General features: G+C 42.4%; 2 protein-coding genes across 5 annotated transcripts; one reads left to right on the top strand and one right to left on the bottom strand.

Moving 5' to 3' along the window:
- Nucleotides 1-8,312: 8,312 nt before the first annotated feature.
- LOC144934182 (carbohydrate sulfotransferase 3-like) lies at nucleotides 8,313-22,573 on the bottom strand. 2 transcript variants are annotated; one of them, XM_078859743.1, is made up of 6 exons: nucleotides 21,822-22,573; nucleotides 16,180-16,282; nucleotides 15,304-15,542; nucleotides 11,898-12,651; nucleotides 11,347-11,514; nucleotides 8,313-10,183 (listed from the first exon to the last, which is right to left on the bottom strand). In XM_078859743.1, exons 3-6 carry the CDS (start codon nucleotides 15,387-15,389, stop codon nucleotides 9,776-9,778), a joined length of 1,416 nt encoding a protein of 471 aa, XP_078715869.1. In that variant the 5' UTR covers nucleotides 15,390-15,542; nucleotides 16,180-16,282; nucleotides 21,822-22,573; the 3' UTR covers nucleotides 8,313-9,775. The 2 variants fall into 2 exon arrangements, with proteins under 2 accessions (XP_078715869.1, XP_078715870.1); XM_078859744.1 differs by lacking the exons at nucleotides 15,304-15,542; nucleotides 16,180-16,282.
- Nucleotides 22,574-58,137: 35,564 nt separating this feature from the next.
- On the top strand, nucleotides 58,138-214,778 carry LOC144934181 (palladin-like). 3 transcript variants are annotated; one of them, XM_078859742.1, is made up of 22 exons: nucleotides 58,138-58,279; nucleotides 78,296-79,534; nucleotides 103,236-103,411; nucleotides 105,591-105,654; nucleotides 110,893-111,019; nucleotides 111,187-111,264; nucleotides 121,225-121,366; nucleotides 140,582-140,605; nucleotides 141,325-141,441; nucleotides 142,541-143,099; nucleotides 185,929-186,723; nucleotides 187,324-187,468; nucleotides 191,666-191,770; nucleotides 192,978-193,028; nucleotides 196,630-196,851; nucleotides 198,912-199,061; nucleotides 201,858-201,952; nucleotides 203,667-203,802; nucleotides 205,412-205,619; nucleotides 207,241-207,406; nucleotides 209,101-209,234; nucleotides 210,363-214,778. In XM_078859742.1, the coding sequence occupies exons 1-22, from the start codon at nucleotides 58,272-58,274 to the stop codon at nucleotides 210,521-210,523; spliced, it is 4,902 nt and encodes a 1,633-aa protein (XP_078715868.1). In that variant the 5' UTR covers nucleotides 58,138-58,271; the 3' UTR covers nucleotides 210,524-214,778. The 3 variants fall into 3 exon arrangements, with proteins under 3 accessions (XP_078715868.1, XP_078715865.1, XP_078715867.1); XM_078859739.1 differs by lacking the exons at nucleotides 58,138-58,279; nucleotides 78,296-79,534; nucleotides 103,236-103,411; ... (4 more) ...; nucleotides 140,582-140,605; nucleotides 192,978-193,028 and having other exon boundaries at nucleotides 141,383-141,441; XM_078859741.1 differs by lacking the exons at nucleotides 58,138-58,279; nucleotides 78,296-79,534; nucleotides 103,236-103,411; ... (5 more) ...; nucleotides 141,325-141,441; nucleotides 142,541-143,099 and adding an exon at nucleotides 168,794-168,883.
- The last annotated feature ends 32,335 nt before the right edge of the window (nucleotides 214,779-247,113 follow it).

Raw genomic sequence — 247,113 nt, 5'->3', positions numbered from 1 at the left:
CTTTGCTCCATCTCCGCATTGTACATCCTCTCAGGCACGTCCCCTACCTCCCTCTTTAACATACCTCTATTATTTAATCCACGTGTTCCCCTGTCTCTCAAATGTATTGCAAACTTGCATCTGGCCATGCTTATTTGTGCACTTACCAACGTTTCGTTCCATTTTGTTTGTCCAAGTTTGGCATCAATGCCATAGTCGGAAATATTGCTTAATTACTTTATATTTACCACATTAACTACAAGAGGTGGAATAATGCATCGATTCAGGAATCGATATTCTTAAGCTCACAATTAAATTATTGAATTGTGTAAGAATGGCCTTTTTATTTAATATTTATATTTCCGTCGCCTGCAATGGGTTCACTTGAACCCTGCATTTACCAGCGGACATTAGGTTCATGACAATATATTAACAATTATTGAATCAAGTCACAGCACTGAATTCTATCAATGAATTTCATCTCTGATGGGAGGTAAATTGTTATACCCCTACTGAGTACAACATGTTTAAGATACAATTAATGAGGAGTATGGATTAAGATGTTTGAAAAAAAACAATGACATGTATTGAAATTACACGTGGTTCACAGCCTATTATTATCTACACGTTCTATTTCATATAGTACGTGTAAATAGAACACTGACAATTAGTGCATTACTGAATCTTAACTCAAACATATCACACTCTATTCACATGAGTGCAGTCTTTTAAAATCGTACAGATAGAGCAAAAGCTTAGGCAATTTGCGACACTCTCGGGATATGCTCAATAGAAACAGATTACAACTGCAATCCAACATACAAGGGGGCGAGCGACACTTCAAGTGGTTTGTTAGGCTAAAATATAGAGCTTGCACCTTTATCTGGTACCTCTTGCTCTCATATTATATTCGCACTGTTTGTTGATTCTCGTGTTTTGTTTACGACCGTTAAATAACTCGTTTGTTCGTGGTGCAATGATCCTTAAAGGCACCTATACTAATTATCTACAATATTGATATTTTGTTGTTGTTGTTGTTGCTGCTGTATTCACGCATCACGGAACTCTCGTGTAAGATAGCCGGACAACTGGCTAGACGGGATCATCCGTGTAACAAAGCAAAATCAACTGAACGAAAATAATTGGCAAGTAATATCTGAATGCATTACATGAAACGCATGCGAATAGAAAAACGTGGATTCTTACACACGCTGTTCCATGTGTAACGACTCCGACGACAAAGTAATGAGAAGAGCCACTTTTATTGAAATGTTTCCACAATTAGGAACACTACTAACGACTTCCACAATGAGGGACACTGGGCTTCCTTCTTGTCTTCCTGCTTGTATCTTCCTCCGAGTGTCCCGACTCCTCGTGCTCTCCCCTTTATATATCGCTCAGCCCCCTTTCTCGAACATTCTTGGTCCTTGATTTTACCTTTAGCCAACCCCTGCCCGTTCCCTTGAACGGATCTTCTCTGTTTTCCCGTTCAACCCTTATTTTCCAATCTCTTTAAAGGTCTGCCTCCCGACCAATCACCGTGGAGGCCTCGCTCTTCCAATCGTAGACCTTTGTTTATTTCTAAATAGCCGTCAGGCTGCATATAGCTTTGGTAATTTTTCGGTCATTACACTTGTATATATTATGAGTGTAATCATTAACATTTGATTTTTCGATTTGAAGCTTTCGTGACTGCAGAGATTCATCTTCTTGGTACTTTCGGTAAAGTCACGTAGAAGGGAAATAATAAAATATTTTATTTTGTTATGTTTTATTTTTATTATTTTATTATTTCCCTTCTACGTGACTTTACCGAAAGAACCAAGAACATTAACATTTGATTAATCGCTCGATCGTTCCACCCCTGAAGTCAACCTCCCTCCTACCCCTTCTCCCCGTGTCTGCGCAATGGAGTTAGGTATCGCTCTCCCAACTTGTCAAACGGCGGCACTGCCCATGACTGTTCAAGATCAATCAAGATCAAGATGTCATCATGGCCAAAGTCGTTAATGCCACTGCCCTCTGCCAAACCCCGCAGCTGCCTGCACAGTAAAAACGCAACCGACATCATTTGCCCTTACGGTAATCCCCACTAGCCTTGGGCAGTGGTCTTGGTCGCTGGACTCGTGGAAACCACTCCCAATGCCTATTCTTGGTTCTTTCGGTAAAGTCACGTAAATAGAAGACAAAACATCTATTTTTTTATATAAAATAAAAATAATAACATACATTTTTACATTTAAATAATAAATTGAAAATAATACGTTTGAAATAATATAATAAATAAAAAAACACAATAAAAATAGTAAAATCAAATAAAAACTTAGAAATTAAAATAAATTGAAAATAATAAAAGCAAAAACCCACGACGGTTTGATGGCAACACAAGCGTTCTTCGTCATGCAGAGAGAATTTGTAATATATTTGATTTGTATTTTTTTTTCAAAATTGATTGTTTTCTATTTACGTGACTTTACCGAAAAAAACAAGAATATGAATTCCCGCAGTCACGAAAGTTTTAAGTCAAAACTCCCAATGCCCGTCGCGGTAACCAGCCCTCCTCCATCCTGAGAAACATCACGTCCAGTGGAGTCTGCCACGCCAAATCATAAACACGCCACTTACCTGCCACGTTCCCTTCCGGATGTCCACAATGCTTAGCTTGCCTTGCCAGGCATTTCCCATCATCCGTCTCTGACACCTGTGCTTACATTCCAACAGCCGATTTCCATTGTTCTTCGAGCCCAGCTCTCTGGTCCATACATTACAGCAGCAGTCCTACCTTAATTCCCTCTTATTTAACCTGCTCTATGTCTATGCGATAAGGCAGTGTTGGTGGGGGGGCACTCGACAAAACAGGGGGCAGTTGACTCAATGAGGGGGCAATCGACCAGCTTTATACGTAACTTTAAAAAATTACTATTTTGGATGTGTCCCACATACCATTTGAGCATACACCTCCACCCCGGAATGACCCAAATTGATGGGAGTGGATCTCTGTTCAGACTCAGTTATTGTGTTGCACGTAATAAAGAATACATCACAAACTGACTGTAGCCGGATGTCTACACTGTACAGTGTCATCTTTGCCATGCAAGGGAATGTGCAGTACATCACAGCATGGATGACATGACATCTTGCGCTATCTTTGTATCGCGATAATGAGCATCGGGACATCAATACGTTGTATGAATGCGCGACGTTTACATGATGGTGCTAGTCCAATCGATGTATGGCTGCCACACATACATAAACGCGAAATAATAATTACCGAAAGACCCAAGAATATAATAATAATAATTACATAGACACACAGATTGAAAGATGCCGTGAATGAATCAATTGGCAAATGTACCGCAACAAGAATATAACGACTGATTTAATTCACATATAACTTAAAATTAATCTTTGGTTCTTTCGGTAAAGTCACGTATAAAGAAAAATTCAAAATTAAATATTTATTTTCTCTTTATACGTGACTTTACCGAAAGAAGCAAAGAGCAATTCCTGCAGTCACGTAAGCTCCACAATTAAGTTTGAACTTAGCATTAGTTTTTATGAAGACTGGCATTCACTAAAGTGTTTTGCCGTGCTTGATAAATCCTTGGTGACCATAACATTAATTAAATTGCATCATTGTCAGTGTTGGAAATAATTGCAGGAACTCCCAAGTCATCCGAGATGTGCCCAAGATTTAATATCTGGAAGCGAAGCAGGATTGGACCCGAATTAGTCTTGGATGGGAGATTGCCTGGAAACACGAGGTGTTTGGAAACGCGAGGTGTTGTAGGTTTGGGCTGCTAAGTGGCCAAGCTCTTACCGGCAGTGAATTGTTGAATCTATCACCGAGCAATCCATTAAATTAATCAATTTGTAATTCGAATGAAGACTTCAGCCAACTACCAATTCTTAATACTATAAATGATTGAAATATGATTGATTTACACATTGGTTCACACGTCGATGATGATTGGGTCACATTAATATTGATTTACCGAAGTGATAAATTTTTTGCTGCAAAAATTGGTGTGATTCGACTCCGAACCAAGCTGAAGGGACACACCTAGAATGCAGCCTGGAATCACATCTTCGTGCCCTCCTTTCATACTATATTAGCATAACTACCGTGCGTTTAATTTCGAGTAGAATACAATATGCAGCTTTGTTTTATCGGCGGCAGCAGTCAAAAATGCATTCACATGGTATTTGATCTGTTAAGAGTGTAAAATACATTTACAATACTTTATTCTCAAACTTAAATGTTAACATTATGCGACGTTATTTTCCCTATAATACGTGTATATATATCTATAAGTTCTATGTAGCATGTTTTTTTGTTCTACTAGATAATAGTAAGAGAATGTCAGAACGTTTGTAGAGTGGTTGTGACAATATATGGCAACTCCTGTGTGATGCCACAGCCGCACATAGGAGTCTGGGTAATTCTAAGAATACAGAACCCAGATTGTCGTGCTGTGCATGACCATTGCTGAATAAAGCTTCTGGCAAAGGAAAATATTGCATCTGGCTGCATGGTGCAGTGATTAGGGTGTGCAGCTCACAATGATACGTTTGTGTGTTCAACTCCTGGCCTTTGAGGAAAGTAAAATGCATAGACTCACCCCTGCCACCAGAATGTGGAATTACACCACTTGCTGAGGTCTGTAAACAAGATGTGATGTATAGCCCTGTGTTTGTTTGCATGGGGAGGATCTTGACATCTTAGTTTGTAATTTAGTATTCTAAGGACCTGTCTAAACATGCCATTATTGTGATTGGGCTTGCAACTCTGTACCTTTCTTTACTTAGTGCACACACACGTTCTGCAGTCCATCACTCTGGCTGTCTCAAGCTCACGGTTTTTCAGATTTGTGTACATCGTTATTTCCCTATTTCCAGGAGTATTAACGGGCAGAATACAAATGGTCAGATTACGTACTTCATGGTTGGACAAAATGCCAATATTTATTTTGCACCCGTGCCTCAAGTTCGTGTTGAAGTCATATCCCATGTCAAATTTCAAATGAAGTAACAGGTGACATTATAGCAACTACTTCACTATGCGCATGGAATTAACATTTTCAATATCTCAAAGCAGTCTTTTCAAATGCAGGGCTATTCCTAGTCAGTATAACAGCCCACAGAACTACGCCAAAGAAAAAAAAAATAACAACTACGTACTGTACTGGAGCATCTTGGGTAATTAAATAATTAAATATACTACTATTTTGTATGTACTCATCAAATATTTTATAGTATATATATCTCTTGGCCTTACCGCACTCGTTAAGCAAACTTTGGACCGGTTTCCACATTTTTGGTCTCACCAGGAGTATGGGGGTGTATGTGAAATTACACTTTGTATTTGAATTTATATAGAAGCTAAATGTGACCGCATCTCACGATTCTGAAGAGAAACGGTGGGTATATATTTACACTGTAGTGTAAACCATTTGCTTTAGATGTTAACATTCTCACACCATGCAATGCAATGTCATGTTTAACCATCCCCTTATTTTATTGGGAACTTGTCACAATTACATCGTCTGTTGCTTTCAATCGAGTTGATTCTGCACAAACCACTGTGTTACTTATCCTGCTCCCAGAACTGTCAACCACTGAACAAAAACCAATGAAATGAACTCAACACCTTGAATTAAGTAATCAAGACAAACTGAGCCCACAAGCTAGGGAACATTATCGTAGACTTGCAATCTTTCTATGCAAGAACTTGCATTTGCATCGATGCCCGAATCTTAAGTTATGGCAGAAATTAACTTCCCTTCTGCGATGCACATCCAAACATTAAAATATATATCTTGTACTGCTATGTCGTAAAATAGATAAAACATCCTTACTGGTTGTGTGTTATGGGTGATTATTCAGACATTGTTAGCTTTTGTAAAACAAAATAAACTGTGTGGAATACATATACCGTATATTGCTCCATGTACACAGCATTTAATACAAGTGTCTTAATCACAACACGAAACAGACCAATGCACCTTCTTGGTTCTTTCGGTAAAGTCACATAGAATGGAAATAATAAAATAATAAAAACAAAACATAATAAAATAATTCTCACGACGTTTCGGCCACAACGCAAGCAGCCGTCATCAGGTGAAGAACAGGTCTGTCGAGAAGACAGAGTCTATTTTTATTATTTTATTATTTCCATTCTACGTGACTTTACCGAAAGAACCAAGAAGATGAATCCCTGCAGTCACGAAAGCTTTAAATCGAAATTAGACCAATGCACGTTCGTAATGTTACAAAGTCATTGTTGTATAAAGATGTACAGTGTAACTTCACGCATCTGACCGTAACATTATCCGCTCTGCCCAATTAAATGGCCGCGCCCAGTGCAGTATTTGTGCGTGGTGTTCACATATCTGACCGTTTCAAATATCCGCCCGCATCTCAGTGCCCAGCGAGTCACGTACGTGACGTTGCACCGTAAATGCATACACACACATGGCGTGTGTACACACGCACATAATTGCACACACACAAACACACAGGGGCGCACACATGAAACCGAAGCTACCAACGAATGTAACTCACGTGTCGGTGGACCAGTCATTTCTGTCCAGCACAGTGCTTGATCCAATGCATTTCCGATTAATTGCAATCAGACTAAGCATCCCACAAGGTGGAAAAGTCCCATCCCCTATACGATCCAGGCAACGCTACTTTTATCCGTATGTTGCTGTACTTTGTAAGAAACATGTCACTTTTTGTCCCAATTAATTTTGTAAAAAGTAGACAATTTTGTAACCATAATTATCATTCATTGGATATTCATATTCCTTTTTTTAATCCACACACAGCAGACATAAAACATTTCTTAAGTACATTTGCAGCGGTGCAGCAATGACATTCAATGCACGTATACATAATGGAATGAAAAGTTATCACATCGATCTTAATTTGTTGTTGTCATCCTTTACCTTTGTCAACTGCGGGTAATTATCAAATATCTCCATAATTTACACTCGGGCACACTGGCACTCACGACTGGTAACATGGCAAACAAAGGTAATTCTGTTGGAATCGCGTCTAAATGATGGTGCAAATTAACTCTTCCCAACCGACCAAGCTGTGTCAACATGCATTCGAGTGTGAACTTGCGTCTGCGAAGGCAAGCAACGTCTCAATATGTAAATACAGTTGTGTCCAGCAAAAACAATGACATACACGATGTAAATAAATAATTATTACTACACATTCTCTCGGGTTTCTTGGACAAATATGACATCCACACGAACATTTATACAATGTTACAATATCGCCTCTTTGCGAGAAAATGCAATCCAAAATGTAATAATGTGCTGCAACTGTGAAAATACCGGAGATAGTCAAAGTACATCGATATGGGGTGATTGTAAAGATTGTGCCAAACAAGCAAACATCACTCACCCCGTGACTTAATTTGTCTTTCTGTCTTTGATGGCAGGTCATTTTATGCATTTCATGTTTGCATATTAAGCATGGATTTCCTAACCCATTAGCTTCCTAGTTTTATTTTTACACAATGACACTGGTTATTTTTATCTACACACCAGAATAGCAGAGTCCAAAATGCTAAATAAATTGGTCACATCTTCTTGGTTCTTTCGGTAAAGTCACGTAGAATGGAAATAATACAATAATAAAACTAAAACATAATAAAATAATTCTCACGACGTTTCGGCCACAACGCAAGCAGCCGTCCTCAGGTGAAGAACATGTCTGTCGAGAAGACAGAGTCTGAACGACACACCCCAGGCTTGGAGCGTTTATTTAAGCTGGGAGGGAGGAGGAAGAGCGCCTTGACAAAATAATTTGCATATCAAGAGGAATTTTAGCATATTTATGGGAAATGCAGATATGCGATTAGTACTACTTGTGAAATGCGTAGGAGGTTTGGCGAGGGGTTTAAAGTCATGTCAAGAGGAATTTTAGCATATTTATGGGAAATACAGATATGCGATTAGTACTACTTGTGAAATGCGTAGGAGGTTTGGCGAGGGGTTTAACATGACTTTAACATGACTTTAAACCCCTCGCCAAACCTCCTACGCATTTCACAAGTAGTACTAATCGCATATCTGCATTTTCCATAAATATGCTAAAATTCCTCTTCATATGCAAATTCTTTTGTCAAGGCGCTCTTCCTCCTCCCTCCCAGCTTAAATAGACGCTCCAAGCCTGGGGTGTGTCATTCAGACTCTGTCTTCTCGACAGACCTGTTCTTCACCTGAGGACGGCTGCTTGCGTTGTGGCCGAAACGTCGTGAGAATTATTTTATTATGTTTTATTTTTATTATTTTATTATTTCCATTCTACGTGACTTTACCGAAAGAACCAAGAAGATGAATCCCTGCAGTCACGAAAGCTTTAAATCGAAATTTAAATTGGCCTCAGCGTGGGACTGATATGGTATAACAGGTTTTTCCCCTTTTTTTCTGGCAGACGCTAAAACACCAAACTGAAACCTTTTACAAGGAATCATGTCTGCATTAACCACAATACTTGCCGTCAAAATTCAAACAAAAACATGGTGTTTGAGCGTCTTTTGTTTTGTTGCAGAAAGAATGGGAAAAACGTTATCATATTTTTGTACTGGCAAAGGAGGTCCCATGATACTGATGTGGTAATTAATGTCATTATTGTCTTTTTCCACAAATCTATTACAAATGTGCTTTTTCATGAGATTAATAACCCATTCCGAAATCTCGAAGAGCATTGCATCCTCTTATGTTCGAGAATGGTCCGTAGAAGGAGATGTTGCAGAACTGACCTATTTTCTACAGTATAGGGGCAGCACTTTCCCACCTGCCCAGCTACAGAGATAAATGTGCATCCCATGCTGTTCAAACCAATATCCTTGATTCTTAGAGCAGCAATTTAGCCAAATTAAATGCAAAACGTGGTCAGTTGTACCTGCGGTGAGACTGTCAGCCAACTGCACTTGAAAACCACATCCATTCACGGCAAGCTTTGCTTAGATTCAAACCTACAAAGTGGTGGCAGATAAGAGGTTGGAGTGCTGAGCCATCTGGCCACCATGGGACCCATGTAGCTTAATGATAATATAACAAATTAATGTCTTAGTGATAATGGAAGTCAGGTTTTCAGTGTCAAACAACATGTAGTTTTCACTAATTTACTCGAGTATTGAATTGTTGATTCTATGTTTGGTATAAATCTAAAAACTCACAAATTTGCGATTTTCATTAGATATATTTAAATATTTTTTTTACATATGCACGTTTTCACACGTAAGAAACCTTGATTTCAACCTCTCATTCATAAACCGCTAACAGGTAAACATTATGCATCAAAGCAGATGGTAGATGTGAATTAAATATCCACATGGATCCCTTCAGCTCATTTCAAAGCAGAATATATGTGTTCACTGCCAGGGTGGGTCCTATGTACAATCTCACGGCTAATCAAGGTTAGCCAGGTCCAAAGTTATAGTGCTGAAGCCAGGAAATAAATTCAGGCTTCCAAAAAGTGCTACTTTGGCCCATACTTCTATCGGGCTGGCGTGTAAAAGCCAAACCTAGATGGAGATTATTTGGCTGTGATCTTATATCATGGTCGGTCAGATCTCAGCCCATAAAATGGTAATCAATGAGGACGGTGTCCAGCCATATGGCCATAGGTCCTTAGAAAAGTGTCTTTTTCCACTGTGTGAATTATAGTAATGTCCAACCATGGCTGCGGTCATCTCCGACAACTTCAGACATTACCAAACGGGTGGCAGGCATTCTGCAGCAGCAGCAGCGGCAGTCGCTGCCACTCTGCTCTAGGTTGGCACGCCAAGGATGTGCTCCTCCACGAGGCTGACGTTCATGTTGGCGAGATCTAGGGCGCTCGTGGCCAGGCGGTAGCCAAACATTCTCAACGTCGGGGCGCACACCTCCTGCACGGCCTGCACGAATGCAAACGGGATGGAGAGGCGCCAGCGCTCCGCCTGCTTCGCCGAGTTGCGCGCGGTCGAGAACACGTCACCGATGTCCAGCACCCTCTTCACGGCCACCATGGGCTCGGTGGCGCGCGTGTTCCTCTCGATCCAGCGCACCACGGAGGCATCCATGTCGACGCCGGCGAAGCGGTACATCTCCTGCGCCTTGGCGAGCGGCTCCCGCGACACGTCCTCATAGCGCGCGAGCATGTAGCGCCCGCGCAGCCACTGACCGCCGCTCCACCCCATCTGGCGGCGAGATCACAGGGTCGGCGCGAGGTTGTCGGCATGCGACCGCGTTGAGACACGCTGCTGCTGACGGAAGGCGTTCGCTCTCAAGAGAATGTGAATGAGTGCGGGCATCTCCCCGTGCCAGCAGTATAAATGGGGTACTTCGAAGTCGATTGGAAGGACGTGTGTGGTGGGGTAAAGTGTGGGTGCTCTTACTATCAAACGACTGGCCGGCATAGAAGATTAGACCAAATACCCTCGACAAGCGCTGTCTAGTGGAGGAATCTTTATATGCCAGCAGTGGCATGAGCGAGTAATTGCAGGGCTGTTTTAACTCTTCACCATCTATTTCTCTGCGCTACGGGTGGAGAGAGGGCATGTAGCGATGTTATCCCTCCCCCAACAGTGTTAGTGTTTGGAGTCGTTCAAGAAACAATTAATTTCGTCTCATTTGTAGTGTTTAGCATTTGTCTCATCGTAGTTTCATAGTTACATATTGTCGATAAAATAATGTGGCATAAAATAAATATTTTTAACGTTGAGAATACAGTACTGAATATGTATTTATTACTGTGAATATACGTATTAAAGAAGCAGTATCCAACGGGAACATTTGGTTTCAGTTGAATGCGGCAGTGTCCAGATAATGTTCAGCTCAGAGGATGGGTGAAATTAATCTTCCTTTATATCTTCGGGCAAATAAGCTCACAGCTTGATTCCGTATCATCTGACGTGTCGAGAACACATGTCGTGCAAATATAACGTGGGCTCAGAAAGGAAGACAACACGAAATTATCTGTGCATGCTGTACAGGAATGGGGACAATAGCCAGCAGTAGTGAAGGGGGCGGTCAAAGAGGCATTTTCGCGTAATGTTAAGAAGAGACTCGGGCGATAATTACATTGCAGAATTGTGGGAGAAGGTGATGGCTTGGTGAGGCCTTCATCCAGCAGTGGTCTGAACATGGTTGATGTGGATGATGGTAATGTAAGAGGCTTGCAATGAAGTAATAGAGATTAATCACACACCGCAATGTTTGCAGGAATATTACTCGTGAAAATTGCCATCATTCAGTAAGGTAAACGGCCAGGGAGAGAGTGTTCTAGTTTTTGGGAGCAGCAAAGGAAGAAGTGATCTCCCCACTTGAATGATCCAGGAGAGAAGAGGTGAGGCCAGCCAACCTCTGCTGTGATCTTCATGTTGTCGCAGGTGTTCTTGATGCGGCTGATGTCCAGGTCGTCTGGCTTGGCCCCGGTCAGCTTCCACTTCTCCCAGGCCTCATACTGCCCTGGCATGGCCACCATGCGAGAGGCCAGCACGGCCCGTGGATCTCTCACCAGCTGGATTATCTGAGAAATTCATGACAAAGTGCATCTCCACGTCAGTGTCTTATAGTCGAGTAGCAAACAGCATGACATTGTGAACGTGTAGAATTATAGAGAGTGGTGAAAATTAAGTGTTTATTTAGCGAGAGCCGGTTTGTCCACAGGACAATTGTGAATTTGCCACAAAGTGCTTCTCATTTTATTGATCCCAAAGTGGGCTCCCCGCCTCCACTCCCAAGCCAGGTTTAAAGCGACAAAGTTAATAGTCTAAAATCCACAGGATCTCATAACACAGATTTGCATTCGTGGGGTGGTTAAATGCCTTGGCAGTGTGGCACAGCGCCGGCCTTCCAATGGGCATGAGTCTGCCAGTAGGGGGACGGGGGGGGACGATGTGCTGCATTTGCCTTGACGTCAAGCCGCGGGTCGTCGACGACTGCCCTCAGCGTGGGCAGGTTGCGGATGCGCACCGTCTTGATGGCCACGTGCTCCCTGAGCAGGCAGGCTTGCGCCGCCAGCGTCAGGTTGAGAGCCTCGCAGCGGCGCATGCGGCACGGGAAGCGTTCGCGCGTACTCCCCGTGCTGCTGCTGCTGGCCCTGCCACCGACTCCGCCGCCGCACGCCGGCTCCTCGCACAGCGCCTGGCTGGAGCCGCGGCGGAAGAGCGCGCCCGTCACGTGCTCCTGGGGCGTGGGCTCCAGGAAGCCCTCGAGCGACGGAACGTCGCACAGCAGCAGCTGCCGCAGGACGTCGCGGTACACGATGGACAGGGCGGTGGCGCTGGCCGTGTAGGGCCCCGCCAGCTTGACGGTGCGCTCCACGTGCCAGAACGGCTCGAAGAGGTAGAACATCCCCTTGTGTTGGTTGAAGAACTCGCCAATGAAGGAGGAGCCCGTCCTCGTGGTGGTGAGCAGCACGATGTGCTTCCTGCTGGGCTTCGGTGGAACGGACGACACGTTGGTCTGATGCGGCGCGAGGCGGCTTGCCGTCCTGGCCGTGCCATTTCTGTCGGCTCGAGGTCTCGGTGAGCTTGCGTCTTTGGTCATCGATTCAGCAGCGGTGGACGAAGATGAGTTTTGAGACGCCATACTCCTGGAATTCGGCTCATTGTATGAAAACACTTTACCACTGATGGAATTCTCAGATAACTTTTCCGTGACCCTGCACCAAAACAGAAATGGTAAAGCGGTGTTATTTGAAAATGTTACTAAGAGAATTATGAGCATGATGTTAAAGTTTTTATGTTCCCTTCAGTATAATGCTTCATGAAGTATGAATGGTGCAATTTGGACGGAAATTGCTCAAAAAAGGAAAAGCCAGTTGAAACTGTCAAGCTGAATTGTTAAAAATGTCACGCAGACTTTGATAAGTATAGGTCAGCAATGTTTCATACATTACATATCACAATAAAAATCACAAGGTAAGACATGCACAGTATAAAAGGCATCCGTACGTCAATGATGAAAATAGTTTATTTTATGACCTATACATTCAATAGAGGATTTAGCAAAAGCAGAATGGTAAAAAAATAATTAGTATTTTTAAAAAATGTAAGCAATTAAAATGTGTATAATGGCCATTTTCATTTAATTTTTTTAAAAATGCAATGAATGGCAGTGTGCTATAATCAAAATTTAACCATCTGTCAGCAACATGGACTTTTAGATTACTCTATTCTTGTTTACAAGGTAATTAAGTACAATTGAAGTCATGGGGCTCAAACGTTTCACAATAAAATACAATACAATTTAGATTTGCCTCACGTAGAAATTCAAAACTGAATCTCAAGATGCTGTACAAAACAGTGGGATGTGGGAATTCTGGAAAATTAGACATCGTTTCTTTTATGAATAGAAAGACATTGGGAGATAGAGGAGAAGTGACTGATTCTGAGCTCGGATTTGAATAGGGGCAAGGAAGCCGGTAACATCGATGGCTGGGGAAAGTGATTTCTGGACGGTGGTGGGAGCATTGGAGAAGAAGTGAGAAAGAGATCCTCAAGAATATTTAATTGGATCAGATTGAGCCTGAATATTTACAATGGAGGTTTTTATGGGATTGTTTAAATAGATTGCATTTTGAGAATTATAATCAGCATGGACTGTGCATGCAATCAGGCAAATGATGCTTGCTCTGCTGTGAAGTGTTCACTCGAGGAAGATTTCTCCCAATTTGAAGAGAGAAATGCTCTGACCTAGTCATTACATTCCTGTATATAATGCTTCTCATTTGGACGTAGAGCTCATCGTAGATCGAGTGTAACTAACATCTTCCACTAGGTATAGCTGTTTTAATTTTGCCTGCCTTGCCCCTCCATGACCTTGTTATTTTGTTGAGCAAACTTGTTGTAAAATACTTTTGTTTTGCTCTTGCTTAAATCTTGAATGCACCCTTCAGGCTTCTTTGTTTCTTGATAGAGTCACGTATCCAGCACGTGGAATTTAAGTGCCAAAAACCCTCACTGGTACATATGGCATTCTTATATTTAAATCAAAGTTAAAACGTACAATGACGAATTGTGTTGATGCAGTAATTTTAGCTGTGACGGTCCCACCTGATGACGGAGACTTGTGTTGCCTCCGAAACGTTGTGATTTATTATTTTATTTTATTTCCATTATTACTTTTATTAACTTTTAATTTTATTTTACCTACGTGACTTTACCGAAAAAACCTAACAGTATATTTGTGTTATAACGTTCACGCAAGGGGTCTAATGTCTGTATCGGGCTCCTGAGCCAGCATAAAAAAAAACATTTCAAATATTGAGGTGTGCATTCGATTCAGTTGTAGCGACCTCTGAGGGTATGACAAATGGATTGAGCTAAAAGGAGCATGTTCTACAACGTAGATCACGTAATTTAATTTATTGAGTTGTTTGAAGAAAACATTATGAAATGAGAGTGTTGTTGTTGTTGTTTTGGACGACAGGCTATTTTTGGACTTTGGGGATTATAGTAACACCACAAGAGTCGGACACTTTGTGGCAATATTCTTATAAAATAACGTTTGAAAATATGCCTGTGATTACCAATCTAATCCACCATAGAGGCCACGTGCTTTCCTCGCAAATTATCATCATGTGGCTCAGTTGGACTAATCTGCTAAAAGCAAAAAATGTTAAAATGAATAAAAATGCGTGTAATTAATTCGAATTGAGAGTTTGCCGTAATTGGATATAATGTACTGTAGTTTTACGGCATTAAAGATAAAAAAAATGTCCCATTTACGATGTTCTGAGGTAATGGACAACACGGACATTACCGCATTCACTGGATTATAAGACACTCGGGAAAGTAAGGCACACCCCGAACTGGTGCCTGATGTTAAAACAATTATACAAGTCTGGTCACACGCACACACCTACCACATTATAAGATGCCCCCCCCCAAAATGTTACATACAATACCGCATAGGGAAATATGTGCAGAACAGGGTAATTGGCCTTTATTGCAAGAGCACCATTGGTTCTTTGACAACTGCATGCACACAGAGAAACTAGCTTTAGCATTCCTTCTGAGCGATGGCTTGCTCGAAAACGGCATGGTGATCTGTTGGTTCGAGCTCAAGCCTTGAAGTCAAGATTGCTTTTCCAAACTGGTGGTCCTTGCACTCAAAGACAACGGCAAGTGTGTTAGCTCCCAGCTGACATGGCCTTCAGCCAAAAAAACAAAGCAAACACCTAAAATATATACATCTATTGTTGTGTTTCGGGGTGCTTGGTAGAGCCATCAATCTTCCCAAAGTGAGAAGTGCAATTCACCCCTGCAGCATTGTGAGAAGAGGCATTCTGATGCAGCACACATTCACTCACCTTGAAATGACATGGTTTTCCTTTTCTATGATGACCAGGACGGCAATGAGCAGAAGAACGACGAAGTGCTTAATTCTGGTTCTCATTCTTCGTCTTGTTCGTCATTCACCAAGCCATCAGACATGTGCCCAAGGAGCTATGCTCTTGAAGGCATTTCGATTCAATGATGTAGATCCCAGCAAAATAATGTTAACAGCAGCTACGGGAAAATGTGCTTCAAGACCAAGAGATGATGTGGGCTGGGGAGAGTGATATATAGAGACCAGAAAAAAACACTCTTAAAATTAAACATTAAGTTGACATTCCATTCAAAACTTGCATATGGCATTTTCTATGCAGTGGCTATCAGGAGAGCGGGTATGTTATGATATAATTAGTGCGGAACTCAAGAGCTTTATCAATTTATATTATGAAAAGCAGCACAAAAAAAATACTTAAATTTTATGTATGAAAATTATTTGATTGTGTTGGTGTGTACTACAGTGCATATTACAAATAACACTGCATCTCATTGGTGTGTACTACAGTGCATTTGGCAGTTCACTTCACACACACTTTACTTGGCCTTACTCGTGCAATATAGCTGAAACACATTCAACTGTAATCTGGTCATGATAAATACGTGAATGTTAACATTGAGCCAGAAATGAAAAGCACCAGTTTGTATAACAACACTATCTTAGCCAAGTGTACCATTCCAAGCACAGATATCCAATTATTACACAGAGAAAAAAAAATTACGTATTAAAATCAATGTTGGAACCTGCAAATGTCGCTTAAGGCCCTTACATGGAATAGATCAAATAAATAACTGAATTTGTACAAAGAATGCGGTTTTTCACACATCTATTGCTTAAATGCAGGGAGTTGACTTACTTGTGAGCCCTGCTTGTGTCACTGTCGCAACACAATGATTAGGTTGCACTTTGTGTCCTGTATAAGGTAGCCCACCCAATGGAACCATCCGTCAGCTTATGATCTGATTAAAAGAGGAAAAAAAAAACACACAAGCTGAGCTTGGACTAAACGACTGGGATTTGCGTACACAAACTCACACACAATCATACCCCAATAACGGGAACAATTACAGTACAGTTCTGGATGTGGGGTGGCAACAACCCTAATTCGGCCAGCTGGACTTTGTATGATTTCTGAGAAAGGCTAGCTTGCATGGTCCCAATGTCCACCCACAATGTTTTGTAACGGAATGTTTAAACTATTCAAGGAAACACACTTGTTTCATTTTTCAACGTAGAAATCCGTGACAATGTCAAAGCTTTCTAACATTGCATTTAAAGTCTCCAAATCCACTCACTGCCCATCATATATACTACTGCAGATGTGGACACATTTTTTTTTATAATTATAAGGCAAAATACGAACAAATTATGGGACTGTTCTTGGTATGCATCATGTCATAGAGCTAACCCAAATCTTCATACACACTTTAACACATGCCAGTTTCACTTCAACATTAGGTAATCATGCAGAGATCTACATTTTAAAACAATGCACACACGTCTCCTTGGAACTTTTGCGGTTGGAGATCTGCTCAAAGTCACGGCCAAATATAGAGAGACCTATGCTCGACAACCACGAAGCAATAATGCTGCCCTTGCTGACCCTCCCACGTTCAGCGCTTTGCCCCTTATATCAGTGCGATCTGAACAGTGTTGCACATTGGAATACAAACAGCAATGCAAATATAGTAATAACTTGCTACTGCACCTTGATTTTAGTGTGGTCATCTCCCGTGGTCAAATTCCATCCACTGCCAAGATATCGTATGCCACAAGCTGAGTGTGTGTGTGCCCCATTGTCACACACTAGAGTATCTGTAACTCGCCCATTAAGTTTGATGCAAGCATTTAAAGGCATGCGGTTTTATGTATCTGGAAAGATAAGTGAACATGTACTCCCGTGAAGTGTGGTTCTTTAATTAATATTGAGAGTGTGGTAGCATTACAGCCAATATATAATTCTAGACGCAATACCACACCGCCATAACTAAATGTACTGTTAAATGTCATTGCGTAGCACATAATTTGGCCTATTACTCAGAACAAAATTATTTGATTGCTTTTAAATGGATTTTTTTTTCAAATCTAACTGTGCGTGAAGCTTTGAATAACTGAATGTGCGATATTCTTTGGGTTTTTTGGTAAAGTCACGTAGATAGGTTCAAAGAAAATAACAAACAAAAATGTCTTTGAACCTATCTATGTGACTTTACCGAAAGACCCAAATAATATGAATTCATGCAGTCACGAAAGCTTTAAGTCATGAATGTGCAATGTTCAATGATTCAGAAATGTAATGTTAATAATCAAATATACATGTTGTAAGTTCGCATTTGGTTAATTACTAATTTAATCGTTTTATTGCACGCTGCAACACTCCCATATTTGGACTGGCCCTGGACCGCCCCTTCACCCACCCATACTCGCCATAACGGTGAAATATGGTGAAACAGTCACCATCCAGTTCTTAATCCAGCAGTGGGTTCACAAAGCACAATAAACCGTACTTTACAATAGCTGCTTAGTTACATTTTCTTTCACTATACTATATATGGGAAACACTTTTGTAGTTTAGTAGTAGGTTTTTACCCTTCAAACTGGTACAAAACTGACACCTTTATACAAGGCATCATGTTTGGACAGTGCATATCGTTATCATTATCAGAGTTGCTTCTTTTTGTTTGCATTTTGACTGCTTGTGTTGTGGTTATTGCAAACATGATGCCTTGTATAAAGGTGTCAGTTTTGTACCAGTTTAAAGGGTAAAAACCTACTACTATATTTAGCCACTGGTAAAGGAGGTCTCAAAGTGTACACTTTTGTAGTTTATTTGAAAAGCCTGCTCTACCATTGTAGATAAAGTGCCAAACACACTCGGGAAAAGCTTCGTATGTGCAGCCCTTTTGTTAATCTAGTGCTGGACGAGGACCTTCCCGTGGTGTGTGGGTTGTAGGGGCTGCTTCAGCACATACTTCACCACACAGACCAGTGGGAGTTTAGTTAAGACGGGGAGCCATGCGTGTGGAAGCATGGCAGTACAGAACAATACAGTGAATTATGTTTCTGCACTCCCCTCTTCCGCACCCCACGTCGACCCATGGCCTCTTTTGCTTGTGGAGATCTGACTAGATCAGGTCTATTCTGGCCGATGTGGTCACGGGCAGACATATGTAAGACAATACAGCATACACCGTAGTAAAGTAACTTTTTGACTCACAATGTTGGAATGCGGAAACAGTTTTACATGCAACTTATACAAGATGTCTCGTACAGGCCGTCTGACTCTGACAAGTAATCAACAAGGGACAATGTAACAATTTATTGTAATTCTTCAATTCCTACTGGGAATACCGCAACACATTGCTATCTTGAAACACCAGTTCTGTCCTAGCAGTCACAATGAATACACAGCAGCAAGTGTAAAAAAATAAAATGACCTTTTTCCGAAACTGTATTGGCAGTGATGCACAACCACGAATGCCAATAACTCAACACATTCATCGATAACGCTGCCCTAAAGGGGGACATGTATGCTGTTTTACGTGACGGTTGGGGCAATGCCCCTTCTACAAGGCAAATGGATGCAATGGAAAGGGATAATTGCCCCGAATGTCGGGCCACTATATATGTTTTGGTGCCAGAAAAGATGTGCACTACTTGAGAATATTGGCATAAGCCAGAGGAAATTTAAACAAACGACAAAATGTGCAGTGTACACCTCTGGGCTATCTGCCCATGTATCGTGATGATGATGATGTATGTTTCCTTCTTTTACGGCAGCGTCATTAACGAATGTGTTGACTCACAGAGCAGGCTTGGAGAATCCCACCAAATATTGAGCGTTCTACCACTTGCTGTGGACTGCGAGTGTTGTATTCCAGACTGCCCTTTCCTTGAACACACAATTACCGTTGGTACTCTAGCAGTGTTGTGAGGCTCATCGTTTGAGTATCCTCCCTTGAAAGAAGGAGTTCGTGACTTGGAATCCCGCGACATATGCACTAGCAGGTGGTGTGCTCTGATTGTGTCTGTGCCGAGCTGCCAAGCGCACGTGGATGTAAGACCGTCAGAAGGCCACATTTGACATGTGGTTGTTATAACGCAAAAAGTGGTGGTACTGGCCGATTGGGAGCCCTAAGAAAAACAGATTTTGGGCTCTTTCCCTCTTTCAATACATCGCCAGATGAAAGAGAAATGTCTGGAAATGGGAGGTGTGTAGCCAAGAGACAGAGATGAGAGAAGACAGCTTCAGATAAAGCAGAGATGAGAGAGATATTTATGTTAATGCACTTCTAATGTTTGTTCTATCTGAATTCCGAGTTAATAGTAGGTGCATCTCTATTAATTCATGAATCCGATGCCCCTTGAGCTACTTGGAGCTGTAAACTTTTGCTTTGTTCCGCTTATAGTCTCAACCCTGAACGCAAAGTAGCTAACTTACACGTATTTCGATCGTGCTCAAAAACGCATTTGCTGTGTAAAATGTGCACACAGCCAGTATGCACATTTTTTCTGGACAGTTTAACAATACAACAACCGTACAAGACTGCAGTTACACACGTACTACATCAGTTGCTTGTATACACGAAGGTATAGATGACAAGTGTAAGCTTGATTGTGTGTCTAATTTAAGCAGTTGGGCGTCATTTGTGTGTTATTAATTTGTAATGCACAACCAAGTCGATTGTCAAATCATTCTTTTAATCGGGTGAGGACTATTTTCTCGTTTTTTACGAGGAAAAACTGAGGTGAGATGCAACGTGTGAAGAGAGATAAACTGTGTATCGTATATATTTATCAGTGTGAGTTCAATTGGACGTCTCTAAATGTATAGTTGGGGACCCATTATTTTGAAATACAGGGTATTCAATGTTTCCTTTGTGTCAGAGATTATTGAGAACACCTTCTATGAGGGGACAACTTGAATAAAATGCTAAGGTGTGAGCAAAACGAGAGAAAAAAAAACGATGAGTGCAAATCTTCGTGACCAAATATGTAAAAAGGTAAACGGTGAAGGTGCAGCTCTGCAATTGCTCGCCCATGCCACTGCTGGCAGAAGAGCCTTCTGATAGGAGGCAGCTCTGGAGAGTCCTTAAACAGTGCAAGAAAGCCCATGCTGAATATGACCGAAACATCTGCGAAACGAATGTACATCTCGATTTAAAGCTTTCGTGACTGCAGGGATTCATCTTCTTGGTTCTTTCGGTAAAGTCACGTAGAAGGGAAGTAATAAAATAATAAAAATAAAACATAATAAAATAATTCTCACGACGTTTCGGCCACAACGCAGGCAGCCGTCCTCAGGTGAAGACCAGACGCTGTCTCCCCGACAGACCTGGTCTTCACCTGAGGACGGCTGCTTGCGTTGTGACCGAAACGTCGTGCGAATTATTTAATTATGTTTTATTGTTATTATTTTATTACTTACCTTCTACGTGACTTTACCGAAAGAACCAAGAAAACTGTACATCTGTGAAACGACTGGACATCTGTGAAAAAAGAGCTTCATAGCTCATCGGATTTCTCCAGTGTAAATAAATTCAGATTCTGAGACGTACTGTGTTGAAATTAAATACGAAAAAGAACCACGTACAATAATATATCCTAACATGGTATAAATCGATAACTTTTGTTTACAACGAACAGTTTAATAAATACTTTTGGAAACAAACTGAACGTTTAATTTGAAACGATGCATTACTTTCTTTATCGCGTTCACTTTGGTCAAATGCAGAAATAAGGGCAATGACGTTTGACCAAAGAGTACAGTACAGTCCTAAACATCCCTAGAAGGACTTTAACCGTGAATGAGTAATTTAGAAGGCAAGTAAACATTTACTAGCAGCAACTAAACAGCGTGATACAGAGTGTACTCCATATACGCCGACAGACGTGCACATGATGCTCAGAATAAACACATGCAGCATATTAGGTTTAGCGCAGGAATGAATTAACCCATCACCAACAGACTTGAGTTCGGCTGGATGTGCAATGCCGGACACACGAATCCTGGCCACGGCTGAAATTAATCCACCGTGAGATAGGATCGCAAGAGCGAACGCAAACACACACACACGTGCGTTGAACTTCTTCTTCTTGGTTCTTTCGGTAAAGTCACGTAGAAGGGAAATAAAAAAAATAAAAATAAAACATAATGTAGCTGTCTCCCCGACAGACCTGGTCTTCACCTGAGGACGGCTGCTTGCGTTGTGGCCGAAACGTCGTGAGAATTATTTTATTATTATAATAATTATTATTTTATTATTTCCCTTCTACGTGACTTTACCGAAAGAACCGAGAAGATGAATCCCTGCAGTCACGAAATGCGTTGAACTTCTTTCACGCCGTACGTAGCGCACCGTGCCGTTTGGAGGTTCGTGCGAGCGAAGGAACAAACAGCGCCTAAAAAAGTGTGTGTGGGGGGGGGGAGGGTGGCAACAAGTAACTTAACCTTACGGAACAAAGGCCGGTTGAAGCAATGCAATAGAAACGTCTTACCGGCCGCGCTCTTGCTTGGTGGTTGGGATGATGCAGACAAGTTACGGCGTTCGTAAAAGTATCGGCTGGGTTGGGGGCGACACGACAAGCAGCAGCGGCGTCGTGCACGGATTGTGGCTCGGGCGCGTTCTTTGCCCTTCGTTCACATCGCTGCCGCCGCTGCCGCTGCTGCTACTACTCACTCAGCAGCACAAGAGGGAGATCCGCAGGGTTGGTGGTGGTGGTGGTGATGATGGGGGTGGGTGGGTGGGTGGATGTTTGCGCCCTGACGCTCTCCCATTGTCGTTGTCACGCAACTGCTACCGCCACCGCCGCCGCTGTCATTGTCTCGAGACACGCGCGTCGCTCTCCAATGCGGCCCTTGCTGACCCGTCAGCCGCCACGCAGCTCGAGACGCGCGTCTCGTTGAATCGTCCAACACCGCAGCAGCAGTATGAGCAGCAGCAGCAGCGCCTACTTCTTTGTGCACTCAGTGCAGCCGCCTACACTGCTCCTCCTCCTCCTCCGTTCCTTCTCCTTCCTTTCCTCTTGGCTTGTTCTTCGCGCTAGAGCGTGCGCTGCCCAAGCCCACGGCCCGTACGGCTGCTGAAGGATTCTCTCGCGAAGCACGAGGGCGCGTATATATACTGTAGGTTTTTTTTTTTGAAATTCCAACCGTAACTTCAGCTGAAAAAATTCACGCACGGTCCACTCCTTACACCACTGCGACTAACTCCACCAACACCCCCCCCCACGCCACCCCCCACAACAATCAGCTGTCTACCACTGCCTTACCTCTCCCTTGCTCAACACGGCCGTGTGTGTAACATACACACACGCATACACCAGAGCCCTCCCCACACAGCCATACATCCTCCCCCCTCCACCTCCTGGCTACATTTTCCCTTTTTTTTTGCCTTCCTCCACACCCCGAAGGGTGTTTTTTTTCTCTCTCTCTCATTTCTTTCGCAATTGCCGGCTGCTGCAGGCAGGAGCGGCCACGCATGACCCCTGCTGCTCAGGAGTTTGGCTGCTGCTGCTGTTCCAGTTGCAGGGGACATGCAACTTCTTGGGAAACATAATTTACACCCTCACCACGCTACTCGCACACTCACCACGCCACTCAATCACCACGCCACTCACCACACCACTCACATTCACTCACCATGCCACTGACACTCACCATGCCACTCACACACTCACCACGCAACTCAATCACCATGCCACTCACACACTCACCACACCACTCACACCACACCACTCACACCACTCACACTCACAACGCCACTCACACCACACCACTCACACCACGCCACTCACCACGCCACTCACATTCACTCGCCATGCCACTCACACTCACCACGCCACTCAATCACCATGCCACTCACACACTCACCACACCACTCACACCACGCCACTCACCACACCACTCACATTCACTCGCCATGCCACTCACCATGCCACTCAATCACCACGCCACTCTGTGTGGTCACTCCTGCTTTCACATGCTCGTCTCCTCTCACTGTTAAAGTTCCCCGGTAATTTGATCTTCTTGTTGCGATGCGATGCGGTTAAAAAAGTCACATTAGATTGTGTGCACCCTCTGTGCCGTACCCTTTGGGTTTATTTTAATTGTTTCATGATATATACTACTCTATATACTGTAATAGCTAATAGTGATGTCGTCTGCGCTCCTTCATCGGAGGAATTGCAAAATCACACGAACACTTTCCTGAGGCCCTCTCGTGGCTAGCAGACCTCGACATTGGCTTTTAACACCGGCCCATATTGCTGTCATACGCAAGAATATATTAGTTATATGCCCAATTCTCTGAATCTATATACTGTATACAACATAGTGTACTGTTTGCCTACTATTATGTTATTTGTTGCATATATCGTATTTTCGGGATGCTGCAGTGGTATCACAGTATACCGTCATTAACATACATCAAATTAGTACAGTCCATGACAGTCGATCAGGTGTGGTAAAATGTGGGTACTCCCCCGTATTTCACGACAGCTGACCGAGCAATTGTGGACGGGGAGGTAGTAAATCACCCTCGGAGGGCGTGGAGGTTTCCAGGGTTCATTCTCGTGGAGGTCCTTCTGCTTGCAGTGGAGTGAGCAAGCAAATGTAGGGATGTGCCTTATTCTTGTGAGTGCATATATCACTACAGTGCGTCACGTGTAACGGTTGACTTCTGGAGAGCTTGGTCCTCGCCACAAACATTGTAGAATGTTCACCACTGGTTTCAGGGCTGTCAACATAGAGGAGCACGACCGCACCTGCGATGAACGTGGTTGGCTACGTACGGCGCGAAAGAAGTGCAACCAGCATAGCACGTATGAGCAAAGTGGGAATTTGAAAGGAAATACATAGACGTGAATATCCGTGGGCCGCTCAGTTGTACTTGAAACGATCTTTTTGTATTAAATTGTGCCTGTAACATTTAAACCGTGTTGTTGTTGTTGTTGTAAAACCAAGCATGGTTCGCTGAAGAGTGCTCAGAGCACACAATCACTGCAAGTCTCTCTCGAGTTCGAGAACAGTTGTCAATGGCAAATGTTGACCCTGAAGGCATGTCATAGAAAAGGTTGTTCTGAATTCATGAGTACTATAAGTCCAGTATTTTCTTCAAATGTGACCTCTATATATTGAATTATTTATAAAAATGTAATGATATTTCTTGCTTTAAAATATAACTATCCAATTGCTTCGTCAAAACAGATTGCAATGCTTTATAAAAAATAATGTTGCATTCAATTGTACTGTAATCAGCATGAGTATGATAACTGGGGCAGTAATGGTTATTTACAATATATATGATGCATGTTTTATATGCAATACATATGAGAGATGAACAATGCTTACGAAAATCTGTGTGGATTCCTACAATTCCGCCATGAAAGATTTGGGGTGAAATGTGGCCAATTCTGCACACTAGGCATCTACCGTGCTTATCAATGGCGATTCTTTTAGACTGGCCACACAGGTCTTACCTGGGCACCACTGCCGGCTGCACGCATGCCCCCTCCACCTACGATTCCACATTTGCAATCCCAATAAGAACCATATTCGATTTCAGCAAGGCCGTAATTATAATAGAAATTGGGGGACACATCCCCCCCAATATTCAAATATGCTCAAAATGTCCCCCCACCCCCTATATATTGCTATAAAATTAATTGCTATGCTAAGTAAATAAAAACAACAATTTGCTGAACCTTGGCCACAATATCTAGACTTGTCTTCATATAAATCAATGCTTAGATTTATGTTTATATGATTGTGGTTATGGTTGTACTTTATTAATCCCTAATCTCTGCCATTACATACAACATACAATGAAACAAGAAATGGTAAAAAAGTAAAAACAAAGCAATGTAATACAATACACTATTAGACATTATTGTAAAATAAATAAATAAAAGTCCATCCCATGTGTTAGTGAATTGTTTTAATATTTTAGGCAGGAAGTGAGTTTTCAAATGTAGATTTGTTTTTCTGGGTTGGGACCCCCAGACACCCTGGAAGATTTGGTGCCCCCCAATGTTGACTCCATGGCTATGGCCTTGGATTTCAGTAATATAATTCTAATTCCAACCTAGGGATCATGAGAAATTCCGAGCATATGTTATATAAGTAACTCATGGAGGGCTTTATCCACCTTTTTATTGGCTGTAGGAATTACCCTGTTCAGAAAAAGTATCAAAATAGAAACGATAAATCTTGTGTCGGTGTAATGTACTCTTGTAACCCACTCACCTTTTTTTGTTAGATCTCCAACCTTGGATTGAACGTGCAGGTGACTAAAGGCTATCATGAATGGTTTGCACCCTTGCCAAGCATGTCCATCGAAACGTAGCGTGAGTGTGACCATGACAGCTCACGTGAGAGGTGAGTGGGCCTACACAATCACATTACACCTACTGCACAAGATCACCATGCCATCCCCAACTGCCTAAACCTCCAGGTGCAAACCTTTGTAAATCTAAGTACAAATTTTCATAATAAAACATATTTTGCTCCCGAATTAGTGGGGGTGTGGAGGCGGCAAAATTAAATATATTTTTAAGAAAGATTTAACTTGTAAGCACAAATTGAACTAAACTTGTGCCAAATGTAAACTTTAAAGTGCATTAATTCTAGATTTGAAGCTTTCGTGACTGCAATGATTCATATTCACGGTCCCACCTGATGACGGAGACTTGTGTTGCCTCCGAAACGTCGTGAATTTTATTTTTGTTTTGTTTTATTTTACTTTCATTACTTTTAATGTTTTACCTACGTGACTTTACCGAAAAAACCTGAGAATATGAAACTTTAAAGTATTTGTAAAACATCTGGCTCCTACAAGGCTGCAAATGCAACACACGTGCAGTTAAAACGTATCGGGAATGAACTCGGGATGTCACAATGGCCCAATGTGAGACTTAATTTAAGGCCAAATCTTTACATAGAGTAATACTGATAAATTACAAATTAAAATGATGGTGAGACATCAATAGTGGTGAGTATATTGGAAAATGACATTTTTTTAAAGTGAGTGTGCGCCATTAATTTCTCATCTTCACAAGCCTGACAGTCCATTTTCTATAATGTATATAAATCAATATAAGCTGAATTTCAAAAATACACGTAAAATTATTGTCTACATGACGTATACAGTCAGTGCATATGTATGAACAAAATTGAAACTAATGAAAGCTATTATATATTGCTATATTGCCCCGCATAAATATTGTACATTACTTATGCAATCCAGTAACAATTTTAATGTTATTTATACAATGTGCTCCAGAATAGCAGACTCCTGCATTAATATATATTGGAACAAGACAAGACAGAGGACGTAATTAAATGTAAAAATGTAATGTTTCAGCTCGACAATTACATGCACACACACACATTTCAAATGTTACGGCTACTAGACGTCTCGGACACTTTATCCCACCACACGTGACCTACCAACCAATTGACCGTGGTTCTACTCATTTCGATTATTTGGCTGCTATACATGTCCACATGATAAGCCACGTCGTTGAGTTATCATTTGTGGCAAGGTCACTTCTGAAAAAGAAGCTAGTCGCTCAGTGGGCTTTACCTGGTAAAACAAAAAGGTGTTTTTTTCCCGTGTGACTTGTTTACCTTTCCTATACTTTTCACCGCTATCGTGATTTGTGCTGTTTGTTGTTGTAACATTCTGACCAGCGCCTGCTGGACATTTGTTCAAAAGAGCTTAATAGTTCATCGGATTCCTCCAATATCAATAAAAATTATGATTATTTTGATGGATTAAAGAAACAAAAAGCAGCTGATTTGGTTAAACTGCTGTGCCGGGAGATTGAATCGAACCGACCACAACTGAACTTCAAGTCAAATGTGCTTGCCGTTAATCCACAGCGGTGTCCCTTGGCAAATGTGCCTGCGCTTTTCAGTTCTCATAGTTCACGTCAATGGGGAGTGATGTCTAAATCGGTTCCACGCCCCCTCTTCACAGCGACTCGCACTGACCAGCACCGTGAAGTATGGTCAAAGAACGCCCATGGTCGACATGGCGTGGATAGTGTTCCAACATTGCATTTGTTTGATTGCACACCCTTAACTATGCACGTATACGGTGCACAACGTGTGTCTACACATATAGTGTACCCTGTATGGGCAATATTTCCTTATGGGAATCCTCTTTCAAATTCACACATGTCGCGTGCAAACGCGTGTGATACAGTACGTGCAGTAGTATCACTTCATGTTTTCACACCACAAAGAGGAATTTGAGGATTATAATTAAATGCTTTGAAAAAAACTCAATACTGCACTGTATTTATAAAGCAGTGAGCTATTGCTGCTGATAATAATCTACTTGGGTTATTTATGTTCTACATTATAATGTGTGTATCATTTTTAATGCTGTAACGAATATGTTTTTAACTTTTTTTCCATTGATGTAATCATAGATGTGTGCTGCCAATGATTTTAATTACGCAGCTGGATGCCTAAACATAAGGTTGGGTGAGATGGGCAATGCTCCTTACTGAAAGCCAATTTCAGCGTATTGACTTTTTAATACCTGAAATGTGCAGTCAATAGTAAGCTTCACAGTACAATACGTACTCGATACCTGTGAGGTCACAGGGTTATCCACCTCGGCAGCTTAGCAATCTTGCACACTAACTCAACCCAATCCATCGCAGGCTTGGCTAACCGGTTCTGTAACCCAGACAATTCTAAATTCTATATTACTATTCAACTGGATCCGTACGACACCATCCGATGGCAAACTTTGAAACTCTATATATAATGAATAAAAATTATCCCAAACAGCCAGCACTAGCTGGACACCGTGCGTCGCTGCTGGCTTCCGTAATGAGAAACACGTGTATTCAGATGCTTACCCAACAAGCTCTGAAGGTAATGAGTATGCCGGTGAGCAATACAATGTTGGAACGTGTGGTGAGAATTGGAGGCAAGATAGCAGGCATTGGACGAGATGAGACTCATCCCCAGAGTTCAATGTTAGACTCGTTTAATGAAACGTCGACTCAATGACTGAATCTAGCCAAAGTTTAATTGTCTTATTTTTTTAGGAAGGCTGGGGTAAAAAAAGTCTGCAAATGTTAATTTAAACAATACCGCTACAAAATGGATGTGTATCTCGTCTAAATGCAACTGTGACTCAAGACTGCACTTCATACAACTGTTTTAAAATGGTTTTCAGGTAATGCCCCATTGTATGAAAATGTGCAATAGATACATCATTGCAAAAACATTGTAGCAATTTAGATAAAAAGTATAGTACATTTTAATCTCACGTGGTGAGGTATCTAATTAATGCAATACAATAATAAGATATTATCTTGATTTTCAATAGTTTCAGACAAAATTAAAGCAACTTTAAACCTAACACATTCCACGTGCAATTTCAATTATGATAGGATGCATATCTTAAATAATGTATGTGAAATAAATTGCTCAAAGCCTTTTGTTAACCCCCTATGAAATGAAGAGCCCACACACTGCATCGATCATGGGCATTTGTTTTCACCATACTTAACCACGCTGATCAATGTGGGTTGATGTAGTGGAGGAGTCCAGGACCAGTTCAGAATTCACTTGTTACTAATGTTAGACAAGGCAGGGAATCAAGCTGAGATCTTTGGGTTCATCGCACAGTATAATAAACATTGCACCACCGCTCCACCCATCTTAAATACAGTAATGTACATGTACATTACATAATATACAGAAATGTTTCAATCCACTGCTGGATGAAAACCTCATGAGGTCTTTTTTTGGTTATATATTTCGCTTTAGTGAAGGGGCCAGGGCCTAGGGCCAGTTCAGATTTCACTCTCCACTGATGTGCACACAACACAGGTAAAAACTAAAAGTCCACAAGGCACGGGACTCTGACTGATAGGATGCCCAATACAATTAAATGCTGATAACTACAATACTGTATTTTTTTTGTGCACAGCACTGATGAACATGAGGACAAATTTAAATGACAATGCACGCTTTGGGGATTTTTTTAAGCACGGATTTAAAGTACCAAATTACACCTGTGCCTCTCTGGGCTGTACATTTTACTAAACCATGATGTTAGCCATGGCCGAGAATCAAACTCGGGTGTTCATGTTCATAGTGCAGCCTACTCTACCTATCTCAAATATATAAATATAGATGAGTAATATAGCATGAGAGAGTTTTCCATTCCTGCGAATGTCCATCTCATCCTCCCATTCTCTCGTGAACCAATGAGTATCATCAGCTGATGGAACCGTGACATAAAACAAATAAAACTGTCACTTCACATAAAACTTAAATCAAATATTTCATGGCTTTGCCAGCAGGTCAACCTTGCTTTCCATTTCGTTAGTCACTCTTCTGACACGTTTCCTTTGATCACAATCCCGTGCAGTGTTACTTAAGCTTGCAATTTTTTTGCAACATTTTCAAAGGCTTATTATGCAGCGTTGCATACTTTACATGCACAATTTTTGTGTTTCAACCATTTGTATAAAATTTGCTTTGCAGAAGGTTCTGAAGGAAGCAGTGTGGGTGGTAGTAATAACAGACTACTTTTGGGCTTTGAAGATGACATCACAGCCATCTGTGTGACGTTGCAGCTTTGAAGCAAGTATAAAAGTCAATCTTGATTTGAAGCTTTCGTGACTGCAGGAATTCATACTCTTTGGTTCTTTCGGTAAAGTCATGTAGATAGAAACATAACTAATATATCACGACGTTTCGATCGCAACACAAGCAATACTTATTCTATCTACGTTATTTTTCTATCAACGTGACTTTACCGAAAGAACCAACGAGTATGGATTCCTGCAGTCACGAAAGCTTCAAATCAAGATTGAACCGCCTCTACGGGGAGGATTTCCACACAACTCAGACATTACTTCAACCGAGAAGATGGATGCAAATTTTAGCAATCCTTAGAAGGACGTTGATCAACCGGGTAAAGTGTTAACTACTGTTGTGTTGGCCGACTCTCTGAGTTGCATTACATTTCTAAGTGTGCTAAGTTTGATTTGTTTTCTTTGTCTCTCTCACTCTCACCTTATTCCCTCTCTGAATTTCACCCCCACCCTCTCGCCCGTTACGGCAGGCCTTCCCCCTCCCCTCCCTCCCCCCTCGGATTAGCTGAGGTATGCCGAGCTCTGCGATCTTACATTGACTTGCAAATTCCATCTCTAGCCCCACCCACTTACCCTTGGGTTGTACCCACTTGAAGCATATATAACCTTTGTCTGCAGTAGCTCTCTCGCTACATTTCTTCCTGCCTCAGCAGTCCGCCTGCTGTAAATTTTCACCTGAAGACGATGGCTTGTGTTGCTATCGAAACGTCGTGATCTATTAATTATTTTTCTATCTATGTTACTTTACCGAAAGAACCAACGAGTATGTAAAAGTCAGCTTGGTCGTCCGCTTGCTGATTATGCTTCGATTCCAGGTGTCACCCACAAAGCTAATAGTTCATGCTCATAATTACAACTGCACTGTGAAACACGGGCTTCTATTGACACTGATTCATCACTGTTGATGATTGGCCTCCGGCTTTGGCGCAGAACTGCACCGCACACATTTCTCCTGGCAAATTGGAAGTTGGCTATAACCTATGTGGACGAATAGAGCAGTGATGTTTCTAGAATGTATCTAACAGTGGATTTTCACGCAAAGATGAACTTTTCGTGAATTTCTCTATGAAAGTCTCCTTTTTCGTGCTTTTGAAACCTTCATCTTTTTTTAATGACTACAACTAAATATTTATTTTTTTAGCCTGGAAACTTTAATTTACAAAGCATGTCGTTCCATGGTTTGTAAATTTAAGTAAGAGCTATTTAAGTGCACTCAGTCCTCGCATGCATTGTACCTTTAATTCATTGTCCAGGAAATGTTCATGTGGGAGAGGGGCAATGCACTTTTCCATGAGAATGGACTAACATTTATATATTATCCTTTTGCCTGCACTTGCAAAATATAATATACAAAGATGTTTCTTTAAATAGATATTTTTATATGCTTCATGTAATTCCTTTTTTTTATTTAGTGTCATATTTGGCAACGCATCATCGTCAATGCAGCTTTTGCTTAACACATAGCAAATTCTCTATAGGATGTTGCACGTATACTCAAATTATTTATCACACTACGGTTTTTTGTCTTCTTACAAAATGATAGCTGGTGAAAATTGAAACAACTCTGAACACGCATCAAAGAAAACTGGAGGTGAAATTGGTGAACGTTAAATATGCATACTCTTTGAGTCTTTCGGTAAAGTCACGTAGATAGAAACATTGTAAAAAAATCAAGGCGCTTTGATCGCAACAACAAGCAATCGTCCTCACGAGTTAAATATGCATTCATAGGGAAAGGACATACATTTTATTGAAATAATTCAAAGCCACAGAAAAGGATTTGCTAATATATTTAACTAGCTGACTGAATCATTCCATGTGTATCAATCATGACATGAATTATGATATTGTAAATGTTCAGTGAATCGATCTTTCATGTATGACAGACACTTCCATCTTTACCATAGTATCAATAAAATGTCATCGTGCCTGTGAACATGTATCCATTACACAAAGATTTAATGTTGAAATGGAATCATCACCAGCCATGATCAACCCACTGCTGGATGAAGGCCTCCCCAAGCTGTCGGGCTCTCTCTCGATCCTGTGTCGCAAACACTCCATCGGTTACACTATGAGACCTCCTTTACCAGTGGCAAAATATAGTGATAGGTTTTTACCCTTTCAACTGGTACAAAAACTGACACCTTTATACAAGGCATCATGTTTGCAATAACCATAGTGCGCTGTTTTTGAGTTTGAGTTGTACACCTTTTGGCGTTATCTGGTCCAACACCAATGGAGACTAGGCTCTAAGAAAAGCTGTCTCGGGTGTGGACCAATCAACTTCAAGGACAGTGCATATCATTATCATCATCAGAGTTGTTTCTTTTTGTTTGCATTTTGACTGCTTGTGTTGTGGTTATTGCAAACATGATGCCTTGTATAAAGGTGTCAGTTTTTGTACCAGTTGAAAGGGTAAAAACCTATTACTATACTCCATCGATTGTGTGAACACAAGCTGATTATGTCGCTCCATCACCCTTGGTAGATACTCGCTTCTTGGCCCTCGACCAAACAACCCTTCTCGTGACGCGGCTTGCCCAAGCCTACTTTTCTTAACACTTGAAGATTGCCATGAACCTGCATGTGTTGTCGAATTCAGGTGCTCCTCTCTCTCTCTCTCTGTCTCTCAATGCAAACCCAAGATTGCTTCAAGTTGTCTTCCATGTTCTCTGTTATTGACCATATTTCTGATCCCTTTGGTGATAGCAGGTAGTGTGCACATTCATTAAACCAAAAAATATTTTTTTGAGGCACATCGGTGTCTTTTTATTATCCAACTTGCTCTTGTCTGCCTTTTTTTCCCTTCATAATCTTGATTCAATAGCTGTCCCAGGTACACGTATTCTGTTGTTTTCCACTTGCGTTCCTACAACATATGTTCGAGCGATCTTTTTGCTCATGACCTTTGTCTTACTCAGCAATTTTCCCGAGCCAAACTTTGCAACCTACTCTATTTCCTAACATTTTCTCCAGTTCAATCTCACTGTTACTTTACAACGACGATGACTTCAGCAAATTTGGGTTGGTTAATCTTGTCGCCATTAATGTTGATGCATTTGTTTAACCATTCGTATTTTATGAAAGAATAATCTCACGTCGCTGTGAACGACTTTGAAGGCACGTCAGCTTGACTCCCTATTTACTATGCATTTTTGTACTCTCTTCACGTAAAGTTTGCTTGACTTTTCCATTCCTGTAAACTGTTTAGGAAATTATTGAAATAAAAATCTTTCGGCGTTGGTTTGTGAGAGCTCGAAAATGGCTATTTATCTCAGTACCAACAAATATTAGACTCACTAAACCAATAACCATGTAACCTTCAACATAAAATGTCCAATTTAATATATTGTGTATGTAAATATTCTGTGTTTACTATTATGTAAATAACGCGGGCATTATCACACAATATACCTTTTTCATTACACACGTGCAGCATTTTATAGCTTAACTATAATGATACACAAACTGTTTGAACTGGGAAATTGCATTTTATACATCAACAAATGCAGCTAATTACAATCTGGATCAGATTAAATGCGCAATACACAATGTTAATCATATATTCACGTGCAGGCTGTAACTTCTGCCCTCTAGGGGTTGCTTAGGAATGTTCAGACTTTACTTAGAAGCAAACGAATAAATTAATGCAATGGCGAAGGGTCAAGGGTTTGTACCACAAAGGTAAAGGTGCAGCTCTGAAATCGCTTGCTCACGTCACTGCTGTGGAAGGACCACAACGAGAGAGCACCGCTCGATGGTAGTTAGCCTCCTCTTCCCACGGTGGCGAGATGTTAACTACCTCACCTGATATGAAGGAGGTTGTGGGTTTGATCTCGACCCTGACGCCTGTATATTTTGAGTGTGCGTGTTCTCCCCGTGGTTGCGTGGATTTTTCTCTGGTTCCTCCGGTTTTTCCCTCCACATTTAGAAACATGCGTTTGGAGTATTTGGCTGTGATAAATTTCCACGTGATACACCACTTCCCTGCGCTATCATTTGTGACCAGGTCGCTTCTGAAAATAATACCTATATAGCTCAGTGGGACTTAGCTGGTCATTCTTTTTGTGAATACTTTACCCTTTAAAATATGTTTTTACACGCTGGCCATACAACTCGGAAGAGGTGGACGTAGCCTCGCTTTTTACCCCACCATACACAACCTGCCAATGAACTGCGAACACACGTGATCTTTAAAACTGCACAGTTTGGCACGCACGTGGAATAACAGGCCAGTATTTGGAAACCTCACGCTGTGTATTGTTGGTGATTCCTATTGAGGAGCACTGTCCCGTGTCGATATCGATTCTATTGCCACACGCCTGTGTGTGACTTTTTTGAGACTGGGGTTGCAGATGCTGCCTTTTAGACACCCTTCATTGTTCAATCTGGTGTGACATTTACAATGACCACGTGTCGTCCCTTTCTATTTCCGTGTTCAATGAGGTGAATCACATTAAAGAGCTTATGTTGTTGAACAGGCATGTGACTTTGTCTCTTTTGTGCCGGGTATAATTAAGGCTTACCTTTAGTGACATTGCAAGATCACTGATAATCCTATCTGCCCTCATGCATTCTCAAATCTCTAGTTGTTGATCTGTATAATGCTTTTTTACGTTTAATGAAAGTTTAGTTAAATACAATATATGTCCGAGCTTAATCAGTGATGCATCACCATAAGAACATTTCATATTGTAATTCCACACTAGCTTCCACAATCACAGATACACACATTACTGATAATTATGAATAAACAGACTGACACGTTCTCAACTCTATCGGAGGCCTGAAAATATTTAATAGTCAATTGAAGTCGACTGAAACTTGATCTTACAATAATTAGATTGTTTTTAAATGTTCTTTTTCAAATCATGACAATTATAATCTCAATAACGAGCATTAGTCTGATAATAAAGTGTTGAAACATTCCGCTACATCATAATTATACGTATCATAAACGAACTGTAAAAATGTGGAGTGCCATATACCGTAAGTCAAGGCCGTAATTATAATATGTATTGGGGGGGACACATCCCCCCCAACATCCCCCCAAATATTCAAATATGCTCAAAATGCCCCCTCCCCCAATATATTGCTATAAAATAGATTTCTGTTTATATGATTGTGGTTATGGTTGTACTTTTGTAATCCGTAATCTCTGCCATTATATACAATGAAACAAGAAAAGGGAAAAAGATCAAACAGAGCAATGTTATACAATACACTATTATACATTATTGTAAAAAATAAATAAAAAGTCAATCTTATGTGTTAGTGATTTTTATTTATTTTAGGCAGGAAATTCGTTTTAAAATTTAGATATTTTTTTTCTGGAGGGGGACCGCCACACCCCCTGGAAGATTTGTTCCTCCCGAATGTTGACTCCATGGCTACGGCCTAGCCGTAAATGACTTTTTTTTTACATATTACAACAGCATTAATAAAATAATAGGTCGCGATTAATGTGTTGTTGGGGAGGGATTTTCTGCCAATAATATAATGGCACTCAAACCTCTATTCTACCGATGGTCAATAACCTACAGCCAATGCTTGGAGCGTAATTCATGTAGCTGGCATATTCGGTGGCTCGCCAATCACAGCATGGAGGCGGACCGACCGAGTGGAAATCCACTACGACTTGATTACAGTCATTCATGGCACAAGCCCTGCCCCATAGCTTGAGGTGACCAATCAGGCTGCGATATTTACACACGAAGACAAAGAACTGGTCCCTGCGGGGTGGGCTGGTAGGAACGAACAAATGAATGGCTATAATAAAATGAAATGGCGGGGGTACGATACGAAGGGAGAGTTTGAGGCCTAGTTCTAGGCTTTAGGCCTAGCTGTAGGCTTTAGGCCGCTGTGAGTTAATTTTTAATTTAAATGTTTTAATTAAAAACTATCTCAGGGAATTATAAGGGTATGTTACACTTGTTTAGCCAGGAAAGCCTCACTGAGTCTAAATGTTTTTGTAGGGTCCTGCCAAGTGTTTGCAGTAGGGGGCGATGTTGCTACACCTAATCGGACATCGGACGGACGATATAATCTATTGTAGGCTGGTTCACTTCGTTCCTACCAGTATAACCCGTCGAGCTTACAGAGACTGTCGGTGCAAGTGCTGTTAGGGAGCACCCATGAAGGCCAGAATGGTGTATGAGGGGGAGGCATGGCCGGAGGTCCTTGAGAAAAATCCACGCCACCACTCAGAGAACATGCAAACTCAAAATTTACAGGTGTTGGGACCGAACCCCCTGCATACCAGGCGAGTGAGATAACAGCTGGGGCAGATAGGACCTACATGGGCATGGCATGGGCTGGAGAGGAGATGGGCTGATGTGGTATGAGATGATTTGGACCAGCTGGACTCGCTGATGACTGGCACTAGTGGGTGTTCATATCGGCCTCTGTGGAGGAGGCTTGTGAAGGATGTGACTAGACAGTTGCACCTCAGCTGGCAAAAGCACTGTGATGATGTCATCGTCACTCTGTGGCAAAAGACAGCTGCTGTTGTTGTTTTGTATGTGTGCATATGTATGTCTGTGTGTATGTGTGGGTGCACTGGCCACATGGGGGTCTGATCTTCCGCGGGCAGGATAAATCCCATCTCTGATGGGGATGTCCTTATTGTAAAAACGGGAAGGGAGAGTGCGTGCGTATGAACCGTCGGGGAACGATAAGTCAGGAGCAAGGCAGACTCCAACCCTGTGCAGGGGAGTTACGCTACAGAGGTTTTATTATTATTATATGGGTGTAGTGGTGCAAATGGAGACACACACTTTGGAGTTGGAGGCAATACGTTTATTAACAACTTCCCTCTCACGAGGTAAAAATAACGTAACTGGTTCTATAGTTAACCTATTAAGTATGTGAGTGCGAGTCAGCTCACAAGCTGCCTGACCCACAATGCCGAGCGGAGACCGAAGAGCGAATCACGACGAGACGCGGGACCTTAGGGGATTCAACTTGATTGGGAGCTTTCGTGACTGCAGGAATTATTACTCTTTGGTTATTTCGGTAAAGTCACGTAGAAAGAAAATAAGGGGCCGTCCATAAATTACGTCACGCACCTGGGGGGGGGGGGGGGTCAGACATTTGTGACGATGTGTGACGAGGGGAAGGGGGGTCAAAAATCGCGTGACGTCATTTATGGACGGCCCCATATAGTGTCTAACAAATACCAGAAGAGGAGAGGGCTGTGTGCAATACTTCCAAGGTCTTGGTAAAGGTGGGGGCTTTCAATTACCTGCTGAACCCTCTACTCATCACCTGTAAAAGTATGCCTTTTAAGTATCAAAACCAGTGGGAATCTGCATTTATGCAATCGGTCTCCACTTGATGTCACGAAAGTCACAGCCTGATTTTGATCTGCACAAGTGGCCTGAGAGCTCATTTTCGTGTACTCTGCCTACCATATGCTCTATATAACCCACTATACAGAGTATATATAAAGTGTACACGTCACTTATGTTTTTGCTGGCAGGTTGACACACTGGTAGCACTCCTCACAACAATAACGACATGTCTTTTTGGTTCTTTCGGTAAAGTCACGTAGAAGGGATGTAATAAAATAATAAAAATAAAACATAATAAAATAATTCTCACGACGTTTCGGCCACAACGCAAGCAGCCGTCCTCAGGTGAAGACCAGGTCTGTCGGGGAGACAGCCTTCTACGTGACTTTACCGAAAGAACCAAGAAGATGAATCCCTGCAGTCACGAAAGCTTTAAATCGAAAAAGAACGACCTGGAATTTGATTACCAACTCGGGCGTCTTTCTGAGTGGAGTTTCTATGACATCCCGCTGTTCTGCATGAGGTTTCCTTTAAGGTTTTCCAATTATCTCGCACAGCTAGAAAAAAAATTAATACCCAACGTAACTGGTGATGGCCATAACATGCCAATGCTGAAAATGTACCCGCAAATTTTACTCAATTGGGATTGAATATAGGAACAATATCCCCTCCTGCGAAATCTTGGCAGAACATTTCTGAAGAAGAGTCTTGAGACTCAGAGGGTCTTTCGTGGGTACACAAGTGCATTGATCGCTATGATGATACAAATATTTTTTTACGTGTGGGTGTGTAAAGACAGACAAAGGTCGAGTCATATAAGAATCTTGTGCAGGTGTTACAATAATAAAAGTTAAGGCGGGCTTTGTAAAAACAGAGTTAGAGTGATAAGGTAATCTATGGTGACATAGAAATGCAGCATAACTCTATACACATACCGGATGTTGAAACGTATAACAACAATGAAGTGACGAAGCTGTATTGTTGTTCAACGCCACGGAATACATCAATTACAACACACAACCAAACCCATTTAGACAATAAAGTTCCGTTATTGTTTTCTTGTGAGAAAGGTAAAAGATCTCCAATGGCCAAATTTGCCATTTTGTGGCAGCATCACCGACAACAAAAGCGTTGTCATCACTTCAGTCGACAACAGGTTCAACGCGGGTTTGATATTAATACACTGCACGCAACTCATTGCAGCTATCCCCATACGTAAGGGTAAAGATGTACGGGGGCCGTCCATAAATGACGTCACGCACCTGGGGGGGGGTCAGACATTTGTGACGATGTGTGACGAGGGGGGGGGGGGTTGAGAAATGTGACGTCACATCAAAATGCGCAACTTTAAATAAATATAGACAGTGACGTTCTACTTAATTAAATAGACTTTTCAATACATGTTTTTTCTTACAACATCAGAGTGCAGTGCCACATTAAATACGCACTACACTACAATGACAATAGTTTAAAGCGATTTGAAGCATGTTGAATTCTTTTGGGGGGGGGGGGGGGCAGAGCTTCGTGACGTCATATTTGAGGGGGGGGGTCTGACTTTTTGTGACGCCGTGTGACGAGGAGTCAGAGTCCTGCCGATAGACTAACTTCGGTGCGCCCATTATACTGAGTGAACAGAGGCGGGGGCGATTCAAGACGCTTTTACCATTTGTTTCACTGCGGCGTCGGTAGACCAGCTCGGTGACCTTAAGATTGCAAGTCCTAGTGTACTAACCATTGGCACCATGGCAGAATAACCCCACCACCACCCTCCCATATAAGGAAACTAAAGTAGGCAAAGCTCGACCACAAATGCCAGTGACGGCAGCAGGAGGAACAATAATTGGATTGATGCCATCCATGACAATTTCTCATAGTGCTCCTGCTGGTGTCGAGATGAAGCTGCATTTATAGGTGGCCATCTGTTTAGCGCCTGCAGACATGCTTGGTAATTTCACTGGTAAGCTCTTCCACAGAGGAGCGCTCGAGGGACATGATTACGGATGGGTAAGCATTGTGTCCCATGAAATTGCCTGGATTTGACATTGTTCATAATAGTCGGCCCATGCAAGACGTCTGACACCATTGCGATATTGCCACCCACCCCTGCTGAGCTGTGCTGTTCGTGATTAGTTCACGAGAGGACAAAATGAGCTGATTGATAAATAACTTTGAATTGGTACTTCGCAAAACGGTTATGTTACCTTGCGCTGATGGTTAGGAAATTAGATGGATAATTACCCGTTTAGAATTCAATATGCACTTTAAATGCCTAACCCGAAATGGTGCATTATGAATGGTGTTATCAATGCTTAATGCATTTTGAGAAGCGTTCCTTTGTTTAATGAATAATAACCCTTCAATGTATTATTTAGAGGCAATGTATGGTCCATTAATGTAAAATGAATAGAGCATTGTGAATAAGTGGGGAGAATTACTGCTTAGTTGCTTCACTGGATTGCCTTCAGATATTCATGTTCTCAGATATTTAACAAGTAGGAGATGAAGAGGAAAATTGGCTGCATTGAGATTCCGAACCGACAGCCTTCCCAGCCACCGTGTGCCCTTCGGCCTTCATTGTCTACTTTCAAGTCCACGAGCCCTGAGGTTAACACAATCATAAATGTGACGGAACACCTTACTACCCTCCTCCACAAGCAATTAAGCAGGAAATATTTTTTTTATTTGAGTGCACACACATGCAAAATTGAGATCAGGTGATTGGAAGCAAAGTGGAGTATCGAAGGTGGTGCACAGCAATTAATTTACATAATTCCACTTGCCTCCTGTTCCTCCTCCACCAAGACGTAACGCGAAGAGACACCGTTCTGGAACGCTCTGTTTTTTGTTCAGCGCTTGATAGTTACAGAGTGCACCAGTGTGCACCTTCACAGCGCCGTAGTAAAGTGTAATGTGCCTCATGGGGCTGTTCAACGGTGGCTTGCGTTATTATTTTAGACATTTCCCCTGCCGTAGAATCTAAGGACTCGCTATTTTTATAGTGCATTTTAATTACCAGTTGGTACATAATAATTTATTCCGTACCAATTAGTATTTTTTAGTGTAACTGAGATCATTACTGTGCAGTTATACCTCCTATAAATAAAATAAATAATAATAAAAGGGAAATGTAAGTCATTAAAGTGCTAGTGTGTTTTCATGTATTGCTTAGCTCTTTTTATTTCATTATTATGGGCAGTAATTTGCAATATTGAGAAATATTAAAGGCAATAGGTGCTACATTTCACCATTCAGTGTCATGAATAAAGCCCTGTTCAACTCATAATGATCAGCAGACGGCTTGAATGGTTTTTTTATGGTTGTTATGAAACTGATTTCAGGCATATGAATTTGTAGACTTTTTCAGTTGTTATTTCAAATTGTGCTAGGATCTCCAAACAGATATGAATACGAAATGATAACATTGTAGTCAATGAACAATAATGAGCTAATTTATATGTACAAATGTAATAATAATGTATGGTCTATTTTCAATCCTTTGGGAGGTGGTTACCACATTGAATAGTGCAATATGCTATGAGCTCGGTGATCTGAGTTTCCCTTCACCAACCCGTGCTGCCCAGCGGGATAAAGTAAGGTCATTCAGCATTGGCTTGAAAAATGGCTGTACATTGTCTGATTGTCAATCCAGAGAAATAGAAGAAATATGGACAAAGTTATAGTCACCTCACAGTCGATGTACATAAACATTGGATGTGGAAAATAAAGGCCATTATGCCTGTTGTATGATCAGCAGTAATTCCTTGAGTGCAGCAAGTCTGTGAGAATGTGAAGTGGTAGCAACTTGTCAAATGTTGTAATATTGGGCACTGCTCAAATGTTGAGAAAACGCTTGGTATGCAATAAGAGGGGATAATTTTACTCAGGGTGTTATACTTAATTTCCTTATTTTTTTTTTAATAACATCAATCAAACTGCTGCGTTTCAAAAGTTAAACAATTTAAAAGATATAGATAATGTTGCTATACTATTGTCAGTCCCTTGGATGGAGCCACATTCAACATATTCATATCTGGTATTCTATTCACCTCGACAGCACGTGCAAATTTTTACATTCTCAAAGCCATTCATGACCTTTTGTCCTACATATTACCTCTCATTATATTTGCACATAATTTCTACGAATAATTTCATTTCGTGAAATAGATTGGATGCTGCTTATAAATATTCATAGTTAATGTAAGTTTTGACTTGACTATCTTTGAAGCGCCTGATGCCCATCCAGCATCACGCATGCACCTTCTTGCTCTTTAAATTCAGGACATCTTGCTGCGGTTGTCCACAATGACATGAATTGCATTCCTTCACTAGTTTGCAATATGCTCATGCTTAGCTATTACATTTTTAGTAAAATAAACAAAACATGATGTCGTCAAGCCCATGTTCAATCCACTGCTGGATAAAGGCCTCCCACACCATGGGCAGTTTGTGAGTTGTTTGACTATACTACACAACGTTGGTCAGTGCGGTCTGGTGATGATTCCAAGGCCGTAATTATAATATATATTATATATTGGGGACACACACCCCCCCCCAATATTGAAATATGCTCAAAATGCCCCCCCCCCCCAAATATATTGCTATAAACAATATAAAAAAAATTGCTATGCCATGTCAATAAATAAAAAAATTGCTAAACCTTCGCCACAATATCTGGACTTGTCTTCATATAACAATGAATAAATTAATGTTTATATGATTGTGGTTATGGTTGTACTTTATTAATACCTAATCTCTGCCATTGCATACAATGAAACAAGAAAATGTAAAAAAGAAAAAACAATGTAGTACAATACACTATTAGACATTATCGTAAAATATAAATAAAAAGTCCATCCCATGTGTTAGTGCATTTTTTATATTTTAGGCAGGAAATTAGTTTTCAAATTTAGATTTATTTCTGGGGGGCCTAGACCCCCTGGAAGATTTGGTCCCCCCCTATGTTGACTCCATGGCTACGGCCTTGCATGATTCCAATCCTGGGATGGCGATTTTATTCTTGGAATGAAGTGGGATTGTGAGATTGGTAGAATGTGGATTGTGGGAGGGTTGTGCTGCGTGGAAGTCAGTGCGGCATTCAGGCTAACAGGCAGAGGCGTGGAATCCCTGCAGGACATCAATGGCAAGCAAACAAAGTGCAATCAGTAGCTTTTCATATGGTGATGATGGATTTTAGATTTTTCAATTATGCAACTTTTTAAAACAAAACGTACAAAGTGTCTGCTTTTAATAATGATGATTTTTACGGTTCACTACAAAATATGATGTAATAAATTAACAATCGATCGTCTATTTTTTAAAGTATTGAATTGAAACTGTGCCATTTGTGAGATGCAACAAAATTTCTAGACGTGTCATCTAACAACTACCCTCGCTGGCAAATGCCATTTACATTGTGTGCGCTTAGCATCAATGGAATTGTGTGTGTGCGCGCGGATCTGTTTTGAGTTCAGTGTGTGACCCATTACTGTTTTACGGGAGTGAACAATGTTAACAATTGACGGCATTCTTATCCCTCCAATTTCTTGCAAGAATTCAATAATCGTCGGAACACATAATAGTGACGCATACTGTGTTTTCAGGGTGCGTTCAACAACAAACCATTTCGAACTGGGCTTTGTCGCCCCAGGACTTGTCACTCTTTCTTCTTTTTCACTCCGGCGTCTCAGCTGTGTTGCAAGCACGGACGCCATTGTGACGGCTTCTCTATTTCTACGCCAATGTGTTGAAATTATATTCCTCCACATGTTTCTATGGTGCCTATGATTACATTTTATTTTTTTGTGCACGTGTCTATGGTCACAAACATCACTTGCTCTACCAGCCTGCATTGCAAATATAGGCCATATTTAAGTATAAATGTGTCGTAACCCTCCACCACCCGACACAGCCAGTATGGTTTATCACGTAAATAACGAACCAATTAGTTACTACTTTAGCCCACCGGTGTGTTGGAGAGTAAATCCACAACATTTACAATTTGAATCATCGGGCAATGCCCGATGATGCTGAATGTAATTACCATCGAAACGTCGTATTCAAATTGTTAATATTGTGCATTTACTCTCCGACACATTAGTGGGCTGAAGTAGTCACTAATTGGCGCGTTGTTTACGTGGCAAACCTCACTGGCTGTGTCGGGTGGTGGAGGGTTACAACACATTTATACTTACGCGTTCTAACCCATATTTGTTGGGAAGAGCAGTGCGCTTAAGTACACGTAAAACAGAAAACTTGGGTTCATTCACTGACACTGCAGGTGTCATCTAATCCTGTCCTCGTGTTCCCCTTGGTAAGCTCAGTTTTAAGCCAGTACTGTACCTGTACGGCGAGAGAACATCAACATTGAGACGAATGAGGCCAGGTGTGGTTATGAAGATGAAACTGCAAAACCACCCCATTGTGTAATGGTGGTGTAGGAGTAAACATCTAACTCCCTCGCCATAGTACGCAGAGAGGTCATGGGTTCGATCACGACTATGATGCTGATATATTTGGAGTTTGCGTGTCTCTCTCCCCGTGGTCGTGTGGATTTTTCTTCGGGTCCTCCGGTTTTTCACTCCACATTTTAAAAACGTGCGTTTAGAGTATTTGGCTGCTGTAAATTTCCACGTGATAAGCCACTTCGTTGTGCTATCATTTGTGGCCTGGTCGCTTCTGAAAAAGAGAGATAGAGCTCAGTGGGCCCTACCTGGTCAAATAAAAAAATCTAGTTTATCGTTTTATTGTAATCGGTGCTTGCCAGCAGCACCTGTCTGTGTGGTTTATGAGGCTCATTGGAGATACTATATACAGCATGTAAAATGCATTGCTTTCATGCGTGCGTGTTTCGAAATGTACTTCACTCACAACGTTCAATTGCTGTGTTTCTCTAGTAACTTTACACAATTTAGAATGTAGTCCCAGTGGTACAAAGTTATGTTTCGGTACGAGAGGGGTGCATATGTTGCAGCAGGTTTTTATTTGAAAGCACAGGCCAGCCCAGGACTTCTCTGCCACCTTTTTATAATAATAATAATAATAATTTTAAAAAGGCTTCTGTGATCACACTCTTCTATCGAGCGTAACCAATATAAAGGGACGACTAAAAGACGGGGCAAAGTAATTCGTTTCAATGTGAAATTACATCTAAAGTTATTAGAGCCTCACTTATATTAAATGGTTTTAAATAGGATTTGATTATAACGTTTTTTTAAAGGTTTTTTGCAAGCTTGTTTTATTTTTAAAGTTGCTGTTTTCACTGGGTTCTAATAATAAAATAGCATACGCATAGCATTACTGCATTCTAGTCTAGCAATCGGCAAAGTGTTTTAAAATAACCCAACCTATCCCATTCCCAACGGTAGCAAATCAGTCCTGTGCATCTGGTTGACACAGTAAGGCAGTTTCCCGTTCTCTCATATGCAGTAAAGCACACAACGGCAACTGCCATTCACCACCGAGCGCTGTCGATGTATCACAGCGTGCTTGGGTGCATGCTGACGCAACACGGGGTGAAGGGGAGATGGCTCGTATCACGGATACATCGCAGAATATACCAGTGACCGGTGTTAGCACCAAATGGATTTCCGATTGACCCTCTTGGCCATTGTGTGAGCTGCTCCTCAGTCCGCTAATCGTTGTGAGCACCACGCTTTTGTCTTCGGTGTCTGGCAAACGACTGCTTTGCCATATAACGGCGGCAGATATCTGGCTCGCCCTATGAATTGTTGGAAGGTGGTGCTGTTAATGCGCACTTGCATGTCCTCCTGATTTAAGGGATATGCTGTGCATTTTTAAACAATTTCACTACGTGTCGATTTCTGAAACTAATCGTACCGCTTTCTGAACATGAAAAAAAAATTTGGGTTTGCGGTAAAATAAAAAGGGAGGTTTCTGCTTAAACATTTCGGGTCGGCAAATATGTTAACGAGCAAAAGGAAATCATAATTCAGTTTAACAAAAAATACAGCCGTTGTTTTTTTTATTTCAGACATCATCAAAATGTTGAAAACTTTTCTTATTTTAAGGGTTGGTCCTGTATTGAATAGATGGCCTATTTATTTCTCAGGGGAAGAACCACCGCAGCACCGGCGACACCTACGAGGAGGGGATGACACCCACAGTTCCACGCAGACGAGTCAACAAACCCGCTTGCTGGACTGCCGGCGATTGGCCATCTCACAGCCAGCGGGTTTTGGGAGTTTCACAAATCTGTGTGATCAACCAACCATTGCGTCCAAAGCTCTAGATTTACAGACATGCACATATGCAATCCAGCGGCTTTTGAGGCTGCATTGATGCACACTACAAATTGCACGTAGCCTGCAGTACAGCAAATCGATTGTTGACATGTATATACATGCACAGTATTATCTCTTCATGTGCATTGGTTTTCTTGGCGTATATAATTATTTCTACAAGCATACACCCTCATGAAAGAATTAACAAAACATTTATATAAAGGATCCTCCTGTAACGGTATCGCAGTCATTCGTATTTTCCAAGATAGAGGACTTATAACAATATCCACATCGAAACGATACAAAAATAATAATCAACCCTGGCGGATGAGTTGCGTTGGCTGTGGTGCACAAGCATCAACAACAAGAATAAAGACGGCACATTCGGCAATACCACTGCCTTAAAATGGACGTCTAGATTGACGTTGAGGCGGTGTTATTGACGAATGCCGAATGAAGGCCACCTCCTGCTGTGTCGGTAATGTGCGGCCCAGTGGAAGGCGGCAAGGTGCAGCACTGCTTCATCAGGTGTCACTCCCCACTGATATGAACCGTGGCTGCGAATAAAGTCATGTTTCCGGGTTCACGGCGTAATTCATTAACTGCTTTCACAACCCCATTCGTATAGTAACATGCTATAAAATAGTGTTGGGGAGGGACTTGACCTTCATCTTGGTTTCTCTCGGTGTTCACACCACTGCTGCTAATTATACCTTACCATGTGTGTGTTATGTCTGTCCAGATGGGTCTTGAAATGTCTGGCTGTGAGTGATTGAAATTACGTGTGATCATCTGCTCCACTGTCCTCCTCCAAAGGCATATGCAGCACATGCTGATTTACTTTACTGCCGCTTGGTAATTGAACACTTACACCGAGCGCATTGTTCACTCGGCAAGCACCACTTTATACCATCAAAAAATGTAAGTCAGTGCAGTGGCTGGGACGCGCCATTCCTTGAAATGTGGTGGCGTCGGTTGCAATTTTACGGCGGCCAAACGCTGCCACCTGCTGAACGATGGGAGCATGGAGTGGAGTGTCCGTGTGTTGTGCAGGGCATGCACAGGGTAAAGAATGGCAGTGTTTTGTTGTTGCTCGTAGCTTTCTTGAATTGTGATTGATTTATATGCGAATTGCCCTCTTTTTTTTTAAAGCATTCCATGCAATAACAATTACATGTTTGCTTACCGTAACAGCTACAAAGCATACTAATACATAAATATTATTAATATTTATAAACATCTGAACTAAAACCTAAAAATATGTTTTTTTATTCATATATAAGAACTACCCAATTGTAATCCACTTTATATCAATCCATATTGTTCATTTTAATATTTAGCATGAGTAAAATATCAGTTTTACAGACATGAGCTATCTAGTTGCATTGTGTGCTAATGTGTGACTCTTAATTTGTTGGGAGAAGTTTTCTCTGACAAATGGAATACATCCAATGTATTATTCATCTCGTGACATAAGGCCAATTGCACAATTTGCATGCATTTGGGATAAAGACCCAATTAATATAAATTTCACGAATCCAACAAAGATCCCACTGAAATGTAAAATAGCATGTTTAACATTTACCCGAGCATTAGAAATGCTAGTACCACATACTCTTGTTGTTTCTTTCTCCTCCTAATTTTGTTTCGAAATACATTCCTTGGAACTATGTTGCAATGGAGTCCTGGGATATGTTTAGATTCACCATGAATAGGGTAAAAAAAATTGTGAAGCTATGTTCAGTAGAGTTGCATCAGATATGTAGTACATCATTATTTTTAATTTTACAAGTGTATACCCAGGAAAGCCTAATTGATTCTAAGGACTCAGATGAACCATGCTAAGTTTAGTGGGTGACACTTTATATTTCCAAATTCAGTCATTCTTGCAATGTTGCAAAAAATTGGACCATGATATCAGCACACATCAGCCTACTTTTCTTCGAATGCCACGGGTTATTTAACATCCACTCTGAATACTGGTAGGAACGAAGTGAACCAGCCTACAATAGATTATATCGTCCGTCCGTCCGATGTCCGATTAGGTGTAGCAACATCGCCCCCTACTGCAAACACTTGGCAGGACCCTACACAAACCTTTAGACTCAGTGAGGCTTTCCTGGCTAAACAAGTGTAACATTCCCTTATAATTCCATGAGATAGTTTTTAATTAAAACATTTAAATAAAAAATTAACTCACAGCGGCCTAAAGCCTACAGCTAGGCCTAAAGCCTAGAACTAGGCCTCAAACTCTCCCTTCGTATCGTACCCCCGCCATTTCATTTTATTATAGCCATTCATTTGTTCGTTCCTACCAGCCCACCCCGCAGGGACCTGTTTTAACATCCACTCTGAAGCAGGCGAATAACGTTGTATGGTTACCGCACCCGCACTATTAACCAGAGTGGCCTGCCAGGTCCGGACTGCAAACCTCTGCAACAAGTGGCAAACGCACTACCGCTGGGCCACCTTCCGATATCTCGCAAACATTCATTGCGTGCCGGTGCATTTTTCCCCTAAGATTTATTTGCATGGTAACACGAAGGGGGAAAAAATCCACTTATCTCTGGCATAAAATCCCCGCTCGCCGTAGCAGCAGGAGCTGAGCTAAGCACCGAGGAGGCAGAGTGAAGACGAATGTTCTCTGGTGGCTGCAGGGGGTCCAGAACCGTATGTCAGGGCCTGTCGGTGGAGGGCGGGGGGGACAGAACACGCTCTCGCTGTACACTTTTAGGTGTGAAATGAACTCGCAACAGTTTTAGTTCCAATGCAGTAAACTCGTGAATGCACGAGCTGCAAATATTATGCAGTCTAATATGTCTTCTTAATATACCAGAGTATATACGCGTTTTAAATATGATGCAAGTACTTGATGAATGTGTACAAAAAATCTAACATTGCAGCTACCCTGTATTTTTGAAAAGTGCATTGCATTTTTTTTGGTACGTCTACATGAGTATTTACTGTTAACGAATGTAATATTTGCATGGAAGTTATGGAAGCTAAATGTTTCACTGCAGCAATAACCTTCAGCTCCCTTATGTCTCCCCACAGATCGCTCCACCTGTTGTTTCTGCCTCGCACCAGCCTCACCACGGCTTCTCTTACTTGTCGCCCGTTTTGTTTGGGATAACTCGTTCGCCGTATCAATCCAACGCATCTCCCGCTATCTATCTCGTGTCCCAGGTGCCTTGTGAATGTGATGCCATGATTGGTATTGTTTCCGGATCGATTCTAGGCAAGTGAACCTCATGGCTCTCGCACAATGTCCGTGATGCAGTCACTTTTAGTCTGTTGATGGTCGGCGATGCGGCAATCGACTCATCTCGACGAGCTGTACACGATGCACCACTACGGTGCGTACGAGCGTTCAGGTTTTCAGCGCAATCGTCCTCGCTGCGTTTCGACATCGCGGAGTGTGGCACTGATTTCGGATTGATTGGTACCCCAGTCGCGGAGTGAAGTACACCCCTGGAAAAAAAGTGTCCCAGAAATAAAGTATTTTATTGCCTCGGCCCATTTTGTATTATTTGGTACCCCGGGGTACCGCCATAAGGACCACGTGTCCAAACCACAAACAGTCGCCTTCTCAATTGAACCTTCTCTCTTGTTTTCTGATTGCTTCACTCCTTATTGGAAATAAACAAAAATATAATAATGATAATAATCTAAAAATCAAATGTCTTGGTAATCAATAGTTGATTTGGTCATGTTTCACCTTTGTTACTTCGCAGAGCAGATTGAGATATGTAAGGTGATGGGAGATAATGCACAATCACTAAATTGTACATCTGGTAACTTACACGTCCAGCTGGTTTATACACCCTTGCTAAACATAAATTCTTGCTGTTTAGCTCTCTAGTTTATACCACAGTGGTTACGCGATGGGATATGATGCTGTATGTTTAAGGGGTACATCTTTGACAGTCCAAGCATATACAACATTTTAAAATATGGAATTGTGTCACTGTGTTACCCAGATTCAGAACAGGAATTGCAATGTAAATTGACAAGTCTGAATCGTAGAATTTTATTGGAACCGGAATCGAATATAACTCTTTTTTTACGTAAATATCAGCGTTTATCTTTTAATGCTGTCAGTGTGAATTATTTGAAAAGGTGTTATCATAACACAAGACTATTTGGTGAGCCAGGCATAAAAAAAAACAATCGAATTCCCAACAATTTATTGAAAACCAAATACAAAGCTGCAATTACATTAAATGCTAAATATGATACATCTTCTACAACAGTATGACTATTTACACGCATAATCAATTAATACATTCTCAACTTTTTTTTATATACAGGACTTGGTTAGCATTGGTGAAGACTGTGTCTTGTTCTCGTGCCAGCAGCATGCAACACTTAAGTAAATAAGGTCACCTTTAGCCTGCTTTGAGAGAATCTCCTTCCGCTGTGCTTTGTAAATATAGCACAATGAGTGATGATGGCAAAGCTCGCACTAGTTTCAAATGTTAACTTTGTTTCAAATGTAAATTTTATAGAGCTAGGTAGAGGATTATATATATGTTTGTCTATATTTGAGGTTTTCGTGACTGCAGGGATCCATACTCTTTGGTTCTTTCGGTAAAGTCACGTAGGTATAAAATAAATTAAATCACAAATGTATTTTATTTTATACCTACGTGACTTTACCGAAAGAACCAAAGAGTATGTATGTTTGTATTGTGTGCATGCCTGTGTATGTCCTGTTATATATGTACACAAGTGATTGCTGTAACTGGAAAAAGCCGATACGTTTTTCTTCTTCCAAATCCTCTCGGCTGAAAGTGTAAACGTTTGTTGTTGTTGTTGGTCTCCTTCTTGTCGTACGGCTGCTGTAGATGCAGAGCAACAACTGCAATGTCACATTTAGGTGTTCGAGCCAAGAGACAACTTGCGTCAGAGGCAGCGGAGTGTGTCGCTGTGATGTTGTGGGTGGCACATACTTAAAACTTGTAAGCCCACCGACGTCAACACAAAATGCAGCACACGCACAATTTGTCAAACAAACTTTGAAGGCCCGCATCTTCTCCGCCTTGCGGCCGTATTTCATCCATTAACTACGCGCAAGAAACTTGTCATAAGAGATGTCTGTGTTGGCGCTTTCGGCCATAAATCCCGCCCCCCCCTCCCCCCACTGAAAAGCTAAACGGGGCCAGACGCAAACAAATGTCCCGCAAACTAAAACAAGAGGGCACATACGGCCCCAATCGTTGGTGCTGAACCCTCCCGAGCGAGCGTTTAACCAAAGTGAAGTAACTTTGCGTTTCAGCTAGTTAATTGGGCATAGCAAGCAGCTGAAAGCCGTGTACGTGACAGCAGAGTGCTGCCTATGGCAATATCTCCCTTATCCCCAGCTCCGGGCTGAGTGATGGCTCCAGGTGGACTTCTTTAGCTGTGTAGGCGGGGAGGGGACGGTCAGTATTAATAACCTCTGCTGCCAGTAGCAGGGGACAAACTGTTAGGGGCCATGGAGTGACTTTGAAAAGCAATTCCAACTTCACAGTCACCCGTTAGGGCTCTAAGCAAATCAATCCTCAGTCGGAGTGTGTGGGTTTTTTTGTACCAGTCCCATTCTGTGATCGTCACTTATTTGGAGAAAGATGTTTAATTGTATGTGTTCGTGGCAAGATAAACATAAAAAAACTGAACCAAACATCAATGAAGTGCTACGACTCGGTTTTTTTTTCCTTCCGCGGTTGTGCCGCGTGTGGCTTTCTGCAGTGTTTTCGGGTCGTCCCGCGTCCTATCCGGCACGATGTCCGATGTTCCGGTTTCTGAAGAAAGCACCAGCACGCAGAGCGAAACGTCGAACACCGCCCCGAAAACGCACCAGAGAATTGCCTACGGTTACTTTTTCAATCTAGCTGTGTTATGCGAGTAGGACCTTTTTGTGTAAAGTACAAGATTCCAATTGAAATTCGACTTCAGATTGTGTAATAAGATCGCGCCTGCACCCTTGTAAAATTTGAACGTAAAAGTGGTGAAACATTAACGCATAACAGAATTAAGCAGTCTATTGCATGCTAGTCTTGAAATTGGTGATCAACATTCAGTACTCTGCAGGGATGGGATATATTTCAGGCTCATACTCTTAGGTTTTTTCGGTAAAGTCACCTAGGTAAAAATAAAAAATAATAGAAATAATAATAGAAATTAAAGTATTATTATTTCTATTCTTTTTATTTTTTTATTTTACCTACGTGACTTTACCGAAAAAACCTACGAGTATGAATCCTTGCCGTCACGAAAGCTTAAAAACCTAGAATATATTTCATGTCCAGTTCCATCTCCTCTCCGATTGTACTTACCCAGTAATATAACTGGGTCCATCACAGTTTGTCGATTGACAGGTCGGATGAGGCGGGGTAAAGTGTGTGTACTCCCACCCCTGCCAAAACTCCGGGCCAACTTGGAAGAGTAGGCCAAAATAACCACTCGAGGGGCTATGTAATAGAGGACCTTTTCACCAGCAGTGGTGTAGGTAATTACAGAGCTGCACCTTTACCTCCACAAATAAAGGATGACACAAATACAAAAGTAGGCAGGCAGAGGTTTTCTCAGATTGATTTATATGCAGTTCCTGAGAGACAGGTCTTTAGATCTTAACAGTGAGGGAGAAAGTCAGAGTGATGAACATAAGTGGAACAGTTCACCCTTTCGGAGAATGATGACTTGGTGAGAGTAAATTCTTCTTATTGTATCTATGTATGGTGGTGAATCGTGTGGCACGGTTATTTAATTTGTCAGAGATAAATATTTGCTCTCCCAGATACCCATACGGCTGTTAAGTTAAGACCACCCCTGTTTGGAATTATTTGCATGGCCTTTTACAGTACCGTTTGGATTTATATATGATCTAAACGTAACTCCCATCCCTAGATACTGTACAGACAACAGTGGGTATGTAGATTATACAGAGAGAGAGAGAGACAGTCAGATACAGAGGCAAAAATTAATGTTCTGCGCCTGGATTTCAACAGGGAAAGTGAGTCAAGAGCATGGGTGGCTGGGGAAAGGGAATTCTAGAGTTTGGGACAGCAGAAGAGAAAGAGCGACCTTCATGGAGCAAAGGGTGACTGGGGGCTTCACTAAAATGCTTGACTTGTAAGAGCAAAGAGTTGGTAGAGGAGAGTAGAGTGAGACGAGAGGGGCGAGATCAGCTGGTGAGTTCATGGAGGATCTTGAAGATGGTGCCCGAGATGGGATTAGGAACCACTGGGTATATTTGAGTATTGGGGTGATGTGACATCATTTAGGGGTGTGGGTAAAAAGTCTGACCGTGGAATTTTCAATCAGATAAGGCATTTGGGGATGCGGTAGAGGAGAGAGGTTCTCCAGAGTTGAGATATGCTGGGAGAGTTCGAAAGTTGGTAATCGATGACAACTTCGAAGCTTCTGACACACTCTATCCCATTGTGATGTTCGAGCATGAGAATGGAAGGACCAATCGAAGATGAGACTTTGTCAAGGCAAGATGTGCGAGTGGACAGTTCATGGTGTCAATAGTGATGTCGAGTTCAGTGTCACCATCAAGAGGCAGGATATTTATTGAGGAGAGCAGGGGGCCCAAGGATGGAGCCTTGTGGGACACCATAGCACAGATGATTGTGAGAGGAACAGTCCATGTATGGAGAAGTAGAATATACAGTTGAAGAGATGAACACGGAACCAATAGAGAAGTGTGCCGGAGATGCCTGCATAGCTGTGGAGATCGCTCTTGGAGAATGGGATGGTCTGCGGTGTCAAGCACGGAATAATGATCGAGAAGATCTAGGGGTGAAATTAACCCATGGTGTGAGGAGAGACGCAAAAGGTGATTTACCACAGGCAGGGGAACAGTTCAGTGGGAAACGCACGGTTCGAGTCTGTGGGGTTTTTCGTAGGATGTTTAAATCGCCTGCCCTTTTTGAAAGGCGCCCAGCGTGATGTGCCCCTAATTGCATGCAAAACGAAAGGGAGAACGAGACACACGCGTGAATCAGCTGCTGGAAACAGAACATTGGCGTTCATCACGCCACAGATGAATCGGATGCTAATTTCAGCCTGGTTGTGACCCCCTTTAAAAAAAAAACAGGCACAGAAGCGTGCTTGATTTGCAAAGTCATATTGCACGAACATAATGTATCACCGATTGGTATTCGTGTACATGTTGAGTGCTTCAGGTTAAACAGTACATAGTGGTGTATGTGAAAGGATTTTAAGCGCTCGAGTCATTTAAAATGTGGATGTTTCACATTTAAATAGATTAAAATATTAATTGAAATTGTCATCGGATATAAGTGATGTCAATTCCATGTCAAGGACAATCGCAGAATATAATTGCAGGAATAACATGAATAGCAGATTAGGTCATCACGATGTATTTTATGAAAATGTATTTTAACTGCCAATGTAGGACTGGCTGCCGATGTACATTCATATCACGATTTGCGTCTCCACCATTTACGTTGTTTCACAAATACGTCGTCACTTTATTATCCATAATCGTCCGTCTTTTCTCATATCCGTCGCCTCTCAGCCGTCCCCACCACTTACCCTGTACATCACTTTGATTTACGTCGTTTCGATATTTGTCATACCTTTCAAGAGCGCATTCCCGATATAAACTGGGGTATTACTGTATATATTTGGGTTGGATCGTACGAATTAAAGCATATTTGTGTATTTAAAGCTTTCGTGACTGCAGGGATTCATCTTCTTGGTTCTTTCGGTAAAGTCACGTAGAAGGGAAGTAATATAATAATAATTATGTTTTATTTTTATTATTTTATTACTTCCCTTCTACGTGACTTTACCGAAAGAACCAAGAAGACATATTTGTGTAATTCACACTTGAATAATAATGTATTATTTAAATGTTTTATTTCTACAACATATTTTACAATGAATGTGTTCACTTACACAATATAGCACATGGTATATCTTCTTCAAGTTGTCTTTGAGTTGTCCTAACATCCATCCACATACACTTTCCTTCAACAAGACTTCACTTCTGACAATATGATACAGTGCATAGAGAATACATCTTAATCAAGAATGAGAACTTACATTTCCCAGTCTTATTTTATATTGCAACTTTTTGTAATTTCAACATATTTCATCATATTCTTCATATGTGTAAAAGTAAACTACCGTATATGTACGGATCATACAGTATGAAGCCAATGATTTAAATGAACCAACTTTCTCAGTTTACCATTTTCATACTCTTTGACTGCTCACGACAAAGTGGTCAAGGTGCAGCCCTGCAATTGCTTGTTCACACCATCGCTGGTGAAAGGGACTCCATTAGAGAGAGCTCTAGAGAGTTCTTAGGGTATTTTGGCCTACTCTTCCATGTTGGCTATTTGTATTAACATACAGCCAACGGATGAGCGCGGTTGGCAACGTGCAGCGCGGAGTAGGTGAGCATCATTTCGCTTTTCCCTATCACACGTGACCTGTCGATCAACTAAAAGTGGTGGACGCATTTTTACGGCTCGATGAACAGAGACGAGGGGGGGGGGGTAAAAAAAAGTTTCAGTTATTTCAACCAGTGACCTCTAAATTGAATAGTCCAGTTTGCTACCACTACACCACCAGGTAACACCTTTTAACATGTTTACCTGCTACTAGGTAAAATGTGTTCAGATGCTTTTTGCCTAAGAGGTAGTAATGCAGGGGTTAGCATGCTGTAACTACAATCCCAGGGGGTTTCCCTATCTGTGGGTCATGTTATGTATATGCTACGCATATTGCTGTACAATATTGCTGTATTTTGCCCGTGCATTGTTTTTAATGCAACGTAGGAGTCATTTAATATATGTCCTGTGAGTTATGAAAGCGACCACATCAATGGACAACACTGCCAAGATAAACTCTGCCAAATGCTTTTCTTAGCTTGCCAGACCCAAGGGCTCCTCTGGCAGTCGAGGAAACCAATTCTCCAATAGCTGTCGAAAGCCCTCACTTTATATCCAAACTTTAACAGCATTTATGGACACAATGTGGTGATTCTGGGCAATTTTACCGGTCTTCCATGCTCCTCTCATGATTGGCATATAATACAGTAGTTTTTAAATTGGATGAAAATGTGGAATGTTCATTTACCATGCTTGATTAAGAAGATGTCCAGAAAAAGTAATTTTGCCAAATGAGTGAAGAACATTGTATGCAAATTTGCCAGGAGCAATGGGCATAGCATAATTTTACACGAAACTTAGCAGCCATACGCTTTTGAAGGGGTAAGATCATTTCATTTTGGGCGGCATGATATCATGATCCAAGCCCCGCCATTTAGGCTGCGAATCGCCTCTCTCGTGCGCACAGTACGAAAGTCGATGTATGATGTCCTCTCGCCAGCCTTTCATATTTTTTCTCTCGTTACGTTCTCGAGTTTATTTCGCATACGCAGAGAAGGGCTTCCACTAGAGGGAGCTATAGAGAGAGATTTGAATTCTAACTTTGTAAAATAGATGATGACACTTCAAGATGGTATTTTTGGCCTACTCCTTCTTGCTGGCCAGATCCACTACTGTGGTCTCCCAGTTTTATACTGCTCGGTGGACACAGACAGGGCGATTCAAGAAACTTGCCCTGTTTCTTCAACTGCTGTGTCGTGTGATCAAACCGGCAACCTCGCAAATGCAAGTGAATTGTGCGAACTATTGCACCGCAACAGCATCCCTACCTGGAGAAAATTTAGACATACGAAGGGAAATCACGGATCAACTTACTGTACTGCCGTATCATGGCCGCGTCGCAGGGCGTTTGGGAGTTTCGCAAACAAATAAACTCAGCCATCGTTCTGCCAGGTGGAGTGATGGCCAAGAATACTTTGTGAATCGGACACCATGTGCATGACTGTCACAGCCAACTCATGAGTACATTTGGTATTTGCACCACTCTGTTCGTGTTGGGCTATCATGAAGACGCTGTTTCTCCAACAATTCGAGTCTGCAGTAGTTTCAGAGTAGAGGGCACGCTGCTTCGTGGCTTTTACACACGCGTGTGTGCTGTGATTACTGTTAACAAGTTACCCCTGTGTTTATCCAAGGAGAGCCTCACGGAGTTTCAGGATGATTCTTCAAAAAGCATCCAGTATGGAGATAATTGGCCAATTTCATTAACACGTATGTTTTTGCACATGGGAGGAGTATCTGGAGAAAACCCACCGGGTATAAGGAAACAACACTCAAAGCTACACAGAGATAGATTCACAAATCTACTTTTTCTACTGCCATTCACTGACCACATCACCACTTTTTGCCTTCAAATGTATGGATTGCAAGTGTGCGCTGCCATGCCTGGCTTCCCATCCTGGACATCTCCATGCCATATGCATATTTGACTGTTATAAAAGCGTAGATGTAGAATGTATACATGTTGTGTTTTATAAAAAAAAATGCCGCATAGTGTGTATGTGTGTGTACATGTGGGGAGCGGTAGCATAGCGGTTAGCACGTTGCACTACAAGCCCGGTGACCAGAGTTCGATGCCAGCTCACGGCCAACGCCAGTTACGATTGTCTGAACCGGTCCTGGGCCTCCTCTAGGTCCACTCAGCCTAAAATGAGTTCCTGGTGCATTGTGTGTAAACTTCGCTACTGGGGAGACAAAAAAAGCAATCAGACGTGGTGCTGGCCACCGACACCTTCATAGATGCTCGCTCACAGCACTTGTCACAACAGTCTGTTAAAAAGCTACACGTGGGATCTTTGTCATAACACAATATGCACACAAATTGCACCAGTGCCATGTTCATAAGATAGAGAAAAAAGTAGCGTTTCAATTTCACCACATTGCTCATTTATTCACGCAATTTCATATCAAAGTAAATGTCGCATCCACATTCGGACAGCTTTATATAATTCACATTCTAATTTTTGTGGAGTTGACTCAAGTGTGTGTGTGTGGGAGGGGGGGGGGCGGATTATGTATGTGTGCACAGCGTGTACGCACGCATGCGCGGCGCGCGCGTGTAAGAGATTAGCTCGAAGCACTTGGGCTCGCGCGGCGCGTGCCCAAGTGCCAAATGAGCAAACTCACCCCTCATGCGCCGCGGTGGCAGAGGCAGGTGCCTCGTTGCTGACTGATGGCAGATCCTCCGCCGCTCCGCTGCGGCGGGGCCATGGAAAGAACAAATCGCTTGTAACGCGGCTCTCCAAAAGCGGGAGGGTTTGGCTGGCTGGCCGTGTTACGCGAAAATAACCTCGCCGCCGTGAAACGCGAAGCACGCAGAGAAATGCAACGTTGCGCGGCGCAACCGACATTGATTAAATGATACATTTTTGGGAAAAGACCAAAAAAAAACCCAGTGGAAATGTCCTAGACATGTTCGGTTACGTGTGTTGAACTTCTTTCGCGTCGTACGTAGCCAACCGTGCTAATCGTAGCTGCGCGGGCGGGGGGGGATAAACAACTAAACACAACACTGTTCTAGAGAAATGCGTTTTTGTATCTAGATTTAAACGTTGCGTAGCTCCAGCCGCTTCCTAATTCTTAAATCAAGATGTCCAATGGTGCGCATGCGCACAATTGTCGACGCACCTCCGATTAGCACGGTTGGCTGTGCACGCTGCGAAAGAAGTCCAACGTGCATGCACGCGCACGCATTTGCGCCCAAAGTGGCGTGTCGCGTTTCACTATCGCGACTGCGGAACAGGAGAAACGCGTGCCCTTCGTGCTGACGGCGTCACACGAACAGGCGAGCGCTCCCCGCCTTTCTCTGCGAAGCAAACAGTGGGATTTGATGGCGCAGCTGGGCAGGATGGAGTTGGGGGTGATGTCGTCTTCATGGACAGGTGCCAGCGGGGAGGGGGTGCTTTGTTCTCGAGGAAATAGAGGCAGACCAGAGCAAGCGTCGCCGTTGTTGAACATATGGATAATTCTGGTCAAATTTGCCCGATGATGCTGGATGTAATCACCAGCGAAATGTCGTACTCAAAAATTGTAAATGTTGTGGATTCACTCTTCAACACACCGGTGGGCTAAAGTAGTGAACTATTTGTCTTTTGTCAACGTGACACATTTTTTACTGATTGGCCGTGTCGGGTAGTGGAGGGTTGCGACGCATTTATAAATAACGCGATCTAACCCACAAACCTTTATTATGAATATGGATAATTATTAATATAATGTATACACGATACTGGAAATGCACATTCGCAACGCCAAAAATGAAAGTTCATTCGAAATAATGTGCAGCCTCTTTGTCGATCCAACTTCTTGATGAAAGTCTTCGTCCCGTGCCTCTTTGGGTTGTATGACGTCAACTTCGCCATGGTGCTCGGTGCCGTTTGGTGAGGGAAGGAGGAGGAGACCCAGGACCAGCCCGGATATCGCTCATGTCAGCTGTGGCCGTGAGGTCGCCGGGTTAATAGTGCAGTACGTTGTTGTTACTGTACAGCTGTGCTCCCACATATGTAACTCCCCACATTCACCATTAATGGCCATAATCTAGAGATAAAATGTAAAGGTGCAACCCTGCTCAAGGCTCAAGCCACTACTGGCAGTAGGGCCTCCACTCGAGGGAGTTCTACAGAGCCCCTCTAGAGGTTTATTTGTGTGTATTATTCCATAATGACATACTTTTCCTTACCACTTACTGTGGCGTGCCAATGTTTAATGCTGGGTGGACAGAGTGTGGGGATATGTTATAAACTTGTCAATTTAATTGCAAGTCCAGTGTGCTAACCGTTACACCACAGGAGCATCTGAAACTAGAGAAAACGTAGCATTGTTTATGATAACCTGGGCTGAAAAGTATCTACCATTGTAAAAGTGACTCAAATCTGAAAAAAATAAATGTAATATTTTAGCTAATGACATGTGCTCAGAGAAAATCACGTTGCATGCGAAACGTTCCACAGTTTTATGCTATAATCATCAGCCATACTATTTCCATTGCCGAAGGCTTCCCCATGCCATGGCCATCCCTCACAGTATTGCAATGCCACAATCCATCTCACTCAAGCACACGGGTGGGCCTGATCACTGCATCTCTGCAGTGATGATCTTCTTGGGTGTGTAATGTCCTTTAGCTGCAATTTCATTACCATTCTCTCAAATGGTAGTGCACCAACATCTGTTGTTGGCTTGTACTCTCCCCCAAAATCTATGCTCCCCATCTTAACCATCCCACAGTGGCCAGTGTGATTCATGGCAAGCCGATCATATATTCATGAAATTTTGAAAGTGCTGTACATGTGCAGTTATAAGTACTGGTTGTCCAAATGTAATAGGCAACATCATGTGTCGTTCCAAATACTCTACTGGTCCATCTTTGAGATTACTCCATTCAGTATTGCATGAATTCGTCTTCAAAAATACACTCATGATTCACTAAATGATATTACTAGAAAGTTTACCAGGATACAAACATTTATATATAAGCTCTCATTCCATGCTAATAATGTATTGGGCGTGTATAATTTCAATATGTACAGTGTGTTTAAAACAAAATATTTTATTTTAAAATAATTTCTCGTGTAAACAATTCTTAACATAGCCAGTTAATAATGCTGAATGTTCATGATGTAAATTTATAAGTAAATAATTGTAACGAATTTCCCCCTAAAATATACTTTTTAAAAAAATGTAGAATTGACAATTTAAGTTATGCATTAAATAACTTGTATTAAATAAAAAAAACTATCAAACCATTGGCCCACTTGCGACACTACTTTCACTCTCTGTTTACGACCAACCTCTGGAAGGCATTGTCATGATGGAGGGCCATCTAAATTTAACTTGTCCCCTGCAATTGAATTGGAAGGCACTCAAGAAGATAATGTACAGACGTGAGCTGTCTGCCACGTTATTTCATAAACATGTTGAAGGGCATGTAGCGTATGCTGATTGTGTTGGGCAGGAACACTGCTAGCCAGCTCAGAGGGGATGCACTTTTAGGCACATTTGACATTCACAAAGGCTTTTACAATGAGTTTCGTTGAACCCACAGTGCTTGATAAGCCGAAGCCTGTATACAACGTATTTTATTTACTCGACATAACCCCAAAAGAAGCCAATTATTACTATAAGCCTGTTTATTACACGTGTTGGTCGGGTAGTCAATATATCCTTGCTTTGACTGGGGCACTAGCAGGCTTTGGCAATAAGTTACGGCCACTGGGAGTAGGGTTTCATTTGAAGTAATTCATCATTGCTGAGAATGCTACCTCTTCGGTGTGGCACGTGTGGTCTGGGTCTGAAATGCTGCTCTTCTCTACGGGCTCATGGTAATTTATTTTCAGCTTTGCTATATGTGGGTGATGGGGGCAACTTTTCCACTGGCTTTTTGGATTATCTTCAATGTCATAAAGTAGCCAGAGAAATATGGCCATGCTTAAGTATACCGGAAAGGTGAAAGAATTGGCTCTGCACTGGGAATGTGTAGCGTGGCACGCATATTAAAAATATAAAGGCTGTGTTTATGATTATTTATTGGGGTAGTTTCCCCAGGCAAGCCTCAATGAGTCCTCTTGACTCTTTTTCAGGAAGAGTCGTGCCAAGATTTCGCAGTAGGGGGCGACGATTGCTATTTATAATCCCAATCGAGTAATTTTTGAAATGTTACAACCACCGAGGTTAAGAACCAGGCTACAGTCTACATTATAGACTGCCAGCACACTCACCGAGGTTAAGAACCAGGCTATTGTCTACATTATAGACTGCCAGTACACTTACCCAGATTAATAACCATTTCTACAGTCTACATTAAAGACTGCGAGTGCACTCACCAAACTTAATATCCAGGCTACAGTCTACATTATAGACTGCCAGTACACTCACCCAGATTAAGAACCAGGCTAAAGTCTACATTAGTTTTTTTTGTTTTCTCTTATTTTTATTTTATTATTCATTATTTTTATTAACTTTATTTATTACTATTTTTCTATCTACTTGACTTTACCGAAAGAACCAAAGAATATGAATTCCTGCAGTCACGAAAGCTTTAAATACACAAATATGCTTTAATTCGTACGATCCAACCCAAATATATACAGTAATACCCCAGTTTATATCGGGAATGCGCTCTTGAAAGGTATGACAAATATCGAAACGACGTAAATCATCTACTTGACTTTACCGAAAGAACCAAAGAATATGAATTCCTGCAGTCACGAAAGTTTTAAGTCAAAATTTAACTTGAGAAATGTTTGACCATGACGCCGGCACACAATAGCCTACTCCTGCGAATGACATCGTTGGATCTTTAACCTCCACTGTAAAGTAGGCGGCACACATCTCGTCAACCCGCAGCAATAACAAGGGCAGCCGCTGAACTCGAACCGTGAAGCTCAGCAACAAGTGGAGAACGCGCTACCGCTGGGCCCCATCACCCGCCCGAAGTGAATTGCATCCAAATTATGAAGAAACTCCAGTTGAAAATAGTATTTACAATGTAGGAAAATGTTAAACAAAAATATGATCTGCATGTTTTTAAGAACATGACAATTACGATCAACAAAGAAAGACATCCAAGAAATGCATGAGAAGAACTTCATTCTGTCTCCACATGAAAAACACATTCCTGCGGAGGGAGCTGGTAGGAACGTTGGGTTGCTCGGTCAATGGCCAGGGTCAACGGCGGCGTGGTGTATTCCGCAAATATGGGCGACTGTGAGGGCGGGCACGAGCCGGCGTGAGTAGGTTAAACGTTGAGTTTTATAAGGGCACCACGGGGTGACCAGCCCCTCCCCACCCAGCCCCAACCCTCCCACCCCCCACGCAGCCCCACCCTACCCACCCAGCCCCTCCCCACCTAGCCCCTCCCCACCCTGCCCCTCTCCACCCAGCCCCACCCCTCCCATTTTTGGATGCACGACGGACGGACGGACACAATAATCCCCTGTGGGCTGGTGTAACCAGGAGGTTCCTACCAGTATAAAAACAAATACTTGTCCATTGGCCTTGGATTTCCAGACCAATATTATCCAGCAGCATTTCCTTAAGAAAAACAAACTATGAACCAGTTTCGGCTTTGTTCAATAAATTCTGCTGGGTTGCCAGATGTTAACACTAACAACTAAACCGAAACTAACGCTAGTGGCAAGAGCACTCTATGTAAACAATGTGGCCCTGTTCAATACAAAAAGCATATTGCTTACAATAAAATGTTATATTTCCATAGCCACGTACATTTATTCAGGTTCAGTGTGGGATGATATGCCCACGAGTTGCTACTGACCTGCATTTGCAGGCTCTCGCATGCACGTGGAGTGCCCGTGTTATGCGCTGTCTGGGTGTGGCTGTGTCCTGGAGAGAACCCTCCGCAACAACAAAAAATTGGCAGCACATCACAGGAGTTGTGCAATACTAAATGCAGCATTAAGTTTTTGAAATTATTACCAATGTAGCGCTTACATAGCAGCAGAGAAGTCCAGCCCAGGACATAACAAAGGGTTTTCATCACGGAAAACAAGGAGGCTGTTTGTAACTTCATGTGATACATCGCATCTTTGTTTTTTTTTGCCAAGATTTTTTTTATTAAGAATTGTATTAATTTAAATCTTAAGAATAAAATTGCATGGCAGCAAAGAATTAATTATATTATTGGTCCGTAGTTTTTTTAAGCACTTTATTCCATACTCGTTGGTTCTTTCGGTAAAGTCACTTAGGTATAAAATAAAACAAATCACGACGTTTTGGGCGCAACACAAGCGTCCGTCATCAGGTGTGAAAGCATGATCTGCTGCTGAGGCAGACTTTATTCCAGTTAATTCCAATTTGGCTTCATTATAATTCCTCCCAATCACTCATTGTTCATATTTCGCCTTGTATCTTTGTTACCGGTTGCTGGACGTATTGTTTTAACGTATATAATTAATTTGTTAAATGTATTTAAACAACAATAAAACAAATAAAACACAAAAAGGTACGTAATATTACTTCGGGAAGGCAAGAAGCCGGGTCGACAACAACACGTGCAAGTACAAAGTAAAACCCCGGGGGAAAGGTAGAGAGAGGGGATGGGGAAGGAGCAGGCTAAGTGGCACCCAATCATCACGTCCAGCATCAACGGAGGAGACCCCAACACGCCAAATTACCCACAATCGTACAAATTCACAGCATCCGTGTAAATACGTAGAAAAAGTTTACAGACGATATTTATCCCTTTCATCTCCAATGTCTCTAACCAGGTGCTCAACATTGGCAGAGTTGATCACAGATTAAACAATGGATTATTTTTCCACTTTCAACCTTTGAAATACGAAACAAAATTATAATATTTTATACCAGGTAAGGCCCACTGAGATATATAGCTCTTATTCAGAAGCGACCTGGCTGAAAATGATAGCTCAACGAAGTGGCTTATCACGTGGACATTTATAGCAGCCAAACACTCTAAATGTGGAGGGAAAACCCGAAGAACCCAGAGAAAAATCCACACGGCCACGGGTGGATATACAGCAGGCGTCAGCGTCGTGATTGAACCCACGACCTCCTACATACCAGGCGAGGGAGTTAACATCTCGCCACTGTGGTTGCCCCAAATTGGGACCTCCAGCTAATTGAAAAGTGGGACATCTAGAGAGGTGCAGTAGATTTGCAAAAAAGCACGTGGATGAGTATCCAGGGAGGTGCTCTCTTGAGAGACTATGGAAATCCACGTCAGGTGTGGGGGGAGGGGAGATGGAAGTGCCACACGCCTTGTTCATTTCCGCAATATAATTCTCGAACATCTGGGCACGGCGTAAAGGCAAACTCGGAAGTTTGTGCTGTGGGGCGAGAACATTGTGGGTAATCGGGTGAGGTCGATAGTTCGCATTTATGTGGCGTGAGCGTGTATTGCGGCGGGTGAAGGGTAATATTGCAAATTGGGGAAGAAGACGCACAGTGGAGCCAGTATCGCAAAATGTAGCCCATCAGACCACTTTCCACACTTGTTTTGTCAACGAATGGGATAGCATATCACTGTTAAAAGCTGCTGTGTGGGGCCTTTGGGAGCAGATTATGATCAAGAAGGAGAGCAAAGACCTCTGAGATATTTTTTTTTCGTCTTTATTTGGACCCTTTTCACCGATTTTGGAGGCATTGAGGCACCTGGAGGGTTCGAACGTGGGGGGGGGGCAACGATGGCTCGCCTGAACTGGGGCCAATGAACGCAGCAGCAGCAGCGTGTATTTATAAACAGGATTCTCACAGGACAGATGAGGATAAATATGAGGAAACCTCGGCACTCCACCATTGGCCACTGTTATTTTCTATCTTTGTAAAAACCCATGGACCGTCGTCTCTGGTGACTGACACATTCACGTGTGTGCTGACGACATAGTCATTTTCTACTTCTCTTAAACTGTATGCTGTTTACCCGTGCCGCTTCAAACTTATTTCTATTAATATGCACGCGCTATTCTTAGAAGGAAACATTTGTTCTGAATGCATATAACGTAAACTGCATTTGACTAAATACAAGACCCTGACAGCGACGTTGTGTGCAAAGTGGCTTAACTGCATTGCTTAGCATATCTCTGTAGATAAATACATTTAGAGCAAATGGCAAACATGTTTGAGCTGCAGGAATTGAAGTGTCACCTCCATGCAAACTGGCTCGATATTGAGTGCACTCCCCGTCAGCCTTTTAGCGCTTAAAAACAAGATTAGATAAAGATGTCCCCTGCCTGTTGTTTATTATAATTATCAGACTGGCCAATTTTAACCCTTCCCGTGAAGCTATAGTTACTTGTGCTGCTGGTACAACACATGCATTGATCCTGTGTGTCCCTAATGCGAGTGATAATGCAATGAAGTTTTCACATACTTCACTGTATCGATTTTACACATTGCTTAGAATATGTAAGTATGCATTCCAAAGGGTGTGTTTTTTACTCGATCATTTGATTCAAGTTTTGATTGCTATCTGTGTACATAACGTTAGTGATACACCATTGCACACAATGTCACACAAGTATTTGCGGTAAAACATAAGCGACTTGCCTGCCTTGGCAGTCATGGTGTGCAATCAAAGGCTGAAAATGCTTTACCCGCGTCCTCATAACCACTGCCTAATTGCGAAACAATATACGGAAAATTCACCAAACATTTTGGGTAATCTCCTTTCATCAAATAAACATATTAAAAAAATTACGTAAATAAGTTTATGAGTGTTTCACTTGATTGAAATACACATCATATGTATTACGCTATTGTAATTGCCAATTTACTACTGGAATGCCCTATGAATAAAATATCATGCATGGATGACTTTTAATCTTATAATGGAAACGTGTAACCACATCCGTTTTTCTTGAGCTGAGTGACATCGGCTGATAACATAAAGTCTTATCACAAGGCACTTACCTAAGTACATTTGCATGTAACATGAACATTATTTTTTGCGGTATGCTCATGGTTACGCTAAGGAGTGCAGTTATTGATTAGTTTATGTCTATTAGTGAGGCAAATGAAGACGTGTTTGTTTCATATTCTTCGGTTTTTTTATTTTATTTTACTTTTTAATGTTTTTACCTACGTGACTTTACCGAAAAAACCTAAGAATATGAATCATTGCAGTCACGAAAGCTTCAAATCTACGTGTTTGTTTGTTAAAACTGAGATAGTTTCTATGTATGTGTAGTACCGTTGAGGACGCGTGGACACCCGAGTAGAGGCACACGTATTTATTTCACAACAGTCACTGGGGACATACAGTACTGGAGGGGGTATCGGCCCCCTCACCCGGATAGCTGGGAACACACGGCTAGCTACCCCTAGCCTGCCTCCTAATCCTCCAATTACTGGGCTAGGGGAGGCTGTCTGGCCCGACACTGGTCAGTCGGGCTACGGTACCCGGAGTCCCAGAGTCCTGGCTCTGGTTCACAGGACCACGCCGCTGGCTCGGTCCTGCGCGGCCCTGACAAGGGCGGCGTCCCAGGGGAGTCCAGGGCTCTAGCTAGGCAGTCTTCGGTCGTCAAGAGTTTACTTAAACATTCTGCCCCGAGCCCTCTGACACATTCCCCTTTATACTCCACCCCCGCTGAGGGGTGGGGCCCCGGGCTGCCTGGTGCGGACGTCGTTGAGAGCACCCCCCCGTGCACTCACGTAGCCCCGCCCACTGTGTTTGTTTCCCATAAGCTGCCATGCATAACGGCTCTCTCTCTATCACCCCTACACATACAGCTCCTCCGTAACACCCCTACATCACCCCCCCCTGTACAGCTCGCAGCCGTCCCGGCTGCAACCTTGACAATAAAAGTTTATTCACCCCTCGATCCCCCAGCGTGTGCCTCATTTTTACAACAATAACGCAACGAGAAGAACAACAGGAAGGGAAAATAACCCGACGCACCCCACCCCCGAATAAATACGAAATCCGTACAACCAACGTATATACATTTTTTTCAGGAAACCCCCCAGCACACACACAACACACAGCGAACACAACATTCGTACAATGCAATGTGCCAGGAGCACACCACCGACGCCGCACACAGTGAGCATAACATGTGAACGTACACAGGAAAAAAAAAATATTAAAAAAAAAAATATTAAAAAAAAAATTCTTTTTTTCCTTTTTTTTTCCCATTTTCACTCCGTGCGTCACAAGAGTCTGCGCATTTTTGCGCGCGTCCTCGCCGCAGGCCCGTCACACAGGATGATCCCGGCCGGCAGGCCGTCGGGTGGCAAGTGTCCATCTCCGAGTGAGTCTGTTGTTGACGTCGCAAGACCCTCGGCATCCCCCGTGGGGGTCGTCGGGCATGAGCCCATCACTCCCGGTGCACCTGGGGGCGGGACAGCCGGCAACGCGTCAGACGAGAGCAGCGGAGACGAACTCTTTGAGTCGGTCGCCCCCCCACATGTTTGGCCACGCGCGTGTGTAGTGGGACCTCGCACCGCAACGAAGGGTTTGAGCCTGGAGGGGTCTACAAACCACCGGCGCTTCCCCCATTTAATGCGTACGCACTGAGGTCTCAGGACCTCAACCACCTCGACGGGGCCCCGCCACGGCCACACCAGTTTTGAGGAGGTTGCGAGCGGTACCTGGGGACAGTGCAGCCATGCCCTGTCCCCCGGCTTCCACTGTAGCACATGCGCGCGACCCAGTCTGAGGCGCTCATTAGCCCTCTGCCGCATGTCAGAATTTTGCATGGCAGCATCCTGCGCCTCTGTCAATTTTTCCAGGTTAAATTTAACATGTTCGGCCAATTGAGTTTTTCCCTGTGGCGCTGGGATCTGCAGCTGGGCCCGAACAGGTGGGTCAGGTTCGCGGCCATACATAAGGAAGAAGGGGGAAAATCCCGTGGCAGCATGGGGGGCCAATCTGTATGCTGCCAGGACCCCCTGAATTTTCAAGTCCCAATCTGTCTGTGAGTCCGAAACCTGCTGTGACAACATCGACGTGATGGTACGATGCAACCGCTCGACCATCCCGTCGGTTTGTGGGTGATATGGAGAGGTCCGAATCTTTTTCGTGCCCAGGATCTCACAGACCTGTTGAAGCAATTTGCCAGAAAATTTTTTACCCTGGTCGGTCAGCAGCCGCTCGGGAGCACCTTTGTCAAGGACATATCCCTGGACAAAGGCCTCCACGATGGCTGCTGCCGACTGGTTGGCCAGGGGCCAGGCCATAGGCCAGCGCGTGAAGTACTCCACCCCGGTTAACAAATATCTATTTCCCCTGGGGGTGGCGGGGAACGTGGCAGTGCCAACGTGATTGGCAACAGGTTCCTCGCAGGGCACCGGCGTTGCGTGAGCAAGCACGGTCCCTTGAGGAATTACCACGGCCTGCGACCCCACATTGAAGACCGCGATGAAAGGGTCCCCGTCCCCCCTTACGATGGTCTGGGCGGGAATTAAATGCGGCCCGCTAACCCCGGCCCTAGATGGCCCCAGCAGGACACCCTGGTCCCCAACACCCTTAGCGAAGGGCCTACGAAGTTTTAGGGGCACCAACATTTGTGCCCCCGGCGGCACGCGAACCGTTTGAACGACAAACGCCGGTACCGTCGCGAACGCCGACCGAGCCGCAGTAGGGGAAGGCAAAAACGCCATCCGTCGTCCCGACGGGAGCTCAATGCAACCTTGATCAATCAAAATCCGAATTGGCATTTTGCCCAAGAAGTCCGTCCCCAGCAGGCACGGAACCGCCAGCGAGGAGGAAACAAAAATGGGGCCGGACAATTTAATATCACCGATCGAAATTTGTGCGCGAATCTGACCCATGATACCCAATGAGCCCCCGTTAGCAGCGTAGAATGGGACATTAACCGGTAGCAAAGGACGACTCTGGACGGGGAGAATGTTGTATATGAGTTCCGAAATGATAGTCGCCGACGCTCCTGTATCGACGAGGATACGCACTTCGACCCCGTCAATGTGCCCTACTACGGCCGACGACCCCGACGACGCCGCCACAACGCGGTGGGCCAACACGGACCACTGCCTGGGTTCGATTTGGGTCCCCATAGTGGTGCGTGTTGGCCCGACGGTGCGCAATGTTGGCCCCCCCGTTCGTTGCGGTGTGCTTGTGTGTAACGGGTGTGTGCTTTGGCCAAACATGTGGGGTGCCGCGACTCGCCGGGTCATGTTGATGGAGCTTGGAAGGAGGAGGAGGGCCGGCGTCCCGGCGAGGCGTCGTCCCCCGCTGTCGAGGAGAGCGGCACCCCGAGGCGACGTGGCCCCGGATGCCGCAGTTATAGCAGCGCGGGAGCGCAGGCGGTGATGACGGACGGTCGGAGCGGCCCGACCCATCCCGGCCCGCCCGTACTCCCACCCTCTGCTGCTGTCGGAAGTCGGCGGCGTAGACCTCCTCCGTCGGGGGGGTGACAGCAGCCACCGTACGCCCGGCCGCTGCCCTGCTGGCCTTCCGTCGATGTGACAGGAGGTTAGCGTGGAGGAGCCGCGCCGCCTGGAGGGAACCCATCTCCGTGTCCTCCTGTGCGACGATGGCGATGTCCAGGTCGTCCGCCAGCAGAAGAATTTTCTCAGTGACCATCGCGTCCATGCCTTGGTCATCCATACGAGGGAAGGCCGTCTTTGCCAACGCCAGAAGGCTCGTACGGTAGGCGAGGGGCGACTCCTTTGCACCCCGCTGGCGATCGTAAAATCGCTGTCTGCATTCCGCCGAAGGTCCGTAGACCCCAGCCAGCAACTGCAGCGCCATCTGAAGAGTGGAGCGCTTGTCCCTCGGTGCCGACGTAAGAGCGGCGAGGGCGTCGCCGTCGAGGAGCGCCGGCAGCGCGCAGAGGGCTTCGGCGTCCGACCACCCCGCCATTTCTTGGTGCGCGAGGAAGCGCCGCTGGAACCCCCCCCAGTCGCCCTCCTCAGCTACAAACTCTTTCAGCGGGGGCAGCCTTTGGTGTAGCGCAGCGATCGCCGTGGAGGCCCGCGCTTTGCTGTCCCCGCAACTCGGCTGAGCGTCGGCACGAACGACAGATGGAATCGCCTGTCGCGCTGATGGTGACGCTCCGTCCGTTGGTGGTGACGCGGCAGCCCCTGCGAGGCCGATGTCGGACCCCAGGTTGAGGCTGGCCACGCCCTCGGCAGCTGCTGCGGCGATGGCAGGAGATTCAAAGTTGTAGTCAGTAGAAATGGCGGGAAGGCGCAACGGTCGTCGGCCGTCCTCGCCCCGCGGAGGTCCAGCAGCCCCCAGCTGAGTGATGCTCTCGAGTGTGGCGGCAGCAGCATACAGCAGCTCCGCCAGCCTCGCGTGCGCCAGCCGAAGTCCGTCGGATGGCGACTCCCCTTCCTCCCGATGCCCCGGTAAGGATGCATTCGGCCCCGGCTGCTCGTTGCCTCCATCAGCCGTCTCTGGCACCGCACTTCCCGCGGTGTCCTCCGCCTCCTGCACCCTGGCCCGAGCTGTTCGGCGCGTGTCCATGTTCGTTGTTGTTCACTTCTGTCACCAGATGTAGTACCGTTGAGGACGCGTGGACACCCGAGTAGAGGCACACGTATTTATTTCACAACAGTCACTGGGGACATACAGTACTGGAGGGGGTATCGGCCCCCTCACCCGGATAGCTGGGAACACACGGCTAGCTACCCCTAGCCTGCCACCTAATCCTCCAATTACTGGGCTAGGGGAGGCTGTCTGGCCCGACACTGGTCAGTCGGGCTACGGTACCCGGAGTCCCAGAGTCCTGGCTCTGGTTCACGGGACCACGCCGCTGGCTCGGTCCTGCGCGGCCCTGACAAGGGCGGCGTCCCAGGGGAGTCCAGGGCTCTAGCTAGGCAGTCTTCGGTCTTCAAGAGTTTACTTAAACATTCTGCCCCGAGCCCTCTGACACATCCCCCTTTATACTCCACCCCCGCTGAGAGGTGGGGCCCCGGGCTGCCTGGTGCGGACGTCGTTGAGAGCACCCCCCCCCCCGTGCACTCACGTAGCCCCGCCCACTGTGTTTGTTTCCCATAAGCTGCCATGCATAACGGCTCTCTCTCTAACACCCCTACACATACAGCTCCTCCGTAACACCCCTATATATGTACAGATAAGAAGCATTATGATCAATGGTAATTGCACTTGAAACGGTCAAATTGTGACGTTTACAACGATAACATGTAAATGTGTTAAGTCAAATTCTGACGAATGAAGCTCCTCCTCATCGATTGCTTTGGATTTTTACGACTGACTTGAACATCAACATGCCAACAACGCGCCGCTCAAACTGCTCTGAGTTCCATCATGCAGTGCACTCGGAAATCTATGGATCAATGTCAACGATGTTCAACATCCCATCGAATACATCAAAAGAGCAAATCGCGACTTTCTTTAATAGTTTCGGTTGATATAGTGGGTGATTCACTTTGTTCAAAACAAGAGACAATTCTCGATGTGTGTGTGTGCCGTTTTGTAAACGATTCCTCTGATGTGGGCGCCTCTGCCGGTGACACCAGCTGCCGTTCTTACCCCCACAGCTTCGGCCAATGAGATGGTAGTAGACCTCCGTACCCCGTGGACTACAGCCATAAGCACCTTCCCAAAATAACCGCGGCCGTTAGTGGAGTGACGCGAAGTCACGGCATCGGCGGCAGAGCCTAAGCCTCCAGCTCGCCAGCATTCATGAGCGCTGGCCACGATTGTGCGCAAGGCTGATCTGAAGGTGTCGAAGCCTCACAGAGGTAAAGTTGACGCTTCGGTAACCGTCAAGTTTTTGTTTGACGAGCAGTCGGACAGCTGGATCCACAAGGGTGCAGGACGTTGATCCACCACTTGGCAATACTGAGACGACATCAGGTAAACCGTTTGGCTGATTCTCTTCTTTGGGATGCCTTATGTCCGTGGTGCAATGTTTGGGATGTATATGGTGCATCAGTCGGTCTGTGGTTTACATTCTATTTCCTTTCATTTGAAAGGAAAGAGAAGTACATTTCACTGAAAATGTTTGTATCAGTCAATCGTATTTTATGTGGACATGAAGTTTTGTTTGGCACTTTCTACTCATGGCATTTAACTTTGTCACCGTATCAGCAGCAGAGCCTCGCCTCCAGCTCCTGAAGATGGTTCACATATACATGACTTAGTTGTGTGCTTTTGAATCGTTTGTCTTGGCATTAATTTTAACAGTGTTGAGTTACTTTGCCAATTATAATGCAGATTTTTTTTTTTGTTAAAGTATTCACATTAATTAGAGGTGTTCGTTAAAATAAAGTTGCAAAATATTAAAGTGTTCCGCGCAACACTACAGGAATATCATCTTCAATTAATATACAGCTCTATAGAAAATGTAAATCACAGCAATGACAGTAGGTTGCAACTCATAATAATGCATTGTATGGTGTCAATGTGAAATAATTTTTACTGAGTCATTACATAAATGACATTTTTTCTTAATTTTGTCGGCTGTCTCTTTGCAACTGTTCATTAGAAAAGGCCACACGGCGCGCTGTTTAGCGGCTATATTTTTATCCGGTGGCCTGGAATCGGCACGCGTGGAGCTACTACTCCAGAGGCACGTGCGGCATTTCCCTCAACCACCACCACCACCCCCCACCCACCCACCGACTCGTGCTCCCGTGGCTCGCGCAAACATCCCTCCCCTATCGCCGCCGAGGGTCCACCACGCCGCCTGCTATCTCTCCCTCCCTCCCCGCCACCACCACCACCATCTCCTCCTCCCGCTTCCGCGGATGAAGTGGCGCGCGCGTGCCTTGGAGCTGTCACTTTCAGCGAGTTCGAGAACGGGGGTTTTTTTTTTACCGCGCGGCAACGCAACGCTCGATCGCTGCCTTCTTCTGGTGGTTCTGGAGTTCTAGAAGTAAAGCGATATCGGTGGGGGGGGGGTTGCTAAATATAGCCGACGACCTGCAGCAGAGTAATGCACACGACAGCTGACGCCAAAGGGGAGAGGAGGGGGGGCGGTGAAGACTGCACCGTAGGCATTTTCTGCCCTTCTTGAACTTAAAGTGACACAAGCAGGCGTGCGTAAACGTACCCTTTTTGAATAAGCCCTCAACAAGTTGTTCGTGTAAGAGTAAACAAATGTCATGAGGAGATGTCCCCTACGTCTCTTCAGGTAAATTTAGAATGTTTTAGGCCCGCCGTGGAGCAAGAATATACCGCCGGCGGGCGGGAGGCCAGAGTGGCTGATTTAGCTTAGTTCCTCGTGTCACCAAGTATTTTGGGATATTTTTCTGACAAACAAGTCCCTCGCACCAAGGTTTTGTGTTTCAAAAAGAATCGTGGTGGTGGTGGGGGTGGTGGTGTGGGGGGGATAAATCGGCTGACATTGCTCTGCACCGTTTTCTCCTTTGTTGCGTAATTTTCTGTTGCCCCCAGCGGTGTCTAAACATTATTGCGCGCGTCTTCTGCTGCCGTTTCCAAAAGTTCACATCAAGTTGGGTTCACGCCATGTCAATCGTGGCATGAAAGTGGCTAATTATATATATACGTCAATTTACAATAGTGTATTTATAACAGCGTGCATTGGAAGTCTATTTTAAAATGTTCACGTTAATGTAAGTGGTTAAAGCACATCTGAAAATAAAACACGTGGACATATATTTGCATGAAAATGTTACGTACACATGTAGGATAAGCAGAAATATAACTTGCAGTCCGTGAATGACACACCTACATTCTGCCAAAACAAAGAACGTGAATTAGTTTAATCTCCCATTGTCTTTTAAATGTTTATTGCGTGTGTTCCTTTTTCATTTAAGGTGGTTCTGACATTATTTCATGAAGGGTACCTTTTATGAACAATTGTTCAATATTAAATCTGGTACATTTAATTCATCAAGATTGCAGCCCATGTTGCCTGTATAGCAGGTGTGCTGACGTTAATGTTAGATACTTTCTGAGCCCTGGGTAGCGTATTGGCAACCTGCCTGGACTAGAATTAGTCTACCGATATAGCAACTCACTTTGCAGAGCAAACATCCAATTATCAGTGGTTCCAAAAAACTGAAATTCACAACTTTCAGTACAATTTCAGCATGCCGGCTACAGTACATGGAGTATTTGCTTAGCTGCACATTCCCACAGGGAGTCGTCTATGTATAGGTGTTGGTTAATTTTCAATGAGGTGCTTTCACAAAATAGGAATTCCCACTGATAAGGATGGAGAGCATTTGGTAACCAGGAATTTTGGGATCATGACAGTGATGGCAGGGGAGTAGAAGCGTTTGCGTGGTTAGGAAGTGACCTCAGCTCTCTCATGCTCCATACTTCCTCATGGGATTGTGTGATGTTATGGAACATTTTTTTGTATCAATGCCGTATGTGGGATCTTTAATGCTAGTACAATTACTGCCTATAAAATGTGGCTCATTGTGTCGAATGACACTGCTGAGTACACGTAAATTTGCAATTAAAAAAAACCTGTATATAATACTTTAATAATGTTCAGCCCTTTATCAATCCAACGTTAGATGAAAGCATCCCCACACTGTGTTGGTCATGGATGTTGCTTAACCATACTTCACCATGCTAGCGAGTGCAGGTTGGCGAAGTGGTGACTCAGTACGCGTTTGGATATTGAATGTTAGCCGTTGCTGTGAATGAATCTCAGGTTGCCGGGTGAACAGCGCAGTGCACTACACAATGCACCACTGCTGCCACCAATATCTCATAGTATAACTCATTGCATTTTACAACAAACTTAACGTTTTGTACAATAAACAACACGTGTTTTAATGTTCCTTAAGGACGTACAATGTTCGATGATTCACATTTTATCTACTTATGTTTGTGTCGTTATCACTCAAATCCAATATTATGAAAATCTATTCTACTTTCGCTGTGAATAACTTCAGCGAAAGTGTGTCTTCTTGTTTCACTCTCATTGTCACTTGTATGGTGATGCATTCTTCATACAATCTCATTGGAGGTGTTAAAACAAGTTTCCAATGGGGTTTAGAACATGTCATTTATAAAATATGTTTTTTTTTCATGAATACCAATTGAAATAAACAGTATCATTATCAAAGCCACTGAAGTTGAACTACATTATAACTATACTCTTTGGTTCTTTCGGTGAAGTCACGTAGTTAGAAATAACATAAAACAAATCACGACGTTACATTATAACTACAACCACCAACGGAAATTAACTACAGGAAATTATCTGAAGAACTTCATCAAGAAGAAGGCTCAAGATAAATATGAGGAATAAAAAGTTCCACGCGAAGTCTGCACAACTGGAGAACGCATCAGGGTATCTTGTGTTTATTTTGTTGTCCGTCCCCGCACCTCCGATTAGCACGGTTGGCTATGTTCGGTGTGAAAGAAGTTCAACATACATACAAGGACGTACAATGTTCGACTAATTCCAACACTTTCTATAAGCGATGAGAAACTCGTCGGACAGAAGAGTGAGCGAAGGCTGGAAACAAATAGAAGTAATATTATTTATTTTCACGTATTCTATACATTACACGATGTATATCGAAATGAGTTATTGGAAGCAGAGCGGGATCAATATAATGAAATAAGAGGATAAAAGGTTGGAGTGCTTTCGAAAAAAAAATACTTAATGATGAAAATTAACATACTAATATATCTCAAGAAGGGCATATTAACCAGCGCATATTACCTGTTATGACATATGCATCAGAAACATGGATATTGATAATAATAATAAACATTGATTCATGAAGCTTTAAAAGTGCACAAAGAAGCATCGAGAGGAACATGAGGATTCTCGAACATCTACAAGTTAAACACATCACATTGTGAGCTTTGAGCAGTACGCATCGCAGAAAGGGACGATGGCCAGTGGTCGAAATTAAGAGCAGAGTGGCAACCAAAGGATGGAACATGACTCATAGTACATCCACCGTGGAGATGGAGTGATGAAAGCAGCTTGTGTGCAAGAGCTACATGGATTGTTGCATCGCAGCTCCACTACAGATGGTGATGACATAGTGGCAGCCTTCATCCAGAAATTAATAGATCATGGGTGATAATGAAGATATAATAATTTAAGAAAATATCATGCGCAGTCTTGTCACATGACCAAAAACCACATTTGTCGAGAGGAAATGCTTTGTGCTATGAATTAGTTTTGTATGCTTGTTTGTTTACAAGCATTGCTGAAATATAAGCTACGAGTGTGTGCCAACGGATTGCCCTTGTATCATCAAACGTTAATGTGCTGTGGTTTTGTAACTGGAGTATGAGCACATGATTTGCCAGAAAGGGTGAGGATTCTGCTGTGGCATTCGCTCAGAAGTTGAGTAACATATCACTGGGAGTTTGCACATGAACGTGCTGCAGTGCTGACAACACAGTGCAATGTGCATAACGTCATGAATTGCAGTTTTCTCGGCGTACACATGAATAGCATTAACATGGCTATCCAACAGTATAAACAGCCTGATTTTATTATCGCATGACACTATAAGACGATTTAAAACCAGTGCGATATTAGTCTCGTTTCATTGTGCCACTCGATTTAACTTTTTCAATAAGAATTCACAACTTTGTTATGTATGTTGAACTTCTTTAGCACCGTACGTGGACAGCTGTGCTAAATTGGAGGTGCGAATCGGAGGTGCACAGACCCATTGACAAGCCGTACATAGCCAAGCTGTGCAGAGAGATGGTGACTAATCAGAGATGCCAACCGTGTTAACAAAAGCTCCAATAGTGAAACCACAATGAAGCCAGGAATAGCACATGCTACATTTTTAGATGGGCTATGACATAAACATCGAGAGGGTCGTTGGATCGTTTGAAACAATGCGGCAAGTTTCTTAAATACCCCCCAACTCTGTCCACCCAGCAGGAGCAATGGTCACGCCACAGTTAGTAGATGGGCAGGTTGCACGTGGTGGGGTAGAGTGTGGGTATCTCTCTTCCAAGATGTCTGGATCGTTTGGAGAAAAAAAGTAGGCCAAATACCCTAGATATCCTCCTAGTGCAGGCCGTTCTGCCAGGAGTGGCATGAGCGCAAAATTGCAGGGCTGGACCTTTTACCTACCACCTCTCACCTAGAGGCGTGTACGACACAACACTTCGTGCATTTATGTTGTTACTTAAACGTGCAGCATGCACTATTCCGAGGAGATGATTTGGAGCAAAAAGTTTGGGATTTTCAACTTAAAGCCACGATGGCAATAAATCACGTACGTGGACATAACGATCCGCTTTGCGGCATGGAGCGTACACGTCTGGTTAATGGCGAGCACTGACACAGTCTTACAAAAGAACATTTCAGAATCATGGGACTTGCCTTTTTCATTTGTGTCAGCATCTCGCCGGCTCTCACCAGCCCTTGTCCTTATCATCCTCCACATTGGAACGCCTGATTTCGCCCACCGCGCGTTACACCACATCACTGGCGTTCCATGTTTCTATGAGTAGTTCACATTGTGTGTCCATGTGTCAGGAGTGAATATGAAAGTAATGAGCTATTAGCTATGAATTGTGAAACCCACGGCAGCACTTAGCCACGGGTCGAATATACGTCTTCAAGATTAAAAGGGGACATTTTTTCTGTACAATTGGTCAGGTTTTGGAGATCAAGACACGTGTGTTCAGAGTATGAATTGTTCGGGCGAGGGCATTATTAAAACTTCTGAGGAGTCTAACGTGCACCAGCGAGCCAAATAATTGGCACATGAGTTCACACGGAAAGAGCACTCATGATGAAGAAAGTGAACACTGTCTGTAATTCGCGCAGCAGTCGTGGCGTGTGCATCGGTGACCTTTCCAGCGTCCAACTGTGGTGAGGAGCAATAATCCTCTTTCAAAATGTGCTAATTTTCTTTCCCAGGTGTAGCTCAATACAATCACGGAATTTGTAAAGGTTAACGCCTAATCGTATTTTAAATTCACTGCAGTAGCCGTTCAAAAGTTTGCACTCACTTTTGTTTTCTTTTTCGCAACTAAACTGTTTGTTTTCTCATTCATTCACACCTGATGACGGTTGCTTGTGTTGCAATCGAAACGTCGTGTTCTATTATTATCTTATTTTATTTTCTACGTGACTTTACCGAAAGAACCAAAGAGTAATTCCTGCAGTCACGAAAGCTTCGAATCTAGTTCAAACTCAGCATTTGAGTAGGCGGTAACTACTGGCTGCATGTGTTGCCGAGATAAAGGAAATGGTGTTGACAATGTCAATAGTTCCTTAGATAATTTTTCCACAATAAGAAATATAATTAATAAATTAACAAATGTTTATGGAATCGATGTAAAATGGATGAGTTTATTTACAATCGCTATTCATAAGACATCATAAAATGTAAAAGGTGCTTATTCCGTTTAAACTTGGCATTTATTTGTAAAAGAAAATCAAAATTACCTGAAAAAAGTGTTTATTCATGTTTCCTCGTTTGCATGGTGCTATTTTGTCAGAGCAATTGAATGCAACACAATAATGGTAAAGTGAGTTTCAAGTTGTCGCGTTTTTGTCTCGCCTTTATGACAGTATGCAAGAAGGAAACACAAACCCAGGAATCCCAGGGCATTCACCTGGCACACAGCAGCAGTGGGAACGGCATCAGAGCGACGCCCAAGGCCACATGGGAGACCAGGAATTCTCTCCAGACCTGTCGGCGTTCCTAAGCCAAGACGAGCTCAACAAGAGCGTTGACCTCGCCCGGGAGGCCATCGGTTGCCCCTCAGCTGGAGATGGGCACAGCTCCACGAGCAGACCAAATGCAGCGTGCCAGGCCATGCTGGGTCCCAGAGAATCTTCGCAAAGACAGGACCTCCAAAACATGGATAGGGTCCTCCAACAGAATCAAGCCCAAGCACCCGAGAGAACACTCAACAGCTGCCAGCCTGCGCAGAGCGACGACGAGTCCCCCAACCGTACTCAGCAGAATCAAAGCGGCTCAATAGACACAAGTTGCAGCGCGTATCGGCCGTCGGCCATTCGTGGCGGTGAAGTCGCCGGTTTCGGCCAGCAGAAGCAGGGCGCGGGGAAATCCGTGGGCAGCGAGACGGACTCGAAGCACAACGCGGCGGCGCTGATCGAAGAACTCTCATCCCTCTTCAAGTCGGGTCCGCCGCGGAGAGGCGGGCGAAACCGGGGGAGGCGTGCAGGCCGCGGGGGCCACGTCTCGACGGAGGACATCTGCCAGGCGATGGATTGTCCCAAGCAGGGGCCCACGGCTCCTGCGCCCGTCGAGAGGATCCGCGTGCAGTCCAAGGAGCAGCTGTTTCAAATGCGGCAACAGCAGCAGCAGCAGCAACAGCAGGCCCTGCAGCAACAGCAAGAGGTGTTGCCACAGCAGCAGGAGGACCAGAACTCATTGTGTGACTATATCCAGCAGCAGCAGCAACAGCAGCAGGATGTCCGTAAGCCAACCGAGCTCACCAGCTGCCAAGAAGATTTAGACGCGGAGCAAGATTCAAACCACAACGACCACCACCATCACCACCACCAACATCAAGAGGCGAGTGCTCAGCGCGAGTTTCCCAACCAGCAGCAGCTGGAGAACAGCGTCGAGGTAGCAGCAGCAGCAGCATCAGCGCAGCAGCAGCAGCAGCGAGCGGCACCGCCGGCGCAGGCGGTCGAGACGAGGTCCGTGGACCCCGCGACGTCGCTGCTCGCGAGGGAGCCGCCGCGTTTCACCACCAAGCTGAAGAGCCGCGAGGTTCCCGAGGGCAGCCGAGTGCAGCTCGACTGCCGGCTCAGCGGCGCGCCGGCGCCGTCCGTCAGGTGAGAGTCGCTCCCGTCGGTGGCTCGTGACCCGCGACTTGCGCTGAGCGACACCTGTCAACAAAGTCCCCCCCCCTTGTCGGTGCCATAGCTTTGTTGTTACGGAGTAATGCAGATCTTGTTGGTTACACCCCCACCCCACCCCCCACCCACCACCGTGCCCTTTAAACATCTCAACATTCATCATGCAGAGTCCCATCACAAGGGAGAAACACAAATAGGCAATCGCCACTGCTGCACTCATCACCACACCCACCACTACATACCGCCAACGCCTTATCGGTGCATATTGAGGTCTGCATCGGTAAAAGAGCGGAACCATTTCGAGGACATTCACATTATGAGGTGCATACATTATGTACTGTTTGGGTATCTGCAGTATTTCCCTGTGCCAAATGAACATTTTCAATTAGTCCATGTTTGCCTGCTGTGACACGGATGGGAAACATGAACGTTGACAAAAGATGCAAAGCGAAATTCATACTTGGAATTGTACTCCCGGACAGACAGAAAGAGGACGAAATGGATCAGAGATCAAACACGAGTAAGAGACGTCATATTGACTGTTAAGAGAAGTGGGCTTGGACAGGAGACACTGCTCAAAGGGATGACGAGGCCGGCGATGGAATGTCAGCTAAAGGAGGGAACATCTCAAAAGAATATTGAGGAAGACATGAAACAATAAAATCAGCGCATGTGTGGGGAACGAGATGGATTGTGTTATCAAAGGACCATGAAAGATGGTAACGACATGGGCAAGCCTTCATCCAGCAGTGGAAAGATAATGGTTGATATGATATGCAGTATTCATTGGTAGCGTTGTTTATATATTTTTTCATATAAGCTGTACTGTTTGTGTAGTTAATATAAATGTTTCATGGGACTGGTTTAATAATGTTTCATGAGTAGACGTGAACCCGTGGCTCAAAGTTCAAGGGTTAATTTAACAATTCAGTCTAAATTAAACAAAACAATGAAAACCAAATAATCCAAAATTCCATATTACAGCTATTCATAATCACCACCATTTTTGTTAATCCACTGCTGGAATAAGCTTTCCCCTTGCTGTGTCGAACATGGGGGTTGTTTGACCATACTTCACCATGCTGGTCAGTGGGCGCTTGTGAAGGCAGTGTCCAGGACCTCTTCAGATATCACTCACCACTGATATTAGCTGTGGCCAGGAATCTAGCTCAACCCACTGGGTTAATAGTGCAGTGCGTTAACCACTGTGCCACTGCTTCCCGACGGTATCATGCTGTAGTTCCCTTAAATTATCTTCATGCAAATTAAATTGGTGAGTAGCAAGCTGAATTAAATGACCATGGACATCCATAAATTCGTTCATGTTTAACAGTCAGTTGTGAGTGCATATCACCTTTTCTCACGTAACAAAACGCACCACTCTAAAGCTATTTGCTGATATATGTGCTGCAGCGTATATATTGTGTAGATTTTGTTTTGTCACATGCTTTTCAGACAGTCACACACACACACGTGTTCAGTGAATTAGAACACGAAGGGATGCTGGTTATGTCAGCAAGTTCCTCAGCTGAAACATTAGCCAAGCTGCTGAAGGAGTTGTGACAGAAATCCCTGCTGCCTATAAAGGCATTAACATCTGTGTCAGATGTTGGAGGGTCTTAACAAACACAAATTTGGCCAAATCGTTGCGGGTCCTCACCTATATATGAAAAAAAATCTATTATGGTTCATCATATTGGCTACAAAACCCTCTGTGATCGGTTATCTGAACCTTTATTTACAGGTAACACACACTAAGTGTCCGGAGGAGTTTTGTTTCTCCCCTGAATGTGATGTTGGGTGCTATCGTGACTTGCTCCACTTTATTCCATGTTACCAGTTCCACTCAAGTAACGTCAGTATATTTGTTATTTTTTTTGCTTGTATTGTCAATATGAACTATGACTAGCTTCACATAGTGATGTGTACACTTATTTTAAAGTTAACAACAAACACAACAGAAACGTATTATAGTGAATACATTCCCTTCACCACCATCACTATCATCAGCCATGATCAATCCACTGTTGGACAATACCTACCGAAGCTGTCATCCTATCTCACGTTCCTGCAATGTGATCATCCGCGTAGCACCTGCACACGAGCTGATTTAACTACTCCATCTGCTCGGTGGCCAATCCTGAATGAGCCCATGTCCTTGTCGCAAATTAAAACGTTCCTTCGGAGTGGGCACGTAGGAACTTGGTTGGACAGCGCATTCGTGCACGACAGACAGACAAATAATCCCTGGTGGGCAGTGTCTAACCTGTTGTTCCTACCTGTATAAGTGTAGTGGATCGTGTCGTGTATAGTGTAGTGTGTAGGTTAAACGTTGAGTTTTATAAGGGCACCACGGGGTGACCAGCCCCTCCCCACCCAGCCCCCCCCCAGCCCCTCCCACCCTCCCCACCCAGCCCCTCCCCACCCTCCCCACCCAGCCCCTCTCCACCCTCCCCTCCCGACCCAGCCCCATCCTCCCTCCCCACCCAGCCCCTCCACACCCAGCCCCACCCCTCCCACCCCCCCCCTCCCCATATGCACGACAGACAGACAAATAATCCCTGGTGGGCAGTGTGGAACCTGTTGTTCCTACCCGTAACATGGCGTTTCTAGGTTTAATAATCTCGACAAAAAAATATCACAATTAAGTTAAAGGAGGTGAAGATTTGGACCTTTGGTAACGATGTCGTTCAATAAGCGACAACTGGTGAGTAGGCCCGTTCAGAGAAATGGTGGGCCCCGGTTACACAAAGACACGTAAGCCGGTCGGCCCCATGCTTCCCCATGTAAACAAAAATCAACTCTTGTCATTTTTGGGGGGCCGCTAAGCTTACACTCCCCCCCACCCCCCTCCAGTTTTTTTCAGTTTCATTTATTAGGTATAACTCTGTGAGCCATAGAGCTCTTGATTATATAAAGTAAATTCATCCCCCCCCTTTGACCTACTGCTGTCGTTTTTCCTGCTGGTGAGCTACCGTGACCTTTTGTCTTGATGCACTGTAAGCTTGGATAGCAGCAGGCAGCTCGTGGGTGATGGTGCGTGTGAACCTCTTTTATTTATAGCGCCTCCAAATGGCTTGCATCAATTATTTCGCTGCCAAATTTTTAATGAAAGTTTCATTTCACACCTGTCCTGCTGGTATGAATTGCTGTTTTCAAATACATATCTAGTTTAGCCCTGTATGCAAGTAGTAACAATAAAAAAAAATCGGCAAGGAAAAGCACAGTGTCATAATATAACATACATTTTGTTTGTAACGTTTGCACGCAGCTCCGTAATGCTGTATTTCTGCAGAAAGCTAGCCAAGCAATATTACAGTTTACAAATAAAATGCCTGGTTATTAATTAAGTATTTCATACTTTGAAGCAAAGTTATTTGGCTGTACTGCAAGAGTTACAGTGGCCCGCTGATTGAATAGCATCGTGGAAAGTTTACAATCCCCCATGTGTAAAGGGTGGCACGCTGATTACTGTCACACAATTTGAGATGCTGTGTCTAGCAGAGAGCTCTGAAGCCAGGCATGGCTTGGAACATTGAGTGATGAACTCACAGCACTCATCCAGTCATGACTTCAGCTGTAAAAGAATCACTTTGCAATTAAATCCCCTGGTCAAGCTGAACTTTACATGTATATACTGTATATATTTAAATTGGAGTGAGGTCCATGTTATATAAAGTCAATGTTTCATATTTATTCTCTGATTATATCAGTCTATGGCATAATTTTTCTAGATGTTACTCACTACTATCGGTAGATTATGGTGACTTATGGTGACTTTCTTAATATTCTAAATAGTATTATCCTATTTATAACTGACTTTGAGTTTGTCATATATTTAAATTTCAAGCATGTTTCTGGATTTCTGATAGTTAAGTCAAAAACTACTGGAGGTATATTACGTCAGACATTATTCATTATATGTAAATATTATAAATGTGATATTTCAGTTTGGCCGTGAGGTTATGTTAACGTGCAACTTCTATCACATCAACCTGCGATGGCTTCCTGTGCTGAATTGTTGAGGATAGAGGCTCTACGTCTCTAACAATATGGGTTTTGTTAAATAGACTCAAGATGATCTTGTTTCTAATTCACCATGTTAGAAGAACTAATTACTGAAAAAAAACAGATATTTAACATCAAAAGTCTACATCAGGAGATGCTCAATTTTAGACTACCTCTAAGCAACAGAATCATATGCCTACAGTAGTGTTTCTCAACCATTGTCGGATGATGCCCCCCCCCCCCCCAGTCAAGACCGCTGTAAATAAAGAAGTGGACAAGAGCAGATTTGGAGTGGTTTCATAAACTGAAATTAATTATGTCTATCAACCTAGAAAAGTGCCTAAAGATTTTTCTTATTCCAGTATACATCAACATTGACAGAGAAAATAGAAACAACAAGTTGAAAAGTGCACAAAGAAACAAGGGGAGATGGATGCTTGGAATTATATTGAGAGGCAGTAAGAGACATCCATAGAATAGAGGAAATACAAAAGTTAAATACACCATAGTGACTTAAATTTGTCGTATTGGGCTTGAGCAGGACACGTTGTTAGCAGAGGTGTGGACTCGAGTCATGTGACTTGGACTCGAGTCAGACTCGAGTCATGAATTTGATGACTTGCGACTCGACTTGGACTTGCATAACAATGACTTTGTCCCACCTATGAGATGTGGACTCGAGTCATGTGACTTGGACTCGAGTCAGACTCGAGTCATGAATTTGATGACTTGCGACTCGACTTGGACTTGCATAACAATGACTTTGTCCCACCTCTGGTTGTTAGTAGGGACGATGGCTGGTGGTCAAGACTAACAACCAAGTGGCAGCCAAAGGAGGTGATTCACCCTAGATGATGACCACCGTGGAGATGGACCTGTGAAATCGGTTTGTGTGCAGAAGATATGTGATTGTTGCATGCATAGGGAGATAGGGAGCCTGTGATAGATGGCTTGGTGTGACCTTTATCCAGGAGTGGATTGATTGTGACTGCTGATTATGACTTTGTAAATTTTCATATCCTATTTATAACTGACTTTCAGTTTTGTCAGATATTTAATTTCAAGTTGTGTCTCAGGATCGCATGATAGTTTCAGTCAAAAACTCACACATATAGTTCACAACTCACTGCTCACATTCAAACAAATATCTCCATTTTAATTTAAAGCTTTCGTGACTGCAGGGATTCATCTTCTTGGTTCTTTCGGTAAAGTCACGTAGAAGGGAAGTAATACATTTTATTATGTTTTATTTTTATTATTTTATTACTTCCCTTCTACGTGACTTTACCGAAAGAACCAAGGAAAAGGAGAAATATCTCCATCTTATTTACGTTATTTTTTGGAATGACCTCTGAAACATTTTAGATCTGCCTGGGGATGGAAGCCAGCAAATTGCCGGGCCACTTGTGGCCATCTCTTGACTTATAGGGCACCTGTCCATGGATCACTTCCCCACATTTAGCCCGAATGCAACAGCTGCACTTCCTAAAAAAAAAGACTGTTTACTTGACGTAGGAAAATGAGCCCGACTGCATGGCGATTAATTATTTAGTTTCTCGATTATCCCGACAGCACACATTGAATATGTAAACACGTTGCCACAAAAGTGATTTGTATACGCGTATGCGTGTTCAACGTAGTGCATAAGAGCTGCGGGGCATGAGGCCAAGGCAGTGATTGGGGTTGCAGAATGTGAAATATTTACTTTGGGATTTGCGATAAGGAAGGGTCGGCTTATACAGATGTGTGCAGTGGAGGACAGTTACTTTTAGCTGGGTGTTGCTTCAGATTGTGCCCAGGATTTATGTGCAAGTGGTGCCATGGGACAGTGCATTGGTGAGGGATGCTGGGTTAGATGGTGGTCGGAGGGCTCGAGGTGGTATTGAGCTGGTGAGAGGGTAATAAAACAAAACGGCCCTCAAACAATGGGGCGTTTCATCTCATGCACCATTCCATCCATTCGTGCATCTGACCACATTATGAGGAATGTGGACACTTTCTGGGACGGCCTGACTTCAGACTCCTTCAAGGTTGTACTTTGAAATACTGCATTGAAGTATAGGATGCTGCTGTGGTGTTATGTGTAGCACACTGGACTTTCAATTCAGAGACCACCAGTTCAATCTCGCGGTGCGGCAGTCAACAGATATGGGACACATTTCTTAAATGCCTGTTTGTCCACCAATTGGCATGAATGGGCACACCAATGAGTCAATCGGCAGGTCACGTGTGATGGTGTAACATATGGCTACTCCCGCCTCTTCATAATCTCTGGCCAGTGTGGAAGAGTAGGCCAAACACATTCTCTAGAGCCCCCTTTAGAGGTGGACCTTTATTTTTAATCTTTCAATGAGAATCTCGAAACCTCTTTGTTGGCTCGCAAGGATTTTACTTAACCTGCATTGTGCCAACCTCTATCCATCTTGGCCTCCGTGTCCACACGTAACAAACTCTTCCATGTAATATGTATAGTTATATTCCGTATCTACATTTAAAAACAAAATCTAATGTAATCCATCAGCCTACCATTTATAACCTGCATCCAGTCATGACTTCAGCTGTAAAAGAATCACTTTGCAATTGAATCCCCTGGTCGAGCTGATTTTTACATGTATATACTGTGTATATTTAAATTGGAGTGAGGTCCATGTTATATAAAGTCAGTGTTTAATATTTATTCAGTCTATGACTGATATAAACATGTTGAGGGTTTTTTGTCTCACATTTTTTATTTAAACACTGCACGGTTGGCTATGTAATGTGCGAAATAAGTTCAACATGCATACAAACATAGTGTGATGTCACACTGGTGAATAGTATGTGTTGCATTAGTGTTTTCGACTTTTGAGAAAACTATAAACCATATTATTATTACCACGTAAAGCCACGAAACTATTTGAGATGTACTTCTGAGGCGACCTGTCCACACGTGATAGCTCGTCAAAGTGGTTTACCATATGCGAGAACTTATAATGGCCAAATAATATGAACGCATGTTTCTAAAAGTGGAGGGAAAACAAATTAACCCGTAAAAACAAAGTTTTTCACTATAAATCCTTTATATGCGTGTTCAATGGGCCACAACCCAGCCCACATTGGTCTTTGAAACGAGCGGCTAGAGTCCTCTCGTCCTCTGTCTTGAGTTGGCTGCCACCTATGGGTCAGATGATTGCCTGCCACCATTAAGCAATTGGTAATTAAATATAAAAAAAAATACCTAAAAAGTGTAAAATTTTGGAAAAATTTTACGAAAATAAATTGTCACGCACAACGAGTCTGTGTGCAAAATGTCAGCTCGATTGGATCACGGGAAGTGGGTTAAAAAACGACCGAAAGATGTGCACGGTCGTAAGCGCGCAAGCAAGCAAGCAAGTGAACTTAATATAAAGGATTTAAAAACGGAGGACCCGGAGAAAAATCCACGCGACCACGAGGAGAGAGAACTCCAAACATACAGGCACCAAGGTCGGGCTCGAACCCACAACCTTCTTCATATCAGAGACAACATCTCGCTCTGTGCTCTATGAATGTCTGTGCTCTATGAATAGAATAGAGCACAGACATTTAAGAAATGAGCCAAGCGACAAGGGTTGATAAGGAGTCATACTCTTAGGTTTTTTCGGTAAAGTCTCGTAGGTGAAAATTAAAATAACAATAATAATATAAATATTTGAAATACAATTATAAATCACGACGTTTCGGAGGCAACACAAGTCTCCGTCATCAGGTGGACCGTCACAGCCAGATTTACAGTAAATCTAGCTGTGACGGTAAATCTAGCTGTAACGGTCCCACCTGATGACGGAGACTTGTGTTGCCTCCGAAACGTCGTGATTTATAATTGTATTTCTATTATTTCTATGATTTTATTTTTATTATTTATTTTTACCTACGTGACTTTACCGAAACAACCTAAGACTATGAATCCTTGCAATCACGAAAGCTTCAAATCTAGATATGATAAGGAGTGTTTGATGTAACACTTGGGTTAATAGCTTACAATGAAACATACAAAGAGTATACATCAGTTAGGGGCGTTTAGAAGACATATCATGCATTGTGAACATGGAGTGTAAGTGTTTAAATATAACATCAGTGTCAACGTGCTTATGTTCCTGTTGGAGGGGAGGAGGGGTTGACACACACCTGCTAAGCCCATCATTTTCAGATGGAGCACAAATGCACATATACTGACTTGTAAGTGATAGACATGAATTACACTGGGAAATAGACATCATAGGCTTATTGCTTCTAAAGAGGAAAGTCAAAGGGATTTATTGCTCAACTGCGCACTGAGGTGGTGCTCATCTCTTGTTTACAGCCCTGAGGCAGTGGTGGAAAAATCAAACGTCTTCACCCAGGACAATGACTGTTAACTTCCCCACGAAGCGGTTTGTCATTTGATCGATCCCGGAGGGATGGATGGGCTGAGTCAACCCTGAACCAGGATTTGAACTCGCAACCTTCCGATTGTGAGCTTCTCTACTGCTGAGCCGCTTCGTCAGTTAAAGCGAAATGAAAACCTGCAAATGTGACAGACTCCTTTGACTTTACGGGCCTTTGACAACGTTAAAGACACGCACACATAAATTATGTACACTATAATTCATATCAAAATAGACGAGGGCGAATATACTCGTACAAAAAATTATGACAATATCATTGTCGCCTTCAGTGAGATGATGTGTGACCTCGACTAAAGGATACACCACTGGCTCAGCACGGGGACATCAAACATCGAAGGCACCCAGGGACACACGAGTGACTGTGGGTGATTCTCCACTATTGGGGATGGCGTTAACACACCGTGGGCTTCCCTTGCTGCCGTAGAATGAGGTTCTACAGCCACACACGGTGGTACGCGTGCTTGTGCAGGTATTTGATTTCCAGTACGTTCCTTTTACATATTGCCACCTTGAAGCAAACTTACAGTATCGGTGCAAATACCGACCACTATGCAACCCACCCTCCTCGTACTGTGTTAAAATAAAAAAAACAATTGTAGACATCTTATGTGTATAGTTAACTGTATAAAGACACGGGAATTGAGCATCTAACATTGAATAAGGCCAACATTTCGAAATCTGCACATACGATTTGTATACGTGTGAACCCTTTATCAGTGCCTACCTTACTACAGACCAATTCAGACCTTATAAGTCTCAACGTTCATCCTACAAAGTCCCATCACAGGGGAGAAACACAAACAAATACACACACCTTTTTTGCCCGTATTGAAACGGCTATACGCCCTATGGACCTGAAAACTCAATTTCCCAGTACAAGAATACGGGATAAACCGTGTGGGTTGACAGGTACGGGTTTGTGGACAGGTCCATAATTAAACGTGTGACCCAATTTTTGGATAAATCTGAAAAATCCGAAAATCGGGCATGTATACAACGTTTAGGATCCCAAAAAAATGTTTTTTTCGGATTGATCCGAAAGCGTGATGTCACAGAAAGTGGCCTTGTCGTCTATGGTGTCACTTCCACGAATTTCCTGCCAAGAGTGCTGTCGTGTGATGTCACTTTAGCTTAAATATTTATATAATTCACTATGTAACACTATTTTTTTTCCTGGGTAGTAAGTGTTATTTTCTAATTGCTTATGCCTCAAGAGTATAGAAAATGGCTATTATTCCCCACAAACTTTGGTTTTTGTGACCAGGACTTTATGTGAAGGAATGACACAAATGCACACGAATTCTCATTGAAAATAGGGAAATTTTTAAATATCACTGTGCCCGTAGAGCGATTTAGCTGGTCCCGCTCATACGTAACGACTCGTAAAATAACAAATTTTACAATTTCTACCGTGCACAAATTTCACGAAGCGGATGTGTTAACTGTTTGATCGCAAACTTGGAGACATTTGTGGGAAATATAAAAAAAACGCACAATCTCAACAAAAAGAAACTGGTATAGACGGTGATGATCGTGATGCAAAAATAGCCCCCCCGCCCCCGCCCGTAGGAACCCGAGACACCGCGCTCCTCCGGGTTCACGGGCCCTCTATCGCCGAGGGTTGGTGGACGCTCCACTCCAGTGGCACACAGCTCTGCGCCGCGCCGCATTCCACGAGGCGGTGCAAGCCACACTTTGGCATTTTGAGGCTGGGTAGTCCAGCCCCTTACTACCGCGCTCGATTGGGGTAGAGGTGAGGGCTGTCAATTGAAACAGACGCCATTGAACAGGTGCACAATTTACGCTCTACATTTCATAACACCCTTACTGATGTCGTAACTATTTTTTTTAATTAAGGTCCTTATAAATCACAATTCTAGAGACGCATATGTGTTACATCATACTGTCTAATTGCTGACTGCCCGGTTAAAAATAATACTCATTCGTCAGTTACAAACGATCCTTTTATTAATTACTGTATAGAGTATTGAAAGGCCATTGCCTGAAACATTGGCTCATTAGATATTCTGAGTTATTAGACAGCGACAGGTTATTCTATATATAACAAATAATAAAATAGAGAGTGAACAGTAAGTATTGGCACATGCCTAACTTGTCAGCTAACTTATTTGAAGGGTCAATATTGTAAAACAAAATACTGTAAAACAAAATTGAGAACGTCTCAATGTTGTAGAGACGTAACGTCTGCTTTCAGGACACACGTTCACATTTAATAAGAGAAATGCCTCAGGCAGTACTGCTCAAAGATGCCTCCAACGTGGCAGGTGAAACGTGGCGAAGGAGAAAGCAGGAGCAGCGCTCGTCAAGGCTATCCCGAGAGAGTATTTGTCATACATCGAGCGGTGAGAACCGACATCAATACAACTTTTGGTAAATCTAATTTTCTGGGTCTGTCGAAGAAAAGAAACCCAGCGGCAAAGCTCGTGCGCAAGAGATGAGCGCAGCAGCAGCAGCACAGTTGTGCAATTAGGCATTGCGCCAGCACTGTTTCTCTGGTCTCTTCCATAAACGTACCTCTGGTCTCTTCCATAAACGTACCACGTAAAGTTGTCATTCAGTCCTTCAACACACCTGACCCAGATTCGTCATCCCATGAAGTTGAAAGTGACCAATCAATAAAGGAGGTGCGCTTTTCCCACCTTGTAAAAATCACATCTCCCCTTGACTTAAAGCTTTCGTGACTGCAAGAATTCATATTCTTTCGGTATAGCCACGTAGATAGATCAAATAATAAAAATAATAACAATATCTATTTTTTATTCTTATTTGATCTATCTACGTGTCTTTACCGAAAGACCCAAAGAATATCACATACCCACCAACACTTTACTGTTGGACGGCTCCACCTTAAAATAATTTCGTTTGTGGATGGCTTGTTTAATCGCTGTGACTGCAGCCTTGGTTTTCCAAAACGGGCACCGAGGCTCACATGTGGCTGTACTTCCAGCCAAAACCTCACACTTGGACCGAGCCTGTGATGAAAGAGCTTGGCAAACCTCGGCCCCTGTCTGTTCTTACACATAAATCCACAGGTTTGTACAGCCTGCCGTAGTGGTCATCCTGACTGGCACGCGGAATACGCTGCGAGTTTCCCTGCGCAACTGTGCTGGAAGGTTTATCTTTCATTGGGTCATATTTTTTTTTCATGGCAGCTTCAAAGATCATTACCCTCACTAGAGTCTTAACTCAGAACAGGCAGAGTTGTTAACATTTTACTGGAAGCAATATAAATACACTCCACATCAATTTGGTGTATTTTCAATGATGACATTTTGTTTATGTAAGCTGTACAAAATAATGTATGATCATAATTACGGTACTGGATTGTATTCCAGCAGATCGTATTAAGGTCTGTGTACTGTGTGTGGATACATCATTTTATTTTTACTTTCAGCCAAGGGGTGTTCAGACTCCAGTCCACATGTGACTTATCTCCAGATTTTGATGCAGTCCACCTTTAATTATCTACCAGCGTCCCCTATCTCATCATCATAATCAGCCATGATGATGCTGGATGACTGCCTCCCGAAGTCATCGCAATGCATTGACATGCATTGCATGATCTAATGACAACAGACATTTTAATAATGTGCAACTTAATCCACCCTGTCTTGTATTATTTCTGCCTCTCCTACGTGAATGATTTAATTGAATGTGATGCAGGTCCTTAATGAGTGTATTGATTGGTATGTAACTCCAGGAGGCACAAGACAGATGTATACAGTCATGCAAGGTGCTTGTGTTGCATTACAGCTGCTTACAACCATCCACTAGGTGGCACCATAACTTAACTTTCATGAGTTGCAACTTGTATTTTGCAAGAGTATGCACAATACTGCAATCGATAATACACATCTGTCTGCAGAGTAAATAGAGTGTGCAATTAAGCAGTGAAGTTCTATTTAAAGTCTTGGTTAATGTCGCTTCAAAAATGTTTCGACCTAAATATGTATTTCAAGGATTATTATGCTTGTACGTAATTTTCATTATCGTTCACCATGCTCTCTCCACTGCTGGGTGAAAGCATTCCATCACCATCGTTTGTCATCTCGTGTTGAAGCAATCCATCTGTGTCTTGCACGTGAGCTGATCTTACCACTCCATCTCTGCGCTGTTCATTCTCATAGCCATGTTTACTTCCTTAGCTGCCATTTCATTGTCTGTCTCGACCATGGGCCATCACCCCTTCTTGCCGTGTGTTCCTACCCAAGTCCATTTACTTTTCTTAACAGACAATTCAATTAATCCGAAACCTGAAAATGTATACAACAATAATAATAATAACAACGTTAAGTTCTTAATCACTCAACTACTAGATAGATGAAGGCCTCCCCGTGCAATGTTAGTCATGTGGCATAACATTGTTTTACATCTTAATGGTTTTAACGTTTAAACTACCTGTTAAAGTTATAAGACCTGCCAAAATAAATCATGTTAAGTGATTCACCTTGACAATACATTTCTTTCTAACAATAACCAGAGGTAGGAAGCCACCAGGGACATTGGTCTGCATTTCCCAGAGTTCCAAGAATTCATGAAAGACAGCCAAAATAACTGACATGGCCCAATAACATAATCAGTCGTTTTAAATTCACAGCACTTCACTCCAAAATTGGAAGAGGAATTGTTTGACACGGACAGCGTGTGGGCAATTGCAGTAGTACGTGCATTGGCATGTCTGTGTCTTTTTCAGTGGAACTTTGTTGCATCATGGAATCATCATGTAATAAAATCTACGAACATTCATTGCATAATCTAATGGCACCATACATTTTGATGAATATAATGTGTTATTTAATCCACCCTGCTTTGTCATTTTTCTGATGCAATTGAGTATTCATGTTTTAGTCCTCTTTGTATATTTTTGAACGTTTAAGTTTATGTCATGTATAATACAAAAACAAATCCATTAAAAAAAGTGTTCTTACAAAAATGTCAAAAACATACCATGCATCGAATCAGAAATAACGACATGAATACAATGAAACTAACAAGACATTATCATACTTGTTCATGTATGAAACCACCCAAAAGCCACATGCCTTTGAGCAATGGGCCCAAAATATTTAAAAAACCTGAGAATCCAGCACTTGAATTTTAAATGACCATGTAGTGAATTGTTGCACATCGATGTCAAGGCCAGAGTGCTATTTAACATGTGTCATTGTTCGCCTCGTTCAGTCGACAGTCCTAATCTATATCTCCATCAGTCCTACACGAAAAAACTGGCCCCTACTCACAGTCGTTAAATTTGTTTGTGCTGCACCATTTAGCGTTGCACCGAATAGGGGTGAGTATAAATAGCAGAACATAGGTGCCACCCACAGCTGTTCCCTAATCTGTCATTGGCATGACATTGTGCACGACCCACACACTTTTTACCCCAGCTAATTTCTCTTGTGACCCGTAGTCAACTCCTATTCCATCTCCGTGTCCGTATCATGCCAACTGAGCTTAGACCTCATCGGCTCTGTTCAGCGCTGAGCATATTCTGCAAGTGTCCTCGTATGTAAGGAGGATGAATGCAGGACAACGGGCAGATATTTAGTTTGAGCACACTTTGTAATATTTAATTTACGTTTATAAATAATCGATTGCAGTTTAATATGTGTCAGCGTGTAAAACAGCACAATACTTCATGCTGTACCTTGTCCCATGTTTGGCAACAATAAACTTGCTCTTTTTTGTTACCGAAGTTTCAGTGTTATCTGACACCGAAATACAAAGGGGCTCATACAGCTCCGAGACAAAAAAAATAACCATTAATGCAATTTTTTTCTCTGTGAATATTATGACGTGTCCGCCAAATAAAAACCCTTGTATGCCTAAACATTTTGATTCCACTGACATAAGTGTCGGCAGTGGAGTAGTGACCCCAATCCACAACCCACCTGTGGCCCGATCTCGTCAGGTCCCATGTCCATCTGTCTGACACAGACCCTACTCCTGGCATGGTGGGATAAAATAGCAGCTGCTAGTGTCACCCGCTCACAATCTGCATGGCCGGGTGGCATCGTGCAGAAAGGTCCAGTGATGCCATCGCCGCGTATTGTGAGGCGCGCCGTGGAGCGGGCGATGTTGTTTTAAAGCTTTGCCAAAGGCGGCAAAAGTCTATCAGGGCACTGGTTAAGCCTGTGCTGTAATTCCAAACCGTCATTCCAAACAAGTCAAGATTCTTGTGGGATTTTTTTTCCTTCTGTTGTGTTGACAGCTGTCAAGGATAATGCATTTGGAGACGATCCCGCATTCCACTTGAGCCCATGACGTCACTGCAATGATACGATTGGGATTCCCTTGGTTATTGTCGTGTTCCGAACTGCATTATCGTTTAGACGTCATTGCTGGCCTTTTGCACATGGCGGTGATGGTATTACTACACGTAAAGTGTTTAAGAGTTACCTTTCATCGTAGTGTTGACCGCATTGCAGTTATTTCTATTAGCACTTTGGGGTATATAATGGAAGGAATTATTGAAGGGTGCCACGTACGGTTTGCCCAACACTCCTCGGTTTTCATGAGATGTTATCCTCATTATCTTCAGCCATGAATTGCCAGCTGGATCAAGGCCTCCCCATGCCACCGCTTCCTCCTCTCACGATTCTTCAATGTTAATAGTCCACCTAGTACCTTCACGCAAACTGATTTGCGATTTTTATGGACGTAAGAAAAAAACGTGGCCAATTAAAACATGATCAGTTTTTGAATGGTCCAGAGGAGGAGCAACTAAACGGTGATTCATAAGTCTTGATAAATGATACAATCAAGCCATGTATTGTGTTCATGTGAGTCTACACGTTATAAATGTGAAGCGTCTTATTTAGCCTGGCACCATGGTGCATTTCATTTTCACTCCCGCAATGCTGCGGGGCAAAATGGTGCAGAGTATTGTCAGATATATAACGTAAAACAATGAACGCAATCAAGATTTAACACGAATCAAAATGGCCCATTCAGAAGGGCGTACAGGGTGACCTTGTCCACTCACTATTGACTGTGAATAATTACACAGGTAACCTCATCTCAATCTCTACGTGTGTGTCGGTTAGCGCGCCGCGCTGCGAACCTGGAGACCCGGGTTCACGGCCAACACCGGTGACGATTATCTCAACCGGTCCTGGGTCTCCCCTAGGTCGACTCAGCTTCAAATGAGTACCTGGTGCGATGTGTAAACATCGCCAATAGGGAGGCAAAGGCGGCCGGGCGCGGTGTTGGCCACCCACCCCCTCCTCGTGTGCCGTGCCGGCCTTCATAGGTACTCGCTAACAGCACTTGCCCCAAAAGTCTGTTAAGGCTATATGGGGGGATCTTTGTCTTTGTTTGTGTTTGGACCAAGATTCCACCTGCGTCTTTGCGGCACTGTTACCATCTGTTTTACAATAAAATTTAAAAGCATAGTGTACTGTACACATATCTATTTCAAAGTCTTTCCTCCTCAACCCGTTACATATAACTTATGCCAGAAGACTTTTTTTATCACCAAATACATGGCTGTAGCTACATCTACAAAGCAATTTGGCATCTTTTTGTAGTTGCCATCCTCTCTCTCTCTCCGAATGCCGGTATGCGCACATTCAAAGTGGAAACTTCTGGACTACAAACCTGCACATCAAACACCTTAACGCTGCCTATTTTATCTTGCTCTATCCTGGCAGTTTACCAATTCTTCAACGCGCTTGCCTTTTTCCCCATGGGCCCTGGCATTTATTGCTTCTGCCACACCTGACCTTCACTCTGTGCAACACCCAGAGACGCTGAAGGGTAGATGGAGGAAATTAGTATATATATATGTTTTTTTACAATTTTAAGGACAAATTTTGCATTTATACTCCTCGCGGAAGTCGTCTTTTTTTTTACATTACATGAAAAAAATAATATACATAGAATATATAACGGTTGAAATTTTTACTAGAGAAAATTGCATTACTTTACATGGTAAAGTATTATAGACTAGTGTAAATAATACTGAGTAGACGTTGTTGGAATTATCATAGGAACGGTATACAATTAATAATGTACACCTCTTCGCAATTTTCTACTGAAGGCCTCCCCACACGGTTTCAGTTATGGGGGGGGGGGCTGTCAGTTCACATTAGTGAAGTGGGGGGTCAAGTCCAAATCTGATGTCACTTGGGTTTATTAATATCAATTTACTACAGTCAGTCATTCCTCATACACCTGCACATGGGTATAGATTTAATTAAAAAAAGTGCTTGAACAGTTTACATTGCGACCCAGGATTGTTTAAATTAGGTATGTGATGATGTACTGATCTGTTAAAATGCATTATGTTAATAGTGCATGCATAGGATCATGCGTATATTAGCACATTACATCTTAATATTACACTTTTAAAAAATCAATCCTTGACTTGAATCGTGACACCAATAAATTGTGAAAGTTCATCGAATCACCATGCAGGTACATCGCTCCATGCACGGAATGAACGATACAACCCAGCTAGAGCTCTGTTGAAGGTACGGCTGTCAGGATGTGTGTGTGTGAGCGTTGTGGAAGGAACGGTAGTGTCGTGGTAAGCGTGCTACATTACCAACCGGGAGACCCGAGTTTGATTCCTGCTCGCGGCCAACACCAGTGACAATTATCTGTTGCCGATCCTGGGCCACCCCTAGGTTGACTCGGCTTCAAATCAGTATCTGAGTGCTGTGCGTAAACATCGCCACTGGGTAGACAAGGCGGCCGGGCGTTGTGGGGAGCCACCCACCCTCTCGTGTGCCATGCCAGCCTTCATAGGTGCTCACTAACGGCACTTGTCCCAACATTCTGTTGAGGCTATGCGGGGGATCGTTGTCTTTGTTACGGAAGGGTTCGAGTTGGCGCGGGTATAGTCTGAGCCCCGTCAGCTCACGTTCGCCCGCTTGAGCGTGAACTCTGGGCAAGCTGAGGCGAGCTCGGCTTTGCTTGCGTGCACTTTTCTCAGAGAGTTGCAGCCTGTGCCCTCGATGAATCATCTGCCCATCTGTGCAGCGCAATTCACGTGCCAATACTGCTGAAGGCATTTTGAGCAAAGTGCTGACCGCCGTGGGATTTTTTTAAATAACCTGGCCACCATCAATTTATTTTCACCGTTTTTTGTTGTTTGTGGGGTTTTTTTTCACGTGCATTGTTTGTGGGATTAGTCAATTGTATGGCAATATTGTCATGGCTAAATTTGGTCGTCTTATCATGTCACATTTCCCCTTGCAAAATGCATGCTTTGAAGTCTGCCGCCTGAGTTTGTCCGGATGAAATATGCCGCTCAACATACAGATGACAATGGTCTTTTATTGCTACAAAACTGAGTTCACAATAATTTCTAAAGCCGGCAAGGGAGAGGGAGATGGATGAGCGTGAAGGGAACACTAGAGCAGCCCTGAGAACTGGTACAGTCTGTGATTGATGTGCCGCACATTTGCAAATAGCCTTCAAGCACGCAGCCCAGATGTGGAGCATTAATTGTGAGGTTCACCGTTTCTCTCACAGAGTGATTCATTAATCCACCTCTTTGTTTCGGAAGTGTCACCGAAGCAGCACACAATATTATTTAGGCATCAAGCTGCTGGGGTGGCGGTGCAGCACAGCGGTTAGCACACTGTGCTATGAACCCGAGGTGGATTTCTGATCATGGCGAACATCGGTGGCAAGTGAAAGCTGAACCAGTCCTTCGACAATCGACACTGAGCGAAGTAGTGAACCGCTGTGGATTCAAATAACCCCCATGGCCGACACGCACGGCGTGTGGGAAGCGTCCCATCTAACAGTCGACTGACAAAGAGCTGATTACTATAACAAGTTTGCTGCTTCAGTGAACTTATAGATATAAAATCACCAGATTAATTTAAAATAATAAGATATCCTGTAACACTGTTACTGAGAGGAAAGGAAGACCTCAATGTTTTGGCAGACTGGCCTTCTCAAGGAAATATCGGACTACTGTTGCTGTGACAACGACCACATTGAACAGGCTGCATCTCTTGTAATGCACATTGTTTCATCATGCATATTTTTGCCTATCCAGATGGAGTAAAAAAAACACACACACATTGGCCATGCAATATTATTTACGTATTGTATAGTACACGACTTCATGTACAGTATTATAAAAGACACGTTTCATACTATACAGTGTTATTTTGAGAGAAACAAAAAGTTTTACTAACTGTGGGTTTGGAGGCATGCGCAATGCTTTGCTGAAGGTTGACGAATCTATTGTTATAATGTGCAGATTTAACCTTTTAATCTCTTTGTATGGGGCACACTTTCTGATTGAGTAATGAAATAATTGACAGACTCGTGCTAAATTTAAGAGAGGTGGACTGACATTGCTTACTCTGCTTGCACAGACTACCATAAAAAAGTAAGTGAAGGGAATTAAAACATGCATTGGCAGTCCAGTATATACCTGGGTCTAGACGCAAAGTAGGAGGTCCTGTAGTTATTTTGTTTACATCAGACTCGTTTGCTTTACTATTACAGGATGTGTAAAGTCTTCGTTGAGAATTGGCTGTAGGTTATTTACTGAGCATGGATAATCGTCATTATCTGTCCACTGTTGACTTTGGTTCTATCGGTAATGTCACGTAGGTAGAAATAAAATAAAATAAATCACGACGTTTCGACCGCAACACAAGCGCCCGTCTGTGTTGCATTCTAAACGTCGTGATTTATTTTATTTTTCTACCTACGTGACTTTACCGAAAGAACCAACGAGTATGGATTCCTGCAGTCACGAAAGCTTCAAATCAAGATTGTCCACTGTAGGTTGCACGTTTTCCCGTGCATACACAACTTCACATGGTATTATGTAGGTGCAATCTATTGTACAATTCCTATTTGTCCTGTGATTTCATGTAGTAATTGATTTGTGTCTCTTTGCCTTTCATTGCAAGTTTTGTCCATTGATTGTTATTCCTTCCAGAAACAGTCTGTCATAGTCCACGGTAATTGAACGACACGGCAAATATATTGGTAACGTTTTTGAAACCAATATACCTCATCGGTGGAAATATTTTTTGTTTTAGCATGTGAGCTTTACGTGCGTAACTTACACAGTGCAATATTATGTTGTGTTTATATGAATACACAGCACATTCGTTTATGTGCCCCAGCTGTGATATTTAAAGCTGTATCATTTACGCTTCCTTTTTGCTGTAAACACTGGCAGAGCTGTAACCGCGTTGTCCAGATGTTCATGCCTCAGGATGCCTTGTAAGGATATGCTCTTTGTTGCAAACAAACCCCTTGAAGATACTACTCTTGAACAAATCACTTTCTGATGTATGTGGGAGCCTAAAAATAGTTTACTTGTGGTATCCGCTAAAGGAACTATTTAACTTGCATGGCCTTGAATTGCAGCCTCGAGGCCACTGTCTCATGTGTAGCCCTGTTTATACAAAATTCCACCACATTTATTAGCAATGTAGGGACATGAACATATTGTTACAAATATAAACCACATGATAGCTTTAATTAATCACCAGTAGCTCGAGGCAGGAGCTCGAAAAATATATAAAACTCGCAAATAGAGAGGCCCTTTCCGCGTGTAGAATCAAAAGTTATTTTATATATACATATATATGCTAATTTGGAGCATCAAGGCCACACGGAAGGGGAGTGTGATGACGGATATGTCCTGTGAGGTCACTGAGATATACAGACAGACATGGTCACTATTCATTCCTAAGCTTTCCCGTGACATAGTGCACGCTTGTGCTTAAATAAATATGCAGTGGGTTTTTACGACCGTCTTCCGTTCGTTTTACACACTCTACTTATGCACTTGACATTGTTTGGTTACAACGAAAGCATACAACACAAATAGCTTTTCATTATATGCCTGTTACTCCGAATGCAGACTTCAGAAATGCTCGCTCAGTCCAGCTTTCCATTGCAGCCATTCATATCTAGTTACATACAAATCAGCGGAGATGCAATACCCAATCCTCTTGACGGTCAGACATGGAAAGTTGGAATGGTTATTAGTCTCTGAGGCATGGGCTTGAGAATCACTGGGATAAAGTTGAGTTTTTGGAAAAGTTTCCATTTACAGTTCTGTGCTGTTTTGATTTCCTTGAACTTGGAAAAGAACAGAGTGACCATTGTCTATTCTAATGCTATATATGTGTTTTTGTAGCTGCCAATATTTTATAGTTATCACTGATACCATCCTGGATAGAATATATTTCCCAAAGACAGGAAAGACAAAATAGCATCAAAGATTTTTATTTTGTATTTGCTCATGTAAAAATAATGGTCTCGTCATGGCAAAAATGTCGTGTGAGATTTTAAATGTGTGAATCGGACCAGTTACAGAATGTGTGTCTACAAGGATAGTATCCTTCACGACCAGATACACAACACTTTAGCAATCATGGGTTGTATAAACTTGTGCAGGCGTGATGCCTGATAACGGTATGCTGTTGCATGTAGGAGTTGTGTAACACGATTAAGCTGTTCATATTACAGTTGCAGAACAATACACTCTTGCATTTGAAATGATATGACACTAATTCTAGATTTGAAGCTTTCGTGACTGCAAGGATTCGTATTCTTAGGTTTTTTCGGTAAAGTCACGTAGGTAAAACATTAAAATTAATAAAAGTAAAATAAAATAAAAATCACGACGTTTCGGTGACAACACAAGCTTCCGTCTTCAGGTGGAACCGTCACAGCCACGACAGCTGTATCAAGTAACATTGTTTGGTTACAACTTGATACAGCTGTCGTGGCTGTGACGGTTCCACCTGAAGACGGAAGCTTGTGTTGCCTCCGAAACGTCGTGATTTTTATTTTATTTTACTTTTATTAATTTTAATGTTTTACCTACGTGACTTTACCGAAAAAACCTAAGAATATGATATGACACTAGATTTGAAGCTTTCGTGACTGCAAGGAATCATATTCTTAGGTTTTTTCGGTAAAGTCACGTAGGTAAAACATCAAAATTAATGAAAATAAAATAAAATAAAAACAAAAATCACGACCGAAAAAACCTAAGAATATGATATGATACTTTCATCTGCTTTCATTCAACATTTAGCAAAGCGCTATGCAGTATCAAGAATGTAATAACTTGTAAAAACCAAACACGTGACCGCCACATATAACAAAAATGTAAGTCAAACAGTAAGATTGATATTTGTGACTATACCATTTCACATTATTGTTTATGGATAATTAGTCTTCTTCATTTTAAATGTGTGTGTGTTTTTTTTACTTTGACATTCATTTAATTGCAGTTCATTAAAATAATTGTAAAACTACATATGTGTACACGGATGTTCCTGTGCGTTCCATTAAAAAAATGCCTTTTGTTTACAGATGTTGGCTTCTCCCTTAGCCTTCTCTGCCAAACCTTTCATCTGAAGCAAACCATCTGCCACAATGGTTTCAAAGCAATTTTTAAAATTCTGCATTTCTTTGAATGCATTTTCTGGCATATTGAAACCTGGAGAAGATTTGAAACTTGGAAACGAATTTTCTAAATCCGTAACAAATCACTTTGTCTTGTTGAGAGCACATTACATGAAAAAAAAATGATGAAAGGCATTATAAAGCAGCTTTTATTTATCTATGTGCATCGTGTAGCCTTCGTCTCTCTCGCCTCATGAAGTAGACAATAAGCTATATGACCCGTAGCCTTGTGATGGCTTTTACACGGTTTTAAGATTTGTTACTGAAATTATGTTTTAAGTAAATATGGCAGCACGATAAAAGTCTGATACAAGTTCATGAAGGGTCATGGGTGTGGCATATTCTGTATGGTAAAAATGGTAAATTCCCTCATTAATGTATTAAATGATGTCTGTGTTATGGTATTAACGTATTAAATATCTCATGTTATGAGTAGAAAAAAGGTAAAGGTGCAGTCCTGCAATTGCTAGCTCAAACCACTGCAAGCAGAAGGCCCTCGAATATGAGCTCTAGAGAGCCCCGCTGGAGGGGGCTTGGTCTACTCTTCCACACTGGCCATACATCTTGGAAGTGAGAGGACCCCGACTTTACCCCACCACCTCTGGGAGGATTTAAGAACATTTCTCAATTGTCTCAACTTACATGTTGGGAGAACAAACCGGTGTGCTCTGGATCGCAAGTACAATCTCTGCTAATGATGTCCACCAATTGCAGCATTCATTGTGATCAGTACAGGGACACTATATACATTTCAAAGAGAAGTAGTGTATTTGCATTCACCCATGCTGGATTATGCGGTTGTGCTGCGTGCCTGCCTCAGGGGCAGTCCGTGACTGTTTACCCAGGCTCCACCACCCCCTAGATACAAATCTTGGGGAAAGAAACCCTCACATCCTGTTATTTTGTGTTACAGACCAATATGGCCCATTAGCTAAACTCACGGCCCCATATAAACTAAAGGGTAATGTGAGGTTAACAAAATACAAAGGCCCTCATTTACCCACCTGCAAACCAAATCACCTTCACTTATATAAACTAATGAACAAGTATTTTTTTCAGTGGACTTGGGGTAAAGTGAAATTATTATCATCATCATCATACCACTACCATTGCCATCACTGCAACCACCAATGTATGCTTGCATTTCTTGTTTAAACTCAGTTGTCCTCAAAACAACTATAAATGACGCACACACATGCACGTGAGTACATCAAACACTGCACTGTATTTTATACTTATATGTAGACGCTAACGACGGACCTTAAAACATTAACTACGAATGACTAAACATTAAATATAAACGTTTTGCATCCTTGTTTTTGGAAATGAATAGCCATGGAAAGGTCAAATGGCTACGTTAATATATTCATAATCCTTAACAAGGAAGAAAGTGTATCAATGTTTGGCACTGATCCAGTGTGGAGGGAGGGAACCCATGAAAAACCCAACATAGTTTCTGTGATCATGTCAGAAGTTTTTGAGATTAATACCCCATGTAATACGAGCTGCACACATTCCTCGACAGGATTCATATCGGAAGCCATAAATTAGCAGTGACTGTTCATGAAGCCTGTTGTCTCACAAGGCGACTAATTATGGAAAGCAATATTAAGGGGGGTGGTATGGCCTAGTTTTCTTGGTTCAACAAAATACTGGCGTCCAATAGGAGTTGATATGCGGGGACACAATGCATAATGAGTTTATGTACGGTATTGCCTTTCACAATGAAAAAGGCGTCAGTTTATATGGAGCGCTCTTACCAGTAACATCTCGTAACCCAGCAGCATTTGCTTAAAAAGCTTGCTTGCTCACTCCAGTGCCTTTCGTTGCAGGTGGTTTTGTGAGGGGAAGGAGTTGGAGAATTCTCCAGACATCCAGATCTTGCAGAACGCTGATCTGCAGACACTAATAATCAGCGAGGCCTTCCAAGAGGACACGGGGCGCTACACCTGCTTGGCCTCCAACGTGGACGGCACCGACAGCACATCTGCAGAGATCTACATTGAGGGTGGGATGGGCTACACCTACACTTGGTTCTGAGACTGTGTTATTGCTACCCTGCTTTGCTACTCAATTACAATTAGAACCAGCTCAAACGGGCTTCACATCCAGCACCTTTAGAGATAATTTCTGCTCATCAAAACACGGGGCTTGATTGGGAGACATGTTCCCCCCCGCATGAGCCATGAGGCAGAATATTGGCAGGCAATGGACAACCTCTTGGGTTAGGTACAGCCATGTCAGATAAATGAGCGTGTTGTCCCAAATATTGCATCACGTGGATGTGTTGTGTGTCTGTATCAGATAACGCAGCATATTGGCACAATCTGTTCAATAACAGGGGTGTGCTGTGCACATGCATCAAATGAATGTGCACGTTGGAGAGAGGCATTTAAGCAATGGGGTGGTGTGCTGTGCTTGCCTCAGATAACTCGGCCAGTTGCATCGCTTCTAGTGCATCGATTTATTATAGGCATCCTAATTAGTTATACTGTTTAATGCGATGCTCACTGTTCACTTATCCATTTCAGTTTTTTTCATATCAACATTGCAGCCTGCACGCGGCCCACTGTGATATGTGAGAAATCTCGACTAATGCCATCAACCTGGTTACCAAACATTGATCAATCATTCTAGATTTGAAGTTTTTGTGACTGCAAGGATCCATACTCTTTGATTTTTTTTGGTAAAGTCACGTAGGTTAGAAATAAATTAAAATGAAAACAAATAAATTATATCACGACGTTTCGTCACAGCAAAATTACTGTATCAAGTGCATTTTGCTGTGACGGTTCCACCTGAAGACGGAAGCTTATATTGCCTCCGAAACGTCGTGATTTTATTTATTTCTTTTCATTTTAATTAATTTTTTACCTACGTGACTTTACCGAAAAAACCAAAGAGAATTGATCATTCATCTCTTGGTCTCCAGGGCAACAACTCAAGGCACCATAAGTTAACCGAATACAATGTAAGCTTGGGAGCCAACATAACTCCTGTATGTATTTAATATCTCTAAACACATTCTTGCAAAGAATACTATAGCATTAGCTCTACGGGTGCTGGTGGTAGCAATGTAAAATGTGCGAGTGAAATCATCACAGTTTACTGTGCTGCTTATACCGGTTTGTATCTGTTCCTTCTGTTAAGGGCACAATGCCTTTTCACCAACTCTTGTGGGTCTATAAATTTATGTTGTGGCTACTTTTGCAAATAAATTATTTTTACAAATAAAACTCTTACTATGGCCGTTATATTGACTAAGTTTTACCATGTATGGATGTTTAACTGTAAATCCATGATTTGATCTTGACAAATTAATGAATTGCAGTGCAATTAACAATGCGCTTTAAATCACTGAAGCATGACAGATTTTTTTTAATGATATCACAGTGGATGTGACTCACAAATGCACACATCCACTCATGTGTTTTTATTAGAAATCAACTGTGTAGGCTATTTTTATGTTGTTGCATTTTCCCTTGTGGCTTTCGCTGAATGCAAAGGCGTAATTCCTCAGTATATATGTGTAAATTTGAATTTATAGAGTCGTCTGTTCGGATAAGTGATGCAAAAAATCGTATAACCTTCATGTCCTTGCTCAGACCTCCCTGGAGTCCTACCATTGCTGCTTCTCTTCATAATGACTAAAGCATGAGTCGCACATTTTAATTGCAAAACAATCACATTACAAGCAAATAGATGATTATCAAATTATAAAAGTCAGCAAAGTGAATATCGCATTATTGCTTTGGTTAACTAATTGCATAGAAACCGAGAGGGAAAAAATGCTGCCGTATAATCCAGTGCGGATGATGTGTGTTATTGTATATTCACTAATGAGGAGAGATAACACAAACATCCCTTACTGTTTTTGAAATTCAAATATGCATCTTTAGGCTACTGCCCGGTTTGTATTATATCTACGTGCATGGAAAACATAAAAAAATGGCAAATCTATGGAATGAAAATACCATAATTTAAAGTATTCATACGAAACTTAAAATAAAATAATTCCTGTCTTTGGGCATGAATAATTCATATATCGTTTTATGGATAGCCACAACAATCATAAATGTGTTTACTTAAAGGCGGGTGAATTATGCATCTGCGGTAGATATGAATATGGTCATTGGGTTTGTTTTGATGGTTTTAGAAACTTAGACTAATCCACGTCTTTGTTGCAGGTGCCACATCCTCAGATTCAGAAGGGGAGGCAAGTGCAGCTTCCCTGGAAGATGATTTGGCTCAGTAAGCAAAGCAATTTCCATCCCTGAATTTTCCCATGCACCTGATTGTCTGCACATTCATCCATCAATCGATACAAAACATATGTCCACACACGTATATACACAGCCTTCTAACATACAGGGAAATGTAGAGATGGATGGGTGACTCAAGGGCCAAGGCACTGATTTGGAAACACTGAGTTCCTGGGTTCAAGGGAAGGCAGGCATGTGAAATGAATTCCCCTCGTGTGGATAAATATATTTATTGAAATGACTTCGGAAGTAGTTTTGTGATGTCCTCTTCCATGGCTGACGGACAGCAGATCATTGGAAGGTGCTGATTTCTGAATGGCAAATTTTAAGACAGAAACAGAAGGATTTCTCCACAACTCTGGCTCTCGCCTGATGAGGCTGGTTGTAATTACATCGTACTTGAATTGTAAATGTTGTGGATTTACTCTCCAACACACCCGTGTGCTAAACTAGCAACGAATTGGCATGTTTTGTTTACGTGACAAACCTTACTAATTGGCTGCGTCGGGTATGGTGGCGGGTTTAACACCGACACATTTATATTCATGCGATCTAACCCAAAAAATCTCTCATAGATAAATGTTGGTCGCCAAAGCCTCCGTGTTAAATCGCATGGAAATATTTTCGTCTCATAACATGATTCGCCGTAGCACAACCGAAATATACATCATGGAATTAGAAGATTAATGCTGGAGGGGATATTCTGATGGCAAAACTGCAGGATTAACTGTGAACTTATATTTACAAACACCCGCTCATACATTCAGAATTTTTACACAATGGGAACCTCATTTGCCAGTAAAAATATGATAATTGGTTCTTTACCCTTCTATCTGGCAACAAAACTGACACCTTTTTACAAGGAGTCATGTTTGCATAGACCGCAATACCTGCAGTCATAATACAAACAAAAGAGTTATGTTCTTTTGTTTGTATTATGACTGCAGGTATTGCGGTCTATGCAAACATGACTCCTTGTAAAAAGGTGTCAGTTTTGTTGCCAGATAGAAGGGTAAAGAACCAATTATCATTCAGAATTTGTTTATAACACAATGCACGTTTGACTAATGCGTGTAAATATAAAGTATTGCACGATTCTTGACAGGAAGTTAAATGTGGTTTTACGAGTGAGTGTCATGGAACAGAAAATGCGGCCAGCATATTACACAAGTTATTACCCTCCTAGAACGAGCGATATGTGTATATTACACAAAGTCATATACATATATGTACACATTCACGAGAGGAGATAGTTAAACTGTAGAGCTGTGAGTGTGTGCGCATAAGAGTAATGTTAACCCGAGGGCTTAGACCAGTGGTTGTGCTGCATGCACCCCCTTGGGGTGCGAGATGCCCTTTCTGGGGGTGCGAGACGTGTCAGAATTATTTATGAAGGTAAATCGTCGAAACACAAATTAAGCACGGGCACGTAAGTACAACTGCTTTGTTTCATCAAACCCTCTATGTATTTATTAACGTAATTTTTTTCATGATTGAGGACCAAAGCGGTGCAAGGCTGCAGTAAGGATTAAGAACCACTGCCCTAGACAGTAGAGAGGAGATGGGTTACGTGAAATCAACAGAGACGAAATCCACACATTGCGGATGGCTGAGCGCAGGGAGTTCCATATGCTGGAAGCAGCAATGGAATTGACCGACCACCCACAGAGTGGATATTTAAGCAGGATTTGGAATTAATATTTTTCTAAGTATACATTGCAGCTCGACAGCCTTGTGGTTGATGTATTCACTACTGAGCTGGGCTACAGTCAACGGTTGTTATTCCGACAACCACTTGGTAATTCCTGTGGGTGATTGTCTAAACTCCCAGCTTGCTATAAAGAGGGCATCAGCGGCACTGAACACATAATTCATAGCATGCCTCAAGTAAGTACATTATAGAAGATGGCATTTTGTAATTGCTTGTAATATCTCATTGTTGTCCTTTGTCCACATTTCAATAAGAGATAATGTCCCTTGCTTGAGGAGCATTGAGTAGAAAGAATCATGCATGAAAGCACATTTTGAACATGAGGCCTCATTTATAGCAGTTTACATGAATTTCCCAGATGCTCAAGTTTAATGAGACCACAGCAGCTTTATGCATTGCCTTCGATATGCACTTTAATTTATTCACCCATTTTTCATGTTTATTTCTGGATGGTTTTTACAACATAACTCAACTCGGAAGCACCAGCTTGTTGTTTCCTCGAGGCTCACTGAGAATGGCATTTAAAATATTAGATTATTACACTGAAGAATTATAGTTGTCTAATCTCTTGAAATGGACACTGTATCAGCATGAAACATACATTTCCTTGAACTGTAATTGCTATGGCAGTATATGTAAAGTGGAGCTGTCATGAAAAAATGTGTCCTGCAATTCGGATAAACTTTGTTCCGTTTCAGTTCCAGTCAGGATGAATGAACCTTGGGCAATAGACTTGATTTGTGTTTTCTTGTCAACCTCCACTGTCAGCAGTGTGGGTGTGTGGAACGAGGTGCAATGCTTTGATTGGTGTAGACCTACTTAGGCCTCGGCAAGGTAACGTAAAAGGTCAAAAGCAACGAGCCTACCTTTACCCTACCTTTTACACTTACCCCATACAAATTACCCGATTACAGGGTAATTACTGGGGTACTACACATGAAAAAGGTTTATAACAGGTAAATGCTAGGTAGAGCGCTTTATTCATATAGACTACTCTCGATGATTCAAATTTTAAATGGAGGCCACGGACTGCGCCATGGAGCTCTTAGCGAGCAGTAAACAAGGTACCATATTTACCGGGTAATACTTCGCGCCACCTTTACCCTACAGGGTAATTCTTCCGCACTACTTTTACCCTATCCTTTTACCTTACCCCTTGGCATGTCGACACCTTTACCCTTTACCCTTTTACCCAGTAAAAAGGGTAAATTACCTGACCTTGCCGAGGCCTAGACATACTGCCGGTGTCGGAGCCCTCTCCTATATTAACATAAGCTGCCCCGCCCATCTCTAAACCTTTATAAGCAGCTTGCCCTCAGAGCAGAGGTAGCAAACGGGTTTTGATTCCTTACCCGTACCCGGCCGCACCAGGGTCGCAAACGGGTACCCATACCCGTACCCTACTCGATACCCGGCTACCCGTACCCGGCCGGGTATCGGGTAGGGTACAGGTACCCGATTGCGACCTCTGGGATGAAGCCATGTTGCAGGCGCGGGTGGGTTGATTCTAGGAACTTGAATTGTGAGAAGAGACAAGACGTTGGGAAATGAGTGACAAACGGTGACTCACCAGTGACTCACGGCCTACCCGTACCCGTACCCGGCCGCACCAGGGTCGCAAACGGGTACCCGTACCCGGCCGGGTACGGGTAGCCGGGTATCGGGTAGGGTACGGGTATCGGGTACCCGATTGCGACCTCTGCCTCAGAGGCTAACCTCCCTGTTCCTGATGACGACCGCTTGTGTTGCGATCGAAACGTCGTGATATTTGTAGTCACTTTATTTTTTTTTATTTTATTGTTATAATTTTTTCTATCTACGTGACTTTACCGAAAGAACCATAGAATATATTCAGCGTTTAGAGATTAGTTCACCACATTAAGGGAATGTCAGAGGGGGTTACGTAATGCACGGATAACTCCACCTTTTCTATTTTGAGGTCAAAAATGTATCTGTCGTGCAACGACTCCCTCTCACTGTGCTTTGCGTAAATAGGTTCAATGATTTATCTTTACACATATACACACACGGGAAGACGAATACAAAGAACATCTCGCTTAGGCTGCGCGATGTAAATATGAGATTATGACTCTGAAACTCTGGTAACATTGACAATTTCGAAGCACATCTACAAACCGACATCTGTTGGTTTAAAATATCCACGATGCTCTGTGGAAATGGCCTACACCCAGGCACAAGCGAGCAGTGTATTCTCATACACGTAGGGTTTCTAAAAAAATGCAGCTGACTGCGAGACAAAACCACCCGATTTATTTACAGCATTTGTCAAGGAGCACTTATGCAAGAGTTTTCGATTCATTCATAGAGAATAGTGTTTGATCCGTGCAGTAATCTAACACTCAGTCACATATTCTCAGGTTTTTTCGGTAAAGTCACGTAGGTAAAAACATTAAAATTAATGAAAGTAAAATAAAACAAAACAAAAATAAAATTCACGACGTTTCGGAGGCAACACAAGTCTCCGTCATCAGACTTGTGTTGCCTCCGAAACGTCGTGAATTTTATTTTTGTTTTGTTTTATTTTACTTTCATTAATTTTAATGTTTTTACCTACGTGACTTTACCGAAAAAACCTGAGAATATGAATCATTGCAGTCACGAAAGCTTCAAATCTAGAATTACTCAGTCACATGATTATCATCGATATTTCTTTCACTTAGCTCACAGGACCGATCTGTCGAGATCCAAACTCTTGGGTTGAGCAAACCTACAGTTTTTCCAGGGTTTTTTTTGACACATTATGTACATCAGTCTAGCCAGTGGCATTAATGTAAATGCAATGTATCATTTACTGCTCTTGTTCCCATTGGTTATGTGTAATAAAAGCTCAACAAAGTGTTGGTCGAGCTATGTGCTAGATATATTTCTCCACATTTAATTACAGAATGTATTCTGGTCCAGGGGCCTATTGGCTTTTTGCACCAATTTTATCCAACGGAATTAGTTTAAGCAAGCAAACTCTGGACCAGTTTCGACATTGCGTCTCATCATCAGTCAGCCTTGTTAAAGAAATGCTGCCAAGAACTCCATCTAAACCATGTTCAACTTCTACCACGGTTGGCTACTAACGGTGCGAAAGAATTTGAACATACATACAATGTCAACAAGAAACATTGTACATGAACGACGTATAATGAGATGCTAGAATACATCAGATCACGGGTGTGACTCAAATGAGTGTAAACTCTACACTGGTAATGCAGGTAGAGAAGGAGCATGACCTTATTGCAGGTGTGGATATTTTTGGTTGTGTTAAGCTCAAGGTGAAGTGAATTGATAGTGTATTATCGTGCTTACAACAGCTATTGTCTCCGGCGGTTGACCAACCCATTATTTATTGATGCTGCTTTTCTGCTCCCAACAATGCCCAATTTAAAAATTCACAGCGCGTGCCATCTGGTGCATTTTCCTAGCGGCTACGGACTAAACATCACCATTGTTCACCTCGTGTCCTCTAATCCTCTAATGGGTGTTGGCGGTTCGCTTCTATTGCAGAGCTCAGAAATTGATGTCGGTGTCCCTGACTATAGCTGCACCCCCGCAAAACAGTGGCATGGCCCAAGTGGAGATGCAGGCGCAGCCTCCGTTGGTACAACCCATTGCTGCTCCGGTGATCCCACAGGTACCGATTTCAATACTTTGCAGGGCTTTTTATTTATTTACTTACGTATCGTTCAGTTTCAAATTGTGTTATTCAATCCCATCATTGAGTTTAATAGTTGCTTAATCGTGTCCTCGTTTTCATATTATTATTGAATATAATCAAAAGTATTTGTATGTACCCAACAGAAAGTGGCCAGCCCAAGTTTTGGGTTGCCAGGCTTTGATGGTCAATCAGGAGTAATGGCTGCACCCGTTTTTACGAAGGTAAGTCGGTTTCTATTTGTAACAGCCAATTCATGCTTGTCTGGATTAGCATATAGCTAGGTTTGTAAAAAAAACAATGTCTCTCCCCTAATTGGAATAGTAGTGCTATATTTTACACTTTTTGCCAACCAAGGTGAGGTTTAAGTAAACGCATGTGCTTTATTTACGAGTCAACATTGGAAGCAGTGTGATGGATACTCATAAAGGAAACAGTGGCAGATAAACACCCATGATTATCTTGTTTTACTATGTAAAATTATCACTGCCATTTCTATTATGCATTCTGGAAACAACTTTGGGTGTGCAGTTTGGGAGTTTTTTTTATATGATCCCATGGCCTCTATCGTTCTGAAATTCGATCATAATTGGTCAGTTGATCCGAACCTATTTTATATTATTATTTTATTTACCAGGTAAAGCCCACTGAGCTATTAGCTCTTTTACAGAGGTGACCTTGCCACACATCGAAGGGGTTTATCATATTTGGAAATTTTTATTAGCAGCCATCTAAACGCAAATTTAGATTATTTGTGGAGGGCAAAACTGGAGGACCTGGACAAATATCCACACGACCACGGGAGGAGAATTAGTGCAAAGTCCAAATATAAAGGCATCGTCAGTTTTGGGAGCAGACTCATGGCCTTCTGCGCACTACGCAAGGGAGATAACATCTATTTGCCCCCAAAGCACACTTTGGAGCAGATTTTTTATTGTAATATATGTAATAGTTGCAATTATCATGTCTTTGTTTGTATTGCATGTAAGCACTAAGTTTCATGTGTTAAGTCATAAATCCATCACATTGTCATATATGCCTATTTTAAAACGTCTGACATGTAACGTGTAGATGTTAAGTTGTCCTTAAAATAGTTTGTATTGAGTTTTCATTCCGTTTTAGTGCAGGATATTGAAGAGGGAGTGAACACGTTCAAAAATATTTAGCACATGAATACCATACACCAACGAGTAACATGACTGGAATTCCACAGTGCAGGAGTGTATATTGTGAAGACCACTCTAAACACTTGCTACCCACTAGGCTGGGACAGACACAAGTTGCTTGAGTAAATACTGTACAGTATTACAAGATGTTTGATATCGCATTGCATGTGGTAGATATCGAGGATCATCTTCATGCCACGTGGTATGAGGAACAAATGTTATCGTTTTAATCTAAATAGAACCTTGCCATTTGTGAATCACAATATGTAAGTCATAACATGAGATTCATACACTTTCGTCTTCTCGCACCACTGCTGGTAGAAGGGCCTCCTCTTGGCCTAGTCTTACATACTGGCCACATCTGTGGCCTACCAATTGAATGACTGGTGAACCCATTTATACCGCAAGGGGACTCAATAAATGCCACGACATGAGATCGATTCGGACCAGCAGGTCTCGTGAGCTAACCATTGCACCATGGCAAGAATGTGAATGTAAAACGACACAAACCCTATTCGGCATCCATGTAGTTTTGACACGTGCATGTGTAGGTGCAGTGTGTGTGTGTGTCCAGGTATCCAGTATGCAATCACCATCCTGCATGTGAGGTGTCCATTGTAAGCGGCAACATGTTCAGCCAAGCGGTTGTGATACACTCAAAGTGTGTGCATCACCAAAGTCTCTAAATACCGGACATCGATAATTATGGGTTATTGCACACATGTGTTCGCACAATTTCCAGTACTTATGTTACTTAATAAAGGATATTTACAAAATAATCTAGAAATAACTCTACGTCTTATTACTCTGCGAAGAGGCTTTATTGTTCGTGAAATCCCTGTAACTCTGATAAGATATCTTTGACCTCTGCATCACCTCTATTGCACACACACTTCTGTGACCACGTATATCGTCGTTTCATTCATTATACAGTCAAACATTTACTGCTGCAAACATTCATTATCACAAACATTGAAATGCCAAATGTGTTGCAATAAATATCCCTTTTCACTCAATACACTTTTTTTCTTGGTAATTGTAGATGCATAGAACTAAATAAAATGTATTAGACATTTATTCGCTACAGTCATGTAGGCCTTGCTGAAATACTTGCTCTAAAATATAAAATTGAATACCACCATTAACCTTGCTCAAAAGTGCTGCTAATGTAATGCCAAAATGTCACTGAGTATTAGATTGCTGCACAAATCAAATTCAGCATGTGATGGGCTGGTGGCACAGGCAACACAGCCACCTATTTAGCAAGCTCGGGGACTCAGCATCCCGTGCATAAACATTCTGATTAAGCCACAGCTTCACATTAGCTTTCCTTGCGGTAGGTAAACAACTCTGGGCTAACACACACTGCAATCATTGTTGCATCATGCTGAAACATTTGTGTTTGTTTCCTTGGATTCATGTATATGCAGTTGTATATATTACTATAACAACTTAACATGCATAAACAGTGGGAAATGTTGTTCTTACTTTTTCTTTGCAAGATGACCATTATCTGTAAATGTACAGTAAAAATGCAAACATTTTGTAAATCCACTGCTGGATCAGGGCCTCCCCGCTCCTTTCAGGTTTTGGCTGTTATTTGACTATACTTCATCATGCTGGTCAGTGCAGGTTTATGAAGTTGGGGAGCCTAGATATGTACGCATAGAAGTACAGTACAACAATGCTTGCTTCTGCCCTGCTGTCTGCTAGGCACCACATAGCGCCGATCGCAACATGTACGAGAGTCAATCACCGAGATTTGACAAGTTCAGGTGCATTGTGGGTGTTTTGGCCATAGGTATACACAGACGGCATTGATTGCAAATTCCAATTGCACTTATCAATATCACTCACCAGTCTAATGTGACACATTTTGAGTGCTTATATTATTTTTATTGTAGCTTGTCAATTACAATTACATATAGAATGCTAGCCTTTATACAAATATGCATTTAAACAGAGGTGAATTGTAACTGTGCAATGCTCCATTGGAACCGCCTTTGCCAGATGGCGTCATCTGGTCCAACACCATGTGAGACTAGTCTCTAAGCAAAGCTGTCTCGGGTGTGGACCAATCAATTTCAAGGACAGTGCATACATTATTAGAGTTGTGTTTTTGCTTGCATTCTGACCGCAGGTATTGTGGTCAATGCAAACATGACTCCTTGTAAAAAAAGGTGCCAGTTTTGTTGCCAGATAATAGGGAAAAAAACAATTATCATCATGTGCAATGCTCATTTGTATTTTGTGCCCGGGCCGGCAATGCTTATTTTCGTGGATTTGGATATTTCTCAAGTCAAGTCGATTTTTTTTTTTGGCTAAGACACGTGGCGCCTTTCTCGCACAAATCTGCCACTCAAAAGCACCGCATGGTCATTTTCTACCGTACACCAACCGCAGCTTCATTTTCTCTCGTGCAGATTTGGACTGTCAGTTTGCCCCTTGCAAATTCAGTCTCTCGTGCCTCATTGTCGCAAGCTGTGGACCGCTGTTATCTGAGATGGGGTCATGTTTGCATTGGAGTCCTATTTGAGTAGGCGTGGTGCGATTCATTTGACGAGTGGCGTGAATGCGGATACAAATAGCAAACGTACTCCATCAAGAACTTAGCAGGACCTTTCTAAATAGTTCCAAACGAGCTACCCCGTGTGGAATGTGACAGAAAGAAATCAAACATTAGCGACACCGAAATTGCAAATAGTGTTGCATGACTAAGCATAACAGTTCTGAATATTGGAGACAATTGAGCGTAGGGGGCCGTCCATAAATGACGTCACGCGATTTTGGACGATTTTTGACCCCCCCCCCCTCGTCACACGGCGTCACAAAAAGTCAGACCCCCCTCAAATATGACGTCACAAAACTCTGCCCCCCCCCCCCCCCAAAATAAAACATGCTTGAAATCGCTTTAAACTATTGTCATTGTAGTGCGTATTTAATGTGACGCTGCACTCTGATGTTGTAGGAGAAAACATGTATTAAAAAGTGTTGTCTATATTTATTTAAAGTTGCGCATTTTGATGTGACGTCACATTTCTCAAACCCCCAACCCCCTCGTCACACATCGTCACAGATGTCTGACCCCCCCCCCCCCCCCAGGTGCGTGACGTCATTTATGGACGGCCCCATGCCTGTCATTTTTTGGCTTAATGGCATCGCCACTTTGGCTGGAAAAACAAAGAAAGCCAGGTTATGGTGCAGGTCTAGCAACCTACTAGAAGCCGCAGTTAATGCCAGCAAATGCTCGTGATTGCATCATTCCCACCAAAATGCTTGCAAGTATAAAGCAGCACAATACCCTGGCGTGTTCACGTCTTCGAATTTTTATGATATTGTTGAGCAGAGTAAGTTAAGGGATAATTTAGTGCACCTCATTAACGTGGTGCTTTTTACGTACATTAATTTAGGTAATGAATTAGTCCTCGTTAAGTGTAAGTCATTAAAAGTACACTGAACAAGTTTATCCTGCCTTAGAATAATGGTATGAAATAGTCACAGGCATGGTTATGTATTGCTCAATGCTGCTGTCTTGGATGGACAAACTAAGTTTCCATCTATTTCATGAACAAAGTAAAAATTGCATGTGAATTGGACGCATGGGAAATTATTAGACTGTACCAACATTCAGAGCGCTTCCTTTTATCTCCGTATTATTAAACAGCAGGTTTGCTCATTGTAAATTAAATTAAGGCACCTTGAACGTTGCCTCAGTCACAATTGTTTAACAGACTTTGTCACAGAGACGCATGAGATTGAGTTGCTGAGCAATGCTGGAAAAAAAATCAACTGCTTTTATTAATCAGTGAATTACAAACTGATTGTCTAATTAAGTCATCATTAATTCTCATTAATGAACATGTCATTACATGATTAATTAATAGAGCTCGTTTATGGGCTCTTACAAACCATTACTGAGTAATGCAGCTCAGCACTATTTTAATAGGATTCCAGAAAAGCCAATAGGCATCCATTCATCATGGCACTGAGTTCACTTGGCAAATTGCACTTCAACGGGACCATTTGAGGTAAGCACTGTGGAATCTGCAATGTTTGGTGATGAGATGACACAGCTAAGCATTTTCACCAACCTGCACTGACCAGCGTGGTGAAGTTTGCTCAAATTGCCACCTTGGCTGACTTGCCAAAGTCATGGCTCTCAGTCTCCAGAAAAATCCGTAATTCACCAGCCATGCTGTCGCCTAGGAAGGTGATAATGCAGGGAGTGCGAAGAATCACTGGGTGTCAACAGGACGCATTGTGGATGTAACTCCAGTAATGCTTCTCAAAAGACGAGTACTCTGTCAAATAGAACCGTCTGATTGAGATACATAAGTAAGGACATAGTTGGAGTTAGTGAGGTGAGAATTATATCCATGCTTACATTTAAACCGATCTGAATAGTAGCAACCACTTCTGTCATGGAGGGAGCAGTTGAGAGTCATTTCGGACGAGTGGGTTCCTTAGATTCTCTGGAATCAAACATTGAGTTGTAGTGTTCAAGAGAGTATCAGATTTAGTTATCCTCCTAAGATTAAGACTGTTGAACCACTGAAAGCTAAAGATAATTCAAACATATGCCTCAACAACGAGCCATTAAGATGTTGCAGTAAACCAAGTATATGAAGAAATTAACTTCGGAATGAGGGCAAAACACAACATACATCATAATGGGTGACTTTAATGCGAAGGCAGACAACAGAAATTATAATGTAGATGTTTAATGTGCATTAGGGTGAGGAGATTTATATAACAACCACCTTTAAAAATATATATATAATAAATGTATCAAATGGGCATGGATGATCTGAGATGTAGAAATTATAAATAACACATTTTCAGACGTGTCTGTTCCAGCAGATTCACGACAGGAAGTGATCACAAGTTGGCACAGTGCAGTTAACACTTTTAACATTACTGGAGGGAGCACTGGTCTAATTACAGGCAAAAACAAGACATCATGGGACCTCCTTTGCCAGTACCAAAATATGAGAATAAGTTTTTCTCTCTTATCTGGCAGCAAAACAGGTGTTAATTTGTTAAAAACACCAAACTGAAACCTTTTACAAGGAATCATGTGTGCATTAACCACAATACTTGCAAACAAAAAACATACTCTGATAATATACGCTTTTTGGCGTCCTTTGGTCGAACACCGTTTGAGACGAAGCTCAAAAGAAAGCTGTCTCTGGTGTGGACCAATCAGTTTCTAAGACAATGCATACATTAGCATAGTATGTTTTTTGTTTGCATTTAGACCACAAGTATTGTGGTTAATGCAGACATGATTCCTTGTAAAAGGTTTCAGTTTGGTGTTTTAACAACTTAACACCTGTTTTGTTGCCATATAAAAGGGGGAAAACTTATTCTCAAAAACAAGACAGTCAACCTCAAAACCATCCAGTCCAGGAGGTTGGATGCTTTAGACAAAATCTAAGCCACCGATTGAAATCCCAAGAGAAGCAAGATCGTTAAATGGATGTCACCACTATGAACAGTTAAATAATTGGTATTGTAATGAACAGTGTAGGGAGGGTGGGAATAAAACAACGGATAAGAACTTGTTGGATACCACAAAAAGTGCAACGGTGAAATATAGAGAAAAGAAAAAATGACATTCAAAAACTTGTCAGAATTCACAGAACTCAGTAAACCCGAAGAAAGATAATGACAATATAAATCAGAGAGACAGAACGAAAGTGGTTGAATGTGTCATGATGAACAATTGGAGAATTAAATCAGAAAATAAAGTTTTTGATTAGTCAATCACAAGTTGCAGTGCTTAGAGAGCAGGACGAAACCATAATACATTGCAGAGATATATCATTAAGATAGTGGAGCATTTGTCTGCAGTTCTCTACCGGGTGATGATGATGGTGATGATGATGGTGATGATGATGTTACAGCTTGATTATGTTTTTCCAATGGTAGTACAGTACGTTTAAAATATGGTTTTCCTCCATATACTGATCCAGTGCAGAATGAGTTAGTACACTTTATACAATAGGTAACGTCACATATTTTCAGTGCCTGTGCACCATGTAAATATAAATTCAGATTGCCCATCGATGACCCTATAGTATAATGAAATCAATCGTGTCATTTTGATAGGTTCGAGTAATATATTTGATGTTTCAGGCTAACGCTGCATTTAGATGGTCGCCACGTGCGTGAAGCAGTCCTTTTACAATATTGGGGGTACACTGGGACACGGTGAATGTCGGAAGCCGAATGTAATGCGTCGCGTTGTTTTAGGGGCTCCCTTCAGCGCTAGTTTCCCCCCCAAGATGGAAACTCTGTGGCAGGCACACACGTGGCAATGATTGTTGGGTTGAGAGTAGCCAGAGGGGCCCATGTTCATTAGACAAGCTGGCCCACGAATACTGTTTGAGGGGACACAGCATGTGGCTTTGCCTCCTCTTCAAATGTGTTGAGGGTAGCTGCTCTCCCTGCCCCCCCCTACTCCCGCCTGCGCGTGCCCGCTCCCTGATATTCCCACACTTTCGGTTTGTGGAAGCCATGCATCAACACTGCCCCAATATCTAATACGCTCTCCCATGCATGATCGTGCATATTTTACATTGGGCATAATAAATATTGTCAAAAATATTAATGTGTTTACAATTCAGAACTCGCTTATATTACAGTTATAAATTCATGATATATATACAGCCTGTTTATTGCAATGGACACCTACCAAGCGTTTGCTTGGCATGCACTTAAAAATAATATTTAAAGAATAGATTTGAAACAATAAATATGTTTTTTGGTTAATACCATATTTACATAAAAAGGCAATCAAAAACGGCCACCTTCCCTCCTATGAAACATTCTGCTTGTAGTTGTGAGCAGCGGCAAGTTTTTTCAAGTATTAAACATTTTGAGACTAGGCTCTAAAGAAAGCTGCCTCTGGTGTGGACCAATCAGTTTCAAAGAGAATGCATAAATTATTATCGGAGCATGTTTGTGTTCGCATGTTCACCACAAGTACGTGTGATTAATGCAGACAGGATTCCTTGCTACAAGGTTTATGTTTAGTGTTTTAACATCTTAACAACTGTTTTATTTCCAGAAAGGGTAAAACCAATCCTTATATTTCTCATGTATTGTTTGATCTTATCTGCACAACCGGTCACGTGAATGTTCATACCCTAACACCACCAGCCTCCTTTAAAACGTTTCAATATCCAGACTTCCCAGCGGTTGTGGAAGAAGGCCAGGAAGATGTGGCGCGTGTTTAATTGATTTTTGGATGCACAGAGTTAGAGAAATAAACGCAGGCAAGCTGTCTTGGTGCCAAAGTGCTGCCATTTACACTTCAGCAGTATGGTTAGAGAATGAAGTCTATAATGTTACAAACGAAGGCGGCACACTTTTAATATCATTGCTCATCCTGGACCTCTATGCACACGTGCCAAGTCCATTTCCCATACTTCCTGAGAAATCTTCGAAAGAAAGTTAATAAACTGATGAACTAGAACAGAGACTCTCTTTACAAACATCTGCTCATGTCTATAAAACGAACTCTTCATTGCAACCTCCTGCCCACAAGTCCTTTAATTGTCATGTATAATCATCAGCCATGCTAAATCGACTGCTGGATTAAGGGCTCCCAAGCAGCCACCACCTCTGTGGTGATCCTGCAATGCGGCAATCCACCCAACACCTGCACACGAGCTGATATATTCGCTCCCATAGCCATGTGCCGACTGTTACGTTGGCCCTCAGGTATATATAATTAAAACCAATTACACATCCAATGTTAACTCTCTAAATTCACTAGAAATTAGTTGATTTAATTTGTAGTCTCGTGAGACAACGTTTTTGCTACTTACTGAATGCGTTTCGATTGTAATAAAATATATAAACTTTACGTATTATGGTTTTTGGAAAGAATTCAGGTTTTGTTATTCTTTCATTGAAAAATATATTCATCACTGCAAAAAAACTTGTTTTTGTCAAAATGTTTACTCCTTTGGAAATCATTTACCTCATTATTGGAAGTCTACTGCTTCTCCAAGTAGCCAATAACAGTTATGTTGGCAGGCTTAAAACTTCAAACAAATAAACTTCAAACAAATAAACTTCAAAAGCTAAATATTTTTTTCCACAAATAAAATCCAAAACAAAGGAGCCCAATCTTTATGGAATGGCACCTACTATGCGTTTGAGAGAAAAAAAATGTATGCAAGATGATCCATTTATAGATACTAGACTAAATAATGGGAATAGAATATATAAAAACCAACATTTCATTTGAAAGCTTCTTCGTGTCTCCCACCACTTCCAGTATACTTATTAAATTTTTTAACACTCTGCTCGGTAATATACGGGGCCCATCGCTTTCACAAAATGTAATCATCTATTGGTAAGAAAGTTAGAGTCATTAGAAATCAGAGGGGTGTCTATAAATAGATCACCCTGTTTCATAAAAGTTTAAAGTCGATTTTATTTCACCAGGTGAGAACTCAAGAGACCGGAATGAGTCAAATTCTCGAGACAGAGACCGGGGATCACCAAAATAACAAAAAGCCACGGGCGTCAACACAAGTGCAGCAATGCAACAAATATCATTCAGAGCAAAAACAACAAAAATTTGACATTCGAGACAAATGTTGAGCGGAGGTTGTTGAGATGCCTCCCAATAATTTCACTTTGTAACAAAAAAAAATATTTTTTGTTCCTGGGTAGTTAAGTGTTATTTTCCAATTGCTTCTGCCACAAAAGTACATAAAATGGCTATTATTCCCCACAAACCTTGCTTTTGTGACCAGGACAGTGATATTTTGAAATATACCTATTTTCAATGAGAAAACGTGGTGTGCATTTGTGTCATTCCTTCACGTAAAGTCCTGGTCGCAAAAGCAAAGTGTTGTGTGGAATAATATCCATTTTCTATACTTTTGAGGCATAAGCAATTAGAAAATGACACTTAACTTCCCGGGATCAAAAATCGTGTTCGAGGCTTCGCATTACAACGGCTTGCTGCCCCACGTGCCCGCCTGTCGCCCTTCGCAGCCTCTGACAGACGCGACGGCGTCCGAGGGCCAGCTGGTGGTGCTGGAGTGTCGCGTCAAGGGCTCGCCAGCACCCAAGATTACGTGGTACCGAGAGGACGCTGCTGTGGACGATTCTCCCGACTTCCGTCTCCTGCAGAAAAGTGAGTGTGCCCCCCCCCCTCTCTCTCTCTGGTCGGCAGTCCGGCATGGAACGCTTCACGAATTTGCGGCATGGAGATCATACTGGTAGGAACCACCTGGTTCCACCAGCCCACAGGGGATCAGGGGATTATTGTGTCCGTCCGTCCGTCGTGCATCCAAAAATGGGAGGGGTGGGGCTGGGTGGAGAGGGGAGGGTGGGGAGGGGTTGGGTGGGGAGGGGAGGGAGGGGCTGGGTGGGGAGGGGTGGGGCTGGGTGGAGAGGGGAGGGTGGGGAGGGGCTAGGTGGGGAGGGTAGGGGTTGGGTGGGGAGGGGTGGGGCTGGGTGGGGAGGGGCTGGGTGGGGAGGGGAGGGAGGGGCTGGGTGGGGAGGGGTGGGGCTGGGTGGAGAGGGGAGGGTGGGGAGGGGCTGGGTGGGGAGGGGCTGGGTGGAGAGGGGAGGGGAGGGGCTGGGTGGGGAGGGGTGGGGCTGGGTGGGGAGGGGCTGGGTGGGGAGGGTGGGGCTGGGTGGGGGGTGGGAGGGGTGGGGCTGGGTGGGGAGGGGCTGGTCACCCCGTGGTGCCCTTATAAAACTCAACGTTTAACCTACTCACGCCGGCTTGTGCCCGCCCTCACAGTCGGGCATATTTGCGGAATACACCACGCTGCCGTTGACCCTGGCCATTGACCGAGCAACCCAACGTTCCTACCAGCTCCCTCCGCAGGAGGAATGTGTTTAAAGCCTCCCACACGAACTGGTGCGCAATCCGCACGTAGTGCCTGGTCAGCACTTTGAGTTTAACAGTTTCCTGCATGGGAGGCCCGTGTACATTATAAATGATGACGATGGCCAAAGTCGTTATCCGTTGGAGAGCTTTGTTTTGTTCATGTTTGGGGAAACGTTGTCCGCTCCAAAGTATGTTAATTGATCACACACCAGGTGGGGATGTTTTTTACTCTTTGGTTCGTCTTCACCTGAAGACGGTTGCTTGTGTTGCGATCGAAACGTCGTGATCTATTATTTTTTCTATCTACGTGACTTTACCGAAAGAACCAAAGAGTATGGATTCCTGCAGTCACGAAAGCTTCAAATCAAAAATGGGGACATTTGAGTTTGATCAGTCACAATTTCAGGAAACACACAGACCACTCTACCTTCTTATATCTGTTTAACATAAATTGTACACACAGTCAAGTTTTTGAAGACCTGGTTTTGCATAAGATATATCCAGCTCGTGGCGAGAAATAGTAATTACATTTCTCCGTCTGATAAACTACAGTGTTTTTTTTAAGCAGCGCATTCCCAACAAACGTTTGACCACCACTTGCACACTAATGAAAGAAAGATTACTTATTTTTATTTGTGTTTGGTTTGTGGCTGTATCCTTCATAGACCCCCCCCCCCCCCCCACAATTTATTGAACAGTTGCATACAATTTATCATATTCCTGAATTATTCCGAAATTGGCGAGCTGAACACACATTCTAATGCATTCCGTAACCAACACAAATGTGTTTTCCTGCAATCTAGCAAAAAAATGTTCTTGCAAAGTGGGCGCAACTGAGTGAGTCGTGTTTAATATTATCGGCTTTCGATGACAAGCCTGTAGCTGATGGGTGCCAGGCTGTTTGGGGCCTTGCAGGCCTAAATCTGCCCAAACTTGCACAGGAACATATGAGCTGGCATAGAAATTACGAATGCTTGCCAGGCCACCTTGGTACACACTGTGTACCCTTCGGCACTGTGTTCCAGCCAACACCGTGAGTGCTCTTCTGTAGACTTTGCTGGCCTGTCATCCACTTTCATGGGCTATTTAATTTTAAGTCATCAAAATTTCCAGCGATGCGTGAGAAAGCCACGAATGAGGTACGTTAGTTCCTCTGCCACCCTCTTCACATTGCACTCTGTTTTGGATAGTGTCCTCTTTAATTTATTTTAGTCTTCTTTTGTATAATGGTTATACTTGTAACCAGTAGCGGGCTTTGCTTTACTATTAAACTACGGGGAAGGTACATGACTTAGTATACTGATGATGGAGAACAAATTGTGGAAGTGTTTACTATGAGCTTTAAAGCAGTCGAGAGCTTTATGCTAACTCTGCCCTATTGGTGTAAATAAAACTTACCGGCTGCAATTGTTGGCGGCCGAAATACCGTAGAACGATTCGTGATTTTATTTTTGTACTTAAAAGCATAGACTCGATTATATTTGGGCAAAATGTCATATTTCTAGTTATGTGAGTAAAAATGTGCAGGGCTGCACCTGTACCTTCATCTTATTGCCACCACGATGCATCGTAGTGGTAACAAGCCACCATGGCCATGCGTTTCAATGCCGCAAGTTGTGATGGGAACGCGGCAGCTGCACTCACTAGAGTGTAACGAGCCACCATTGACACTCTTAAGCATCTTCCTTGGAGACCATCTGGACGATGGGTCATAAAAGCGTAGTGACGGCACGTTCCTGGCATTCGTAGCATTGCTTTCCCATGGCAGGATTAATTGTGAAAGGTCAAAAAGACACGGATTGATTAAAACCTGTCGACGCTGCACGAGCGGAGTCTCTCAAAGGGAAGAACGTGTTTTGTCAACCATGAAGCCTATATATTGTGATGATTAGCTCTTTATTAATTCATTGATCAACTGATCAGGTAATTTATACAGTCTATATGCTCACGTGTGTTTATAAGTTTGCGTATTACTATGCATGTATAGATGCATCCATAATATAGTTTTTTTTTGGGTTAGATCGCATAAATATAAATGTGTCGTTAAACCCGCCACCACCCGACACAGCCAACTAGTAATGTTTGTCACGTAAACAGAACATGCCAATTCGTCACTAGTACAGCACACGGGTGTGTTGGGAGCTTCATCAGGCGTCAGCCAGATTTGTGGATACATCCTCCCGTTTTGTTCCTTAAGTAGAGGGATAGGTGTGATGACGTCACTTGTGAGCCCTACTTATGAGACAAATCATGGATGCTTACATAGTCCTAGTCGTCTTGCATGTGCTCCTCATGAAACTGCAGACGTGTACGTCACTCATAAGTCCCAGAACACATTCGTGCTCCTCAGCATTAAGCTGCTACTATGGCAAATACAATTCCTTGCAAACAAGACACAGTGCCCCAAAGTTCACGATCACACCCATCGGCACATCATTTAGTGTGGGGGGGAATGTGTGAGCAAGGACACTGGGTGTGCATAACTGTAGATGCACAACATGTGCCACGTTAAACCCCCCACTGTAACCATTGTTTGATCATTGTGTTGCATTCTTCTGTCTTGACTCCAGGTTCAGTTGGGCAGGCTCTGCTACAATCGTTCACTCTGAAGGCCTTTGCATGTGTAATGTAGTAACTCGGCGGGAGACGACTTCACGGGTAACACACTCTTTATTTTATCAAACTCGTTCACAGGTGACTAACACCTACTTTGTATCTCGGGTGACAAACACCCACTTAGTATCTCGGGTGACAAACACCCACTTAGCTACTTGGCGACTAACGCCCACTGAGCTACTCGGATGACCAACATCCACTTAGTATCTCGGGTGACAAACACCCACTTAGCTACTCGGCGACTAACGCCACTGAGCTACTCGGATGACCAACATCCACTTAGCTACTCGGCGACTAACGCCCCTGAGCTACTCGGGACACTCCCTGCCCGGGGTATCCGTCTCGACTGTGGGTCCCCAGCCCGACCCACGGGGGCGTCGGACCCCGGGTCCCACAGCCTCGCCTCCGAGCCACACAGGGCCCCGGTCCCCACAAGGACGGCGGGACTAGGGGTCTCGTGGCACTAGGTCTTCAGCTCCGTCTTCGGGTCTTCAACTGGGTAACTCTCCCCGAGTGCTCTCGCGCGTCCCCCTTTATACCCCACCTGCGGACGTCGCTGCGAGCACCCACTTATTCGACCAATCGCCGGGCGCTGGCTACGATCCTCTTTTCCCACATCTCATCGTGCCTCACCACTCACGCCGCGCCGCCCCGTCATCTGTCACTCCCGGCGCGCGCGTCCACACCACGCCCACAACGCGTGCCCAACCCCGCACCCTGCGCCGCCCCGTGATCCATCACTGTCACAGTCGGCGCACGTCAATACCACCACTACATCACCCCCTACCACATAGCTCGCAGCCGCCCCGGCTGCTATAAAAATATACAAACCCCCCTGTGTGCCCCGTAACACAACACAACAACAAGAACAACAACTAACCTAACAACACAACACGACGCGAACACTACCATCCGCAACCCTCAACCAATGCCACCGCGACAATAGAACAATATATACAAACCGGCGAGTGACAATAGCAATGTGTATGCAAAAAGGAAAATAAATGGAAATTTTTTTTTTTTCTTTCGACTCGTGCAGTGTCCCCTTTTTCTTCCGAGCGTCCCTACAACGGGACATTACCCCGGCAGAGGGGAACACCGGGCGAGCTCGGTGTAGAGAAAAAACGTCTTCATGAAAATTGTTGAGACCTAGCCCGAGTCCGCCTTGCCGGTCCGTCGTACGGCACCAGACGCGGTTGAACGTCCGGTGGTGCCGGCGGTTCAGGAAGACATCGGCCAGGCATCCAGGACTCGTGCGTGCCCCGGGGTTCAGGCTCTCGACGGTCAGCAGCCGTCAAGCCCGAGGCACCGGGTTTTGTTGGGATGACTTGTGGCCCTGGTCGTCGTCCCGACGTGGTCCTGTGGCGCGCTGACGCGGGGCCCGGCACCCGGCTGCGACGTGACCCCGAAGGCCGCAGTTGTAGCAGACGACGGACGTCGTAGGTTTCGGTTGCTCCAGCTTGCGGGGCGAACGTGTGGGCGAACGACCTCCCGTTCTCCACTCCCCCGGACGCGATGCAGCGAAGGCCTGCTCCTGCACCGCAGCTGGCTGAGGTTCGGCGATCGTGGCGGCCAGTGCCGCGTTCCCCGCCCATTTGCAGACGACCCCCGGCTTGCGTTTGAGGACCTCGTACGCGTGAATGCTCGTGGCGATCGCCAGGGAGCAGATATCCATCTCGTCTGCCACGTTGATGGGGACCCCCAACTCGTGGGCCAACACCAGCAGCTGCTCCGTCACCATGGCGTCCTTCCCCTCCTTATCCATGCGGGGAAAAGCTGCATCCGCCAAGGCGAGTAGTGCCGTGCGGTAGGCTAGCGTCGTTTCCCCAGCCACCTTCCGCCGATCGTAGAACTGGTGGCGACACGTGGAGGGCGGCCCGAACACCTTCGCCATCAGGTGTAGTGCGGCCTGGAGCGTAGAGCGGGACGACCTTGCAGCAGATGTGAAGGCTGCAAGCGCGTCGTCGTCAAGCATCGCTGGCAACGCACGCAGGGCAGTGGTGTCGGACCACCCCGACATCTCCTGATGAGCGAGGAACCTTCGTTGGAAGGCTCCCCAGTCGCCCCCATCCGCCTTGAACGCCGACAGCGCGGGCAATCTTTGCTGGAGGACCCGATCGTCGTCGACGTCGGAGAGATTTTCCCGCGCTCCGCTGGAGTTGTGTAAAATGTCGGCTCGGTTGTCAGGCGCAAAATGGAGGGCTCCGGCGCGCGCTGATGACGTGGGCTGCGCTGCGCGGAGGTGTCCGGCCACGTGGCGTCCGTCTTTCCCGCCAATCGGTGGCGGCCCCCCAAAAACGGCGGCAACTTCCAGACTTTTGGCGCGAAGCGCCTTTTGGCGGGAATCCTCCAACGTCGCTTCCTCCACGACCCCCGCAGCCGTTTTTCCGCTCGCCGGAACGGAGATGTCGGCCAAGACAGCGGCGGCGGCGAGTAGCAACTCCGCCAACCGGGAGTGCGCGTCCTGGAGGCTGGTGTCGGAGGCAAGCGGAGCGTCGGCCATCACCGCGAAGTGCTGCATCGGCGGCAACTCCTCGTCCTCTACTCCCGAGGTCGGTGTCCCCGGTACGCCGTCGTCATCCCGACCTCGCTCGTGGGTACGGGTAGTCTTCCTTGTGTCCATACTTCTTGAAGACAGGTTTACTTCTGACGCCAGTTGTAATGTAGTAACTCGGCGGGAGACGACTTCACGGGTAACACACTCTTTATTTTATCAAACTCGTTCACAGGTGACTAACACCTACTTTGTATCTCGGGTGACAAACACCCACTTAGTATCTCGGGTGACAAACACCCACTTAGCTACTTGGCGACTAACGCCCACTGAGCTACTCGGATGACCAACATCCACTTAGTATCTCGGGTGACAAACACCCACTTAGCTACTCGGCGACTAACGCCACTGAGCTACTCGGATGACCAACATCCACTTAGCTACTCGGCGACTAACGCCCCTGAGCTACTCGGGACACTCCCTGCCCGGGGTATCCGTCTCGACTGTGGGTCCCCAGCCCGACCCACGGGGGCGTCGGACCCCGGGTCCCACAGCCTCGCCTCCGAGCCACACAGGGCCCCGGTCCCCACAAGGACGGCGGGACTAGGGGTCTCGTGGCACTAGATCTTCAGCTCCGTCTTCGGGTCTTCAACTAGGTAACTCTCCCCGAGTGCTCTCGCGCGTCCCCCTTTATACCCCACCTGCGGACGTCGCTGCGAGCACCCACTTATTCGACCAATCGCCGGGCGCTGGCTACGATCCTCTTTTCCCACATCTCATCGTGCCTCACCACTCACGCCGCGCCGCCCCGTCATCTGTCACTCCCGGCGCGCGCGTCCACACCACGCCCACAACGCGTGCCCAACCCCGCACCCCGCGCCGCCCCGTGATCCATCACTGTCACAGTCGGCGCACGTCAATACCACCACTACACATGCTCAGACAAATTCCACCTCTTGCCAACAAACTCAGGCTGAATGGCATCAATATCAGCACACCACGGAAGCAATGCAATGCAACAATTTAAATGCATGCTGGGATATCAGAACAAAGGGCAGATGATGTAGCCAAATGTCACACTGTAACCTTTTAAATAAATTCATGGCACCGTATGCTGTGGAGAATTTGCTGCTGATTGAAGTAAGCAAGAAAACATGTTGCCAATTAACATGGAGTTACGAGGGATATTTAACATGGCTGAGGACTACACCGCAAACACATCTGTGCTTTGTTCTGTTTGAAAATACATGTTAAGTGGGACATCTGTATAAAGTATTTGTTTTAGGATAACCACCAGATACCGCCACGCTTTGCTCTCACCTTAACCACCCACCAATGAGAAAGGCCACTGAGTGTCGGTTTAGTTGATGTGGGGAGTCGCGGTGCATTTATGTTTTGTTCAACGCTGCGACTTAACCCACAGAACTGTGTCACCTTGGAGAGAGGGGGCACTGGCTCGGGTCTACCCGACTGAACACCGTAAACCTTTCACGTTGAAGCCTTTAAGTGAATGCCCTCATCCAGCTTGCGTTTAAAGGGAAAGTATATTGAATTACGTGGAGCTCAGTGCTACTGATTGGTGGAACAGAATGGACCGCTGTGATTTCCTTCCGCTCGGCAAACACCTCGACAGCTTCAATTTCCAACAAGAAATATTGCCGTGATGTGGTACATTCACTTCGATTGAAAGTACATATTCGATATGTTGTATCTGAAATTGAGTGTTCAATGTTGTGTAGCTTCAATTGTAAAGGCAACAAAATAAACTTCATACTCACAATAAAGTAGGTAACAACTACAGCGAAGAGAGCTCTAAATTAAATCAACGCTAAGAATTGATTTAATTTAGGGCGCAATCTGCGCCATAGATGTAGACAGAGTGAGCGAGCCACACGCGTGGAAAGCACAAGGCTGCAGACTATGAACAGCAGTCACACGAGTGTAGAAGAGCATTATCTTGCAACACTTTGCACCATGTGAGTTTTTTCAGCTCAGCGCAGGATTTGTAGTCAAAACAAACATTCGCTTGGTGGGATTTAAACTCTTGACCTCTTGTTTGCAGGGCAATTGATCCACTCACCTAAGCTATAGCACGAGAGTGTGAGAAAGTGCTCCATACCTTGTTTAAGCGAAAGCGTCTTTAATTCATGTGGTGTTTCCATCTTAGCCTGACCCAATGCTTAACTGAAGTGTGCAGAGGTTTAAATTTTGATTTTAAGCTTTCGTGACTGCAGGGATTCATATTCTTGGTTCTTTCGGTAAAGTCACGTAGAAGGGAAATAGTAAAAATAAAAAAAAGCTTTTATATTTTTATTATTTTATTATTTCCCTCCTACGTGACTTTACCGAACGAACCAAGAATATGTGATGTACAGCGCTACAGCCATTCGCTGGTGGTAAGCAGTGCTGCTGCACCACATTGCCCTGCAGTGTTCATGCAGACCAGGGCACGGTTTGAACTCTGATCACAGTTTTTTTCTCGAGCCATTAACTTGGCTCACTCGAGTCAATAAGCAGTCGTCGTCGGTTGTCACTTGCTTCCTGTGTCTGTTGACACGTTTTTATTTTATGATGTTATTTTAGAGCAGAGTGCCAAAGATGGGAAAAATGTTGAATGTTAACATTTGTGCATCGCTATGAAAAAAACAAATTTTCTTGATTTTTTGGGCCAAAAATCACAAAGGCATTGAGGGTGTACAGGGACTTGGTGGGAGATGAGTTGGAATAATGAGGCAATTATGGTGGGGATGTCCAGACAGTCTATGATTTTTTAAAAAGTATTAAGGAATCAGCCATTCTCCTGCTGCATTATGAGCGCGCGACATACCATTAAACGAAGACACATGCAGTCAATCACGTGTAATTATGTTCAATTAGTGGAGTATTTAAAAACACTGCAAGTCAGTGGCATGAACAAACGTGACCGCACATAACCAGACTTATATCACGAGCATGTTTTGTTGATGTTGAAAATTTTTTGCAATGGAACATTTTAAAGTGCTTATATTTGCATTCCAGTGTGATTATAAAAAAATATATCTATTTGTCTTGTTTGGGCAATGCTCAACGAATAAAAATACAAGTTTCAATTTATTGATTAATATAAATGGCCTGACTGTAAGCTTGTTCATAAGCATCGCTTTGGAAAGGCCTTCCACAGATGAACATGATCTACTTTCAAACTGAATATGCTGCTACAAAGTATTTTTAGGCCTCGAATCCCAGAGGCAAATGTGGGGATATGCCTGCAGACACAAACATGACTGTCAAAACTATTGCAATATATTGTTCCTCCTTTGTGAATGTCCAACATGTACCAAAGTAATTGCCAAAAGTATATACATTTTAAAATATTGTTTTAAATATTGATACTGTGTACTTAAGGCAATAACCCTAATCGACTACATAGAAAGTGCCATTTCATAACCATCAACGTACCTTCATGAGAAATCTCACAAAGCCCTCGATAAACGTGCTGGTTAGTAGCTCATAATCAACGTTTTTGGGTTTAGATCGCGTTATTTATAAATGTCGTAACCCTCCACCACCCGACACGGCCAATCAGTAAAAAAGTGTCACGTTGACAAAAGACAAATAGTTCACTCTTTAGCCCACCGGTGTGTTGAAGCGTGAAACCACAACATTTACAATTTGAGTACGACGTTTCGCTGGTACACACCGGTGGGCTAAAGCAGTGAACTATTTGTCTTTTGTCAACGTGACACTTTTTTACTGATTGGCCGTGTCGGGTGGTGGAGGGTTACGACACATTTATAAATAACGCGATCTAAACCCAAAAACTATGATTATGAATAATATTGCTCGCGAAAGCCTACGTGTTAAACTGGTTAGTAGCTACTGGCTCACGTCATAGCTGGATGAATGCCGCCACAGTGTCATGGTTACTGGAATTGCAAACCTGAGGTCGTCGGTCAGATCTGCTGACATGGCAGTTGAAACAATGGTGAAAGTTTCATCTTTCCCTCCACGTCTGTCAAGTTTATTTGTTTACGTTGTTTAGTTGCATTTGCGTGAGTGACCGCGCAGCAGGTCACGTGTGGTGGGGTAAAGTGGCAGTACTCCCCCCGCACTCTTCCAAAGATGTACGGCCGGCGTGGAAGAGGAACCCAAATGCCCTCTAGAGGGATTCTCAACAGCGTCTTCGAGCAGAGGCCTTTATTTATTATCATCATCGCTGGGCAACTATAGTCACACTAAATACATGCCAAGTCATGCAATCGATGTTGGCTTCAGTGGCGGTCTCCAAAATTTGCATGCACGAGTGATACTCCCACTTGCACATGGCTTCATGCGACAGCTACATCAACAGGCATTGAAGTTTTAGTGCCCCCGCGGCGAAATAAAGCACTGAATATGAGAGTAAAGGTCCTGGTGTTCAGTGGCAATGCCCTCAAGATGTTCATGTGGCATCACAAAAGAGTGATAATGATCCATAATCGTCGTGACCGAATTGTCCTGTGCTTCCTAAATGAGCAGCTGTGCAATGTTTTGTCGTTTAGAATTGTCGGGAGAGCAATGGCCCAGAAAACAACGATTGTGGCACAATGACAAACGTTGTGGGGGTGAGGTATTGATATGACCTGAAACATGATGTTGATTATGTCATTTTGCTCATAATAGAAGTGTCTATTATATGGGCACACTTGTATCAACAGTATTGCTGACATACTCGTATAAACTACGGTTGATTACTGTATTTCACATATTTAGTTCCAGCAGCAATGCTATTTATTTTAGTATGATCTATGAGCACTCTTTTTGCGTATTCCTCTGCGCATCCAACTTATGTAACCGAGTGGCGTCTACTGCCGCCTGGAATTGATAAAAAGAGCATTCAACTTTAGTAGAACACGTTGCAAAACTATTGCTTTTACATCCTGCCATACGACAAGAAGATGGAGATTGCGTGGCATGTTTTCAACTTTTATTTAGAAAATCTAATTTTAAAAAATATATAGATATACGGTTTTCACACGAGAATGTGCGAACGAAAGATTGACCCGCGACGATTTCATTTGACTTCTGACGCTCGTATGCGGCGGGGGGACTTAAAGGCCTAATCACATTGCAAAGGCGTGCGGGCAAATTGATGCCACGTGCTCTATTTATATTGTAATGTTCCGGGACTGGATTCACGACTACTATACAGTACTGTATTACTTTTGACCAGGTGCCAAGTGATTTTTTTTAAGGGGTTATTATTTAATAATATAATACCTTCATGGTGGGTATAAAAATGCCCCCCCCCCCCCGTCGCCTCTTTGATGTTATAATCATAACAAAAGTTAAACTAGTCACCCACGTGAATGTAAGTCCATATAGAGCGTGGAAGCTACCACCGCTTAAGAAATTAAGTGTTGTGTGAGTCAAAGGGACAGCCATCCGCACTGTGATCACTTCCAGAGGCAATTTCACGCCACATTGAATCCAAATGCCACACGCTGGTGGGGGGAGAGAGGGGGGGGCTTCTACAGCTTCCTTTTACGGCGCGATGTTCAAAATTACTCTGTGAAGTAAACGCGTCCAAATGTGCACACGCCAAAGTGCTTGAGCCGCTCGCCTTTTCCCCGAGGTGGAGATGACCTCACAAATTAGCAGGAGGCCATCGAGTTGCGTTTAATGTTGTTATGCTCCTGCGCTTAACCCCCCCCCCACCCCCATTGGCATCATCACCATCGTCGCCATTGTCATCATCATCGTTGCCATTGTCATCATCATCATCGTCGCCATTTTCATTATCATCATCGTCGCCATTATCATCATCATCGTCGCCATTATCATCATCATCGTCGCCATTATCATCATCATCGTCGCCATTGTCATCATCACCATCGTCGCCATTGTCATCATCATCATCGTTGCCATTGTAATCATCATCATCGTCGCCATTGTCATCGTCATCGTCGCCATTGTCATCATCATCATCACCACCACCAACCAACCACCATCATCACAATCTATCGCTGAGCTAAGTTCTTCAAAGCGAATGGACATGTGTCGCTGCAGTCTATACTCGTGCCCAGCAATCCATCGCTACTGCGTGTTTCTTTTTCCCTTCTAATAATGCAACCCACCGCATGCGTTTGGACGTTATACAGATAACACAATAAGCTTGCCTGCATTAATAACCAGCCACCTGCAGTTGTATCTACAGTATGTGCAGCGACATTAAACATGTATGACTTTCTGCATTTTCTGTATAGTGCACGCTGTATGAGGTGTCCCATTCAATGGTCAAACAAAAGCGTAGCATGCAGCTGTGTCAACATAAGGCGGCAACCCTTATGGGCATTTCTAAAGCTGACCTATTAGGGCAACTCAATTTCCTTTTTCACGTGAACACCCCAACGCAATTGGAATGTTCCGCAGTTCATTTCTAGCGCCTCCATTTCTACTTTAGACACCACTGTGATACACACAGACAATCGGCATAGGAGGAATAATAATAGTGCCGGTCACGTGGTGTTGTTTGACCATACTTCACTACGCTGGTTAGTGCGGTTTGGTAAAGGCGGTGGGATGCCCAGGACCTGTTCAAACATCACTCGCCAGCAATGTTGGCCGTGGCAGGGAATTTAACTCAAGTGTGCGGGGTTCATAGTGAAGTATGCTCACCACTCCACATGTGCATAGACCAGCATAGTTCATGCCGGGTCAATCTCTACATAACTTGTGCTTATAATCGCTGCTTTATTCACTGCTATTTTTGGTAAAGGTTACTCACTTTAGACCTATTGTGACGTTTATACCTGGGGTTTATGATTGTTCTCTCTGCTTCTGGTCTGGGCTGAAACCAACAATGTGATTTATTTAGAGTTTGCTGTATATAGCATATAAATAAACCTGCATCTCTAGACGACAAACTGGTTGGTCTCAATCATAATTGAGGTATATTGGAAATATCCAGAGCGTGGAAACACACAATACATGATAATTGGTTTTTGGCGTCATCTGGTCCAACACCATGTGAGACTAGACTCTAAGAAAAGCTGTCTCGGGTGTGGACCAATCAATTTCAAGGACAGTGCATACATTATCAGAGTAGTGTATTTTTTTTGCATTCCGACCGCAGGTATTGTGGTCAATGCAAACATGACTCCTTGTAAAAAGGTGTCAGTTTTGTTGCCAGATTAAAGGGTGAAAAAACAATTATCATATTTTGCTACTGGCAAAGCAGGTTCCAATAGTGTAAATGCTCACACAATACATGTAAATAGGATTATTAGCACATTTGGCTGTTCCATTGCATGCATTGCCTTGACAGTGTTTCAGACATGTATGTTGAACTTATTTTGCACAGTACGTAGCCAACCACGCTCATCGGACATGCGGAGGAAGGAGAACAAACTAAACACAAAAAGCAGTTCTAAAGATATGAGATTTTAATGTAGGTTTAAGAGTGCACAGTTCCAGTGGCTTCGTAATATCGTAAGGAAGAACGTTCCAGACGGCCGCAGAAGCGCACCTGACGCGCGAGCGATACAGTGGCTGTCTCTGTTCGATGGCAAGCTCAAAGCCGCTGCTGCAAAGATGAAGCCACTGCGAAAATGAATATAATCAGGGGAATTTGACTGTATGATTTTTAAAACTTTTTTTTTGCATTACCATTTCATCGCGTGTGTGTAGCTACGACACTGTATATTTATATGTGCAGTGCCCATGTGCATTATTGTCTGTGTGAAGAGCTTTGAAATAACACAGCTATCCTTTCACTGCAGCGCTGATATTGCACTCACACGCTCGCACACTTTGCAGACCATCAATTGTGGGAGATGCTGCTCGTTGTTTAATAAATTGCACGGGAAGAGAGTGGTCAAATCAAAAGCACTCCTGGGTTGAGCCTGCGCGTGGTGGGAGCACTAATGATCAGCCCTAAACACTCAGCCTTCTCGTGGGGACGGGGATTTTGATGAATAGTGCGCTTAGATGATAGATGGACCACCTTGAGAGGCAAAGTGTCTGCCGAGCGTTCCGTGAAGCCGGAGCGTGACGGGATCCTGGGGAGGGTAGGGGGGACTGTGCGGGAGGGGGGAGAAATGCATTTTGCAGGGAGTACATTTTCTCTAGAAACTTTGGTCTCCATGGGAGATGATGTTGGATGGCAGGGCCATTGACGTCAAGCGTACTCGCGAGGGTTGCCGGGAGGGTGGTTGCCGTTATCGCTCGGCTGCCTCCTTAGTCACGCAGGGCAGTCACGGGGTTTTTTTTTTGTTATCCAACCGTGGTGGGGAAATGGTTTTGAGGGAAGGGTCCTCAGATACGCCAGACTACAGAAGGGAAAGGTCGCACCTTCACCACGGCCATGCCTTCTTACCGTGTTCCCATAGCGATACAGATATCCGCCGTTGCTGTTTTAGAAATTCTATGCTATACCAGCAAAGGACGTCTATATATACACACTATGGTTTGGAAATGTGCCCTGCACAGATAATTTTACATTATTTTAGGAATTTTCTCCATCAAGCATCCCCCAATGCAATTTTAGTGGCAAAGGTCACGCATTTTCCTGCTTCCATGTGTATTTATTACACCACAGTATAGGCAAAGCAATTGCATATTTATCTGGAAATATAATTGTCACTTCATATATTTGTCACTTAGGGTAGATTAGATTGATTTGCTAAAATATATTTGAATATTGAATGCACGTATTGCTTAGTTATGTTTAATATGACACCAAAAATCAACAATGTGCCTGAAGAGGAAATGTTTAAATATGCACAGTATGTATGTTGAACTTCTTTCGCGCCGTACGTAGCCAACCGTGCTAATCGGAGGTGCGGGGAAGAACAACAAACTGAACACAAAGTGCAGTTCTAAAGAAATTAGTTTTCAATCGAGATTGAAAAGTGCATGGCTCCAGTGGCTTCCTAATATCGGAAGGAAGAGCATTCCAGACGGCCGCAGAAGCGCACCTGCAATCGCGCAATGCAGTGACCGTCTTTGTTTGACGACTAGCCAAAAGTCCATATTGCCTGCTATGACATGTAGTCGCAGTGAGAGGTCAAATAATACTGCTTCTTTTCAGGAAAACAAGAATTCCATCCAGTCTTTAAGAGTCATTGTCTGGTTCCTGGGATTATTACAATTGTTATATTATGGTCACGTGATGAGACAAAGTGCCCGGTTGGAGGTCTCCCCTCATAGCGCAGTACCGCATCTGCTCCTCACAGACCCTGCTGCAAAGACGTGTTCATTGCATATCAGTGAAACCAATGTTCTATTTAATTCTTCGAATGTAACCAAATAAAAATAAAAGCTAAAGTGGCGGTTTTGTTTTAGTTATGCAGTGAATGGCGGCCATGCTGAGACCATCAACTCAATGCACTTGAGAACCCAGTTTCATTCGATGTCGTTCCGCAGATTTCAAGGCAGGATCTCAGCAGTGCCAGTTCTCTTCTTACCCTGAAGCTAGCAAACCACCTCTACGTATAATTACTTTTAATAACTGGCTAACTGAGACAATATTATAGTGTTGTTTTACTGTCACTGAAAATAAAAAATCACAACGTTACGGCCAATTGACCTATAGGAAATCTCAGGACTTTTTTTTGTAACTTTGTGTATATATAAGTATACTGTAGGAGAGAATGTGACAGTTTTTACAATTCAATGGAAAGTTATTGAGTCAAAAGATCAAACCAAGGAATATTAATGCGATTTACTCAATCTTGATTTGAAGCTTTCGTGACTGCATGAGTCCATACTCTTTGGTTCTTTCGGTAAAGTCACGTAGATATAAAATAAAATAATTCACGACGTTTTAAAACAGTCTGCCTCAGCAGCAGACCATGCTTTCCCACCTGATGATGAACGCTTGTGTTGCGCCCGAAACGTCGTGATTTATTTTATTTTATACCTACGTGACTTTACCGAAAGAACCAAAGAGTAGAGATTTAATCAGCCTAACATGAATCGCAACGTAACATTTGCTTCTATCCTCATAGCTCTCATGTATTTAATGACACATTAAGTGCTTTCACAATGTGAATGTCGAGGTTTATATGAGATAATACCACATATTTAACGGGCACATTTGTTATAATTAATTTGGGTGGATTATTTTTTCGTGAGACTAGGGGCCATCCATTTAGTACGTACACATGGAGGGTGGAGGGTGGTTAACCCAAATGCGTAGCTTGCGTATGGGGGGGGGGGGTCTACCAACAATGTACGTACACATAGGAAGGGGGGGGGGGTGAAGCCTCAGTAATAATTTTCCTACATTGGCCTTCAATTGAGTTAATGTATTTGTTTTCATTTTAATTTATTTACTTTTTTACCTACGTGACTTTACCGAAAAAACCAAAGAGTATATATAGGTGGACTATTTGTTTGCTTAAACACGTTCATAGTATTAATCCTCGATCGTTTCTGTGAGCAACTCTGCCGGCAGCCTTCCCCAAGCACGTGTAGAGACGCCGCGGGGTTTGTGCATCGCATTGGCCATGACAGGGGCTGACTCAGGCTGAGCCCTGCTGCACGCTGCACGCTGCACACGCTTCAACTCCTCTGCCGGAGCAGCCAAATCGCTGGCTGTAATTACAACTAATTCTAGATTTGAAGCTTTCGTGACTGCAAGGATTCATATTCTTAGGTTTTTTTCGGTAAAGTCACGTAGGTAAAACAAAACGTCGTGATTTTTTATTTTATTTTTATTAATTTTGATGTTTTACCTACGTGACTTTACCGAAAAAACCTAAGAATATGTAATTACAACTATTTGATGGCGCTGCTCTGCCAATGGTGCACAAGAACAAATAATGTTTAAACCTTAGAACTACAATAACTTGTTGACAAACGTGTTGTGTGTGCTTTTTGGCATTAATTCAGAGCTGCGTATATATTTAAATTAATACTTGTTTACTTTATGTATTTGCTTTCAACTTTCCCCCTTCGCATTTAAGCTCAAACGTCGGGACAGAATGTGCATGAAGCAGCAGGAGATTCCACCAGTCGCAAAGACAGCAGCTTGAACGGAGTGATGGAGCACTGCGATGAAATATTGCTCGCAGGTGTACAGCCCTATCTTATAAGAACACTGTGAGATAACATTAAAAAAACGCTTTGACTTATGAGAACGCAGTGAGATAACATAAAAACACTTTGCCTTCTCTGCAGTCGAAATTTTGATTTATAGTGGCCCTGTGGGTGTGTGCTGTCCCTGCGACTGTTACGGCGCAGTTTAGAGTTCAGCAATACGTTTCAAAGGTACTCTTTGGTTCTTTCGGTAAAGTCACGTAGGTATAAAAAATTAAATTAATAAAATTGTGATTAAATTTATTTTATTTTTTCTACCTCGTGACTTTACCGAAAGAACCAAAGCGTATGGATCCCTGCAGTCACGAAAACTTCAAATCTAAACATTTCAAAGGTGTTTGCGATTCTTGTTGTAAATGTATTTTATAATTATATAATTGTTGTATCCTTGCAAGAGCAATTTAGTTGAGGAAATAATCACAAAATGGACATTATTGATGCAAATGTAGGAGTGTAATCGTATTCTTTTGTAAAAGTGGTAAAAAATCTATAATAAAAACAAATTTGAAAAGGAAATGTGAAATACGGAAATCAAGTCACGCAATACTGTATAATTATAAATAATACGTTGGTCAAGTATGTATTTGTTTTGAACAAAATATTAACGTAACATGCTGCATATCTATTGCGGGTCACTGGTAGCAGGTTCCACTCACTTTCTCTTAGCGATAGCGTCACAGGAAGCAAACTACTTGGTTCACTGGTGATGGCGATCGTGTGCATTTTTGGGCACAAATAGAACATCAGTTTTTGCATTTGTCTAGCTATAAGCCAATATTAAACATATTAATGATCAGTGCTTTGTTTTTAGTTTCTTGTCCTTCCCCTCACCTCTGATTAGCACGGTTGGCTACGTACGGTGCGAACGAAGTTCAACATATACAATGACCTGGGAGCAAGGAAATCCAGATCTGCGTGAACAACTGAAGAAACAGGCCGATCATTCTCACTGTGTGGGAAGGGTGGTTGCGAGATCCCCTCGTGCTCTCTCCCTCCTCCACCCTCTTCTTTCCTTTGCCTTGATGACGATGGTGACCTCTTAGAGCCTTGACATATTCGTCAGTAATTTCTATGAATGATTGCAAGAGGCATCTCTGCCTTGATCCATTACAAAGTTCACCACCTGACATATGGTCATGCCATACAATATTAAGCAACCTGATGTCACAAGTTCATATCTAAATGTCTGCTTGATTGTAACCCATCTGCCACTTTCTATCCACTGCTGGATGAAGGCCTCCACACGTCATCACAATTCATCGCCGCTCTGCAATGTCACAATCCATTTTGCTCCTGCGGATGGGCTGATTTCATTGCTAAATCTCCACAGCGGGCGTCCTCCTGAGCGTTTTCCTTTTGTGGATGCTATTCTATCCCTCTTGGCACTCTTATCAACAGTCAATGCAATATATCAAATCTGCGTTAGCTCTCTGTTCTGTGTGTTTATATTTATATCTCTCTCAGTGTCATTCCCAAAATGCATCTCTCCATTCTTCTTTGCATATTTTTCAGCTTATGCTCTACGTTCTGATTTACAACTATTAAATTCCAAAACGAGTATTAATTTTTAAATTGTAAAATTCCCTCCGGGGTCATATATGAATAATATATCTCAATGTAACTTCGTGGTAAAAGGGTTTAAAATAAATATCGTCGTTGTAATCCTACCAGGGACTTTCTTTAAAAATGTGTCAATCTCATTGGCATGCATTGTTATACGTGTACAAAGTGACGTAAACATTGCATCAGTCTGTTTATTGGTAAAGATGCAAAGATGGATCAACAGTATTTCGCAGTTGAGGGCCATTGTTGTATACTTCGTGTGCGATTCAAATGAAAATGTTTCCTCTCATTTGATGATATTGTTTATATGCATTGTGATATCTTATAGGATTTTATACTGCAGTGGTTGCAACGTGTAATTTGCTAACAAGTGATGTGCAGTCACTTCACCACTGTCTTGCACACAGAGGTTATACACGTGGCCAGGGGTGAACTGTAGTAGGAACGCTGTTCAGTTGTCCAAGTGCCTTTTGGATGTGCTCAGTTTGAAACCACCGTGCTTTCAGCCCCCGTGTGCTGACAATCGCACATCACACATAAACTGGGCCATTGCAAAAGGCCAAGGGTCTTAACAACAATTTCCCCATCTACAGTTTAACCTCTGCATGTGGTTGTGCCCTGTGTCAATGTGGATAATGTAGTGATATAAGTACAGTAGTACAGAATGACTAATGCTTTGCTTTTGCAAACGAAAATAAGTTTAACACGATGTTTTCCCTCCCTTTTTTCCTTTGTTGGTGTTTCCTTTCCCATGCTTGGCTGCTTCTCTTTGTAAGAGCCTCGTTCTGTAGCTGAACCTGGTAAGTACGTAATGCTTTGGCTGCATTTTTATTTAGAATCACAGTCTAGGATCTAAACAGATATATTTACAGCCCTTTGCTTTCCTATTTTCAGCAATGTAGGTGTGACCATAGCGTAGCCGCCATGCACTTGGTCGATATCAGACATCTTTTCGAGGCACACAGGTCCATCACACATTATTCATGTGGTGTCACAACAAAATTGATACGGATGGTAGAGAATACAATGTGGAAGGTGCACACTGCATGCCCCGCTCTTTTATCCTTAATCTCTGGAATAGAGGATTTTATTTTATAGATCGCGATGTCAATTGTAATTTATTTGACACGAAAACAGTTTCTAGAACTTGTAACGAAAAATAAGCAATGTTATCCTCAATTTGTTCAAATGCAGGCCTCATCTTTACTCTTACAGTTTTGTATAGTGTAACATAGTTTATATATATGGTACATGAGTGTGACAGTAATAGTGGCATTGCCGTTTTGTGGAATGATTATTTGTTTAAAAAAAGATACCACTGACAATGATGAAAACGTGCATTTATAAACATTCGGCGTTGCTTGAAATAAAGAAAATAAACATACGACATTTGATTTATTCAGGATCTCACGTGACTTTTTAATTTCTCCCAAAAGTCGTGAACAACATACAATACTGTGATGGTAACTGTTGAAGTGGTTCTGCTCCGTAAAATATTCACCACTCGTGCTTTGTCCAGAGGAAATCTGCACCCTCATCATATCCGAGGCTTTCCCTGAGGACTCTGGGACGTTCACGTGCATGGCGAGCAGCAAACTGGGCACGGTGTCCTGCAGCGCCCAGCTCATTGTCCACGGTGAGACCCCCCCCCCTCATCACCACGCCACTGCGTGAGCACCTTTAACAGATCCTCCTGGATTTGTGCTTTGGACACAGCACGTACGCTCATTCCGTGGACTTCGGGATGTGGGCACCGCTGATAAGCCAGCATTTATTGGCCATTCCGAGTTATCGTTGAGAAGGTGGTGGTGGGCCTTATCCTTTAACTCCTGAAGATCTCTGTAATGTAGGACGATTAAAAGTGGTCACCGTCGCTCCCGCCTTATCTCCAGTTGTGTTTTACCTCGTGTCTTGGATAATGTTTTTTGTGTTTCTCTGTGGTGTTCTCTTCCAGTTTTGTTGTTGATAAGAGGATCGCAGCGTTCATAAGCTTGCAGTGTACTTTGCAGGAAAGACAGCACAAGGCAATCACAAAAGAGCTATGTTTCACGGACATAGTCTGCCGTAGTTTCACAGGAGGAGTGCTATGTGCGGTAATCCCAACAATTGATTAATTTGCGAGGAGTTTTTAAATGTGGGATATTTGTACCGCAATGCTGGCATGCATAGTCTACTCGCTTGTGAATAGTGTCATGGGATCTTTAGCATCCACTGAGGAGCATGCGGTTGTGTATTTTGGGTTCATACACCCACAGTATTAACCGGTGCGGCCACTGGGCGCAAACCACACATTTCTGCAACAAGAGGCAAACGTCCTACCGCCTATCAATGTCACCATGCCGGTCTTAAGTTTTCCTTCTGACTGTAAAGTCAGGGAATGTCAGCTGCTCTAGGGATTAATATCAACATTTTCAGTTTGAGTCAATGGTGGAAATTTCACATTGCTATGTCAGCGGACCAGTGTTTTACAAGTGTTCAATGAGATCATGGCAGAAATACTATAGCATGGCCAATTCAAACATCCACCCAATATATTCAAGGTTAAATTTTTTCAGATGGTTAAACAAAAGATACAAAATGTGCTGGATTAATGTTTTTAAGAGTTTTTTTCAGTTTCAGGTAGTATTTTAGTAATTGAATTGTATTTTCAACCTTAAGCTTGCTTCATTGGTGTCAAACATTGCTGTGTGATGTATATTCCTATAAAACGATGTGGCGTGTCACCCACACTGCAGGTGCAACGGACGGATACATGAGTAGCAACACCTGTGGGCCAAGTCTGGTTGTTGAATCCACACACCTGTCCACGTCAGAGTCCATGTACATGGACACGCTCCCCCCTCCCATCTTGGATTCCTTCATATCTGACATCTCAGCAGATAAACCGAACAGCACTGTGCAGCTGCCCGCTGCTACTGAAAGCCTCTTCGCCAATGGCAGAATGCCCGATTTCATCGTTCCGGGGAAAAAATCTGTCCGAGCCGCAGCCGCCACCTCTTCCTTCGCCTCTTCTGCCGAGGCCGCCCTTGCCGAGCTGAGGAAGAGCATCGATGATGTCGTCTCGCCGCCACCGTCAATGACAATGTCAGTGCCGATGCCGGCGGCAGCGGCAGCACCAGCGGGAGATGCAGTTGGTCCGGAGGGCAAGACGAACGCCAAGGCAGGTTTGCGGGTGCACTTCAGACTGCCCGGTGAGGCCCCGCCAGAGGGCTTTGGTGGGGAGCTACCGCGGCCCGGCCAAGGGCTACCCTCGCCTGTCAAGGAGCCACCCCCGTTGCCCGCCAAACCCAAACTGTGAGTACGCAGCCCACCTCCCTCCCTTCTCTTGTCTGTGCAAGAAGCAAGTCTGCGTGCGTTGGTGTTTTTGTGTTTTCTTTTCTGATGGACAATAATACACCTTCAGTAACCATTGAAAAAACGATATGTCCACTGCAGTGCAATACAGGTTGGCGTCATGAAGGTACATATACATACACACAGAATTCGATACACGAATCATGAGTGTAAAATCTATTATAATTTTTTTATCAATGCATCAATACTTGCCTCATCTGCACTCTATATCATAGTGAATACACCTGCTTATTACTTAAAAAAACTGTTAGCATGTACACTGACAATAGTTACATTTGTAAATGAGCATCATGTATTGTTTTGGTCACAATACTGATTTAATTTCCCCACAAGTCCCTTCCATGGCACTCCTTGCTACATCAATTCACTTTGGATGTGTGTCTTGTGAAGGCAGGATCTCATCCAGTATCCACACGTGCACTTAATTAAACTCACAGGCCCTGCAGTGATGGCACGTTCTCACAACTACTGGGAAGGAAGCCAGCGAGGTTCACAAACCGGGTATGTGGGCTCAGCACTGATTCTCATGGCAGCCTTACTGGACTGACCTGACTCAGTTGCTTTCGCCCACTTGCTCATTTTTAAAAGTACATTGCAGGCCTGAGTCCCCCTCGGATAGAGCTGTGACGTGACGGGGTCAACGTAGAAGACTTGTTGCGTGGTCTCTTGTGTAGACAAACATTCAGGGATTCATATTCTTGGGTTTTTTCGGTAAAGTCACGTAGGTTAAAAATTAAAATTAAAATAAATAAATCACCACGTTTCGGAGGCAACACAAGCCTCCGTCTTCAGGTGGAACCGTCACAAGTAAATGATACTTGATACAGCGAGCGTGCTGTGACGGTTCCACCTGAAGACGGAGGCTTGTGTTGCCTCCGAAACGTCGTGATTTTTATTTTATTTTTTACCTACGTGAATTTACCGAAAAAACCCAAGAATATGAATCCTTGCAGTTACGAAAGCCTCAAATCTAAAACTTCAGGGATGTATTTTTTTTTAGGTTTTTTTACTGACCGTGTAAAATCAGGGGATCAGAGTGGTAGGGTCTGAGTTCGTGGAACTGCAAAAACTCATGAAGCATTGGGGAAAGAAAAAGAGCCGTGCTGGACCCCAATCTAGGTATGGCCAACATGACCTGAGTGTGCTTTACAATAGTTATGGAAACAGAACATGGTTCTCAAATGATGAACCATGGCAGACGAAATGCTTCATCCACATTGCCCACTGGCATATGCGACTCTTTTGCTGAGGCTTAAACGACAACAAAAACATCTAACTGGTATCTGACAAATTAACACTTTATTTGATGTATGTTTTTTAAAATATATATTTATATCGATTCAGATGCACTTTCAATTAAATTGTGTAAAAGACAAATGAGGAGGAGATAGCATGACCTGGTAGTATCACTTGCCTCACGATGTCTGGAAGTAAAAAAAAAATATCAGGTAGTGTAAGTTCACTGGCAAACACAGACCAGATAAAAACGAATATAAAGTGTATATATATATTCTAGATTTGAAGCTTTCGTGACTGCAATGATTCATATTCTCAGGTTTTTTCGGTAAAGTCACGTAGGTAAAAACATTAAAATTAATGAAAGTAAAATAAAACAAAACAAAAATAAAATTCACGACGTTTCGGAGGCAACACAAGTCTCCGTCATCAGGTGGGACCGTCACAGCCGAATTAGCTGCATCAAGTGAAGCAATGATTCAAGATGTAATCCCTTATAAGCAAGTTGAAGGGAGGTGGAGAGGGGGGAGCTTATCAGGCTGTGGTAGCCAATGAATGGAAACGTATCGGGAGGGAGGAGGAGCGGTGATCAAAGACTGCACGCAGTGCTCAACACAATGAATGGAGACGTGTCGGGACGGAGGGCGAGCGGCGATCACAGACTGCACGCAGTGCTCAACACAATGAATGGAGACGCGCCGGGACGGAGGGCGAGCGGTGATCAAAGACATCACGTAGTGCTCAACACAATGAATGGAAACGTGGCGAGCGGTGATCAAAGAACAATGAAGAGATTACTGTTAAACACTGTGGATGTTAACACTCGGTGAAGTAAATTAAAATAGTGCCTGTCAGATAAGATGGTCCAAAAAGTGTAATTAAGTCTTTGATCACCGCTCCTCCTCCCTCCCGATACGTTTCCATTCATTGGCTACCACAGCCTGATAAGCTCCCCCCCTCTCCACCTCCCTTCAACTTGCTTATAAGGGATTACATCTTGAATCATTGCTTCACTTGATGCAGCTAATTCGGCTGTGACGGTCCCACCTGATGACGGAGACTTGTGTTGCCTCCGAAACGTCGTGAATTTTATTTTTGTTTTGTTTTATTTTACTTTCATTAATTTTAATGTTTTTACCTACGTGACTTTACCGAAAAAACCTGAGAATATGTATATATATACATTTTCTTGTTTTTTCTGATTAAACATTCAACTAAAGATAGGCGAATTGCATTCTGAATGTATCGTAGTTATAATCTTTCTCTACAAGATCGTGGTATTTTTTTTTATAATTCACCTAACCCAGTTAATACGTACAATTAGATCAATGGCAATGGGATACTTTCTGTGTATAGTGCAAAAGGTAAAGGTGCAGCCCTGCAATTGCTTGCTTGTATCACTGCTGCCAGAAGAGACTCCACTAAAGTGATCTCTGGAAGGTGTTTGGTCTACTCTTCCACACTGACCAGACGTGTTGGAAGAGAATACGACATACTCTACCAGATATATGCACAGCGTACAAGACTCGCACACATGTCTAAGATTAAGAAATCCTGCCTTGTTAAAACATTTTCATAGGACTCAAGGCACCAGAGAGGCTTGGGCAAGTATATACGGTCTTTCTAAATGTATACAAATCCCTGATTGCGAGACATAGGCACAGCATGCACAGTCTCCTAGCTTTGTTGCGTGGCACGTTCAACATCAGGGCCAACTATGATCACAGGTCACACTGACAGTGGTGCCTGCAGTGGATAATGAATGGCCAGCGCAAACTACAGCATGCCGTGCCATTTACAAGGTACCATTTAACATAGCATTGACAATGAGCATTATTATTCCGGATAATGTGAGCAAACCTGACCTTCATTGGAGATTGTTTTTTTTTAAATCACCAAATATTTCATTTAATGGTTTACTTGTGCAAGCAGATACATTGGTAACTACTTTGTAAATGCTGCAAAACAAGACTCTGGAATGTAATAATGTCGGGGTTGATTGGAAATTAAGTTGTAATCTGGACACCATAATTATAGCAATTATAAAAGCGTTATTGCAATAGCACAGGACTGCGTTATCTCTTAGCGAGCACTGCCTTGGCACAATCACAAGATGGTGCTCCTCCAGTAGTGTGAGTGAGAGCATCACCGCGTACACAGCTAATGAAATATAGAGCATTCAGAACAGACATGAACTGAATTAAATGGAAACCAATTGAAATACTTTGTGCATCAAATGACGACCAAGCTGGGACCATGAAATTAGTTTCACATGGAAACCAATTTTAGCTAATGTGAAGGTCTAGATTTCCAACTGATGCTGATTTGCGTTGGCGCAGTGCTCGAACGTTACTGCAGGATCACGCTCCACGTAGCCATCCAAGTCTTCTGCGTCAGTAGTGCACCCTATTTTGGCTTACATTAGCACAGAGCCATGTTTGGGGTTGTGTCCTTGGGAATGTCAGCGTTGTTGAGATGCCTGCATTCTGCTCTGACGGGGTATTGCCCTCGAGCTGACGCTCTGGATGTGACGCAAAGCCGCACCTCCGACATGGATCAGTGAATGCGTGGATAGGACCCATCTAAGTCTCATGGCAACTCGGCGTGTTTATTTGTGTTCCGTTAATGCAGTGCAACCATATTGGGCAGTGCCGGTTCTCAGCCTTGTGTTGTGCATGGCACACAGGAGGCTTGTCGAGAGATGGCAAAGGGCTGTCAGGTTCAGAGGCGCGTAGAAATGTCGGAATGTCGGATTTTAACTGCTCTGCCATGGAGTCTTGTGCTGTGTCTACACGGGATACATTTTGGTGTGTGTGGTTTTTTTGGTTGAGCGGTGGTGTAGTGGTTAGCACACTGTTCTACAAATCCGGTGACATATGTTCGACTTTGGAGCACGGCTAACATCAGTGAATTGTTTCTGCAGAATTGTTATTCATATTCTTTGGGTCTTTCGGTAAAGTCACGGTGATAGGTTAAAAGAAAATAACAAAAACTACGACGTTTCGATCGCAGCACAAGCGGCCGTCTTTTTGTTATTTTCTTTGAACCTATCGACGTGACTTTACCGAAAGACCCAAAGAATATGAATTCCTGCAGGCACGAAAGATTTAAGTCAAGAAGTGTTATTATTAGTAACGAGACTGACTCCAATAATGTTACATTTAAAAAAATATATATTTACTTACATATTTCAGATACTTTAAACCACTCTAAACAAATTGCTTAATATCTGAACATTTTTTATTCAAACAAATCTGTAAATTCATTTTTATTATGTTTTGTGAATACCAATAACTTTTTTCTGGGTTAGGAAAATTAAAGTGAGGCAAAATATTTTTTCAAAGCAGTTGTGTTAAACGCAAAGCGACAGAGCAATACTTCAAATGATGAGATAATTGCAGTACAAAGCAGATGCACATCTCATAATTGATAACGCAGGACCATTATTTGGTATTGAACTCAGGGAGTCAAGGTTTGTGGGGAGTCGAAACATATGCTGAATCATGAGGTGCACAATTTCATGAGACTTTTGTTCAACTTTTCAGTTATTTTTTAAACAGAAATATGTCAATGAGGCATTTACCTGGTATTGAATGCTTCAATAATTATGTTAAAGTAACATTGCATTTGAATTGATATGCGTGCATTAAACTGAGCCTGATCGAAACATTTTAACATTTGGAAGTTGCAGTTAATTAACTTGCAGTTATATACTGGGGAAAAAGCAGTGGTAAGATTCTGAGCAGAAGTTGTTTTTTTAATGTAGACGCAGTATATCAAATAATATAAATCTCTTCTTGGGAAACTTTGGATGAGACAATGTAAAACAACTTGATGGCTACATATTTAAGCATGTTTCTGGTCATATATAAAAAATACTGTTCAAATATATGTGGAAACTTCATGCGACAAAATCAAAGTAATTTAAGACTTTTTCGTATCTTCAAAAAAGCATCTGGTTTAAATTATTGCAGCAAAGTGTGGGCTGCGTTTGTGATATTTTTAGTTGCCGTGATGTTTTCTTTGGACAGGGCCCCTGCTTCTGGTGAAATGAATGTGGCGCGTACACTTTTCTGTGGCCTCAGAGCAACATACAACTTGCTAGCATTTCCAGAACAAAATGTGTTTTGAATTAAAACTCTATATTTTTATTAAGTTCATTATACCTCCATATTATGTTTTACTCGAATTATATTTTATTACACCACACCTATACACACGTCTATATTAAGTTCCACAAACACTTTTCTTGTAAGAATGCACCAATGGCAAATGCACAATTTCCCTTGCATAAATAAGTTCCCTTGCGTAAATACACAAACACTTTGTTTTTCTTATGCAGTGGCACTTTGTTTACTCACTTGAAAAAGAGTTTTTGTTGAATGGATTTATAAGTGGATTGCCAATTGCAAAGTAGAAACACTTGTGCTTGCGATGGAGTTAAATGTCAAAAGCCAGCTTTCATAATGACATAAATATTGTGGCAAAGCATGTGTAAATGGCATTTTTTGTGTAATATTTAGTCCCTCCATTTATTTTCCAATTTAAAATAATCATCCTTGTAGTTTGAATATCTTATTACAATTCTTACAAATTGTAGTCGAATAAAACTAACTTAGAATGTCATAATTGGCACACAAAACCAAAATGTACATATATATTGTATCTATATATATAAAAATTAGTCTGTGATTTCAATTGCTTGTGGCTTCATGCTGGTTTTTTCATCAGAATCAGAATCAGAAACGGTTTTAATCGCCATGTAAGTTTGCACAGACAAGGAATTCACTATGGCGGGACGGTGCATACATTAAACAAGTAGGAATCTTAACTTATATAAAAGGTATCCACTCTAACTATACTAACGTTACAAAGTATAAGTAATACTAAAGGGCTAAAATCTTTAAAATTATGAATAAGTAGACCTTATAAAATGCGAAATGTAAAATGTTAATTAGCCGTATTAAACAATCTTAAAATACAAAAATACAAATAAGATTACACGTTGTAAGTATGGAAAGGTGTAATTATGTAGATAAAATGTTATAGTAAGTGTAACAGTCATTTTAAGTGTAAAAGTCATTTTAAGCCCTTGGCCTTGTTGAGGAGGCCAACAGCGGATGGGAAAAAACTGTTTTTATGACGTGAGGTTTTGGTCTTGATGGACCGCAGCCTTCTGCCGGAGGGGAGTAGCTGGAACAGAGAGTATCCAGGGTGCGAGGAATCGTCCGCAATCTTCCTCGCTCGCCTCAGGGTCCTCAAAGTGTGCAGGTCCTCAAGGGTTGGTAGATTACAGCCAATCATCTTCTCAGCAGTGCGGATGATATGCTGCAGTCTGCTCTTGTCCTTGGCAGTGGCAGCAGCGTACCAGACGGTGATGGAGGAGGTGAGGATGGACTCAATGATGGCTGTATAGAAGCACACCATCATTGTCTTTGGCAGATTAAATTTCTTCAGCTGCCGTAGGAAGTACATTCTCTGTTGAGCTCTCTTGATAAGGGAGCTGATGTTCAGTTCCCACTTGAGGTCCTGGGAAAGAATAGTGCCCAGGAAGCGGAAGGACTCAACATTGGTGACTGGGGAGTCGCACAGAGTGATGGGGGTGAGTGGGGCTGAATTCTTCCTGAAGTCCACAACCATCTCCACGGTCTTAAGAGCGTCTTAAGAGCATTAAGCTCCAGGTTGTTCTGGCCATAGTGAGACAATAACGCTTGTACTGTTCATGATTAGGTGAGATTATTACGAATCTATGCATATTCTAAAATCTTATATCTGCACAGTTTGTGATCTATTATACATTTATTATTTATTTGCTGCTTCATAAGCAGTGTACATAATATTAAAATACATTTTTTATAATGTTTCTGTATCCTATGATATATGCCCTTGCAGATAAATATGAATGTCATGCCCACAACAATATCCAAACATTTATGCCAATTTCATTTCCTCAGGAAAGCCCTATTGAGTCTCAAAACTCTTTATCAGGAGGGTACTGCATTGGAATGTTTGACTAATATAATGAATGATTGTTTGACACGGTACCCAAAGAAAATGTAACGTTTGAAAATCTATGTAGCTCAGTGACTGAACTCATAGATATGTTTTAAGATATACCCCCCCCCTCATCAATATGATCAACCATGTAGCTTTGATCAAACCACTCTAAATGTGCCTGTTATCACCAGATCTCAGAAGCTACGCAGGCTTTCTCCTCTTTGTACTGTACTTTGATGGAAGACCACCTGGGCTGGCTTGCCAAGTGTTATAGTTATGGGGTGGCCATTTTGAAAAAAAATGGCAGCTCTTAGTGTCGTCTTCCTGTGTGTATGGATTGTATTACTACATATTCAATGCAGTGCCACTGGGTGGAGGGGTGACACAGTGATTAGTGCACTGCACTATGAACTGTACTAAGTTCAATTAGATTATGCTAAATAATCTTGCTTAATATTTCTAGGAGCTGGGCTTTATCTAAAAGCATGCTACGTCTGTCTTACTTGTCTCCATCATCAAACAATGCATTGCGATCTTGATTTAATGCATTGCAGTCTAATATTGTAGTACACTGTAGAATTACTCCTACCATCTGGCCTTCATGCAACATTACAGTTATACTCTTTGGTTTTTTCGGTAAAGTCACGAGCAAGTGCTTAAGGAGGCTTAACTTAACCCTCCCCCACGGTCCATCCTGGCTCCTCGCCCCCTTAACCTGTATATAGTCTCGTGTCTCTTAGAGTTATCTCCACTTGATACAGTCATTTTGCTGTGACGGTACCACCTGAAGACGGAAGCTTGTGTTGCCTCCGAAACGTCGTGATTTAATTTATTTCTATTTTCTTTTTTACCTACGTGACTTTACCGAAAAAACGAAAGAGTATGGACCCTTGCAGTCACGAAAACTTCAAATCTAGAATTACAGTTATACCTTAACATTAAATTGTTTTAATGTACTGTTTACATAATGTCAAGAGACTGTGGTTGTGAAGGTCGATTTGATGGATCGAGGTGACACTACCTTCATACGTTCATTCCACAATGACCTGATCAGAAGTTCACTAAATTCGCACACAGCTTAGATTAAATCTTTTCCACCCGCATATGTAATTGGTATGCAAAACTAAAGTGTTTTAATCATCGTACGAGTTAAATTAAATAAGTGCCTGTGCCATTTCCATCGATGTTTCATGTCTGCAACAAACATTTTAAATACCCATGATTAACAATATTTTAAAGGAGATAATATATTTAAGGGTAATGTTCCAAAAAGCACTAGAATGCATAAATAAACAAATGTTAAAGCTACTTGTACGAGAAAACTGTTTACATTGCTGAAAGAAAATTGCTTAAATATGGTAGATTTAGAGCTCATGGAAAGTGCATTAACTTCGTTAGCAGCTTCCTTTCGTCAAAATGAAAGGTACTAACGGTTGTAAGATTAACAATCGAGAAGCATGTTTCGTGACACATTGATATGAACTACTGTTGAGAGTAACTGTTATTTTAAATAAACGCAGCCTTCAAAGAATTAACTATCAATGTTTTTTTTTAGTCAATTGGCAATAACTTAGAAAATGTGGATACAATATATTTTCAAAGTTTGTTGTATACATTGCAAGCTAACTTGTATGTGTGCATGTTGAACTACGTAGCCAACCGCGATAATAGGAAGTGCCGGATATCATCCATCTTACAGGTAGGAACAACAGTTCCACACTCCCCACCAGGGATTATTTGTCTGTCGTGCATAGCCCCTCCCAAACATGCACCCTCCCGGATTGGTTGAAGTGCGTCACATGACCGCGAGCTTTTTGTCGTGCACGAATGCGCTGTCCAACCAAGTTCATACCTGCCCACTCCGAATTAACGTATTTTTCAACTTGAATAATGCTAAATATTACCGTCATCATCGTCATCAATGTAGATCAATTCGCTGCTAGATGCAGGCCTAAAAAAAGCTGTCACTCTCCCCCACGGTCACTCATGAGACACAACAATACATGTAGCTCCTGCACAGGTGAAATCTTATCACTCAATTTCCTTTCTGTGCGTCCTCTTGGGCATGCTCCCACTTTTGGCTGCCACTTCATTGTTCGTCTCGGCCACAGTCATCAATCCTTAAAGTGTCCTGCCAAAGCCCCCCTTCGTTTTCTTCAGAACCAATGTGAAGTTGCGATGTGATTATGGGGAACCGTCGCAAAATGGCCAAAAATCTGCAAAATTACAGAGATTCGCAGATTATTGGATCATGGATTTTCTCTGGGATTTCTGCTGCAATCCGTCATATAAGTCTGATTTTGTCGAATCCAACACTGTTTTGTTTTTTATGATCCTCAGTGGGATCTGGTTGCTTGCCAGGTACAGCCAGTGAAGGTACTGTACATGGAGAGTTCATGCTATTGTTTTTCAAATGTATGATCGGCTTATTTTCTTTGCAACTGTGAACCCTGCCTGTGGCTTGCAGGTATTGCAAATGATTAATCTGGTTTTCACAGCGGCTGTTTTATACCTTTCTGTATATATGTTTTGGATTGGGTTTTTTTGCTGAATATGAAAGCATAGTCCATCGGTCAAGTCTAAAGCTTTGCTTATGTTCTGGGAATACAAAGCAGTGGATCGTGACAAAACAAAATACGTTGAGGAATAATGGCTGTAGAAATCCTATCGTTTAATGAATGGTTTGTTTCATCGTGTAGAATTGAGTCTTGGCGCATGAGGTCTGTATTGAATTAAGAGGGGAGTTTGCATTTACACACACAAGAACTTTTGTACTGCTCCTCCTAAATGAGCGATGGGTTGCGGTGTTTTGCGTGTGTTCTGGAACACGCTGCGGTTGCTGTAAGATGGATGATGTCTGCAAGGCTCTCGGTAAAGTTCGAGGGATGTCACGTCTTTAAGCACTTGCTCGAACCAGCTGTAAGAACAATAATTACTATACAATCATAAAATGACGTCAGGCACGCCATATTATCAACATTCTAAACAAAGATAAAGATGCCCCGTGTAGCCTTAACAGGCTGTTGGGGCAAGTGCTGTTAGCGAGCACCTATGAAGGCCGGCACGGCACACAAGAGGGTGGGCAGGACCAAACTCGACCGTTTTTGCCTCCCCAGTGGCGATGTTTACACAGTGCACTAGCTACTTATTTGAGGCGGAGTCTACCTAGGGGAGGCCCAGGACCTGTGCAGATAATCTTCGCTGGTTTTGGCCGTGAGCGGGATTCGAACTCAGGTTGCCAGGTTCGTAGCGCAGCGCGCTATCCGCTACAATACCGCTCCCCCCACAACAACAACAACCGCCATTCGCCACTTAGTGGTGGTGACGTCACCACGACGCTTGTGCCAGGCTATGTGCACCTTGAGGCCACGTGAAGTGTCGAACGCCCGCTGGCAGGAGGTCACGGGGCAGACCCAGGTGCCACGGGTCGACCGAGATGACCGAGATGATTGGCTGATGCACCACCTGTGCCCCCTACTGTGCCAACTTGCTGTGCTTTATCCACCCGGCGCTCCGCCCGTTGTTGTGAGCGTCGCTCCTCCGCCCTCCGTTGTTGTTGGAGGGCGACTGCCTCCAACTGCCCAGTAGCAGCGTCCTTCACGAGCCTCCTCCACAGAGGCCGATCTTGACACCGCTGGTCCCAGTCATCGGCAAGTCCACTCTACTACCCACACTTGCACACACACACGCGCTCAGACAAGCACGCGCAGATACCGAATGCAAACACCCACACACACGCATCTGGGTCCATTCTACAAACGCCTGCTGTCCCGCAAACTGTTTTGCACAAATAATTGTGAAATAACACAATAATGTAACTGCCAGACGCGCAGTTTAGATACGAATAGCAAATTGCCTCCTGAAAATACATTTAACGAGGTTCTGTGGAATGTACTTTTTCAATACATACGATGTACCATTTAATTGGGAATACAAATCACCACCCCCAAGCATTTATGTCGACAGGCTATCGCTTGGTGAAGGATGCTTTGCAATATTGTCATTTGTATTTTCTATTAACCTATTTTGCTTTCCAGCTCATTTGCATAGTAATGACTGCACATTTCTTGTCCTACCGATAAGATTGGCCTAACATTTTATTTGGATATCGTCCTGGGATGGTGAATTTAATATCGTGACTTGTGGAAGATTTAACACATTTCAACAGACATTACAAACATTTGGCCCAGCTCATCACACTGTGACGACAGCAACGGATTTACTCACTTAACGCCTTGCTCCAAACCAAGAATAATAGCGATCTAAAGCTTTCGTGACTGCAGGGATTCATATTCTTGGTTCTTTCGGGAAAGTCACGTAGAAGGGAAATAATAAAAATAAAACAATAAAATTCTCACGACGTTTCGACCGCAACACAAGCAATCGTCATCAGGTGCGAATACCACAACAAGAATTTTTTTGAAAAAAGTGCCTAACATTAAGAAAAAAACGCCACTTTTTTCAAAAAAATGATTGTTGTGGTTTTCACACCTGATGACGATTGCTTGTGTTGCAGTCGAAACGTCGTGAGAATTGTATTGTTTAATTTTTATTATTTTATTATTTCCATTCTACGTGACTTTACCGAAAGAACCAAGAACAAGAATAATAGCGTTTCACAAACACGGCTGAATATTGTGGCTTTGCATCACGGCTCCTATGGAAACTCCCCGCAACCTGCAAACGCCATAAAACAGCGGCGGCATACACCCATCATTTCCAACGCCGGTTGATGGGGCGTTTGTTTTAAATTATAGGTCTCAACGTGACCGTGCATTTTCAGTGAATGTGGGATTTTTCTTTTAGTTGCGTCAACGGAAAGCAATTTAAGGCATTCGGGGCCGTCTGGTGTCGTTTGTTTTTATTGTTTTGCGTGACCGCTGTCAGAGTGGGTAAAGTGGTCTTCGTAGATCGAGAGAAGAAGCCGTGTTTTGGACTTGTTGCTCTCATAATGCACGTGCAAGGGCCCTGAGGAGGATGGGGGCGAGGGGGGCGTTGTGAAATCGGAGTAACGAGCACAGCCCCCCACCCCTTGGCATTTAACGCTGTGAATGAAACATGAATCAACCGTGCTCACAAAAAAACACTGAACGCAGGGTCGAAATGCCATTTACTAAACTGCGCTGCTCCACAAAGCATGGCGCTTTTATCGGAATAGCGATGACAACGGGCTTTCCAGAACGGGCACTTTCTCCCCGTTCAGGGTGTTTGATAAGAAATGTAACAAAGGTTTATGCCGATTATTTATTTCGAACTTAAACTGCTGCCATCTGTTAAAGTGCCGCACTGTGCATCATAATTGTGGCTTAGCTGCCGAATTACTCTACCAAGTAGGTCACCCCATTGTATTAATAATGAATGCAGAATCATATTCTTAGGTTTTTTTCGGTAAAGTCACGTAGGTAAAACATTAAAATTAATAAAAGTAAAATAAAATAAAAATATACAAACACAGACATAATTTCAACCGTGATGACGGTTACAAACTGAGTAATCATTGGAAAGATGTGATTAACCATGCAAAAAAGATTTAACTACACTTATTTGGTCAATCTTATTTGACAGACAACTATTACAGGTTTACCATGTTCAGTTGTTTTCTCCTTGTCACAGGTTGAGTCACAAACCGTACCTCTCCATAACAAAGGCTCACCCTCTTAAGCCTCACCTTACCATATGAATAAAAAGTGTGCTGTACTTGCCGCTTCCCCCCCCCTCTCCAACCATTATATAAACGGAGTGGTAGCTCCTGCAATCTCTCATTTACTTGATACAGCTGTCGTGGCTGTGACGGTTCCACCTGAAGACGGAAGCTTGTGTTGTCTCCGAAACGTCGTAATTTTTATTTTATTTTACTTTTATTAATTTTAATGTTTTACCTACGTGACTTTACCGAAAAAACCTAAGAATATGAATCCTTGCAGTCACGAAAGCTTCAAATCTAGAATTAATGCAGAATCAGTTTTGTTTTACGTTTTACTACGAAGGTTGAGACGATTAAGGCTTTGGCTGGGTACTTCACAAGGGGGGCGGCGAGTGGGTTAGAGGGTGCACGACAACTCATTCTTGTAGTGAAGAACTATGGCTGATGACGATCATCATTGTCAAGGTGTGTGTGTGTGTATATAATTAACACCTACTTTGGAAAAGGCAGAATACATGAGATATGAGGTCACTTCTCAGTGAAGTCGCACAAAGTGCTAGCTGCAGTGGGCAATTAAGCGTACCCTTTAAAATCTCTGACATTCTTTTGGACGGTAAATTATGCTTCCCAAAAAGGCACCCGTTATTTAAAAGCATTCCTTAGTGCAAAGAAAATAGCAGTGCGAGGGATCGAAAAGTGATATGTGCATGCTGCCCTACCTAAACTGTAGCCTATCATCCTGTGAGTTTCGTCAAATGTTACTCGAACCGATATTTGACATTTTCAAAGATGGAATTTATCCAAAGTTCAGAACCAAATTTTAATGCGCTGAGTTTTTGTTGTCGTTGTTGTGAAGTGATTGATAAACCGTGTTCACTACACTCGACCCACTTTGATCACAGGCAATTGTCTGGATTCAAACCCTGGACCTTAGCGGTGCCAGCTCAGTCCTTTGCCCTCTAAGCCACCGACCACCTCACGTGTGCATACTAATTCAATGTAATTACATCCTGAGCCCTCCAGTGTTTGCAGTAGTAATTACAAATATCAATGAAGATGTGTGTTCTCTGATTATACTTTACAGTTGCTTAACAACTTCACATTTTCTTCCAATCGGTGCACTATGTACAAATAACAATGATAGTTATTGGGTAAAGTGCTTATGCATCTTGTAAAAGCTTTGTTTATATGCAACTCTTAAAGAAATTGGATGGAAAACAATAAAACATGGTGAGCTAATTGAGGTTATTAAGTGAGAGGAAGCAGGGTTCATGCCCTAAGGTTTAAGGGTGGGGGGAGGGGGGGGCATTGCTCCAGTTAATGGCAAGCAGAAGACAGCCGAGGCTGTCTCCTTAGCAGCCCGAAATGAGTGGGCCCGCATCTCATTGCAGGAAAACAAATACTGCTTCGTGGTGCAAGTGGTCTTCGCAATGAGTATCTCCATATTTTATGAAAACAGTGTCTACTGCTGGTTCTATGCAGTCCCGTGTATTCCTGATATCAACATCAGAGCGGGAGACAGCAGTGGAAGGGCTTCCACTAGAGGGGGCTCCAGAGATCTCATCGAGATGGTGTTTCTGGCCTACTCTTCCATGCTGGTCGTAAGTCTCGAAATAGTGTAAAAGAACAACCCACACTTCACCGCGCCATTTTTAACTGTGGTGTACACGTACCAAAAAAACTTGTCGATGGTTTTTAATGCAATTATAATTTTTATATGGAGATGTTTTTTTTATCAGTTGAGCTAATGGATGGTGATTATTTTTACTCAGCCTTTTACGATTTACGTATATGAGAAAAGTAACTTCAAGATAGATTTCCTTTCGATATTAGTAGACCACTGGAGCTATGCACTTTTAAATCTTGATTGATGATTCTTTTCTATTGAACTGCTTTTTGTGTTGAGTTTGTTGTCCTTGCCCCGCACCTCCGATTAGCACGTTTTGGCTACGTACGGTGTTGAAACAAGTTCAACATACATACGTATTTTACTGCATACAGGAGGTAAGTGCAAGCAGATTTTGCCTATAATGGCAGCGCACTTATTGTGCCACACTTCCTAACAACGCTTGCCGATCTCTTTCCACCGATAAGTCGACATTCATTATCTTCCTGCCAAAGGGCATTATGTTGATAATTTTCCAAAAATAACAAGAAAATGGGACTAAGAAGTCCTGTTAAAGCTGTTGCACTATATGGGTAAGTTTTGAGAATTATACCACCAGTGTTTCCCTTTGTGTCATTACAGTATGTTGTGGATGGTTACAGCATTTATATTACCACTTTTAAAACAACCCTATTGCTGGAATTGGGAAAATGTAGGCCAATTCTAAGTAACTGATTGAAATACAATTATGAAAAGGATGTCTTTGCTTTATCTAATTGAACAAAAAAAAACTATCATTGTAAATGGACAGTGTATTCGATAGCCCAGGGGTCGGCAACCAAAAAATAACAAGAAGAGCCATTTTCTTTTTCGAATTCGGTAAAAAAAAACGCATTATTTCAAGAGCCACAATGCATGTGGATACGAGATGGTGGGTCCTTGATAAATTACGCCACGGAGCAGTCCTTGAAAGAGTCGCCACGTGCGGCTCCGGAGCCGAAGGTTTGCCGACCCCTGTGATAGACAGACGTTTTTATTTCAGCCGGCAAGGCCCCATCTAGCTCAGCAGCTCCGTTAAAGAGGACGACCGAAGCAACCCAGAACCTTTGGCAGCGGTGGAAGTCACAGGGTTTTGCAGGGAGGGAATGTGCAAACTTGACAAGAGGAAAAATACACATTATTTACATGGAACATGCCAGAACTTGTTGTAAACAGGATACACATTGCATGTTTATAGAAAACAAATAAAAAAACAGTATAAAAAATACTGTCACAGATGCATGTAAATAAACCGTATATACTGCCTCAGAAATAAAAGGAGTCCTTCCTAATGGTCTGAAAGCAAACATCAAAGGCAGGGTAAAAGTAAAAAAGCAGAGAAAGAACTATCTGATACCAGAGAAGCATGATGAAACATTTTTGAAATATGGCAAACAAAAGCTAGAATGTGTAAAACTATCTAAAACTATTAGGCAGAAAGTGATTGAAGATGGGATAAACAAAGTTAGCTTGAAAGCAACAAACGTGAATGTTGATCATTGGTAAATTACAAATGGTAGATCTCGGAAGCAAGATGACACTGTAAAGCCTTTGATGAACTAATTTTCATCGAGTGTGGTAAAAAGAAATATCGATTTCCCCCAGGAGAAAAACAACGGACTGTATATTTTTCTGAGAAGGACGTTCCAGATATCGCACTTGATAAAATTACCACTGCTCTTGACAGTCGGGAGAAGGGGACATTTCCCTGACCACATGGGATACCTGTGGATATCGTCCAAGAAGCGGCACCAGCCATTGAACTACAATTACCGGATATATGTACTCTTTGGTTATTTCGGTAAAGTCATGTAGGTATAAATAAAATACGGTATTTTTGTTTACCAAAGATTTGCACAAAAATGAAACGGCTCACTCGTAGAATGATGTCCCAAACACTCCTCTGTTGAAAAATTGTGAACAAACTGCTTTGAAACATTATAGACTCATGAGCACATCATCACATATATATGCATATAAAATGTTCATGAACAGCATAGGGAACTAAATTATGAACACGTTGAAAGTCAAGCAACCACATGATCAAGCTGGATCCAGAAAACAAATGGTCTACCATTGACCACATATATACCATGAATAAGATCCGAGAAAAGATAAATGCGTATCAGTTTATGTTATGTTGCCAAAATTAAGGTACGAGGTCTGACAGTGCTGAGATACATGCGAAGAGAATGAGAGCAGTGACAGCTCCAACGTGTTTTACACTCATCAGAGATATTAAATCAGCTCTTATAAAGGAGTGAGATGAGTTGTGGCTCTGCAAGACTGCGTGGGGATGCTTTCATCCAGAGGTGGGTAGACAATGGATGATGAGATGTTTCTGTGCACTTAACCGACTGACTCGTCCAGATTTCTTTGTGTCTCTAACTAACCACCTTTGGACCCTTAGACTTGTAAGATTGATGTGTATGGGTTTAGCCGTGCACTCTTAATGTCAGTTGCATTGCCATTGCAATCTAAAGGTTATCATGGAAGGTAAACGTGACAGGTTTATGGCACTGTGACCTCATGTCTCACATACCACACCAATCGCACGTTTGCAAAATCCCCCCCTCCACCCCCCTTACATTGCACGTCATAAACATACCGTGGTTGTCCTACAAACGATGATGACGATGTTGTACAAATATCTTCTCAGAAACAAGGCTGTGTTGCACCAGCCATTCGTACAGTCTCGTGTTTACATTGGGCTCAGCTGTGTTTGTTATTGCCACCATGCGATTGCTCTCCCAAGCAGAATTTGCTTGCCGCTTGGTGGAATTGACACACCTTAGCTCCCTGCCACTGGAGCGTAATTTGAATTATCGTACATCACAAAAAAAAACATTAAGATAATCCACAGATATGCTTATTGGGGTATCTACAATGATGGTCGGAGATACTTCGAGCTCTATGGTGGAAAAGGATGGCAAGCTACCATTCTTGGATGTTTTAATCGAAAAGAGACCAGATGGCTCCATTGGCCACTGTCTACAGGAAAGCAACCCAAACTGATGCCTACCTAAAACCTGACTCCCACCACCATCCATCCCAGAAGGATTCCCTCATCAAAACTCTACACTATAGAGCTCAAAGTATCTCCGACCATCATCACCTAGCCAGTGAACTGGAACACGTACACCAAGCTCCCAAGATGAATGGATATTCAGACCACACAATCCGTGAAGCTATCACCCCAACCGTTGGGATAGAACCATCTGATGACGCAATGAAAACCATCACTTTGCCATACATAGCAGGGGTCACCAAACACATTTCCAAAATCATGAGCAAACACAAGATCCCCAGGTTCGATTTAACACAGTAGATCAAATTCGTGATCTGATCCCATCAGTGAAGGATGTGATCCCTGACATGCAATACCCTGGTGTCTACAAACTAAGTTGTGTTTGCGGCAGTAGTTACATTGGGGAAACTAAACGACATGTCTCGGACCGTGTTTGTGAGCATAAAGCAGATCTGAAACACGGCAGGACCAATACTTCGGCCGTAGCTGATCATTGTTTTAATGCAGTTTTCTCACACCAAATTGATTTCTTTAAGACGAAGGTACTTTTCAAGCCCACTGGCTATTAACAAAGATTAGTTCATGAAGCCATCCATATATACAGACATAGACACAATTTCAACCGAGAGGATGGGTACAAACTCAGCAATCACTGGGAGGACATTATCCACCAGTTCAAGTCATAACTGGCTGTAATGTTTCCATTTTAGCACTGTCCGTTGCTCACCAGTTTTTAATCCCTCACATTAACATAACCTTCTCCGCTCAATATGCCGAGGCCCACCGTTTTTAATCCCTCACATTAACATAAGCTCCTCCGCTCATGCTCCCCCAGGATTCTTGTGCCCCGCCCACTCCATTCTGACACTTGGGCTACGCCCATTTTAAACCTTTATAAACAGTTTGCCTTTAGAGGCTAACCCCTCCTTTTTTAAAAATCCTTTATATTAAGTTCACTTGCTTGCTTGTTTGCGCGCTTACGACCGTGCAAATCTTTCGGTCGTTTTTTAACCCACTTCCCGTGATCCAATCGAGCTGACATTTTGCACACAGACTCGTGCGTGACAATTTATTTTCGGGAAAATTTTTTTCCTAAATTTTCCACTTTTTATAAAAAAAAAAAATCCTTTATATTCAGTTCGCTTGCTTGCGCGCTTACGACCGTGCAAATCTTTCGGTCGTTTTTTAACCCACTTCCCGTGATCCAATCGAGCTGACATGTTGTACACAGACTCGTTGTGCATGACAATTTATTTTCGTGAAAAAAAATTTCCAAAATTTTCCACTTTTTAGGATAAAAAAATTTTCACTAACACAATCATATATTTTTCCTAAACACAGAAAATTTTTCTGGATGTGTGTCAACACACTATAAAAATGAAACTGTTACTCAAGAAAAACAGAAATGAATAAAAAAATAAAACCCATGCCACGCATATAAAGGATTTATAGTGAAAAACTTTGTTTTTACGGGTTAATTTTCTCTTTTCCACCCCATGACGACCGCTTGTGTTGCAATCGAATCGTCATAGTTTTTTGTAAAATATTTTTTTACCGATCTACGTGACTTTACGAAAAGACCCAAGAATATAAATTCCTGCAGTCACGAAAGCTTTAAGTCAGTGACATTATAGCTCGCCAATGATGTTAGGCCGTAGCCGAGAAATTTAACTCAGGCGGCCAGGCTCGTCGCAAGGTATGCGAACCACTGCAACACTGCCACACGATCACATTTATTGAAATAAGTCAATGGTACATCACTGTTGGTGGGGTTAGGTATGGTACACCAGTGGGCACACATTTCCAAAATATCGGCATAAAAGGTCAGAAAAGCCCTCTCAAAAGTACATTGACCTTTGTTGCTGCATTGTGTGCAATGGGTGGCCTTTGTAAAAAAAATAAAGAGTCTATATATACAACACAATAGCAATGAAACAGTAATAAAGCATAGCAAATCTGCTTTGTCTGTTGTACTTTGTGTCTATCCAACTTAATCCTTATATGGATTATTCCAGAGAATAGGTTGTTTGAAGCTGTTCATAATCACTCGGAATTCCAGTTGCTGGATTTAAGAAAAAAAATCGGGTGCATATTTTTCATTGCGTTTTGTAAGACTAGAAGGGTGGTAGGCAGGTGCATAAGATTTAACCACCAAATCCGATGGGTTTATCCTCCCCACCCAATATGTCTAGACAATTCATTTCAGGATCATATTTAGCAGTCAGCATTGAAATGATGTTAATTAGAATATTTAGCTCTCGGGCATTGTTACTCACGGCTTTCATACGACATGGTAATGCTTGGTGACTGAGGCACACACACGTGTTTAATTATTTTATATTCCTTTGATGAGTTGTGTATGTTGGCATATTGCTCTGATTGTGTTTAGTTTGAGTGCTCTCCTCCCTGTTTTGGAATTCATTGTAGATTAAGTGTACACTTATGCCCCTATATTGAGACTTGCTTAGTGAGCTGAAGTAAAAACAAATCTCATTGTCTCCATACTCATATGAGCATGTTTTTGACAGCTCTAAGGCAATGGTGAATGGATATTTTCTGTTTTATTGTAGGAATCTTATTTTCGCGAGGACCTAATTGTTGAGTGTCATGACAGAATTGACCCCATACATTTGTTAAGTAGTTCCGACGGACGTACTCGGAGACGGAGGTAAGTTAAGGGCTTTCGCCAGAGTTTATTAAAGCTTATCAATATTACACAGGGTACACAACTCCCAAGGGCTAGGGGTCCTACTCTGAGTCCAGGTCCCTGCCGGCTAGCTCCGGTCTCTCTCTCTCGTTTCGGATCGTGCACTCTGCCGACTCCACCGACCGGAGAGAGAAGCACCTCTACGGCTACCACCGGCTTCTCCCCAGACTCACTATTCGATCCCTCTCTCTACCCCTGGTTCCCTCTTCACCCTGCTTACTCTACCCGTTCCCAAAGTGACCCCGCTTACGTCACGGGGTATCCCTTTTAACCTCCAGGAGCCGTGACGTCATGTGCACTGTCCAGCGCGCGTGACCCCACGTCCCGTGACGTCATCGCACTGGACAGCGCACACGACGCCACTACTCTACTCCTCTACACATTCATGATCATGTATAGATATTGTTAATCCACTGCTGTTATGAAGGTTTTCCCATGCCATGTTGATCATGGGGGATGTTTGGCCATACTTCACCACACGCTGGTCTGTTGGTTGGTGAAAGGGTGGGCCCAGTACGAGTTTAGATATCAGTCACCAGATGCATAGCATAGTGCACGAACTACACCTGCCACCACTCTTCCAAATCTTCATGTATTCCTTGAGTCTCTTTACAAAGTGAATGTTACCTGTACCATTTACTGAGTTGAGGGATCCTTATGTGCCACAATCACCACAGTGTCTTATATGCAGGTGATGACTCGTCCATGTAGACGATGGATATGGATCAAAGTTCAAGCATTTTTCTTGGGTGTACAAATGCACACTATACTTGCTAAAAATGCATACTGCATTAGTAAATAACAAGCTAAGTAAAATAAGAACGTTTTTACATCTCCCAACGAGAGGAAAAGAAGATATTAATATTTAGGCTGACTGTCATTCTTTATGAAGACTGCGGCTTGGAGTGAGAGAGTGCTTTAATTTAATACCACACAATGGCATTATTTATTTTGTAGTTTAAAAGTTATTATGCCCCAACTGTATGTAGGTATAATCACCAACCTATGCTGATCAGCGCGGCGAATTGTGGCCAAACACACTCGCATGTCTGCCGCACATCAACCACGGACCCGGTATGCAGTGGCGCTCGTTCCACCAGACATAACACAGGCTGGGTAGACGAAAGAAGCAGAGGGTATTAAGAATCACTGGGTACATAGAGGATGCCATCTGGATATGAATATCCACTTTGTACCTGTCCCCTCCGTTGTCATTGATGCATAACGCCTTGAGGTTTTATGATGAAAGGGGCTGTAATTGTTACTAATTATACTATACCAGGAATGTATCACATATGCAGAATATCCTGACATGCAAAGTTATTTGGTTAAAGGATATAGTCTCGGAGTTTCAAAATAAAATATCGATGCCCTTACTGGACTTAGTTGACTGCTTGATTTGTTTGTTGGACAAACATAACTTCACACTGCCGAATATCTGATACAAGAAGAGGCAAATGTACATGTTTCTGGCAGGTTTTGTCTTCTTTATATGAAATATCCCACTGAAAAATGGTACATTTAGCATAGAATCCAGTCTTCATTTAAAATCCACTGTCATAGCACATCGCGCCTCCGATTAACACCGTTTGCTACATACGGTGCGAATGAAGTTCAACATACATTTAATCAAAATACTATTTTAAATTACTTGACAACGAAGAATGAAAATACATTGGAGAATCAAACAGATTCCAAACAATACGTTTAATGTTATTGATCTTTAATGCGCAGAACATTTTATTAAAACAAAAGCAAATACCACGATATGCAGCTGCTTAATTCATTGGAGGATGCAACATGCTTGGATTATCAAACAGCTGATGAATGAAGGCAGCAAATGTAAAACCATCTGTCCAGACCTAGGCGACATGAGTCACGGTCTGGTCTCAGGGGCGTCTGCTTAGAATTCCACATTATGGCCACGTACAGCCATTGCTGGCTGGAATTGTTATACCACTGCTTTGTCACACTGGTGACTCAACCTGTCTGACCTCAGCTCGTACCCAATCTTGTCCTGGGGTCACTGCGACGAGACAACACATTTGTCTCAAAGGAGTTGTTTTAGCATGACTTGAACTGGACTTGGGAAATAATAAAACAAAAAAACTCAACACGTCTGTCAATAACATTGTGGCCTTCAAAGGAAAAGTATATAATTGGTGACGTTTCAGGAAATGGCCATTCTGCATACCACGCAACTAATGCGGTATCACCAAGTAATTGTTTAATTCATATAAGCAGGCAAATTTTGCAAATTCACACTGGGCCTGGAGAAAATGTAAAAAATCTAGATTTGATCTAGATTTGAAGCTTTCGTGACTGCTGGAATCCATACTCTTTGGTTCTTTCGGTAAAGTCACGTAGGTAAAAAATAAAATAAATCACGACGTTTCGATTGCTAACACAAGCAATCATCATCAGGTGGGTAAACCACAGCAAGAACATTTTTGGCTGAAGTTGGAGAGAGATTCGCGTGGTAAGAGGTTATATACTTTTCCTTTGAATGCCACAATGTTATTGACAGACGTGTTGAGTTTTTTTGTTTTATTATTTCCCAAGTCCAGTTTAAGTCATAATAAAACAACTCCTTTGAGACAAATGTGTTGTCTCGTCGCAGTGACCCCAGGACAAGATTGGGTACGAGCTGAGGTCAGACAGGTTGAGTCACCAGTGTGACGCAGCAGTGGTATAACAATTCCAGCCAGCAATGGCTGTACGTGGCCATAATGTAAACATTACATATTTTATACGTGTAAATAGTATTAATGTTAGACTACAGTCAGATATCGTAGTTTGATGCACATTGAGGTCCTTAAAGGGCAACTTCTCTTATCCACAAATGTACTTATCCGTGACCCTGTCTCCGACATTATCAAGAGAGGATTACCACAATCAATTGTGCGTACAGATATTATATTCATAAATATACTCTACAAATTATCCGAATAGATCGATAAAAGTTCGGATGATCAAAAACAAATATTTGGGATTATTCCCAAGACGGAAGTGATGCGACTGAAACAACTTCACTTGCTATCGGTAAACGAAAGAGTGGACTATGAGACTCTCATTTTTTCTTAAATCTATCCATGGTCACACCCGCCAACTTTGCGATCTACTGTAACGGTACATTCCCGCCCGCTCAGCCAGCTCTGGCCCTCCTCTGCACGCCATCCCCGCTCCTGGTCACCATCGGAGGTCGTTCCCTCAGTCACTATGGCCCTGCCCTCTTGAAATCACCACCCATCCATCTCCACCTCTCCGACTGCCTCCTTACGTTGAAGTCATTCCTCAAAACCTCCCTCTTTGGTAGCGCCTTTCCCACCTTCCCTTGCCATCCTCCATGGCTGCCGCCCTTCCCTTTGTCCAGTGTTCATTACCGTTTGGCACTTTGACACGTTTAGTGTCGTGATTCATCACCGTGTACGTTAAGTCAAGTAAGATGACGCCACTACAGCTTATTTCCCACCAAAAGTGGTGTCACGTGACATTCACTTATGTCACTTTTGTGAGCTGAAGACACATTGGTATAGAACATAATTTAAGTGGTCCGAACATTTCAACCTTTGCCTCAAATATCTGAGAATAAAATGACGTAATTTTTTTTGTTATATGAAACTCATCCCTAGGAGATTATACATCAATAATATAATGTGAAAGAAGGTTGAGCTTCACTGTGTAAAAAAGTAACAAATTGAATGCGAGATTTCTGACGTGCCTAACATTCGATTGCGATCATTGGTTGAATGAGCCTTTGCAGCCGAAACATTATTTTTCCCAATAAAACTTCGGACCTTGCGAAACTTGTGTTTAGTTATTGATGTGTGATTGCAACGAAGCTCCGCAGGGGAGCGGGTTGACAGCCATAGTGCCGCACGGAGCCAGACAGACTGCACGAAGCCGATGAAAAAGAGTTTCACTCATATACCGGTAGACGACAAAAATTTGAAGTTCAAACAAATACGCATCATAGTGCAAATATGTTTGTAAACGTATCACTTAATACATGATGGTTTACATTTTTTTCAGTCGATGTTTTATAAACAACGCAAAAATTGTGCTAGCTTCTGCCAACTCTAGAGCAAAAAAAAATATGTGTAATTTCGCTTGATATGTGGATGTATATAATTGTTGACCTTTACCCATTTTTCTTTAACATTGTTCATTAATTCTTTATGTGGAAACGAATTGCGTTGTTGTCTTATTTGGGTTATATTCATTTAGGGTGATAGTACTCATTTCATAATACAACAGCGATTCAGCTGGTTTCACCCTGTCGAATGTTATGTTCCCCAAGTTTCCTTTTTTCTATCCCTTGAGATGGTGGCAGTTGGAAATGTTTTGAAGCTATTATTAAAATGTGAAAGTGTACTCTTGTGTAATTGTGCCATGCCAACATTTATGACATTCCTTGGCTCACATTTATACGTTTCTAAATGGCATTATTTACATTGTACTAGCCTAGACGGATTCATTTCTATAGCAGTGGCAGAACAAATATGCCTTAAATTGACAAGGGATATCATCAACGAAGTACGTATTGCATTAAAAGATAAATAGGCATTTACTGTATTGCAACAATGGTCACCAAAATGGTAAAAATGTTGCAGAGGAAATAATTCTGTGATCGGGAACAAAGCCCAGCAGCAGTGAGAAGGCCGTGCTTGCTGGTTTTCTCTGTTTTTCTGTAACTTCAAAATAGCTAAGGAATGAAAGAAATGAGGGGAAAGTGTGAGCTAATATACTGCCTGGAATTGGAGCTGGAGTGAAATAAAAAAAGGAACATTTTTCCATATACAGGCAAAAACAGGGCGGCCCACGACCACGCAAAAAAAACTGGCAGGAATGTAACTCCAAGGTTGTCAGAGGTATGTGAGGAGAGGGTGAACGCTCTGATGGACCTGGATATCTTTCAGCTGCGCTTTCCAAATAAGGGCAAAGGAGGAGATGCAGCTACAAGTTTAAAGTCCCGCGGAGTGGCTGGGAATACAGATTCCGCTGTATATATTTGATTAAATACGCTACTGAATCACGTGTTCCTATGAAGTAATTCAATACATAAGTAGGGTATCTTTGTAAAACAACATGATTTGACAGTGAAAAAGTAACGAGACGTTTAACTCCTAAGTCGTTTCATATAGATGTGAAATAAAGTGTGTACGCATTAACACGACCGTAGTGTGAAACGTTGCTGTCAAATAAATTAGCTTCGTGTATTTGTCATTCTAATAAGTCGAGTCACGTCATTAATTGAAACGTATCTAAACGGCGTTAATTCCCATTGCCTGCTAAAAAAAAGCCCCCAACATGCATTCTAGCAAATGGGGCGTGTTAAAACCTGGGGCGTAACTCAAGGCAAGCGAGGCGTCACGCGGGGGACTCTTACGGCGAAGGAGCTCCCGCGGAGTTTCCTCTAAAGCCCGCTGCGTGGGTATGCGACCTGACAGAGACCTCCGTCTGTCTGGTGAGTTGATCCGCGGTGGCGCTGGTGGTGGTGGCGGTGGAAGAGCGTCTTCAGGGGCTTGCCTGCGAAGCGCGCCTGTGGGTGCGCGCGTGTGCGCGCGTTTGTCCCCTGCGAACGGGGATGGGGGTGGGCGACCGCCAGCCTTTCTATCGAAAGCCATTCTAAATAGCAGGTATAGCAACTTTCACTGAGCTCTTTACGAGCTCCCTTTCTTTTCCAGATGAGCAGTCTCGAAGGCGTTTTACACGAGAACTTGGCTTAATAATTGAACGAGCATTCGACGCCTTTGGTGAGAACAGTTCTCGTGATAAATGAACAGTGAAATAAATAGATTGTTACAGAGAGGTGCTTTGTTTCTGAAGCCAACTTTACTACGGTCATTAAGTGTTACAATTCGGACTACAAAAGTCTTTAGTGGTGTGTGATGTTTGCAAGTTGAGGTCGTGTTGTGCGTAACAGTTGTGTGTGTTGATGCTTGCGAGTGTGTGTGTGTAACTTGTCATTTGAACCCTTTGATTTATTTTAATGCCAAATTGTCCAGTTTTGTTTGAACCAATGATTAACAAGACAAGCGTTTACCTGTGTTTCATACTAACGCTTTCAACATTTTGAAAAGCATAAATGAAGTACTTATTTGTTCAACAAAGCTATATTGTACACGTGTCACCATGATAATAATCTGCAGAGTTAAACATTTGTTTCTTAAATTCCCCAAAACTACTCACACTGGCTCTTCAGCCATCTTTATCAGTGTTTCCTCATATAGTGGAGTTTAATATATTAACACGAGTTTTTTTCCTTGCAAGCATTCTAAATGTTAAAGAGTATCAAGTAAGAGCTCTGAGTCAAAGCACAACACGTGTAATCATAGTGCATTTGGTATATAAAAAAAACTGTTTGCGTAAGTGAATATTTTAATAAGTAAGCAAATAGAGGACCGTGTGTTATATTAAAAGTAAACAGACATCTGTGCCCCAATAACGTAATCGGGAGAATAACAATTTTCAAGCCAGTGCTGTTGAGGCTGAATGTCTTATGGGACATTTTTTCTTACTCAAACTCACATTGAAGTTAAAAAACAAAGTGTTATTAGGTTACCCATACACAGCAACAGTCGTTAAGAACAATATTTCCCATTTGTATACCTTGCTGGAGAAATGTTAAGGCATTTTACCGCTTTAACCTTACGGTTACTCGCATTTAAAAAGTAAAAGGGAAAGAATGGTGAAGAACTTATTTTTTGTCCAAGCTGACACAAACCAGTGGAAGGTTGCAAATAGCCAGACACGTAAAACAGCAGGCGGGACTAACTAGCGGACGTGTAGCGTTGCCAGACCATAGCAGCACTGTGCTAAATCCTGTAATTACAGGACTCGGTGGCACGGTGACAAATGCCACATGCCAGGGAGAGGGCGGTACCAGTTTGTGGTTTAAATTGCAGCTGCGTCGGATGGGATGCCGCTGCATTTTCTGAGGCTTAAGTGAAAACCCATGCAACTTCAAGCTCGGATTTTGAAGATTTAAAAAAAAATGTATGTGCTTGTGTGCGTTGCATTTAATGATTTTCGGTTAGTTGGATGTTTAAAGTCATGTTTATGTAAACAAAGAAATACGTACAGTAGAATAATTCACCTCGAAAAATTTTCTTTAACAAAAAAGTCTCAAAGTAAACTTAAGTGCTACGTAAAATAAGTGGTTGTAAAGTTTTGATACGTTGATTATAGTGGAGCAAATGCAATTGAGCAATTGCTGTCGTGTCTTTTATCATGGTGCAATGAAAGGTATAATATAAGCAATGCCACTTTTTGCAACGTAATATATCCCTTGACATTCTAAAAATGACGCCAATGTCATTGTGAGACACATATGAAGATTACAACCGTCACCGTCATTTGACCGTGCCATGAGAACATAATGGCTTACTCTTTGCACAGTTTATTGCATGATCATTACCTATGCCAACAGGAGAGCAGAGAGGCCCGCGTGTTCAGCATGCAAAGTGCGCAGTTGTAATTGTCTCTGCTTGTTATTTGCCCCGGTTTCAAAGATCAGAAACTGTAACCAGATGGCCACTAAGAGGTGCGTGTGGTGTCGACAGTCGGTAACATTGGGCTCAACGCTTGTTTGCAAACTTCCGTTCGTTGAGTTTGGGTGTTTGAAAATGATACCCCGTGTTTTAGGTTGACCCTAAGATGCATTTTGCGTTGTTGAAGTTAAAACAAATTTTTGTATAAAAATAACCTTTCTTCAAGAACTCTTCCGTTGTTAAAAATAATGACAACGTGCAGGGTTTGATTTTGACGCACCAGTTCCAACAATGGGCGAGTTTATTACAGCCCCCAACTCTGTCCACTCAGCAGTCTAAACGGGTACACCAAAGTCCATCTGCAGGTTGCGTGTGGTGGGGTAAAGCGTGGGTGGACCCACCTCTTCAAAGACGTCTGGGTCAGCATGGAAGAGTAGACCAAAAATTCTTCTAGACACACTGTCCGGAGCTCCCTCTGATGGACTGTCTGGGGCTTCCTCGAGTGAAGAGCCTTCTGCCGACAGTGGCATGAGCACTTTTCAGGGTTGCACCTTTACCGCCTTTTATTCTTTGTAATGCTTTTAAGTAGAGGCTGATGGGAAAGCCCTCGTGCAGTGCATGATCGAGTCCACGCAAACAACCCACACACCCTCGGTGAACAAATGATGGAAGCAAGATATGTAATATAGGGACACAGAGCCTGGATAAGTTAATAGTGTGCACTGGTTGTTTGGATGTTAGAGGTTTACAATTTAAGCAGTTATGATGAATATCTGTTTTAATAAAAAAAAGGTTTTATGGCACCAAAAATTTTAAAGTTTTCGAAGGGATATTTAATTTTCAAGTCCAATACAAATTCAGTTCAATCCCAGGTAACGTGAAGAGCTGAAATTATTTCGTACAGGTCAGCAAAGTTGTCATTCTGTGTCTACAACCATTGTGGCATAACAGGCAATACGCAAGATGTAATGTTAATTGCAGTGAAACACAGAAGGTAACCCTAGTGATTTCAAACTCTAATTTTCACTTTTATATGAATGGAATCTGCTGTACTTTTACATTTACTACAGCATATTAAGAGCGTTCTATCAGAGCAACCACAAGCTTTAATAGATCATCATGTTATCGCTAATAAACAGCTGTGGAAATTGTTCCAAACATGAATATTGTAATGCTTGATTCCCCAAATAAATAAATGGTTATATGATTGCAACCAAAATGTATTCACAATTAAATGTATTATTTAAAAAAAAAACTTCAACCATGCCACACTTTTACAAAGCTCTGTTAATCATGAATCGATTAAGCAATTGATATTTAACACCAGTTAATCACACCTGAGTTGGAAATGATTTAATTATATTTCTAATAGACAATTTGGCTTTACTTGTATTTAAATGTGGTAATCTGTAAAAAAAAAGTGCGCGTGAAAGGTTGTTTTTGTATAGGCTGTTATCTTGTAATGTCTTGAGTCAAGACATATAACTATCACCATAGCAGGTAGGGTTCTCATTGATCCTGAAAAAATAAATGTTTGCACTGCTAGGCAACTCATACTGAGCAAACAAACTGATCGTTTCCAGGCATATGAACCTTATGGCGGTACCCCCGGGGTCCCATAAGCCCCCGGCTCTCGCCTAAAACATCAAATTAGAATGTAAACAAAATCTTTGCTTTTTTCACCAATGGCTTTGAAAAATGGTCGAAAGTTTTGTCTTGTCAAACTTTGCCTTTAAAACTGGAAACTACTTACCTACAGTACCTCTATTTAAATACACTATAAAAATAATTTACACCCCTCTGTCAATCATCGTGTTTCTCAGTGTGGCTTTGTGAACACACTTTGTAAACAGTACGTAAAATAGTACGCGTTTTCAATGCGCTGTTCATATTGTAACAAGCGTTTATACCAATGCTACTCTACAGAGTCGTGGGTCGCCGTTCCTCTTATCCGCATTGATACGAGCGGTATGTGGGGACTACGGTTTAACCGCAAAAAATATATATTATCAAACAGGAGGAATTAACGGTGCAACGCATCTCATCTGTTAAATATCTGCAGGTAATAGGATTGTCATCGATTGATCCTGGCTGCAGACATTGGTAGGTCACAAATAATAATGAAGATAAGAGAGCAATTTCACTGTATTATGCATACTGTTATGATAAATAAAAGACTTAGGTCGTGTAGGCAGTTTGAGCAGCTTTGGATAAGACTTATGATCCTGATAATTGTTTATTTACCCTTTTATCTGGAAACAAAGCTGACACCTTTTTTACAAGGAGTCATGTTTGCATTGACCACAATACCTGCGGTCGGAATGCAAAAAAAACACAACTCTGATAATGTATGCACTGTCCTTGAAATTGATTGGTCCACACCCGAGACAGCTTTTCTTAGAGCCTAGTCTCACATGGTGTTGGACCAGATGACGCCAAAAGGCGCACTTATGATCCTGCCCATACCCGAGCATGGAGTGCATTCGCTTGTTCAGCTCTTATGCACATTCGTCCTCGCTGCTGCGCTTGGACGACATGACAACAGAATGATCCGCTCCAGGTGGGACTGAATCGCCAAAATTACATTAATTAATTACGATTTTGACTTCCGTTTATTCGGGACCCCGGGGTCCTGCCATAAGGTTCATATATCCGCGTAGTGGTACACTCAAACACTGTTTTGCTCCTCTGGAGGACATGTGCACGTATCTCCTATGCTTGTTATTCAAGAGCAATGGCCCTTAATGCAGTTGTCAAGATCTGACAGTAAGTTCTATTCTACATGCCAGCTCTGCTTAAGCATTTAATTGAATGCCACTGTTGGGTAATATTTGCCTTGTATTCCAATTAATAATTGTCAGGGTGCAAAAGCCAGATATGAATTGAAGCCACAGGTTTGAAAATGTATTAGAATTTTCGACCCCCCCCGCACCCCGCTAAAGCCACATGATAGAGCACAAAAACTTTCGATCGAATCTTTGCTTACATTGTAGCCCCATGGTTTAGTCTGAGGCGGGATGGATGGCAGGTTATACATCTGTGATTGCCACTTTGGCGTGCACACAAACCAAATGTGAGCAGTGGCGTTATCTGCGGGAGTTGCAGCACAACGGAGTTCGCTTTACTGGGGGGAAGCTTGCAGCTGCTTGAAGCAGCTGATTGCCCCCTAAACCGCCATCTATTCTTGAGCGGAGATCTTGGGCCTGTGGTTAGACGCGTGAAGGTCTGCCTTGGGGCCTCTAGAGGGTCTGTGCGATTTGCAGAGACCATCTCTAGCATATGTTCGGAAACTGGAGTAGGTGTTACAATTATAATTCATGAGCACACGTATTAATCAATCAGTGCTGACAGTATTTATTATTATTACCAATCACCATTTTAATATTCAATGAAGTAAGTTTAAAAGGCGTATTTAAATACAAGACGTAAGTTAAAGTTGATTATAGCAGCAGAAATGAGTTTTGTTTTTAGTGGCTGGACTGGAAAATCTGGATTTTGTGGAGTTGCCAAGCAGGTGTGGCAGAATTAAAATAATGAAAATTTAATTCAACACAATAATTGTGTCCAATAACTACTGACCACACCTGATGTTGGCACGCTCATGGCAACTGTCACCCTTTGTGATGATTCATGAAAAAATAAACCCCTTTAAAATATTGTTTTTATAATGAGTAGAAGTGTGGCAATATTGTATCGCATTCAAATTAATTATTATACAATGCTCGCCAAGAAGGTGAAAAGTTAATGTTTTAAACAAATTTGAGAAAAAAAATTCGAGTTGAAACAAAAATATCTCTTTTTACATTGTTTAATAATGTCAAGATATATTTCACGAATGTTAATTTACAAAATGCTGCACAAACTTAAAACGTTTCACGATTGTTTGCAATGCATATTTCTGCTAGGCAAGCAGTTGACTGATGCAGCATTGTCGAACAAGACAAGCGGAATGCTGTCATGTGCCGGCCCTCAAAAGGGAATTATACAATTCCTTGCTTCTTGACTCCAGAAATAATATGCAATCTCTATTAATCATGCATTTGCACAGGAAACGCTTGGCATCCGCGGTGTTGATCCCACACCGGGCTGTTAACCCCGAGTCTCTGTGTTCTCTCGGCTAAAACCCGCCGTGCCTTGGGCCTTCTGGGGGCCTCTCCGACTGAAGAAGACTGCACGCCCCCTGCTCATTAAGTGAAAATATGCACCTCTGATGCTTGATTTCCATTTAGTGCCCTGGCATTCGCCCAACTTGGACTGCCTCCACAGTATTTTAAACTCAGCTGCAAATTTCACAAGCGGAGCCATTGTTCTCCCTTCATATATTAATTTAATGCTTTCGGCACATCTGCTTGCGGAGCGAAGTAAGAGCCCTTCTTAGGACGTTTTAAACGCTCTTGTGCACCACTTTCGAACAATGGAAATTTGAGCTTACAGTGAAACCTACTCTGGTGTTATTCTGAAATTATGCACGTGAGCTACGTATCGTACAATGTATTCCACTTTGGCGCTTGGATACTACTTTTGGGTATGTAGTTGTATTTGCACTGTACGGCCTTCATATATATATGACTAGTTATGAGCGTGTGTGTTTTGTTGTATCATATTTATCACTTGCAATTTGTACAGGGGGTCAATTTAACCATCGTCACTACGGGGTAGATGCACGTGCGTGCTATTTTGTGAGGAATCAACAATGGTCAATCCTATGGACAGACAGGAGCCCAGCATGGCAATGTCAGTCCCCAGTTACCATCTCGCTGTTCGTTCGAGTAGACGGGGACTGATTCATTTGATTGTGCAACACAGGCAATGCTCGTTTATCCAGGGCAATGGGGGAGAAGGTTCCGCCCAATTAAATGAAACAAAAACACGCTCGATGCACAACACATGTCAATTCACAATACAGTGCAGCGTATTTATTATGCACCTACATAGAATATGGGCGAAATCATACAATGTATGAGAATATGAGTCACTGACTCTCAACGAGTGATTAGCAGCACATTATAGAACTAGCACTCAAGTAAATGTATGATAATTGTTTTTCACAAGCATGATAAATTACAATCTGGGTAATCACCCCACGGATAGTGAGTATGCTGTCCATGGACATGACAATCACGCTAAAGGGTCAATTGATGTTGTGTAGCTTTAGTACAGTATAGAGATCTATAAAGAATATGTAATTGATGTGTTACGTTTAAGTGATGTACAGTAACGTAACCTGCAATATAACGCATTCAAATACGGGAGTGCTTTTCTATTGTGCCTATGTCTTGTTGGTGTTTGTAAGAGTGCCATTAATCTCTCTCGGTTGTTGTTTTGCGTAAGCTACATCCTCACCCAAGGACACCATATATAACGCAGCTTAATGTCAACGTGTCGTTTAAACAGAGGCGCTACTGAACAGATTGTAAACTTGTGATACCTATTAAAGATGGCCGGAGGTGTCGTTTGGAATGTGCCTTTGCTTTGGCAACGTGAGCATGTTACTTGATATAGGTGCAGGTGATCCCACTTTACAATGAGTTCAATTGTCTTCACTCAGCAGTCACTTGTGACGTCACTGCCATTGTGAAATTAGAGGATACATTTAAACAAAATGGCAATTCTACACTCTTTAAGATGTTATCTCCCTCGACCCCGACCCTGTTGATTTGGAGTTTGCGTGCTCCCTCTCCCCGTGGCGGTCGCATGTATCTTTCTCCAGGTCCTCCGGTTTTGCTCCCCTCCACATTTAGAAACTTGTGTTGAGATTATTTGGCTGCTGTGAGTTGGCTATGTACGGTGCGAAAGAAGTTCAGCAGACATTATGTGCGTACATAAAGCCACTGCGAACTATCACGCGTGGTCAAGTTGCCTCTGGAACATAGCTCAGTGGGCTTTACCTGGTAAATTAAAATACAGGCTGCTTCAAAAAAATGTTAACACATATATGGGACTAGTTTATATTGGAAAAAAAGAATGGACAATACACAATAACATGATGGCAAATGTTTATTAATAGCTTTAAAAAGTCAGTCTCAACTTGTTCAGTGGTTCTTCACTGCAACGTCCGCGGACCACTGGTGGCCTTTAATGCAGCCCCCGACAATACACAACAAGTGAAAACAACACCCCCTTGCGGGCCGGTGTGGCGGCCCTCACACTGACGATGTCTTCTTCGGCGAAAATGAAAACGAGTGAAAAGCGCTGGTTTAAATTTCGATTTAAAGCTTTCGTGACTGCAGGGATTCATCTTCTTGGTTCTTTCGGTAAAGTCACGTAGAAGGGAAGTAATAAAATAATAATACAAATTATTATTTTATATTATTTTATTATAATATTTTATTATATATATTTTTTATTACTTTATTATTTCCCTTCTACGTGACTTTACCGAAAGAACCAAGAAGATGAAGCGCTGGTTTAGTTGCTATGGGGCGAAGTGTGCATTGTCACATGCTCGTGTTATGTACGCAAACTTGCGTACATAACACGAAGAATTGTGCCAATTACCGAATGCGTATACCGGGTGTCAGGCTTGTAATGGTATTGCCATGGAGGTCGCTCGAGGACAACGCAACATCAAAGCCACGCAAATTCGCACCTGATTAGCAGCATCCAGATGGATACGTGCTTATATGAGCGAGCTGCGCATGACATCAGGGCCATCTGTGCATACACCAGCCCCATTCTACAACATTTTGTACATTTCAGGGGTATGAAAATCTGATCAGATGCGCAGTCAATTGCAGTGCTCGTGTTACCCTCCGTTAATTGAATATACCGTACTGTGCTACATTGTTGTGTTTGTATATATATGTGTACAGTGGTGTGAGTGTGTGTCAGTTGACTGATAAGCGCACGTGTTCCAGTTAAACTACAAGGTGTCAATCGTGCAAAGAGACTTAATGCGAATAATCATTTACGATCACCGTATATTCCATAACAGGGAATGGTGGGACAGCGGTTTGTGCACTGCGCTTTGAACATGGTGACCTTGGTTCACGGCTAACATCAGTGTCAAGTGAAATCTGAAACAGCCAGGTCCCCACCCGCCAACCCACACCTCCCACCCCCTCCAAGCCACACTGACCAGCATGGATAAGTACGGTCAAACAACCCCCTTCACCAACGTGGGATGAGGAGGCCTTTGTCCATCAGTGGATTGGCAAAAAGGGCTGTTTACGCAGTGTGCGGCTACATGCAAGTCACTGCAGTCGTGAAACACTTGCAATTTGTAACAAATGATTGAGTGATCACTGCCCGTCTCGATCTTAATTAATTTATTCTTGGATGTGAACAGGCATGGCATTGCTTGGAAACCGTTTGGATGCGACTTATGATCACGAATACAGTAATGTGCGCCCTTTCAAATATGTGTACGTTTATATGCGCGTGTTTATGAAAATATCAACACATTCACATGTCCATACATATGGTTGCGTATGTGTGCCGTGCATTCATGATTGCTATATGGTTTTATTTTACCGATGAATGCTGTGATTTAAAACACATGCTGTATATTCTCTGTGTGTTCGCGGATGCTTGGCAATTGTGTTTGTCGTTACATTTTCACATAAATTATCTAAGTAACTATTTTTCTATCAAAAATAAAACACGTCTATTTCATACCGTATCAATAATGGTAAAGTGTAACCACATGGTAAATTACGCATACAGAGTGACTGAGAAGCAACGTTTGAAAATATTTCACGGAGCAAATTTGGGGTTTATAACCACTGTTGCATCGCTGTATTTAAATACAAGATTACATGCAAATCTGTCCCGTGAACAGACTAAAGTACGGTGACAAATGCAGCCTGAATAATTATCTGTCTTACGAAAAACCTGTACATTTGCATGTTTCGTGGTTATCAGTTAAGGCGAGAGGAAAGGCCTCCCACGGCTGCAATCATCCCACAGTCCTGCTGCGATGCCACGTGGTCTCATATCTCCGGCACCCGAGCTGATCATCCTCTTCAGCGCGCATATTTCGCATGTTCATCTTTCAGTTTAATTTATTTGGTATAGCCCTGTGAGCCATTCGGCTCTCGAATCGGGTGCAACCGCAACAAACAAAAACATGAACAAGAAAACATCTTAAAGTGACTATGCGACTAAGTGCAAACAGAAAATCCAGGAAAAAAAAACATAAAAAAATTCCAGAAAAAATCACCGTACACCAACGTTGTGTGCAAAAATCCCAGTGGGATGCAAGTCAAACAACAACCTCAAGACAATTTAGATTAAGGCCATCTGTAGTCAAATCCCTTGTAATTCATCTGTCGACAATTTTGGGACTCATTGAGTAGGCCTAAATAACGCAACTGAATTCTAAAATAGGCGAGAAGAAAGTTGTCCAAATAAACGTTTCTGTTTACGTGACAACCCTTACTAGTTGGTTGTGTGGGGTGGGGGCGGGTTTTAACGACATATTTATATATTTACGCGATCTAACCCAAAAAAAAACATCTTATGGATGATATTGGTCGCGAAAGCCTACGTGTTAAAACTAGATTCGAAGCTTTCGTGACTGCAGGAATTACTCCTTGGTTCTTTCGGTAAAGTCACGACGTGTTAAACCAAATAAATGCTATCTCCGCACGTGTTCATCGAAAGAAAAGAAAAATCTCTGCCCGGGAGCATTCTGTTACCTGCAGTAATAGCAAATTACCTTTCACCTTCACAGCTTCAGCAGGGGGCTCAAGTTACTCCATAATAGACTCAGTGGAAATGGGAAAATGTGCCTTGAGAAAGACGACGACGACCTGCCTTTGGCGGATTTTACTTAGGCGTGTCACTGCAAAGTGACTCAGTTGCCATTAGGGCTGAACAATTTGGGGAAAATATCTAATTGCGATTTTTCTGACAGATATTGCGATTTGATTTGCGATTACATTTTTTTAAAGTCAAGCTTCATTTCAATATTCACTGTGTAATAGATTTAAAACATGTGATGAGCATTACCACATGATACCATCAAAATATGAACTGCTCTATATATTCTAATGCAAAGATGAGCACTTAATATATATTAATAGCTTCCAACGTATTTATTAAAATGTTTTAATTGAAATAGAGCAATCAAACATAGAACAATTGTTAAGTTAAATAAATAAAGTTATAATAATAATAAAAATATAACAATTCCAATAAGAAAGTAATAGGACGTTTCAAATCGCAAAAAATCTCAACCTTTGGGGTTTACTAATCGCATTGTTTCAGATTTCGATTTGAAATCGATTAATCGTTCAGCCCTGCTTGCCATTCACAGCGGAAATGATCAACTTTGCCCCAAAGCTGCGTGTAACGTTGCGTTTGCAGCCATGACTATCAACGTGAATGAGTTTGCTCAGTCATCTGGCAGTGAATGAATGAAGTTGATTCTACCCCCTTGGGCCATATACCAATTGTCAGTTCGGCAGCTGCTACATAATGTTCGTAACCTAAGGTAAAATGATAGTAAACATTCCAGATACTAAATGTCAAACGGCCTCCCTGTCTGTAAATATATTTTTACAGTATATGTATACCGCGTGTATGTGTGTTTTAAAAGGTATATAGACACATAAAATATAGGTTAAATGTCGGCAAGGGCTTTGAATAGTTGCTAAAAAGAAAGTGCTCATAAAATGGACCATTCAGCTCAATGTTGTCCTGGAAATCATTGCCTTGAATGAGTTACAGTTGGTAAGCAATATGGAGGCAAACTTTGCAGAATGTATCAGAACAGATGCCTATGTTTGCACCCACAAGCTTGACATGTTTGCTGAAGCGGGGCCTTTTTCCAAGTAAATTCGATAAACGTTGACTTTTATTCAAAGTCATGACGTTTATTCGCAAATCTTTTTTTATTTTGCTGTGACGAATTAAGTGTATTTAATTGTTCAGGGAATTTAAAGTGATATTAGAATGTACTGAATATCCACGTCCCTTTAACTGATATATTACTACTCAGCTTCACCATTAAAAAGGAAAACATGTTGCATACGTTTACAGCCCAGAAGCAGACCTGGATAAATTTCCCTAATCGTAATTATACAGCCTCTGCATGCCATGTTGTGCAAGACTCTGACGTCATGCAAGTCTCCATAAAGGCTCAGATGCGTGCGTTGTTGTTTGCGAACCCAGTTGAAGCTGACTTGTACAAGTTCGCTCGTGGGTTTTTGGAACAGAGCAAGGTTTATTTTTCCATATACGCTGCAACGTTGCCTATCGGACCTGCTGGGGACTGTGTATGCACACATGTGACATTTACTGTTTATTTATTTTTCCAAAAGTTTGTCATCAGCCAAAACTGGATAGTGATAGTGGTTGACATTGTGATGTGATTTTACGGATACATTTGATCATGGCATTATATAGAGTAATAGCAGTACTAGATTAAATATTGTAAAAAAATTGAGATGAAGAGCTATTGAATGTATTATATTTATAGAGGGTGTTGCATTACATGTTTACATCATGTTATGCCACGAATTAATCTGAGCTATACTGTAGCGAGAATATAATTAATTCAGAATATGGACAACCCCATGCCAAGTTACGTTGGATACTTGCACTTGCCATATTTGCTTTAACCTTTTAAAAATGATGTGTGATTATGACGAGTTCCCAGGAACCACAAGCCACTACATTCACTACATCGTTAAAAAAATTATAATTGAATCGAATCATGACCATGATTTGCCACATTCAATGAATGGCAACAGAGATTAAATGTATTGCCCCTATGAACGTAAAGTTGTAGCGCAGTGTTTAGCACGCTGCACCAACCCTTTGACCTAAGTTAAATTCCAGGCCACGACTTGCATCAGTGGCAACTGATTCCTCCCCATTTTACCATCTCACATTAACCAGTGTAGTGAAGTATAGTCAAATCCCCTCAGGACCGGCATGGCATGAGGAGACTCTGTATCCATTGGTGGATGGAAAATTGTTGTATCTACACGTACTTGTTAATACACTGCCTTTCCACAGTGTACTTATTGTTGATATATAAAGCTTGATTATTCAGCTGGATTATACATCAAGCTTGTACTTATGTGCATGTTTTTTCTTTGTAGAAATATTTTCATTTCTTTTTAAATATTCGGGGTCATACTGCACTTGGTTTGCAAAACATTTTTAACACTTGGAAAAATACCTCTTTTTTATTTCACAAGTAATGTTTTCATTACAGAACATAGTTGTAAATTAAAATCTTGTGCATATTATGTGTGTTTTTTTAATCCCCTAACTAAACTGTATTATTCATTCCCACATGGCCCCTAAGTTAGCATTAAGTACTGTGCTCTATTTAAAGAAGTATATGTTTGTACAAAGTGATGCTGTCTGCTCTGTGTCTTTCTAATCGGAAAGGTCGCTCAGTCACAACAGTACAGACCTTGCGCCAACCACAGGCATGGCTCTGTCTTCAGCTGCAAATAATTCTTTTTCACAGTTCATACATCACTTTAAATTAACTTTCCCACAAGACAGCTTACATTCTTTCCTATTTCCTTTATTAATGACAGACTGATAAGCTGCACGGTTTATTTTGCAAATGGAACATTTTTGTGGAGTAACATAGTAACTTTGTACGATAAAAATAGCTCGATGTTTAATGTACCGTTTTGTAGTACTTTGAAGGGCATAAAGTGCAATACTTAACTCCATTCAGTGGATTTGTTCCGGAAGTTGTATTTGTGATTAAGATTTTATCTACGACAAATGCTGAACAGAATGTGGTTGGTGTTGACAGAGCAATGTAATTTGGCACTGCAGTTTTCTCGAATCAGCGTTATTCAGTATTTGCTTTTAAAACACTGCTATAATAATTGTATTAACTTAAGGTCACCACTGTGGTGCAGTAACCCATGAAAGCACAGCAACTTGTTTTGACAAAGGTATTTGGATAATTATTCATTCATCTATATTTCGTAGAGAAAAAATACATTTAGGTAAATTATTGTAAATTGAAAAGTGTGTAAAGAAGCATGGGCAGATGCTGGCTTTGAATTACAAGAAAAAAAACATAGATAGGTACACGTAGATTATAAAACATATACAGCATAACAACATTAATATTGTTAAGTAACATCAGTGGCCTTAGACAGACTACATCCCGAGATGGCAAAAAAAACAATCTCTGGAGACCGGGAGATCGATGATCGATGTTCAATCGCCACGTTGATGCCATTCGTCATGATTTCTCACTTCACAGAGTGGGCCACATGAAGGCTGAAAACTTCCATTCCAAAATTTTGTAACCAGCACCGATCATTATTTCTGAAATGCACACTTACGAGCAGAATCTCCGCTTTGCAAGTTGCTAGTAAAATTTACCTGCACAGTGGCGGAGGTTGAAAGGGTAAAATTTTATGACAAAATGTGGCTTTGGTATGGAAACTAGCCCGACTGACAATCACCCCTTGTGAATTGTTACATCTGCCGTGGATATTCGCCAAGTCTACAATTTTGTATATTTGCACAGTTGTGCTGTATACCACGTGTTGTTTGGCAACTAGCAGGATTGGTGATGCAAAGCATAGTACTGTACGTACACTGATATATTTTTTCGCTCAGTGGCACAGGTTGAGTTATTGTGTAAAATAAAAAGCCCCAGGAAATAAACAAACCATGTTGCATGTCTGCCGCGCAGTGAGGCATTTTACTCAAGTGACTTCCACAGGAGATATATAACCCACGTAAAGTTGTACCGCATGTTGTTCGGCACGTGATCGTCTACATTTCGTTCCACCTTGCTGGGAGCTTCTTCAGTTTCTGCCCAATGTTTTTCTCCAACTTTTCACTCCAACTTTTCACTCCAATGTCTTGCTCCACATGTCGGGCTCTCAGCAACTGCCCTGACGAAGCTCTTAGTAAGTGGTGCAAAAAATACATAGGGCATCATTCCAAATAAATTGGAGAGTAAAACCCAACATCACATTGAAAAGCTGTTTGTGAGGTCTGTTGATGAACTTATACAAAACCGCTGGTTCTTGGTGCAGATATATGCTATGGAAGTTTGGCTCACCAAATGAGGCATGAATGTAAACCATTTCCTTAATGTAAATCCGTCATGATGACCCAACTCTGTTAAAATGCTGCCTGATGTGGTTTATATATCTGCTGTGGAAGCAACTTGACTAAACTGCCTCACTGCAAGGCAGACAACTAACGTGGGCTGATCTTCTTGGTTCTTTCGGTAAAGTTACTTAGAATGGAAATAATAAAATAATAAAAACAAAACACCTGAGGACGGCTGCTTGCGTTGTGGCCGAAACGTCGTGAGAATTATTTTATTATGTTTTATTTTTATTATTTTAATATTTCCATTTTACGTGACTTTACCGAAATAACCTAGAAGATGAATCCCTGCAGTCATGAAAGCTTTAAATCGAAATTTAACGTGGGCTGGTTATTTTCCTGGGGCTTTCTATTGCACACAATAACTCAGTCTGTGCCACTCAGCAATGTATATCATTGCAAAATGCTTTGCATCATCAGGCGTGCTAGTTCAGTCCAGTGTAATACCACTTCACTCCCGACTGGTAAATTAGCAGATTTTCCCACTTCAGCTGCTCTTATGATCTGAATGGTCTCAGTGCCCTCTAAACTGTTGATGATGTGGCAGTCGCCTGGCTCGGCAAGGCGAGCATCAGATACGAATAATGAATAAATAATTAGCCAGAGGAAAGTAGGCCACCATAAGAGTGAGAATGATAATAAGCGATGGATGATCGTGAATACGCTCATCCATAAAGACTGCTTTTGGGCATAGAGGGATATCATTAAATAATTCAGGTTTACTGAAATTATTAAATGGACTATATAAATTGATTGCTAAATCATTTATATTGCGGACTCTTTTTAATCCACAACTAGATGACGGCCTTCCCACACCATGTCAGTTGCAGGGGTCGTTTGCATCAGATATCACTCTCCGCTCATGTTAGTCCATGGTGAGCAACTGAACTCAGGAGACAGGTTCATAGTGAAACTCATGCGCCATTGCGCTACTGTTCCTTTCATACTCTCTAGGTTTGCTTACCAGCTGTGATGTGAAGCTCAAATGGTCATTGTGGTGTTCATCAATGCGGTGCCATCGTATTTTGCAATGAATGACGTAAACTCTATGGGGATTTGGAAAAAGGCACTTAAATAGACTATTTGCATTGGATAGAATTCCATCAAGTCAATATCGCGCCTGCAATGAACCCCATAGATGCATCCGGCACGTTTCTTGACCGAGCACAAAAGGTTTGCACTAGAGTCGGACTCGTGGCCAACATACTTTGGTGTCAGAAATACTGACACTGACATAAATACAGGTTCTCTTCTGTGGCTGCACCTCCCATTTATCAGATCGTTGTGTTACGTGCATTACTCGTCAATGAGTGCTTTTGGTTGCTTGCGCTCCAGTCAGTCCACATGGTAGAACATGGCATGTGAATGGCGTGTTCCAATTGCCTCTGCAAGAGCTGTTCGAACACAATAGTTCTAAATGCCAATTTTATCTACATTGATTCAAAGCTGCACACCTATATTCTCCAATATCCAAAATGTTTTATATGTATGAAAACGCTTTATTTAACTGGAGGTCATGTAATAATTCAGGCTGGTAGATGCCATTTGGCCCAAAATCAACTCTTGTGGTTTCGGTTAGCCTGACTTGATTGCGCAGTTTGTGTTAATGCATCACTACACTGTTTGTGAATGAGGTTAATTATGAGTGCAGGTTTTTAACGTTATAGACTGATGACACCATTCTGTACCCAATTGTCCTGTACGTAACCTGTGTGTGTGTGTTCCATACCTCTCGACCCATACGGTTTACCCATATTCTTGTACAGAGAAGTCCATACGGCATACAGCCATTTAGATACGGCAAAAAAACAAATTTGTTTGTGTTTCTCCCTTGTCATGAGACTTTGTACGATGAGCGTTGAAATATATAAGGGCACGGGGTGACCAATAAGGTCTGAATTGTTCTGTAATAAGGTAGCGCACTGATAAGGGGTTGACGGGTATGGTGTTCATTCCATTGCAGTGATCCTCTGCAGCTCCAGCAGCTGCACAATCAGGTACTGTTGGAGCAACAGGAAGCTTTCCTCCTCTCGCACCATCAACAGCTGCCATTTCCACCTCCACCGGCAGCTTTCCTGCAGTCCCCGACTACGCCAAGCCAACCTCCTGTAGCAGAGACAGCGGTGCCACCGCCGCCGCCGCCACCACCGCCACCAGCCCCACCAGCGCCACCGGCGACCACGACGGCAAGCATGAGCCTCGCCAACTCGGCGGCACTGCCGCTCAACCAGCAGCCCAGCCGTGCTTCGGTGGGCCAGCAGTCATTCAGTTACGCCAGGCCCAAGCAGTTCATCGCCGCCCAGAATTTGACCAGCACCATCATATCCGCGGGGTCTCCTTCTTCATCTCCTGTTCCGACCAGCCTGGGCCTTTCCCTCCCAGCTCCACCGCCGCCGCAAACCGCTCCGCCAGCAAACAACACTTACCGGATGGCTTCCCCGACATTGTCGTCACCGACATTCCTGAACAACAGCAACGCGAAAACCGCAGCGGCCTACTCCCCTCCCATAGCCATGTCGCCGCCGCCCCAGTTCTCGGCAGCCAGCCCCACACCGCCCGCCACCTACCCGGGCTCCCCACATGCCCAGCCGGGACACACCTGGTCCTCTCTGCCGCAGTCTCCGCAGTCGCCTCCCACCGTCAGCCCGCCGGCCTCTTTCGTGCAGTCCCCGGCCGCCTTCCTGAGCGCACTGCTGCCGTCCCTGCCCTCCCTGCCACCGACCAACGCCATGGGCCTGCCGAGGGCGGCCCCATCCACGTAAGGCCGCACGCATCTCAAAGGGCCATTGTGTGAGCATGATGAATTGCTGCAATTATTGCGTAAAAATGCGAGTTGTTTGTCCATAATTGAATAATACTTACATTTTTAGGTGTTTTTCTCTCGCTTGCTTGTTAAACGTTTCCGCTCCATCTGGAGTGCTGTTGTTATTACTGGCCGGGACGCATTTGCATGTTAACTTAACGTGAAATATTTGAAATGCTGTGGTTGTCATGGTAAGGTGTACAGGGAATCTCATCTAGCTTTCCTGCACGGCATGTTTAAGGGCACCTTTAAACGTCAGGTGAAGTGCCTTTAAGTTGTAGCAATAGCTAACCCAGTTTGTTGACACACTAAGAGTGTTAAAACACTTTAAATTAAATCAGTGGAGGATAATGAAATAATTAGGTGACTGCTTCTGATTTAACCACTTTGGAGATTTCAAGCATGTCATGTTGGCCTGTGGCCATTTAACATCCCCCAACTAATATAAATTGCCTCTCAATTCTTGGCTTCATTTGATGACTCTTAGCCAAGTGATTATTGCAGCCCAAGTGGCCCTGGTGCCTCACCGTAACATTCCCCATCACGTTGAGACAGGCAGATGCAGGGCTCGCTCAAGAGGCAGAGCAGGGGCCCACGCTCCGTCAGCGAAGATGACATCCGCGACACGAAGGATGCCCTCATCCAGGACCTGGAGAAGAAACTGCGGTTCAAGGAGGACATATTGCACAATGGGCAGTCGGTAAGATTGTCGCAGTCATCCCGGCTCAACTCATAAAGGGGGATAATTGCACATGAGGTTTATAGCAGTCGACCAGTAGGGGATTTGTAACATGGCAAGCTATAGGTGAAAGGAAATTCACTCCAGAGGTCTCTCGAAGAGCCCTTCTACGGGGAATTTGGCCTACTCTTCTATGTTGGTCAGACATCTCAGAGGAGGTGGGAGTAACCACACTTTGCACCACAACCACCACACACGACCTGCTGGTCAATGGAACACTGGAAGCTGTACACAATATAATTATGGTTTAACTTGTGAATTGCTCTGTTAAGGTTCAGCAGATGTGTGTAGTTTCAACACAATAATGTATTTCTCAAGCTGTATTTAATGGGTATATTCATGAATCACCACCTTGCATCAGTTGTTGTCTCTGTGAAACACATGAATTTTAATGCTTCTTTCTGTATGTTTACCGCTGCGTATCAAAAAGTTGAGCTACATTCATATTGACAAATTCCTCAGTCCACAAATGAAACTCAGAACATCAAGCTTCTGAGATATAAGCTGTTGGCATACCCATGTGGCCACAAAAACCCAGTTGGGGCAAGGTTATGGGAATTTCCTACTGCTTTGCTGTTGAAAATAAATTATACTTAATACTTTGCAACCTAAAATAACGACGATTGTCCTCTGGCATGAGTCTAGAGGGATGTTTTATACTCGGAGCCTATCAGTCACGAGTCTCTGGAGAAGTCATGCTGCCAGCCGCTGATAATACAAATGCAGGCCAAAAATACACCTGCAGAAACTGGCACATTTACCGATGCAGTGCATAGCAATGGTGCATTACTAATTTACAAAGGAAAATATCTGTCCTACATAGTTCACGGGGATGTTTAAAAACAATCTCTGTGTGGAATGTGCACAGTTTAACTCGTGAATTCGTTGGAGGTGTTTTTTATGTGTTCAGTTAGATAATATTATGGATCGTTTTAAAGATGGCAGTCATGGGCTGGATTTTAAGACACATCCTTGCCTTCTCTTAGTCGGTATTATTACGTTGTAATTATTACTCATTTCAATAACGTTAGATTAGTTAATCCATATTATGTTACACCTTCATCGTTTCTTCAAATGATCTGCCTGTCAATGGAGAAGCAATGCGGTGACTGAAAAGCATATCCCGCGTCTTGGTGTTGAGTTGCGTCTTAATTTGAAGCTGGTGACAAATTGGCATTTTAAATGGTCATCAGTGATTTAAAAAAAATACATACAATCTGCAATGAAGGTAAAGAATGCACTGCAATTACCCACGCACACTCATTTCTTCGTAATTTACTCCTGCGAGTACACTTTGGTAATGTTACAGTTTCCCCGAGGCTGGTGCCCCAGCTCAATGTTCAAGTGTGCGACCAGGAAGGCTTCCGTAACTGAGGGAGCTTTACCTCAATCAATTATCACTGAGATTTCCGTTCCAGCACAAGCCAAAATGTAAAAGCAAATGTTTACGTACTTCCTTCATTAGAATCATCATCATTAGAATAATGTATGATCTTTCCACTGCCTTGATGAAAGCCCCCTCAAGCCATCATCATCTCGCGTGGTTTTGCAAAGCAGCGATCCATCTCAATCTTGCACACGAGCTAATTTAACGACTCCATCTCTGCAGTGGATGTCTTCTTCCGCGTGCTCTCTCCGTTTGACTGCCATGCCATTGTTATAGGCTTGGCCACTGGCTATTATCCCTTTTGGAGACCTTTTCTTGCCAAATGACAAAATGTTTGCCTTTAACAACGTGAAAGGCCAGTTAAGCAGGCGTGTGTGTGCGATATGCAATAATTTGACATCGGACTTAAGCTACAATTATAATTTTTATAATTGGAATTTGATGGGATAAAGTGTTATCTAACATAATTTATGTAATAGTTATATTCTAAATATAATGTACTGTTCTTATTCACATTCAATATTTACATTGATGCTTTAGGGATTTATTTGCATCCATCAATGATATTATCTGCATAAATAGTGCAAATGATTACTTGTGGTATGGGTGGGACTTTGCTAATGATGCATTTTCTCATGAAGTATTGCTTCTTTAAACCAATAGCGTCTGCTAACCTTGTTCTATCCCTAAAAAGAATAATATAAACAGATAGCTGCATATTAAAATGTATTACATGAGATAAAAAAAGAATAATTTCTTCAACTGGTTGCAACTTGGAAATGTTTAAGAAATTATTTTTTATATACTAAGAGTTGTCACAAATTGATGTCCGTGACTACCTTTTATTCTTAGCTTTTCAACTCTGCCATAGACTGAGATTACAGCAGCTTACACCACTCTTGCAAATGAGACTGTCCTGGTCTCTTGAGTTCTCATCTGGTTCAACAAATTAAACTTGAGCAACTCTTGTAACTAAAGCTCAACACATTTGTCAATAGATCACTAAAATAATATATCAATAAATAATTGATTCAATTTTGTACTTAAAACAGTAATTTTAAGCTATACTTTATTCTCTACACCGTCAAGTTTTTTTATATTAATTTGCGGTTTTAGAATTATGGACGATAGCAATGGCCATGTCCAATTTACTGGGAAAGACTGAATGCTACACATGTATACGCAGGATGTGTCAGATCATTTGTAACAGTCCACATTTGTTTTACTAATAATCGCCACGTGTTTTCACTTGGGAGTTCAGATTGTGGGTGATTTTGAGGAATTAACATAGTACCTTTTCTGACTTTTTTGTAAGGAGTGTGTAAAACAAATGAGATTTTAATAGTGCGCAGTAATTGCTCTCATTTGTAAGAGTGATTTCAAATACAAGCACAACAACAAATGAAGGAGAAATCGGAGGGGAAAAAACAACCAAGTAGAAATCAGAGGAAAAATAATCATATTACAGAAGAAATCTAAAATACTGTTTGCTTGACAGAGGGTTTTAACAAACAATATATTTATTTTTTACAATTATTTGCGAAATCTAATTTTAAAACAATGTGCTCCTTTTATGTGTTCTATATCAGCTGTGGTCCATGATATGTCACTTTTGTGTGTTTAATTTTTTTATTTGATCCCACTGTAAGAAAGATTCCCACGATATATTTTAAGATGGGAGTGTTTTCTGATGTAAATTATAGCTTTATCTTATATGGGAAAAATATATGTACTCAGAATATATGTACTCAGAATTTTTTTTATTGTTGAAAGCGCAGTAGATGTTTGGATTATTACATCAAAGGATCATGCGAGATGGAAATAGCCTGGAGAGGAATTTATCAAGCAGTGGCTGATGGTGATGAAGATGTTTTAATAGCTGAACACTAAATAGGTTCATCTTCTTGGTTTTTTCGGTAAAGTCACGTAGAAGGGAAGTAATAAAATAATAAAAATAAAACATAATAAAATAATTCTCACGACGTTTCGGCTACAACACAAGCAGCCGTCTTCAGGTGAAGAATGAGACACTGCCAAGCTAGGAGCTTATATATAAGCTGGGTTGGAGGTGGAAGAAGAGCGCCTTAACAAAATAATGTACATATCAAGAGGAATTTAGCATATTCATGGGAAATGCGTAGGAGGTGGGCGGGGTGGTTTCAAAGTCATATTATGCCCATGCATTATGCAGGATCAGCAGCACCAAAGGGAGGGGGCAGGGGGTAGCATTAACAAAGGGAGGGAATGTTAATAGTATGTAGAAGCAATGAAACATATCAATGGAAGAGATTCAATCATATAAACAAGTCTGCATCTAACCCGTATAAAACTACTACACAACACCGACCAACCTACCTCAAGTAGGACTAGCTCCCTTTTCATGTCGTGTGACCTGCTACGCTTATCCAAGTGGTGAGCACTCTTTGGCTGATTGCACGTTGTCATGCGGCTTGCCAGGTGACGAGAAAGCTTGCTTTCCTGTGAACCACCCCATCTGCTGAATAAAAGCTTGAATTCAATGGCCATCTATGATGTGCATCGAAAAATGTGACACATGCCTCATGGAAACAACAGCCCGTTTTCAAGTGTGTCTGACCTACTTCCCCCCCCCCACCCCCCTCTCTTCAGCGCTGACACTGTGATTTGTTGCCGATCACTGGCTGTCCCCCTCAGCTTTCAAGCATGGGGCGCCAAGCTGTCCTCCTAACGCTTGCCATGCTCCTCGCCTTCTTCATCCTCCCCACCTCCTCCACGCATCTCCCGTTTGTCAGAGGCTGACGTATGAGGAAAAGATGGCTCGCAGGCTTCTTGGACCAAACAGCACCGCTGTTGTTTTTCAAGCCGACGAGCCCGAAGAGCATGATGCCGAGGCGCAGGTACAAAATCTGGATTCTCTTTTTTTTTTCTACGAGGTGCAGTCATGCAAGCTTTAAAATGGGAGATGCTCATCGTTTTACAACCGCCGTCATTATTTACCGCAACCCCTTTGACACGCCCGTCATCCAAATTGAAAAGGTCTGTCAACGATGGGAATCCCAATATTGAAAGCGGTGTTATGAGTCTGTAACTTTTAATATCTCATTTTCAGAGCTTTGTGACCACCCCTATTTTTTTCTCTCCTATATTTATATATATATAAGTAATTAAAGCGATATTTCAACAACAGAGGTAGATCCAAAATCTCTCAACAGAGCACAGGTGAATGCATGCTCCGTGTCTTAATCTTGAAGTGAAAACATCTTAAAAAAAAACATAAAGCAGGACCCTCCTGACAAAGAGGCCTTGAACTTAGTGTGGCTTCCCTCAATGAAGAAGTGATAACAATTATTAAGTGACCTACATTTATAATTTGCTGAGGATTAAGCAGCAGGGCATTCATCCACCTATGCCATAGAGTCGTTTTATTTTTCTTTGTTAAAAAAAAGTTTGTCCAAACAAAATATTCTGAATGCCTTTCTAATAAATACCTGAAACTCTACAATCATCATTTTGAGTATTGTGAATTTCAGTTGTAAACTAGAGCCATTTTTATACTTCTAATTTTAGGGACAAATTATGGTTGTCTTACCCATTAACTGAAACTGTTTCATTGATTTCAGGTTTTCTGCATCATTCGCTTGTTGCTTGAGTGATTTGTTTATGGATATTATTTGGTTGGTCAAGACCATGCACAGCTCACTGAAGTCACCGCTTTTGTTAAAACATCTCCCAGTTCCTGATTGCACACCATTTTTCATTATTCCACTCAAGACAATTTTTATCAACTATATTTATTCGCCGGTAGTTTTTGCCTTCAGCCGTATCCTGGTAACTTTTCTTATATATTTTCAAACAAATGCACGGGCGTCACTCCCAAGAACCAAAATGATTGCGCACGTGCCACCCACCAAGACAGCCGCTCATCCTCATCATACCTGGGTTCGCATCCGCTCCCAAGCAGCACAGACGTGTTTTCTATTCGGCACTGACATGCCAGCCACCGTGCCTGCCATTAACCCTGTGCCCCCTCCCCGGTCTCGTTTGGTGCTGTGCAGCTGTGTGACTCGTCTCACCGTTTTGTTTTTTCCCCCCTCGTCCTCGCAGGACTTTAAGTCTGTGATACAGGCAGCCCGGGAGTCTCTTGGTAAACAACAGGTTAAAGGAACTTACTGTTTACCATTTTACTTCCATTCAAAATACTCTATGCTGGCTTGTAGATGAGAGACCTGTCTCTTGGGCCCATAGATTGTGCACCTAACGCAATGTCAAGACGAATGTACATGGGAGCACTTTGAAACACAGAGTAAACCAGCTGCAGAGCATTCTACTACCATTGTCAGGTCATGTACAGGGAAGCAACATTAAAGCTGTTTTTATTTCTCCAATGCCAGTTCGCCTTACAAAAATGATAACGAGTGCCACCAGACTAACCACATGATGTGTTATCGCAGATAACTGGAAATAATGCTCACATTTAGCACTGGCAGAAAACATCAGTGCAGTGATACTGATTAGTGCACTAAATCTGTACCCTGCAGAGTTTTGTTGTAAAGTTAAATGACGACTTTTCAGGATTCGAACTGCGGTCGCTGTTAAATTTGACCCTTCACACCGCAAATCTACTGGGCCCAAATGCTATCGGTATTCCTTAAGGAGTCCAGGAATTTGAGCTTGTGCATGGTCCAGCAAAGCAGATGACGCCTGCTTTCCTGGTTTAACCCTGTTTTTGCGTGCTGCTGCATGCTGCATGAAAGAGGAGGCTCGATACGTTCCCAAGGTTGTTATTAACTTGTCCAAAATTAAATTAAGCAAAAATAATATCATTAAAACTGCATCGTAAATGGACACATATAAATTATGGATCTTTCTCATTCTTGGCCTATAGGCCTTTGCTTAAAGACTGGACGTGTTTAAAATGCCTGTTGTAAGTATATTGCCAAACTTGTATATTTCATCCTTATGGCGGTACCCCGGGATACCAAATAATACAAAATGGCCGAGGCAATTAAATATTTTATTTCTGAGACACTTTTTTTCCAGGGGTGTATTTAACTCCACGACTGGGGTACCAATCAATCCGAAATCAGTGCTACTCCGCGATGTCGAAACGCAGCGAGGACCATTGCGCTGAAACCCTGAACGCTTGTACGCACCGTAGCGGTGCATCGTGTACAGCTCGTCGAGATGAGTCGATTGCCGCATCGCCGACCATCAGCAGACTAAAAATGACTGCATCACTGACATTGTGCGAGAGCCGGGGTACTATGGTACCCCGGGGTACCGCCATAAGGTTCATTTATTCCTAAGCATACATTTAACTTACAGTTTTTTTTCTAACTTTAAAGAAGCGCTGACTTGGCAACTGAAAATGCTAACGCAGTACTTTTAACAAAATTTACCTCAATTGCAATATTTTTAACATTATGCATTCTGGCAGCATGCTCACGCAGACTTTAGACATTAGACTCCTCAATGTATTATACATAACTTCATATTTTTTCATATATATGACGATATGTGTAATTGTATTTCTGCATCCTGCTTCAATATATATGTATCTTTTGTTATACTTTCTCTTCATTTTCCCGAATTTAACATTGCACACAAAACACAATGAAACTACATCGTTTTAAATGATACACCTTTTCAGCTCGGCTGGGTTTTCTAATGAATAGATTTTTCATTTCGTTCTACCTCATTAATTTTGTCTTCACATTGTTGGAAAGGTCACATTCAGTCCATGGCCATTTGAGTAATGAATACAAGTGGAGAGCATCTTTTACATCCACTCTTTATCTCTCTTAATCTGCTGGAGGTCTCAGATTTTCCAAGCCACCTACCCAAGCCACCTCCATCATGTGGAATGTGCAGAGGTTACACAATGGCCATTGAGGTCCCATGTGTCAATGCTTCTTAATATCTCTTTGTTTCTATCCTGCTCCTGTGCCCACTCTCAATCTGCCCAAACAAATGAAACTAAACAATCTCAAACATGATGTATTTATACACTATGGTGCTTTCGGTAAAGTCACGTAGATAGTAAAAATAATCAAATAAAATAAAACACGACGTTTTGCTCGCAACACAAGCATCCGTCTTCAGACTTTATATAGGCCACAACAGCAGATCATTTTTTCACACCTGAAGACGTATGCTTGTGTTGCGACCAAAACGTCGTGTTTTATTTTATTTTATTATTTTTTTTATCTACGTGACTTTATCGAAATAACCAAATAGTATGGATTCCTGCAGTCACGAAAGCTTAAAATCAAGATCAAGTATTTAGTGAGGCATGCTCTCATTGGTCCATTCTGACCCACGTTCCAGTGAGCTATTGCAGTCTCTTTGAGGCTTTTGCGACCAATGTTATGATTCACAATTTATTTTCGGGTCACCTTTTCGCATCGAGAAATACAATGTGTGTCGTACACCCTCTTCCACCTGATGCAAGCAAATGAAATAAGTGGTCACGTGAACACACAACACCAATGTATTATTACTTCGGGCGCACTGGTGTGTTGGAGAGCAATTTCACAACAGGCAAAATAAATTGGCACATTTGTTCACGTGACAACGTTATTTATTTGGCTGAGTCGGGTGGATGAGGGTGTACCACACACGTTGGCATTTTACTAGAGCGGCGATATGACCAAAAAATCGACTTCTTTTGACTTACTTTTTGGTTCTTTCGGTAAAGTAATGTAGAAAGAAAATAAATTTAATAATATAATTCTTTTGACTTGTTTGTTTAATCTCGTAATTTCCGACTTCTGTTTCCAATGTTTCCACCTTTTAAAATTCATCTTATTATGAATTAAATTGTTGTTCTATTTCTCTTCATCCTTTCTTTCTGCTATGGATACTCGTTTTGTTTATTGTGGTTATATGTTCATAATTTCAAAGGCAGGTGTTGTGTTGGAAAAAAAAGAGACTTTCATTTGCATCAGCTTCTGGTATCTGGATCCGTATTATTGTTTTCATTCTCAGCCTCTTCCACTGTGGCACAGTGAGGGCCAGCCAAACATAAATATTACCTCCTCTCTTACCCAGTTTTATCTGCTATTTTTATTTTATTTCAAATGCTTCTTATATAAGCATAATCAGGATAATGGTTGACAAATGTTCAAATTTCTGTCTTGCCACACTGCATAAATTAGAGACGTTCTTAAAATCACGTTTATTTAATTTTGCCACATTTTAAAAGGACACTTGGTTTTTATATTTCTGTGCAGAGTAGGCACATTATAAAATTATTTACTACGTGCATTCACTATAAAAGGAATGAAAGTTGAAGCACCATATTCTGACAATGTGAAAACCTTTGGTCAGAACACATTATTTTCCTATGCTTTTATGATATTTTCAATGTCTTCAGTTTGACTTCTTCTATAATTTTTAATATCTTTACCCCTTCACGCTCTGTATTGCTACATCTAATTTCTCAAGGCAGTTTATATTAAAACATTATCTCAACTTGTGTTTGTTCCTCCGTGTGTCTGTAACCCCTCAATGATTTTTTTCTTATCTATATCTCTGCCTATGTCCATAGTTTCTTTCTAGTATCTGTGTGCATTTGTGACTCTGTGGGCCATGTACATTCCGTCCATGCTGGTGTCACGTTCCCTCTTCTCTGGGTTACGTACACATTTGTTTTTTGTCGTCCATGCGCCCCGCCGTGGATTGGTCGTCACCCGTGTGGCCCACCTTTGTCTCTGTCGCCACCTCCGCCCGCACCTCCCTCTATGGCCACACGCAGGAGTACAAAGTCTCGAGCTTTGAGCAAAGGTTGATGAGCGAGATCGAGTTCCGCCTGGAGCGGACTCCGGTGGAGGAATCTGATGACGAGGTCGAGCACGATGACATCCCCACGGGAAGGTGCATTGCTCCGATCTTCGAGCGCAAACTCAAGCACTTCAAGACCTTCGAGGGAAGCCCCATCACGTTCTCCTGCAAGGTCTCCGGCACCCCGACGCCAAAGGTACCGCCTAGATCTTCTCCCATGCTGCGTTCCTGCGCCCGCGCGGTTCACGAGCGGATGCGTGTGATCTCGGGCAGTTTTCCCGTGGAAGTCTTAACTAGCCAAGCCAGCTCCATTCAAGTACATGTCGCCCACTGTTATTGGGCCATTAAGCATTGGGACAAGAATTGAGCCTTGCCAGGCTGTACCAAGAATGGCCTGGCAAGGCTTGGGTTTGTTTTATAATGGCCGTGGAAATGCAGCCTCATTTGGACCATGTGAAATATTTCCCATACTAACTAAAAAAAATATTAACTTTAAAATATGGGCAGCAAAATCTGTTGAGTTGAAAATGTGGTTGTCCAAGTATGATTTCAGTGTTGTGAATTGTATCTTGGATCTTGTATTTGATGTGTTCTTGGTGTGCATGTTTAGCACGTGGAGCATCTGAAATTTACACAATGCTGGGATTCATAATGTGGAGACACAAATTATGAAAATTAGATTCATATATCAGAGTGCTAACCACTGTCCCACTGTTCCACCATCTTCAAGAGTAAACCCTTCCATACATATCTACATTTTTTTTGTGTGAGATGCACAGTTGTAGATCTCAAGAGAAACAAGTACTGCAGCACATGTCCAAAGCCCCTGACAAATTTGATCTGTATTGAAAATTCCTGTTAAGGATCGAAACACAGAACTGTGTGTGTGTTGTTATGACAATATTATTGGCTGCAGACACTGGGATTTGTATTTCAAACATTTTATAACGGATATGTAGATGGATTTTTTTTCTCAAAGTAAGAAAAGCTTACATTTCCTGTCACACCTTTAAACATAAAACATGCTTTATTACCACAACGATGATAAACTACAGCAATATATTACACGCAGAAGTCCAAGCAAAGGTTGTGATATTACCGTTCCCATGCCTAATAAAGGTGCATGCACACAATCTGTACTAGAACGGTGACATTAAAATACAAACGTGTGGAGACATTCTTCCTCACAGCCAGCTCCGAGGCACGACATATGCCAGCATTGAAAGAGCAGAGCCTCTATTTGACTTGAATGAATAGCACAACAGACCACAAAGAGGTTTCAGAGTGCTGTACAGTATAACAACACAGCGTTCAATAAAAGTCACAAAAACACATACGTAACAAATAACACACGGTGCAATGTGTCAGCGACAAGACATTCATGGTATTTTCATAATGCTCAATGCACGTCAATGACACACACTATGATAATATTTGACTTTGAAAAACCAGGTCTCAGACCATTAAAATAACATTTCATTTCATTGTCATTTATGCTCATGGATGTATAGCAGCAACATTTGAGGTGCATCAAAAAAACATTCCTATATACATTTTGGCTTAATAATAAACATTTAATATTTGTTTACAATTTTGTATCGTGCAGTGTTAAGTTGCTCATATCATGTTGCAGACATTTACAATCCTCACAGGAGAGACAACGCCTGGAATATTATTTGCCTTACTAAGCAAGCATCTTATTTTTGCTCCAAAGCAGTCTCCAGTTTTATTCCACACAAGGGACTTAAATATTGGACTACTAAACAGAAATTGGAAGCTACCGATTCTCCAATCCTTGCATCATGTTTTATTTACGACAGTGGTTCAAGTTTGGCAATGCAAATATTAGCTCTTTGTTTGAATCGTCGTCATCATCATCATCACCAAAATTTCACAAGTACACTCAGTAAAGCTGAAAATAGCTGTGTTACATTAATAAGAACAGGGAGGTTCTGTAGTATCGGGGCTGCCACTGAAAAAGTCCAATCAGTGTAGCCATGTAGATGAAACCTAGACATTATTAAAAATACCCTAAATTATAGAGCCAATTAAACATTGATATTTTCTCAAATTGAATCTGCACTAGCTGGCCTCTGGCCTTTACTTGGGCCCCATGAGTGAAAGCTTTAAAGCCCTGTGATGTAGATTGAAATCTGGTTTACTCCTCAACCCCGGGACCATTGTGAGAACGATGGATTGCAGAATATTGTGCGAGTGTGCGAATGTGCTGTTCCACCGTTCCCTTTCGGCACGCAGATATACTGGTTCAAGGATGGGAATCAGATCTCCAAGAAATCCGAACGCTTCCAAATGCAGCGAGACTCTGAGGGAAACTGCTCCCTGCACATCCCTCTCACAACCATGGATGACGACGGCAACTACACCGTCATGGCTGGAAATCCACAGGTGTGAAAGAGCGCACTGGACCCTCCCCATGCTCTCCAATTGAAACAATGATAACGATAATTTTCTCAAATCCCCCCTCCCCTCCCCCACCTCTGTCCACCCAGCAGTTTAATGGAAATGTGTACAACAGTCGGTTCGGCAGGTCGCGTGTGGGCACTCCCACCTCTGCCAAGACGCCTGGTTATCGTGGAAGAGTAGGCCAAATTACCCTCTCTAGAGCTCCCACTAGTGGAGGTGAGAGCAAGAAATTGCAGGGCTGCCCCTCTACATTTTTTGTTAATATGCAAATACATTAAATTATATTTAATTGTACGATGTAAATACTTGTGTAGTCAATTCAGCAAGCCTCTCACGCTGGATGTGACTCACTGCAGTGTGTGTATGAGGCATCTCACTATTCACTGCCCCCGCTCCCCCTCAAATAAGTCAATTATCGTAATTTGGGGTCACGGTTCGATTCAAGAATAAAATCATATTTGTATCATATTTAATTATCAGCATTGTTTCTTGATTCAGTTTCGTCATATTTTTGTACAGTGTTATTCACCCAATTTGCCTAAACGTAAGATTCAGAATAACATTTACGTATATATTTTCGATTAATCGTAAATGATCATCGAATCACACATTTCAATGCGTTTATATGGAGGATATGAATATATTTTAGTCCATGAATTCAGGCAATCCTGCATGCCTGATATGTATAGAAATTTTATCCATGACAGTTTAGATGGGCCTACATTCAGAGAGAAAACAAACCCTTTGTTTAACTTTTAAGAGCATGCACTGAAATATAATGAATATGCATGGTTATCTATACTACACAAGAACTATTACACTGGAGTGTATGTGGTCTATTTATTTATTTTGCATCAGAATGCTGTACTGCACCCTGTGTGGGACCGTGAGTGCGTATCAGAGAATGTGTCGAGTGTGTGCCACAATCAATCCATATTAGGTGCTCAACTGAATAGGTTTCAAATCAAACAACCATCTGCACATGTTGTTCTATTCCCTGTATGTTTGCATAGGAAGTACATATACGACTCTTGTGATCCTGTAAACAAATTGGAAATTCTACTCCCCTACTGGTAAAGCAAAGCAAAGCAGCAGACCAGAACTCATTTGAGTTCAACCAACCGCAAAGCCAACGCATCTCCCAGGAGGTGTCGCTTCATCTAGTTTACCTAGAGAAACTGCTTTCTAAATAAGCAGCCTAGCCTCAAGTGGCTTTGTTTTGTGATGGTGCTTAACATGCAATGCATGTTCCCATGGGTGAAAGACTATGTAGGCACAATTATGCCTCTCCTCGTCATCAGCAATCGTGATCTATCCACTGCAGGATGAAGGCCTCTCCAAGCCATTGTCAATCTGTCATGGTCTAGCGACACCGCCTATGTGTTTAGCCGCTGCACATGAGCTGATTGTATTGCTCCATCTCCATAGCGGTTGTTCTCCTGGGTGTGTTGCCTTCTTTGGCTGCAACTCTCATTTGTCACGGTCACCAGCCATGAACCCTTCTGGTGATGGTAACTGTGATATCTCTGGCTCGCATTTGTTCTCTGACCATTTGTTCACTTTTATGTCTCTCATTATTATTCGTGCATGCATCTCTCTATACTCCTATTTATATGCCCACGTTTCTGATCCACGTCATAGCACATCCTGCTTAAAGCTTTAAACAATACAGAGTTTCATTAGTAAACAGTTTTTTTAAAGCAATGCAACCTGCTTTGATCTGCTTCATTACTTCAGCATTTTAATCCTCGTGTACTTTGAATTACGAAACTTTTTCTGAAAATTGAACTGGAGAAATAAAAAAAGCATTCACATAAATGGAGAAAATATTAAACGTCACAGATTTTATGATAGCATAGTCACTGTAATAACCTATGGAAACTACACGAAATAATGATTTTTCTTTTTTACAAAGTCTACCTATATGTATAACACTGTGAATCGTAGATTGCATTCTAAATGACCTGTTTGAACGTTTCAATTCTTTGTAGAGTAATACGCATTGTTGCATCCTCTGCTTATCTCTTTAAACGTCCTGCTCTGAATATGAAAATGTTCACATTGGAGGGGTTTTCCATTTCAATAAGTAACTGACGCCAAATTTATTTTAAATATCTTTGAAGATAAATGTGCAGAGACTGCTTAATATTAAATCCACACAGGAGGAATAACCATATTTAATGACAACGTGTCGCAAAATGTCCCTTTTCAATGTTTATTTCCACACGACCATTCCCCCACCTAAGACACACTAATTAATTACACAATACGGTATAAAAAGCAAAAATGTACACATGTAAAGATAAAGGTGCAGCCCTGCAATTGCTTACGCACGCCACTTTTGACAACAGGGGTTCCACTAGAGGGAGCGCTATTAAGCCACTATAGAGTGTGGTTGACCCATTCTTCCACACTGGCAATGTCTTGGAAGAAGCAGGGATTACCCTACACTTTACCCCACCATACACGACTTGCCAATCGACGAACCGTCGTGCACCCATTTATTCTGCTAGGAAAACAAAGGTGGGGGGAATTGTAGGAGCTTAGAGATCTCTGGGTTGCATTGTTGTGGAGCGTGCAGCGCCGTGAAGCATTGCGGGTCATTAAAATAAACGGACGTCTGCTTGTCTCGCCACAGTATTTCTAAGCATAAACGTACACGTTCTGTGTTGAACGGTTTTGAGAGTGGTATAACAAGATGCGCGCTTTGTGATGTTTTATTCACTGAATCTTGAAGGTTTGTTTGTGCGCTTGTTCGTTTTTTGTTGCGCTCCGCAGGGTCGCATCAGCTGCTCAGGGCGGTTGATGGTGCAAAACGTCAACCAGCGAGGCCGCGTGGCACGGAGTCAGTCAGGGCAGCCTGCGGCTAGAAGGTGCCACAACAGTAAAGTGCAACTAGTGCCGCTCCCGACATTCACTGTTGTTATTATTATGACATTTGAGTCTCAACACACTTTTTCAGGAGAGTCCCACTAACTTTTCGCAATCGGGGGGTGAAAATTGCTGTCTTCCCCAATTCAAAATATTTACCAATATTTTTATTTGGACCTTGATGCTGGCACACAGTGGCCTCCTCCTCGAATAATGTCTTGGGATCTTTAACATCCACTGTGAGGGACACATCCCTTGTATTAACTAGAGCAGCCTGCCAGATTCAAACCATGAGTCTCAGTCGCTACTACTGGGCCATGTCACTGCCCAACATGCAGCATCATTGTATGCAGCAAATGTACATTTCCATGAGTACGTGACCTGCTCACACCATGCAGATCATGGGGGCCATACTTTACCACGCTGGTCAGTGAGGGTTGGTGAAAGCGCAGCAATTAATTTTGCTTCGCCATTCTCTGCTGACAACATTAGTGTCTGCGGAGCTGTGATACAGTGATAATATTGCACGATAAAAATAACAGTAGAACAGCTATTTTATTTTATTATGTTTTATTTTTATTATTTTATTACTTCCCTTCTACGTGACTTTACCGAAAGAACCAAGAAGCTGGGTGGTGTTATGCTTAGGGCTTGTAATTCGCAAATCAGTGTCACAGTGAATTATTGCTCAATTGGGCATGGAGCCCTGAGCCTCTGGTCAAATTTCCACATTCCTATGACAGGGGCGAGCCTATCCATAGAACAACCACTGTTGACCTCCCTATAACCCCCATAAGTTGAATGGGTTGAGTCAGCTGAGTGCAAGCCACTTGCCCTACTTCTGAGCCACCTGGCCAGATTCAACAACTCACAACTGAAATTCAAATCTCGTTCAGTTGACTACCCAGACTTTAATTTCCCCTGGTTCAATAGCATACGTATACCACTTTGTGGGAAGGCAACAGTGATTTTCCTATACGGTGATGAGACCCTACAGTAGAAATGTGCAATTTCCATTCTTGGTCCAGGTTCATGAATGGAGATAAGCGCCACTCCCATGCTCATTTGCAGTGCCACGGCAGCGAGACATTAACTCTCTCGCCTGGTAGAAAGGAGGTCGTGGGTTCGATCCCGACCCTGACGCCTGTACATTTGGAAGTTGCATGTCCTCCCCGTGGTCGCGTTGATTTTTCTCTGGGTCCTCCGGTTTTTCCCTCCACATTTTGTAATATTCGTTTAGAATATTTTGCTGATAGAATTTTCCACGCGATAATAAGCCACATTGTTGGGCTATCATTTGTGGCCAGGTTGCTTCTGAAGAAGAGCTGTATAGCTCAGTGGGCCTTAACTGGTAACATTTTAAATAAAAGATTAGCTTCGTTTATTTAATTATGGACACATTGACTTTTTAAAAACAATAATAATATTACAAAGAGGTGTTGTGAAATGTATAGTTTACAATACATGTATAGCATTGCTTTACATATAATACCTCTATTCATGTTATATGCTCAAACTCAATGCAACTGTCAGGTCACTGAATGTCTATCATGTTGCATACCTGCAGAATTGTTGGGTTATGCAGAGATTGACATGTGTGAAATTATCGTTTTGGGTGGCAGAGGAATTACTGTGTGGGACAGTGCTATTGTGTCGGTTGCTTGTGGTTTGTCACATGGGTGACACCCTGATGATTCCCTTCTGTCACGTGAACAGCAGGCCACGCTCTCAGTCGCGGGAGAGCCGGGACGACAGTGATATGGTCCAGGAGAAGAACTTCCGCCCACACTTCCTGCAGGCTCCTGGAGACACCATGGCACATGAGGGCAAGCTTTGTCGTCTCGACTGTAAGGTAAGAGCTTTCTGGATGACTGCTTCTCTTTAATTCCATAGCAATGACAAGAGCTCTTGAGCATGCAGCACGTTTTCATGCCCCATAAGAGTGCACCAGGCCAGACACTTAATGGCATTTAAGTTCCATTGAACACTTGTTCATCTGATCGATATATGTTTTTGGTTTTAGACTACGTGGGAGTTATGCCAAAATTCTTGTCATTACCACTTCACCATTGGACAAGATTGTCAGATTTTCTAAGATATGATTTATACATGCTAATGTATTTGATACAGTTTTCACCAATAAAGTGCACCAATGGCTTAAGACTTTTCACGACTGAATTTACCATCTACATACGAAGTTTTGTTCAAAACTGCTTTTATCTTCATCAGGTAGTGATCCCGGAATTCGAGTGATCCCGGAATTTGCCAAACTGCCACAGCATGGGTCATTTCCACTTTCCTTTGTAATTTGAGTCTGGCTGCTTTTAATATCTTAATTATTTAAAGCATGTTTCTTCAAATAAGTATTTTTCTCAAAGGAATTCGTTGAAATGGTTGCCTGGTGTGCTTTATCTTGTCGGGTGGTGGAGGGTTAATAACAATTTTAGCACAATAACGATCATGTGGTCAAACACTAAAAAATTGACTACACAACCTACAATTTAAGATGACATATTCATCTCATTACTCCACTCTGGTAAGCTTGCTTGTGACAAGAAACAATGTTTTGGTATTTAACTCAACCAGGTTGTCTGACATTAATTCATTGGTGTCTTCAGTAATGTCTGAAGGATGTTACAAACAACACCATCCCCCTGAAAATGGTTGTTGTGGACTAAATAATCACAAATGTCCTCGCATACAATTTGTCATCTGGGTTTGTGCTTCGTCAGTATAATAATCACAGACGACTTCACTGGAGAATACGTCTAAGGCGTGGAATCTGTCATCCTATAAAATCTGTCCTAAAGATTGAAAGGTCATAAACCACTGACTCTGAAATATGTATTTCTGAGTTGAAGAATCACAAGTCTTTGCTTTGTGTATTCTACCCAGAGAGAGAAAGGTCCATAAACCTTAGCTGGTAAGGTCAGTCATGGCGTATGACCAAAGCAACTCTGCAAAGTCAGAGCATAGAATTCTTCCTTGCTCCTGGCCCTGAGTTTGTGGTGGCAATATCACATTCCCATGGCCAGTCTATTAATAGTATAACCATTTCTGACTTCCCACAAAGTGGCATTAATTTTAATAACCGCAGAGGGATGATGACTTGAGCTTCCGAGAGGGGATTTGGACTCGCAACTTTCTCACCATGCGTCGAGCTCCATAACTCGTACGAGCACCACCCAACTCGGATACATGCATAACAAACGTTTCCTTTGTGTCACGGAGTTATCCATGTGATTGTATTTTATTCAAGTGTGGGCTTCCAGTTCGTGCCACGTGCTGAACATTCCTGCTCTTGCCAAGATGCCCGCACAACAGTGCATGGCAAAAGCTTGCGAGAAGAGGACTTCAACGTGCAGCCTGACCTGGAAGAGCAACACGTGGATCACGAGTCACCTATGAAAAACCCCACGTGCTAAATTTATTGTTTCACGATTCACTCACTTCCTGTTTAGGTGAGTGGTCTGCCAACCCCAGAGCTGGAATGGCAGGTGAACGGACGGCCAGTGCGACCCGATGCCACGCACAAGATGCTGGTGCGGGAGAACGGAGTTCACTCGCTCGTCATAGAGCCTCTGACCGTGCAGGACGGAGGCCTCTACACCTGCACGGCTACCAACCGCGCCGGCCAAAACTCCTTCTCCCTCAATCTCACCATCGTCGGTGAGAGGCACGGGCTGCGTTCCAGCCACATGCTGCTTGGCAGTCGCGGCAGTGCTGGACGGGGCTAGAAACAGCTGCTTAGGCACAAGCTGTCGTGTAGGCAATTGATGTATGTTTCGGTTTCCCTGTCCAAACTAGCCAATCTGGTCAGCTTGCGGGATGATTTATTTCAAGATGTGGACGTGCTGAGTTTCTCCTGTTTTTCAGAGTGTAAAAGTCAATGTTCATGCAAATAGATTCCCCTTGGAAAGTCGTGCACAGATCCACACCCCGATTTCACTTACACCTTGCGAAAATGCCACAAATGTACAGTACGTGCAATTTCAAGGTCACGTAATTTAGAACAAAAATATCATTAAAACGATCTCGTGCTAATTGATAGCTATTTACTGGGTTAAACCCGAGTTGTACCTTCAGATGTAGAATGTTGCCATAGTGTGCCCTTTTCTACTGAAACCCAAAGGATACATACTAACCTAAAGTTCTATCATTATTGAGGTTTAATAAGTAAACGTTTCACTTTTAAAATAGATTTAAATTAAATACTGCACAGCAAATCCGATATACTATGCAAATTTGTGGGCAAGTCAAATAACTTAAAGAGGAGATACAGTAATATATTTGGACTCATTTCTAAAAATATATATATTGTACATTTCACCGTTAATGTCATGATCACAATGTATGGTTTATTTATTACTGAATGAACGTCTCAAAATTCCATAGTCATTTCTCAGCATCCTCTGACTCTACAATCCATCTCACTCGTGCGGATGATGTGATGCCATCACTCCATCTGTGTGGTGGCAATTCTGTTGAGACACATCTCTCGTTTGGCTGCCATGCCATCACTCGACTTGCGCATAAGCCATCATCTTTTCCCTCAATCTGTCCAGCCCAAGCCCACTTACTTTCCTTGGCAAGTTAATATAACGCCTGTGAATTGCATTTATTCATTCATCCGCCTGCTCCTCTTGATGTCTCCCAGTGTCATTCTGAGCATGCATCTCCCTGTGCGTCTTTGTGCATTTACCAGCATTGACATGCTTCGTATTTTGATCCATCCATTATGGCTGATCATATTGACTGATTTAAAATCATCCTCTTCAGGGACATCAATATACTGCTTTCCATGATTGACTTCGGCTTCAACCGGTTTGATATTCTACATATGTAGTGCAAATATATTTACATGCCTACAATATAAATTCAGGATAATTTGGTCACAGACTGACCTCGGGAGCTAAGGCTGTATAATGCTGGGATGGGCGACCACCCAACCCTAACCCACATGGAACATGTCGATCGACTGTGGTGTAGCCATTTTTGCTGCTCGGTCGCTCTCCCACATGCCCTCGTGTTGGTCAAGGAGCACTAGAGCACCAGTATGAGGCAGTAAACCGAGGAAACGGCACACATGGGCATTCTGGCCTCCCCTGACACTGAGCCGACCGAGCCTGCTCACAGTGTACAGCGGCCGTGAGCCCCAGCACGACCTGCTCTCATGCTCACGTGCAACACTCTCCCAAGAACCTTCTTCCCCTGCCCACCTCACTCACTCGGCCTCTGCGTCCGCCGCTGCCTCCTCTTCCTCCTCTGCCCCATCACCCCCCACCCACAGCCAAGCAGCTGACGCGGGCGCCGGTGATCCTCGAGAAGCTGCAGAACACGGGGGTCGCCGAGGGCCAGCCCGTTCGGCTCGAGTGCCGCGTGCACAGCATGCCGCCGCCCACCATCTTCTGGAAGAAGGAGAATGAGACCCTGATTCCGCACCGCGAGAGAACCAGGTGACCTGCTGGACTGTCCCCCCGATCCCCCCTCTCCTCGTCTGCGGCGAGCGAGCGTTGTCGCGGTGCCTTCATGGCAGCGCGACGTGGACCAGCGGCGGCGCGTTTTTGTCGCCTGTTTCGGGAGGTTCGCAGCCGGAGACTGGCGGCCACCCTGGTTGACACTGGGGCGTCGTAACAGAGAAATACGCAGGGATGTTGCTGAGCATATAGTCAGTCGCAACAAATTATATGAACGTCGAGCCTCAACAATGACCCCACTATTTATTTGCTTATGACCAAATCACCCTGAATGAGTCCGATCACATTGAATATTGGATGCCAAGCAAGGTTGTGTTTGGTTGGTACATAAATGAGTGACCACCAGAGTTGTAATGTTGTTATAGGGAGAAGTCTGTGAGGTGGCCACGTGATGGTGCTGTTGAGTGTTACTCCTCGTGTGCATGGAGGGTTGTCTCCAGGCAGTCAGCTTTCCTTACACTTCCATGCATGGCATTGGCCCAACATCCCAATACAGGACCCTTCTGAAAAAGGGTCTTGAGAATCTATGAGCAAAGATTTCATGCATAAATAATTTCCATTGTGTGAGGAATATTAGTCATTTCAGTGTACTCCCAGACATGTTGTAAAGAATAAAAACAAATTAACGTATGTAAAGCATGTCTTTATGAAATTCTGATGTGACTTGCTACATTTGGCAATTTAAAACTTGACGAAACACATTTTTTTTCACACTTTTCTTCAAATAACAAAAAACTATTGAGCCTTAAAATAACAATTGTGCAGAGTTATTTGGGTGTTTCAAGGTCAGTCTAGTTTCCAACAACCTTTGAGAGCCAATATTCAAGCTCCACCTTATCTTCTGGTCTAAACACACAAGTAATTGAGTGCAATGGGTGATAATTTTATATTAAAATAAGCTCTGTGTGCCTGTGTGTGTACAGAATGCGCCGTTGTAGTGGTTAGCGCACTGCGCTACGAACTTGGAAACCTGCATTTAATCCCTAGCCATGGCTGACATCAGTCGAGGATATTTAAACGGGATCTGGGCCTCCCCTATGTTGGCTCAGCCTTTTTTGTTGCAGTGTGTAAACTTTGGCACCGAGGTGAGAAAAGTGGCCGGGCAATGTATCATGGCCATCCCAGCCCCTCATCCACCGTGCCAGCCTTCATAAGTGCTTGCCAAGAAGCACTTGCCTCGACAGCCTGTACGGCTATATTTAGGATCTTTTTCTCCTTCTTCTTGGTTCTTTCGGTAAAGTCACGTAGAATGGAAATAATAAAATAATACAAATAAAACATCATAAAATAATTCTCACGACGTTTCGGCCACAACGCAAGCAGTCGCCCTCAGGTGGAGAGCAGGTCTGTCGAGTAGACAGAGTCTGAATGACACACTCCAGGCTTGGAGCGACTATTTAAGCGCCCTTCCCCCCTCCATCCCAGCTTAAATAGTCGCTCCAAGCCTGGAGTGTGTCATTCAGACTCTGTCTACTCGACAGACCTGCTCTCCACCTGAGGACGGCTGCTTGCGTTGTGGCCGAAACGTCGTGAGAATTAATTTATTATGTTTTATTTTTATTCTTTTATTATTTCCATTCTACGTGACTTTACCGAAGGAACCAAGAAGATGAATCCCTGCAGTCACGAAAGCTTTAAATCGAAATTTATAGGATCTTTTTGTATTTGTGCAGCATGCACCAGGATCCATCGGGCTACGTGTGCCTCATAATCCAGCCGACCAAAAAGGAAGATGCCGGCTGGTACACGGTCTCGGCGAAGAACAGCGTGGGCATCTCCTCCTGCACCGCTCGCCTTGACATTTACGGTACCCAGGCACCACGACACAGCCTGTGCACTTTGGAAGTTGGGGGTGTCCTACTTGTGTGTGAGTTGTATTGACTGTGTGTGTGTGTTGACCATGCTTGTCTGCTGACTGTGAATGTCTGTGTGCTGAATATGAGTGTGAATGTGCGTGTGTGCTGATGGGGGGAGTGGTAGTATAGCGGTTTGCGCGCTGCGCTACAAACCCACTGACGATCATGGCCAACGTCATTGACGATTATCTAAATCGGTCCTGGTTGCTCTATTTTGAACAAAAAATGTATTTAACTATACGGCATAAAATATAATTATTTAGAATTCATTTCTTTCGCTTATTTCAGTTTCTGTATACTGTTTTCTAATTGAGATTAATACGCGAGGCAGCATTTTGCATTGTGATTAGAATTCAACCCAATTAATCCTCGTAACACTATCGAACAAAATAGATTATCTGTTCTTAATGTATTATTGTTATGGATACAAACCACTGCAGAGAGAGCCAAGTATAATGCTTACAGTTGTAAACAATGACTGTCTTTATAATATGGGCGAGATAACCTCAAGCTACTTTAGGATGCTTATGCAATTAATGTATTCATATTAAAAATATATATGTATTGTGTTGTGCATGTATGCATTAGTTTTACTCAAGTATATTGTTGCAAATGGATATTGCACAATTGATAGATGCCATTTCACTTATCCAATTTTCAGAAAATGTGCAAATAAATATTGACTTCCTCATCTAACCTGAGGATTTCAGTAATGCACTCCATCAAATTATTTTTGAAAGATTACTTTTTACGTTTATATTTGCATGAAGTTACGTAACTATGTAATTGAAAAGTCACGGTTGTAATGTAACGTCATCTCTGGCTATGATTTGTGCACTTGGCACTCACCCAGAAGGAACTGTTCCTGTCAGATGATTTATTACTTTTATGCTTCAAGTGGGAAGCATCAATTTTGTCAAAACATGGGAGGAAATTGTGCACGCCATTCCGACAGGCCAATAACTCCAGAAAAATAAATCTCTTGACAGTAAAGTGTGAACCTGATGTTTGTCTGGTTTTAAAACATTTCATATCTCATTTTATTTTCTTTGATGATGCCATGTTTTGTGACATCGCAGCTGAGTGGCACCACGAGATCCCAAAGACACGGCGAGTGAGGCCCTCCTCCAGCCGTTATGCGGCTCTCACTGACCAGGGCCTGGACGTGCGGTCAGCCTTCCTGCCAGACCCCAGCCACGCTGGAGCCCAGGGGAATCTGGTTGAGAGCGACGAGCTGTAATGGCTCTTGCACCACTGCCAGAAGATGAGCTCGGTCAGCTCATCTGCCCAGCGCACACCACTCAACCCGGCTGTTTGTCCGATCAACCATCGTGTCCCTTGCCCGTATGCACATACATGCCCTTGTTTGCCCATAATAACTCGTTGCTTTTGGGGCCGTGTCATCGATCTTAAGATGAACTCCTCAAAAGGCATCTGCCACCAAGTTAATGAACGTTACGAATGACAATCGTGGTTGCAAATACGAAATTCAGTGTAAGTAAGATAATTGCATCATTGATGTTCTAAAAACAACTACGTTGATAATTTGCGTGTTTTCAAATGCATTATTACCTTGTAATATTTAATACGATACATTATAGTACAATGAATATTCAACTGTCACCTCAATAAACATCTGCAGCCTTATGGCAACCAAATAAAATTAACAATTTATCATCTAACTATTTTATCATATAGCGTCCCAGGTTACTGCTTAATGTTGGGGAAATGTGTTAGAAGTGGAAAATCTTTTTTTATTTAGATTTTTCTCCATTTTGAATAAAAAAAACAATAGAAGAAAAATGTTTGTATTCATAAATGCATTATCTGTCACTTGCATTTTCGATCTGTCTTCATGCTCACAGAACCTTAACTCACAAATATTGAACACAAGAAAATAATTTAAACACTGAAACAACTAGAATATAAAGCTTAATTCAACAGTACTTGCCCCATTTTTTTACAGCTTTTCACAATTTAATGCTCGTCAATTTGACATTTTAAAAAGAAAATATGTAAAAATTATCAGATATAATACCACATCCTCTTCATAAAATAAATGACAAACAGCTGCATCCTGGATGGAACAAATGCCATTCATATTGAGTAAATTTATAATTCACTAAGAGGTACAGAATAGAGTATATTGTGTATGGGAGGCAATGCATAGTCGGGTAATGTTAAATAAGCTAGATATTAAAAAGTGTGGGCCAATTTTTACGTGCGACAATCAGTATTAAGAGGACATGCTTAGAAGTGCCAGCGATGTTCTAAATTTATGTCGAATGTGCACAAACAGTTTTGTTTTGAGCGAGGATAATCCATTATTTAAATTCATACATATTCTGAGTACTTAATTTGGTGTGTCTGTAGCAATGAAAATATTTTGAAATCGTGGCAAGTAAAGATGTTTATAAGGCCATAAATCAGCATTTTTTTTGTCAAATGGTAGAACGAGGAATTGTCGTAGATCACAGCATACAGCACCTGGCACAGTGGATTGGCCTTGTCTCTGGACTTCCAGACAAGGGGATGACTAAGGCCAGAAAACCAGAGAAAATAACAGTGAGATCGACCAGCGTATACATGACTAATTTATGTAGAGGAGTTTGTTTAAATGGTCACCTTCCAGAAACTGAGATTGGCTCCTCAAACTGATACATTACAGTGTTTGCACTTAGGTTGTATTGAGCACACACTCATGATGGCAAGGCTGCTGATGTACATGATGAAATAGTTTTACTGTTACCCAGTGTAAAGCAAAACATTATTACAGACACTGACAGCTACTTTAGGTGTTTTTATCCTAATGTAAATCTATGCCATGGCAAACAAAACTACGTTTCTAAAGGTTTGAAGCACTGGTCTTAATGCAGGTAAAAATGAACTTGCCAGCTGGTGGTTAGTTCTCATTTCTGGACACAGCGGTTGTGTCGACTCACGGGTCATATAAACGTACATTTTATAACCCTTGAGAAAAATAATTTCCATACTGGTAGACCATTGTAACTTTATACACCAAAGTGTGAATTATCTCAGGTTTGGGGCTAGTAATAAATTGGCTAAATAATTTACCAAATAATGAAAGCACACGTGTGTAATGCCAGTGGACATTCTCATATTCAAGTGAATGTCATAACAAATTCAGTATTTACCATGTGCCTGTTATAATAAAACTCCGAAAATTTTTCAAATGCTATGTACAGCAGTAGGATGTAGAGAACATTAGGTAATGCAATATTAGATAAATTGGTAATTAAACCTTTTTAACATCCTTTAAGATAACTTATTAAATTTACATTAGAATCAACTTAATGAAATAACTCTTTAGCAAATGTAAAAAATACAAAAATAAAATGTCCAGTTTGTCGGATTTGCTTTTTACATTACATTTCTTAAGAGCCTCTTCATTGTAATGTTCATGAAAGCAATGTTTAAATCACAAATATGACAACTCTAAATTGCACTGGTTTAATTTTGCATTCGTGATTTTTACCTGTTTTCTTTTATGCTTCACTCCAAAAATGAGCTACACACATCCAAATTCATACATTTGCACGTATATTGCTATCCTTTACATGATTCCCATACCATGTCTGAACAAAGCACACACACGCTCACACTGACATGTACACATACATGTACACATACACACTTGCACGCATTCATGTGTTTATTTGTTAAGACTCGATACTCTTGTTCTGTGATGGACCCAACAGCATAGCTAGGCTCCAATGGTGGGGAATACCACATGAGTCATTGCACATGTTATGAATTGTTCGGTGTCAATTGTGGCTGACTAATAGCAGCAATTGCATTGTGGCTCTTACACCCAAGTCACTCACTACACATACATTCATATTGTGAATTGATGACGGTACCTAGTGTTGCAATCTTGTAGTGTGTGTCTCAACATGACAAACCTTTCCAAAGAACGGCTTGGCCTTGCTGTTGGATGAGACAACAGAGATCAGGTTTCCTGTGGGCAGAGATTTAGTTAGTAGTTGCATGTTGTATCATAATGTAATTAACGTTATTCATATTCACATACGTATACACAGACCTGCTACTGACTGGCACTGGCTGTGCTCATGTCTTGTTGTGTGCAATCAAGTATCCTTTCTCCTTCTCGCACCTTCTTTAGATTTGGTTTAAGGATAGGATGTTAATTGTAGTGTGACCTTAATGGAAATAAAACATGCCTGCATGATTTTATTCACAATGTCTACACAATATACCATTGGAACTATTAAATTTATATCATTCTAAAGCACTCCTTTAGAATTTATTAAGACTTTCTTTGTTTGTCATTTGACCTTGAACCTTTTTTTTTATGAGGGTGATGTTTTGTCCTAATCATTTTTAAGACCCTGTATAAAATGTGGAAATTCCTAAATGTACGTGGAACGCTCGAAATGAATTGCATCAGCATTGACCGACAACAACAAGGGGGGGTGGGGTGGCAAGCATTTGCAGAACACCTTTTTTTGTTTTTAAAAACGAAGGTAAAGCACCCACAGATTGATTCACGCGGATGACTGGCGGGCCCTGTGAGGCTATGAGCCGTAGAAATACGCCGTGGCGCGATAGACACACTTTCGTTTTTAGTGATCCTTGCCAAAAAGTTGCGGGCGCCTTCACTGGTTTGAGTTGAACACCGAAGGTGCGTTGCCGAAGGGGTCAGCACAACACGCGGCACAACATCATTACTTCGGATAGCGCATTTGCAGTTTTGTGGTAACACTAGCACTGCATTTGTAAGGATAACAAAAAAAACATTGGAACCTATCTCGGTTTAGCTTTAAGATTTTTTTTTTCTCTTGCAAGATATTAATATCGGTTTGACAGATAAGTGTGAATGAGTTGTCGCAGAAATGAAAGTAAATGTGTAGAAAATTCGCAAGACACCATTTATCTGTGTAGTTCATTGGTTCCAGTGATTCATCCAATTGCTTTCACGTCATGTAAAAACGATATATAAAGTTAACATCTTAAAAAACAAACATAAAATCTATTTAAAGAACATACACTATACAGTATTAACTGTAGACCAAAGGGCAGTTTCAAAGTTTTTAGAATGAGATAGTTCACGAAAAAATATTAACCAACCGAGCATTAGGTTTGGTGTGAGGTTTTGTGTTTGTTTCTAATACACAGCAATATGATAGGCTCACAGAGGTTTGTTATAACTGTATTGATTGGTTGATACAATTGTGTGTATGTATACTTTTCGTATTTCATTCTGAAAACTTGTTTTCACTGCCCCTTGCATCTATAACTATATCAAATAGTAAATTAATAATTAATAGGGACATTGTAGAGATACTGGAAGAGCAAGCCTGTTTCTGCATAAACATTCATTTTGAATGGTTCTGTTTAATTGCGATGACTAAACACAGGAAAACGCTCATGCATCTGCCACTGTTTTAATAGTTTACTGTAATATTGCAAAAATGTTTTATTTTACTGCATTTAAGAAACCTTTTCTCTGCTGTATAAAAAAAAATAAACAAACATTCAGACCTTTGTAATTTTGTCAATTAAAACATCATTGTGTTTTGAAATGGCATTTATTTGTAAACAATTTTGTAATGGCCACATATGACAGTCGCATGTGATTAACAATGTGATTCAATGTCCTTTGTAATGATTTATTTTTTTAAACTAGCTTCATTACCTGAAGTGTGTTGACGTCGTGTATTCATTTGTGCTGCAGAGATAACAATGGGAAAGATTTGGCCAGGAATTGGCAAATGCCATGCTGTGTGAAACCGTCTGAGTTTATTTACATGTAGATGTAATCAAACGTATCAATCACATTTCATGTACATGAGCCAATTTTTTTGTATTTTAAAAATCCTACCTGCATTAGTGTTTTTGTTAAATGTTTTCAAAAGAACCATAATTAGATGACCTTATGAATAAGTACTCTAATTCATTTCTACAATGTTTTTCTCATTGAACCCAGCAGACAATACCATTGCTTCCCACGCACCCACCCCCCCATGCCCAAGGAGAGAGATGTTTAATTACGTACATCTATTATTGTTTCTTTCACCTGTGGGAAGAGAGCTGGAAATATTACACGTCTACGACAACACTCATAAATTATACCACTGCAACTTATATTGACTATAATATCTAACTTCTCGTGAATTAGATTTCATTTTTCTCTTTCACCAAGCAAATGCACACATTTACTTTTCACATTTTATTTCTCTCTGTGATCAACATGTGTTGCACCTCTCTCTCCTTACGTGAAAATGTTTCGCTGGAATTTGTTTCTTAGTGTCCAAGATTCCGAGTTCGGTGTTAAATCTGCAGAAAATATCCACGTCATAGTATTGCCTGCCTCTCAAATGTCGCCTCACCAGTTTCACCGCAATGCCACGGGACATGCGTCGGCCGCCAGTGTCTGCTAAGGGTCGGGAAATGTCTCGTAGTGGAAGATGCAGAGGCAGTGTCTGTCGGAAGTTAGTCACGCCAAAGTGTCCATTGTATTCAGTAAAGGAACGGATTGTTTTCTTTTGTTTTTAAAAGCAATAAAGCCCTTCATCTACAAGTGTGTTGCTGCAAGAGCTCTTGTCATGCATTAACCACTGGCTCAACACACACTTTTAATTGTTAAATATTCATTCCAATACATATATCAAATCGAGGCATTTTTTAGTTAGTAAAATGTCGTTGTTGATGGAGGTTTAGTTGTGATCAAAGAAAATGCCTGTATCTATATTACGTGTATTGGGCACACGTGCCTTTTGGATGCATATTCAAGCATGCAACAAAGCCAGCATGCATTTGTGGCTCATTGATCCGTCCTATGTTATTTGCTCCGGGCTAAGCCTGCAACAAAAGGTGCCATCAAATGTTGGGAGCATGGATTTGATATCACTGTAACAATTTATTTGTCCCTGACTCCCTGGGTAGTAAGTCTTATTTCCTAATTGCTTATGCCTCAAAAGTATAGAAAATGGTGATTATCCCCCTCAAACTTTGCGTTTGTGACCAGGACTGTGATATTGAGAAATTTACCTATTTTCCAAAACATTCCAGGTAGATTCAGTGCTGAGTAAACTGCGAGTAACTTATAGAACATTCTATAACTTTCTAGTAGTATAAATAGTATAAATACAGGGGCCTTAAGCCCACCAGTTCAGTTTAGTTCCAGCTGCCTAAGTGGATACATATCTGAATTTTTCTAAGATGGCATCAAGAGGCTGCAAGCATCCGGCAGATGCATTTTGCTATGTCTGCGTCTAATTTATCAAGACAAGTACTCTGTGGAAGCATCTGCTAAGATGTGTGAGGCCGACAAGGAATATTTCGGCATGCCTGTCGGGGATCAAGACAAACCCTGGGCACCTCATTTCACCTGCGAGCAATGCAAAAAAAACTCTGGAAGGTAAGATGTATAATTGTTGCTCGGGATTTTATGTTATAAAATTTGTTAAAAATTTTAAATTTGTTAAAGTTTTTAATTTTAAAATGTTTTACAATTTTCAATGTTATTGAAAAAATATATCACATGAAAAATGTTGCGAGCATCACTTACACATTAAAAAAGACCTCAATGACTTGATCAGAGATCTTGGTCTCACCAAGTCCAATGCCGAGCTTTTGACGTCTAGGCTCAAGCAGTGGAACTTGTTGGATGAAAGTGTGCATGTTGCAGATCAGAGGAAGCGTCACCAAACTTTTTGCAGCTTCTTCATCCGTCAAGATGGGCTCTGCTTCTGCCACAATGTAGCCAGTCTGTTCGAGGCAATAGGAATCGCCTGTAACCAGAATGAGTGGCGTATCTTCATTGACAGCTCATCCAGGAGCCTCAAAACCGTGCTGCTTCATAATGGTAACAAGTACCCGTCTCTTCCCCTGGCTCACTCGGTGCACATCAAAGAGGATTACAACAGCATCAAGACCTTGCTGGACACCTTGAAGTATAATGAGTATGGCTGGGAGGTCATTTGAGACTTCTAAATGGTGGCATTCCTGATGGGTCTCTAAGGCGGTTTTACCAAGTTTCCCTCCTATCTTTGCCTTTGGGACAGCAGAGACACTAAGGCGCACTACCACAGGCGGGACTGGCCACAGTGGACCGAGTTCTCTGTGGAGAGGAACAACGTCAAGTGGGAGCCACTGGTGGACCCCCAGAAGGTGCTGATGCCACCACTGCACATCAAATTGGGCCTTATGAAACAATTTGTCAGAGCTGTAGATAAGGAGTCGACAGCCTTCAAGTACCTTCAAGACTTCTTCCCTAAGCTGTCTGAGGCAAAGGTCAAAGCCGGTGTTTTTGTCGGACCACAGATAAAGAAGATCCTGGAGTGCAATGAATCCCTCAAGAAGCTCACTAGTAAGCAGCTTGGAACAGCTTTGTCGCAGCGGTTCGTGGCTTCCTGGGCAATCACAAGGTCGAAAACTGTGGAGCTGATTGAGACTGGTGAAGAACTACGGCACAATGGGCTGTAGGATGTCCCTCAAAGTCCATATCCTTGATGATCATCTTGATAAATTAAAGGAGAACATGGGAGGGTACTCGGAGGAGCAAGGCGAGCGCTTCCACCAGGATATACTGGACTTTGAACGCCGCTACCAAGGACAGTATCACGAGAACATGATGGGAGACTACATTTAGGGGCTGATTCGTGAAAGTGATTTTTACAGAATAATCGTAAATCTCGAAAAACTACTCACTTCTAAATCTTTTGTAGTCATCTTTGTATTACTTTAGTATAAATACATGTTAGTTTTGATTAATATGTTGGTTTTTTCTGACTTTTTGTGAACGAAAATACACAAATTCGCCGGGTTTCTCATTGAAAATAGGTACATTTCAAAATATCACTGTCCTGGTCGTAAAAGCAAAGTTTGTGAGGAATATTAGCCATTTTCTTTACTTTTTAGGCATAACCAATTACGAAATAACACTTACTACCCAGGAAAAAAATGTGTGTTACATGGTGTTTTAATACAAGTCACTGGAGACTAGGAATATCACACTCCTGCTCCTGGGATTGCAGTGGGCATATTTCTCTTCATCCCAGACTGCTGCCATGTTACTGATCGCAGTGCTGAGGATAAGCATCCAGGATAGCATTAGTTGAGTAAAAGAGCTTTAACTGTCTACAATGTTCAGAATTACATTCAATATTGTCATCAGCATCATTAGCCATTGTATATAGTTTGTGGCCAGGCTATCATTTGTGGTCAGGTCGCTTCTGAAAAAGATGCGTTTCTTGGGCCGTTTGGAATGCTTTTCCTTCCAATATTAGGATGCTACTGGAGCTTTTTCTCGAGCCTACGACAAGTATGTGCAAATCGCACGTCCAAGTTAAAGTCTGTCAGCCATGCGATAGCTTCAGGAGTAACGGGCATAGGATGCAGTTATTCGCAATATGGCCCATTGTCTGGTTCAGGCGGCCGCAGTCACACTGTGGGTTGTCTTTAATTCTCCACTTGTGGAGGAGGTGTACGCAGCGACTGGTTGATGGAGCACCGTAGATTTCTTGGCAGATCAATGCCGTGCATCGCAATCGTTGGGTCGTCGATGAGGCTTTTATTTGGAATGTCCACAGAACTCCACAGTGTTCGCTAGCGGTCTTCAATTGACCCCGCTTCATCCAATTGTCTCGCACGATCCCAGATTGGTTTCCGGGATTTCAAACGAGTTCATGGAAGGTCAAGCAGGTCTTGTTGTAATGGTAAATGCACACTGCCTCGGATTTTTTCCAATAGGTTTGCTGTCGCTGCATCTCGGCGGAGGTTTGCTGGCATAATGTTGGCCAGAACCGGTAGCCACTCAGTGGGAGTGCATTTCAGTGTGCCCGTTATTGTTCGAAGGACGCTGTTGATCTGGACGTCCAATTTCTTTGCGTGGGCGGTTGATTCCCAGACTGGCGTGCAGTACTCGGCGCTAGAGTACACGAGCGCGAGGGGGGTTGTGCGAAGAGTTTTGGTGGTGGATCCCCACGTTGTACTGGCCAGTTTGCGTAACAGAGCCCCTCTGCTTTTTGTTTTTTTCACACACCTTTCATCAATTTGTACACCGTCGATAGCAGTGAGATAGGCCTGTAACTTGAGGCCTGATCTTCTAGCTTTCCAGGTTTCAACAGGGCGATGACCTTTGCTCCCTTCCAGGCTCTGGGGATTGTGCCACTTAAATCGACACTGGTAAACAAGGCTGCCAGCCATTCTTGGCCGACAGGTCCCAAGTTCTTGAGTAATTCCGGATAGATGTTGTCATTGCCCGCGGCTTTTTTGCTTTGGTGGCCAGAAGAGCATCAGCAATCTCTTCCCTTGCGTATGGATGGGAGATCGTGGAGCTTGTTAGTAGGCTCCTAAAGGTCGCAGTGAGATCTTAGCGCACATATTGTTTGTGTTGCTTGTTCATTGCGGCTTTTGTGCAAGTGAGGAGGTGAGAGGTGATTTGATTGGTCGTGACTTGTGGCGCCTTTTTTAGAGGTTTTACGCTGGCACCAAGATGGTAAAGAAGATTCCACGATTTGCGGCCGGAGTGTGCAAAGTTAATCTCCTCAACTTTTTCTCTCCATGGCTGTTGTCTGGCCGAATATAGAGCCTCTAATAGTGCTGATGCCTTTGTCTCGTCGCCAGTTCTTTTGAACGCTATCAGGAGTTCATCGCTCTCCAGATTCCACTTGAGCTATGCACTTTGAAATCTAGATTGGAAACTAATTTCTTTAAAACTGATTTTGTGTGTTAGTTTTTTGTCCTTCCACCGCACCTCTGATCAACTTGGTGACTATGTACGATGTGAAAGAAGTTCAAAATAGGAAATTGTTTATAGAATAAAATAAATATAGGAAATAGTTTATAGAATAAAGGCCTCCACATGCCATACTGCAATGCCACAATATTCTTCACTCCTGCAGATGAACTGATCTCATAGTGCCATCTTGCCCTCACCCAGTGAATCTTAGCACTTCCTGTACTGTCACCGTCCCATTTTAAGCGATGGCCGGTGAATCCAGAGTTTCTGGATACTGATAATGATACTTTAGCTGCGTTGATCATGGGGGTTATTTGAATTGACTTTACCATGCGAGTTGATGAAGAGAACACATCTTGTCTTGAGTATTTCTGTGCTTGGTTTTGCTTGACTTGCTTGAAGCTGTATTGTTTATCTTGACCTTCAGGGTTATGAAGTGAGATGAAGAATCCATTCGAAAATATCACAGAGCAGCAAAGCCACGTGTAAGAAAATAGCACGTGAAAAATCCTTCAAGTGGCCGTTTTATCATTCTTGGAGTGGGATGTTCAACTTGCCAATACGTTCTATAATTACAGTATGTTGCTTGACAGTCCAACTGATATTTTTTTTTATTGTCAGAGCTGGAATTTGGCCAAATCGAAGACAAAACTAAGGGATTTTATTGTGCAGCCATTGTTGATCATTTCTCTCTGTGCTATCACAATCCATATTTTTAGAGGTAGCTGTGCTGGCTCATTACTCTTGACCTCTGAGCCACTCGGCCACCACACTGGGTCTTTTTTACGTCAACAGTAATGGTGTAACTCCACAGCAGTTCAGAAGCAGATCTACCTGGTTTTCACAGTAAAAATTTCAATCAGTTAAGCGACTGACCCAGGTTGGATCTGCGTGAGCTTAGATCGACATCGGGTCATATCCTAATCGGCTGATTGGATGTTTTTTTTTTTCAGAATCCAATCATCCAGTATTTGAAACGGCTGCTAGAATCATAATTCTATTACTGACTTAATTATTGTTAAATGCTTACCGTTATAATCTATAGCGGCTGCCCGAATTATAATTAAATTCTGTAATTAAATGTATGTATTCTCCTATCGTTTCGTATTGGAATTGATAGGCGGTGCCAGAGTAACATTTCGAGTAAACAATACAACATGTGACTATTATAGTGCTATGCAAGGGTTGGTGGATTACGTCATGATTGGTGAAACTCCCACTTAGCTGTAAACTGGCCAGGTGACATCAATGTACAGGCATGTTCATGAGCCCATCTGTATTGGACCTTTGTGCATGATCCACAGATATGTATGCTGGCTTTTCTCCAGATATTCTAGTGTCCTCTTACATGAAGCTCAACGGAAAAATCTCAATGCAGGATCCTCTGGAAAATTACTTTTTTTTCTGGATGAACAAATATATTCTTTAGTCATTGATGAGATGGTTGGAAAAATGAGAGTGCAATCATGTCATGGCATACTGTTGAGAGAGAAACCAGTGCAAGAAATAAAGTCAGGGTACAGACACTGGTGCTGCGCCATATGTCCACAACGAAACAGGTCGCAGTGTCATCTATTCAATGAAAAATGCACCGAGAAATGACAGCGGCGGAGAAAAAAGATCAATCATTCAATTATTGTGATTTAATTACGCAGGCTCTACGAGGAAGAGGAGGGGAAGGAGCAGGACGATAAACGAGTGATTAACAACCTTTCTAATGAAAGTGGATTTTTTCTTCTTCAAGTTTGCTGAATTCTGCCAGCAGGGACAATTCTACCGTGAAACCATCTTCACACCCCCGGTCCACATGTCCCAAGGAATGGTGGATTGCTCCTGCAAGGTGGAGCGGTCAATTTATTTTTGCACATTGCAATCTATCATTGTATTATTTATTCCCTCTGCTTCCAGAGCGCAGCTAAACCATTCGCAAATGCAGGCGACGTAACAGGCCATGCTTACCTAGCCAAGCAAATCCACATTCATTTAAATTTTCAAAAGCATTCGTCTCTCTTCATCTTGTCTTTATATTCTCATTTCGTACGGATAAGTCACGGCTGGCTAAACTAAAGCATCACATTCAATCCTTTGATGCAAACAAGCATACGTAATGATACCCATGGGGTGAGATTTTATAATAGTGCCTATTGTGTTTGTTCATATCTAAGCATTTGTCGTTGAAACAATCAGAATAATCATTCTTATCTTGGTAATTAATGAAGTGGGTGGAATTGACAATATACTTGATCATCTTTACCACGTCTGAAAAGTGGTGGTGAAAAATGTGTTTCCTATTCTGTGATATAATTTTATAAAACTGACCTTTGCTAAGTGGCGTATCCATGAAATTGTTCATAAGCCTCGAGTGAAAAGAGCCTTCATTCAGCCATGGAATGATAGAGTGTTTACAATTAGTATTACATAGAGCATACAATTAGTGAACAAAATCGAAAATTGTACTTAAAAAAACATTTTTTCCTGCATTGGATTTTCTCTGCCAGTAGATGGAAGCATTAAGTTGTGCCCATGACATCTGTGTCATCGACAACTCACAGCGCTGACAAATGCAGAAACAGGAGGCGATTACAAGTGTAGGGTGGCACGTGACCAACACAGAACTTCTGCTGTTTCCTACTTCACTGTCACACTCTACACACTGCCATGAAATCTTAATTAAAATACATTATTATGTAAGAAACCCCAATCACAATACAGAAATAACAGAGCATAACCACTGGGAGGGCACAAGTTAAAGGCGAACTTAGATTAACGTCCCAGACCAATATTATCCAACATTTATTACGTTTTATTTATATTTAGAGACACAAAACAGAGTTTTTCTTGCATTTACTTTTACCCGTAATGCTCCACAGTGATGCATATTTAGTTTGTGTACAACTTTCATTGAGAGCAGCAGAACATTGTTACTTGTTATAATGTAGGTATGAGGTTGAGGCCTGATGCAGTTTCTGTGCAGCAGTGAAACATGAACACATTTAGAGTTTCCAAAATAAATAGTCCATGTCTCCAGTTAACCTTGTCAAGACCTCCAATGAGAACCTCACCCAAGATGGCACAGCCTGGAATGAGTATCCAGTGAAGGACACCCACTGACCAAATCACATGACATGAGTATCCTGTCATTTTCTTGGTTCTTTCGGTAAAGTCACGTAGAAGGAAAATAATAAAATAATAAAAATAAAACATAATAAAATAATTCTCACGACGTTTCGGCCACAACGCAAGCAGCCGTCTTCAGGTGGAGAACAGACAGACTCTGTCTACTTGACAGACCTGTTCTCCACCTGAAGACGGCTGCTTGCGTTGTGGCCGAAACGTCGTGAGAATTATTTTATTATGTTTCATTTTTATTATTTTATTATTTTCCTTCTACGTGACTTTACCGAAAGAACCAAGAAGATGAATCCCTGCAGTCACGAAAGCTTTAAATCGAAATTTATCCTGTCGTTCCTTTCGGAGAAGAAATACGAGAGTCCTGGCAATGTGTTGCGTGCTTGCAGTACTGCATCCAACACGTTGGTCCCATACCACTCTGGTGATATGAGTGAGATCTTTTCAATTTGTTTTTCTATGTATACAACTCGCAAACCGCATGTCCTTTGGATCTGACCATCCGTCCAATCCCAGCCAGCCAGCAAAATATTTCATCTTATATAGAGCCATGTCTCTCCACATTTCTATTGCCTCCTCTGTGCTATATATCCCATGCATCGAGATTTTGCGCTTTGTCTCTGTTTCTATGTCGATTTCTGTCCCCTCTTCCAGCTCTCCCTCTATATTCCCCTGCATCTCACCCACTTCCCTCCCAACTATTTCTCTCCCTGTTTTTTTCTCTCTCTCACCTCTCACCCTCGATTTCCTTATTCCAACCTATCCCTTTCCCGTCTCAATCTCTATTGCCTTTCCCTAATCCTCCCTCTCACTGGTTGTTGCTTCCCCTCGCTCTCCTTTTTACATGTTGCTCTCTCTCTCTTTCTTTCCTCTCCGTTTCACACCCTTTCACTCTCTCCCCACTCTTCTCCTCTCTGTTCCTCTTCGTCTCTTCCTGCCTCCTCTACCTCCCCCTATCTCGCTCCCTCACCTCCCTCTATCTCCCTCCTTTGAATTTGCGTAGGGTGGAGGGTGGGTGCGGGGGAGACGTGAGCACAACGCAGGAACCCCGCTCAACGCTGGGGGGTGTGGGTGATTTAATCACGCAGATGGTGCACTTTGGCGCGCGCCAGCCAGGCAGACAGGAATCTAACCAGGAACTCAGCCAGAATACTTTTCTTTCTTACATAGTATGATATAATATTTGACTATGTCTTAAATTTATAATATTATTTTTGCCTGTCATTCAATAAACATATGCTCCAAATTTAATTACTGTTGCATGAAGGTTGCAGTGTATTATATGAATGTATCATAATCTTAGAGCTTGTATTTGAGATTTGAGATGCATTCAAAAAAGGAGCATTCATGCGTATGCAGATGTAGTTAATGTTATTTATTTAATATTTTTTATTACGAGCAATTCCACATTTTAAATGTGAACGATTACACTTGTACACAATGGCCTATTCTTGTGAGCTATTTAAAGTGACTTGCTGAATTAATATCCTGAGATAATATATCACCCTCCAATGTCGACTGTGAGCTTCAGTGTCACATCAGAATGAGAATCAGAATCCTTATTTATCCTGGGGAAAGTCGATGAGCAATGAAGCTCTTTTTCAACAAATCTTCAGTATTTCACAGATGTCTACATCAAGGGCTCATAAGAGATCTATTGAGTGGTTTTTGTTGAGATAAAAAAAAATCACAGAGCAATGACTGTTTTCTGAAATACTTTGTATTTGCATAACCATGTCACGCGATTGCAAAGATAATTATAACTATTTAATATTTAATCTGATTTGATTAAGAGGTTATTAATAAGTTATGTTGTTTCATGTAATTTGCACTACCGACCCCAAGGGTTGATGGCAATGCAAAGTATTCACGTGCGTGCGCTTGTAAGTGACATCGTACGTAGCACGCTAAATTATAAATACCGTGCATCTAAATAAGAAACAAAGGATGGCTGATTGATGTGCGTGGCAAGGGGTGACGTAACATCAGGGAGTAATTACACGAATTCCATATTTTGTTTTCATTGAGGATATTTTCAAGAGCACGCCTCAATAATAATGATTCACTGCTCGGTGTCTCAACGACAGATTTTGAAATGCAGCAACCAAGTGAATAGATTTTACTTTGGTGTCATGACCTCATAACCTTTCACTCGATTACTTAATGCATCAATATACCACCTATGATTAACTTATTGAGCACAACTCTTTGATATACGAGTAGCCGCCATTCACATAAGTTACATTGTGTCAATAATTATACGAAATATGCATCCTCGAACTGAAAGTTCGTACAATTGTTCTGCAGGAACATTACTACAACGTTGAGAAAGAATTTCAGTGAATGCATTGACCAAAGATTAATCGTAAATTAACACTTGACAGCCCTTATTCAATCCACTGCTGGTGCCATGTCGGTCACAAGGCTTGTTCGACCATGAGTCACGACACTGCTTGGTGCAGGCTGGTGAAGTGGAGCCCAGAACAGAAGCGGTTCAAATCCGACCCCTGGCAAAAAATGGAATTCAGGCCTCTCGGTTCAAGTGGCAGTGTTGCTAACCTTTGCCACACCACTCCAACCCAATGAACCTATACTGCATTACCACTACTCAAGGCCGTAATTATAATATATATGCTCAAAATGTCCCCCCCCAATATATTGCTATAAAAAATAATTGCTATGCTATGTAAATAAAAACAACAATTTGCTAAACCTTGGCCACAATATCTGGACTTGTCTTCATATAAATCAATGCATACATTTCTGTTTATATGATTGTGGTTATGGTTGTACTTTAGTAATGCCTAATCTCTGCCATTACATACAATGAAACAAGAAATGCTAAAAAAAAAAGTAAAAACAGAGCAATGTAATACAATACACTATTAGACATTATTGTAAAAAATAAATAAAAAGTCTATCCCATGTGTTAGTGATTTTTTAAATATTTTAGGCAGGAAATGAGTTTTCAAATGGAAGATTTGGTCCCCCCCAATGTTGACTCCATGGCTATGACCTTGCCACCACTGAATAGGCGTGTAGCTTATGCAAAGTATAAAGTAAACCTTACCGAAAAGAGTTTGAACTTTTGACTATGCAAGGGGAAAAGATCCCAGCGTACTTTGCCAGAGACCTTTTTTGTGACTTACGTTAGGCATTTCTGGTGCAATAGCAAACCAAGAACTGAGTCTCAGGCAAACAGCGGTGTGTCCTCTGCGTAAATATCATACCCTGCACGCTCTGCGTGATCGACTGATTTCATATTTACAGGCCCTGCCTTCAATTGTACTCAGATAGATGTGAAGTTTTCGTGATTGCAGAGATCCATACTCTTTGGTTCTTTCGGTAAAGTCACGTAGGTATAAAATAAAACAAATTAAATCACGACGTTTCGATTGCAATGGAAACGACGCTTCGTCGTTTTGAAATTTAATTTATTTTATACCGACGTGACTTTACCGAAAGAACCAAAGATTATGGACTCACAGACTACACTAAGTGGCAGTTGCGTGCACAGATCCAGGTCACGCAGCACAAGTGACACTTTTCGACGTCAGAAAATAAACAAATGTGCATACCGCTGGTGGTAGCCATCAGAGGCTGTTGGCGAAAATATTCTCGTTGGGAGGGCTTGAGATATATTTATTGGGGGGGGGGGGCTGAAATATGTATATACTAAAAGTGTTTTTTTTACACGCTTTTAATTAACTCACTGTCTGTTGTTGTATCCTCAAATCTTGCAACTCTATTTTTACCCACTTCCCAATGTGGTGTCGACTGCTAACTTGGTATACTTATGTCATACTGATGACAATACTATATTCTATCATTAAAAATGTAAATAAAAAATTGTAACATTATTTTATATATGTTATGTTTCGGCTTGGCTCTAATTGTCCACGTTCAGCTCACGTTGGCTGTAAATCATCACGGTACTTTACGTTATGGCAAGCTTCGGGGCCACTTCCTGGAGTCGTGGAGTTCTTCCATTGCTAGTACGGTACATTTAATAAAAAAATGTTTTTTAAAAAGTTTTTAAAAATATTACTTATTTCTTGTGAGGAGTGATGGTGGCGATACGACTCCTCGCACGGCTCCATCGGTCAGGTTAGCGGAACCCGCGTGCTGTGCTCCGTGGCCCACGTCCCCCTGTGCCCTCCCACCGAGTTGCCCGCCTCGGGAGGTGTCTGTACGCGCCGTGGGCTGCGTTTTGAACGATGGACGTCGCGCTTAGGGGCCGTCCATAAATGACGTCACGAGACTTTGGACGATTCTTGACCTCCCCCCCCCCCCCTATCGTCACACGGCGTCATAAAAAGTCAGACCCCCCCGCCTCAAATATGACGTCACAAAGCTTTGCCCTCCCCCCCTCCCAAAAAAATTAAACATGCTTCAAATCGCTTTAAACTATTGTCATTGTAGTGCGTATTTAATGTGGCGCTGCACTCTGATGTTGTAAGAAAAAACATTTATTAAAAAGTCTATTTAATTAAGTAGAACGTGTTGTCTATAATTGTTTAAAGTTGCGCATTTTGATGTGACGTCACATTTCTCACCCCCCCCCCCCCTCGTCAGACATCGTCACAAATGTCTAACCCCCCCCTCCCTAGACGCGTGACGTCATTTATGGACGTTCCCCTAGACAACCGAGGATAGGGAACGGCGTAAAAATAATGCGCCGTGCATCGTTCACGACGGGTGGGGGGGTAGGTGTCTGTAGTTGTCCATCTCGAGGCCACAGTTTAGAACCATCGTTATACTGGTAGGAACCTCCTGGTTCCACCAGCCCACAGGGGATTAATGTGTCCGTCGTGCAGGGAGGGGCTGGGTGGGGAGGGGCTGGGTGGGGAGGGTGGGGAGGGGCTGGGTGGGGGCTGGGAGGGGTGGGGCTAGGTGGGGAGGGGCTGGTCACCCCGTGGTGCCCTTATAAAACTCAACGTTTAACCTACTCACGCCGGCTTGTGCCCGCCCTCACAGTCGGGCATATTTGCGGAATACACCACGCCGCCGTTGACCCTGGCCACTGACCGAGCAGCCCAACGTTCCTACCAGCTCCCTCCGCAGGACAATGTGTTTCCCCTCCACGCGCGACGTGACCTGCCATCAACTCCCGAGCACGCGAGGTGCACGCGCAAAAACTCAGTTGGGCGCGAGTGGAGGCGGCCTCTGTCGCCCGTGCGATTCTCGCTTCGATTGCCACGACGTCCACCGAAGGACGGACTTCGTTGCGGGTGCATCGACACCCCCCCCCACACGCCACCCCCAGACGGTGTTGTTTGGTCCCGGAAGAAGTGTTCGCCCAAAAATTTTTTACAATCACTCGTGTGAGCCCAGATAATTTAGATTGTTTTTATTTGGGTTCCCCTGCCACCCCCTCCTCCTCAAAAGCAATGAGGATGTGTCCATTCACATTGATGTTGTTGTTGTCGTTATTAAGCCTTCTCCGAGGTCTATAAACCAGTGATGCATTACCGCAGAAGCCACTCGGGCACTTAGCTGTAGTGGGGGGGGGGGGTCTCATTTTAATTTGGCACCAAATGGGGGGTTAATGAAGCGGCTTCTCTTGATTGTGGTGGCGTCATGGCCACGGAGCTTTACGCTCACGCACTTTCTGGGAAAACGATTGACGAGTCGTCGTCCCCCCCCCCACCGCGTGGTTAGCTGGTGCACAATAAACACGGCTATATTTTTTCGGTAAAGCCATGCTCAAAATGCGTCGCATGCATTCGAACACAACTTGCTGTTCCGCACGTACCAACACCCGACTCTATCCCAAAGGGGCGATATGTGGTTTTTGTTCCTTCTCAAAAAACAAATGTGTTGCCCGTGATAGGATTTGCATTTCTCATTTGGGAAAGGTACTGCAATGTCGCAAAGCAATTAAGGAATACAACTAAAAAAACACTAATTATATAGTACATTATGTTCTTGGTATTGTCAACTAATATATCAAGCATAACACACGGGATTCAAGTTCTAGTGGACGATTGCCCACAGCAATGTTTCTGGATCCATCAGCAATAGCTGTGCCCCACGCAGCAGTGAGAGTGGTGAAGTGCACTTGCGCGAGTGTGATCGGAGGATGACTTGCGCCGCGTTAAAGCGAGTACCCTCAACTCGGACATTCATTTTGGCCGTCAGAAGAGGAAAGCCACTCATCTGAATTGGCAAGTACTGGAACCACGGCATGTACACGTCAAACAACGTGAAATGCATCTGTGCACACACACGCATCGAGTATTCCACATACATGGTGGCGTAGCATTTTCGACATGAGTGGTGCAAGGAATGAAATGAATGAGACCCTCTGTCCAGCACTGGCCCTTGCATTTCCCCTTCTGTGTGGCCCGGCGTCTGGGCCACCCTCCTGCCCGTGCGCCGTGATGCAGTTGTACCGCCTGCACACTCGATGGATGTATTTATGTTGAACTTCTTTCGAACCATACGTAGCCATTTGTGCTAATCGGAGGTAAATATCGATAGGTTCGCCACTGCATATACATTGCAGAAATATCTGTGTGTATAATTACGCAGTATATGATACTTAAAATATGCACAGTCAATATATACACGCGCTATATAAAATCTATAAAACAAAAAAACACATGTATTAAAAAACTGAACGGTACCTTAAATGTGCATATATTTTTTATTCCAATACTTTCTAACTTATTTCATTCAATCACACGATGTTACGCCAATGTCAGACATATTGTTCAGTGGGAGAATCACCTGGATGCATCAAACATTCTGTTTAGCATACTGCATAAACACGTTGAGAAGAAAGATAAAAGGTAATCAAACCTCTCGTATTCGGTATGTTCCTTCAACTTTGCTAATCAAACGGTGCCCACCACTCAACCCAAAAATTACGCTGTACCTCAAAGGCAAAGAAAAATGCTGACCCAAAAAAGCTGACCTTCATATGCCCGTCTCTCGTCTAGTATCCAGCCTCTATTATCCACATATTCACCCTCTAATAATTCGCACTAATCCTGGCAGAGCACGGGTTTTTTAACGGCAGTAGCACGTAACGTATTTTAGTTTTACGATTGTGCCCACAGCATATCATCGCTCTCTCACTGCCTCCCACTTAGCGCTGCTTTTATGCACAAATAGATGCAAGCTCCAGGGGGCTGCGTCTGAGCTTCAGGTTGGGTGATCCAGAACGTCCCATCCACGCTATTGCAACAATTCCATCATTGCACCTGCCCAGTGTGAGCATGCATTATTGTCCTCTCTTTCTCAATAGTCCCTAGGGGTTTCCAACGTCATGGGTCATTCAAAAGCAACCACTCGACACGAGCGATGTTGCATACAGTTGAATCACCTGCTGCCCTACCACTTCTGTCATAATCTCCAACGTGCTCATATCTTCACTCATTTGTAAGCGTTGCCACAATTCATAGTTGCCACCATATCGCGGGTTAATTCTTCAATACATTTCAGTTGTCCATAATACAGTTTGGGTTAGATCGCGTAAATATGTAAATGTGTCGTTAAACCCACCACCACCCGACACAACCAATTTAGTAAGGTTTGTCACGTAAACAGAACATGCCAATTCGTTACTAGTACAGAAACTCCAATGTGTTGGAGAGCAAAGCCACAACATTTACAATCTGAGTACGACGTTTCGCCAGTAATTACAAATAGCTTCATCAGGCGGCAGCCAGGTTTGTGGAGAAATCCTCCTGTTTCCTTCCTTACATTTATATATTTACGCGATCTAACCAAAAAACCTGTATTATGGATGATATTGGTCGCGAAAGCCTACTACGTGTAAAACTAACATTTCAGCTGTTTACATGAATATGGCTGCTCTTCTCAAGTGCAATTGTGCCAGGGTACTGCCATCTATGATAAAATAACGTCTGTTATCTAGTAGTAAAGTCTAGAAATACATTATTGCAATCGAGTACCAGGGTCATGCCTTATTCAATATCCAATGTTTACTACAATCACATTGACACAGGTTGAATGATTATGACATTTAGATTTGCTGCTGCAACACATGTCTACACGAACATTATTGTTACTTCATACTTTAATCCAACACGTGACAGCAGTGTAAAAGGATAGGGTTACATTCGTCTGAAAAGAAGGCAGTGGCATAAGCAACCGGTGCTTAGCAAAGGCTCGTGAAATGTAACAACACTGCCGTCTGGCCAATTTTTAGTGTACGCAGCTGGCTCAAACGATTCTCCAGAGAAATTATATGGGCCAGCCTTCTGGAAGTGCAATCACGGTAACTTCCTTTCCAAGAGATGCACTTGACAATTAACACGAAACACCTGCAACCACTCCGCGGTGAGCGATGTCGCCGCGTGTCAATGCACAGACATCGGTGGTGAGAGCGTAGCATCCTTTAGAACGCCCGCCACAGTTAATTACACTATGAAACACAATTTTGTGTCCCTGGGTGGTAAGTGTTATTTCGTAATTGCTTATGCCTAAAAATATATATAAAATGGCTATTATTCCCCACAAACATTGCTTTTGTGACCAGGACAGTGATGTTTTTAAATTTACCTATTTTCAATGAGAAAACGGGTGAATTTGTGTATTTTCGTTCACATAAAGTCAGATAAAAAAACATGAATAAGAACTAACAGGTATTTATACTACATTAATAAAAAAAAATACTAAAAAAGATTTAGAAGTTTTTCGAATATACTGTAAATCACTTTCAAGAATCAGCCCCCAAATGTAGTCTCCCATCATGTTCTCGTTATACTGGCCTTGGTAGCAGCGTTCAAAGTCCAGTATATCCTGGTGGAAGCGCTCGCGTTGTTCCTCCGAGTACACTCCCATGTTCTCCTTGAATTTATCAAGATGAGCATCAAAGATATGGACTTTGAGGGACATCCAACAGCCCATTGTGCCGTAGTTCTTCACCAGTCTCAACCAGCTCCACATTGTTTTCGACCTTGTGATTGCCCAGGAAGCCACGAACCACTGCGACAAAGCCGTTCCAAGTCGCTTTTTCCATACTAGTGAGCTTCTTGGGGGATTCATTGCACTCCAGGATCTTCTTTATCTGTGGTCCGACAAAGACACCGGCTTTTACCTTTGTCTCAGACAGCTTAGGGAAGAAGTATTGAAGGTACTTGAAGGCTGCTGACTCCTAATCTACAGCTCTGACAAATTGTTTCACAAGGCCCAATTTTATGTGCAGTGGTGGCATCAGCACCTTCCGGGGGTCCACCAGTGGCTCCCACTTGACGTTGTTCCTCCCCACAGAAAACTCGGTCCACTGTGGCCAGTCCCGCCTGTGGTAGTGCACCTTGGTGTCCCTGCTGTCCCAAAGGCAAAGATGGCAGGGAAACTTTGTAAAACCGCCTGAGAGACCCATCAGGAATGCCACCATTTAGAAGTCTCCCATGACCTCCCAGCCATACTCATCATACTTCAAGGCATCCAGCAAGGTCTTGATGCTTCGTAATCCTCTTTGAGGTGCACCGAGTGAGCCAGGGGAAGAGACATGTACTTGTTACCATTATGGAGCAGCACGGCTTTGAGGCTCCTGGATGAACTGCCAATGAAGAGGCGCCACTCATTCTGGTTACAGGCAATTCCGATTGCCTCGAACCTACTGGTCGCATTGTGGCAGAAGCAGAGCCCATCTTGACGGATGAAGAAGCCGCAAAAGTTTGGTGATGCTTCCTCTGATCTGAGACTTGCACACATTAATATAGAAAGTTCCACTGCTTGAGCCTAGACGTCAAAATCTTGGCATTGGACTTGGTGAGACCAAGATCTCTGATCAAGTCGTTGAGGTATTTTTGGTTGGGGTAGTATGTGTTTTTCTCCTCAGCTACACCTCTGAAATTGTCATCTGGATCTACAACATCTTTCTTTGCTCTCTGACTTGCTGCTCTCTTCTAAAGACGGCTGCTCTCTCTCCGGAGGAGTGGGTACGGGGAGCTCATGGCAGTGTGGCACTGGGGCGATGGATGAAGGAAGGTCCGGATATGTGATAGCAGGTGCATTTTTGTCAGTCCGACGTTTGGATGGTCCACCATGCAGAAGTAGCAGTTGCTTGAGTGGTCAGTGGGTTCCCGCCAAATTCTTGGGACAGCGAACTTCATGGCTCTCTTTTCCCCTCCGTACCATCCTATAAAAATACATTTATTTCACCCATGACTAATGTGTAAGAGATTCTCGCAACATTTATCATATATGATATACATACATTTTTTCAATAACATTGAAAATTGTAAAACATTTTAAAATTAAAAACTTTTACAATTTTTAAAAAAAATGTAACAAATTTTACAACTTAAAATTCCAAGCAACAATTGTCCATCTTACCTTCCAGAGTTGTATTGCATTGCTCGCAGGTGAAATGAGGTGCCCAGGGTTTGTCTTGATCCCCGACAGGCATGCCGAAATATGGCTTGTAGGCCTCACACATCTTAGCATATGCTTCCACAGAGTACTTTTTCGCTCTTGTCTTGATAAATTGTCCGCAGACATAGCAAATTGCGCCTGCCGGATGATTGCAGCCTCTTGCTGCCATCTCAGAAAAATTCAGATATGTATCCACTTAGGCAGCTGGAACTAAAGTGAACTGGTGGGCTTAAGGCCCCTGTATTTATACTACTATTTATATTACTGGAAAGTTCTTTCGGTGTTGCGATCGAAACGTCGTTAGAATTTTATTGTTTTATTTTATTATTTCCCTTCTATGTGACTTTACCGAATAAACCAAGAATATTAATCCCTACAGTCACGACAGCTTTAAATCGAAAAGTTATATAATGTTCTAAAAGTTACTCCAAGTTTACTCAGCACTGAATCTATCTGGAATGTTCTGAAAAATAGGTAAATTTCAAAATATCACTGTCCTGGTCCCAAAAGCAAAGTTTGTGGGGAATAATAGCCATTTTTTGTACTTTTGAGGCATACGAAATTAGGAAATAAAACTTACTACCCAGGATAAAAAATATATTTAAAAAATGGTTACACAGTGTTATCTCCCAGAGGGCTTTGCAGTTGCTCCCTCACACACATATATAAAAGCCAATCAAGTGCACCATGAAGTCAACATCAATTCCAGTTTATGAAACATACTTCAACGTGATAGCATTGTACTTTATTGCTTAGTATACCGTACATAAGCGAATATAATGTTTCATTTGTTAGAATTTAGTGAGACGTCTTTGTGGAGTACTTTATTTAAACTTCATTCATTTTTTTCAAGCATGAAAATTAAAAACGTTTGTACTTTTGACACCTGTCAATGAAGTTGCACGCAAGTTTAACATTTGTCTTGTCCCGTTGTTCGTGTTGATGATTCGCCATCTAGGTGACCATTTAACTGGGCCGTCCTCAACAAATGGACGGCTAGATGCATCTATGTAGTGTCGTAGGTCTCTTCTCCCTGGTCGAGGCTTGTGTGTGTGCGGATGGTGTGCGGCGCACACACTCAGTCGGAGACGAGGTAGTCGCAGGGGCTCCGTCCTTCCTTCATTACTTTCCACACCACCAACTCCAGCCCCCTCTCTCTCACGACCAAGCTGCCATACGACCCTGTCCACGTTGCACCGACAGCGTCGACCGGGACAGCCAACTACCCGGAGCTCTCGCTCTCCGCTACTTCTATTCCCCTTTGGCGCGGCTTGACTCCGCCCTAGCCGCGCCTCCCTTCTCGAACCCACCAGAGGGTTCCAGGGGCCTCTCCACGAGGTCTACCGTGACCCTTGCCCCAGTTCCTCTGCCCTGCCCGCACACACACCGTGTATATGCTCAACGGTGTGTGCGCTAAGTGTCTACCTGCAGTTGCAGCTGCTGTACAGCAGTCAGCGCTGTGTCACTACACATGAGATAATAAGTAAACGTGCAGTTGTGCATATCGGGTGTTACATTATCACCCAAAAACATACGCAAACAGATATGTAAATGCATCGTCTGCACAGTCGATTCATTCACACCTTCCAATGGATGCAGCACTCTCACTACGCTACTTTTGCCATGAGAATGTGTTCGATAAAGCCGCGTTGGGCTAGGTTTGCTTGTATTTATAAACTGTCAAGTACAATTGATAAATAACTTAGTTGCCCAGTGATCACTGATTTGACTTTCTTGCAACCCCGTAGCTTCACTTTACTTGTTAAACGCATGAACAGAATGAGTAATGACACAATCTGCTTTTGTCTATTGTGCATTCTGCTGTGGCTCTCACCCGCTGCGTATGAGGAAAGGCTTTGGTGCCTCTATCGTTTCATTGTACGACTACAGACGAGCCTTTAGGCAGGCATATGCTGTTCCTCAACTGAAGCAGACATGCAACAGGCACGTTCGTTTTATGGTTATGGCATGGTTGCTAAACTGGCAAAGGAGGCGGAGGGGGCTCTTACTCCAGAACGGGGCTCTTACTCCAGAAGGGAGGCTGTTACTCCAGAATAGGGGGCTCTTACTCCAGAAGAGGGGCTCTTACTCCAACAGAGGGGGCTCTTACTCCAGAATGGGGGCTCTTACTCCAGCAGAGGGGGCTCTTACTCCAGAAGGAAGGGCGGGGGGGGGTCGGCCCCCTCCAGCCCCCCACCACCCCGACCCCCCTCCTCATGATACAGGGCCGCTTCCTGGGATAAATATGCAAAGGAGAAAGGGATTTAATACAGCGAGTGGCCTTATCTCTCCTGCTGTCTGTTCTAGAGGCAATTAAACCAACCTCCGTGATTTTTGTCAGGTATACTTCAGAAACTAGCTGTGTTTTTGGTAATTACTTTTTAGCTCAAAATCATCACGATGTTATTTTTAAAAATGTATTTTTATTAATTACCTTGTAAAACTCATACATTTTGATTTATTCATACACCATTACCGGTGTTTACAATGCAGTCCAGTGTATGAGCACACACACATATATATACAGTACTGGATATGCATTACCCTTTGGCCACTCTTGACATTTTTAGATATTTCATGATCATGATGTCATGTGGGATTACTCTACAAACCAAAGTTAAAGGTCAAGATCACAATGCGCTCTTGAGCTGTCACAAGGAAAGGGGTTATAGAGGTTATGAAGCTGCTTCTGCCACTTCTCTCTCTCTGTTGTTCAACTCAATTACTCCTTCGTTGTTTGCCTCAATGCGAACAACTACAAGAATGAGCCGAGTGGCACAGAGGGTTATGGGCACCGAGGGATATGAGGGTTATGAATGAATACACATGGAATTACTATCTGCGTTTAGATTTACGTTTTGTCATTTTGTTTCACAAAATGGTCAGTGTTGGATTGCTGCATCGCAGGAAGGGAAGGCATGCGGAGGCCTTTATCCAGCAGTGGATTGTTCACGGCTTGATGATAGCCAGTGCTCGTCTTAAGTCAATAAACAAATGTAACTTCTTTTTTACTTACTGCGTGTCAATTTAAAAAGGAAGAGTCATGGTCACATATATTTCCTTTAGCAAAGTGGTATATGTTTTTCAATGTCATAATTATCCATAATTTATGGACACGCTATCGTTTGATAATTATTCCTACAAAACAACCCATTGTGAAACATTATTTGTACACAGTTATAAATTAATATAAAAACAGTAATGTAATGACTAAATTACATCCCGTTGTCAATACACTGCTGGATAACGGCCTCCCCACACAGTTTGAGTCATGGGGGTTGTTTGACCATACTTCACCACGCTAGTCAGTGTGACTTTGTGAAACGGGTGTCCAAGCAGGGTTCAGATATCTCTTGCCACTGATTTCAGCAAATGTCTGGAAATTGAGCTCGGCACATCAGATGCACAGTGCAGTGTGCAAACCAGAGTGCCACCGTTCCACCTCCAGTAAAGCAGTACGTTTGAATCATTATTCAAAACACCCACTACAGAATGTATACAACAAATCTCCCATACGCAGCATTGTTTTTACGTAGCTGCTTTTTAATGGCAGCGGCATTTGTTACTCCTACATTATGATGCCGAATTAACTATCCATATGCGGCCTCAGCACTCTTGCGGTTGACATCCTCTTTGTTTCATGATTTGTGCAATCGGCCCTCAGGGAATGGTGTGTGTTATTGTCCTGGGGCCATCGCGAGACACCATTGCACCTGCGATCATCAGTCTGGCAACTGCTGATGCATGGATGAAACAAAGGGCACTGACGGATGGCTTGTCCTCCGGTCGAGTGCTGGATACCTTGAACAGGGGGAATGCCACTGCAAGTCGATACACCCAGTGCAATGAGGTCATACGATGAGTAGATTGGCATTGTCATGACAGTCATCAGCATGCGTGACATTGCTGGTGAGGGAAGATACCCGATGTGATGCCAACCTCACCATCACTAACTCTCCCGGCAATGTCATCCGATGTCGTAGAAGCTAGTTGTAATTATTGGTAAAACGTCGTACTCAGATTGTAATTCTTGTGGCTTGGCTGTCCAACACACCGGTGTGCTGTACTAGTAACTAATTGGCACGTTCTGTTTACGTGACAAACCTTACTAATGGGCTGTGTCGGATGGTGGCGGGTTTAACGGCACATTAATATATTTACGCGATCTAACCCAAAAAAAACCCTGTATTATGGATGATATTTGTCGCAAAAGCCTACGTGTTAAAAATATGCTATATTCCAGTTAAGTTCAGCCACAACCTGTGCGAACTCTAGCGAGACGATGTTTTCTGCTGTCTATGTTATTATTTGCCACCCAGAGTATAGTCACGTAGATAGAAAATAATAAAAACCATGACGTTTCGATCGCAACACAAGCAATGGTCTTCAGGTGAGAAATACAGCAGGCGAACTGCTGAGGCAGGAGAAATATCGCGGGAGAGCTGCTGCAACGAGAGGTTATATAGGTTTGAGATGGGTACAACCCAAGGGTAAGTGGGCGGGGCTAGAGATGTAATTTGCATGTAAATGTAAGATCGGAGCCTTATATCCCTCACGACTACGGTGCTGAAGAGACGGTCATTGTATTGCTAGAGATTAGAGATTGGCATGTCAATGTGAGACGGCTCCCGCAGCAGCGGCTGTGTTAATGAGAAGATTGGCATGTCAGTGTCAGAGAACCGGACACAATGCCACCTCGTGGGCAACAAAAGCTGCGGCGTTGGCCGCTCCACTGTGAGAGACCAGCATCTCAATGCAAGAGAACCACCGCAGCCTATTAAACAACGAGAGCCACCGCCACATCGAGGAAAAGGGAGCAGCGGCTATGTTAGTGAGACATTTAGCCTGTTAATGTAAAGACAATCTTGATTTGAAACTTTCGTGACTGCAGGAATCCATACTCACCTGATGACGGTTGCGATCGAAAAGTCGTGATCTAATAATTTTCTATCTACGTGACTTTACTGAAAAAAACAAAGAGAATGTAAAGACATTTAACAAGGTAATGTAACTCAAACAGTCGGAAATAACTGTTAACATCGGCTGATAGGATGGAAGCCAGTTATGACTTTATCTGGTTAATAACGTCCTTCCAATGATTTCTCAGTTTGTACCCATCTTCTCGGTTGAAATTGTGTCTGTGTTTATATATCTGGATGGCTTCATGAACAAATCTTTGTTGATAACCAGTAGGTTTATATAGTACCTTCGTCTTGGAGAAATTAATTTCATGTGTACCTACAGCGTTAAAACAATGATCAGCCACGGGCGAGGTACTGGTCCTACCGTGTTTAAGATCCGCCTTATATTCACGAACACGGTCTGAGACATGTCGCTTAGTTTCCCCAATGTAACCACTGCCGCAGGCACAACGTAGTTTGTAGACACCGATTTAGCGCACTAAAGCCAGTCTGTATATGATCACGTTTCTGTACCAGCATATGAGATGTTGCTGTAGCATAACGGTTGGCGCGCTGGACTTCCAATCCAGGAGGTCGCCTGCAATCTCCTGGCGCGGCAGTTGAAAAAGTGAGTACGTTTCGTGAATGCCCCTACGTCTGTCAACCCAGCAATATACAGGTAGGAACAACAGTTCCACACTGCCCACCAGGGATTATTTGTCTGTCGTGCATAGCCCCTCCAAAATATGTACGCTCCCGGATTGGTTGAAATGCGTCACGTGACCGCGAGCTTTCTGTCGTGCACGAATGCGCTGTCCAACCAAGTTCCTACCTGCCCACTCCGAAGGAACGTGTTATATGGTGCACCGCGGTTCGTAGATGGAGGCGCAGAGAGGCCATATGAATAGCACAGAATGAGTTGCCACGCCCAGTCCGTGCTTCCCTTAGAACGCTTCCCCCCCCCCACCCCCCAACATGTTGAGCAACGCGTTTCTGCTACTGGTATAGCACGACGGCATTTGCAGCAATATTCCACACGTTTGTGGCTTTGCCCTAGCCCCTCTCAATTTGAACTATTCCACCCTATCTCCAAATGGCGAAATCAGCCCCACATAGATTTGCAAATTGCGGCATGGGGGCCCGACTTTTCTGCACAAATGGCCATAATTGCACCAAAACAAAGCCGAATGATGGCCACAAAATGTTCATGAGTTGGGCCCAAACGGTTTTAGTTGTCCTCTTGTGGTCGAGGTGTTGTCTGTACACGCTCGTAGTTTGTCTTTTTCACGCAAGGCTCGGCCTGGTCCATCCCTGTGCAGCATGTGTGCTGCACACGTCTTGTTGCATACTGAGAGCGAGCATACAGGTGACTGGATATCAAAGTTGCTAATGTGCCCGATATATAGAGCGGTTTGCACAGAGGTGGTGTTTTGATTCATTTGATGCAAATGTAATGCTTCTAGATATTTAAGAGAGCACAATTTATTCCGTCAAGTGAGTGTTAACCCCCCACTGACAGCTTTTTCTCAAGTAAGACATTTGGTGGCTTGTGTCATAGCTCAAGCCCTTCATTTAAATTGACAGCTAACAACAATAATAATACAAATTTCGGTATTCCTCTTATCGTTACTCAAGCCTGGTTTATGAGAGATATTTTGCATCAAAGGCCTCTCACGTAGCCGTTGAAACATTCATCATTAGGTTTATTCTACCAATATTACTCTCCTTGATTTGAAGACCAGCCAGTTTTTAATTGTAAATATGGGTGTATCATAGTATTGGAAATACATTTATGAAACTGAATAATGCAAGTCATGCATGCAATTGCTCGTCTCCTGCAGATGCAATTTTAAAATGTAATTAAAATGTCCTTGAGCAAACAATGACACAGTAGTAATAGGTATTTTATGTGCAGATGGCAGGAGAACATAAAGCACTTTAAGCACAATCCCTTAATCACTTATAGAGATGGCTTTAAATGGTGTATGCATTGGAAATAGAGCCCACTGATTAGATCTTGATGCACACACTAGCATTTACTATGTCTCGTGACAGTTGCCTGCTGCAACGGTTGCGAGATGTTAACTACCTCGCCTGTTATACAGGGAGGTCGTGGGTTCGATCCCGACCCTGACACCTGTATATTTGAAGTTTGCGTGTCTCTCTCCCCGTAGTCGCGTGGATTTTTTCCGGGTCCTCTGGTTTTTCCCTCCACATTTATAATCGACGTGCTTTTATAATATTTGGCCGCTGCTATACATTTCTAAGCAATAAGCCACTTCGTTGGGATATCATTTATGATGGCCAGGTAGCTTCTAAACATAAGCTCTATAGCTCAGTGGGTCATACCTGGTAAAATATAAAAAAAAACAGTTACAGTTTGTTAGTAAGTGAAGCTTACAATAATTATTAGAGGTTTAAGTTCGTGCAAAAAATACATACAATACAAATGTGTTAAAACAAAAACGTGTATCTTTATTTTTTTTATTTTTTTACATTTGTCAAAGTCAGTTGTGCTATTTTTTTATTCCCATGGACTGTCAGGCGTGTTATTTGGCAATCTAGGTGGATTTTAATTGTTGTGTTAAAATATTTATATTAAATAGGTCCCTGTGGTATAAATACCACTCAGTTAAATGTGATCAATTATGACATATAAATTGTCCCTTAATGTTGTCTAACCATAAACATAAACACTCAACATTAAATGCTCTTCAAGAGAGGATTATGCCTACTCTTCCATGCTGGCCAAACGTCTCGGAAGAGATGAGAGTACTGACATTTTACCCCACCACATGTGGCCTGCAGATCAACTAACTGTGGTGCATTATACTTGGTTGTCTTTGTATTGTCCTTGAGACATACTACTACGTGGACAGATACGTGGGGGCATTTAAGAAACTTGCCTATTTCAAATGCCAAGATGAGAAATTGAATCTAATTGGTGACCTCTAAATTGAATATCCAGTGTACTCAGTTCGTTTACCATTACAGCATCCTCAAGGTAAAATAGTCGCCGTAATCTTTATGTGGGGATCCACATTGCACTGCTGCAAGGATGATTTTGTGAGAGGGTGGGGTGATGCTGTGACACAGGTCAGTAATACAATTGAGCGAAATGCAAGATCTCTGTTTTGCTCCACTCTGCAGATGGAAAAGCTCTGAATATTGCTGCTGTCCAGACGACTTGGCAACAATTTACACTTAGTGTCCGTGAGCTTCCCACACACTGGCTGGCTGATGTTCAACCACGTGTGTGGTGTGATACATCATCATACTGCTGATTAGAACCTATGAGAAAATTGAATTAAATTAAATTAGTGTATATGTGATATATGTCTGGGTGTGGATTACAGGGAAATGTTGCTGGCATTCACAGTTCATTACATTTCAGGCTGCTAATTGAACCATTACGGCGGTGTTATTCTCCTTGAAAATACGGGTTATTGTGGCATTTCGTGTAAAAATATTTTAAAGGTTATTTGCTGAAGTGTCTGGGGACACTTTTATTTTTATAATGAAGGTAAATAATACTTCCAATTTGCAAATTGCTATTTATATAAAAATATAAAACATGGTAACATAACTATAATTCATTTTGGAAATGGTAATCAGAGACTGGGATAAAAGTGAATTACAATGTATGTACTGCACAAGTTAGTATACGTTATGTGCTGCATTTATATTAGTTAGCTTTTGTCAAATTACTGGACAATTTCTAAAACTGTATGAGGCTTATGGTTTGATATTCTCACTTTTAAGGCAAACATTTTTTTTTCTGGTATCAGCAGTAAATAAATTGCGAGTACAGATGTAGTGACATAGCGCTGACTGCTGTACAGCAGCTGCAACTGCAGGTAGACACTTAGCACACACCCCACTGAGCATATACATGGTTGTGCCGGCAGGGCGGAGGAACTGGGGCAAGGGTCACGGTAGACCTCGTGGGGAGGCCCCTGGAACCCTCTGGAGGGTTCGAGAAGGGAGGCGCGGCTAGGGCGGAGTCAAGCCACGCCAAGGGGAATATAAGCAGCGGAGAACGAGAGATCCGGGCTGCCGGTTCTGGGGTTGGACTCGTCTCATCGTCGCTGCCCCCGTCGCTGCCGCCTTCGCGTAATCATTGCGCGGCTGGACAGTAGTGGGCTGTCTTGGTCAACGCTGTCGGTGCAACATGGACAGGGTTGTGTCTGGACCGGGTCGTACGGCAGCTTGGTCGTGAGAGAGAGAGGGGGTTGGAGTTGGTGGCATGGAAAGTAATAAAGGAAGGACGGTGGCTCTTGCGACTACCTCGTCTCCGACTGAGTGTGTGCGCCGCACGCCACCCACACACACACACAAGCCTCGACGGGGGAGAAGAGACCTACGACACTACATATATGCAAACGAAACATAGAGCAACATGGATCATCTGAAAGATAATAACATACAAACACGTCACCAACCAATGAATCACATACATGCAACAGTCGTATTGGATAATTAAACATCTGAAATCTAGGCACGTAACGAAACTACTAGAATTGAATCACTGTAAATACGAAAGAAAGATAAATACAATAACTCACTCCAAAACACTGGCTGGGAAGATAATTCATTATCAAAATGAAAAAAAGTAACATAGCATGCAGCAATTTTACAAGCACATATAATATAACCTGTGCCAAAACACTTGAAAATTACATGTTCAACACTCCTGCCCAGGGAAATGTCTCAACACCAGCGAGAAGGGAAATAAAAGTAAATATTATATTAACCTTGGTGGAAGTCATTGACTTCAAGAATGGGTCCCCATGCGCATTTGTCTTTTTCCCATTGAAGGCCTAAAGACAAACGACAGGAGTAGAAAATAACTGATGCAAAACACATACAATAAGAGTATTGAATGGTGTTTGAATATTTATTCTGAACATTTTGGCTCGGCCAAAAAGTGTACTCACTTTTTGAACTGAATAGGAGTGATTGGGGTAAGCTGGGTCCAAACAAGATGTTAATTTTGGCCCCATGTACAGGTGTAAAGTATAAATTGCAGAGGCGTGTATATCGCTATCAAATACCATGAAAAGAGGTTTTCCAAATGAGAGGCCAAAGTTGGATTCTGCCAGGTATGATTTTATCGCATGAACATATCGTTCGTAATCTATGCAAGGACCTGCGACCCCCAACAGTGAGTGAGGGATATCCTGAGGCGTAACCGACACTTGACTGAATAAATCGAGGGTCAGCCATGTCTTACTCTCGATGTGTCTACATGCAAATGCAAGGGTCAAGTCAACTGAAGACGGTCCTCGCTTCCATTGTTAGATAATAGGCACAGAAATCTGGGACAGCCAACCCTCCTTGACATTCAGAATTAGCCAAGATTAGAAGCTCAAACTGGGGGAGCTTATACTGCCACATAATAGAGGAAACCTCGTTGTTAAGCTAACAAAAGAGTCTGGCTATTAAAGCCATATATTGTAAAGATTGTGCAGCAGTCTTGCATTGGATAGATATTACCACATGCTGCGCTTTTCTTCCTTAATAGTGCCAATTAATCCATTAAAAACACATTTTGGATTCCAGCTTGCATTGCTAACAAGATTAATGTATTTTCAAATGTGTTAATGTTGCAACATTAACATATAGAGACGAAACTTTTCCTTTTAAAAAAGTGCATTCATATCACAAGTCAACAACAGATGGGATGACAGCAAACTGTCACTTTAAAATATCCCAGAATATAACTTGAACAGATTTCATTTAGCATGCTACCTCTAAATGCACGCCAGCCGTGATCCATGATTAACCTGTCTACAGGAAGGTTCATACACAATGTTTTATGGCACTCTCATTGCACCGCAGCCTTCGCGGATAATGATTTGTCAAGCTCTGCTCACGTCTTACCACTCACACTTATTCGGGTAAAAATCGTACAGGAATGAAAAAAGGTATCGGACCCATTGATTTTATGCATCACGGCATTATGATTTGCTGATGTGCTTAAAGCAGGCACTAGAGAGAGCTTTTTTGAGAAAGATCAGGGCCTGATTCGGGACAGGGCTGCATAAAACAGTGCTCCAACTCCACATATCCACGGGATGTGATTGGCAATATTTATGGGACAAATTTCCAAATTGTATTCGCAAATGTTTTTAGCGTGGCCTTTCACAGTTTCCAGTAAAGGGTTGCGTGAATAGCATCAACTCTACGAAGGTGGTAGGCTTGGGACATCACAGCCCGTTATGACTTAAACTGGTTCATAAAAATAATATTACGATGAAACTAAATAATACTGTATTATGATGAAACAAAATAAATAATATTATAATGAAATAAAATAAATAATATTATGATGAAATAAAATACATGTACAGTATTATGGTGCACTGTGGGAATGATGTCATACATGTGTTTGATACGTGTGGAATGCTGCTGTGCAGTGTCATAGTACTGCGTGTAAAGTATGGTATCATTATTTTAAGTCAGAGTTTATTTATTTTTACATAAGCTGCAAATATGCAATTACATTTAGAAATGACAACACGTTTAAAAAAAGAGCTCAATATGTTTAGAAAATGCTCGGATGTGGTTTTGTAAAGACGCAAATTGCCCATTAAAGACAATGGTTAATGAAATGGTGTTTGTGGAAAATTAGGTAGCAGTAATTTGAAGTCAGAAGCGCATAAACAAACAACATTTTGATGTACGAGAAGAAAAACATTTCATTTACATTTTTTGTTGTTTTATTTTTATGCCAGGATATCATTGTTTCATACAAGAAAACGATGTTTTCCTTATTAAAACCTGTACTTTGCAAAGACTGCCTTTGCTGACTTTGGTAACAACTTGTCTCATTTGAAAACTGTTTATTAAACAATTTATTTTCATGGTGTTACATTGTATTATATTTTACCTGCATCCACTTTCAGTTATTGCTATGTTTTGGAAAACGTTATTTTAAGTGCATTGGATGATATTCAGAAACACAGTACATGACGTGAAGATTATATGTATTTTCTTGGGTTTCATAGAACTGCACTTAAACGCACTCGTGTCCCTTTGAAGCCACTTTTGATGCCACAAAGGTCAAATAATAGACACGTTAGTCCTTCCTGCCAATAGTACCAATGCAGCAGCCAATGCCAGCACTGCTTAATCGAATGGAGAAGATCGATGTTTGCATGCATGGTAATTGTTTATTTTAATTTCAAGTAGCCATTTCAACGATTGGCTTGTGCAGGGTGATCCATGTATATATACTGTACCTCACTTGTTTATAATGACCCGATTACATCTCAATATGTGACTGAACATTGTGAACGCAAAAAAAAGGTGTCAGTTTTGTTGCCAGATAAAAGGGTAAAAAAACAATTATCATATTTTTTACTGGCAAATGAGGTTCCAAAGGTGTAAATGATTACCCCCGAGCTCTCATACTCTGATGGTGCATTGTCTTTGAGTTGTGCGCCTTTTGGCGTCATCTGGTCCAACCCGTGTGAGACTAGGCTCTAAGGAAAGCTGTCTCGGGTGTGGACCAATCAACTTCAAGGACAGTGCATACATTATCAGAGTTATGCTTTTTGTTTGCATTATGACTGCAGGTATTGTGGTCTATGCAAACATGACTCCTCGTAAAAAAAGGTGTCAGTTTTGTTGCCAGATAGAAGGGTAAAAAAACAATTATTATAAGCTTTAGATTATTTCGATAAAGTCACGTAGGTAGAAGAATAATAGATCACGACGTTTCGATGGCAACACATGCAATCGTCATCAGGTGGGACAACCACAGCGCCTACTTCAGCAGTTTTTTCTTGCTGTGGTTGTCCCACCTGATGACGATTGCTTGTGTTGCGATCGAAACGTCGTGATATATTAGTTTTTTTCTACCTACGTGACTTTACCCAAAGAACCACAGAGTATGGATTCCTGCAGTCACGAAAGCTTCAAATCAAGATTAAGCTTTAGATGATCTCTGATTTTTTAAGGCCTCAGCTTATGAAAACTGTTTCAATTTCCACTTAGTCAAATACCTTTTCCATAATATACAAAGACTAGCCAAGGTATTTGATATTAATCAGAATGCTTAAAGGTTCTGATGGATAACGTGTACGGACAAAGGTAGAGAAAACCTTTCCCAAACCTGGCTAACGCGTCTGGTTGGATGACTTGAAGTTGTCTCTTTGGTTCTCGATTATCTTCACGAACAATTGATATATGCGTGACGATAGGAAGGTGAGTCTCTATTTTTTCAAATCCATTTTGTGTCCCTTTTTGAATATAAAATGTATTGAGGCGTGATTGAGTTATTTATCTTTTTGTACAATGTGTGTCAATAAGTCTGCTAATTTTGATCAAATTGTTCCTGGCAGGCCTTTAAAAATCAGCATTAGATGATCGACACCAATAGCACCACTATCTCTTGTCGGCTGTTTCATTAGAAGAGAAGAAAGGGCCTCTTGACTGCTGAACCACAGTGGGGAGTTTGGTTAACCGCACGTGCCAAAGGACAGGTTTTTTCGATTGAAATGCCCACGAGGATAAAGTCATTGACATTCGAGAAACTTGGTGTTGCGTAATTTGTTGCATCAAGCATTGACTTGTTTATCTGTGGGCTATTCATAATGTATATGCCTATTGGAGCACATCTGCCAGGGACAGAACTTCGTATTTCACCAGAGCAGACCCCTTTCTGAGAGAGTTAGGAAAACAGATAAGTGGATTGAAGATGGTGGACAGAAAAGA

This window comes from Lampetra fluviatilis, chromosome 9 (assembly GCF_964198595.1).
Source record: "Lampetra fluviatilis chromosome 9, kcLamFluv1.1, whole genome shotgun sequence".
Taxonomy (NCBI): Eukaryota; Metazoa; Chordata; class Hyperoartia; order Petromyzontiformes; family Petromyzontidae; genus Lampetra; species Lampetra fluviatilis.
Note: the sequence above shows the minus strand (reverse complement) of the source record. Positions and strands in the feature narration are given on the sequence as shown.

Excerpts from the sequence above, each read along its gene's own strand:
- LOC144934182 (XM_078859743.1), bottom strand. The coding sequence starts at position 15,389 with ATGAGAACCAGAATTAAGCACTTCGTCGTTCTTCTGCTCATTGCCGTC. Across the intron at positions 12,652-15,303 it reads GAAAACCATGTCATTTCAAG|GGTCACGGAAAAGTTATCTG; the intron begins GTGAGTGAATGT and ends GTTTTGGTGCAG. Across the intron at positions 11,515-11,897 it reads ACCCGCGGCTTGACGTCAAG|ATAATCCAGCTGGTGAGAGA; the intron begins GCAAATGCAGCA and ends TGAATTTCTCAG.
- LOC144934181 (XM_078859742.1), top strand. Across the intron at positions 201,953-203,666 it reads GGGCAGCCTGCGGCTAGAAG|CAGGCCACGCTCTCAGTCGC; the intron begins GTGCCACAACAG and ends TCACGTGAACAG. Across the intron at positions 205,620-207,240 it reads CCTCAATCTCACCATCGTCG|CCAAGCAGCTGACGCGGGCG; the intron begins GTGAGAGGCACG and ends CCCCACCCACAG.